This window comes from Aotus nancymaae, unplaced genomic scaffold, assembly GCF_030222135.1.
Source record: "Aotus nancymaae isolate 86718 unplaced genomic scaffold, 86718_ANA_hifiasm-v0.15.2.pri h1tg000016l, whole genome shotgun sequence".
In the NCBI taxonomy this organism is placed as follows: Eukaryota; Metazoa; Chordata; class Mammalia; order Primates; family Aotidae; genus Aotus; species Aotus nancymaae.
This window is the reverse complement of record NW_026988428.1, coordinates 64,629,433-64,879,377: the sequence shown is the minus strand read 5'-3', so window position 1 is coordinate 64,879,377 and position 249,945 is coordinate 64,629,433. Positions and strand designations below refer to the sequence as shown.

At 40.0% G+C, this 249,945-nt stretch overlaps 7 protein-coding genes and 11 pseudogenes across 9 annotated transcripts; 13 read left to right on the top strand and 5 right to left on the bottom strand.

Moving 5' to 3' along the window:
* The first annotated feature begins 7,303 nt into the window (after positions 1-7,303).
* Positions 7,304-53,883, top strand: LOC105732592 (ovostatin homolog 2-like). Its single transcript, XM_064376804.1, has 35 exons — positions 7,304-7,368; positions 7,690-7,873; positions 8,405-8,586; positions 9,489-9,604; positions 9,855-9,907; positions 10,354-10,374; positions 12,499-12,667; positions 13,478-13,562; positions 17,150-17,267; positions 20,438-20,549; positions 21,340-21,449; positions 21,789-21,947; positions 22,644-22,885; positions 25,714-25,909; positions 26,266-26,412; positions 32,831-33,001; positions 33,799-33,947; positions 35,343-35,435; positions 36,187-36,415; positions 36,661-36,790; positions 38,428-38,546; positions 39,238-39,289; positions 40,075-40,158; positions 41,180-41,353; positions 42,108-42,189; positions 42,800-42,956; positions 44,991-45,065; positions 46,493-46,658; positions 47,407-47,618; positions 48,922-49,131; positions 49,729-49,853; positions 51,239-51,329; positions 51,701-51,769; positions 53,050-53,152; positions 53,831-53,883. The coding sequence occupies exons 1-35, from the start codon at positions 7,304-7,306 to the stop codon at positions 53,881-53,883; spliced, it is 4,503 nt and encodes a 1,500-aa protein (XP_064232874.1).
* A 23,813-nt stretch (positions 53,884-77,696) lies between these two features.
* Positions 77,697-78,514, top strand: LOC135275332 (U4/U6 small nuclear ribonucleoprotein Prp31-like; annotated as a pseudogene).
* A 19,270-nt stretch (positions 78,515-97,784) lies between these two features.
* LOC105732619 (brain-specific angiogenesis inhibitor 1-associated protein 2-like protein 1) lies at positions 97,785-99,524 on the top strand (annotated as a pseudogene).
* A 240-nt stretch (positions 99,525-99,764) lies between these two features.
* Positions 99,765-100,611, top strand: LOC105732620 (inositol monophosphatase 1-like; annotated as a pseudogene).
* Positions 100,612-104,853: 4,242 nt separating this feature from the next.
* Positions 104,854-144,008, bottom strand: CD163 (CD163 molecule). Of its 2 annotated transcripts, none has more exons than XM_012474804.3 (17): positions 143,829-144,008; positions 142,655-142,741; positions 141,290-141,613; positions 134,047-134,367; positions 131,951-132,271; positions 130,219-130,539; positions 121,412-121,726; positions 120,998-121,312; positions 120,539-120,631; positions 120,129-120,443; positions 118,728-119,048; positions 117,646-117,954; positions 117,244-117,282; positions 116,918-117,037; positions 115,104-115,199; positions 113,796-113,932; positions 104,854-105,074 (listed from the first exon to the last, which is right to left on the bottom strand). In XM_012474804.3, the coding sequence occupies exons 1-16, from the start codon at positions 143,872-143,874 to the stop codon at positions 113,805-113,807; spliced, it is 3,471 nt and encodes a 1,156-aa protein (XP_012330227.1). In that variant the 5' UTR covers positions 143,875-144,008; the 3' UTR covers positions 104,854-105,074; positions 113,796-113,804. The 2 variants fall into 2 exon arrangements, with proteins under 2 accessions (XP_012330227.1, XP_012330226.1); XM_012474803.3 differs by having other exon boundaries at positions 113,796-113,849.
* On the top strand, positions 122,038-125,090 carry LOC105732614 (ras-related protein Rab-23-like). The gene has a single exon (XM_064376758.1). It carries the CDS (start codon positions 122,391-122,393, stop codon positions 123,099-123,101), a length of 711 nt encoding a protein of 236 aa, XP_064232828.1. The 5' UTR covers positions 122,038-122,390; the 3' UTR covers positions 123,102-125,090.
* Positions 136,735-138,873, bottom strand: LOC105732613 (upstream-binding protein 1-like). The gene is given in 3 exon segments (XM_064376757.1): positions 136,735-138,604; positions 138,606-138,630; positions 138,632-138,873. Coding segments are annotated over 3 exon segments (1,215 nt in total). The 3' UTR covers positions 136,735-137,656.
* Positions 144,009-152,558: 8,550 nt separating the features above from the next.
* On the top strand, positions 152,559-155,441 carry LOC105732604 (dipeptidyl peptidase 9-like). Its single transcript, XM_064376756.1, is given in 2 exon segments — positions 152,559-154,114; positions 154,149-155,441. Coding segments are annotated over 2 exon segments (2,646 nt in total). The 5' UTR covers positions 152,559-152,761.
* A 2,561-nt stretch (positions 155,442-158,002) lies between these two features.
* On the top strand, positions 158,003-159,226 carry LOC105732608 (steroid hormone receptor ERR2-like). 2 transcript variants are annotated; one of them, XM_064376755.1, is made up of 2 exons: positions 158,003-158,396; positions 158,514-159,226. In XM_064376755.1, exons 1-2 carry the CDS (start codon positions 158,003-158,005, stop codon positions 159,224-159,226), a joined length of 1,107 nt encoding a protein of 368 aa, XP_064232825.1. The 2 variants fall into 2 exon arrangements, with proteins under 2 accessions (XP_064232825.1, XP_064232824.1); XM_064376754.1 differs by having other exon boundaries at positions 158,003-159,226.
* Positions 159,227-179,305: 20,079 nt separating this feature from the next.
* Positions 179,306-181,061, top strand: LOC105732605 (pescadillo homolog; annotated as a pseudogene).
* Positions 181,062-182,349: 1,288 nt separating this feature from the next.
* Positions 182,350-200,303, top strand: LOC105732593 (WW domain-binding protein 11-like; annotated as a pseudogene).
* Positions 200,304-209,757: 9,454 nt separating this feature from the next.
* LOC105732594 (interferon-related developmental regulator 1-like) lies at positions 209,758-210,500 on the top strand (annotated as a pseudogene).
* Positions 210,501-210,504: 4 nt separating this feature from the next.
* LOC105732595 (cyclin-J-like) lies at positions 210,505-211,627 on the bottom strand (annotated as a pseudogene).
* Positions 211,628-214,999: 3,372 nt separating this feature from the next.
* LOC105732611 (actin-related protein 2/3 complex subunit 5-like protein) lies at positions 215,000-215,475 on the top strand (annotated as a pseudogene).
* Positions 215,476-221,188: 5,713 nt separating this feature from the next.
* LOC135275292 (ubiquitin-conjugating enzyme E2 Z-like) lies at positions 221,189-222,281 on the top strand (annotated as a pseudogene).
* A 10,864-nt stretch (positions 222,282-233,145) lies between these two features.
* Positions 233,146-234,421, bottom strand: LOC105732618 (patr class I histocompatibility antigen, A-126 alpha chain-like; annotated as a pseudogene).
* A 572-nt stretch (positions 234,422-234,993) lies between these two features.
* Positions 234,994-236,433, top strand: LOC105709155 (phosphate-regulating neutral endopeptidase PHEX-like). Its single transcript, XM_064376802.1, is given in 1 exon segment — positions 234,994-236,433. A coding segment is annotated over 1 exon segment (1,263 nt). The 5' UTR covers positions 234,994-235,170.
* A 9,348-nt stretch (positions 236,434-245,781) lies between these two features.
* On the bottom strand, positions 245,782-247,000 carry LOC105732609 (prolyl hydroxylase EGLN2-like; annotated as a pseudogene).
* Between the last annotated feature and the right edge of the window lie 2,945 nt (positions 247,001-249,945).

Genomic DNA, 249,945 nt, shown 5'->3' with positions numbered 1-249,945 from the left:
TCATGAGAGCAGCAGGGGAGAACTGCACCCCTATGATACGATAACCTCCCACCAGGACCCTCTTCCAAACACTGGGGATTATAATTCAACCTGAGATTTGGGCAGTGACACAAATTCAAACCGTATCACTCATATAGGCTATTTTTATGTGTTTTCTGGGTTTTTTTTTTTTTAAGATGCTAACACAGTTCTCTCTTGTGTTGTAGATTTAAACTGAAGCCCAAAACATTTAAGCAATTGACTCAAGGTCACTGAGCTAGTCACTGGTGGATTATGGATGTGAAACAAAGTCTTCATTTTTCAAGTCCAGAGTTCTCGTATTTATATTATCAGTGATTCTTAAGCATTTATTAACAATGAAACTATTTTCCCCTGAATCCAATCTTATGTAACCTCAATATATATCTGATAAAGGCAGCATTTCTTTAACATAAAAAAATAATTAAAGATGTTTGAACTACTATGTTGGTGGTTACATTTAATAAGACTTTTTTTGACATTTGTCTGTTTATTTACATGTCTGTCAGTCTGTTTGCTTGGGTAGTGTGATATTATTCAGGATTAGAAGACTCTTAGGCAAATGAAAAGATAAAAACTGGTCCTAAATGACCTTGGATAAAATTATAACTTTGACACTGTTGAACTTTACAGAGTTGAAAAGATATGACTCTGCAAAACAAGTCATATTATACACATTCACCTGGCTCTTCACTGTCCACTTGCCTCTTTCCCATTCTTTTTTGATCCCTCATCCACAGGTGGGTGTTGTAACTAGAAATTTCTTGGCAACTCTGACAATCAATCTTTGATGCTAGAGATAAACATGTGATGTCAACAAGAGCCATTTAACTTGTCAAGCAGCTTATTCCTTTATGAGGAAAAGGTGATTTTTCTTTCAATGGATTGCAACATCAAGAATGGAACCGTTTTATTTATATTCCAGCATAATTAACTACTTACATGTTACTGGTCTTGGGCAATATTTTTATATGTAGTGTTGGTGAAAACACTTCATAAAGGTGAACCAGAAGTTCAAGATGTTCTCAAGAACTGAAATAAATTCTATATGTTTGACCTTTAAAATATACTATGATTAATTGTGCGGCTGCGAAAATCAACGAAATGGTTTTCTGTTGTTTAAAAATTTGTAAAGCATATAATGTCAAAGCAACTTTTCAAGGCATTGTTTTACATTCAACACAGCAGCACCTGGGAAATTAACCAACGGTGCCCCATGCCTGTAGATATCATTCAGCTCAAGTAGCAGAGTCATCAGATCTTCACCAGTCTTTCCTGTAATTGGCTACCTTTCTTTCCATTGTAAATAGTTTCCCTGTATCATTTTATCCATGTCCTTAATATTAAATATTATCTATAGAGCACAGTCATTTCCAAATCTATAGCTACATCTCTTTTTTCCAGAGTGTGAGATTTATTTCAACTCTCAATTTGATATCACCTCTTTGTTGTACTGCAGTACTTCATACTTAATATATACCAAACTTTAATCATCATTTCATTTGTTTTGTCTTTTCCGTCTTAACTTTAGCACCATTTGCCATCAGTTTCAACCACCCTCTTCCTCTTGTTCAACCCCATACCATCAACCCCAAAAACAACCTGAAGTTCTAAGAATTGGAATGAAAATATGTCTTTTGAAGAGATATTGCCATTTTAAAGGCCTTACTTCTGTAAGCCAGGATAATCTTTGAGCAAATTTTTGTTTTTAAGTCAGAATCTCACTCTATTTCCCAGGCTGGAGTATAGTGGCGTGATCATGGCTTACTGCAGCCTTGACCTCCCAGGCTAAAGGGATTCTCCTGCTATAGTCTCCTGAGTAGCTGGGAGTACAGGTGCTGTACCACCATGCTTAGCTAATTTTTTTGTGTAAATTTAGTAGAGACAAGGTCTTGCTGTGTTTCCCAAGCTGGTCTTGAACTCCTGGACTTAAACAATCCTCCCACTGAAACCTCCCAAGAGAAAGGAGACACTTAGTTGGCCTCATCCTATCTTCATTGGGTCTTGTTTGGAAAGCTGAGTCTCCTATAAGAATAATGGTTTTTCCTTTTTAAAATTTGTAAGTTATCATTTTGGCTAAATGATGGTAACAAGATTCTATTTTGTAATATACAGTATTTTAAACCTTTGATACTTAAGAAAGCTTTCAAAATCAAGCTCAAACTTAAAATAAAGAAAAAATATTAATTCCCCTAAAGTCCAAAAGACACATTTGGCTTATTTAATGTGTTAAAATCATCCAGAAAGCATTGTTAAATATAAAATGGTGTTTAACTTTCTTCAGGTTATATTTGTATAAATTTGTTATTAGCATGTGTTGTAAAATTGTATAAAATTCCTATAATTCTGATATGCCTCAGTATATGTATTCAATAATAATTATAATTGTTGGTGTGAATTATTGTGTGCCAAAAAGGTAACAAATTTCCTTGTCACATAGTCCCACATTTCTTGGAGACTTTGTTCATTCCTTTTTACCCTTTTTTCTCTAATCTTGCCTTCTTGTTTTATTTCATTGAGTTGATCTTCAACCTCTGATATCCTTTCTCCTGCTTGATCAATTCGGCTGTTGAAACTTGTGTATGCTTCGCGAAGTTCTCATGTGTTTTTCAGCTCCATCTCGCTTCTAACTTTTAAGATGTCCTTGTTCATTCCTGGGTGAAGGCTGAACTAACTTTGGGAAGGAATCCAGTTCATGGTTTGACTCTGAAACAAAATAACATCCCTTTCCCAAAAAGACCCTCTTCTTCCTGGGAACTAGTCTGCCTTTGTAGGACTAACAAATTAGCTACAAGATTAGAAGTTACAGTTTAGGGTCATGCAGCCTCTGGCTCCAAGAGTCTGAACCTCCCGAAATGGCTCCTGGGGATAACATCATTGTTGTAAAACCTAAGATCAGTGCTTGAGATATTTTGCAGACTCTGCACTCAGTGGATTAGTTAACACCACACAGACTGATAATCTGGCTGAACCCGTTCTGCCATCCCACCCAAGAACAGAAGACAGAAAGAAAACCTCAGTTCAACCCCCTTTGATTCCAACTTCCACCACCTATAATTCCATCCCCAACCTGACCAGTCAGCACCCTCCACTTCCCAAACCCCTACCCACCAAGCTATGTTTGAAAACTTGATTTCCAAATGCTCTGGGAGACTGACTTGAGTAATAATAAAACTCCAGTCTTCTGCACAGCCGGCTTTGCATGAATTATTCTTTCTCCATTGCAATCCCCATCCTGATAAATCAACTGTCTAGGCAGCAGGTAGTGTGAACCCATTGGGCAGTTACACCACCTCAGCTTCCCAAAGTGCTGGGATTAGAGGTGTGAGCCACTATACCTGGCAGCAAATTCTATTTTTTAATGTTTTTACTTTATTTACTTATTTATTTATTCATTCATTCATTCATTCATTTTTTTTGAGACAGTGTCTCGCTCTGTTGCCCAGGCTGGAATGCAGTGACATTATCATGGCTTACTGCAGCCTTGACACCCTGAGCTTAAGTGATCCTCCCACCTCAGCCTTTTGAGTAGCTGAGACTATAGGCGAATGCACCATACCTGGCTAAGTTTTGTATTGTTTTTTGTAGTATTGTATTTTTGCTATGTTGCCCATGCTGATCTCAGCCTCCTGAGCTCAAGCAATCTGCCCACCTCAGCCTCCCAAAGTGCTGGGATTACAGGCATGAGCCACCATGTCCATATGCAAATTCTTATGTGGTTTTCCTACCATTATTCTACTCTCACTTTTTTCTGTTCTCTATGGAGTGGAAGAATAATAATATCCACTGTTCTTCATTTAACATTCAAACTCCTAAGCACAAGTGATTTTCAACAGGTATTCCCATGACATTTTATAGTTGTCTCCTCTGTAACACTTGTCATGATTATAATGAGATAATTAAGTGTGCAATTAATCTCTGTCTTTCTTGATAGAATAACTCCTACAATTACCTTCACCTTTTCATCCCCACCATCTACCATAATGCTGGCAGATAGTAGGCATTAAATAAAAACGAACTAAATAAATGAGTAAATAGAGGTGTTACTACAGAAGTGAATGCCAATAACCTAAATAGTATTGAATCTGTCAAGTGAAGATGATGTAATATCTGTTTTTCATACCTCTTTGCTCAGCAGAAACCTACTTTATAAAGACATAGTACATTAATTCATGTCCTTTTATATTGTTATATATGAAGATGTCCTTTGATCTTGTTTAACCCATGTTTGTTAAAAGAAATTTTTTCCAACCACTTACAGCTGAGGACTCTTGGAAATAAATGACTTTTTCTGATAACGTAGTTTTGCTGTCTAAAAAGTGAGGGTAAATAAATTCTAAATTGTGTTTTTTGAGGACTAAATGAGACACTGTAAATGCCGGCACATGGCACACCGACTGCTACATATTAAATACCCAGCAAATGCTCCACTTCTATATTTCCTTCCTTCCTTCATTCTCACTCTCCCTTTATTCCTCCTGTCCTGCTCCTCCCCTTTCCTCTCTTTCTTTCTTCTTTTTTTTTTCCTTCCTCCTTGCTTTTTGTTCTTCCTTTCTTCCCTTCTCTAATAAGAGGTCAATCTTTTTAGAGAAGCATCTTATTTATCTCGTTATCCCTAGAATCTAGCATTATTGCCATATAAGAAGCTATGTTCTTATTGAAGCTATATAAGAAGCACTCAATAGATACTCTAGGAATCATATTGAACTTTCTGAGGTAAGGATCCATTTAACCTGAAGACCATGTTAATCAAATAAAATTATTTATGAGTATTCTAGATTAGAATAGAGCTATCATGAAAACATGCTAGTTCCCAAGATAATCATTTTGAGTGTACATTTTTAAAAATTATTTGCTGTATTTTTATTAGCAGTAAACTGCCTTTATTAAATTTAAGATCAATAAAGGCATTTATTTAGCATAAAAATTTTACATTTGGAAAAATAAAAATAGTTTAGAGACATTTTATTACTTTAGATTTATCGGCCTTGGGAATGAAGAATTGGTTGCTTTGATTTATGAACAATTTGCCTTGTGGTTCTGTTTGTCGTGAATGCTGGTGAGTGAAAGCTGGTAAGTTTTAGTTGTTTTGGAAGCTAGTGACTCAATTTACTTAAGCAAGGAGAGACACTGTTGGTGGGAGTGTAAATTAGTTCAACCATTGTGGAAGACAGTGTGGCGATTCCTCAAGGACCTAGAAATAGAAATTCCATTTGACCCAGCAATCCCATTACTGGGTATATATCCAAAGGATTATAAATCGTTCTACTACAAAGACACATGCAAACGAATGTTCATTGCAGCACACTTTACAATAGTAAAGACCTGGAACCAACCCAAATGCCCATCGATGATAGACTGAACAGGGAAAATGTGGCACATATACACCATGGAATATTATGCAGCCATCAAAAACGATGAGTTCATGTCCCTTGTGGGGACATGGATGAACCTGGAAACCATCATTCTCAGCAAACTGACACAAGAACAGAAAATCAAACACCACATGTTCTCACTCATAAGTGGGTGTTGAACAATGAGAACACATGAACACAGGGAGGGGAGCACTATACACTGGGGTCTGTTGGGGGGAAATAGGAGAGTGACAGCGGGGGGTGGGGAGTTGGGGAGAGATAGCATGGGGAGAAATGCCAGATATAGGTGAAGGGGAGGAAGGCAGCAAATCACACTGCCACATGTGTACCTATGCAACAATCTTGCATGTTTTTCACATGTACCCCAAAACCTAAAATGCAATAAAAATAAATAAATAAATAAAAATATAATATAAAATAAAATAATAATAATACTCTAATGTGCTATCAGAGGGATGGATTTGTCCAAAATAAAGACTAACCATTTGATATTCCAATGGAAAGAAATTAAACATTAAAATTGGCAGGGCAGACCAACAATTAAACATTAACTTCTGTAACAGAGATTTTCAGAGAGTTAGGCTCCTATGCAGGTTAGACAAAAGACACACAAAAACAAAATCCTAAGTGGGGAAGGGTGAGAGAGCAATGTCTCAACTCTACTGAGAGAACAAGATGGTCAGAATTTTTATGACTACAGTTCTGTGCTAGAACATGTAATAGGGTCAACAAGGAACTCACCTTCCCTAGACCTCATGGTTGCCCGTATTGTAGTGCCATTACAGCTGCTCAGTTATTAGGTTATAATTGGTTTTGTTGTTCTTTCCATTGTGTTTGCTGTTTCAGGCCTATTTCCAAAAGATTAAATCCAGTTTCTCTCTTTCCTTACCCAATGTAATCTTCAAGCCATACGCATTAACTCCATCAACACTTAAAGTGAAAGGAATGTTTTTTAAAAAAAAAAAGAAAGAAAAAAGGGAAAGACAATACAAACGGGAGAATTAACACACAAGGGATGTTATCAAGAGTTTCCCAGTCTCCTTCATATGGTTCATGTGCTTCGTAAAACATGTTTTGCAATCAAAATAATGGTAAAAAATGTATTTTCTTTTGCCAAGGAATGATATGTGTGTCTATGTGTATGCATGTGTGTGTGTGTGTATATATCAGCTTTTCTTTCATTTTTCTCATTATATTGAGGGTAGAAAATGACATTGAACATTGTAAAGAAAATCTCACTAAGAAAATCACATTAAATGTTAAACACAGATCAACATATTTAATGTTGAATTTTATATTATGAAATTATAAAAGAGTAACTTAACAGTTTCAGTTATCTATAAAATAAGCTTATGTTAAATATCTGTTTGTATTAATATTTTGGTAAAATCAGTAATGTCACTTCTCTCATAAGCCTGGAAAGTTTCTGTTTTGGGAATTGCTATGTTAACAGCTCTTTGGAGACGTATTTTTCTTCCAAGTGCTAATTCCTAGGTAGCAATGCTTTTGATACCTGTGAGTGCGATGCTAAAATAAACTAATGAACTTCTAAGTGTCACACAACTATTTTCTTTGTTCTTCTCTTTCTTCCTGTACAACCTGTGCTGCTGATTCTAAAACAGAGCAGGGTCCAGTGAACTTAAGCAGGAAGTTGCATATAAAGTGACACTTTTCATAGAAGTAACAGGAGAGGTGATCTAAATGAGATTGATGAATCCCATGGTACTTGCTCCAAAATGTAACTGATCTTCTATTGTGTATGACTATAAAAGCGACAATATACAGAGAGAGGCAGAGCAGAAGGAAGTAAGGAAAGTAGAGAGTTGAGGTAGCTGATTTCTAATGAGAATGAGAAAGAGACAGTGAGAAATTTTCTCTTGAAGTCTTTGTTATTCAAGCATCTGGATAAAATGGTGGCTACTATTCTCCTGAGCACCATTTTGCTTCATTTTACTGCTGCCGTGGCTTCAGAACCGTAAGGAAACATTACGTTATTTATAGTAAAGTACTAACAAAAAGACCTCATTAAATATGTTTCATGTTAAAATTTAATTCTGTTTTTATCATTTCAACTTCTGAGACTGAGTGCTGTTTTGTTTGCTCTATAAATTTCAAGCAAGTATAAAGAGAATTGGCATCTTCTCGTTAAGATACTTCTCTGTGCCTGTTTATTGTAATATCATCTATGAAAAATGTATATATTTCAGGAATATTTCAAGAAGGTAAAAATGCTTTCTGTGGATGTTCTCCATTTCTCCTACATGTGTTTACAACGTCAGTTACTTTCTTTGCATAGGCAATACATCCTATGGGTCTCTTCTGTGATTCAGAGTGATTCTACAGGAAAAGCTTGTCTCCACCTCTTAAAACTTAATGAATCTGTATCCTTGAGTGTCCTCTTAGAATATGATGGATCCAATACCACTATTTTTGACCAGTTTGTGGAAGAAGATAACTTCTATGCTTGTGCAGATTTCAAGGTCAGACACTGAATATAACATTTCAGGACTTCAGATCAAAAGATGAAACTATTTTAAAAAAATTATTTTTACAGAGGTAATGAATCTTGGTTTGGGATGAATTGTAAAAAGTAGGGAAGAAAATTGGAGAATAGCTGGAAGGCAAGAAATAAAGAAAATTTACACATGCAACAAAACGTGAAATATTGCCATTCTTCTATTATAAAAAGAGATAATGAGGTAATAGTAAAAAAATTTTTAGATAGTATAATTGTTCCACAGTTTGAGGAAAGAGAAAGTGTGTAAAGGAGAGAAGGGCTGGGACTCAGGGCAACAAAAACCATAAATAAAAGGCAAGAAGATATAAAAAACAAGCTTCTTATAAAGTGTCTTCATGCAAAATAAAGGAATTATAACAGGGGATCGCTGCCTCCCATTAGGAAAACATAGGTTTACAAGTCTCTCTTATTCTGAGAAACCAAATTAGGGCATTGTTCACCATCTTAACATTCAAAAATAATTTTCGCATTCTCTGCTCTTCCACATAAAAAGGTCTCTCAGAAGTCATCTGAACAGTTGGCTTTTATTACCTTGCTGGCTAAGGGAGATACTCATCAAATCTCTGAGAGAAGATCTGTAGCAGTCATTTCAGAGGAGAAGGCAACCTTTATACAGACAGATAAATCCATCTATAAACCAGGAGAAAATGGTAAGTCAACATTTGTGTTTCCTTAGTATTGTTGGCTTCAGAAATGCATTCTCCAAATTGACAGGAATTCAAACGTGAATTTTAGTCTTAAATTGATTCTTAACATCATGGTATTGTGAATTGCTAGAATTCTTATTTGTTGCCTGAGTCAGTTATGAAAGAGAACCTTCCAACACCAGTAACTGAATGCTCTGCTTCTAAAATTTTCAATACGACTTTCACTATTTACAAATTCTAGTGATAGGCCTATATAATGTAATGGTTACAAGTGTAGGATTTGGAGGACAATTATTTGATTTGAAACGTTGTTCCCTAACTTACCAATTGGGCAAGCTAATTAACTCTCTATTGTAGGCTCAATTATTTCACCCACAAAACAGAAATAAAAGTGTTTCACTTGTAGAAATATTGTGAGAGTAACATAAGATAGTCAATGGAAAATAAAGCATAACATTCAGTAAAGACCCCTAACTAATATTTATTAGTATCACTCTTATTCATACTAATAGAAGTAATCATAAATCTGATAACCTTGGTAAAGCCCTTCTATTTTCTTTTATATTGTTGTTGTAAGTAGAAGGTAGCGGAAAGAACACCAAACTGAGATTCAGACGGTTTCATTTTGGTCTTGGCTCTGTTAATAAGTGATTGGCTTTTGCCAAGTAAATTCTGTTCTTTAGGACTTAGTTTTCTCATTTATAAAACTAAAGAGTTGGAAGAAAGCATCTATACATTTAATTCTGATTATTATTATGTATTATATCATTTATTGAAAACAAATAGAACTAAAATCAGAATTCTTATAGTTAGATTTTTGCTAAATTATATTCTCTCTTTTGGACTCACTAAAATGCTATGATGAAAATTATATAGACAAAAGTAGCCAAGATAGTTTTCTGGAATTCTGCTAAAATTAATGTTTGCTAGCATCATTGTATTTTCTCAGGAAAATTATGTTTCTCTCCTGCCATATGTATTTCACATTTGTCCTTCTATGATTAATTCCACCACCAATGCTGAAGATATCTCTATGGGCTATAAGGGTAAAAGTTCCCAGTAGCTACTAGCATCAGCCCTGGTCACAACAGAGCATCCTGACCAGAGGAATTATAAATGCCAGTAAGAGATCTTTCCCAGTGGAACCCCAATCTGAAAGGATCAAGTCAGAGGCAGGGAGAAGGGAGTGTAGTATTCCATGATTGTAAGGCAATTACCTTCTCTATCTACAAGCAATCATACCTACAGGGAAAATAACAACAAAATCTCGTCTCTCTCTGTCTCTCTCTCTTTTAGTGCAGTTTCGCATTGTGACCTTGGATACCAAGTTCAAGCCTATTGAAGATGTGGTGAGTTCAATAATATCTAGTTGTACAATAAAATTTACACAAGTTAGACAAATCCATTGCTACACAAAGCTTCTTCAGGAAGTTTTCCATATGTATGGAAATGAGGTTCCAACATAGGGTACTTTATGGATATAGCTTCAATGCTAACTTCACATTTAAATGTAAAACTTTCATTTATAGTGAGTCGATTTATACTTTTTTAGATCTTTTCATTACATAAGGAAAACATAGGTTGTATGGAACCTGCTTTCTACTTCCCAGAAGACATTTTGGATTTCTTTCACATTTGTAATTTTCTTGGAATCTTCAGCTGTGGAAACATTGTCCTCTGGGGAAGTAAAGGCTAGGTTTCGATACTTAAGACATATTTAGATCTTTGTAATGCAATATTTGGCAAAAAAGAATGTGCTAGTACAGTATTAATCTGTATTTTTTTCCTCTTTCAGTATTCTTTAATCACGGTTCAGGTAAGATATCTGCTTTTTACATTCATTCTTTTAAAATGTTTAGATATAGATGATGTGTTTTGGTTTCTATGATTCATAATTACAAATTAAGATGACTGAAATAAGGGGAAGGGAAGCCTTTATGTGCATACACAACGTAAGGCATCAGATGAAGTTCTACATCAACTACTGCTGCTTTTAGTGTAAGCCATGTGGCCAATGCAATATCCTGGTTTTTATGGAGAATAAAACATTGGGCTCTTTCTAAGCAATGTCCATGCCTGCAATTGCTTAATTTTGGCTGCTGGCCCTTCTCAATCTTAATTTAGCCACTTCTTGTTTTAACGAAATAGAAAATGCAAACATCTAAAAATTTTGAAATAGTCTAGAAGGTAATATTACTATAAAATTGACTCTGTTTTCAGAAAATAATTGACGGAGGCTCCTCCTACCTGTCTAGTCTCTAGAATAGTGGGATCTTTAAACATATTTGAAGTTGTATGCTTATCAGTAAATAAATTCTATCAACCAACTCCAACATATGTATTTTAATCTGTACATACAACATGCACCATCATTGCTAGCTATGTCCGAAGATGGGTACACTGAGATTCAGGCTCAGCACTAATGATTATGTATGTTAATATGTGCATCAAGTAGTCTTTGTATAATTTAGATGGCTTTGACTTTGTTATGGGGTGTATCTTACTCAAGTTCATCCTTATAGTAGGATAATTATCATTTCAGTCATTTTCATATTCCCTGCATTACGGTAATCCATAAATAGTATTTTCACCACATCCTGATTCAGCTAACATTATATTCCATTGAAAGAAACAGAAAGCTTAGCTAAAGTTGACTTAAACCAGTAAAGATTCATCGTTTTCACAAACCACTAAGTCTGAGTGTAGGCACTTGGGGTTAGAAAAGCCACAGCACAATACTACCAAGGATCCAGCCTTAATTTCCTTAACTCTCTGCCACCCTCAATATGTTGTTTTATTTTCACTGCCAGCTGAAACGGATTCTTTTAGAGAGAATTTCTAACCAGTGACTTCCCCTTACATTTAATTGACCAACACTTTGTCACTTGTATAACTCTAACTGAAAGGAAGTCTGAGATGTTGATTTAGCCTTAAGACTTTTAAAATATTTTATTTTTATTTTTGAGACTGGGTCTTGCTTTGTCATGTAGGCTGGAGTGCAACCATGTGAATGTGGCTCACTGCAGTCTCAACCTCCTGACCTCAAGCATTCCTCCTACCTCAGCCTCTTGTGTAGCTGGGACCAGAGCTACACAGGAACAAATAAAATAGCCACCATGCCTTACTAATTTTTTATTTTTATTTTTTTTAGAGACATGTTCTCACTTTGTTGCCCAGGTTGGTTATGAACTCCCGGGCTCAAGCAATCCTCCCACCTCAGCCTCCCAAACTGCTGGGACTATAGACATGAGCCCCTGTGCCTGGCCTTGAGATTTCTAGACTTCCTAGTAGAGAAAAGAAAAAAAAAAATTTATAGTGAGTAGTGAAGTATGTCTTTGTCTTTTTGTAGACATCTTTTAAATCTAGATTTTTTAAATCATGGCTGAATAACTATTAATATTAAATATTAAATGATTACTTATTAATAAGTTAATAGATGTATTGATATTGGCATCATTAATCCTTTCTTGTCATAGAAGTTCCATTTAGCAGCTCTTGCATGCAGAGTGTGCAATTCATGACCAACTTACATAGAGACTAAACAAAAACCCGTGACAATTTTTATAAGCATTTATTAACATTAAGTGTCTCTTTGTGCCCTGTTGGTGTGAGTCCATCACTTTAGACAGCACCACTCTGGAGCAAGCACAATAAGTTTTTAATTCTTTAACTATGAAACTCTGCTTTAGAAAAATCAAAAGCAAAAGAATTGCATATAATTTTTTTTAGCCATTTTGGTTTTAAGTGAGATATACTTTAAGATTGGAGTTGAATGCATTGAGGAAGTTATGTTATTTCTACAATTTGAGATAATTAGTACAATAAAATGGTTGCGTTTTCTTTACTTCCAATAACTGCAGAAACTATTCAAAATATAGCAGCAAAGGGTAATACTCTTATATAAACTCTGACTGTTTTTGTTTTTTTCATTATTTTCTAGGATCCTCAAAACAATCTGATTTTTCAATGGCAAAATGTGACTTCTTTCCGAAATATTACCCAACTCTCATTCCAATTGATTTCAGAACCAATGTTTGGAGATTACTGGATTGTTGTGAAAAGAAACTCAGGAAAGACAGTGACACACCAATTTGCTGTTAAGAGATACGGTAACTAGTTGCTATTTGTAGGTGTCCTATGTAGACGAAGAGTTCAAAGGATGGAACAAAACATTTATGTTAGATGTAGGCAGGAGTAGGTGAAGCTTGATCCAGTTTTCTTCATCTCCCTTCCTTGACCTCGTCGGCTTCCTCATCAGTACTTTTTTGCTCCTCACTCCTTCCCCAGTATCCTTATTCTAATTCCTGATTCTTTTTCCCCCTAGGAAATATACACTTTTCTAGAATCCCCACAGTCTTCTAGGAGATATCTAAGAGATTGCAACAGAAACAAAATATGAGCCCAGGCAAAGTGGCTCATGCCTGTAATCCCAGCACTTTGGGAGACCGAGGCAGGCAGATCGCCCGAGGTCAGGAATTCGAGACCAGCCCAGCCAACATGGTGAAATCCCATCTCTACTAAAAGTACAAAAATTAGCCGGGCGTGGTGGTGCATGCCTGTAATCCCAGGTACTCGAGAGGCTGAGGCGGGAGAATGGCTTGAACCCTGGAGGCAGAGGTTGCAGTGAGCTGAGATTGTGCCATTCACTTCCACCTGGGCAACAGAGTGAGACTCCGTCTCAAACAAACAACAACAGCAACAACAAATTGAAATTCTGAGGATAGGGAAAAGAAAAAAAAGAGGAAGGATTAATCATTAGTGAGTCACCACCATGTAGACTGGTGCCACACAATTTGGGGCAAATGATACATAGCTCGTAGAGATGGAAGGTACATGGAATCATAGTAAGCTATATGACTGCAGTAAAGTTTGCTTGCCTGTGATTGTGCAGGCTAAAGTATATTTTTCTTTGTTTCCAGTGCTGCCCAAGTTTGAAGTTAAGGTCAGTGCACCACACACAGTAACTATTTCAGATGATGAATTCCAAGTGGATGTATGTGCTAAGTAAGTATTTATTCAGGAGATTTACCTTCACAAGAAAACACAAAGCTCAGAGAGAATGAGAAGTGAGAATAATTATGAAACTTTAATTATTTATATGCTTATATTAATGTTATTAAAGAAGCAATGAATCTTCATTGTAGAATATTTGAAAAATATAGAGAAAAACACAAGACATTACCTATTACTAATCTGTCCAACTGCCGTTAACATTGTAATGCCATTAGCATTGTAAGTTTCCTCCAATTTTAATTAATATTTTCCATGACTTCAATCATACTTTTCTATTCATAATTAAGAAAACATGTCTTCATATTATGCCAATCTCATGAATTCCAATTTTCTGCTGCACAAACATATTTTTATGTGACTATACCAAATGTAATTATTTTATTATATGTCAGCTGTTTCATTTTGTTTCCCCAGTAATTAATAATTTTGCAGTATATGTCTTTGTGTATAAAATGTCATAAGTAGCTTTTGAATTAAAAATTGTTTACTTGAGAAAGATTTCCAGCAAAGGAATTACCAAGACAAAATAGGTAACATTCTTTTAGTCTTCTGATTGCCGTACTGCTCACCAAACATGATGAGCCAGCGTAGAATTCTAGCAGCTGGTATGAAAGTGCCTCATTGACGCTTCACTATCTTGGCATATTTTCATTAAAAAAAAGAATATGAGCTATTGATATGGCAAAGTGAAGATAAGGCATCTCATTAATTTAATCTGAATTATTTGAATTATCTTAATGTAAAAAAAATCTGCATAATTTCAGAAATTTGTATTTTGTATTTGAAAAATTATTCTTTTAGTGCCTTTTCTCAAATTTCTAATAATAATTTAAAAACAGTCGACCAGGTGCAGTGGCTCACGCCTGTAATCCCAGCACTTTGGGAGGCTGATGCAGGAGGATCACCCGAGGTCAGGAGTTTGAGACCAGTCTGGCCAATATGGTGAAACCCCGTCTCTTCTAAAAATGCAAAAAATTAGTGAGGCATGGTGGTGGGCACCTGTAATGCCAGCTACTTGAGAGGCTGAGTCAGAATTGCTTGAACCCAGGAGGCGGAGGTTGCAGTGAGCTGAGATTGCGCCACTGCACTCCAGACTGGGTGACTGAGTGAAACTCCATCTCGTGAAAAAAAAAAAAAAAAAAAACCCAGCAGCTAACACTTTGAATGACAACTAGTTTTGTTAAGCTCTGCATACATCATTACAACAGTGCTAGGAGATAGGACCTATTGTCATCTCTATTTTATAAAGAAAGATAATAAGACACAGAGAATCAAAATAACTTATCAACAGGAATGGAGCTTGTTGATGGCAGAACTGGGATTTAGACCTAGGTTGTTCAGCTTCAAAGCCACTCTCCTAATCAGTAACTCTCATAAAAACAGTTAACAATTTAAATATTTGCCTAACAATTTAAATATTTGTACTGCATAAAAACAGTTAACAATTTAAATATTTGCCATATTTGTTAAATACTTTATGACATGAAAATTACTTGCCTTTGAGTATTTTCAGCAGTCTATTAAAGATACATCGGTTAAGGGCAGTCTAATGAATATGCAAGCGTAGTTCTTAAAGATGCCTTTGATGCCCCAGAGAATCTTGGAAACCAGTTTTCAACATTTTTTTTTATTATTATCAGTAGCATGTAAAATCTTCTTTTGACTTTAGGAAATGATTATAAACTTTTTCTGAGTTTTAATGAAGAGTAGTTGAAAAATGCCAGAATTTAATAAACATACTAAATGAGAGACTGTAGATTATTGATATTAAAAATGATGAGGTGATAAATATAAGCTGGAAGAAATCCAGAGTCCTAAATGGGCCTCACTAGAAAAACCATACACAAAGCCAGAGCTTTCAACGGTATTAACATCTCATTTATGTATCTGCACAATAGTATGGGAAAAAAAAAAACTACAACGCATTGATTGGGAGAGCAAAAATGTTTCTCAGCTATGGCCTTTGAAAAAGACTTGCTAACCAAATGCTGACAGAGAACTGGTAGTTCCTTAGCACTATGCCAGGTGCTAAGGACGTAATCCAGGATCCTGATTTCTTGAAATTTCTTTAATATTGTATTCTGGGTAGATTTACATTAAGGAGTAACTCAGTATGAGCAATAATAATGTCCTGCGGGGAGGCCAGGCAGCTAGACTGAAGCTGTGCTTGCTACAAAGTTATTTCTGGGCAGACTGTGAGAGCATTGTGCCTAGAAAATTCACATCAATTGTATATTGTGTCTCAAATTATATGATACTGTGTCTGTTTCTTTAGTACTTTCTGGAATTTAATTTAGAATGGCTGGAGAAAACAAGAAAAATTAGATTATTTTAGCAAACAAACTCAGAGATGACTTAGGCTTTTAAAAGGGAAGAAAATTTACCTATAGGCAAAAAGATTGCAATACACTACATTAGCATTCATGGAAGGCTTTTCAAATCACAAACAAAGGGAGAATGTTTATTCTCCCCTATTTAAAAATGTAACCTACATGTCTTATGGGCATATGTTAGCTCATAGATAATACTACAATAAGAGTTTCATTTTATAAATAAAGGATATTAAGTAGAAATAAGAAGAAATGTTCAGGTATAGTATGTGTGGCCAGATCTAAGTCTCGCCTTTATATAATCATGAAACCTGACACATGATTTTAGTGATGTGAATTGACTCAGAATCTCAGAAGTGTTACCAATTTTTATAGAAAGAGAAAAAGATGAGTGGAAAGAAAACACAGGCTATGGATTGAGGCAGATTTGAGTTCGAATTTTAATTTCATCAATCACAATATGGAGGAATAAGTTACTTGACCTCATTTTACAAATCAGGGTCACTGGGAAAAATAAATGGTATATATCAGTGTCTGGCAATTAGAAAAAAGTCTTATAATCTGTGAAAATAATATTTAGTTTTATTATATGCTAGTTTTACATTAGTTATCTATTAGCAACAACAACAAAACTCCAATTGACTGGATTCGCCTTTGGTTGAACCTTTACAAATCTTGTGTCGTAGCGGTTGTATTTTAGGAGAAAACGAGCTGCTCAGCCCTACCCCATAAGGTATTATATTTTTGATCAGGGCATAATGAGTTCATGCCAAGCCCCATAGCCTTTATATGTATTGAGTGCTAAATAAAAACTAGTGTTGAAAATATTAATCTGGAAATATTTCAAGATCCTGAATAATGCAAGTTTTATATACACATATATTTTTCCAATGAAAAGGAAAGTGCTACAATGTTATGATGTTTCTATAAGATTATAAAATATTTTTTAAAAACTCAATGTAGTACTTAAATATTCAATGACATTTTAGATTATTTTAGATTCTGTCTTACCTTGAATTTGTTTTTTAAAAAGCAGCCAAATCCTCCTAAGAGATTAACCTGAATTCTGTTTAACCTGAATTCTGTAGGGAACCTGAATTCTCACCAATAGGTGAGAATTCCTCATTCAATTTGATTAGACTGGGTTACTCATAGTTTAGAGATTTTCTATATAATTTCTGAAGAAGATCATAAAATATTGCTATGATATTGCTTATCTGTAATCATAACTACACCCTCCCCCATTAGGTACACCTTTGGCCAACCTGTACAAGGGAAAACACAAATCCGAGTGTGCAGAGAGTATTATTCTTCAAGCAATTGTGAGAAAAATGACAATGAAATATGTGAGCAATTTGCTGCACAGGTACAGGCCATGATTTTTACTACAAAAAAAAGTTCTCACTCATTTTTCATTCTTATTCTTTCTTTGATTTCATTTATAAGAGGGGTTTAATAATACTATTTTCATTTTATTGATAAGGGAGGTGGCAGCTAAATAAAGTGAAGAAAGAAAAGAAAATACAGTGCTTAACGTAGTCTTTTATTCCACAGGCCATGTAAATTGTTATCCACCTATAGATTCACGGGATTTTTAGAATCTGAAAGGTATCCTTGGCTTTATTGTTTTATATACTGTCAGGGTAGCCTCCCTCATTGTCCTTTGGAGAATCATTAATCATCCTTTAAATGAATCTGTGATATTACTCTCCATGTCACCTGGATTTTTTTTTAATGGAAACAGCTTATTTGCAATCATCCACAATTCAGAGCACCCACTATATTACTTTAGACTTGCAGTTCATATCTGAAGTCATTGTTTGCTCTCTCCATCTGCAGCATCCTAACCTTCAGTGAGCAACTCTTCCTATCTCTTTGAGATTGTCTTTTGACTCCCTTAAGTGAAGCTGTGTACGCCACATAGTTCATATTTTACATCCAATTGTCCTAAAGTTACTCATCAAATTTAGTGAACATTTTCTAGATAAACATCGATGATTGACAAAGACAAGCAGAATCCTACCTTTATATAGGAAATGCAGGTAAAGAAAAGTGGAGTGGAATTCTTCCACGTCAGCAGTATATTCTTCCATTGGGTGGTTCTGATAGAGTTCAGTCAACCAATTTACACAATGATGGATGTACTCTCAGCTAATGGTTTATTTTTTTCCTTCATGTGAAAAAAAAAATCAATAAACAATCTGGTGAAGGCTAGGAGCAGTGGCTCACACCTCTAATGGGAGCATTTTGGAAGGCCAAGGCGGGAGAGTCATTACTATATTCAGTAATATATTTATATTTAGTAATAAGCACTATATTCAGTGCTTATTACTAATAGAAATAAAAAATGTAAAAGATTTTACTATTTTTTTCTTACATTATTTTGTGTTCCTAAATAATTTATTTTACATTTTTTATTTCTTTTCATAACAAGCACCTTCTGTGCTTATTTAATAAAATAATTTATTTTACATTTTTAGATCTCTTTTAGTAAAAGAAATAAAAATAATAAATGTAAAATAAATTATTTACATTTTTCTTAACTACAGCTGAACACCATTGATTTTGATGCAAAGCATTTTTTTCATTATTCTAATATCTGGATTCTTATTGGTTTACTTTATTGGTTTATTTTCTCTTTGATTCAAATATTCCTGAAAAAAAAGGTTTTTCTCTTATTTTCAAGATAATTAAGGTTCTTCTGGTCACTTTCTATTATTTCATTTTAATTCAACTGTGTTACAATTAGAGAAAGTAAAATTGCTTTCGTTGTTGATGTAATAGTTGGTAATTTAAAATTGAGAAGCACATACTCTGGAATCAGAGCAGCTACTTAGCTCTACCATCTTTTATCTGTGTGATGTTGGACAAGTTACATGACATACCTGTTTTAGTTTATTCATCTGTATAATAAGATAATAACAGTACCTAGCTCATATGATAGTTTTGAGTATCAAATAAACTTATATATCCTTATAACATTTTAAAGTTGAAATTAATAAACACTTTGTTGCAAAATATATCTATATTTCTCTAATTATTGATGCTACTGATGATAGATTATCTATAGGTTTTTTCTTATTTTACATAAGCAATTTACCTTAAAAAGTGTTTGTTTTGTTGTTACACATTTGCTGATCACTTCTGTTCCATCTGTTTTAGTGCCTTTCTAGATGATTATAATTTATTCCTCTTAAAATACTGTGAACCAAAAGTATCTGAGGCAGATTCAATCAATTCAGAAAGTGTATTTTTGCCAAGATTAAGGATGTACCCATGACACAGCCTCAAGACATCCTACTGACACGTGCCCAATGTGGTTGGGGTACAGTTTGCTTTTATACATTTCAGGGAGATGCGAGCCATCAACAAATATGTGTAAGATGTACATTGGTTGGGTCCAGAAAGGCAGGACAATCTAAAGTTTGGGGGCTTCCAGGTCATAGGTAGATAAGAGACAAACAGTGCATAAAGAATAAGTCTTTGAGGCCGGCCTGGTGATTCATGCCTGTAATCCCAGCACTTTGGGAGGCAGAGGCAGATGGATTACATGAGGTCAGGAGTTTGAGATCAGCCTGGCCAACATGGTGAAACCCCGTCTCTACTGAAACTACAAATATTAGCCGGACATGGTTGCAGGCGCCTGTAATTCCAGCTACTCAGAAGGCTGAGGCAGGAGAATCACTTGAACCTGGGAGGCGGAGGTTGCAGTGAGCCAAGATTGTGCTATTGCACCCTAGCCTGGGCAACACAGTAAGACTCTGTCTAAGGAAAAAAAAGGAGTAAGTCTTTGATCAGCCTTTCACTGAATAGACAATTTACACGTGAGAGGAGGATAGAGGAATAATCACTTATGCCTTAGTCTGGCTCAGTAAATCTGCATTTTTACATAAACTATAGGGCAGAGGAAGCAATCAGATAAATCAGATATGCATTTGTCTCAGGTAAGCAGAGGTATGACTTTGAGTTCTGTCCTTTGTCCCACACCTGTGAAGATAAGCTATGAATTTATATTACCAGGGTGAGTTTCCAAAGAACTTTTTTAAGGAAAATTTATTGAGGCCCACAAGGAATTTCCTTGTGGACAAATTGTGAGGGAGGTATGTAGTTTTTATCTCCATAGCTACCTTGTTTAGGAATAAAATGGGAGACAGATTTGCCCAGCATTTCCCAGCTTGCCCTTTCTCTTCAGTTCAGTGATTTTGGGGTCCTGAATTTACTTTCCTTTCAAAATACCATTCGGCTTCATTTCCATCCTTTAATCTCTTTCCATGTACAATGTTTCCAGGAGAACTTCCTTGACATCTGTAAAATACAGATTACCCCCTTACCTTATGTAAAATGCTGGTGTAAATATTTGCCTCCTCCTTCTCCTTTAGTTCTGTGGCCATTTCAACAAGTTTATGAGGTAGAGCCATGGCACAGAGCAGGGATGTTAATATATTCATGTGAAAACTGTATTTTTAAAAGACACTTTAAAAAAAAAAAACTCTTGGAACCCTAACTTTTAAATTATGCCTTCTCTTTATTTTTCAGTTGGAAAATGGTTGTGTTTCTCAAATTGTAAATACAAAAGTCTTCCAACTCTACCGTACTGGATTATTCATGACATTTCATGTCACTGCAATTGTTACAGAATTTGGGACAGGTAATGATTGCATTTTTTGGATGACCTGGGGATATCTGGCAATTCACTGGAAGAAGCTTGTTGAGTTAGCTCTATGTACAAAATTCAGATTAATTATTTCTAATTTAATGAAACTGGGAATAGTTCCAAGTGCAAAAATTATTACTAAAAAATTAAAAAATCACACATAGTGAGTGTTCAATAAGTATTTGTTAAAAGAATGAAAGAAGGGGCTGGGCACAGTGGCTCACGGCTGTAATCCCAGAACTTTGGGAGGCCGAGGCGGGTGGATCACCTGAGATCAAGAGTTCAAGATCAGCCTGGCCAACATGGTGAAACCCCATCTCTACAAAAATACAAAAAATTAGCTGGATATGATGGCAGGTGCCTGTAATCTCAGCTACTCGGGAGGCTGAGGCAGGAGAATTGCTTGAACCCGGGAGGCAGAAGTTGCAGTAAGCTGAGATCACGCCATTGCACTCCAGCCTGGGCAAGAGAGTGAGACTCAGTCTCAAAAATAAGAATGAAAGAAGGGGGAAAGAGATTAATTATTTAGTTTGGAATGGGAAATTAACTACTTATTAGTAGTTAATTTACTAATTAACTACTAATTGTTTCTTGTTTAACTACTAATTATTTCTTGTTGTTTAAAAAGGGATTGGGATTATGCCATTGTAAAGTGTTCTATATGAACACACCTGATCCATATCATGATGCCGTTCACACTGGGCAAGCTGGTCACATTTATGTTGCTGTAGATGGTGACTTAGCTAGATATGGTTCACTCTGCTGTGTTCATCATTCCTTACAGGTGTGCAGATCAGTGAGATGACCTCAGTTTTTATCACTCAATTGCTTGGAACTGTGAACTTTGAGAACATGGATACTTTCTATAGAAGAGGGATTTCTTACTTTGGAACTGTAGGTTTGACTAAAGAATATGTATTTTCATTTCATTTTCTTGGATCATAGATTGCCCTTTGAAAATTTCTGGTCACTTTTTTCCTACTTTTATAATACATTTTAAGTATTACTATGTCTGAGGTGCTAGAAATGTCCCAGACTGAAAGAAGCAATAGATAATATTATACTTGTTTCCATACTTTATATTACATATCTTATGTATTTAGCAGAACATCTTTCTGTCTGTTGGAATTTAAGAAAATGACGAGGGATCACATTTATGAGTAGAAAAATTTCTCTGTAAAAGTGTGAAAATTTTGTGTTTTACAACATTTTAATTATTCTTTTCTTGTACAGCTTAAATTTTTGGGTCCCGATAATGTACCTATGGTGAACAAGTTGTTGCAACTGGAGCTCAATGATGAATTTATAGGAAATTACACTACAGATGAGAATGGCGAAGCTCAATTTTCCATTGACACTTCAGACATATTTGATTCAGAGTTCAACCTAAAAGTAAGGCATCAAAGAATAGAGGAAGACCATTAGACATCCCACGGAGGATTTGGATGTCAGAAATATTAAACATTAAGAATATCTTAAGAGATAACTTGTATTCAGAATATATTTTAATAAAAATTTGAAATGTAGCTTACTTTATATAATTTGCTTGTTCACTAAATAATATATGAGAATACTTGTTCAAGAAGATGAGAAACTAAAAGTGTATTACAGTTGTTATACATTCTCTAACAACTAATATTTTCCTCCAGGAAACAAGAAGTAGCTCGTGAGGATGATTTGACTTTCTTACTCAGATCATTTCATGCATAGATAGGGGAGATCCTGTGTTTTCTCTTTATTTTCTGATGCTTAAACAGAATTTCACAGTTAAATAATTTTCAGTGCTCACATGTAACTGGAAGAAACAGAGCTCAAGCCCAATTCTGTGGCTTCAATGACAGAATAAAGAACACGACAATTCTCCGTCAGTCTAATGAAATATTTACACAATCTTTCATGGTTATGTTTTGTATACAAAGAGCAGAGTGCTATTATTATTTTGATTCCAATAAGTTAACATTAAAAAGTCAGCCACAAGTTGAGATTCCTCCCTGTTTTGAAGAGTTGAGAAACCTCCATTCTGCGGTAACAACTGTCTTCGGATGTCGTGATAGCTCTAAGACCCTTCACTTTCTTTTGTCTTCTCAGGCCACGTATGTTCGACCTGAGAGCTGCTATCTTCCCAGCTGGTTGACGCCTCAGTACTTGGATGCTCACTTCTTAGTCTCACGCTTTTACTCCCGAACCAACAGCTTCCTGAAGATTGTTCCTGAACCAAAGCAGCTTGAATGTAATCAACAGAAGGTTGTTACTGTGCATTACTCCCTAAACAGTGAAGCATATAAAGATGACACCAGCGTAAACTTCTTCTATTTGGTGAGTCTTGGTCAGTGGGTTCCTGGAATCCTGTTCAATTGTACATCTGCCTAGCCCAGCACAGCTTAGAAAGCATGCATCAGCCATTCCGTGGTGACCAGAGTGAGGGCAGCCTTCTCACTCTGCTGGTGAATACTGTTCAATCCATTAACAACAAACAAACACAAAATGATCTAAGGGAATTTAAGTTTCCCTAAGGTTGAAGAACTTGCTATTCAGAGTCTGCTTGTTTAAGCATTCAAATGTAACTCATAGCAAGTATTTATGACCCTCAGTAATAGTAAAATATTGGGCAGATGCCAGAAAGTAAGGTGGAAAGCTCATTTTGATAAGCAGTAAAAGGACTTCATTCTCCTGGTTCTGTCCACTTTGTCTCTCTACAGAGGAGCCACCGATGTTTTTGGCACCAGGGACTGACTGGTTTCATGGAAGACAATTTTTCCACAGATGGGGTGGGGATGGGGGGATGGCTTCACGATGGTTCAAGCATATTACATTTATTGTGCATTTTATTTCTATAATTATTACACACTCACCATCATGTAGAATCAGTGAGAACACTGTGCTTGTTTTCCTGCAGCTAGATGGTCTCATCTGGGGGTGATGGGAGACGGTGACAGATCATCAGGCATTAGATTCTTATAAGGAGTATGCAACCTAGATCCCTCACATGTACAGTTCACGATAGAGTTTGCACTCCTATGAGAATCTAATACCTCTGCTGATCTGACCGGAGATCAGGTGGTAATGCTTACTCACCACACCACTCACCTCCTGCTATGTGACCCAGTACCTAACAGCCCATGGGCAGGTACCTACTGGTACACAGCCTGGGAACCGGGGCCTTCTGCTCTAAGGCCTATTGAAGAGTGAAAAGACACTTACTTGGAAATTAAGACATTAACTTGACTCCCCCACCCTCTCCTAGTTAGCATGTAAATTAGTGCATCTTGGACAGATTGTTTCAACTCTTTAAGCCTTTGTTTCCTCGAGTATACATTGTAATTGGAGATTACAAATAAATTGTAATTGTCAAACTTACCTCTTAGGGTAAGTGTTCTGTGTAAGGCACTGTTATAAGGATTGTGTATGTGATAACTCATTTAATCAGCCTTAAAGATAGCTCCATTTTACAGATAACGGAACAGAGGCAAACAGGTAAAAACACCATGTCTTAAGTCACAAAGTTAATGAGCAGGCGAAGGCATATTTGAAACCAGTCTCGACAGTTTCGGAGCTTTATGTGCCACTTTGCACAGTGCGTTGCACATAGTTCACAAAGTTTCCAGTACGTAATAAAATCTCAATCAATTTTAGTCACTTTCTCTGCTCTTTTCCAACTTATGCAAAGTCGATTTTTAATATTTGCTTGTGGAAGCTACCCTATCTTATAGAACAGAATTACCACTAAGTAAAATTCCCTAATCACAGTATGAGAATATGATGATATTAGAAAATATATTGTTTTCTTTGTTCCGCACAGATGATGGCAAAAGGAGCTATCTTACTCAGTGGACAAAAGGAGATCAGAAACAAAGGTATATGTACTATACTTATTTTAAAATATGTACTCTACCTACACTTTTTCTTAAGGAAATATAGAAATTATACATATAGGAATTATATATAAAGAAAATATATTGATCTATATAGTCAAAAATATACATATATACATATATAAAATATATATATTACATATATAAACATATACATATATAACATACAAATATATATATTTGAAAGATCATCAGGCATTAGATTCTCATAAGGAGCACACAACCTAGATCCCTCACATGTGCAGTTCACAGAAGGGTTTGCACTCTTATGAGAATCTAATATTTGTATATTTGTATATTATGCATGCATATGTATGTGTATGTATATTATACATACATATATGTATAGTGAAAAGAAGTTAGAATGAGCACTTATTTAAATTTGCAGATGAAGAGAATAGTTAGCACAGCCTGAGGTGAGCTACTTAAATGTCTTGATGGAGAGTTCTGTTTCTTTCATTGTCAGGTCATTGAGTACATTAGAAAAGTGGTGTTCCTGCATGTTCTCACTCATAGATGGGTGTTGAACAATGAGAACACATGGACACAGGGAGGGGAGCACTATACACTGGGGTCTGTTGGGGGGAAATAGGGGAGGGACAGCAGGGGGTGGGGAGTTGGGGAGAGATAGCATGGGGAGAAATGCCAGATATAGGTGAAGAGGAGGAAGGCAGCAAATCACACTGCCACGTATGCACCTATGCAACAATCTTGCATGTTCTTCACATGTACCCCAAAACCTAAAATGCAATAAAAAAAAAAAAAGAAAATCTGGATGGCCACATTCTCTAAGACAGTGGTTCTCAAAATTTTAGTCTCAAGATCCCTTTATACTCTTAAAATTACTGAGGACCCTAAAGGGCTTTCATTTATGTGGGTCATATATATCAATATTTATCACACTAGAAATTAAAATTAAGGAAAAAAAAGGAAAAAGAGAATCTTTTGAAAAAGCGCTGTTTTGCCGATAACCTCCTTCCCATCCTCCCTCTCCTGTCTCCCCACAGCATCTTGTCACCCTTCTTCTTAATAGTTTTTGAAAAGTTAACAGAGTGAAAAAAACAAGGTTTAGGCACATATCATGAAGAAAGCTTATAAATATATATCTTGCAGCTTCAAAAAAAAGAAAAGTGGTGTTCAAAATCCCAGTGTATTGTTATTATCTAAATCATGCAGTCTTCTTTATTTTATAGGTACTTCCTATTATTTGATTTATTTGCCTTGAAAACAAAGCCCAATTTGCTCTTTCTGTCCATGAGCCATTCTCTTTCATCTAAGTGTACCAGTGATCCAGGAAACTTTCAGCATTTTATCTGTTCGTCTCCTATTTACACAGCCTGGAATGGAAACTTCTCATTCCCGGTCAGCATCAGTGCTGATCTGGCTCCTGTGGCTGTCCTGTTTGTCTACACCCTTCACCCCAGTGGGGAAATTGTGGCTGACAGTGTCAGATTCCAGATTGACAAGTGCTTTAAACACAAGGTGATGTTTCTGTTTCTGGTCTTATAAGTGGGAACAGTTTGTTCCCTGATGTCTTCTCGTCTGACTACTATCACCTTCACGTGAGAAACTCACACTCAGTGTTGGCATAATTGAATTATTAGGGGATGAAAGAATCACCAGATAGAATGCATGATCCTTGGCAGCAGTGAAAATCCTGAGATGGCAGCATGGTGGTGAAAGGGGTCTCCTGCAAGGAGAGCTGAGGGTGAGAGTGGGCTGGGGAAATACAGTACAGAAATCTATGAGGATTTATTCAGGAGCAATCAAATGTATTCAGATCATCTTTATGTAAAGTTGTCTCCACTCTCATCTCTTTTTTCTTCTCTTGACTTTAGGTTAGCATGAAGTTCTCTAAAGAGCAGGGCCTCCCTGGCTCCAATGCTAGTCTTTATCTTCAAGCAGCCCCTGACTCACTCTGTGCCCTCCGGGCAGTGGATAGAAGCATCGTTCTACTGGAATCAGAGCAGCTGTCAGCTGAAAGTGTAAGCTCTCTGACTCTATCTTGTTTCTCATGTTTCTCTGAACTCCCAGAAGTGTTACCCTTCAGTTGATGTTTTTGAGATAATGGATTATATACTTATTTCTCTTGGCTATCCTAAGAACGTGCTGATAACAGTACAGAATTTGATAGATAATTATAACAGTTTAGGAGTTTTAGAGCTGGGATTTTAAAAATCATAGGTGTAATCATAGATGTGGAAACCTGAAATAAAATGAAATCTCTATGTTCAAGGATATGCTTGGATTCAGTGTAAAGTTATTACCTATTAATGGATCTTGTATTTTTTTAAACATTTCCAGGCCTGAAATTCCAGAAGTTCACATCAAATTTATTTCGGTTAACAATTGTTGGATATTTTCCCTTTATTTCTAACACAATTACATATAAATAACTATTGAAATTTATAATCATATTTAAGTCTAATTCAATAATTTAAGTTTTCTGATTAAGATTATACTTATATGTTATAGATAATGTGCAAAGTACACAAAAACATAAAGAAGGAACTCTTTCAGATCATTCATAGTCCTAATGCTTAGATGTCTTTATAGTTTTGTTGTAATTTTTAAAATCTCTTTTCTGAAGGCATATGTATTTTACAAACTTGAGATCCCACCGAAAAATACAGTTTTGCATTTTGCTTTCAACACTCTATAGTAAGTTCAGTTTTAAATATAAAATTATAGAATTTAGTAGTAATATTGAATAACTGTGAATCATGATATAAACCATATATTTTTCTCAATTCAAAACATAAATACATTTAAGTTTTCTATTACAGGGAGCAAAAATACTTTAAGAAGCTTTCAGAATCTGAGGAGGCATCAACAAATAAAGGGCAAATTTATCTATAAATATGGAATATGGCCCTGTGCTGTGCTCACGCCTGTAATCCCAGCACTTTGGGAGGCCAAGGCAGGCAGATTGTTTGAGTTCAAGAGGTTGAGACAACCAGCCTGCACAACATGATGAGACTCTGTCTCTATCAAAAATATAAAAAGTGAGCTGGGCACAGTGGTTTATTTGTGTGATCTCAGCAACTTGGGAGAATGAGGTGGAAGAATCCCTTGAACCCTGGCAGGGGCAGAAGTTGCAGTGAGCCAAGATCATGCCACTGCACTCCATCCTGGGTAACAGAGTAAGGCCCTGTCTCAAAAAAAAAAAAAAAAAAAAAAAGGAATATATCTACATGTGTGTATACACATATATGTTTAAACACACACACACATTTTTTGTTCTCTGAGCGTTTTATGGATTCTGAATAAATAGCTTCTGCTCATTCTTCCTACAGTTAGAGGTGGCAAGATCTTAGGAAAACTGCCTCAAGGAAAGACCATCACGGGACCTCAAAAAGAAAATTCTAGAGGCATTTTCAGGGGTCTCAGAATATATCAGAACCAAAAGAGGTCGCCCTTGTTTATAATTGCTAACTATATTAATAGTATAAATCAAGTAAAGTTCTATAAATAAGTGAATTCCAATTTATATTCTATAAGTTTATGTTATTTTTTATATTATCTTATGTAAGCTTAGTTTTTAGTTTCAAATAATTTTTAAAAGTGCAAGAATTAAACAGAGAACTCCCATGTACCCTTGACCTGATTCACCAGTTTTTTAACATTTTGCCATACTTGTTTTCTCTCTCACTCTCTCCACTTCTACACACACACACACACACACACACACACACACACACTGTTTATGGCATTTCAATTTTTTTCTGAATCATTTGAGGCTAGGTTACATACATCAGTCTAGTGTGAAGAGAAAGTAAGAACTCAGGACTCTAATTCACAATTCTAAACCGAAAACAATAATGAAGCTGAAAACTGAGTCATGCCACAAGTCGCTTTTTATTTTGTTTCTAAGCAGTAGCTACTTTTTTTTCTTCTTAGATTAGTTCGTGGTTTGCCTGTTTTGCTGAGTTTTCCAAAAACATAATTTTAATTTATTAATGTAATGTAATACGAGGTTTTTTGGTACTCCACCACATTAATTTCTATTTTTCTCTTTATTATTTCCTTCCTGCTGCTTTATTTTATTGTTATTTTTAGCTTTTACAGTTAGAAATTGACTTCATTGTCATTAATTTATTTTATTGGGTTCGATGTTTATAAGCCTATAAGTTTTTCTATGATTTCTACTTTTGTAGTATCTCATAGATCCTGATACACAGCAATTGCACCATTTTTATTTTTCAGAAATTCTGTAATTTCTGTTTGTATTAACCTTTTCACTGAAAATTTGCTTACTGGAGTATGTTATAATTTCCATATAAAAAGGAATTTATTTTAGAGTTTTCTTTTAAATTTCAAGTCCTTCATGGTCGGCAATATTTCTACTGATACATTTTTGTGCCCAAATATACAGTGAGTTTTTGAGAATATATCACATATATTGAGAAGACATAGTTTGTTTTCTTTTTTTAACTGTACTTTAAGTACTGGGGTACATGTGCAGATTATGCAGGATTGCTGCATAGGTACATACATGGCAAGGTGGTTTGCTGCCTCCATCCTCCCATCACCTATATCTGGCATTTCTCCCCATGTTATCCCTCCCCAACCTCCCCACGCCCTCCTGTCCCTCCCTTAGGCCCCCACAACAGACCCCAGTGTGTGATGCTCCCCTCCCTGTGCTCATGTCTTCTCATTGTTCAGCACCCGCCTATGAGCAAGAACATGCGGTATTTGGTTTTCTGTTCTTGCGTCAGTTTGAGGAGAATGATGGTTTCCGGATTTATCCATGTCCCTACAAAGAACATGAACTCATCCTTTTTTATGGCTGCATAGTATTCCATGGTGTATATATGCCACATTTTCTTTGTCCAGTCTATCATTGATGGGCATTTGGGTTGGTTCCAGGTCTTTGCTATTGCAAATTGTTTTCTATCCACAAGATTACATTATTTTGATCCTTCGTATTCTTACTAAGTTTTTAAAATTTACTTAACCTTCTTCTGCTGAATAGTGTCTTAAAATACTCTACTAATAGTGCTCTGCTTCTTCTAGCATATCCTGTAGTTTCTGCATAGTCGTAACTGTTGTGCCTTTATTATGAATTGCAGCTTTTAGCAGCGAGTATTCTTTTCTATCTTGTTTGATGTCTTCTGGCCTTACTTTTACTATTTCCAGTATCAGGAGGATTGCAGCCTTTGCATTCTTATTATTTTCCTTTATTTGCCCTTTGGATTTCACCTTGTGAAACATGTACTTCACTTGGCTTTTGTACCAAGTACAGCATTGGGTTTTGTCTTAAATATACATATCTTTGTCTTTTAAAGGTGAATACAGTCTATTCACTTCATTGATTTGATGTATATGTTAGGCCTCAGCTCTGTCATACTGTTTTTCTTATAATTCTATATTCTATATTTAGATAATTCTATATTTAAGGTTGCTTTATTTCTTTAGCTTTTTGTTTGTTTGTTTGTTGTTATCTTGCTTAAAGCTTCTTTGAGTATTTAGGCTGGGTTGAATTTTTATTTTCGTGGTTATTTTTGTATTTACATATTTTATAATATCCTAATCTCGTTTTTTCTTGCTTAACCTTAATATCTAATCAGTTATTTTTAAACAGTAATCTTTGAGTCTTACCCGCTACCTGTACAACAGTCAGTAATCTCTAGTTTCCTCTTTTCTCTCCTTCTTTGCTCATTTTATTGTTGTATCTTTTATTTTTTTGTCAGAAAATATAATGCTTACATTCTGTCTTGTTCCTCCTATTCACCAACTTTTACTAGTTTCCTGATTCATCTTTTGGTTACATCAAGCTCATTCTCCATGAGACTGAGGTGGGAAGACTGCTTGACCCTGGGACACCTGGGCTGCCGTCAACCATTATGTCACCACTGTGCTTCAGCCTGGGCAAGGGAGTGAGACCCTGTCTCAAAAAAGAATAAATAAAATTTTAAAAAAATAAAACCCATTCTCTACTAGAATCCTCAGAATATCACATAAGTATAGAATTCTCTAAAATTTTCATATTCAAAGTAAATGAAGGACAGACATTTGTATATCAAATCTTTGGTTTATACATTTAAATTTTTTTGAAAATGCTACCCTGTTATTAACTTCCTTTGAATATGGTTTTTAATAGCTCTGACATTCGTCTAATTCATTTTCCATTGTGAGTTACTTTATCTTTATGTCTGAAGGCCTTGAATGTTTTTTCCCCTTTATCCTTTAATCTAATAGTTTTCCTAAGAATGTATTATTCTGTAGAAGTTTTGCCAGGTACACAGCGGACTCATGCAATATGTAAACTCAGATCTTCTTTTATTTTCAAATATTTCTCCTGAAGTATAATTGTAAATATTAGTCTTTCAATTTTTCTTTTTCTAAAAAATACTCTGTACAATTGTTGGATATTCTTTGCCTGCTTTCCAATTGAGTCACTTTGTCTGTGACCTGTTTTAATGCGTTCTCAGTTTTATTCTTTTGTTTTTCCTCTATGCTGCTTTTTTTTTTTTTTTTTTTGAGACAGAGTCTTGCTCTGTCACCTAGGCTGGAGTGGTACATTTTCGGCTCACTGCAACCTCTGCCTCCTGGGTTCAAGCGATTCTCCTGCCTCTGTCTCCTGAGTAGCTGGGATTACAAGCACGTGCCACCATGCCCGGCCAATTTTTGTATTTTTAATAGAGACAGGGTTTCACCATTTTGGTCAGGCCGGTCTTGAACTCTTGACCTGAGGTGATGCGCTGCCTTGGCCTCCCAAAGTACTGGGATTACAGGTGTGAGCCACCGCACCCAGCCTCTATGCTGCTTTTAAAGTTTTCTCTGAACTATTTTCTCTTGATATCCTCATACTTTTGGGCTTATTTATGGTATAATTTTGTCTAGTTTTTCTGAATTCAATAAACTCCCACTTTGTTTCTTCTTGGTTTTTGTCCATTTCTATCTTTTCTTAATTGAATTTCTGACTCATGATGCCTTTTAAATACCCCAAATACATGCTTGAGAATATTTCATTTATGCTAAATTATTTTGATACAGCTTTTCTTTGTTTACTTATTTATTTATTTCATTGGTGACTTTAGTGGAGAAATTTCATTAGCTGGAATATGTTGGTTTGCATTTGCTATTGTCTCTTACAGTAGCTTTGTATGGAGTTGATTTTTTCTAGTTCTTGATATTTTGTGGGCAGTGTTCATAGGTGAAGAGTCCCCTTTCTGTTTTTGTTTGTTTTTTAGCAAAATGGTTTATCTTTAAAATGTTGATGATGGAAATGAGGGTGGAGGGAGTTATTTTATCCTATGGCATCTTTTCCTTCTTTAAATGCCCTGTCTTCAAGGATCCGCATACACCTCTTCTTGTGATCTCATTGTTTCCCATTAGCCATGTTTTTTGGAAGCTTCCACTTCCAGGCCCATTCATGCCAAGCCTTTCCCTGTATGCTATACTGGGAACTGTGGAGTCTGAGGACTTTGATTTGTATTTTTATACAATGCTAGACTGTCTTTTCTTTTCTTTTTTTTTCTTTTTCTTTTTTTTTTTTTTTTGAGACAGAATCTTGCTCTGTAGCCAGGCTAGAGTGCTGTGGCGCGATCTTGGCTCAGGGCAACTTCTGCCTCCCGGGTTCAAGCAACTCTCCTGTCTCAGCCTCCTGAGTAGCTGAAATGACAGGTGCCCACCACCATTCCCGGCTAATTTTTGTATTTTCAGTAGAGACAGGGTTTCACTATGTTGGCCAGGATGGTCTCGATTTCTTGACCTCGTGATCCACCCGCCTCGGACTTCCAAAATGCTGGGATTACAGGTGTGAACCACTATGCCCAGCACTAGACTTTCTTTTACCTGGAGTTGACTTGGTATGTGTTTTTTCTAGTATCTCCATGACATTCTGCTTTCTTCTTTTTTCTGCAGTCTCTTAAGCCCTCCCTCTGCAACAGCAATAGAAGCTATGTTGGAATTTGGTGTTTCTCTACTAAAAAATAATTTGAAGATCATGGTATTCTCTGTATTGTAGTAATGTTAAAGATGTTACTCACGAGAATCATTACTTGTTCTCTTTGTTGATTTTATGTTTTCTTTGGAAGATTATGTAAGAAGATTTCAAATCAGACAGCTAACTTTATTCTCCATACCTAGGAGTTCTAGCATTATAATTTAATGTATTGTCTGTACAACAGGCCTTGGATTAATCAATAATCAGGCATCGCTTTCTTACATTCTCTCTTAAATCCTGCACCTAAGCTGAGAAATTCTGTGAACATGACATCAGTTGCCTAAAACAAAACTGGTTTGCTTTTTCAAAAGGAAGAGCTAATGTAAAAATACTGGATTAAATATGACGGCTCTTAAAGAAAAGAACAAGAATAAGTGATACAGTACAAAATTTATCAATTTCATAATTTTAAAAGAAGTGCTTAAAATTATTGGGAAACTTTTTTCTTATAGGTGTATAACATGGTTCCAAATATAGAGCTGTTTGGTTATTTCTACCATGGCCTCAATCTTGATGATGACAGAGCAGATCCTTGCATTCCTCAGAAGGATATGTTCTACAATGGTTTATATTATACACCTGTAAGCAACTATGGGGATGGAGACATCTATAATATTGTCAGGGTAAGATCACTAAGAATTTTGGAAAATATTGTATCTCAATTTTTAGTATTCATAATACATATCGATGTTTTGTTAATTATGTAGTTTTCTTCCTCTACTCTGAGATTCGTGTCTGTAATCTGCCAATAAAGTACACAGAAATTGGCTTATAAAAAGGAGATATTAATTTTGTTGATTTTTAAATTTTCTCCTGAAAACAAATCATGTAGCTCTAATTATGAAACCTCATTTTAAAAAGTAAGACAGTCTCCAATTAATACAATAAATCTTATGCAAAGATAGTGAAATCAAGAGGCTAAGACACTGTGGACTCCATATATCCCTAGGGCATCAATGAGATATGCTGAGCCTTCCATGAAAGAATCTCTATTGATGTCACAAGTGTGTAAGAAAAGGGGCATTGAATCAGACAGACTTTATCAAGTTCCAGCTCTTCAATTTATGTGCTGTGGTGTGTGTGTGTGTGTGTATGTGTGTGTTTGATGTTAATTAGGGTAATGATAGTGCTGATCTCATTAGTATTTTTCACTTAGGATGAAATGGAGAATAATGGAAAACACTTAGAAAATGTTAGCACATAATAAGTGCTAGATGAATCATAGTGATTATCATTTTTTCTCTAAATTTGGGGATTTCCATAAGTCAAAGGTCACTTGACTTGTAAATTCTTAGCCCTTTGTTAACACAGAAAATATGGATACTTATGATCTATTTATCTTTACAATATAAATAATAGGCCTTTTATAGTTTTTGCATGAAAAGAATGAACAATTTTTTTGTCGTTTGTTTCTTTGAAGAACATGGGTCTGAAAGTCTTTACCAATCTCCATTACCGAAAACCAGAAGTATGTGTGATGGAAAGAAGGCTTCCACTCCCTGAGCCCCTTTATCTAGGAGCAGGAAGTTATGGTCCGATGTATAGTGCTCCATCTAGAATTGCATGTAGGTAATCTTAAATTTTATGTTGGAGGATGACCAAAGCAATTTGTGGAATTTAGTGTATTTGAGATAAAATTGTACAATTTTGGAATTTTATATGTGAATTATGTCATGTTTTTGGCTACAATTAGACATCCTATAGTTGGATAAAGCAGAATAAGACAGACTAGAAATGCTTTTGGCTATAACAAGCAATTCGCTTCAGATATGAGATACAGTTTATTTTTATTGGTAAAATGCAATGTCAGAAATACAGTTATGCTTCACTTAGTGATGGAGAATTTGTTCTGAGAAATGCATTGTCAGGTGATATTGTTGTGGGAACATCATAGAGTGTACTTACACGAACTTAGATGCTGTAGCCTACAACACACCTAGGCTATAAGGTAAAGCCTATTTTTCCTAGGCTATAAACCTCCACAGCATGTGACTATACTGAATACTACAGGCAGTTATAACATAACGGTAATGATTTCTGTATCTAAACATTGCTAAACATGGAAAAGACACAGAGCAAATGTAGTATAAAATTTTTTTTTTAATTGTGCTTTTATATGGGGTTCTTCCCATGAAGGGAGCTTGCAAGACTAAAAGTTGCTCTAAGTGAGTCAGGGTACAAATATATTTTCTTTGTTTACATTCTTATTCTATAAGCTTTTTTCTATTTTTAACTTTTATACCTTTTTGTTAAAAATGAAGATGCAAACACACACATTAGTCTAGGCCTATACGAGGTCAGGATCATCAATATCACTGTCTTCTACCTCCACATCTTATGCCACTGAAGGATCTTTAGGGTCAATAACACACATGGAGCTGTCATCTCTTACGATAGCAATGCCTTCTTCTGGAACACCTTTTGAAGGACCTGTCTGAAGCTATTTTGCAGTTAATTTTTCCGATAAGTAAAAAGAGTACACTCTAAACAGTAAACAGTATAGTAGAGTACAAACACCAGTAACATAGTCATTTATTATCATTATCAAGTATTATGTACTGCACAGAATTGTGTCTGCTATATTTTTATAGGACTGGCAGTGCAGTAGGTTTGTTTACACCAGCATCACCAGAAATGCAAGAGCAATGCATTGCACTGCAACGTTATGATGACTTGATGTCAATAGGCGGTAGGAATTTTTCAGCTCCATTATAACCTTATGGGATCACTGTGGTCTAAGTGGTCCATCATTGACCACAGTGTCATTATGTGATGCCTGACTGTGTATAGGAACAGGCAACGTGTGGTGATGCAGGAGAATAGTCATTGTAAGTGACTAAGATATAGGAAAGTGAGATGTTTTTATGAGGACCTTATACCCTGATAATATATAGACCATAATTTACAGAGTCCAAAGCCTGAATAAGGAACTTCTTCCTTTTTTTTTTTAGCTAGTAAAATCAGAGAGGAAAATACTGACTATGTAGAACAGGCTATAATTCAAACAGTAAGAACCAACTTCCCAGAGACATGGATGTGGGACCTCGTCAGTGTCGAGTGAGTTTTAACCATTTTCTCACCTATGTGTATTTCTGTTTTCTTTTTCTTTCTTCACTTTTATTCCTGGATATATAAAATAGTGTTGTATTTGTAAAATATATATCATCGATTCGCATGTACTGATCACACATTTTATTTTTCTCTAGCAATGTTTTCCTTTCACCAAGAGTTTCTCTTCTATTCATTTTATGCAGACAGATTTAAGCTGCCCCACTTAAAAAAAAATAACATGGTGTTTAAAGAAATATGACCTTTCTAGGCCAGGCGTGGTGGCTCATGCCTGTAATCCCAGCACTTTGGGAGGCTGAGGTGGGCGGATCACCTGAGGTCAGGAAATCAAGACCAGCCTGGCCAACATGGTGAAACCCCGTCTCTACTAAAAATACAAAAATTATCCCGGCATGGTGGTCCATGCCTGTAATCCCAGCTACTCGGGAGCCCAGGACAAAAGAATCACTCAAACCTGGGAGGTGGAGGTGGCAGTGAGCTGAGATCACACCACTGCACTCCAGCCTGGGCAACAGAGAGAGACTCCGTCTCAAAAAATAAATAAATAAATAAAAGAAATATGACCTTTCTACACTCAAACTTTACAAAAATTCAGCTCTCATTATTTTTATCTAATATCCCATCCAAACAATATAACTCACTTTTGAGCTTCAGTCAACGCTTTTGTGCTTGTTCCGTATTTAATTTACGTTCTTGATTCAGACAAAGAATGTGTTTTACTGATAACCTCTTCTTCTAGTTCCTCAGGCTCTGCCACTCTTTCATTCCGCATTCCTGATACGATAACCCAATGGGAGGCAAACGGCTTTTGTGTGAATGGCGACGTTGGATTTGGTATTTCCTCTACAACCACTCTAGAAGTCTTTCAACCTTTCTTTGTTGAAATTGCCTCACCCTTTTCAGTTGTTCAAAATGAACAATTTGATTTGATTGTCAATGTCTTCAACTACCTGAATACATGTGTAGAGGTGAGTTGTTTTCTTTGATCAGGAGGCAAAAATCTAACAAAGTTAAAATGTTTCTTAATATTTCCATAATCTCTTTATGCTCAAATGCAAAATGCTGCTATAAAGGTATAAGACTTAGGTCCATATTCTTCAAACAAAGGCAATTGCTTTCATTCACAGCAACAGTTTAAACAGTGTATTGAGCATGGCATTTCGTAATGATGTGTGTTCCAGTGCCATCCTCATTGCTATTATTGTTTTCTTAGATTTCTGTTCAAGTGGAGGAGTCTCAGAATTATGAAGCAAATATTAACACCCTGAAAATCAATGGCAGTGAGATTATCCAAGCTGGAGGGAGGAAAACAAATGTCTGGACTATTATACCTAAGAAATTAGGTAAGCAGCTACCTGTCTACACCAGTGTCTCATGGAAAACCAGCCCATATTAACTGTCTCCCTTTGTTTTCCTTAAATTGTCTATACAAACATGATTTTCTCCCTCACATTTTTAAAATTCTTATTGTAAATTGTCCATTAAAAATTCTAATCTATAGTAATCCAATTTCTGGTGTTAATGCTGTGTACAGCAAAACCACCATTCATTTTTCAAGAGTGTAATGTAATTAAAATGTAATGTAAATGCTAACTTGCATGACCTATTAGGGCCTAAATGTTTGGGATATGCTGTATCCCAAATGAAGGCCATGTTGTCATTGATGCCACCTTCATTCTTTGACTTCTCGCTGGCTCTTTCCCCTACCATCATGAACCCAGACCACTTTCACAAAAATTGCTGCTCCATCACAATGATCTATTAGGGGATTGTAAGGTTTGTAAATTTACTAAATGTGCCATGGGGATACCACAATCTCTAAATGATTGAATTGAGATCAGAAACTGAGAATATTGTCTTAGTGCATATGCTATCCACAAGATAGAAAAATAAACTTGTCTCCTATTGAAAACACATAGAATGGAAAAAGTTTAAAACTATAGTAAACAAGGAATGCTAGATGTGATATGCATGATACTTTTAATCACTACTTTAAAAAAATTCAAATTTTCTTTAATGTCATATTCATGGTATTATTTTAACAGCAAATACTATATTTATGAGATTATTTTAGTTTAGTTGTGATGTTGTTCTCAGGTTATTTTTCTATTAGATTTGAAGTTTCTCAATATTTCTACTGTACAACATCTTCAAAATCCTACCTTGGCAACTGAGATAGAATACTGTACAAACTTGTATAGTTTTATGTCATTAAGTCGAAGACACAGTTTTAAGAGGGAAATAGCAAGCTTTCTGACACAGAGAAACAAAAACAAAAACTCCAAAAAATAAAAAACAAGAACAATATATTGGTTATGTATGTTGGTATATAGGCATGTTAATAATAATAACCTTAAAGAATGCCTGTTTTCAATCCTCTAATTTTTACAAGCAAGGAAACTGGAAATCAGTTCTAATTATAAAATGTGAAATCTGGAAGTTTAAAAACAATGGCTTTCCTGCTAGGACATTATTTCAATCCAGCACCTGTCTACCATATCATATTTTACTATTTTTGTTTGTTTGATCTTGGGAAAAGTTAGCAGCCCTAGTTAGCTGACATTATTTACCTATATTGTTATAAGTAACCTTTATAAACAATCAGTATCAAGGAATTGACTCAGATGACTTTGTAGAATGTTACTTTTCCTAACACTTCCTATGTTTCAATTAAGTAAATTTATAATATAATGTGGTATCTTCCATTTCACCTGTTCCGTGATTTTCATGATTCCTTACATTAAGTAAGGAATGATAAATTTACTTAATGTAAGGAATCATGAAAATCATGGAGCAGGTGAAATAGAAGATACCACATTATATCTAGGAAGGAGAAGAAACAAGTTATTTTAGTCTAAGCATTAACTTGATGATAGAATTTGGTTCATCCAATTCAAGACATGGTTCACAGGCTCTAGTCATTTCTCACTACCGAAGGGACCGATGATCAATTTAATTAATATTTGGAAATGTTTTCCAGGTAAAGTGAATATTACTGTAGTTGCTGAGTCCAAACAAAGCAGTGCTTGCCCAAATGAAGGAACTGAGCAGCAAAAGCTAAACTGGAAAGATACTGTGGTCAAAAGCTTCTTGGTAGAGGTATGGATGTGCAAACCATCAAGTTTTTCCTGAAAAGAAACAGATGACATCTAAGAGGTTCTGTATTAAAAGACATTCTCCATTAAGAGACTTAATTAGTTGACAGCATTTAGTTTTGACACAAGACATGCCATTTAAAATGAATTAAAATAGCATAAAGTTCATCCTTTCTTTAGTTAATACCTCACCCAGGGTAGTAAGACTTAACACTTGAAACAGGCTTGACAATTTTTGCTTGTTTCTGAGTCAGCATGTTTCCTGTACACCTATTTCTCTTCCTTCTCCTTTTCCAATTCTCAAATTCAAGAGACAAATCTACTTGTCATACACGCCCGTGCAGTTCCCGTCATCCTCAACAAGAATCAGCACTTATCAGAGGAGCACTCTGGATTTGCCTCTTGGTAGCTCCCTGCTCCACAAAGCACGTTTAGTGCTTTGATCAGAGGAGCTGAGAGTGTCCCACAGTGACATCAAGGTTATGCCTGTCCCAGCTACAGAACACAGAGGTTAAAATGGGTGCTGGTGATGTCCTGTAACTTACAGATATGAGCAGAAGGGGACCATGAGTAGATCTCTCAGGGATAAACTTGCACCAGCCATCCTTAAGTGAGCTGGTGCTTAATCACTTTCCTTTCATGGACAGAGGACCTAGACTCATTCTTCTGTACTTGTTTGTGTTACTCTTTGACAGCCTGAAGGTATTGAAAAAGAAAGGACCCAGAGTTTCCTTATCTGTACAGAAGGTAAGAGGCTCTTTTAGGAAGTCAAATTAGTCCTAAATAAAATTCACCAAAAGGATGAGTTTATGTGCTCTCCTTCCACATGAATCCATGAGCCCTGTGATTTCACTTCAAATATCTCATGGAGGATTCTTGTATTTCACGCTTTGTCTTCACTGGTATAATTTTAGCCAGGAAAAAGCATATTCAGGAGGTGTTTTTAGTTCACTTTGGTTGTTGGTCTGCCCCGACCTATTTTTTTTCATCATGTGTATTCTTGGCTCCTCTTATGATATGGTTGGTCACACAATATTGGACAATGGAACATTCAGATTGGGCTCCAATCGCACAATATAATCTTTGCTTTTGTACTCTTAGGATGAAATAACCTATAGATACATCACTGCCCCTGCCCCTCATCTCTGGTTTTATGGCCATGAGGGATATCATTTTACCTGGTTGATGGTGATCTGATTTTACTCCCTCATCAGAGTCTTCAAGCATTACCTTTTACGTGTGTTGTTTTATGTGTTAGAATCAGTGTAGTTTTTAGATTTTTCTCATACATAAGTAGTTCAGGCACTAAACCAGTAAAGAATGGGGGCCACAATCTAACACACAGATTTCTATGCTGTTTTCTCAATGTACTGTTATCCTAAACTAGGTCAAATCCCCAATTTCATCTCCTCTAATAAACAACCTGCAAAATAAAAGTAAGTCATGGAATCTTATTTCCAATACGTCTGTCCCTCAAATCTGCGGATATAAAGAAGCCATCACATTTTTTAAAATCAATATTTTCATTCCAGGTACCAAAGCCTCCAGGCAGGGAGTTTTGGACTTGCCAAACAATGTAGTAGAAGGGTCAGCCAGAGGCTTTTTCACTGTTGTGGGTATGTTGATTAAATTTTGTGTTTCACAATGATTTAAAAATCTTGGTTGAGGTGGTCTCAAAAAAAATCCTTAAAATAACAGAAGAGAGAGGTTTTCCTAAACTCTCAGTTGAAGGGAATTATTGTTCGGATCCTCTGTGTTTGTTTCCTGATAGGGTCTGAAGGGATTACAGTACCATTTCCAGACCTACATTCCCAGGAAACCCTAGCTCGGGTAGATGGTAACTAGTGTTTAGAAAGGAAGAGGTCCTTTATAATCATTAACCTGATATGAAATTCACCTCTCGGAGAATCAGAATAAACTTTGACTGTTAATAATGTTGGGAGTTTTCTCAGTGAAAGAATTTTGTTTTGTTGTTAAAAAAGGCAAACTTCTTTGTCTGTTATTAACGTGAACATCTCTTAGAAGGGTTAGATTACACTTTATAATTCATAGGATTGATTTCTTAAAAAAATACAAACTAGGCTGGATGCAGTGGTTCACGCCTGTAATGCCAGCACTTTGGGAGGCCAGTGGATCACAAGGATAGGAGTTCAAGACCAGCCTGACTAACATGGTGAAACCCTGTCTCTACTAAAAATACAAAAATTACCCGGGTGTGGTGGTGAGTGCCTGTAATCCCAGCTACTTGGGAGGCTGAGACAGGAGAATGGCTTGAACCTGGGAGGCAGAGGTTGCAGTGAGCCAAGATTGTGCCACTACACTCCAGCCTGGGTGACAGAGTGAAACCCTGTCTCAAAAAAGAAAAAAAAAAAACTAGCAAATAAGCAAACAAACACATTCCCCTAACTTCCTCCTGTTTCTGGTAATGACATTTTCAGAAATATTTTTCATAGCATTTTAACTTCACTTTTCATATCTGTCTCCTCTTTCAAATTACTTCATAAAAATTTCTTTGTTTCCACCTTTTAGACTCAAATTTTAAATGTTACCTATTCCACTATGCCTCTTTTATCTATAGTCATTAATGCTGAGTTGGCAACTATAAGCAATACGACTTTCCGCTTTTCCTGTTTTTAGGGGATGTTCTAGGACTTGTCATGCAGGATCTGGTGACACTGCAAATGCCCTATGGAAGTGGAGAGCAAAATGCTGTCCTACTAGCATCTGATACTTATGTTCTTGACTATCTGAAATCTACTGGGCAACTGACAGAGGAAGTTCAATCTAAGGCTTTCTTTCTCTTATCTAATGGTAAGAAGATTTAAGTCATTTCTGCCCATAAACCAATTGTTACTTATACCAAGATGTCAAAAGCTGTTTTAATGCAATAGTCTGGTGAAGGGAAAGTCAACCTGAATGGAGGAACTCTCAGTCCTAGCTCTGTTTTCCTTTTGACTTCAAAATCTGTGTTGTCAGCTAGCTTCATAATTTACAGCTGCAAAGTTTTCAAGCTATGCACTTAATTTTTTTTATAATGCCTGGTATTTTGCAAGCTACCTTGTTTGTTCTTGTTCTTGTTGTGGTTGTTAAGAGTTGTTGTCAATGGTTCATCTATCAATGTCTGTATTTGTTTGCTCAGCTGTGGTCGGTTGCAATGAAGTGATTGGCTTTGTATATGGAAAGAGGGCCAATGTTGTAAAATGTGATGTTAAAAAAAAAAAGCCCAGGAGCATAAAATAATATCCTTTGGCTTTTCTTTTCAGAAAGATAACACTGAAATATAATGACCTTAGGGGAAATATACTAAATAATTAGTAGGTACCAATGATGAGACAATTACTGAGCCAGACATATCCATGTGTATTATCTTGTCATCAAAATCCTATAAAGTAAGAGTTAATTTTCCTCCCTTATGAATACAGAACCTGAGTTTCAGAAATTCAAATGGAAATGATTATCCTAGTGATTTGTGTCTAACACCAAAACCTAGGACTTGCACTGCACTGTACTTTCTCTTCTCACTTGCTTAGGTTAAAAAATAATTTCTTACAATGTTGTATTTTAGGTTATCAAACGCAGTTGTCTTTCAAAAACTCTGATGGTTCATATAGTATGTTTTGGCAGCAGAATCAGAAAGGAAGCATATGGTGAGATATAAAAATTTTATTTTATATAATAGAGGAATTATCTGAGGAGGGCTTGCAAAGAAGTGAGGGAGGATTGTGTCCAGTGGGGATTTAGAAGAAAAGTGGGTTTCAAAGTCAATTTATAGAGAAGAAATAGATAAAACTAAAAGACTTGTGATTCTAATTCTAATGCAACAATATACCTTCAGTCTCACGATTTGCTCAGCAGTCTAATTGTTTCATGACAACCCCTATGTGTGCACAGCTGATGAACTCCACCAAAGAGGGCACATCTTACTCTGTGCTTCTCAGAGTCCCACATAGATTCAGGAAAGTGAAATTAGAAGAACTTACATCAGTTCTCTCTCCATGTATGGCTAAACTAATGGGCTATACAGCAAGACCTTTGGGTGCAAACATGCTGAAAATTACCTACTCTAGTTTCTACTTATTGCTAGTCATAATATTTTCCTGACACAAAGGAAAGAACGACTATTAATAAAGCCTGGTTTACTGTAGATGAGTGGAATGCACACCTTACCCAAAGAGAACAGTGGTGACGAACCTATGGAATTGCTGGCATCACCACTTCCTTTTTATCTAACTTTTGCTTTGGTGATTTGCGTTGCAGGCTCAGTGCTCTTATTTTTAAGACATTGGAGAGAATGAAAAAATATGTATTAATTGATGAAAATGTTCAAAAACAGACCTTAATCTGGCTTTCAAGCCAACAGAGAAGGAGTGGCTGCTTTAAGAATGATGGCCAGCTTTTTAACCCTGCCTGGGAGGTAAGAGAAGAGCAGTTCCAGGCTTTCCTTGCTCCTGGGTGTTGCCTGCCTTGTCCTACCTCTGGCCTTCCTGATCTGGAATATGAATATTCTTCCTGTGAATAGGAAGCCTTCTGAGCCACTGTGGTCCTGAGCCTGTGGTGGGTTGGTCAGCAGCACCATTCCTGCTGCGTGCATGTTTAACCACAGCCTGGATGTGACTCCTTCTGAGTCTCTTGACTGCCTTACTCAATCTCTAGTCCTTCCCGAGTCAGTGCTCTTCAGAAACTAAACTAGAAATAGAAGGGTGGGGGAGAGAAAGGGAACCTAGCAAAGAAACTTTCATAAATGTGGAGACAGGCAATGTATAAAGGGAGGGGGCTGTGAGTATATGAGGAAGGAAAGTTCATTCCTGTCCATGGATGGCAAGAAAGTTCTGGGGAAAATATCTAATAATTCACATTGTTTCGAAGCGAGTTTTTCTAAGACCCTCTCAAGGAAAAATTCAAGGGCCAAGCTTGCCCCAGAGCCAAAGTACAAGAGTGGTGAAGTACATCCTTGGCAGAATCCAACCCTTTTTCTGCCCATATTTAGGTAAATCCCTCCCTTCCAACTCCCTTTCTTTGCAGATAGCTGTCCACCTCCAGCCCATCTTCTATCTTCCCCCTCCCCAAGCCCCCTTTTTCTCCTCTGGAGGCTCAAAATCTCCTATCACGGCATTTTAACATGCTCTGATGGCCCCTGAAATATCCTGAGCTTTTCTTCAGCATCCTTTCTCGTAATCACCACTCCTGTTCTTGAAACACAGAATGCATATCTAATCCACATCAAAATATGAATGAAAGCAAACACCCTATGATAATTAATTTGCATGCAAATTGTATTCAAATTGCTTTGGGGCGTCTTTAATTTATTCCAAGCTTATTCCTTGCAGCAGGAGGACCCTGATGGAGAAGAGCTCTTGCTCCTTCGTAGAAAAATCAAAAACTTTCCCACGTTCTCTTCTAAAACACCTTCTCCACATCTTTCTTCTTATTGGGTTCATTGCTGGTGAATCATTGCTGATTACTGCTTCAGTTTATCTGATCTTATCCATTATTTTCTCTATAATTAAATATGTGGCGGGGGTGGGGGGGGTCGGATGTCTGTGTGTGTTTTGAGTTGAGAGAAATAAAAATACAAAGGAAAAATAAAAGCTTACACTGCAGAGGAATGGTGATACCGCTTGCTGTAATTTAGATGTAATGTGGGTCACCATATCTCATGTTAGTGCTTACCATGTGCTGTTATGTGCACCTTAAACACTTGGTTTCTCAGAAATATTTCTTTTCTGAAGAACAGAGGGGTTGTCTTTTGCTTAAATAGATAAAATAGGAAGCTTGTACAAGATCAGTCGATCTCAAATGCCATTCTGAATGCTATTGGCATCAGAATCACTAGAGCACGCATTAAAATGTATTTCGCTGTCTTATTCCTGAGTTTTTTGAATCAGAATCTCTGTGTGGATGCTGTTGATTTAAGTACCCCAGAGGACTTTCATGCACAGTTTGTAAACCACATGATTTATAAATACATTTCTCATTTTACATTGCAAGAATCTGAGACTTGACTCTGGTACCTCCTAGGGTGCTTTTCTAGGGATTTCCGGGAATCTTCACAGCAACTTTCTGCCTCACCTCATTAGAAGCTCTTTGTTGGCTTTTTTCAGATTTATACCAAATGGAGACAGTAGAGTTCTGTGAATTCCTTAGAATGCATGCTTGACATCAGACCACATACATACGATTATATATGTTATTTACTGTATTTGAAATTAATTGTCATAGTAATAACAACTTAATAATTATTATTTAACTATTGCGTAGAGTCTGAATGAATTTTTGCTCAGATAATATGATTATTAACCATCTAATTTAAAAACTACACGTTCAGGTGTTTTTATGAATAATGGTACTTGTTCCAATATTTTCTTTTTATACCTAGTTTTACTTCAAAAGAATACTAGTTATTTTGTGCTCTGTTGTCCCGAATGACTCATTGTTCCTTTGTTTTCAGGTTGGAGATGAAGAGGACATTTTACTCACTGCATATGTTGTTGGGATGTTCTTTGAAGCTGGGCTCAATTTCACTGTACGGATTCCCATCATCTTCTGATTTCAGTCAACTGATTGCACATTAAATAGACTGTAGAGTCAGAGTCACTTGAGATTCTAAGACTGGATGAAACCCCAAGAGAACACATTTATTTCATTACCACCCTTTAAATTCATGTTTTTCAAACTGTTTTTATTCGTAGACAGCTTTGATGAACCGGATTGGGTTTCTCCCTAGGGAGAATACACATATGCACACATAAATGAGTTATTCACACAGTTTCAGGCATACAAAACTCTCCTGAAGTTCAGCCATGAATTTCAGATTGAGAACCCCTGCACTAAGTAAAGCCATAGCCTAGTATCTGTTTCTCTCTGAAGAAACAGTAAATATTTTCAACTCAAGCGTGGCTCACCCTAGCCGCCTCCCAATCCATAGATTAGATTTCCAAAATCTATTCCTGAACTAAGATGCTAGGAATTGGCATTAGTGTACCTTGAAAATTATCTTCAGAAATGTAAGCCTCTATTTTAGTCATTAGAAAAAATAATCTTAGGCCTACAATAAATTTGAATGCTTTGCCACATAGAAGATATTCATAACTAAAATGTTACTGATCAGCTATAAAAACTGCCATTTTCTTACTAAATTTTATTGGGCTGGACATGGTGGTTCACACCTGTAATCCAAACCCTTTGGGAAGCCAAGGTGGGTGGATCACCTGAGGTCAGGTGTTCAAGACCAGCCTGGTCAACATGGTGAAACACTGTCTTTACTTAAAATACAAAAATTGGCCAGGTGTGGTTGCTCACACCTGTAATCCCAGCACTTTGGGAGGCCGAGATGGGCGGATCTTCAGGTCAGGAGTTTGAGACCAGCCTGGTCAACATGGTGAAACTCTGTCTCTACTAAAGATACAAAAAATTAGCCAAGCATGGTGGTGCGTGCCTGTAATCCCAGCTACTCAGGAGGTTGAGGCAGGAGAATCACTCGAACCCAGGAAGCGGAGGTTGCAGTGAACTGAGATCACAACATTGCACTCCAGCCTGGGTGACAGGGCAAGACTCTGTCTCAAAAAAAAAAAATTAGCTGGGCTTGGTGATGCATGCCTTAGTCTCAGCTACTTCAGAGACTGAAGCAAGAGAATCGCTTGAACCCCAGAGGTGGAGATTGCAGTGAGCTGAGATCATGCCACTGCACTCCAACCTGGGTAACAGAGCAGGACCCTGTCTCAAGAAAAAAAGAAAAAAATTATTGCTTGTGTACTAATAATGGCATTAGAAATTTATTTTAATATTTTTGAGGAATAAAACATATATAAAAATGGATTTGTATGTAAAATATACTTCGAGTATATATTATTCACGTTATAAACAATAATTCGTTTAAATGTTCAACAAGCTCATAGAATGTTCGGCTATCAATATATGATACAATTTATGATTCTTCTTCCTGACCAACAGTTTCCTCCTCTACGAAGTGCACTCTTTTGCCTTGAAGCGGCGTTGTACAGTGGTGTCACTAATGGCTACACTCGTGCAATTCTAGCTTATGCTTTTGCCTTAGCTGGAAAAGAGGAACAAGCGGAATCCTTACTCCAGACCCTGGATCTATCTGCCACAAAAATAAGTAAGCATTCTCATTCATTGTGGCTAATGAAGGCGATCTTGGAGCGCAGTGAGGAAGCATTCTACGCAGTCACGTAGGCGCTCCCTCTTCACTAGTATGTTTCTATTTCTCTTATGGAATTCATCAGTGACCTTCATGCCTTTCAAGAACACTCCATATTCTAGACTTTCTTCTTTTGCTTTGTGTTAGCTTCCTCTCAAATGAGCCTGGTGACCAAGCCATAGGCTATCATAACTACTTGGGAAGCTAATCACCCCTGCCAATTTTGAGCCTAGAAAGTTGCTGTTTAAGTCTGTACTAGTTTGCTATAGCTGTCATAAAATACCAAATACTGGATGAGTTAAGCAACAAAAGTCTATTTTCTCACACTTCTGGAGGCTAGAAGCACAAGTTCAAGGTGTTGTGTGGTTTCTTCACTTGCAGATGACCACATTCCCCTTCCGTCTTCACAAGATCTTTTGTGTGTGCACAGCCCGGCTGTCCCTTTTGTGTGTCCAATTTTTTTCCTCTCAAAAAGACACAAGTCAGATTGGATTGTGGCCCATAAGCTTCATTTTAACTTACCTCTTTAAAAAGTCTCATCTCCAAATACAGCTACATTTTGAGGTACTTGGAGTTAGGGCTTCAGCATATAAATTTTAAGGAACAATTCAGCCCAAACAGAGGCCAGGAATGGAATTTGCATCCTTCTTTATGTGTAATCCATGATTTTTATACAGACTATGTGAAAATTCTTCCTTTTTCTCAGATAATGTCATCTACTGGGAAAGAGAAAGGAAACCCAAGACAGAAGAATTTCCATCCTTTATTCCCCGGGCATCTTCTGCTCAGACTGAGAAGACTTGCTATGTGCTGTTGGCTGTTGTTTCCCAGAAAACTCCTGACCTCACCTATGCTAGTAAGATTGTGCAGTGGCTTGCCCAACAGATGAATTCCCATGGAGGCTTTTCTTCTACCCAGGTGATTGATGTAGGCCTGATATTAATAGTAATATGTTTAATGCAGAAGCTGTAACTCTATGACAAGTGAGATATTAATAGTAAAGTTATCATAACAAATCCTTTCTGAGAAGAAGAATCTTCGATATTATTAATCCTATTTTATTTCCTCGACAATTATTTATTGGGCAGTTATTGTGTATCAGGCACTCTACTAGGAAATCTCTAAATAGAAATGAATAAAATGAGGCCCCTTGTTCCAGGAATTTATGACCATTTGTATCTTCATTCACACAGCAAACATAGAATGTAAATCTAGAGGGCATTTTTTTGTCATAAGCACCACTCTTGGTGGTACGTTAGACACCTGATGATACTATGTTCAAATTATATATGGGCCAAAAAGAAAGCTTTCTCTCTAGTTCTGTGGGCTATAGACTTGGAAAAGCAAATGAAAGGAAGAAAAACAGGAGGAATGGGGGTATGAGAAACAATGACATATTTTTCCTTAATTGGAAACAAATTGAAAATGCACAAAAGCAGTTTTATTTCCATGAGAAAAACCATTTCTCTTTGTATTTAGTCTTAGTTTCTGAGTAAAATCATATGCTAATGAATTTCACAAAGATTGTTTCCTAATTCTGACTTCCCTTCTTTGAAGATAAGCAGAAAAACAGTTATCCGTAGCAGCCACAGGGCCACTGAATCATGTAATGCCTTAGCTTTTAGAGACGCTTTGACACTATTTTTTTTTTTTTTTTTTTTTTTTTGAGACGGAGTTTCGCTCTTGTTACCCAGGCTGGAGTGCAATGGCGCGATCTCGACTCACCGCAACCTCCGCCTCCTGGATTCAATCAATTCTCCTGCCTCAGCCTCCCAAGTAGCTGGGACTACAGGCACGCACCACCATGCCCAGCTAATTTTTTGTATTTTTAGTAGAGATGGGGTTTCACCATGTTGACCAGGATGGTCTCGATCTCTTGACCTCGTGATCCACCCGCCTTGGCCTCCCAAAGTGCTGGGATTATAGGCGTGAGCCACCGCGCCTGGCCGTTTTGACACCATTTTTAACCACAGAGACTATTTTTTATTAAAAATTTTTAGAAAATAAAAATATAATTGAGATTTGTTGAAGAAAATTAATTTAAATGTAAACAATTTGCAAAATCAAGTATATTTTCCTATTGTCCAGGATATTGCTTCTTGGTGTTTTGCAGACCTGTTTTAGGAATATTTCTAAGGGTTGGTATGAAGTCCATGGTCAAATGATAACGAATATTGTGTCATAACTGAGCTTGGGTCATTGCTTGTGCTGTTCTGTGCAGGACACTTCAGTTTGTCTTCTTGCCATAACCCGCTACATGGAGTTAACCTTCTCTAAAAATAAAAACACCGTCACCTTTAGAAGTGAAGGATCCAGTGATATTTTCGAGGTTAACAGTGATAACCGCCTATTGGTCCAAGGTTCAGAACTAACAAAAGCACCTGGACAATACACAGTAGATGTGGAAGGACAAGGTTGTACTTTTATCCAGGTAACAGAAATCTGTCTAAGAGGGTAATGAATGTTTGCCAGGAAAAAAGTCAGGCTGTCTATTCAGTTCTATGTGAAGTGTCATTTGACCATTTTGTATATTTACATGATTACTCTTTCTTTTATGTTTTCAAATCAATAGCAGAAAATGCAAGTTATCTTATGAAAAGGTACTCAGCTAAGAGAAGTTTCTTGAGGAGTATTGCTATTAGAATGTATTCTAGCTTCATTAAATTACATTCTTCTGAAAACTAAAGAATTTAATATGATTCCCCAATGATAAAGATGTAAACTGCACTAATGATAGAAATAAAGAAACAATGCGTTCTTTCTTATTTCAATGTTTTAATTTTAATTTTTGTGGGTGCATAGCAGGTATAGGTATTTATGGGGTACATGACATAGGCATGAAAAGTGTAAGAATCACACTGGGGTAAGTGGGGTGTGCATCACCTCAAACATTATCTTTTGTGTTACAAACGACCTAATTATACTCTTAGTTATTCTAAAATCTAAAATTACATTACTACTGACTGTAGTCAGCCTGTTTAATTCTTAACACAGGTTGGGTTTTCTTATCATTTACTATCCTTTCTAGACCACCCTTAGGTACAATGTTCTCCTACCTGAGAAGGCATCTGGATTTTCTCTTTCCTTGGAAATAGTAAAGAACTACTCGTCAGATAACTTCCAGACCATTTTTGACCTTACAGTGACACTCAAGTAAGTGTCATATTTTGATAGTAATTCCCATGTTAGCAAGATGGTAAAATTAAAAAAAAAAATTCACAGTAGTGAAATAACGAAATATAAATCATGGTAATACAATGAGTTTACATGTTGGTGGTGACAATTCTACAGCACACTCGCTTTTTAGCCCTCTGTCTGGACACCACAATTTAGTACATCTTCAGCTGAATCAGAGCTAAAATGAGGCAAGTATAGCACGCACTCTATGTGAGCATGATTTGAAAGCTTTCGCTGCACTGATATTCCAATGATGCTCTTTATTCTGTTGTATGGAAGTTCTCCTAGTTTTGAAAAACAGACAGTCTATATTTCTTTCTCATGACAAGCATGCATGGTCATAGAGTAGCAAGACTACGAGTGTTTATTTTTTAACTGTAAAGAGTAAAATTTTAGATTTTTACTTTTCAGAATAGAAAAACAAAATGATCCTCTTGAGTTCAAGCATGATTTATAGATGCTAAAGGCTTTTGGTCTTAGTTAATATGTGGAAAACATTGAGTAAAATTAGTTTGAGAGATATTTTCTAGACTTTCTAAATAAAAATCTCTTGAGCTCCAGGGGAACTCTTTTTTCTTTTCTTTTCTTTTTTTTATGCAGGGTCTCACTTTGTCACCCAGGCTGCAGTGCAGTGGCACAGGGGCACTATCTCAGCTCGCTGCAACTTCCACCTCCTGGGTTCAAGATTTCTTAATGGCTCAGCCTCTGAGTAGCTGGGATTACAGGCGTATGCCAGCACACCCGGCTAATTTTTCTATTTTTATTAGAGACAGGGTTTTTCACGCTAGCCAGGCTGGTCTTGAACTCTGAGCCTCAAGTGATCTACCTGCCTTGGTCTCCCGAAGTGCTGGGATTACAGGTGTGAGCCACCATGCTCTGATGAATTATAGAACTCTTAACTTAATGCCCCAGTAGTCTTATCCAGAAGCAAGAAATTGAGCTAGAAGATCTCTTGGGGACATATCTACTCTGTAATTCTGCTAAGCAAACATGTCTTCTAAGTGTTAGGCAAATCTAACACTAACCTAAGCATATGTAATATAGATTTAGAAGCTTTGTTTATCAGTTTGAACTTTGAGACTGTAGGTAAGCTTAAGAGCAGGGTTTGGGGAAGATTTCATGTCCAGGTAATTCATTGTTTGCTCCAACTTCTGTTGCTATTTATCATCTCATTCATCATCACTCTGCTCATGCCTGTTCACAGATGCTTGAAAATGACTTTCTTCAGGTATTTTCTCTTCAGCTTTTACCTGTCCTCCAGACATCTACCCAATTAGTATATATCCACCTGGCACTCTCATCAGGAGATAAGTCACTTTTTAAAATTGGTATCTAAACTAGTGTTTTCTTAAAATTTTCAGATATACTGGAATTCACAATAAATCCAATATGGTGGTTATAGATGTAAAAATGCTATCGGGATTTACCCCAGACATGTCATCCATTGAAGAGGTAATTAATAGAAGCCTAATCTTTCAGCACAAAGACAGTTACATGGAGTATAAAGATAAAATGAATACTTGTTTAGCAGTTGTTTAGCAAAACAAAACTGTAGAATTCTTCTTCAACATTCACCTTTATATTTTTCCACTAACACTGGTGAGCTGGTGTTCTTACTTTGCAGCAATTGGCAGTCAATATTTCCCATGGTTCATCACATATTTTTCTTTAGTTGCTACTTGTGCTTATGAAAACATCATGGCACGAAAAAATCTTCCATAAAACAGAATCTGGCATAGAAATCATGGACATTCAGTTCTAGAGTGATGCTCTCATTTGTTCTAATATCTATTCTCCATTTCTCCCTAATAATTTCTTCAAAGCTTGAACACCAGGGCCAAGTGATGAAGACGGAAGTCAAGAATGACCATGTTCTTTTCTACTTGGAAAATGTAAGTTTAGCAATAATTTTTCTTTTAAAGGGTGATTGGATGCTTCCATTTCTTATAGATATGTATGATGGGATTTGTAGACAGGAAAAATAAGGGACGTTAAGGATGACCAGTGTTCCACCACTAATCATCTTCTCCTTGCTAGTTCTAAGGTTATTTCATATATGCCCTGGCTAAATGACTAGATAGCTTTCCATTTTAGAAACATGATCTCCCCATTAAACACAGTCTTGTCACAGAGTAGATGTAAAACTATTTTATAATTTAACTTAAATGCTCACAAAGTTTGCCATAATTTTTTTTTATTACAAGTGTGTCTTGAAGGTTATGGTGTGACATTTTGATCTATGTAGTGAGCTGATTGTTATCATCTAGCGTGACTATATGTGAGTTATCGGAATAACACATCCATCTCTTCACACAGTTACCTCTTCTTTTCTCGTGGGGAAGCACGATCAACTCCCTTAGGGAATAGTGTATACACAGTACCTCGTTGTTAACTGTAGGCCACTGCTGTACCTGAGATTTGTAGAATGTATTTATTCTGCGCGGCTGAAGCTTCCTGCCCTTTGGCCAGCACCTCCCCCATTTTCCCATCCCTGATAACTGCCATTCTGCTCTCTGCCTCTATGAATTCCACCTTAGATTTAACTTACAAGTGAAATGTTTGTGTGTGTGTATGTGTGTGGTTTATTTCACTCCTCATAATGTCCTCCAACCTTGTCAATGCTGTTGAAAATGGCAGAAATTCCTTCTTTTTTTTTAAGGCTGAATAATTTGTATATATGTGCCTCAGTTTCATTATCCATTCATCTGTCTTCAACATTAGGTTGATTCCTTACGTTGCCTACTGTAAGTAATGAAAGAATGAGCATCGGACTGCAGCTCTTTCTTCAAGATATTAACCTCATTTTCTTTGGACGCATACCCAGAAATGGGATTGCTGGATCATAGGATAGTTCTATTTTTATTTTTCCAAGGAAACGCCAAACTGTGGCGTGCACTTTAGAGATGTCCTTTCTACGTGTATCATTACCACTCACGTGAATGCCTATGTTCCTCTAAGACTTTCAGCTACGTTCCTCCCACCTCAGTGTAAGCAAAGGAGCTTAAAATTGTATATGATTTAAGGTTAACAACTTACTGTTTTGCCACCACGTAAGTTAATTATACCCTAGATCTATTTAATTATGTAGATCATAAACTTCTGGGGATCATTTTCTCAGTGATTATCTTTCCTCAGAACTGCTACAGTGTAATTGCAATTGGTGTCATTACAGGTTTTTGGTACAGCAGACAGTTTCACGTTTTCTGTTGAGCAGACCAACCTTGTGTTCAACATCCAGCCAGCCCCAGTCATGGTCTACGATTATTATGAAAAAGGTAGGCAAGCAACAGCCATGCCCTAAGGCTGTTTAACGTGGTATTTCTATCTAACATTCCCTGAGCTACTAAACTTTCCAAAATCAACCCCTGTCTTCACAGAGTAAACAGTAGATGGCATTACTTTGTATACTGATGTCTTTATTCCATGATGTGTCTTCTGACTGAACCCATTTTCCAGTTATCAGAGTTTTTCAACACCAGAATCCTTTCAATATAATTTGAAAGGGCTCCATTTGAACTTGAAATACAAGCCACACTAAGCTTCCAGGTCGTTTTGTCGTTGTCATTGTCGTTCATGCTAAGACTGACCGTTCCAAGCTACCTCTATGCACTTTGACTTAAAAAGAGGAGTGGGGATTATCCTGAAATGTTATTTTAAAACTCTGATAAATTTCTAAAACAAGTTCTAAGATATTGCAGAGACCATACAACTGTTCCCTGAAGGTTGCTATTTATTTCTTGTTGAATATTACGTGAAGTGTGTCGAGTATTTGAATTCTGTCTTTGTTTACTAATGGAATGTGTTTCATCAAGTGTCTTAAATATTATTAGCATATTTCTGGATGTATAAAATGGGAAAGTGATTGCCTCTATTTCAAAATTATTGAAAAGATGAGGTGTAATGTGCTTATATTATCTATTGAATAAAAATACATGTTCCCTTTATTTTTTCAGAAGAATATGCCCTTGCTTTTTACAACATCAACAGTAGTTCAGTTTCCAACTGAGACAAAGCAATTGCTGGAAGAGGTAAAGAAATTTTACTACATCATAAATCATTGAAAACATGTCTGGTAAGAAAATGAAAACCTAAATAAGATAGAACAATGGTTGAAGAAAGAAAAGTGTCAGGTACTTCATTAGGCTTGTGTAGTTGTGTACTACATGAGTATTCTGGTAGTCGCTATGATTGTATTAATTTCTTTAAAATAGCTTTAAAGAATTCACAGCTATGGCCAGGTGCGGTGGCTCACGCCTGTAATCCCAGCACTTTGGGAGGCCACAGCGGGTGAATCACGAGGTCAAGAGATTGAGACCATCCTGGCCAAGATGGTGAAACCCCGTCTCTACTAAAAATACAAAAAAATTAGCTGGGAGTGGCGGTGCGCGCCTGTAGTCCCAGCTACTCAGGAGGCTGAGGCAGGAGAATTGCTTGAACCTGGGAGGCAGAGGTTGCAGTGAGCCAAGGTCGCGCCACTGCACTCCAGCCTGACGCCTGGTGATGGAATGAGACTCTGTCTAAAAAAAAAAAAAAGAATTCACAGCTATATATGTACCTTTTATAAATCTTTCATTTTTGTTTTATTTTATAAGTTGACAGGTCAGTAAATATTTACCCACATATATGTGTGTATATATATATGTCTATGTGCCTATATATGCATATTTTTATATCTAGATATCTATTTATATATACATACATACATGTATTTATTGTTTAAACAATGTTTTAAATCCCAGGTGGAAAACTATTTATTTTAACACACCGATTCTTCTGTATCAAACTTAGAAAAAAATCATGAACCACCTGACATCCTGAACAGTCTGCAATCTGCTGTCTTGTCACATTTTACTTCCCTATCACCCCATTAAATGTCATTTGCATCTGAGTCTGTCATTTTTTTTCTTCCAGGACTTTATTGATAGTTTTAGTCCTAGAAAACTCAGGGCTTTTTTTCAAAGCAACTTGAATAATTTGCCGTATTGCTGTCTACTCTAAACTCAAGTGTTTAGACATGATGGAACGCACAGTTAGAATTCTTCCATATCCAAAGAAAGAGAGAGAGAAAGAAGTTGGGGAAGAGAAATAAAGAGACTAAGTGAAAGTTGAAATGGACTCCATGTTAATTCAAGGAAACAAAAATAAACATACAAAACACATAGGCTCTAATGTATCTTCCAAGATCAAATCTGCCTCCTTAGGCCTAACCCAACGTTGCCCATCCTGTGGGAGCAAAGGCATTGCTTGTGCAGAGGGTGGGCCAGCATATCCTGTGCTCCCATCCTTACTCACTAGGTAAACACACCCCTCACACTCCAGATGTGGTCGGTCATCATCCCCGAGGGACACTGGTCAGGTACTCAGGGATGGTTGAGAAATGGTTGTGGCCTACATCAGACCACCCCACACAGTGGGCTGAAAGTGCAAAGACAGCATTGTGAAGGCAGGATGTGGGATAGGTCCTGGACATACACTGTATAGTCCATCTCAGATGAGGTGATGGAACAAGTTGGAGTGTCGCAGGCCACAGGCACTGCTCCTCACACCCCACCTGGGTGGGAGCCATCTCAGGCTAGCATCCTCTTGTCCTGCCCCAATCCTGGTTTTCTGGCTGGCTTTGCAGGCCAGAGGAAATCCTTCCACCTAGAAGACAGTCTCTCATAAGACAGTCCCAGAACATGGAATGTGACCTTGTTTGGAAATAGGGTCTTTGCAGATGTTACTAAGGCAAGAGGAGCTCCCAGTAGATTAGAGTGGGCCCTACCTAGTCTAATGACTGCTGTCCTTACTAAAAAGAGAACACACACACACACACGAGAATGTGTCCTGTGAAAACAGAGGCAGAGCTTAGAGTGACGCGTCTACAAGGCATGGGACGTGGATGGATGCCAGAAACCAGCAGAAGCCAGGAGAAAGTTGTGGAGTTGATCTGCCTCACAGCCTCCAGTAGGAACTCATCCTGCCAATACCATGACTTTGCACTTCTAGGCTTCACAACTGACAGAATAAATTCCTGTTGTTTAAAACCAGCCACGTGTGGCATGTTTTTATGAGAGCCCTAGGAACCCAAATCACCCACTTTCAAGGGTCTCATCCCACTGACTTCAAAGCAGGCCTGGATCTGTGTGTTGTCTCAGTTCTGGGTGCTCCCATGAACCTGCAGAGAGACTGCAGGGTCTTCCTGAACAGTTCCTGAGGAGGAAAGAGGGACTCAGAGGATTGCCCCGATAGCGCCCCTCTCTCCTCCTAAACTCTGCTGGGCTCCCCCACTCCCCCAGGAAGGCTTTCCTGCTAAATTCTTCCCTGCAAGTTGGCCCTGACATTAAGTGCCATCTCCCCCTGTTAACTTGAATGGACTACTCTATTCTTTGCACAAGAGCAGAAACATCTTCCTGTGATGCGCTTGTCCTAGTGGCTGGGATTTCTCTGACACACAGCTCCCCCCGTCTGCTGTGAAGTGGTCTCATTGACATCTGGGCAAGCAACTGGAAGAAGCTTCAGCCCCACTTCTAAAGGTTCACAGTGACTGGCAGCTGGGATTGAGACAGACCTGCCTTCTGCAGGTGGACTTTGGCGCTGGCCTCAGTTGTCCTTTTATAGACATTACCTTTGGATGGGGCACAATCAGCTACCTGCCGTATTTTTTATTCGTTGTATCCAGTTGTTTCTTGGAGTTTCTTGGTGAACAAAATGGAAGATATGCTTCTTCCTTAAGCATGACTGTGGCACAAGAGGCTTTTCGAAGCGCTGCTCAGGTGGCTCAGTCTGGAAGCTGGGGCAGGCTGCAAGAGGACATCTTTCAGAGCCCTCAGTATGTCATCCAAGAGGGACAGGATGGGCTCTGGGGTCTTGTTCTTCATCCCTTCCAGAGCTGAAACCAGAATGAAGCCAACTCAGATTCTGGACCCTAAGCACCGCCTCCTCAACCCCCTTCTTCCCACCCCATGCCAGGTCAGATTGCACAGCTCTGCTTAGAATCATGTTTCCGCTATAAAAGCAGTACTTGTTTCACTGTAGGAAATACTTAGAACATAAATTATTATTTAGGGAAAGGACGACAATTCACTTATTCCAGAGATAATATTGCTAATTTTTTTACAAAATAGGATTAACAATTTTTTCTTCTCATAAAATAGTCTTCTGTCAGCATAGTAACTGTCGAATGGTGACTCCTGTGTCGAATGTGACCTGGTCCTCTGTGCCTTTCCTCGGGACCTGCTTGTCCTTTCAGGTCAAGCCCTTTGATCCATCTTTCCCTCTGCCCCCAAGTTCCCAGAACAGGAAGCCCTGGGTCCCCTCTCCCCCCTTGTACTGACTACCACAGGCTGGAAGTCCATCTCCTGAGTGTCCTCTCTGGACTGGGTCTTTTCCAAGGTGCCAAGGAGCAGCTTCAGGACACCAATGGTGGTCTCTTACTGGGTGTCGAAAGCCTTCCACAGGCCCAGAGTGGTTCTGTGGGACCCAGGGACAGCTGTGTCATGGGCCTCACTGATGAGGCTGTTAGGACTAGATTGGTCTCAGGCCCACGAAGAGCCAGTTCTCAGGGACTAGAGGGAGTGAGGCCAAAAAATAATTGTCCAGAGGACATGGAGATGTGGTTTGATGGGCATCCAAGAGGAGGGACAGAGAAGAACCATCATTGCATGGTGACTTTTATGTAGGTCTTGGGGCCAGGCAGCAGGGGAGGGTTTCCTGGGCTGCAGAATGTGCTCCAGGCCATGGGAGAGGTACCCGTCCCAAGGCAGCGACTCGCTGAGCTGCATGGGGAGGATAATCTGGGTGTTGCTGAGTGCCAGCGAGCACATGGCCTGCAGGGTCTTCTCCTTTGTGCTGGGCTCCAGCGCTGAGTTGAGCCACTCCAGGATGCTCTGCACAACCTCCTGGATCTCCAGGGAAAAGCCACAGGAAGTCCCCCTAACCCTTTGCTCTCTGGCTTCCTCCTTTCCTTTTCTACCAGCTCCCCAATCTCAAAAGGCCTAGTTGCAGTCCTGCCTGTGACTTTCTTCTCTAGGCAGAGTTCTGGGTGGCAGAGGCCAAAGCAGCAGGGGCTACAGGAGAAACTGCAGAAGCTGGTGCCAAGGCACACTGGAACAAAATCCTGTCCACAGCCCCAAAGTCCCTGGCAGAGTTCCCGAGTTATTCAAGAGGTACAAGACCCTCCTGGAGACATTTCAGGGCTGCCACTCCCAGCTGGGATCAACTTTCCACCCACAAAACTACAGAGACAGCTGGCATTGCAGGAGGGGGACCAACGCTCTGATCTGGCCCTCCCATCACTAACACATGGCCTCTGAGAAGCCCACTCCAAGGCAGTGCTCCCAAAGATGCCTTCAGAGCATCCTTCCATTTCTGGTACCTATGCCAGGCAAGTGACCTAAATGAGTGAAAGTAATGGGTGTCTGGAGACTCAGAGAGTGGAGGAAGGTGTGAGAGAGTCCAGGTTGCTCTATGCGACCCCCATTTAAAATTTTTGTAGTGAAGTGGGACATGCAGATTTGTATGTAAATTCTTCCCATTTTAACATGATAACCTAAACAGAAAGTGCTTTCTAAGGTCACAGTCACTCCACCAGCTTGTTGGTTTGCAATCCACAGGCTAAGACCCCAGATGCCCCAGGGAAGCAGCATGAATGCCCCACAGGCTTCCCTGTGCCCTGCCTATGAGGCCCTCCACTGCCTACACCCCTGCGCATGGGTGTTGTAACTGAAAAACGGGTCCCCAGCACAGAAGGCAGGTGGGAGCTGAGAATTACACAAGTCAAACCTCAGTGAAAACATGGAGAAAATCGAGTCCGAGCCTCCATTTCTTAGGATGAGTGAATCATAACCAATAGAGGAGAGGGAACTGGCCAAAGCCCTGCATCTGGAGAGTGACAGAGCCAAGAGGGAGCAGGCAGAGCTCCTGCCTCAGCATCACACTACTTGCAGCACGTCTCGGTCCTGCTCTTCCATGACCGTGCTCATCAGCTGCATCCCAGCCCGAGACAGCTTAGCACTGCTGTTGGTCAGGTTCTCCATGACCTTCAGCACCAGGTGGGTGAGCTGGCTCTGACTGAGGCACTCTGCAAGTACCTGAAACAGGGGGCATCTGTCTGACCATGTCCAGGCCCCTCCTTGGCATGCCGTGGGCTGTTCTTCCTGATTAGGGGAGGAGGAAGTGCCCTCTCTAAAGAAAGGTGCACTTTGGCCCTGGGCCTGTGCTGTCTGCCCAACTCCTAGAGGATACTTTCACTGGGGTCAGAGACTTTGGGAATGAGAGAAGAAAACATGGGCCTCAGAAGCAATGCTTTCAACTAAATGAAAATGAAAACATAACATATCAAAATGTATGAGATACAGCTATAGTAGTGCTTAGAGGGAAATTTATAGCACTGTTTGTATTAGAAAACGAGAAAGGTCACACAGCAATAATCTAAGTTTTCACCTTAAAAACAACTAGAAACAGACGATACTACAGATATTAGGAGAAATCAGTGGAATTTAAAACAGAAAGACCTAGGGGAAATTATAAATAGAATGAATAGAGAAAAACAACAAAACTAAAAGGTGGTTATCTGATAATTGATAAACTTCTAACAAGATTGACAAAGAAAAAGCGAAAAAGTCAATATCAGGAATGAAAAAAAGTTTATGCAGACATTCAAAGCATAAAGATAAACTACAAACAACTCTACTCATATCAATTCAACAGGTGAAATGAACCAATGGTTCACAAACCACAAACTACCCACACTCACTCAATCTAAAACAGATGGCCCAAATAGTCCTTCAACTGTTTTAAAAATAAAACCTATAGTTGAAAACCCTCCAAAAAGACACTACATATCAACATGATTGCCATAGCAAATTTTACCAGATACTTAAACTAAAAAACAATATTCCATAGGAACATAGACATAAAAATACTCAACAAAGTACTGGTCAATTAAATCCAGCAATATATAAAGAGAATAATATGACATAACCAAGTGGGTTTTTCCTGGGAATTCAAGACTGCTTCAATATTTGAAGATCAATCAATGTAATCTGCCATAGTAATAATCCAATAAGAAAACCAACATGATCACATCAATTGATATAGAAAAAAACATTTTACAGAATTCAACATATTTTCCTATTACAGATTTTCTGCAAACTAGGAATAGAAGTAAGCTTCTTAACCTGGTGTATGGCACCTACAAAAAGCCTACAGCAAACATCATTTTATGTGATGAAAGACTGACTGCCTTCCTTATAAGATTGAGAAGCAGGCAAGGATGTCTACTCTCATCACTCCTATTCAACATGGTACTGGAATTCCTAGCCAATACAATAAGACATGAAAATGATACAAAATAAAAGTATAAAGATTAGAAAGAAAGAAATTGTCTCTATTCACAAACAAGATGATTTCTTTTTCTTTTTCTTCTCTATTTTTTTAAGAGACAGGGCCTTTCTCTGTCACCCAGGCTTAAGTGCAGTCATGGCTTATTGTATCCTCAAATTCCTGGGCAGAAACAATCCTCCTGCCTCAGCTTCCTAAGTAGCTAGGACTACAGGTGTATACCGTCAAGCCCAGGTAATTTTTTATTTTTTGGAGTGACAGGGTCTCACTATGTTGCTCAGGCTGGTCATGAACTCCTGGCTTCAAGTGATCCTCCCGCCTTGGTCTCCTAAATTGTTGCAATTACAGTCATGAGCCTCCTCACCTGGCCCAAGATGATTTCTACATAGAAAATTCCAAGGACTACATAAACACACACACACACACACACACTCATACACACACATACATTCTAGAAGTAATACAAGGTCAACATACAAAACTCAAGTTAATTGTATATACTAACAATAAATAACTGCAAATCAACATTTTAAAATATTTGCTTTTGTATTATCTCTGAAAAATGAAATGATTAAGTCTATATAGGATCTGTATGCTGAAAATATACAAAATGATGTAAACAAAATCACAGAAGACCTAAATCAATGAAGAAGTATATGGATTCATGGATTGAAATACTTAATATAGTAAAGATTTCAATTCTTCCCATACTGATCTATGCCTTCAATACAACTCCATCAAAATCCCAGCAAAGGATATGTCATAGATTAGATAATCTGATTTAAAAAGACATGCAACAATAAAAAAGTAGAAAAAGTAATGAAGTTGGAGAAGCTATGCTACACAATTTTAAAGTTCTGCTCCAACGCTAGAGTAGTCAAACAGTGTGATTCCATTGAAGGGACAGACACAGAGATCAACGGGATACATTGTGTCCAGGAGTAGATCTACACAGACATGGAAAAATGATTTCTAACAAAGCTGCAAAGGCAACTCAATAGAGGAAGGACAATCTTTCAACAAATGCTACTGAAACAACTGAACTTTCTTTTTTTTTTTTTTTTCTTTTTGAGACAGAGTTTCGCTCTTGTTACCCAGGCTGGAGTGCAATGGCGCGATCTCGGCTCACCGCAACCTCTGCCTCCTGGGTTCAGGCAATTCTCCTGCTTCAGCCTCCCAAGTAGCTGGGATTACAGGCATGCGCCACCATGCCCTGCTAATTTTTTGTATTTTTAGTAGAGACAGGGTTTCACCATGTTGACCAGGATGGTCTCGATCTCTTGACCTCATGATCCACCCGCCTCGGCCTCCCAAAGTGCTGGGATTACAGGCGTGAGCCACCGCGCCCGGCCACAACTGAACTTTCTTATGCCAAAAAGTGAACATCAACCTGAAGCCCCTACCTTATATAAATACAAATTCAAACAGAACACAGATTTAAATTAAAAAATGTAACACTATGAAACTTTCAGAAGAAAACATAGGAGAAATATTCAAGACTAAGTTGTTAGATATGACACCAAAATAACAATCTGTAGAAGGAAATACTGATAAAATGAACTTCCTCAATACTGAGGACTTTTTCTCTGTGAAGGAGCTTATTAAGAGGATGAAAAGACATGCTACGGGCTGAGTGAAAACATCCGCAAACCATGTAGCTGACAAAGGTCTTGAATGTAGAATCTATGAAGAGCTCTCAAAACTCAATGTATTTTTTTTTTAAAAAAACAATCCCATGAAAAAGTGGGCAAAAGATATGAAAAGACATTTTGTCAAAGAACATGAACAGCAAATATACACATGTGAATATGATCAGCATCAGTAACCATTAGAGAAATGCAAATTAAAATGATGAGATATCGGTACATCTGTTAGAATGGATAAGATCAGTGATGACACCAAATGCTGGCAAGAATGCTTAGAAACCAGACAACTCATACATCACTGGCGTCACTAGAACAAGGTATAGCCACTCTGGAAAAGAGCTTGGAGTTTCTTATAAAACCAAAGGTACACTTCCTATGTGACTCAGCAATTTCACTCTTCAGGATTTAACCTGAAGAATGAAAACAGGTTCACAAAAACCTGTACATGAATGTTCTTAAAAGCTTTATTCAAAATAGCCCCAAACTGGAAACCACCCAAATATTTTTCAACGGTGAAAGATCCATACCCATATAAGAGAATACTACCTGGGAATAAACAAGAAAACTATTGACACAGGCAATAACTTGGAAGTCTGTAAGAGCATGAACTTCAGTGAAAAAAGCCGTCTTTTGTTATTGTTGTTTTTATATTTTTCTTTCTCTTATGAAAAAAGCCAATCTTCTAAAAGGTTTTACACTGTAAGATTCCATATATAAAACATGCTCCAACTAACAAAACTGTAAAGATGGAGAACAGATTGGTGGTTGCCGGGAGACAGGGACAAGGTACAGGGATGTGACTAAAAAGAGGCAGCACAAGTGAGCTCCTCTCAGTGATGAAACAGTTCTTTGGCAAGGACAGTGATGCAAGTGGTTACAAGATATTGCACATGCAATCACCTTGCATAGAATGCACACACGCAAAAGAATACATGCAAACACTGTGAAAACTGCATAAGGTCTGTAGTCTAACACTAGTCAACCAGTGCCCGTGCCCTGGTTTGGATGGTGTCCTGCTGTTCTGTAGGATAGCACTGTTAGGGAAAGCCCAGTAAAGCATCCAAGGGACTTTCTCTACTACTTTTGCGACTCCCCGTGAATCTATAGTAATTTCAAAATAAAAACTTTAAAGAAAAGCAACCGAGTGATTTTTAGATAATAAACGTCAGGTTACTCCTCATCTTGGGTGGGAATAGAGACTAGGGAGCATCACGATGGTGGGTTCTGGAATGCTGGCAATGTCCTTTTTTTTTTTTTTCTAACCTAGATGATGATGACATAGATATTTCTTTGTGGCAAGTCACTGAGGTGTACATACTGTTTCACAAACTTTTCTCTGTGCTAAACTATCAAAAAAAATTTAAGTTAAAAGAACTTTAAGATAGATATAGCATTTTACACTAAAAAAACATGGAGTTATATTTTTGTTAATCAGTCCAAAACAGAAAAACATAGAGCTTGATTTAAACAACTCACTAGATAGGTTTCACAGTAGACTAGGCACAGCTGAAGAGTGAATGAGTGAACTGGAAGACAGAGTGACCCAATATACAGCGCAGATATATAGAAACATGAGTAAAGTAATTTAGAGTTTTACTCCACTACGTGCTTAAGGGGAATTTAAATAAATAAATAAATAAATAGGCCGGGTGCAGTGGCTCACGCCTGTAATCCTAGCACTTTGGGAGGCCGAGGCCGGTGGATTGCTTGAGATCGGGAGTTTGAGACCAGCCTGGGCAACACGACGAAACCCCCATCTCTACTAAAACACAGAAAATTAGCTGGGCATGGTGGTGTGAGCCATGGTGGAGACCGAGGCAGGAGAATTGCTAGAACCCAGGAGGTGAAGGTGTCAGTTAGCCTAGATCGCACCGCTGCACTCCAGCTTGGGTGACAGAACGAGACTCTATCTTTAAAAAAAAAAAAAAAAAAAAAAAAAACTAGAGTGGATGGGCAAGAAGTAATAGTTGAAGTGATAATGGCTGAGAATTTTTCAGAAATAGAAAAGATATCGGCCGGGCGCGGTGGCTCAAGCCTGTGATCCCAGCACTTTGGGAGGCCGAGGCGGGTGGATCACGAGGTCAAGAGATAGAGACCATCCTGGTCAACATGGTGAAACCCCGTCTCTACTAAAAATGCAAAAAATTAGCTGGGTATGGTGGCGCGTGCCTGTAATCCCAGCTACTCAGGAACCTGAGGCAGGAGAATTGACTGAACCCAGGAGGCGGAGGTTGCGGTGAGTCCAGATCGCGCCATTGCACTCCAGCCTGGGTAACAAGAGCGAAACTCCGTCTCAAAAAAAAAAAAAACCAAAACAAAGAAAAGATATCAATCAGATTGAAAAGGCACATCAAGCCTTTTACAGGATTAAAAATATATATTTGTTAGCAGCTAAATCAATATCTAGATACATTGGGATAAAGTAAAAAACTTTTTTAAAAATGAGGAAACACCAAAAGGTTAAAAGAAAAAGGGCCGGGCACGGTGGCTCACGCCTATAATTCCAGCACTTTAGGAGGCCGAGGCGAGTGGATCACGAGGTCAAGAGATCGAGACCATCCTGATCAACATGGTGAAACCCCGTCTCTACTAAAAATACAAAAAATTAGCTGGGTATGGTGGCACACGCCTGTTGTCCCAGCTACTTGGGAGGCTGAGGCAGGAGAATTGCCTGAACCCAGGAGGCGGAGGTTGCGGTGAGCCGAGATCACGCCATTGCACTCCAGCCTGGGTAACAAGAGCGAAACTCCGTCTCAAAAAGAAAAAAAGAAAGTTTTGCTGCAAAGTAAAGACTACCAGACCAACAGCAGACATCTCTTCAGCCACAGTAGAAGAGACAATGGAGTAATAGCTTCCACGTTTTGAAGGAAAATAACAATCAGCCTAAAAATTTATACCCAGCTACCCCAGTATTCATGAATAAAGTTACTTAAAATTATTTTATATAATGTGGTTATTTTATAAATGCTGTTATTTAAAATAATTGTATAAAACGATATTTGATGACTGGGAAATGTTCACACTACATTAAGTTAATAAAAGACAAATTAAGGAGATCAACAATAGCTACAAAAATACAGTTAGAAGGATTATGATCTGGTGTTCAGTAGGACAATAGAGTGATTGTAGTTAATAATAATTTATCATGTATTTCAAAATAACTGAAAGAGTGTAATTGGAATGTCTCTAATACAAAGAAATGATCAATGCTTCAGGTGGTGGACATCCCAGTTACTCTAATTTGATTATTACATATTGTGTGCTTGCATCAAAATATCACATGTACCCAATAAAACAGGTACAACTAATATATATCAATAATAGTTAACAACAAAAATAATTTAAGACAGGTTACAAAAAGTATGTATGCTACTGTTGTAGACATATCCAATGATACGGATAACAAAGTTGAGTATATCCAGATTATACACTTATGTATGTGTATATTACCTATATACACACATCTATACACATATGTGTACATTTATGCACATATGAATGCACAGGTAAAACTGAAAAAACATGCATCAAAATGGTAACATAGCTGTTCGTTTTTGAAGGGAAGGAAAGGGTTAAAAAAAGACGGAGAGTTGACAGCTGGACAGAAACAGGTGTGTTGCCAGAGCAACCCGCTGAGGTGGGGGACCAGGTTAAGGCCAGAGCCCACCACTGCTTACAGGCTGGAGTACTTACAGGTATGGGTGGGAAGGGTCTGGGTGCCATGGTTTTCTACCCAGGAGGATGTTGACATAGACGTTCCTTCAGTTGGGCCTTTGCTCAGCAGGGTGTGATAAGGAAGATCCTGTGCCTGTGGGCAGATGGTTGGGCAGGATGCTTCTCACGGCCGGACCCCCATGGGAATGTTTACTCTGACCAAGTTCTGTGAAACGGCAGGAAGCTTACAAAATGGAGCAGTTTGGGCTAACAGTATCCAGATGGTAGATTTAAAAATTATTTTTTCTTTTCTTCTAAGGGCTTTTCAGTATGTTCCGTGGAGTCTAAAATAAACATGCTACTTTATCACATTTAAAATGTTATTTTTTTAGTATGTTCTCTTCAAAATGCATTTAAACTGTTTGACAAATTAGAAAATTGTTTCTTAAAAGCAAGGACACTTATAAACAAATCCCAATTCAAGTGAATTTAACAAATATTCTTTCAGCACTTTCTATATGCTTCAATTATAAGAGTAGTTAAGATAAATCTAGTATAAATGCAGAGTAAAACCATGCCAAATACTTATAGGATAACGTGATATTATAGGCACATACAATGTTCTGAAATAATACAGAGGAGGGCATAATTAACTACGCATCAGCTAGGAGGAGGTTCAAAGAAGGGGACCTAGTGAGTAAGGCTTTTCAGTATGTAAGGGAACACAGGGAATGGCATGGGAGAAGAAAGAACTTCTCTAAAAAAGACAACAGGGCCGGGAGTGGTGTCTCCTGCCTGTAATCTCACCACTTTGGGAGGTTGAGCTGAGAAGATCACTTGAGCCCAAGAGTTCGAGACCAGCCTGGGCAACATAGTGAGACCCATGTCTCTATTTAAATAAGTTTAATATTTTAAAAAGACAACAGAGTAAACAAGAAGCATCGAGGCAGAGAAAACACGGTGTGCAAAAGGAAGTAGAGTCAAATGGGTGACATTATTTCTAACATCAAATGATGAAAGCAGCATGAGGTGATTACAATTGGCATCAGAAAGTGGATTTAGTGACTTCAATCTTTAGTGGAAGTTCCTAGTGTACGAAATGAACACATGAGGAAAGGCCTTAATTGTTGTGCTTTGGGAATAGGGAGCTGTCAAAGGGTTAAGTATGAGAGGATCTGTAATTCAGAGAAATCACTCTGTTGGTAACATGGAGGGTGAATTTGAGGGTAATGAGACTGGAGGCAGGAGCAAGGCTGTAATGAAATGGCCTCATTGTCCGGAGTATGACCTGAAGTTTGTGGTCTCATGGCCATGCAGAACAAGGATGAGGACTCACAAAGAGTGAGTTAAGAGTGGAAGTTTAGGGCCGGGCGCGGTGGCTCACACCTGTAATCCCAGCACTTTGGGAGGCCGAGGTGGGTGGATCATGAGGTCAAGAGATTGAGACCATCCTGGTCAACATGGTGAAACCCCATCTCTACTAAAAATACAAAAAATTAGCTGGGCATGGTGGCACGTGCCTGTGATCCCAGCTACTCAGGAGGCTGAGGCAGGAGAATTGCCTGAATCCAGGAGGCAGAGGTTGCGGTGAGCCGAGATTGCGCCATTGCACTCCAGCCTGGGTAACAAGAGCGAAACTCCATCTCAAAAAAAAAAAAAAGAGTGGAAGTTTAATAGGCAAAGAAAAAGAAAAACTCTCTGCTGCAGAGACGGGTCACAGAGAAATGGATTGCCAGTCCATGGCGAAATGCAGGGGGTTTTATATATAAGCTGGTGAGGATGCAGTGTCTGATTTACATAAGGGATATAAAGACTAGTCAGACCAAGTGTTCCATTTGCATAGGGCATGAAAAGCTGCTTAGACCAGGTGTGCCATTTGCATATGGTGTGAATTTCTGGTCGCCCCCTCCCTAATCTTTTATTATGCAGGCGGGTTCTCTGCCTGAGCTGCACCAAGTTGCCAATTTCTCTATTACTGCACACGTGGTGACAGAAAAGGGAAGATGGAGACTCCATGTTGGACATGCCTGGCCCCCAGATAGCCCTTTTCTATTGCCACAGCTTCCAGCATTCCCTCGTGCAAGCTTCCAGATTGTTTATCTATGTTTGCAGGTCAATTTTTCAGGCTGCTCTTTGTTAGAAAAAAATAATTTGTTTTTTGTTAGAGGGGAAGCTCTACCGAAGACTCTGTTGCCTTCACTGTCTGCCTAAATAATTTCTTTCTACCTCCTGTATCAGTAGCAATGGAGGTGAGAAGTTAAAATATGTAAAACTTGGCCACTGATTAGAAAAGGTAAAAGTAGGGATCAAGGAGAAGAAAAGTGTTGGATCACACCCAGGTTACAAGCTGGAATGAGGCAATTGGTGGAAGCAATCGATATTGAAAATAGAGACAGAGGAGCCCACTTGACTGGAGAGGGATAACGGGGCATTCTAGGACAGGATGGATTTGAGACTTATTGATGTATCCAACTGGAAAAGTCCTGGGAGCATGAGGATTCACCAGAGCTTAGTGAGGGCAGAAGATAGGGAATGTGGAGTTGTCAGCTTGCAGGTGATGGCTGAATCCATTCTCCCACTTGAGCAGAGAAACACCCAAGCAAAGTGCTGAGAATCCTGAGAACACCAACATTCTCCAGTGAGCTGAAAGAGAGAATTCAGAGGAGGCACAGAAGGAAAATTAAGTGGAAGAGAGTGCTGTAGAGAGCACCGTGATCCAGGGCTTGGTCTGGAGGCAACTGCTTGAATGACCATTTCCTATTCTGTAAATGAGAAAAAAATTATCTACCCATGCATGGGGAAAAAAATCCTCAACAAATTAGAAACAGGAAGGAACTTCAGCAACATGATACAAAGCATCAGGGAAAACCTTGCGGTCAACACATTTAATGGTGCAAGGCTGAATGCTTTCCCCCTAAGACTGGGAACAAAACAAGGATGGCCATGTTCAGCAGGTCTATTCAGCTTCGTACTAAGGTTCCAGCCAGGGCAATTAGGCCAGCGTAGAAAGGAAGAAATAAAACTGTGTTACACACAAATGACATGATCTTGTATATAGAAAATCCTAAGAAATCCACTGAAAAACCCCTACCGCTAGTTCAGCAAGTTCACAAAATCAGCACACAAAAATCAATTGTATCTCTATATACTAGCAATGAACAGTCCAAAAATGAAATTAAGAAAACTATTCCATTTACAATAGCATCCAAAAGAATAAAATACTTAGGAATAAATTTAACTAAAAGAAAACTTGTACACTAAGGGCTTCAAAACATTGTTGAAAGAAATTAAAGAAGACCTAAATAAATGAAAGATACTATTTGTTCATAGATCTGAAAACTAAATGTTATTAAGAAATCAGTATTCTCAAAATTGGTCTACAGGTTCAATCCAATTCCTACCAAAATCCCAGCTCCCTTTTGTGCAGAGATTGACAAGTGAATCCTAAAATTCACATAAAAATGCAAAGTACACGGAATAAACAAAATAATCCTGACAAAGAACAAGGTGGGAGGATTTATCTTCCTAATTTCAAAACTTACTACAAAGTAATCAAGAGAGTATGGTACCAGCATAGGACAGATGTATAAGTAAATTTAATATCATTGAAAGCTCAGGCCAGGTACTCTCACCTGTCACCCCAGCACTTTGGGAGACTGAGACAAGGGGATCCCTTGAGGCCAGGAGTTCAAGACCAGCCTAGGCAACATGTCGATAGCGGTTGTCTACATACAAAAACATTTTTTGTATCAACATACAAAAATCAATTTTAAAACGTTGTTTTCAATATGGATCACCATACCTGGCTAATTGAAAACAACCTCAAGTGGTAGGATCACTTAAGCCTAGGAATTTGAGCCTTCAGTGAGCTGTGGCTATTGGCTACCACACTCCAGCACAGGCAACAGAGAGAGAGATCATGTCTGTAAAGAAAAAAATAAGTAAATAAAAAGCGCGGGATGGTGGCTAACACCTGATATCCCAGCACTTTAGGGGGCCAATGAGAGAGAATCCCTTGGTGCCAGGAGTTGAGATCAGCCTGGGCAACATAACAAGACCCTGTCTCTACAAAGATAAAATAAAAAATTAGCCGGACATGGATGGCACACACCTATAGTCCCAGCTACTTGAGAGGCTGAGAGGAGAGGATGACTTGAGCTCAGGAGTTCAAAACCAGTCTGGGCAACATAGTGAGACCCTGCCTCAAAGAAATTAATTAGTAAATTTAAAAACTGAAAGCCCAGAAATAAATCCTTACATTTACAATCAATTGATTTGACAAAGGTATCAAGAAAAATCATTTAGAAAGAAATAGTCTTTCTTTTTCTTTCTTTCTTTTTTGTTTTTTAAGAGATGGATATCTCACCATGTAGCCCAGGCTGGTCTCGAACTCCTGGACTCAAGTAATCCTCCTGCCTCAACTTCCCAAATACTGGGATTACAGGTGTGGGCTGCTACACCCAGCCAGGAATAGTTGTTTCAACAAACAGTGGTGGAACAAGTGGATATCCATGTGCAAAAAAGTTAATTTGAGTCCCTAACTACCACTACACACAAAAATTAACTGAGAATGAGTCATAGACCTAAATATAGGAACTAAAACTGTAAAACTCTTAGAAGAAAACATAGAAGTAAACCTTTGTGATCTCATGTCAAGCAATGATGCCTTAGATATAACACCAAAACCACAAGTGAGAATGTGAAAAAAAATGGCAAATTGGACATCAGCCAGATTAAAAACTCTGGCACATCAAAAGACACAAGAAAGGGAGAGACAACCCACAGAATGGGAGAAAATATTTATAAATCATATATTAATAAATGACACATCCAGAACTCTTACAACTCAATATTAAGAGACCATCCAGGCCAGGCACGGTGGCTCAAGCCATAATGCCAGCACTTTGAAAGGCCAAGGTGGGCAGATCACTTGAGGACAGGAGTTCGAGACCAGCCTGGACAACATGGTGAAATCCCATCTCTACTAAAAATACAACAAATTAGCAAGGCATGGTGGTGCATGCCTGTAATCCCAGCTACTTGGGTGGCTGAGGCATGAGAATTGCTTGAACCAAGGAGGCGGAGGTTGTAGTGAGCTGAGATCGTGCCACTGCACTTCATCCTGGGTAACAGAGAGAAACTCTGCCTGTCTCCAGGAAAGAGAGAGAGAGAGAATCCCATTTAAAAATGTGCAAAGAACTTGAACATTCATTCATCCAAAGAAGATATATTAAAATCCAATAAGCACATTAAAAACTGCTCAATGTCACAAATCACTAGGAAAATGCAATTCAATTCACAATGGGAAGTCATTTCACACCCGCTAGAATGACCATAACCAATGAGAAAATAATATCAAGTGCTGGAGAGGATGTGGTGGGGGTTCCTTGGCTCATGGTCCTGCAGCACACAGACCTCTGCTCCTGTGGCCACAACTCCATCTCTGACTTTGGCTTTTCTGCTTCCCTTTTATGAGGACTCCAGTGACTACATCAGACCCATCCAGGTAACCCAGGAGAATCTCCCCATCTTAACATCCTTAGTTGAATGACATCTATAAAGTCCCTTTTGCCAGGTAAGAAACTCATAGTTTTTAGATTAGGTTGTAAGCATCTTTGGGAGGCCATTCAGCCTAGCACAGATATACATGTATCTTTAATTTTTGTTTATTTTTTAGTGACAGGGTCTCACCATGTTGCCCAGGCTGACCTCAGACCTCTGGGCTCAAGTGATCTTCCTGCTTTGGGCTTCCAAGTAGTTAAGACGACAGGCAGACGGCCAGGCACAGTGGCTCATGCCTGTAATCCCATCAGTTTGGGAGGCCAAGGCGGGCAGACCACCTGAGGTCAGAGTTCAAGACCAGCCTGACCAGCATGGAGAAACCCAGTCTCTATTAAAAATACAAAAATATTAGCCAGACGTGGTGGTGCATGCCTGTAATTCTAGTTACTCAGGAGGCTGATGCAGGAGAATTACTTGAACCTGGTAGGCGGAGGTTGTGGTGAGCGGAGATCGTGCCACTGCACTCCAGCCTGGGCAACAAGAAGGAAACTCCATCTCAAAAAAAAAAAAAAAAGACTACAGGCAGATACAACTGTGCTTGGCTTATGTCTAATACATCAATAAGAAAACAATTTGATTTTTTTAATGAATATTTGCCATAAGTGTTAAACACTTTAGTTGATTACGTGCAAATTACTTGCCTTTGAGTATTTTCAGGAGGCTATTAAAGACGTATTGGGTAAAGGGCTGTCTAACAAACAGGCAAGGGGAGTTCTTAAGGATGCCCCAGAGATTCTTGGAAAACAGTTTTTAGCCCCCTCTTTTTTTGGGTAGTCTTTAACATTTTCTTTGGACTCTAGCAAAACAATCCTAAAATTTTTCTGAGTTTCAGTGAAGAGCAGTTGAACTTATGCCAGAATTTGATATACGTAATAGATGAGAGATTGTAGATTATCTATGCTAAAAATGATGGGATAAACAGAGCAGCTTGGACAAATCCAGGATCTTAAACAGGTTTCACTAGAAAACCCTACACAAAGCCAGAACTTGCAATGCCATTGACATCTCATTTATTGATCTGTGCAACGTTCTGATTTAAAAAAACTGCAACACATTGATTAGGAGAGCAAAAATGCTTCTCAAGTATGGCCTTTGAAAAAAGCTTGCTAACCAAATGCTAACATGGAACCGGGGTTCCTTAGCACTATGTCAGGTTATAATCCATGATTCTGATTTCTTGAAACTTCTTTAATATATTCTGGGTAGATTTACATTACAAAGTAAATCAGTACCAAGGCCAGGCGCGGTGGCTTATGCCTGTAATCCCAGCACTTTGGGAGGATGAGGCGGGTGGATCATGAGGTCAAGAGATAGAGACCATCCTGGTCAACATGGTGAAACCCCATCTCTACTAAAAATACAAAAAAATTAGCTGGTCATGGTGGCGTGCGCCTGTAATCCCAGCTACTCGGGAGGCTGAGGCAGGAGAATTGCCTGAACCCAGGAGGCGGAGGTTGTGGTGAGTCGAGATCGCGCCATTGCACTCCAGCCTGGGTAACAAGAGTGAAACTCTGTCTCAAAAAAAAAAAAAAAAAAAAAAAAAAAAAAAGTAAATCAGTACCAGTAATAATAATATCCTGCTAGGCTATCAGGCAGCTAGACTGGAACTATGTTTGCTACAAAGTTATTTCTGGACAGACTGTGAGAGCACTGTGCCTAGAAGTTCACATGAATTGTGTAATACTGTGTCTCAAATTGTATGATACTGTGTCTGTGTATTGCTTCTTTAGTAGTTCCTGGGATTGAGCTTGGAATGGCTAGAGAAAACAAGAGCAAATTAGTTTAGTAAACAAACTAATTGGTAGTAAATAAACCAATTTAGTAAACAAACCAGTTCATAGATGAATTGGGCTTTTAAGAGAGAAGAACATTTACCTACAGGTGAATATATTTTAATAAACTTCCTTAGCATCCATGGAAAGCTTTCAAATAGCAAACAAGGTGAGAATATATAGAGATTCAAGCTACATGTCTCATGGGCATATATTACCCTGCCAATAACACTAGGATGCGAGTTTTATTGTATAAATAAAAAAACATTAAGAAGAAATAATAATAAATGTTCAGGCATGACGTTTGTGGCTGAATCTCAGTCTGCCTTCTATTCGATCATTAGACATGACAATAATTTTGGTGATATGAATTGAGACAGAATCTCAAACGTGTTATGAAACTTTTTATAGAAAAAGATGAGTGGTAAGGAAAAAGCACAGAGTGTGGAGTGAGTCAGATCTGAGTCTGAATTTTAGTTTCATCAATTACAGTGTGGAGAAGTGAGTTACTTGTCCTCAATTTACCAACCAGGGTCACTGGGAAAAATAAATGAGATAACACATGTAAATAGCTGAGATATATATACATATAGTGTGTATGTGTGTGTGTGTTTTCAACAATTAGGAAAAACGTATTATAATCTAAATACTTAATATTATTCATTTTATGATATACAACTTTTACATTTGTTATCTATTAACAACAACCAAAAAAAAAAACCCTTCAATTGACTGGATTTGCCTTTAGTTGAAACTTTAAAAACTTATGCTTTGGGAGAAGCACAAGCTTTTTGTGTTTTAGGGGAAAATGTGATTCTTATTCAAAGGTTTTGTGTTTTAGGAGAAAATGTGATTCTTATTCAACCCCATCCAATAAGGTTTTGTAATTTTGGCCAAAGCATGACCAGTTCACGTCGATCCTCATAGCCTTTATAAATATTGAATGGTAAATGAAAAACAGTGTTTCACATATTGATCTGGAAATGTTTCAAGTTCCTGAATCACCCAAGGTTTATATACATATACATTTTCTGAGGAACAAGGAGGTGCTGCATCCAATTGTTATAATATTTCTATCAAATTATAACATAATTTTTAAACTTAATTATTAAATCATATTCACTGAGATTTCAAATTATTTTAGATTGGGCATTACCCTGAATTTGACTTTTTTAAAAGCAGCCAAATCTTCCTGAAAGATCAAATGCCCAATTTAACCTAAATTGTGTGAGGAACCTAAACCCTCACCCATAGGTGAAATTGTCTAATTGAGTTCATTTAGACTGGGTTACTCACAGTTTGGAGATTTCATAGATCATTACTGAAGAAGACCATAAAATATTGCTATAATATTGCTTAGCTCTAATCATAAATACACCTTCACGCATTAGGTACAGCTGTGGTTAATGTGTGCAAGAGAAACCCAAATCTGGGTGGGCAGAGTATTTTTCTTCAAGCAATTGTGAGAAAGGCAACAGCAATATATGGGATCAATTTATTGCATAGGTACAGACCATGATCTTTACTAAAAAAAAAAAAAAGTTCTCACTTTACATCAATATTCTTTCTTTAATTTATAAAACAGGCTTAACAATACTGTTTTCATTTTATTGATAATGGGATTACAGGTAAATAAGAATGAAAAGAAAATAGAGTGCTTTACAATAGTTTTTTCATTCTATAGGCCATGTAAATTGTTATCCACCTATAGATTCATGGGATTTTCAGAATCTGGAAGATTGTCATTGGCTTTATTGGTTTATATGCTGTCTAGGTGGCCTCCCTGATTTTTCTTTGGAAAATCATTAATCATCCTTTAAATGAGTCTGTGATATTACTCTCCATGCCACCTGGAATTGTTTTTATGAAAACAGCTTATTTGAAATGATCTGCAATTCAGAGCACCCACTATATTCCTCTAAACTTGCAGTTCATATTTGACATCATCATTTGCTCTCTCCTTCTGCAGCATCTTAACCTTAAGTGACAACTCTTCCTATCTCTTTGAGAATTGCCTTTCGACTACCCAAAGTGAAGCTTGTGTACACCACATTGTTCGTATTTTAAGTCCAGTTGTCCTAAAGTTACTCGTTACATTTACTGAATATCCTCTAGGTAAATATTATACCAATAGTTGGCAAGGAGGAGCAGTAACCTGCCTTTATACAGGAAACACAGACAAAGAAAGATACAGTGGAATTCTTCCACATCAGCAGTACATTACACTATTGGGTGGTTCTGATAGAGTTCAGTCAACCATGTTACCCAAGGATGGGCATTCATTCAGCTAATGTCTCATTGTTTTCCCCTGTGTGGAAAATACAGCAATAAACAATTTTTTAAAACTACCTTTATATAGGAGATGTTTTATTCATTTGAAATAAATCTCTCAGAGGAAGCTTCCTGATTCAAATAAGATGTAGATAAATGCTCATAAATAATTTAAATTTTAAGTCTTGATGTCCTAAAAGTTTTTAAGCTTTCAAATTTCTGTCAGAAGTATATGAGAATACTATGTTTCCCAAATTACTTCCAGCAATATAGTTAAAAGCTTTAAAAATGTTTGCCATTTTGATAGACCCAAATTTAGCTTGTTTTAACTTAGGTTACCTGATTACTAGTTGGTTTGAGTAACTTTTCATATTTTTGTTGTCAGTTTGGAATTGAGAACTCTTAATTACCTGTATTTTACTGTTCATATAGAAGCAAAACTTTCTTTTATTATAAATGTAGCCTTTCCTTCTCCAAGAAATTTTTTTTTCAAGCCCACTATTTAGTCAACTCATTTACTATTTTGTGGCATTTTTGACATACCCACCTTTCTTACATTTCTGGGTCTCCAGCCTTAAAAAAATGTCTCACCTGCCCCTGTGTTGTACATGGGGCTATCTAAGTATGCTCTTAAGATTGTTTAAATTTTTCTAATAGAAATAAATTTTATTTCTGATGATATTCTGAAATAGGGAATTGTTCTTCCAGATGTGTGCTGAGTTGTGTTAGCAGCCCTCTCACAATTTTGCTCTCTCTCTCTTTATTGTAAATCATGCCCACAAAAATTTTATCTATTTTGTTGGTTCTTATTTCTGTTATATTCTTTCTTATATTACTTTGTGCACCTAAATCATTAATTTCATCTTTTATTAATTCATTTTTCTAATATATGTAGTTGCTTTTTTGTGTTTAAAAAGTATATTAGCTGTTTCATTTAGTAATAGGCACACTCAAGGTTTTACAATTTTTTTAGCTACAGCTGAACACCATTGATTTTGATGCAAAGCACTTTTTCCTTTAATACCCAGATTTCTATTGGTTTACTTTATATTTTCTGTTTGATTCAATGATTCCTGAAAAATGATTTTTCTCTTAATTTAGAAATAATAGTTTCTTTTGGTTACTTTTTATTATTTCATTTTAATTTGACGGTATTATAATTATAGAAAGTAAAAATGTTTTTGTTGTTGACATAATTAATAGTTGTCAGATCAGAGAAGCACATACTTTGGAAACAGAACACGTACTTAGCCCCACTATCTTTTAGCTGTGTGACTTTGAACAGATTATATGATGCACCTGTTTCAATCTATTCATCTATATAATAGGATAATAGTAGCTCATATGACAGTTTGGAGCATCAAATAAATTGATATGTTCTATTAACATTTTAAATTTGGAATAAACACTTTTTATTATAAAACATAATGAAATCTCTATTTCTCTACCGATGCTACTGATGATAGATTACCTACAGATTTCATATTTTAAATTAGCAATTTACCTTAAAAGTGCTTGTTTTGGTGTTGCACATTTGCTGAGTGCTTAGTGCCATTCAAGAAGATTATAATTTCCTCCTCTGAAAATGCCGTTCAGCTCCATTTCCATCCTTTAATCTCTTCCCATCTACAGTGTTTCCAGGAGAATTTCCTTGAAATCTGTAAAATGCAGATTATATCCTTCCTATATTTAAAATGCTTATGTAAATATTCCGCTCCTTCTCCTATTCCTTTAATTCTTGGCCATTTCTACAAGTTTATGAGGTACAGCCATGGGATGGGGGAGGTGTTATATTTATACAAAAACTGTGTATTTTAAAGACTTAAAACTCTTGGATCCCTCACTTTTTCACTATATCTTCTCTTTATTTTTCTGCTGAAAAATGGTTGTGTTTCTCAAATTGTAAATAGAAGTCTTCCAACTCTACCATTCTGGAATGCTCACATTTCATGTCAGTGTAATTGTTATGGAATTTGAGACAGGTAATTATTGTATTTTATGGACAACCTGGAGATATATAGCAACTTACTGGAAAGAAGCTTATTGAGCTAGCACTATGCACAAAATATAAATTAATTATTGATAATTTAATACAACTGGGAACATTGACAAGTGCAAAAATTATTACTGAGAAAGTTTCAAGATCTCACATAGTGCCTGTTCAATACTTGTTAAAAGAATTAATAAAAGGGAGAGAGTGAGATTATTATTGAATTTGATATGGCAAAGTCAAATTTAATTACTATTTCTTGTTACTTAAAAATGGGTTGGAATTATAACATTATAAAGTGCTATATGTAAATATACTTGATGAGTATTGTGATGGTGTTCACAGTGGGCAAGTTGGTCACATCTATACTGCTGTGGGTGGGAACTTAGCTAGATATGTTTAATCTACTGTGTTCATCATTTCTTACAGGTGTGCAGATCAGTGAGAAGACCCCTATTTTTATCACTCAATTGCTTGGAAGAGTGAACTTGGAGAACATGGATCTTCTCTATGGAAGATGGATATCTTATTTTGGAACTGTAGGTTTGACTAAAGAATATATGTTTCAGGGGAAGCTTATTTCTTAGAAACTGTGGTGCGCAGGGAGGAGAGGCCTTGGGATGTCTCTGGCAGATGAGCTCTTAGCCGATCTCGAAGAGGCAGCAGAAGAAGAGGAAGGAGGAAGCTATGGGGAGGAGGAAGAGGAGCCAGCGATCAGGATGTGCAGGAGGAGACACAGCTGGATCTTTCCGGGGATTTGGTCAAGACCATCGCCAAGCTATAGGACAGTAAGATGTTTGCTGAGATTATGATGAAGGTTGAGGAGTATATCAGCAAGCAAGCCAAAGCTTCAGAAGTGATGGGACCAGTGGAAGCAGCCCCTGAATACCGCGTCATTGTGGATGCCAACAACCTGACCGTGGAGATCAAAAACGAGCTAAACATCATCCATAAGTTCATTTGGGATAAGTATTTGAAGAGATTCCCTGAACTGGAGTCCTTGGTCCCCAATGCACTGGATTACATCCGCACGGTCAAGGAGCTGGGCAACAGCCTGGACAAGTGCAAGAACAATGAGAACCTGCAGCAGATCCTCACCAATGCCACCATCATGGTGGTCAGTGTCACTGCCTCCACCACCCAGGGGCAGCAGCTGTCAGAGGAAGAGATGGAGCAGCTGGGGGAGGCCTGTGACATGGTGCTGGAGCTGAATGCCTCCAAGCACCACATCTACCAGTACGTGGAGTCCCAAATGTCCTTCATAGTGCCCAGCCTGTCCATCATCATGGGGCGTCCACAGCTGCCAAGATCATGGGTGTGGCCAGCGGCCTGACCAACCTCTCCAAGATGCCCGCCTGCAACATCATGCTGCTTGGTGTTGTGGTCTGTGAGAATGGCACGTCTGCCGGGGTCTCTTGACCTGCAAGAGGGTCCCAATACCTGGAAGAGAGAGTGCGCAGAAGAAAAGAGAGACAGAAAGCTGGAGTCTGGAGGGCTGGCCAGGCAATTGCCCAATTTAGCAATGCCTAAACCAGCAACTTTATTGTGCACATAGTTAGTATATATCTTTGCCCTACCTCATTCACAGAAACATTCTTTTGCTCCACCTCATTTACATAAGCATTCTTTGTCCCATCTCATTTACCGGAACAGATGCCATTATCTTATGAAAGGGAAGAGAAAGCCATCGGGCTACAAGCTTAGGCAGCGGAAAACACACAATGGGTACAATCAAGTCATGCAGGTGGGTCTCATTATCAGGATGGGGAAACCTATAGTTAAAATGTTAATGATCTATGCAAGGCACCAAAGAGGCAATAGACCCATTAACTTTGCAAATAGCAGTCACAGGAACAAGCATGGGACCCATCAATAGAGGGTAAATAAAGTCACAAAACTAGCCCAGAGCAGGTACTTCAAGCCTAGTAAAACCACACAGCTTTCACCTAGCCCTTAGGTCAGTGGACCAGAGATAAACTTCTGCAAACTCAAGCTTCTTTCAATTCTTTCTTTCCCTCAGCTCGACTGCCTCCAGGGGGGAGAAATGTGTCTGGGCTCAAGCTCCATTATGGCGGAGACACTTAGGGGTCTCTTATGCTGGAGCGATCCCCACAATACCCAGCTGTACCCAACCCTTAACACCTCGTTCTCTCAAATACCAGGAGAGGCACAATGGTTTACAGGCCTGGATCTTAGGAATGCCTTTTTCTGGGTTCCATTACATCCTGACTCCCAGTTTCTGTTTACCTTTAAAGACCCTTTAGACCAGAGTTCTCAGCTCACCTGGACAGTGTTACCCCAGGGCTTTCCAGATAGCCCCCACCTGTTTAGCCAGGCTTTAGCCCAGGACCTTAGTAACTTTTGACATCCAGTACCCTATCTGGATGTGAAAAAGTATGAAGGTCCTGAGCAAGAGCCTGGCTAACATTGAAAAATATCCAGAGTTCTTCAATACCTGGATGACTTACTTTTAACCACAAACTCAGAAACTCAGTGTCAGCAGGCCACCCAGGACCTCCTAAACTTAGTCGCCTGTGGATAGAAGGTTTCCAAACCAAAAGCCCAACTTTGTAGGCAAGAGGTAAAATACCTAGGGCTTGTCTTGTCTAAGGGCACTTGGGCCCTTAATAAAGAATGTCTCCAACCCATACTGGCCTTCCCCCACCCAAAGACCTTAAAACAGTTGCAGAGATTCTTGGGAATAACTGGTTTTTGCCAGTTGTGGATTCCCAGGTATGGTGAAGTAGCAAAACCACTATACACTCTGATTAAGGAAACCCAAAAAGCTAACACCCATCTAATACAATGGGACCCTATAGCTGAGGCAGCCTTTCAGACCCTGAAGCAGGCACTACCACAGGCTCCAGCTCTAAGCCTTCCTACAGGGAACAACTCCCTATATGTTATGGAAAAGTCAGGAGTGGCACTGGGGGTTCTCACCCAGACTCAGGGGACCATGCCACATCTGGTGACATACCTAAGTAAGGAAATTGATGCAGTAGCAAAACGCTGGCCACACTGCTTGTGAGTCATAGCCACAGTGGCTATACTGGTCTCAGAAGCTGTTAAAATAGTGCAAGGGAAAGATCTAACTGTACAGACTTCACATGATGTAGCTGGAATTCTGGCCTCTAAATGAGGCCTATGGCTGTCTAACAATCACCTACTTAAATATCAGCCCTTAATGCTCAAAGGGCCTGTGCTTCAGCTGCGCACGTGTACAGTCCTCAACCCAGCTACTTTTTCCTCCTAAGAAAGGAGTAGACACAGAACATAATTGTCAGCAGGTTATAGCTCAGAACTATATGGCTCAAGGGGATCTCTTAGAAATTCCTCTAGCCAATCCTGACCTTAACCTATACACTGACAGAAGTTCCTTTATAGAAAATGGAGTTCAAAAAGCAGGACATGCAGTAGTCAGTGATCAAACAGTGCTTGAAGGTAACTCCCTTCCTCCTGGAACTAGTGCCCAGCTGGCAGAAATAGTAGCCCTCACTCAAGCTCTGAAATTAGGAAAAGGAAAGAGAATAAACATGTACACAGATTCCAAATGTGCTTCTGCATCCCCGTGCTGCCGTGTGAAAGGAAAGAGAGCTCCTAACCTCAGCAGGAACACCCATCAAATATCATAAAGAAATTTTAGACTTATCACAAGCTGTCCAAGAACCCAAAGAGGTAGCAGTCTTACACTGCCAGGGTCACCAGAAAGGAAATAAGGAGGAAGCAGAGGGCAACCACCAGGCTGACCTAGAGGCAAAAAAGGCAGCTAGACAAGAATTTAGAGAAGGACCTTTAATATGGGAAAACCCTCTCCAGGGAACTAGACCTCAACACTCATCAGAAGAGGCAGAGCAGGCAATCTCCCAGGGACGTGATCTTCTTCCTCCATGGTGGCTAGCTACTGAGGAGGGAAAGTACTCCTACCTGCTGCCAGTCAGTGGAAAGTACTTAAAACCCTGCATCAAACCTTCCATATGGGTATAGAGAATACACATCGAATAGCCAAATCTATATTTACTGAGAAAGGTCTCTTCAAGGCTGTTCAACAAATAGTCAAAGGATGTGAAATATGCCAGAAAAATAGTCCTTTGGCACATCACAAAGCTCCTCCCGGGGAACAGTGAGTCATTACCCAGGTGAAGACTGGCAAATGGACTTTACCCATAGGCCTAAGTCTCAGGGATTTCAATATCTGCTGGTATGTGTAGATACCTAGACAAACTGGGCTGAGGCTTTCCCCTGTAGACCAGAAGAAGGCCAAGAGATAATAAAGATCTTAATTAATGACATAATCCCTAGATTTGGACTCCCTCGCTATCTTCAAAGCAATAACAGCCCTGCCTTCAAAGCTGCAGTAACCCAAGGAATTTCCAGGGCGTTAGGAATACAGTATCATCTCCACTGTGCTTGGAGGCCTCAGTCCTCAGGGAAAGGGGAAAAGATGAATGAAATTCTTAAGAGACACCTAAAGAAACTGGCACAGGAAACCCACCTCCCGTGGCCTTCTCCGTTACTGATAGCACTCTTACGGTCTTGAAACTCTCCTCAGAAAATAGGACTCAGCCCCTATGAGATGCTTTAAGGATGGCCCTTTCTTATTAACAATCTTGTATTAGACAAGGAAACAGTAAATCTAATAAAAGATATAATCTTCTTGGCTAAGTACAAACAGGCTCTTAGCACCTTATCTGATGAACACCCTAGGGAAAAGGGAAAGGGTTGTTCTGCCTGGAGACCTGGTGCTTGTTAAGTCTCTCCCCTCAGACTCTCCTTCTCTAGGCCCATCTTGGGAAGGACCATTTTTGGTTATTCCATCTATCCCAACGGCAGTTGAAGTTGTGGGAATTGACTCATGGATTCATCACACTTGGCTAAAGCCTTGGACACCTGAAGAAAATCATAGGCCCTCCACTCCTCAGCCTGAAGTTCCAGGAGATGACCCTTTGTACACCTGTGAGCCATTTGAGGATGTACGTTTGCTCTTCTGACAAGATCCCCAGGAAAGTAACTGCTCATGAGTCTAATTTACATCCTGGCATTAACGAGACTATCACTCTTAACTTTGCTATCTCTCAAACTCCAATTGTTCCTTTCATAGTTGGAGAGGGGAATCCAGAATAATAGGAAAACTTGGTGCTGGCATTAGAAAAGTTACTACCTCTACTCAGTTTTAATATAAGCTATCTCAGGAGTTAATAACATGAAAAGGTTGCTAATTCCCTCTGCAGAGGCAGCTCACTCTGCAAAAACAGCTTAACTCTTTAGCTGCCATAGCTCTTCAAAGTAGAAGGGCCCTAAATCTGCTAACAACCAAGAGAGAAGAAATCTGTCTCCTTCTAGGAAGAAATGCTGCTACTTTATAAACCAATCAGGTATCTCTTTCTAGGAAGAAATGCTGCTACTTTATAAACCAATCAGGTATTGTCTTAAACAAAATTAAAGAACCCAGGGATCAATCAAACACAGGGCTATAAACCTTCAAGAAACAGTATTGTGGAGCTTGATTAACAACTGGCTGTCCTGGCTTAGTCCTCTCCTAGGTTTATAACCATTCTGTAGTAGTTGGCCTCTGGTCTTCTCATCTTTAACCTTCGTGTCACATTCTTTTTTTCTAGAATTAAAACCATAAAGCTACAAGTGATCCTGCAAATGGAACCCCAGATGTCCTTAGCTTATCAGCTCTATCATGGATCTCTGGATCAACTTGCACCCCTGAGAAGCTCCCCTCTAGTGGAAACCTCAATTGCAGGGCCCCTTCTATGCCCCAATTCAGCAGGAAGTAGTTAAAGAGTGGCCAATGACTGTGACCAAACAGCAGTTAAACTTTCCTGTTCAGAGGGGCACTGAGGGACTTCTCTTCCCGGATCCACAAAGGGCATGGTTTCAAAGGCAAGAATTTCCCAGTGCCATACCTCTATCCACCCCTAACCCCATCTGAGAGCCTAGAGTTCTTTGTCTGACTTTCTCATGTGGAAAGGTAGACAGCCCAGGTGAGCTTCCTTTGTTTAAAAAGACTGCCAAAAGCCTTGGGAGGAGGGGCTCTATTGCAAGCCAGGCAGCCAATCCCACATCAGAGTCAAATATCAATCACTCCAGAAGAGGTCTAGAAAAGCTCCTCTCACTGGACAAGGACTTGAATGGGGTGGGAGTAACTCCCAGGTTAAAATCCCCCCTACTCCCTTACCTATACAGACTCCATCTCTGAATCACCTCCCACAATAGCATAGGAGCTTGTGCTTTCTCTCCCTACTTCTCTCTGCCTAATAAATCACTTTCTGCAAAACTCTTTGGGTCCGATATTTACTTGAATGGAGCCCACCGCACCTCCAGGACCTTTCCCCCATTCCTGGGGCAGGGGAGGCCAAGAACCTGGGACAGTCCATTACAGAAGGAAAAAATGTTAAGGGCAATGAGAGAGAAAGGTCAGGTTACCCACGAAGGAAAGCCCATCAGACTAAGAGTGCATTTCTCAGCAGAAACCTACAAGCCAGAAGAGAATGGGGGCCAATATTCAACATTCTTTTTTTACCTTAAAAACATTTTTTATTATATTTTAAGTTCTGAGGTACATGTGAAGAACATAAAGGTTTGTTACATAGGTATATATGTGCCATGGTGGTTTGCTGCATCCATCACCCCATTATTTACATTAGGTATTTCTCCTAATGCTATCCCTTTCCTAGCCCCCCACTGCCCAGCTATCCCTCCACCCCTCAACAGGCTCCGGTATGATATGCTCCCCTCCCTCTGTCCATGTGTTCTCATTGTTCAACTCCCACTTACAAGTGAAAACATGAGGTGTTTGGTTTTCTGTTCTTGTGTTAGTTTGCTGAGAATGATGGTTTCCAGCTTCATCCATGTCCCTGCAAAGAAGATAAACTCATTCTTTTCTATGGCTGCATAGAATTGTTACTTCCAATTATGTGGTCAATTTTAGAATAAGTGGGATGTAGTGCTGATAATAATGTATATCTCTGGATTTGGGGTGGGGAGTTCTGTAAATGTCTGTTAGGTTCACTTGGTCCAGATCTGAGTTCAAGTCCTGGATATCTTTGTTAATTTTTTATCACATTGATCTGTCTAATATTGACAATGGGGTGTTAAATTCTCCCACTATTATTGTGTGGGACTCTACGTCTCTTTGTAGGTCTTTAAGAACTTGCTTTATATATCTGGTTGCTCCTGCATTGCATGCATATGTATTTAGGATAATTATCTCTTCTTATTGCATTGATTCCTTTACCATTATGTAATGCCCTTCTTTGTCTCTTTTGATTTTTGTTAATTTAAAGTCTTTTTCTTATCAGAGACTAGCATTGCAACCCCTGCTTTTTATCGCTTTCCATTTGCTTAGTAAGTCTTCCTCCATCCCTTTATTTTGAGCCATGTGTGTCTTTGCACTTGAGATGGGTCTCCTGAATACAGCACACCAATAGGTCTTTACTCTTTATCCAATTTGCCAGTCTGTATCTTTTAATTGGGGGATTTGGCCCATTTACATTTAATGTTAATATTGTTATGTGTGAATTTGATCCTGCCATTATGATGCTTGCTGGTTGTTTTGCCCATTTGTTGATGCGGTTTCTTCATAACACTGATGATCTTTACAATTTTGTATGTTTTTGCAGAGGCTGGTACTGGTTGTTCCTTTCCATGTTTAGTACTTCCTTCAGGAGCTCTTGCAAGGCAGGCCTGATGGTGATAAAATCTCTCAGCATTTGCTTGTTTGTAAAGGATTTCATTTCTCCTTACTCTTGAAGCTTAGTTTGGCTCAATATGAAATTCTAGGTTGAAAGTTCTTTTCTTTAAGGATGTTGAATATCTGCCCCCACTGTCTTCTGGCTTGTAGGGTTTCTGCCACGATATCCCCTATGAGTCTGATGGGCTTCCTTTGTGGGTAACCCTACCTTTCTCTCTGGCTGCTCTTAGAATTTTTTCCTTTATTTCAACCCTGGTGAATCTGTTGATTATGTGTTTATGTGATGGAGAGAATGAATGCAAGCTGGAAAACACTCTTCAGGGTATTATCCAGGAAAACTTCCCCAACCTAGCAAGGCAGGCCAACATTCAAGTCCAGAAAATACAGAGACCACCACAAAGATATTCCTCAAGAAGAGCAACCCTAAGGCACATAATCATGAGATTCACTAGGATTGAAATGAAGGAAAAAATGCTAAGGGCAGCAAGAGAGAAAGGTTAGGTTACCCACAAAAGGAAGTCCATGAGACTCACAGCAGATCTCTTGGCAGAAATGCTATAAGTCAGAAGAGAGCGGGGGTCAATATTCAACATCCTTAAAGAAAAGAACTTTCAACCTAAAATTTCATATCCAGCCAAACTAAGCTTCATAAGTGAAGGAGAAATAAAATCCTTTACAAACAAGTAATTGCTGAGAGATTTCGTCACCACCAGGCCTGCCTTACAAGGGCTCCTGAAAGAAGCACTAAACATGGAAAGGAATAACCAGTACCAGCCACTCCAAAAATGTACCAAATAGTAAAGAGCATTAACACAGTGAAGAAACTGCATCAACTAATGGGCAAAACAACCAGCTAGCATCAAAATGGCATGATCAAATTCACACATAACGATATTAACCTTAAAGGTAAATGGGATAAATGCCCCAATCAAAAGACACAGACTGGCAAATTGGATAAAAAGTCAAAACCTATCAGTGTGCAGTATCCAGGAAACCCATCTCACGTGCAAGAACACACATAGGCTCAGAATAAAGGAATGGAGGAAGATTTACTAAGCAAATGGAGAGCAAAAAAAAAGCAGGAGTAGCAATCCTAGTCTCTGATAAAATGGACTTTAAACCAACAAAAATCAAAAGAGACAAAGAAGGGCATTACATAATAGTAAAAGGATCAATGCAACAAAAAGATCTAACGACCCTAAATATATGCCCACCCAATACAGGAGCACCTAGATACATAAAGCAAGTTCTTAAAGACCTACAAAGAGACTTAGACTCCTGTACAATAAGAGTGAGAGACTTTAACACTCCACTGTCAATATTAGACAGAACAACGAGACAGAAATTAACAAGGATATCCAGGTTTTGAACTCAGATCTGAACCAAGCAAACCTAATAGAAATCTACAGAACTCTCCACCCCAAATCCATAGAATATCATTCTTCTCAGCACCACACCACACCTACTTTAAAATTGACCACATAATTGGAAGTAAATCACTCCTCAGCAAATGCAAAAGAATGGAAATCATAACAAACAGACTCTCAGACCACAGTGCAGTCAAATTAGAACTCAGGATTAAGAAACTCACTCAGAACGACACAACTTCATGGAAACTGAACAACTGGCTCTTGAATGTTGACTGTATAAACAACGAAATGAAGGCAGAAATAAAGATGTTCTTTGAAACCAACGAGAACAAACCAAAAGACACAATATACCAGAATCTCTGGGACACATTTAAAGCAGTGTCTAGAGGGAAATTTATACAAATGAATGCCCACATGAGAAGCAAGGAAAGATCTAAAATTGACACCCTATCATCAGAATTGAAAGAGCTAGAGGGGGAAGATTAAAAAAAACTCAAAAGCTAGCAGAAGACAAGAAATGACTAAGATCAGAGCAGAACTGAAGGAGATAGAGACACAAAAACCCCTTCAAAAAATCAGTAAATCCAGAAGCTGACAATAAGAGATTACTACAAACAACTCTGTGCATATAAACCAGTAAATCTGGAAGAAATTGATAAATTCCCGGACACTTGCACACTCCCAAGCCTAAACCAGGAAGAAGTTGAAACCCTGAATAGACCAATAACAAGGGCTGAAGTTGAGGCAGCAATTAATAGCCTACCTATAGAAAAAGCCCAGGTCCAGATGGAGTCACAGCTGAATTCTACCAGACATAAAGAGGAGATGGTACCATTCCTTCTGAAACTATTCCAAACATTCCAAAAAGGGAATCTTTCCTAAATCATTTTATGAGACCAACATCATCCCAATACGAAAACTCGGCAGAGACTCAACAAATAAAGAAAACTTCAGGCTAGTATCCTTGATGAACACAGATGTAAAAATCTTCAATAAAATACTGGCAAACTGATTGCAACAGCACATCAAAAAGCTTATCCATAACGATCAAGTAGGCTTCATACTGGGGATGCAAGGCTGGTTTAACATATGCAAGTCTATAAATGTAATCCATCACACAAACAGAACCAAAGACAAAAACCACATGATTTTCTCAATAGATGCAGAGGCAGCCTTGGACAAAATTCAACAGCCTTTATGCTAAAAACCCTCAATAAACTAGGTATCAGTGGAATGTATCTCAAAATAATAAAAGCTATTTATGACAAACCAACAGCCAATATCATACTGAATGGGCAAAAACTGGAAGCTTTCCCTTTGAAATCTGGCACTAGACAAGGATGCCCTCTCTCACCACTCCTATTCAATATAGTACTGGAAGTTCTAGCCAGAGCAATCAGGCAAGAAAAAGAAATAACAGGTATTCAATTAGGAAAGGAGGAAGTCGAATTGTCTCTATTTGCAGATGACATGATTGTATATCTAGAAGACCCCGTCGTCTCAGCCCAAAATCTCCTGAAACTAATAAGCGACTTCAGCAAAGCCTCAGGGTACAAAATCAATGTGCAAAAATCACAAGCATTCCTATACACCAATAAAAGACTTAAAGAGAGCCAAATCAAGAATGAACTGCCATTCACAATTGCTACAAAGGGAATAAAATACCTAGGAATACAACTAATAAAGGATGTAAAGGATGTTTTCAAGGAGAACTGCAAACCACTACTCAAGGAAATAAGAGAGGACACAAACAGATAGAAAAACATTCCATGCTCATAGTTAGGAAGAATCCATATTGTGAAAATGGCCATACTGCCCAAAGTAATTTATAGATTCAATGCTATCCCCATCAAGCTACCTATGACCCTCTTCACAGAACTGGAAAAAAACACCTTAAACTTCATATGGAACCAAAAGAGAGCCTGCATAGCCAAGACAATCCTAAGCAAAAAGAACAAAGCTGGAGGCATCACACTGCCTGACTTCAAACTATACTACAAGGCTACAGTAATCAAAACAACATGGTACTGGTACCGAAACAGAGATATAGAGCAATGAAACAGAACAGAGGCCTCAGAGGTAACACCACATATCTACATCCATCTGATCTTTGACAAACCTGACAAAAACAAGCAATGGGGAAAGGATTCCCTGTTTAATAAATGGTGTTGGGAAAACTGGCTAGCCATGTGCAGAAAGCAGAAACTGGACCTCTTCCTGACACCTTACACTAAAATTAACTCCAGATGGACTAAAGACTTAAATGTAAGACCTAACACCATAAAAACTCTAGAAGAAAGCCTAGGCAAAACCATTCATGACACAGGCATAGACAAGGACTTCATGACTGAAACACCAAAAGCATTTACAACAAAAGCCAAAATAGACAAATGGAATCTAATTAAACTCCAGATCTTCTGTACAGCAAAAGAAACAATCATTAGAGTGAACCGGCAACCAACAGAATGGGAAAAAATTTTTGCAATCTACCCATCTGACAAAGGGCTACTATCCAGAATCTACAAAAACTAAAACATATTTACAAGAAAAAAACAAACAAGCCCATTCAAAAGTGGGCAAAGGACATGAACAGACACTTTTTAAAAGAAGACATATATGAGGCCAACAAACATATAAAAAAAACACTGGTCACTAGAGAAATGCAAACCAAAACCACAATGAGATCTCATCTCATGCCAGTTAGAATGGCAATTATTAAAAAATCTGGAGACAACAGATGCTGGAGAGGATGTGGAGAAATAAGAACACTTTTACACTGTGGGTGAAGGTGTAAATTACTTCAACCATTGTGCAAGACAGTGTGGCGATGCCTCCAGGACCTGGAGATAGAAATTCCATTTGACCCAGCAATCCCATTACTGGGTATATATGCAAAGGATTATAAATCATTCTACTATAAAGACACATGCACACGTATGTTCATTGCAGCCCTGTGTACAACAGCAAAGACCTAGAACCAACCCAAATACCCATCAATGATAGATCAGACAAGGGAAATGTGGCACATATATACCATGGAATACTATGCAGCCATAAAAAGCAATGAGTTCATGTCCTTTGTAGGGACATGGATGAATCTGGAAGCCATCATTCTCAGCAAACTGACACAAGAACAGAAAATCAAACACCAAATGTTCTCACTCATAAGTAGGAGTTGAACCATGAGATTACATGGACACATGGAAGGGAACATCACACACCGGACCTGTCAGGGGGTGGCGGACTAGGGGAAGGAGAGCATTAGGAGAAATATCTAATGTAGATGATGGGTTGATGGGTACAGCAGACCACCGTGGCACCTGTATACCTATGTAACAAACCTGCACCTTCTGCACGTGTACTTCAGAGTATATTATATTAAAATATAATAATAATAAAAAAACAACTTTTCTTTCTAACTTTCTTTCTTTCTTCCAGCTAGAGGACCTTTAGGGAAAACTAGAACATATATGCAAACAAGATTGTAGGTGACAAAAATATTTACAGCTACTCTAGGGCCATCTATTTGTCAGATAACCATGAGATCACACTAGGCAGGAAGGGCAAGACCATTGAGGGTATGATTAGGTAGGAGGACATAGCATTTGCTTTCGGTTTGAGAGGACAATGGCAGGTTACAGAAAATAGACAGAGCTATAAGAACCCAGAAAGCCCTACATGCCAAGAAGGAGGGCTTATATTTACAGATTGAGTTGGTGAGGTCACAGAGTCAATAGCAGCACCAAGCAGAAGACGTGATACCGTTTCATCAGAGTAATCCCAACACCTGTATCTATTACTCACTCAATCCTAAATAAATGTATTTGTCCACAGTGATGAGGCAACTAATGTAAATGCATGAAGTGGGTTAAGATTGGAATGTGGTAATCCCCTTCTCTTTCTGCCATGAGTAAAAGAAACCTGAGGCCCTTACAAGATACTCACTCTTGGATTTTCCTGACATGAGAATTGTGAGCCAAACAAATGTTTTTCTTTATAAATTACTCAGTCTCAGGTGTGCCTTTATAGCAACACAAAACAGACTAAGACACCAACTTTAAAGAAATGAATATATGAACTGCCTAACAATAAATTCTAAATAATAGTTTTAAAGAAGCTAGGTGAACAAGATAATACAGAGGAACAATTCAATATAATTAGAAAAACAATTACTTACCAAAATAAAAAAACTTAACAGAAAGATTAAAATTCCAAAAAATAAAAATAAAAAATCTGGACCTAATATATGCAATGAAGAAAATAAAAATGCAATAGAGAGCATCTACCACTGAATTGATCAAGCAGAAGAAAGTATATGTGAACTCAAAGCCAGTCAGAGGAAAAAAAGAAATAAAAAGAAATGACAAAAACGTATAAAACTTATGAGATAGCATCAAATGAGTAAATATCCAAATTATATGATTACAAAAAGAAGAAGAAAGAGACAAAAGGCCAGAAAACATATTTTAAGAAAATAAATATCCAGGTATAGGGAAGACAAAGGTCTCCAATCAGATTTAATGCAAACAAGACTCCAACAAGACAAATTATTATAATTACACTGTCAAATGTCAAAGACAAAGAGAGAATCCTAAAAGCAGCAAGAGAAAGAAGCATATTAAATGCAAGGGAGATCCAGTAAGAAGAGCGGTGGACTTCTCAGAAAATGTACAGGCCTGGAGAGTGTGAGATGATATATTCAAAGTACCAAAGGGGGAAAAAAAAAGAATATCAACCAAGAATATTTTACCCAGAAAATCTGTTTTTTAAAAATGAAAAAGAGGTAGACTTTTCCAAAAAACCAAAAGCTAAGAGAGTTCATCACCACTATACCTGTCTTACAAAAAATACTAAAGGAAGTTCTTCAAGCTGAATAAAAATGATGCAAATTAGCAATATGAAGACCTACGAAAGTGTAAAACTTACTAATAAAAAATAAGAACATAGTCAAATTCAGAATACTCTAATACTGAAACAATGGTGAAATTTTTAGGTATCTTTTATATCTTTAGTATGTAACAGTTTATATCTTTAGCATAATAGTTGAAAAACAAACTTTTTTATATCTTTAATATGATTGTTGAAAGATAAATTAATAAAGTAATAATAGCTGCAATAATTTGTTAGGAGGTACACAATGTAAAAATCAAAAACATAAAACGTATTGAGCAGTGGAGTGAAAGTCTTGTTTTTTATGCAAAGTTGCATTGTTGTCAGCTTAAAGGCAGACTATTATAACTATTGGGCATTTTATATAAGCCTCTTGGTAATTACAAAGCAAATACCCATAATAGATACCCCAAAAATAAAAAGTAAGAAATCAGAACCGATGCAGTGGTACATAACTGTAGTTTCAGCTACTTGGGAGGCCAAGGCAGGAGGATCACTTGAGTCTAGGAGTTTGAGGCTATAGCATACTATGATCATGCCTGTGAACAGCTACTGTACTGCAGCCTGAGACCCCCATCTCTATTTTTAAAAAGAGTAAGAAATCAAAGCATACCACTAGAGACAATCAGCTAATGACAAAAGAAGACAGCAAGCAAGAAAGTAATGAAAGATCTACAAAACAACTAGCAAATAATTAACAAAATGTCAGTAATAAGACCTTATTAATAATTACTTTGAATGTAAATGGATTAAATTATCTAATCAAAAGACAGAGTGGCTGAATAGATTAGAAAATAGGACTCAGCTACACATTGACTACAAGTGACTCACTTTAACATTAGGGACACACATAGACTGAAAGTGAAATGCTGGGAAAAGTTAATTCATGCAAATGGAAACTAAAACAGAGCAGAGGTGGCTATACTTGTATTAGACAAATAAACTTTAAATTAAAAACTGTAAAAGGGCCGATGCAGTGGCTCATGCCTATAATCCCAGCACTTTGGGAGGCTGAGGCGGGCAGGTCACCTGAGGTCAGGAGTTTGAGACCAGCCTGGCCAACATGGCAAAACCCCGTCTCTATTAAAAATACAAAAATCAGCCGGTTGCTGTAGCAGGTACCTGTAATCCCAGCTACTCAGGGGGCTGAGGCAGGAGAATCGCTTGAATCCAGGAGGTGGAGGTTGCAGTTAGCAGAGATTGCGCCACTGCACTCCAGCCTGGGTGACAGAGCCAAACCCTGTCTCAAAAAAAGAAAAAAAAAACTGTAAAAGGAGAAAAAAAGAAGGTCATTATATAATGCTAAAGGGGTCAATTCATCAAGAGGATACAACAATTGTAAATCTATGTATTAAACATGTAAAGTAAATATTAATAGACCTGAAGGGAGAAATAGAACATAATGCAGTAAATAGCAGGGGACTTAAATACTCAACTTTCAGCAATTCAAACAAAAAAATAAGGAAACATCAGATTAAATACACTTAATAGACATATACAAAGCATTCTATCTAACAGCAGCAGAGTAAATATTTTTATCTAGCACACATAGAACATTCTCCAGCATTGATCATATGTTAGGTCACAAAACAAGTTTTAACAAATTTAGGAAGACTAAAATTACATTAAGTGTCTTTTCCAAACATAATACTATTAAATAGAAATCAGTAACAAAAACATTGAAAAAAATCACAAATATATGGAAATTAATCAAATGTTCCTGAACAACAAATGGATCAAAGAAAAAATTAAAAGGTAAATGAAAAAGTATTTTGAGACAAAGGAAAAATGGAAATAACATATCAAAGCTTATAAAGATGCAACAAATGTAGTTTTATGAGGGAAGTTTACAGCATTAAACATCTACATTAAAAAAAAATCTCCAATAAGCAACCTAATGTTATAACTCAAGGAACTAGAAAAAGAAGAACAAACTAACCCTAAAGCTAAGTACAAAAAGGAAATAATAAATATCAGAGCAGAAGTAAACCAGAGACTAGAAAAGCAAAACAAAAGATTGAAAAAACTAAGAGTATTTTTTTTTTTTTCTGATTTGCCTGACTTATTGGACAGGAATTCTACCTGACTTGCCTATTTCTAGGTTGACTTCTCCCATTTCTTCCTAGTTAGGTGGTATTTACAAGCCCCTTCTTCTTCTTTTTATTTTTTTAAGAAAGAAAGAGAAAGAAAAAGGAGGAGAGAGAACAGGATTCTTGCTCTATTGCCCAGGCTGGAATGCAATCTAAAAATAGGTATTAAAAACCTCTTTTATGCCAATAATTGTGCTTAACAAGAAAGAATAAGGGAAGAAAATAACAAACAGCCAACCAGTATTTCATTTAAGTCTGTGAAATGCTATGCAAATGCTGAAGAATGATTTACTTCCAATTTTCCAATTATGTGGTCACTTTCAAAATAGGTGTAACGTGATACTGAGAAAAATGTATGTTCTGTGGACCTGGGGTGGAGAATTCTTTAAAAATTCACAAAGTTTACTTTTCCATGTCTAAGTTCAAATCATAGATGTCCCTATTAATTTTCTATGTCATTGATCCATCGAATATTAACAATGTGATGTCAAAATCTCCTGCTATTATTGCGCGGGAGTCCAGATCTCTTTATAAGTCATTAAGAACTTGTCTTATGTATCTGGGTGCTCCTGTATTGGGTGCATATATATTTATAATCATTAACTCCTGTTGTTGCATTGATCCTTTTACCATTATGTGATGTCCTTCTTTGTTTCTTTTAGTCTTTGTTACTATTAAAGTCTATTTTGTGAGAGAGGAAAGTTACAACTATCTGGATACAGCGTACCGATGGGTTTTGACTTTTTATTCAATTTACCTGTCTGTGTCTTTGATTGGGGCATTTAATCCATTTAAATTTAGAATTAATATTAGGATTTGTGAGTTCAATATTCTCATTTAATGCTAGCTGGCTATTTTGCCCATTAGTTGATGTAGATTCTTCATTATAGAGATACTCTTTATGTTTTGGTAAGTTTTTGGGATGACTGATACTGGTTGTTCCTGTCTGTTTGTAGTGCTTCTTTCAGAAGCTCTTGTAAAGCAGGCCTGGTGGTGATGAAATCGCTGAGTGCTTGCTTGTTTGCAAAAAATTTTCTTTTTCCTTCACTTATAAAGCTTAGTTTGGCAGGATATGAGATTCTGAGTTGAAAATTCTTTTCTTTGAGGATATTGAATATTGAGCTTCACTCTCTTCTAGTTTGTAGGGTTTCTGGTGAGAGGTCTGCTGTGAGTCTGATAGGCTTCCCTTTATGGGTAACGTGACCTTTCTCTCTAGCTGCCCTTAGAATTTTCTCCTTTATTTCAACCCTAGTGAATCTAACGATTATGTGTCTTGGAGTTGCTCTACTTGAGAAATGCATTTGTGGTGTCCTCTGGATTAGCTGGAGTTGAGTAACCTTTCTTCGAGGTTCTTAGTTTCTTTACATTGGGCTAGAACATGTTCTTTTAGGTCACTAAAGTTCCTTATTATCCACTTTCTGAAGCCTAAATCTGTTAATGGAATGCACTCGTTCTCCATAGGCCTTGTTCTCTTGTTGATGAGGAACTGTGATCACCTGTAGAAGGAGAGGCATTCTGATCTTGGGTATTCTCAGCCTTTTTATGCTGGTTTCTTCCCTTCATTGTGAGTTCATCCACCTGTCCTCTTTGTAATTGCCTACTTTCAAATTAGGTCTCTGAGTGGACGTACAACTTGTTGATTCCCAGCACCAAAATCTGAGCAACCCACTGTACCAGCCAAAACAGCGGCATCAAGATTCGTGGTGCTTTTCTGCCCCGGGAATCTCCAGTCTGGCTTCCCTCTTGAGTCCCTTCTTCAATCAGGTAAATGTGCAACTCTGCCTTCCTGGAGCTTCAAACATTGATCAGTCCTGTTTACTCTGCACCAAGAACCGCTGCGCCAGGGCGCCGGCAAAACCGCGACGCCGGCCACAAGAGTCGCCCTGGCGAAGCGTGGGCCTCCTCCACTGAGAATCTTCCAGTCCGTGGGTAACAAAAATTCGTCTGAAAGTGTGGCGTCCTCTCATTCTGTGCATTTTCTCTGGGAGCTACAATCCTGAGCTGCTAGTGATCAGCCATCTTGGATCTCTCTCCAAGAGTTTGTTTTTTAAAAAATAAACAACATTGACAAACATTTACCTAGACTAAGAAAAGCAAGAACTCAAATTAAATTAGGTTTGAAAAAGGAGGCATTACAACTGATGTCCCATAAATACTAGGGACCATAAGGTACCACTATAACCAATTACATACCAAAAAATTGAACGACCTAGCAATGAACGCATTCCTAGAAATGTGCAACCAATAAAGGCTGAATCAAGAATAAATAGAAAAACTGAACAGACTAATAATGAGCACAAAAATTGAATCAATAATAAAATATCTTCTCTCAATGAAAATTCTGGAACCAAAGGGCTTCATGGTGAAATACTACCAAACATTGAAAGAAGAAGAAAACTAATACAGTTCTCTTCAAACTCTTCCAAAAAGTGGAAGTGGAGGGAAAATTTTCAAACTCATTTTGCAATGTCAGCATTACACTGATGCAAAGCCAAAAAAAAAAAACTACAGGAAAAGAAAATTACAGGCCAATATCCCTGATGAACATAGATGCAAATATCCTCAACAAAATGCTAGCACATTGAATACAACAACACATTAATCAGATTATTCACCATGATTAAGGGGGGTTTATCCCTGGAATGCAAGGATGGTTGAACATATTCAAGTTAACAAATATGATACATAATAATAACAGAATGAAAGGCAAAAATATATGATCATCTCAACATGTGCAGTGAAAACAATGGACAAAATCTAATGTATTTTCATGAGAACTATTAGTAAATTAGATATAGAAAAATGTTCTTCAACACAGTAGAGGTCACATATGAAAACCTACATATAACATCATGATGTTTTTAATGGTAAAGAGTTGAAAGTTTTTCCTCTAAGATCGGGAATGCAAGAATGCCCACTCTCGCCACTTAATTCAAGATAGTTGTGGAAATGTAGCCAGAGCAATGAGGCAAAAGAAATAAATAGCATCCAAATAGAAAAAGAAGTAAAACTGTTTCTGTTTGCTGATGACATTACCTAACATACAGAACATCCTAAAAGGGCCAGGCATAGTGGCTCACACCTGTAATCTCAGCACTTTGGGAGGCCAAGACGGGAGGATCACTTGAGGCCAGGAGTTCAAAACCAGCCTGGGAAACATGGTAGAACCCTGTTTCTACTAAAATTACAAAAATTAGCTGGGTGTGGTGGCACATGCCTATAATCACGGCTGTTTGAGAGGCTGAGGCAAGAGAATTGCTTGAGCCTGGGAGGCAGAGGTTGCAGTGAGCTGAGATTGCACCACTGCACTCCAGCCTAAGTGACAGAGCAAGACTCTGTCTCAAAAAAAACAAAACAAAACAAAAAAAGTCCGCTGAAAAACAATAACATTAATGAAAAATTATAGTCAACATAAATAAATGCAGAGTTATCAAGTGTCCATGGGTTGGAAGGATTAATATTGTTAAAGTATCCATATTACGCAGAGCAATCTTCAGACTCAATGCGATCCCATCAAAATTTCACAGAAATAGAAACAATTCTAAAATTTGAATGGAACCCAAAAGACCTCCAAAGCCAAAGCAATCATGAGCAAAAATATAAAAGCTAAAGGCATCATAGTACCTGACTTCAAAATTGATCACAAAGCTATAGTAATTAAAACAGAGTGGGTCTGGCATAAAAACAGACACATTGGTCAGAGGAACAGGATAGAGAGACAAGAAATAAATCCATTCATTAAGGACAATTCATTTTTTATAAAGATGCCAAGAACACACAATGGAGAAAGAATAGTCTCTGTATTAAATACTGTTGGGGAACCTGGATATCCACAAGAATAATGAAATGTGACCCTTATCTAACACTATACACAAAAATAAACTCAAAATGGATTAATGCCTTTAATGGTTGGAAGTGGAAATATGCCCAAACAGAACAAACAGGTGAGAGATTATGGTACCTGGTTTTAACACATGAATGTTCATTGCAGCACTGTTTACAATAGCAAAGACCTGGAACCAACCCAAATGCCCATCGATGATAGACCGGACAGGGAAAATGTGGCACATATACACCACGGAACACTATGCAGCCATAAAAAACGATGAGTTTGTGTCCTTTGTAGGAACATGGATGAACCTGGAAATCATCATTCTCAGCAAACTGACACTAGAACAGAAAATCAAACACTGCATGTTCTCACTCATAGGCGGATGTTGAACAATGAGAACACGTGGACACAGGGAGGGGAGCATCACACACTGGGGTCTGTTGGGGGGAACTAGGGGAGGGACAGTGGGGGGTGGGGAGTTGGGGAGGGATAGCATGGGGATAAATGCCAGATACAGGTGAGGGGGAGGAAGGCAGCACATCACACTGCCACGTGTGCACCTATGCAACAATCTTGCATGTTCTTCACATGTACCCCCAAACCTAAAATGCAATAAAAAAATAAAAAAATTTTAAAAAGGCGTCCGGCCGCTTCTCTCTCCTCGTCTCAGACGGCCAGGCCGCAAGTTTTGACATTTCGACAGCAGCGTGTCCGAAAGTCCAGAGCCCCTCCCGCTGCCCGGAGTCCGGCGGCCACGAGGCCCTGCCGCGCCCTCCAGCCCTCGCTCCTCCGCCCGGCTGCCGCAGCCATGTCCCAGGGGCCCGAGGAGGTGAACCGGCTCACGGAGAGCACCTACCTACCGGTGCACTTAGGTTGGGGAGGGGTCTGTGGTGCGTCGGTGGGGCCCACGTCCCCCTCCCAACTTCTTGGAATCAGCGACCCGCGCTGGCCTGGCTGCCGGACTTAAGCCCTCCAGGACCAAAGACACATGCTCCAGTTTCCACTGAGAAAAGAAAGCGCCCAAGAATGTGGGGGAGAAACTCCCCTGTAATTAGGATCGCCAGAATGTTATGGAACAGTTCAATCCTGGGCTTCGAAATTTGATAAACCTAGGGAAAAATTATGAGAAAGCCGTAAATGCTATGATTCTGGCAGGAAAAGCCTACTATGACGGAGTGGCCAAGATTCGTGAGATTGCCACCGGGTCCCCCGTGTCGACTGAACTGGGCCATGTCCTCATAGAGATTTCAAGCACCCACAAGAAACTCAACGAGGGTCTTGATGAAAAATTTTAAAAATTCCACAAAGAGATAATTCATGAGCTGGAGAGGAAGATAGAACTTGACGTGAAATATATGAATGCAACTCTAAAAAGATACCAAACAGAACACAAGAATAAATCAGAGTCTTTGGAGAAATCCCAAGCTGAGTTGAAGAAGATCAGAAGGAAAAGCCAAGGAGGAAGAAACGCACTCAAATATGAACACAAAGAAATCGAGTAGGTGGAGACCGTTACTTCTCGTCAGAGTGAAATCCAGAAATTTATTGCAGATAGTTGCAAAGAAGCTCTGCTTGAAGAGAAGAGGCGCTTCTGCTTTCTGGTTGAGAAGCACTGCAGTTTTGCAAACCACATACATTATTATCACTTACAGTCTGCAGAACTACTGAATTCCAAGCTGCCTCGGTGGCAGGAGACCTGCGTTGACGCCATCAAAGTGCCAGAGAAAATCATGAATGTGATCGAAGAAATGAAGACCCCAGCCTGTACCCCCGTGTCCAGGACACCTCAGCCTTCGCTCATGATCGAGAGAAGCAATGTGGTTAGGAAAGATTACAACACCTTTCTAAATGCTCACCAAAGATGTCCCCCGCTCCTTCAGGCCGAGCGTATACCAGTCCTTTGATCGATATGTTTAATAACCCAGCAACGGCCGCACCAAAATCAGAAAGGATAAATATTGCAACAGATACTTCCGAAGATCCCAGTTTACAACGATCAGTTTCGGTTGCAACTGGACTGAACATGATGAAAAAGCAGAAAGTGAAGACCATCCTCCCGCACACTGCTGGTGCCAGCAAGACCTTACTCAGCTTTGCACAGGGAGACGTCACCACGCTGCTCATCCCCGAGGAGGAGGATGGCTGGCTGTACGGAGAACATGACACGTCCAACGCGAGGGCCTGGTTCCCGTCATCATACGCGAAGTTGCTAGGAGAAAATGAGACGGAAGCAGTGACTGTGCCCACGCCAAGCCCCGCGCCCGTGAGAAGCATCGGCACCATGAACTTGTCTGAGAGCAGCAGTGTTGTCATCCCCGCACCCGACTACCTGGAATGCTTGTCCATGGGGGCAGCTGCCGACAAGAGGGCAGACGCGGCCAGAACTACATTCACCTTCAGGTCTCCGGCGTCCAAGCCAGAGACCGTGGCTCCCAACGATGCCAACGGGACTGCGAAGCCACCTTTTCTCAGCGGAGAAAACCCCTTTGCCACTATGAAGCTCCGCCCGACCGTGACGAATGATCGCTCAGCACCCATCATTCGATGAGAAGACAGCCAAGGACTCTCCTGGGCCTCTCCTCTACTCCCTTTCGGAATGATGGGCGCGTCCTGTCTGCCTCGTGCTGTCGGGAAGCTTCAGCAGAGGAGCCTGACTCCAATGTCGCCTGCCTAAGCAAATCATGCTTCTGTATCACATAGTTGGGTTGACACGTTCCTGCCTTTAAGATAAATGAGTAGAGCGTGATAACCACAGGCACAGAGCTAGCAGGACGCCCTCTGACTCAAGGTATTTCTTAAATATTTCAGAAGATGGCCGATCCTTGGCAGGAATGCATGGATTATGCAGTAACTCTAGCAAGACGAGCTGGAGAGGTAGTTTGTGATGCTCAAAAAAATGAAATGAATGTTATGCTGTAAAGTTCTCCAGTTGATTTGGTAACTGCTACAGACCGAAAAGTTGAAAACATGCTTATCTCTTCCATAAAAGAAAAGTATCCATCTCACAGTTTCATTGGTGAGGAGTCTGTGGCAGCCGGTGAAAAAAGTGTCTTAACTGACAACCCCACATGGATCATTGACCCTATTGATGGAACAACTAACTTTATACATAGATTTCCTTTTGTAGCTGCTTCAATTGGCTTTGCTGTAAATAAAAAGATAGAATTTGGAATTGTATACAGTTGTGTGGAAGATAAGATGTACACTGCCAGAAAAGGAAAAGGTGCCTTTCGTAATGGCCAAAAACTACAGGTTTCACAACAAGAAGCTATTACCAAATCACTCTTGGTGACTGAGTTGGGCTCTTCCAGAACACCAGAGACTGTAAGAATTGTTCTTTCTAATTTGGAAAAGCTTTTTCGCATTCCTGTTCATGGGATCCGGAGTGTTGGAACAGCAGCTGTTAATATGTGCCTTGTGGCAACTGGAGGAGCAGATGCATATTATGAAATGGGAATTCACTGCTGGGATGTTGCAGGAGCTGGTATTATTGTTACTGAAGCTGGTGGTGTGCTGATGGATGTTACAGGTGGACCATTTGATCTGACGTCACGAAAAGTAATTGCTGCAAATAATAGAATATTAACAGAAAGAATATGCAGGTAGTACCTTTGCAATGAGACGATGAAGATTAATTACAGCCGCCTCATAGTCAAGGCAGATGCTTTTCCCCAGATTTGATGACTCACCGATGGATATGTGTTTCAAGAGTATGATAATGCTTGGTTTAAATTCTCTTTGTCCAGGTTAAAAATTTGGAACTTGTTCCATATTTTACTATGACTAGGTTTGTAAGAATTGACATAATGTTTGTTTCATTGATTTAAAAAAATGTGTATGTTAGAATGTACTTTAGGGAACATACCCAGGAAGTACAGTTGATAAGTATAACATCAGCTGAAATAGTCAATTTGGTGTTTCTAAATATCTATGGTCCCCTGAAATTTTGACTTACTATATAGGTGCAGAGACACCCACTTAGAAAGTTACCTGTTTGGAAAAAAATTTCTCTTTAGTTTTCAAAACCGTATATAATTAAATTTGTGAGGATATGCTGAATACTTCCTAGGCCAACATTTTTCTCTTTGCAGAGAACTTTTTTTGTTTTATTCTTCAGGGTTCATATAACACCTGGCCCATTACATACATATCTAGGCAACTAAAACATTGTACGAATGAATATTTTTAAGGTAGTAATTCCTAGTTATAATAGATACATAAAGTAATGAGTTCAGCATTCTGTATTTTTGCTCCAGGCTTGAAGTAAAAGTTATCTAGTTAAATTTTTTATATTTTACATTACCATGCCATTTCACATTACCATACAGCCAGATAGCATTGCTTATTGTGGGCATTTATGCAGTGAATACATTTTCCAAAACAGTTAAGTTGTCTATTTGGATTTGCTTTAAAGTCCTGCGTAAAAGAGAAGAAACTATTTCTATAATAAAAAGCACTCTCATCAGATATCTGACATAATTAGATACAATATAACGTTTTACTAAATCCAGTATTCATGTTTTCAAGGTGTTTACACTGATTTGACTGTGCTGGCAAATATACTGTATTGTTAATATTGAACTATTTATTTTTCTCTTAGTCTCTTTATTTAATTCACTTCATTGCTGCTGGATTCTCTTCGGCCTTTAAAAATATTTCTTAGTGGTCGTTGCCCTGCAGAACTCAAAAAGAAAATTGTACTAGTTCGTAGACATTTTAAAAGTGTTAATTTATTGTTCAGCCTTATCCCTTGGCATGTGAACAGAGTACTAGACTTATTGTAGGTTCAAATGAGCTTTGTGCTGTAAAATGAAAAGTGCTTCTATAAAGTTTTCAAGGTAGGGGGTGATTTTATTGTTGTGTATATCTAATAAATATGTGTGATACCAAGGTTTGAATGCTATTATTTTGTACTGTTGATCACAGCACTTAAAACGTCTGATACTGTATTATTCTAGGACACGTTTTTGGCAATTATTTTAATTAAAATGATCATGAATAACACTTTTAAAAAAAGATAAATGAGTAATAGTCTAATGACCAACTCAATCATTTAAAATATTTTCTTCTTATTCTGTTCAAGAAGCAGTGAACATGGTTTCAATCTTTACTGTATTTTTAAATAAATTTTTTCCCTTAATAAAGCCAGAATAAGGGATTAAAAAATTAAAAAAAAAAAAAAATCAAGGAAAGAGACACTGAAGAAAGTAGGAAGGACAGTCTTGCATTGTTTACACTGCCCACCCCCAGCCTCAGGCAACACAGCATGGAGAGAGAATCTGTGTATTTAGGGGAAGGAGCGTGAAGTTAGTGTGAGACTTCGCACTGGAGCTCAGTGCCATCCTGTCACAGTGGAACTCAACATCAGAGAGCATTCTGCCAGTGCCCATTTAGACCAGCACTGGGCCAGAGGGGACTCCTTCATCCCAAAGGAAGGAAACTGAGTTCCAGCCAGCTTCACCACAGCCTGACTACAATGGCCTGGGGCCTTTAATAAATTCAGGCGGCAGTTAGCCCACAGTGACTGCAGTCTTTGGGCAAACCTTGGTGCTGCACTGGTCTTGGAGGCAGTGGGCTTGGAATATGACCCAATGTGACACCAGCTGCGGTGGCCATGGGAGTGCCTACATCGCCTCTCAACTCAACTCCAGACAGAGGAGTATGTGGAGAAACCCCTTCCACTTGGGGAAAGAAGACGGAGGAATATGGAGTACTTTGGCAACTCAGGTACCTGTTGAGCCACAGTAAAATAAAGCACCAGGCAGATTCTTGAGGACCTCACTTCCAAGCCTTTCCTACTGAATAGCATTTCTAGGCCCACCCATGCCAAAAGGGAATCCACTGTTCTGATGGGACAGACCCGGCCATAGCAGAATTCCCCACCTGCTGACTAAAGTAGCCTTGGGTCTTAAGTAAACATCGGTGGTAACCAGGTAGTAGTGTCTGCAGACCAACTGCAGACACTACTCGGTGAGCCCAAGTACTGTGTTGGTCTAGGAGGTCGTTGGCCTCAGGTGTGACTCAGTGTGATGCCAGCTGTGGTGGCCATGAGAGTGCCTGAATGACACCTCCCACATCTCCAGGCAGCCCAGCATAGAAAGAGACTCCTGCTTGGGAGAAACCAAAGAAGAGAGCAAGAGACTCCACCTCAGAACCCAGGGAACTCTCTTTTATCTTCCCCAAGTCCACCAAGGCTGTGTATCTGAGTCTGCAAAAATCATAGTGTTCTGGCTGGACGTGATGACTTACTCCTGTAATCCTAGCACTTTGGGAGGCCGAGGCAGGCAGATCACCTGAGGTCAGGAGTTCAAGACCAGCCTGACCAACATGGTGAAATCCTGTCTCCACTAAAAATACAAAAATTAGCCCGGCATGGTGGCATACACCTATAATCCCAGCTACTCGAGAGGCTGAGGCAGGAGAATTGCTTGAACCCAGGAGGCGGAGGTTGCAGTGAGCTGAGATCACGTCATTGCACTCCAGCCTGGGCAATAGAGTGAGGCTGTTTCAAATTATAGCATTCTGGGGCTTATGGTGCCCCCTAGTGCTGAGAGGCTGCCATGACCACAGGTTTAGGTAACAACACTCAATCCCCTTTGAATTCTCTTTTTTTGTTGTTGTTTAGCTTTTAAGTTTAGAGTTACGCATGCAGGTTTGTTACACTGATAAACCTGTGTCCTGGGGGATTGTTGTACAGCTTATTTCATCACCCGGTTATTAAGCCTAGTACCCATTAGTTATTTTTCCTGATCCTCTCCTTCCTCCCACCTTTCACCTTCCAAAAAACCCAGTGTCTTTTGTTCCCCTCTATGTGTCCACGTGTTCTCATCATTTAGCTCCCACTTATAAGTGAGAACATATGGCATTTGGTTTTCTGTTCCTGCCTTAGTTTGCTAAGGATAATGGCCTCCAGCTCCGTCCCTGTTCCTACAAAGGACATAGTCTCACTGCATAGAATTCCTTGGTGTATATATATCACATTTTCTTTATCTAGTCTTCCATTGATGGGCATTTAGGTTGATTCCATGTCTTTGCTATTGGGAATAGTGTGCAATGAACACACACGTGCATGTGTCTTTATAACAGAATGACTTATATTCCTTATACAGTAATGGCATTGCTGCGTCCAATGGTATTTCTGTCTTTAAGGTCTTTGAGGAATCGCCACATTGTCTTCCACAATGGTTGAACTAATTTACACTCCCACCAACAGCATTCTTTTCTCTCCACAATCCTGCCAGTATCTGTTACTTTTTTGACTTTTTAATAATCGTTTTGACTGGTGTGACATAGTATCTCATTGTGGTTTTAATTTGTGCTTCTCTAACAATTAGTGATACCGAGTTTTTTCATATGCATGTTGGCAGCATGCATGTCTTCTGTTGAAAAGTGTTTGTTCTTGTCCTTTGACCATTCTTTAATGGGGTTGTTTTCTTCTGGTAAATTTAAGTTTCTTACAGAGGCTGGATATTACACCTTTGTTAGATGCATAGTTTGCAAACATTTTCTCACATTCTGTAGGTTGTCTGTTTACTGTCTTGATAGTTTATTTTGCTGAGAAGAAGCTCTTTAGTGACATCCAATTTGTCAATTTTTGTTTGTATTGCAATTGTTTTTGGCTTCTTCATCATAAAATCTTTGCCCTGCCCATGTCCCAAATTGTATTACCTAGGTTATCTTCCAGGGTTTTTTTTTAAGTTTTAGGTTTTACATTATTCAAACCAAATAAGAAAAAATATATAGTACTCTATATGCAGATTGAAACACTGTCAAATAAAAGACATTATAGTATACTATAATAAGTATATGTCTAGAAAAAATTAGGATTCTATTAAAAATTAATAAAATCAAGAAAAAACAGTTAACACATACTCAAATCAGTAATATTCTTAATTATTTATTTAATTCCCTTGAAAGTCTCATATACACCGTTAAGTAGTCACATTCACAAACTTAACTTTCATAAATTCAGCAGCAGTCTTAGGAACACTAGGAGAAGAAGAACCCATAGAAATGCAACTGTAATAGTCAGTGAGGGAGGTGAATTTCTGCTCCATTCAATAGTCCAGGTCTTCATCAAGGTATCTTCAAGGCTGAACTAAAACCATAAATAGAAAAATGTCATTTTCCTCTTCATATGAATATAAGAATTCATTACATTATAACACAGAGACAGACTCACTTATGTTAAAAATTATACTACTTTCCTGATAAGAAACCTTAAATGCTATTTTTTTAACTTCCGTGTGCATAAGAATTACTTTTATTCCATGGAAATACAGAGGAATTAACAAATGTCATTTTTAGGAGATGGCAAGATGGCTGAATAGAAACAGCTCCAGTCTGCAGCTCCCAGTGAGATCAAAGCAAAAGGTGGGTGATTTCTGCATTTCCAACTGAGTGGTGCCTGGAACCCCAGGCAGACAGAACCATTCACTCCCCTGTAAAGGGGGCTAAAGCCAGGGAGCCAAGTGGTCTTACTCAGCGGGTCCCACTCCCACTGAGCACAGCAAGCTATGAGCCACTGGCTTGAAACTCTGCTAGCATAGTTGTCTAAAGTCAACCTCGGACGATCAAGCTTGGTCGGGGAGGGATGTCTGCCATTACTGAGACTTGAGTAGGTGGTTTTTGCCTGACAGTGCTAAGGAGGCCAGGAAGCTCAGTCTGGGCAGACCTCACCACAGCACGGCAAAGCGGCTGTGGCCAGACTGCTTCTCTAGATTCCTATTCACTGGGCAGGGCATCTCTGAAAGAAAGGCATCAGCCCCAGTCAGAAGGTTATAGATAAAATTCCCATCTCCCTGGGACAGAGAACCTGAGGGAAGGGGTAGCTATGGGCGCAACTTCAGCAAACTTAAATGTTCCCATCTGCTGGCTCTGAGGAGAGCAGGGGGTCCTGACAGAGAATTGTCCCAGCACAGCACTGGAGCTCTGCTAGGGAAAGACTGCCTCCTCAAGTGGATCCCTGACCCCCATGGCTCCAGACTGGGAGAGACCTCCCAACAGGGATTAACAGACACCTCATATAGTAGAGCTCTGACTGGCATCAGGCCAGTACCCCTTTGGGATGAAGCTTCCACAGGAAGGAACAGGCTGAAATCTTTGCTGTTCTGCAGCCTCCGCTGGTGACACCTAGGCAAATAGAGTCTGGAGTGGACCACCAGCAAACTGCAGCAGACCTGCTGCAGAGAGGCTTGACTGTTAGAAGGAAAACTAACAAAAAAGCAATAACATCAACATCAACAAAAAGAAATGCCAGACAAAAACCCCGACCAAAGGTCATCACCTCAAACATCAAAGGTAGATAAATCCATGAAGACAGAAAAAAACCGTGCATAAGTGCTAACAATTCCAAAAACCAGAATGGCTCTTCTTCCAAATGATCACAACTCCTCTCCAGCAAGGGCATGAAACTGTGCAGAAAATGAGTTTGATGAATTGACAGAAGTAGACTTCAGAACATGGGTAATAACAAACTCCTCCAAGCTAAAGGAGCACTTTCTAACCCAATGCAAGGAAGCTAAGAACTTTGAAAAAGGTTACAGGAACTGCTAACTAGAATAACCAGTTTACAGAAGAAACTAAATGACCTGATGGAGCTGAAAAACACAGCATGAGAACTTTCTGAATCATACACAAGTATCAATAGCCGAATCAATCAAGTGGAAGAAAGAATATTAGAGATTGAAGAACAACTTACTGAAAAAAGGCATGAAGACAAGATCAGAGAAAAAAGAATGAAAACGAACAAACAAAGTCTCCAAGAAATGTGGGACTATGTGAAAAGACTAAACCTATGATTGATTGGTGTACCTAAAAGTGACACGGAGAATAGAACGAATTTGGAAAACACACTTCAGGATATTATCCAGAAGACTTTCTCCAAACTAGCAAGACAGGCCAACATTCAAATACAGAGAACACCACAAAGATACTCCTCAAGAAGAGCAACCCCAAGGCACATAATAGTCAGATTCACCAAGGTTGAAATGAAGGAAAAAATGTTAAGGGCAGCCAGAGAGAAAGGTCAGGTTACCTACAAAGGGAAGCCCATCAGACTAACAGCAAATCTTTCTGCAGACACCATACAAGCCAGATGAGAGTGGGGGCCAATATTCAACATTCTCAAAGAAAAAATTTTCAATCCAAAGTTTCATATCCAGCCAGACTAAGCTTCATAAGCAAAGGAGAAATACGATCCTGTACAGACAAGCAAATGCTGAGGGATTTTGTCGCCACCAGGCCTGCCTTACAAGAGCTCCTGAAGGAAGCACTGGATATGGAAAGGAAAAACCAGGACCAGTCACTGCAAGAACAAACCAAAATATAAAGGCCAATGACACTATGAAGAAACTGCATCAACTAATGTGCAAAATAACCAGCTAGCATCTTGATGACAGGATCAGATTCACACATAACAATATTAACTTTAAATGTAAATGGGCTAAATGCCCCCAATTAAAAGATACAGACTGGCAAATTGGATAAAGAGTCAAGACTCATCAGTGTGCTGTATTCAGGAGACCCATATCACGTGCAAAAACACCCATAAGCTCAAAATAAACGGATGGAGACTTAACAAGCAAATGGAAAGCAAAAAAAAAAAAAAAAAAGCAGAGGTTGCAATCCTAGTCTCTAATAAAACAGACTTTAAATCAACAAAGATGAAAAAAAGACAAAGAAGGGCATTACATAATGGTAAAGGGATCAACACAACAAGAAGAAATAACTATCCTCAATATATATGCACCCAATACAAGAGCGCCCAGTTCATAAAACAAGATCTTAGAGACCTACAAAAAGACTTAGACTACCACACAATAATAGTGGGAAACTTCAATACCCCCTTGTCAATATCAGATGGATCAATGAGGCAGAAAATTAACAAGGATATTCAGGACTTGAACTCAGCTCTGGACCAAATGGACCTAATAGACATCTACAAAACTCTCCACCCCAAATCAACAGAATATACATTCTTCTCAGCACCACATAGCACTTTTTCTAAAATCGACCTCATAATCGGAAGTAAAACACTCCTCAGCAAATGCGAAAGAATGGAAAGCACAACAAAGTCTCTCAGACCACAGTGCCATCAAATTAGAAACTCACTCAACAACAACAACAAACACACACACACACACACACAAAGAAAAAAAAGAAACTCACTCAAAACCACACAACTGCATGGAACCTGAACAACCTGCTCCTGAATGACTACTGGGTAAATAACAAAATTAAGGCAGAAATAATGAAGTTCTTTGAAACCAATAAGAACAAAGACACAACATACCAGAATCTCTGGGACACAGCTAAAGCAGTGTTAAGAGGGAAATTTATAGAACTAAATGCACACATCAGAAAGCAGGAAATATCTAAAATCAACATCCTAATATCACAATTAAAAGAACTAGAGAAGCAAGAGCAAACAAATTCAAAAGCTGGCAGAAGACAAGAAATAACTAAGATCAGCAGAACTGAATTAGATAGAGACAGGAAAAAAACCTTCAAAAAATCAATCAATCCAGGACCTGGTTTTTTGAAAAGACAAAATAGACTGCTAGCCAGACTAATAAAGAATAGAAGAGAGAATAATGAAATAGATACAATAAAAATTGATAAAGGGGATATCACCACTGATCCCACAGAATTACAAACTACCATCAGAGAATACTATAAACACATCTACACAAATAAGCTAGAAAATCTAGAAGAAGTAGATAAATTCCTCAACACATACACCCTCCCAAGACTAAACCAGGAAGAAGTCGAATCTCTGAATAGAACAATAACAAGTTATGAAATTGAGGAAGTAATTAATAGCCTACCATCCAAAACAAACAAAAAAAAGCCCAGGACCAGATGAATTCACAGCCAAATTTTGCCAGAGGTACAAAGAAAAGCTAATACCATTCCTTCTGAAACTATTTCCAAATTAGAAAGGGAGGCACTTCTCCCTGACTCATGTTATGAGGCCAGCATCATCCTGATACCAAAACCTGGAAGAGACACACACAAAAAAAGGAAATTTCAGGCCAATATCTCTAATGAACATTGATGGGAAAATCCTTAATAAAATACTTGCAAACTGAATCCAGCAGCACATCAAAAATGATCAAGCACATCTACCATGATCAAGTTGGTTTCATCCCTGGGATGCAAGGCTGGTTCAAAATACAAAAATCAATAAATGTAATCCATCATATAAACAGAACCACAGACCAAAATGACATGTTTATCTTAATAGATACAGAAAAGGCCTTCGATAAAATTCAACACCTTTTCATGCTAAAAACTCTCAATAAACTAGGTATTGATGGAACATATCTCAAAATAATAAAAGCTATTTATGACAAACCCATGGCCAATATCATATTGAATGGGCAAAAGTTGGAAGCAACAAACATATGAAAACTGGCACAAGACAAGGATGCCCTCTCTCACCACTCCTATTCAACAGAGTATATTGGAAGTTTTGGCCGGGGCAATCAGGCAAGAGAAGGAAATAAAGGGTATTCAGAAAGAAAAAGGGGAACTCAAATTATCTGTTTATGGAAACCATGCTTGTATATTTAGAAAACCCCATTGTCTCAGCCCAAAATCTCCTTAAGCTGATAAGCAACTTCAGCAAAGTCTCAGGATACAAAATCAATGTGCAGAAATCACAAGCATTCCTATACACCAATAACAGACTTAAAGAGAGCCAAATCATGAGTGAACTCCCATTCACAATTGCTACAAAGAGAATAATATACCTAGGAATACAACTTACAAGGGATATAAAGGACCTCTTCAAGGAGAACTACAAACCAGTGCTCAAGGAAATAAATGAGGACACAAACAAATGAAAAAACATTCCATACTTATAGTTAAAAAGAGTCAATATTGTTAAAATGGCCATTTTGCCCAAAATTATTTATCGATTCAATGCTATCCCCATCAAGCTACCATTGACTTTCTTCACAGAATTAGAAAAAACTACTTTAAATTTCATATGAAACCAAAAAAGAGACTGTATAGCCAAGATGATCCTAAGCAAAAAGTACAAAGCTGGAGGCATCATGCTACCTGACTTCAAACTATACTACAAGGCTACAGTAACCAAAACAGCATGGTATTGGTACCCAAACAGATATAGACCAATGGAACAGACAGGGGCCTCATAAATAACACCACACATCTACAACTATCTGGTCTTCAATAAACCTGACAAAAACAAACAATGGGGAAAAGATTCCCTATTTAATAAATGATGCTGGGAAGATTGGCTAGCCATATACAGAAAACAAACTGGACCCCTTCCTGACACCTTATACAAAAACTAACTCAAGATGCATTAAAAATTCAAACATAACACCTAAAACTACAAAAATGCCAGAAGAAAATCTAGACAATACCATTCAGTACATAGGCATGGGCAAAGACTTCAAGACTAAAACACTGAAAGCAATTGCAACAAAAGCAACATTTGACAAATGGGACCTAATTAACCTAAAGAGCTTCTACACAGCAAAAGAAACTATCATCAGAGTGAACAGGCAACCTACAGAATGCGAGAAAAATTTTGCAATCTACGCATCTAACAAGTCTAGCATCCAGAATCTACAAGGAACTTAAACAAATTTATAAGAAAAAAAAATCCCATCAAAAAGTGGGAATATGAACAGACACGTCTCAAAAAAAGGCATTTATGTTGCCAACAAACATATGAAAAAAAGTTCATCATAACTGATCATTAGAGAAATGCACGTCAAACCACAATGAGATACCATCTCATGCTAGTTAGAATGGCGATCATTAAAAAGTCAGGAAACCGCAGTTGCTGAATAGGATATGGAGAAATAGGAATGCTTTTACAGTGTTGGTGGCAGTGTAAATTAGTTCAGCCATTGAGAAGACATAGCAATTCCTCAAGGACCTAGAACCAGAAATACCATTTGGCCCAGCAATCCCATTACTGGGTATATACCCAAAGAATTATAAATAATTCTATGATAAAGACACATGCACACATATGTTTATTGCAGCACTATTTACAATAGCAAAGACATGGAACCAACTTAAATGCCCATCAAAAATAGACTGGATAAAGAAAATGTGGCACATATACACCATAGAATACTATGCAGCCATAAAAAAGGATGAGTTCGTGTCCTTTGAAGGGACATGGATGAAGCTGGAAACCATCATTCTCAGCAAACTAACACTAGAACAGAAAACCAAACACTGCATATTCTCACTCATAAGTGGGAGTTGAACAAAGAGAACACATGGACACAGGGAAGGGGATATCACACACCAGGCCCTGTGAGGGGGTGGGTGGTAAAGGCGGGGAAAGCATTAGGACAAATACCTAATGCATGTGGGGCTAAAAACCCAGATGACGTATTGATAGGTGCAGCAAACCACATGAAACAAACCTGCATGTTCTGCACATGTATCCCATAACTTAAAGTAAAATTTTTTAAAAAAAGAAACATTATTTTCAAAATCACCCTCGTGATTCTGAAGCAGTTATTAAGCAGTGATTACTCTTTAAGGAAAAAGTAGTTTGATTATTATTTATCACATCAGAAAACATTCATATGCTTCGGATTATAAATCAAAGCATTCATAGTTCTCACTTTACAACACTGCTAGAATATTTAGCTTCTTTATGCACATATGCGTAATTTTATAGATGTAAACATTATAGTTAATTATAGCCAACGTATAAATAGAATCATGTTGTCATATTTCATAGGTGATTTTTCCTTTTTTGATTGGATAAATCATAATTTTTCCAGCCACTACTCCATCAATCAACAATCACTATGTTTCTAGTTTTTTGCCACTATCAACAACATTGCAAAAAGGAATCTTTGTGTATTTGTCATTACATACTAGTGACTTTATTGGTATTGGAAGAAATTCTCAGGGATAGAATTGTTGGGTCAAAGGATCTGTGAAGATTTGGAAATAATTTTTCCTGTATGAGGCGGTTTTTTGGTTATGCAGTTGCCTGGAAGCCGCTTGATAAGGCTGTCTGCAGAGGCACTGCTGGGCTGCCTCTGGCTCAGCCCGGCTGCTGGGTAGTCTTCCTCTGGGTTTTGTTTACACTGGTGAGGTTAGATCCGCCTTCCCAATGGCGGGCGTCATACCTCCCACCAAGCTCCATCTTCCTGGCTGGAGTTCAAACTGATGTGCTGGCTGCAAAACTCTGGCAAGAGGGCTTCCGTTTGCTGGACTTTGTGGGGGTGGGACCTGCCAAGACATGTCTCCTATTTCCCTGCTTTCAACTCTCCCTTTCTTGCCAGATTGCTTTCTCCAAAGGTTACCATATCTCACACTTCCCAGAGCAGGGTTTGAAATGGACTTTTTCTCTGTATTCCCACCAGTAATCAATATTAATGGTATTTTATATTTTTGTTAGTCTGATTTGTATAAAGTGATACCTCATTGTTAATTATAATTTCAGTCCTCCAGACACACAAAAATATCTGTCATTTGAAATTCATTTTGTGCAAATTGTCTTTTCATAGCTTTGCCCAATTATCCATTGGATGTTACACATACACATACATACACACAATTTACATTCACGTATATTAACCCTTTTGTGCTCTGTACAATTTATAAGAACTCCATGTATACGTGTGTGTGTATGGAATATGTAAAATTAGCTCTGCATTTTATAGATGTTCACAATTTACATTTTGTGTACTTTGAGTTCCGACTCTTATCCTTTGTCTCATCTATATTTCTTATATGCCATAAATAATATTTCTATAAGAAATACTTTTTCTGCATTTTATTTCTAGATGTAGTTGTCCCCAAATTGTCATTTTAAAAACAGAAAATGTATCCAGTAACTCATTTCACAATCTTTTTCTTTTGATGTATAGCTTAACTATACATCTTGTTCACATTTTAAATTTTTTCTCTTTTATGTTTTTCTCATGAAAGCAAGTTGTAAAATGCAAATCTAATCATCTTGTCTCATCTGAAACTTTTAAAGCTCTTCACCACCTCCTCAACAGACCCCAAAATGAAATATGAACATAAAATATAGCAGGCAAGACCATTCATTATAGGGCTCTATGCAGCCTTTTCAGCTTAGCTTCTCACCACCTATTTCTCTCCACATGACCTCTTCACATTACCACCTATAGACTACAATATCTTTTATTAAACAATCATGTCTTTGCCGATAGTATCTTTTATCTCTGTCTCTTGAGTGCTCAAGGTACTACTTGTTACCATAAATATGTTCAATATATGTTCTTGAATAAAAAACTTCTTATCGTTCCCTAAAGGCATGGTTCTTTTTTCTGCCTCTAGTTTGCACATACTGTGCCCTTTCTTTGGAATTGTCTATTTTTCAGTCATTTTTAAAGTTTATCTTAAACATCACATCATCTTACAGCAACCCCAAATTTTCTTAGGCAAACTTTCTGTATTCTTATAGTGTCTTGAATAATCATTGCCATAGCATGTATTATACAATGCAGATGAATAGTATGTCTTATCTTTTTCCTTAAATGATACCTGCAATGTCTTCAAAAGACTTATTTATATTTGTTTACTCAGTTTCTCCTTAGCTCTATGGATGTGTTATTATTGCTTACTATATATGTGTGTATAATTAAGAGATGAATGAGTCATTTTATAATAAGCTTTTACATATTCTCAATATAGATATATACATATACAAACATATACACATAAGCATATAAAATATATATACATACATTCTTTCTTTCTAAAGCCAGAGGAGCTTTCAGTCCTCAAAAGAAATGTAGCTGTTTTGAACAATGACTAATAAATTCTCATCACTCACCTCACTGGGTTACAAATTCCCATTTTCCTTTTCAGTGTGCCTCAGAATGGCCTTCTTTTTCATTCCAGAAATAGGAAGAAATTTAGACACAGAAATTAGTTCAGCAGCATTGAAATCAGCTGACTCATTGGAATTTTCTGAAAGGAAGAAAATAATCACTGGGAAATAAACCAGACCTCTCCTCAAGTAACTGTGAGCCTCTTTGAGCAACTAAAAACACTAGCCACAAGTATGTGTGATTTAGAGGGCAGAAAAAGTCTCTCCTATTCCTTAAATATGTTTACTGACAAAGTAACAGTACATGTTTCTTATACCTTAAATATGATCCCTGACACAGCAGCAGATGCATAATTCTTTGGATTGAAGAAGTGCGGAAGCCCCCTCTCAGAAGGTCAGGGACCCTTCATGGAGTAAAGACAATGGGTTTTTGGATATTTCTTCCAACTCAGTAAATTTATGCTGCCCAGAGGCAGAATTAGTGCATCCATGCTAAATTGAAGTTCAAGGACAAAGCAGCACGATATGATGAAAAATAAGGCTAGTCCTGTGGATTTTGATGGTTTCTCATGCAATAAAGATAAGGAAAGTTTAAGCTTTTAGACTTTTAGGGAAAATATAATAAATATCAAGCTATAGAAAAAAAGTAACAGGAAATGGGAATGCAAGAAACTGCGAAAAACATACCTAGGTCAGAGGATACAAAGTAGCAGATACGTAGGATGAACAGTCTAGAGGTCTAATGTACAACATGAGGATTATAGGTACTAAAATCGTACTGTATATAGGATTCGTGGCAAGTGAGGAGGTTTTAGCTGCTCTTGCCACAAGAAAAACACACAAAAAAGTAACTATGTCAGATGATGGATGTGTTCATTTGCTTTGCTTTAGTAAGCTTTTTACTGTCTATATACATCCCGTAAAATCTTGTTGGATACCTTAAATATACACAACAAAATTTATTTAAAGAAAAAAGTTAAACTGTCACTTATGACAGTCTTTTGTAAGATTAATATAGATTAATATCCATTTTAATAAAAGGAGGACCAAGTCAGAATATTCTGCTGCATGGTTTTTTGCATACCTCTGTCAGGAATAATCACAGACCTCTTAAGCTAAAGGCCTCCCTATGATTGCAATTTTGATGTTCACTAAGAATAATTTTCAGTCATTCTTGTCCCTTATATGCATCTAAGCTTCCTACTACATTTTTAGATTTTTTAAACGGTTTATCAAAGTAAAATGTCTAGGCCTCAATTGAGGCCACTGGTCTGAACCCCAGGGCAATAGACCCTCCAAGAACCTACAGACCTGAGGAATTTATTAGGTCCAGATCATCTGCATTCAGGCAAGAATTCATCTCCCGGTATTGAATTTGGTGGACAACATTCTCTCCTCTTGAGGAAACTGACAACAGAGATCGTAGGTTAGAGATCAGCCATCATAATAAAAATTTTCTTTCTTATGTGTGCTTTTTCCCAGCACTGCAAACATACCTCGTCTTTATCCATGCTATTGTTTCTACCCCATTCTATCACCACGCTCTTCCCTTGCAATGCCACACACTCAGATGAAATAGGCACAAGCCTAAATCTTCCCCACTGCCATTGTAGTAATATAACAACCCACTTTTTTTCCCCAAGTAAGCCAGCAGTCTCCCATAACTCACTGGAGCTTTTCTTAAGTCTCTCTAACAGTCTTTTCTCTCCCCTCCATTCTCACTATAGTTTTAGTACTTTTCATTTTTCACCTCAACTGTTAGAAAATGCCATCCCTGCCAGTCATGTGGTTTTCCTCGAATCCTTCATACATCCTGTTGCCAAAAGATCTTCCTAAAAGACCTCTGACCATTTCACCCCCCTACATAATACTCTTTAATGACTATGAATCTTACTGTGAAACAGAAGAACTTCATAATTTGTGCCTTTTCTCTTCTTCAGACTTAGCAGCCTCTCTTCTTACACTCAACTTTTACTCTCCCCACCCAACAGAAAAAAAAAAAAAAACAAGAAATGCTTCATTCTCTAGGCTTCTCTACACTTGTACATCTTCTTTTTTTTATTATTATTGCATTTTAGGTTTTGGGGTACATGTGAAGAACATGCAAGATTGTTGCATAGGTGCACACGTGGCAGTGTGATTTGCTGCCTTCCTCCCCTTCACCTATATCTGGCATTCCTCCCCATGCTATCCCTCCCCAACCTTCCTACCCACTGCTGTCCCTCCCCTAGTTCCCCTCAACAGACCGCAGTGTGTGATGCTCCCCTCCCTGTGTCCATGTGTTCTCATTGTTCAACACCCGCCTATAAGTGAGAACATGCGGTGTTTGATTTTGTGTTCTTGTGTCAGTTTGCTGAGAATGATGGTTTCCAGGTTCATCCATTTCTCACCCAATTCTCTGAGCCTCTATGTTCAAAATTTGTCTCCCCAGCCTCTTCGAAGCCTCCAGTAATTCCCCTCCCCTTTCAGTTAATTACTACCTTCTCTGTGACACTTTTGTTCCTCGTTCCTATTAATGTATAAGCATAATGGCTACATTGTAGTGTATTTGTTTACATATGTATCTCTTCCACTAGACTTGAAGTTCCACCAAGATTTATTGCCCATGTCTGTATCTTCAGAGCCTAATACACTGCTCAACAGAACAGCAAAATTTCTAATAAGGCGATTGATTATAGTAAGAGAAAATAAATGTTGACGCAAAATGTCATCCTAAACAATATATAAAATACTCATTCTGAACTTTCAATTCTATAATGCTCTAATTAAGCATGTAGATAGAGCACAAGAATCATCAATGCAACCTAACGCCCCATTTCTCCTCAGAAATCGTATTCCCTCTATTTAAAAAAAGAAAAAAAAATCCATAGAAATAGGGCTCCCTGTGTTGCCGAGGCTGGTCTTGAACTCCTGGACTCAAGTGATCCTCCTGCCTTGGCCTCCCAAAGAGCTGGGATTACAGGTGTGAGCCACCATGCCCAGCCCTTCCCTCTATTTTGAGAAACTGCTCAAACCTCTTTTAGATTCCATCTTTCTGGCCATTAGACTTGAGTCTAATATTTTTTTCTTCCCAAGAACTTCCTTATCCTGTAGACACATTAGATAAACCCTAATTTGACTCAAACCTGCAAGCCGCTGTCTTTGTCTTCGCTTTCGAGTCAAGAAGAATAATGCGACGAAAATGACCAACAGAACAACCCCAAGGATCCCGACTGCAATAAGGGATGACTGACGGGATGAGTGACCTAAGTAAATATCAAGAGATAGGATTATGTCTTATTGAAAATACCAAGGTCCCTAGTCACTGACTCTCTCTTAGGTCAAATACAGGATCCCTGAGGTAAGTATCAAATCCGCAGAACCTCTTCTGACCTAAAATTTCTAAACAACAACAACAAAAATTCTATGTATGCAGATAATTGGTCCCATGATCATAAACTCCATAATATACCTGTTGTGGCCTTTTGTGGGTTTTTGTGCTCTGAAATATCTGTAGGAGAGAAGAGAAAGAGGCTTAATTCTTTGAGTGATATATAGAACAAACATTTTTATTTCCTTGTCTGAACTCTTAGTCCCTCTTAACCAAGTAAATAACTCTTTCCCACCTAAAACTAGAGTCCTCTAGTCTTTTTTTCTCTGCACAATGGATATAGGTCATATGCTTCTCCTTGGTGAAGGCCAGTATATAACAATTGTTTTCATCATTCTTTCAGTAGAGACATTATGCTTTTCTAATGAGAATCCCCACCAGATCCCTGTGTTGATAAGTCTGGTTTTTACACAACATACATCACAGCCCAACCCCTCTTTGCTACCAGAGATTACAAGCTCAATCCAGGCTTCTGGCACTTACTTGTACAATTCACTGCAGCATCTTCCTTGTGCCCACATTCACTGTGGCCCCAGCGTCTGGCAGGACAATCCCACAAGGAAGACTCATTCCCTTTGCACTTGACTTCATTGAGCCATATGGGTCCAGTCCCCTGACCAAACTCTGCTTCTTTGAATGCTTTCAAAGCTGGACCACAGCCAAGTTGTTGACACACCACGTGAGCATCATCCAAGTCCCAGGAGTCATCACACACCGTCCCCCAGGAGCCTCCATGCCAGATCTCCACACGCCCGGAACAGGAAGTAGTTCCTTCTTGAAGTCTTATCTTGTCTGAAAAATCAGAGACATGTAGTCTATTTCTAAGATTTCTAAAAGTTTCCAAGAGTTCACAGGGGAAAAGAGAGATTTGAAACTTAAAAAAAAAAAAAAAAAAACTATTTAAAGTGTTACTGAATGTGCATTTTTAAATTTCTATTTTTACAAAATTTATCTTTTATGAGAGGACTTGTCATTTCAGCAAACTAGGTGTATTTCATCCTGCATGTATGATACATGGTGTGACTCAGTAAATGTTAAATGATTAAAGTTAATATTATAAATATGTGATGTCAGTTTCTTTCAAGTAGACAAGATCTTTGGAAATTGCCAGGTTGATAGAAATCTCACATTTCAAGAAGATGTAGAGTGTAGAAATACTTCAGGACTGATCTTTCTGACTGCTTTTCTCCTTATATTAGTGTAACAAGATAATATTTGAAAAATGGGAAAGTTAAAGTAGACCATTCAACAGTCAAATATTAAATCACATCTTCTCTCCTCCTCAGAGAAAGAAATTGAAAAAAATCTTTCCAGCAGACCATGGGAAGTATGATATCCTTTGGAATAATAATCACTGGTCCTGAATATCTACAGGTCAAATTAAATAAAATCAACTACACCATCCAAGTAGAATAGATATTACCCACAGGTTACCCATCCTTGCTTAATTAGATCTAACACCTTAAGCCAGTATGAGAATAGAAAAATAAAATCCATTGTGCCTTATCAGAAGATGAGAGCGGGGCTGCAGAATGGAATTTTCATATGGGTCGATGGATACTCACTGTCACATGTGATCCAGGTCTCCTCCGAGGGGTTGGCCAGTCTCTGCTCCCATGGAGATGACAGGCACTGCCACAGCGTGTCAGGTCCTTTTGGGCACTGAACATTGTCCACCCACATGGGAATGGACGTTGCCTTGTCTAAAGATGCAGCGTTGATTTTCCCTCTGTCTGCACAGCCCAGCTGCCTGCACACCACACTCACAGTGGTTTCAGACATGCCACTCCTGCCAACACTGCCCCAGGCTCCATTGTAAAAAACTTCCAAACGCCCTGCACAGGCCTCTCTGCTGGCTTCACTGGTCAGTCTCAGAGACATGAACTCTGCAGTGAAACACAGAATTAGTAGTTTTGCATCTTTCCTGAAGATTTAGAGATTCCTTCCTTTTACCTTGATGTAAGAATGGCTTTAAAAATAGGTACAATATGTCAGTTACTAATAATTCTTTAGTAACTTCTGGATAATTTCACACAGATGTTATTAAAATAGAGTATTTATTCTACAAATATATTATAGTTTTTTAGTCTTAGGTTTTGTACTCAGGGACCTCTTTAGATTCCCCTCAATGATTCTAAGAGGCTTTCCAGATCTCAAAGGCTCAGCACCTTTTTCAATTACATAGTTTGGATTTTTTTCTCCCAAAAATACTCTGGTGGTGGTTCTTCTTTTGCAACTGTCTTTGATAGTTAAAATTGTTAGACACTTCGGCACTAAAATCAATGTTTTGTGTACGTGTCTTAAAAAGACGTAGTTCGTTTGTCTTCTACCAAAACATGTCATTAAAAGAGGAATAAATCACTTCTGGCATACAGAGTTCTTCACTTCCTTAAGTTACTGAATCATAGTACTGTTTCTCCCAATATATTATGAAATAGTACATTTTTAAATTTCAGAATGTTTTCTAAGACTCATGTATACAAAACAAGGGCAGTAATCTCAGGCTAATTTTTGTTTCTGTGACAAGTAAATCTCATTTATCTGCCATGAAAAGTTGCTTGGGCATGGTAATTATCTTTTTTTACTGTAGAATGATGCACCATATGTATTTCTTCTTGTCCCGTTAAATCTGCTTCTTTATTAATACTGTAATTATCAAGTGGGGCCATTGAATCGCTATCTAATATCCAGCTCCAAACATATCTATTAAAAACCTTCATTATTAACTCTGCTGTCATCTTCATTATCTACAAGACCATTTCTGGTCTTTTCCCTCTGCAATATCACACCACGTTGCACATGAAGTAGCACTGGTACATCAAACTCAAGCTTCTGGTATCCTGACTCCTGCGCTCATTCCTTTTGGACCTGCTTTTCAGGAAAATCTTTAAGATTAATATCCCTCACTACTCTTCTTCAGTCCTTTCTCTATGTAATTGTGACTAGAGGTTATATGCAGAATTTACCTGAGCAGATAACTCCTGCATCCTCCTTGTGCCTGCAATTTTGCTGCCCCCAGCCATGTGAATGGCACTGCCAAATGCGGGATTCTTTTCCATTGCATTTCATCTCATCCAGCCAGATGGGCCCTGTTCCTTCCCCAAAATAAGCAGAACCAGTGGCATTAACGGCCTCTCCACAGCCCAGCTGTCTGCACACGACATGGGCGTCACTCAGGTCCCAGCTGTCATCACAGATCGTGCCCCAGGAGCCCTCATGATAGATCTCTACTCTCCCGGCACAGCGACCTCCTCCATTTACCAGGCGAAGTTGACCACTCTCTGCAAAGAGAAATGAAAATATTAATAACAAGCATTCCAAAGGATTTAGGAATGCATGTTAATAATATTTTCATAGATTGGTCACGGAGTCTCACCTATGCAGGGCACAGCGCTTTCTTCTGGAGGGGTAGGCCTGGTCGGGCCCAAAGATGATGAATTGCATGGGGACAGTGTTTGGGACTGGTTTCCTGCAAACACCAAAGTACTCAGTCATACAAGATACAAAAGGTTGGGGGGTCAGATGGAATGTTATATGTATGAGTGAGGACAAGCATAGCTTAGAGAGGGGAAGGTGGACGGTCAACAAGTTTGGAATAAATCACGTGCTTTAAGATGGGCTTCGCACATAGTAAGCACTGGACAACTATGACTCTATCAAAATTAGGTTTGCTGACTCTCTGAAAAGACAAATGAAGTTAATATTTCTGAAGCATGAATTAGTATTCATTCTACTCATGACCCTTCAAAATGGATCATTACCTTTCACTTTTGTTCTTTATCCCTATGTACACCTGCTCTTAAGACCCATCACTGGCTGCCCTTCATTCTCTTACCTGAGCAGATCACAGAGGCCACTTGCCCTGAAGGACATAGTGAAGCACCCAGAGCAGTTACGGGACAATCTCCTATGTGCCGCTCAGTCCCAGTGCAGTAAAACATATGCCTCCAGACCTGACCATTTCCTTTTCCAAAAGGTGCTCCTTTTGGGGTAGAAAGGGCGACTCCACATTTAAGCTGCTGGCAAAGAACGTGGGCATCTTCTATGTCCCAGTGAGAGTTGCAGAGAGATCCCCAGGCCCCAAGGGTTTTGAGCTCCACTCTGCCCTCACATGGGGTCTTGCCATTCACCAAGCGAATTTCCGTGTATCCTGCAAGGAGACACGGCTTTAGAAAAAGTCAGCTATGACTCCCTAACCCTATCCCTTTCACAGTACGGGAACTGATTAAAGATGTTATCTGGGTCTTACTTGAGCAGACTACTCCAACATCCCTGCTGTGGCTACAAGTTCCGTCAGGGCGGGATGCTACGGGGCAGAGTGAAAGATGGGACTCATGTCCCTCACACTGGAATTCTTCAGCCCAGATCTGTCCATTTCCCTCTCCAAAGTGAGCTCCCCCCAGGATAGAGACAACTGTGCCACACTGTAATTCCCTGCATAGCACACTGGCAGCTTCCAGAGAGAAATCAGAATCACAGACGGAGCCCCACGAGTCGCCATGCTTCACTTCAACACGTCCGGAACAGGGGATGTCCCCTCCAACCAGTCTGGGTTCCCTGTGGGCTGAAAAATAAATATCATTTCAATGAGAGACAACATGATTCCCAGATTTCCATTCACGATGAGGTGAGGAAGGTGGTGAGGAGTGGGAAATGGAGACCGGAGTGTGTTCAGTGATTTCCTACACTTGTTTGTCTTGGTTTTTCTGCCTGGAGTTGGGTATGGATAATTCTAGACCTCCCTATTCCTAGCCGAACTCGTCCACCTGAGAGGATTCTGAGAATTCACCTCGTGCAGTCAACCATCCTCAGAGCCAGTGATAACTCTGTTCTTCAAACATGTTGCTTAATGTATTCGTAATAGAAGTCCGGCGCATGCCCCGCAGCGCGGCGAGGCCACAGATGAGGGGAGTCGAGACTCCCGCGCCCCACCGCCCCCGGCGGAGCTGCTGCTGAGCCGCTCAATCTGAGCCCTGCCTACGAATAAAGTTGGTTAAAAAATCATAATCATTCTTAAGAGAGCGAAAGACGGTGCGAGCCAGTCGCGCGGCACCGCCGGGAGAGCTGGCGCGTCGCGGGGAGGCAGCGGCGGCAGCGGTTGCGCCGCAACCAGGAGGAGGAGCCGGTGGCGCCGGGCGGAGGGTCCGCGGCCGGCGGGGGACGGTTTGTGCGGGAAGATCTGATCACCTGGAATTAGAGTCGGTACAGAAACCAGTTCATCTCCAAAAATGTTGGAGGAAGATATGGAAGTCGCCATAAAGATGGTGGTTGTAGGGACTGGAGTTGGAAAATCAAGTATGATTCAGCGATATTGCAAATGCATTTTTACAAAAGACCACAAGAAAACCATTGGAGTAGATTTTTTGGAGCGACAAATTCAAGTTAATGATGAAGATGTCAGACTAATGTTATGGGACACTGCAGGTCAAGAGGAATTTGACGCAATTACAAAGGCCTACTATCGAGGAGCCCAGGCTTGTGTGCTCGTGTTTTCTACCACAGATAGGGAATCTTTTGAAGCAGTTTCCAGTCGGAGAGAGAAAGTAGTGGCTGAAGTTGGAGATGTACCAACTGTACTCGTGCAAAACAAGATTGATCTCTTGGATGATTCTTGTATAAAGAATGAGGAGGCTGAGGCACTGGCAAAAAGGTTAAAGTTAAGATTCTGCAGAACATCAGTGAAAGAAGATCTAAATGTGAACGAAGTTTTTAAGTATTTGGCTGAAAAATACCGTCAGAAACTCAAACAACAAATAGCTGAGGATCCAGAACTAACACATTCAAGTAGTAACAAAATTGGTGTCTTTAATGCATCTGGTGGAAGTCACTCGGGTCATAATTCAAGTACCCTCAATGGTGGAGACGTCATCAATCTTAGACCCAACAAACAAAGGACCAAGAAAAACAGAAATCCTTTTAATAGCTGTGGTATACCCTAAAATGTTTTGGGAGGAAAAAAATTGAATTTACATTGTGCAATTCAGTAAGAAAGCCATCCAGCTGTCATGGTATGTTACAAGGTTTTCAGCAGACTTTGCACCTAATGGCTCTCTGAAAGTGACAGACTTAAATATTGCTCTTTAGTGCTTTTGAGAATGTAGAGTGAGACCTCTGGTGGAAAAATTACTGCCCTGTGGACTCCTTTAATTTTTTTTTACATTAGATGAAGCTTCTCCTGTTTTTAAAGGAATGCTCTAAGAAATTTCAAAATAGGCTTTGCTAAATTTTAAATGCTGGAAAACATAAATGAAATGCCTAAATATATTGTTTAGATTTTAATACTGTGGATCAGGAAAGATAGCAAGGATTCTTTTCCTCAAACTGTCATCTGGCTTTTCTGCAAAATAGTATTGAATCTGAATACTTTCACAAAAGTAATACTGAAAGACAAACCCTAAATCTTGCCAGACTGCATTAGTATTTTGGCATTAGTACTTGTGCAATGTCTGTGTCATGTAGACTGTGAGGTGTGCATGCAGATGTCTGGTACTGGAGTCAGCTGAAGGCAAGTGCAGTATTTAAGAAAATATATATTCTAATTAATTTGCTTTTAAAACCATTTACATATTATGTATATGTTTTTATTTTCAAAACTCTAGACATAGATTTTGCAAAATGAGCTTGGGTTTAAAAAGTGCTTTGTGCCAAAAAATATCATACCTAATTTTTATAGTGCTTTACTATCAAAATTTATATTGTTTATTATACCTTTTAAAAGCAGTAAGTAGTTTTCCTCTGTGACAGCATAGATAAAAGAGGAGTCTAGGAATTTTAATGCTAGAGCATCTCCTTGGTGAGCCCTTATTGCAAAATCTGTGGTATAATCACCCATAAGCATAGTGAGCTCCTGCTGTCATTAGATCAGCCAAAGCCCCTTAAGAAGGTACACAGCACATCTGCAATCATTCGGGAGGTCCTGTGAAGTGTGGTGGTGCATCTAACACCTTTTGCTGCTCACTAACCCAGCTTTGCACTTACAGGATTATACTAACCATTTTTAAAATGCACAGAAGTATTATTATTAGTCTTAACCCAAATTACAGATTTTACAATGCCCTGCAACTCGAAACCATTCTGTTTATGGTATTTTAAGATGATCACTTCCAAATTTCTCTAACCTTCAGTTTCTAGAGTACTATCTGAAGAGCTGTCAGTCCCACATACGAAATCATTTCTTTTACAAAATCATTTCATATGTAATCATGTGTCAAGGCATAAATTTTGTCAGTTGGGACAGTAGCTTTCCAGCTAAGATAATTGCATGCACTGTGTTAAAATGGATTATCATTCATCAATGGCTTTATTTTTAACCTATAAATAACCGCTTTCAATATACCTGGTTTTTACAGCATTTCAAAATATGTAAAAATAACTTTTCTGTTATTAGAAAATGTGTCATGAAGTCATTTTTCATTATTTGTACTAAAAAATGTTTTATGTATTCCTTTTGTGTTTTGTTTTTTAAGTCTTCCATCTGCACCCCCTCATCCTCCTAATGTTGAGAAAATCAAATTTCCTGGGTGTGTTCTTGTTAAGTGATCAAAAGTAAATGTTCTCTTTGCCATTTTACATCGAAAAATAATAAAAATATTAAAAAGAAAAAAAATTATTCATAATAACATTGGAGACCACAAACAATATATATATACTATCTCTATCTCAGTCTTGCACTCATTACTGCATGTGCTGCAGTCTGGGGTTTGCTCAACCTTTTTGCATTGTTCTATGTAAAGTTTTTCAATATGCTGCTAGTTTTCCAAATGAACATCAGACTTCTTCCTTTTGACACCTGTTACACTTGGTATACGTGACCCTTCTTTCTCTCATTTTCTCCTCTTCCCTTTCTGACGGTGCTTTATCAAAACATTTCATGTATTCCTTGAGTCAAGGTTCACTCCATAACCTTCTCATCTGCTCAATGGACATGTCTCGACTGCCAATAAATACATTTTCATCTATACTTTTTTCTTTAATTTTAGATTCACAAACACATCTGCTTAGACATGTGAAACTTAAAGTATTCGAAGTTGAATGAATTATTGTATGACAAGTCCACTTTATTATTTACTTAATTAGTGATATCTAGACCAAATTAGGATCACCTAAATTGAACCACTTTATCTCACCACAAACAATGGTAATAATGATAGTAGTGAACATTAAGTGAGCATCTATTATATTATATATATGGCATTCCAATGAGCATTTAACAAACATTATTTCATTTAATCCTTAAAATTGCCTTAGGAGATAATTGTTAATATAATTCTGATTTTATAGACAAGGAATCTGAAACATAGAGAGGTGGGGTGTAGTGATTTGCTAAGGTCACACAGCAAATTACTACAGAATTAGTAAGGGGACAGAAGACAGAATTTGAAGTCAGACTGTATTCCAGAGCCTACAGTGTTGACCCTCACAATACATTACACACATAGAAAACCACCATATCTCTCGGTCCTCCAGTGTATTTCTTCTTCCCCATATTTATTTCTATTTATTGGCATAAAGTGATTTGTCATCATCTGTCAGGCAGACCTCTACAATAGCTTCATAAATTGTTTCCTTTCTCCAAGAAATTTATGCCATGATTATAAATATATATTAATAAATTTCAAATATTTTCATGTGATGTTTTATCTTTTGATGACTTAATGTTTCCTTACAATTTATGCAATAATCTCTTACATAATTTCATATAATTATGTATACATTAATTAATCCAAAAGTATCAATGTAATGACTTATAATGTAAGTCGTCTGACTCCTTTAGGCATTTGAGGATGAGTGGGTTAAAAAGGCTGCCACAGAGTTCAGACTGTTGGTGAAGACAGATAATACTAAAAACAATAATTATAATCATATTAGCTCACATGTTTTTATAGCTCACTGTGTAATTCCTGTGAGGTGGGCCCTATTACTATTCCCTTTTTTCTTCTGAGCAAACTGCAGCATAAAGAGCTTTCATAGATTCCCGAATTTCATCCAGCAACTAGAAGGTAAAATAAGGAGAGATGATAAACACTAATTCCTTAGTACACTTACTGATCTTATCTGAGGGGCTGTCTTGCCACCTAGCCCCAGCCAGAGTTCAGTCTTGGTGGAGCTGAGGGCAGCAGGATGGGGAAGGGAAGGGAGCCAAATGATGGACAGCTTGTCATTTTTTTTTCTTTGAATAAATGTCACTCTTTGAGGCAAAAGAAGGAACCATGAAAAAAAAAAACAGCATCTATTACTTTATCAACCAAATCTGATGCTCCAGCCTAAATATGCTTGGCCATGCCATAATTTTCATGCATCTGTGCCTCTGTAGAAACTTTTCTCTCTACTTAAAATGTATTTCCCTACCTTATGTACCTAGGAAAAGGCTACTTCTTTTCTGTTCAACTTCTTACTAATAGCCTTCTCCTCCACGAACACAGTTTACTGCAGATATACATATTTTAATAGTGATGAATCCAAAAATAGAAATATGTATTAGGTATAAAACTAACAAATAAAGGAGTGATCCACTCTGTTTTAGGCTATGTAGGAGAGAGTACCATAAATCTAAATTGGGTTTTGGAAAAAGATGAGGAGTTTGCCAAATACACAGTGTGTGAAATAGCCTTTAAGGAATGTGGTCATGGAAGAGCATGGTGTCACCGAAGAATTATAAGTAACTTACTGTAGCTGAAATTTAAAATATAAAGAAAAGACACACCAGAAATAATAAATGGAATTATATTATGAAGGTGCTCTTTGTCAAGTCAAGAAACAACCATCAAGATAAGTGAGTTTCTTTGAAAATACTCAGAGGCAATATAAATTACTTAAGAGATACAAACTATTTCTTTTAACTCCGTTTTTAAAGAAATAAAGAAAATGCAGTTGAAAACTAGACCTTCTAAAGGTCTTAAGTTGTTTACAGATATCTGGTATCGAATATCAACAAGCTTTGTAATCTCTTGATGTTACTATCACCACGATATAGACACACCATCAGCCCTTGCCATTCTGCATACTCTGATGTCCTTTCTTCTCTCATAAACCTATCACCTTGTACTAAAATGTCTTAGAAAATGTTTTGGATGTGACATATTCTGTACTACAGCAATATATAATACCTTAACATGTCAAAATTTCACCAATTATCCATTAAATCTGCACAAAACAAATCCCTATCCAAATTCAAGATGAAAAACATGTCGCTTTCTGAACATAGCTCAGAGTTTAAAGCAGGTAACTCTTCTACAACACAATTAATGACCCTTGAGTTGGATGGTTCTTCATTTCTTCTTTTTGAATCTTTATTCAAGCATGAAATTTCTCTTAAGATATCATTAACTAGTATTCATATGATCCCAATCCCTTTTGGATGCCCTAAATCTTTAAGTAAAGGCAGTTGCCTAGATCGAGCCAAATTCTGATTTCTTGTAAAATCTCACTCTTTTGTTTGGATCCATCTTGAACAAAATACAGTAAAAGAAAACCAGTGAAAAACAAACAAAGAAAAAAACAAATGCTTCCTTTTCCATTGTGAAAACTCATTAAGCATTTAAAAGCAAGTCCCTTCTATAAACATTCTCTTGTTTTCTTTGTGCTAATATATTTGAGTCAGGGCAGAGGAGAAAGTCTCCCACTCAGAAAGTGACTTGGAGACTCCATCCTCAGCCTTTAGTTTGTGAATCTGCTAGTAACATATTAATCTGTCCTACAGGTTGCTTTCCTTATATCATTACTCTTTAGACATAGTTAGAATATTGGAAATTTACCTCTTTAATGGATTTTTTTTCCTGCTAATCTCTGACTGTGTTTTTATATAAAAGCCATTAAGTAAATGTTTGCACCTGGATTTAGCGACATTGATCAACAACTTCAGTTTTCCTCTGGCATAAGCAAACAAATCTGTTTTTCCCTTCCTCTCAAATCCACAGTTTCAAATGGCCTTAAGGCAGTGGTCAATAATTAAAGAGAAGGGCTAGTCACAGCATAGATCAAAGTATATTCGTATGCTCTTGGACTATAGTTACTTTCAGATGGCACTGGATTATAAAGCAAGTAGACTAGAAGCTTAGTAACTTTGGAAAGAATTTTTCTGTTGAATTTGAGGGTAGCTGACATCAGCCCTTGAATAATCAATCTTTAAAGTAATCCAAAGGTCCATAAAACGATATGAGCAGAAAGTGGGTTGTGAAAGTTGTGTTGTCGTTAGATAGAAATACTCTCCAAACCAAACTAGGATGTAACTATGAAGAATAATGCGCCAGGAGGAACTGCCCTGAGATCAACAATGGGCCATGAAGGACAATGCACAGAAGACAGCTTCTCAGATGGCAGCACCTTGTCTACTAGATTGGCTTTCCAAGGAACTCACTGAGCTGCAGGGTGGCTCGTTCTTCCTGTCCAGTAGGATTTGGTAACTACTGCAGCAAATCTATTCTGGATGTTTCTTGATGACCACAGAGCCACCAAAACAGCCTTAAACTGCTGATATTTGACTAATTTTAAATGAGAAAAAGTAAACACTGTCTTTCTTCAGCCACTATTACTTGTTTCTCTTTAGACACAGCAGAACTTAATGCTAATCAACGTGAAATACAATTAATAAGAAAATATACAAACCTTTGTAAATTAGAAGGAAAACCTGTAACCTAAAATATTTATATTAGTAAATCAGAAGAAATAAAACTTAAGATTCAACTCAAGAAGTTAGGAGCCAAAAAGAAATCAAACTTTAAGAAATCTGAAGAGAATTATTAGAAAGCAAAGTAAATTTTAATGAATTAGAAAGCAAAGGTAACATTAAGTTTTTAAAATTCAAATGATTTTAAAAAAATTAGCCAAAAGAATGGTAAATTTTGTCAGGTTAAAGAAATTAAAAGAGCAAATGAATACACATGGCAAATAAGTGATAAGAAGAGAAATGTTATAGATACAGAAGTAATTTCAGAAAGCTCTTCAAATACTACTGTGAAATTATGACCAAGAAATTTTACTAAATGAATACTTAAGGTACAAAACAATTTCTAAAACATGACACCATTTGTACAATAAAAGCAAATGATAGCTATATATAGATTTGCTTGTATTTTCTTGTATTTACATTAAATATCTCAAATAATATATAAATATTCCAAACACACAAATTGTCTGTGAGGAAAAGGCTTGGATTGTAGTGGGGAAAGAGTATATACTTTTTTATTCTGAAGTTTAAACCATATGATTATATTGCCTAGTCAAGGATATTTTTTAAAAAGCAATATGGCAATTTAAATTTATATCTTAAATGATTGCCTTTTTTTCAATCGGAGAATAATTTCCACTTAACTAAAGGTAAGCACAGTTTGTAACGTCAGGGAAATGCCCCTTGCTGCATGCATAGGTTGCTGCATGTATGGTTGGAGCCATACTGTTGGTTAGAGGAAGTACAGCACATGCCAGTTTTCATGCTATGAGGTCTCTACATGTTTAATGGTTTTCTCATATACTGGGTCTTCTAAAGCCTTTTTGTTGCATGAGTAAAAGTTACATTTACTTTAGAGTTATTTTAAAAAGCATCACTTTGTAACAAAGTTAGCATTTGTATAAATACGATTAGCATAAAATACTAAAGATTATCCACAAACCTAACCAGTTCACAAATCATTTTTGAGCTTTTTAAAGAGGTTGCAGTGACATAGTCACAGATTTTCAAAAAGAAGAAAATTCTGTCACAGTACAATAGAGGGAGCTAAAGGTTATGTCAGTTTATCCAACAGCTATTTTTTAAATCTTTTGGTGACATCCTGTGAAAAAAGTATTGAATTCTATTTTTTAAATTTTAATCCTCCTTAATCTCTTATACCTCTATTGATTTAAAAATTACTCAAAAACCAAAGTAAGCAAAACCCAAACACTTCTATCCAAAGTGCAACATGGATTGTAAACTTATCTGACTCTCACAGTGGAATTTGTGTAGCTATTTTCTGGTTTCTTGAGAGTGATCTAGTCATAAGGACCAATGTTTCTTTGAATTTCAAAGGTATTACTGGAAATTTACACCCTTCTTCTTAACAAGTTGATTGAAAGTCATACCTGAGCAGGTAACTTTGGCTTCTTCATAGTGATCACAGTTAAGTCCACCCCACTGCCAGTTCTCGCGGTCCCAAATTGAAGTTTCATTTCCATTATAGCTACTTAGAAACAGCCATGTGCTTGTTGCCTGGATTTTGGAGTACACTTGATAGGATGTTTTGAGGGCAGATCCACATCCCAGCTGCCTGCAAATCACATTAGCTTCTTTCAGTCCCCAGCCTCTGTCACACACCTTCCCTAATAGTCTCTGAATCTCCACCTCAACTGTCCCAGCACAGCGGCTGCCTCCACCTCTAAGTCTTAGCTCCAGATCTGATCCATCTGCAAAAGAAACATGAACTTAAATCATTGATACGTATGGAGGTTAGATTTCAATTTTTTTTGTCTTTCGTTTTCTCTGATACTGATACATTGGAAATTATGGCTTACTGATTTTCTGACTTTTTAAGAAACAATAATATAGACCATAAATTTTTGTTAGAAATGGGACTATAGTTTCAAGAGTTGATAAAAATTGTCAATGGCAGAAAAATATGAGCAATTTAGCTTTAATAGAGATTCCTCAAAAAGTGGGTGAAGGATATGAACAGACACTTCTAAGAAGACATTTATTTATGTGGCCAAGAAACATATGAAAAAAAGCTCATCATCACTTGTCATTAGAGAAATGCAAATCAAAACCACAATGAGATACCATCTCATGCCGGTTAGAATGTTGATCATTAAAAAGTCTGGAAACAACAGATGTTGGCAAGGATGTGGAGAAATAGGAACACTTTTACACTGTTGGTGGGAGTGTAAATTAGTTCAACTATTGTGGAGTGGAAGACAGTGTGGTGATTCCTCAAGGATCTAGAACCAGAAATACCATTTGACCCAGCAATGCCATTACTGGATATATACTCAAAGGATTATAAATCATTCTACTGTAAAGACACATGCACAGGTATGTTTACTGAAGCAATATTTACAATAGCAAAGACTTGGAACCAACCCAAATGCCCATCAATAATAAACTGGATAAAGAAAATGTGGCACATATACACCATTGAATACTATGCAGCCACAAAAGAGGATGAATTCACCTCTTTTGCAGGGACATGGATGAAGCTGGAAATCATCATCCTCGCAAACTAACACAAGAACAGAAAACCAAATACCACATGTGCTCACTCATAAGTGGGAGTTGAACAGTGAGAACACATGGACAGAGGGAGGGGAACATCACATACCAGGGTCTGTTGCGGGGGTAGGGGGAAAGGGGAGGGAGAGCATTAGGACAAATACCTAATGCATGTGAGGCTTAAAACCTAGATGACAGGTTGATAGGTGCAGGAGACCTCCATGGCATGTGTATACCTATGTAACAAACCTGCACATTCAGCAAATTGTGTCCCAGAACCTAAAGTAAAAAAATAAGTAAATAAAAAAATTTTTAAAAAGAGAGTCCTATGAAATTTTGTCTCTCTGAGCTCCAGGTAGATTCTGAGTTTGAAGCATGCTCCATAACAGCAGTCTGAATAATTATTACAGAGAATAACGTCACACAACCCTCCAAACTAGCTGAATAAACAACATGTCAAAGATGACAAGTATAAAAAAAAACTCCAGCAAAGAGTTTCCTAGTTGTTTCTACTTCTTACATCTATTCTTACTCCTGAGGAGTGTAGGGCTTTCTCTTTCTACTTTTCTTTTTGTTTAGTTTTTTGGTTTCAGTTTGGTTTTAACTTACCAGAACATGTCACACCAGCATCTTCAATGTGATTGCAATAATGCTTTCCCCATTCATGGTGTTTACATTCCCAGATAGCAGATTCATGTCCCTGGCAAGAAACACTGTCAAGCCAGATGTGTCCAGATCCCTCACTGGCATTAACGCGACCAACAGCGGTGATGGCGGTTGGACATCCCAGTTGCTTGCATGCCACAGCAGCATCATTACTATCCCAGCCATCGTCACATATTGTCCCCCATTCTCCTTGGAATCTCACTTCTAATCTTCCAGAACATTTATTGACTCCACCTACCAGTCTCAAGCTCAGATCTGCTCCATCTGTAACAGAGACACACAACAGGTCTGGGATAAGGAAGCAAGAACAAGAGACTATAAATAACTGTACCTGAGATGAGTTAAAGAAAAAGGGAGAGATATAAGTAGAGACAGAGAAAAAGGTGAGGTACTATACTACCACTGGAAATCATTCAAGATGGGAGAAGGAGTGGATCAGGCAGGAAGATGGGACTTTCCAGTATAGGCAGCATATACTACAGGAAGTGCTCCTAACAGGAGACCTAAGGGCTGAATCTCATCTAGAGACCTGCTTATTTGACCACCACAGAGTTCTTGTTAGAACTGTTTACTTTTTTTTTGTTTTTAAGACGGGGTTTCACCATGTTGGTCAGGCTGGTCTTGAACTCCCGACCTCAGGTGATCCGCCCGCCTTGGCCTCCAAAGTGCTTGGATTACAATCATGAGCCACCACGCCCAGCCAGAACTGTTTACTTTTCCTGGTTAAAATATATTTGCATGTGTTCAGGTAGCACCCACATCCTTCAGTTTGCCTCCACACTTAGCACTCCCTTTTGCCTCTGACTGTGCTTTCCACTGATACTACCTAGTCTGTGTTGTATACCTGAACCTTTGGTGACCACTTCTTAGTTTAAAAGCAGAGCAAAGAGAAGAGAAAGAAGACTTCATTACTAAAATTATCGCCTTCCCCAAATCAATATTCTTCAAAGAACAGATATTAATTCTGAAGAATACTCTGTAATAAAATTCCTCTGGCACCTTTAGTTTTCATTCCCACAATATTATTTATTGTGATTCCTCAGCATGTGCTGACTGGGAGCCTAGAGAAATTTTGATGGGTAAAAAAGAATGGAAGGTACAGTCTGCTTTTTTTTTACTCCAATTCTTCACATTCTCCAGCTAATAAAATCTATCTCTTTAGGAGTTCCATTCATTACGGTTCAGGCTATAGCTGATTACATTGTTCGACAAGAAAAAACCTGTTCAAGACATGGAGAAAGAGATAGAACCCAGATGACGTTGTTCAAAACCTGAATCCAACCATGCATGAAGCCAACTATACCCTCTGGATTCCCCAGTTTTGGAAGCCAGTATTCTCTTCTTTTTAAATGAATTTGAGTGAACGTTCCTTTATTTGCAGAGAGAGACCTGGTGAAGATAGGGATTTTTTACTCTTATTTTCCTAAGTGTTCTCTGGGGTTCAGGACACACTCAATCTCCTTTCATACTAAGAATTCAATTGAAAAACGAAGAGTGGTATCCCTGCACACAAAAACCCATTGTCCCTGCCCCCAGTCTGAGTATACAATGTGAAAGTCTCTAGACAGACATATGCATGTCTAGTGTAAGTAAAGTTTTAGTGGGAAACCAATATCGATTTTTAAAAAGTGATTTGATTCTGTGAACTTGAAAAATGATTTGGGAAGAAGTGGGTTAATGCAGCAAAAAAGGAGTCTTTTGTGCGTTAGATGATAACTGGAGTGGTTTGCTCTTAAAACTCCTTCATAAAGCAAAATTTCCTAGTAAAGCCCTTCCGTCCTTCCTTTTTCCTCTTTCTTTTCTGTCTCTCCCTTTATTTATGGGCTTTTCCTAAACACGTTCTTCTTTTCTTATGATCTGGATCTCAGTTTCACTATACACCCTTCTTCCCTAACCTATTTCTCCTAATTTCAGTCAAGGTAAAAAGTCCACAGGTATCAGAACTGGAACTTGAAGTTAAGAGTTCAGGCTCTTGGGATTTATTACCCCTTACTTTTGTCCTCTCCTGGAGAACAGAATGAGCCAAGATCAGTCCTTACTTGAACAAATCACTCCAGCATCCTCAGCATGATCACAGTTATGCTTTCCCCATCCTTGATGTTTGCAGTTCCAGAGAGCTGACTCATTTCCATTGCATACAAGATCATCAAACCAGATTGGTCCAGAGCCTTCTCCAAAATGAGCTGAACCAGAGAAACTGATCGCACTTCCACATTCAAGTTGTTTACAAACCACAGATGCATGATCCATGTTGAAGTTATCATCACACACTGTTCCCCACTGTCCTTGGAATTTGATCTCTATTCTTCCAGAACACATATTGCCTCCATTCATCAGCCTCATCTCCAAATTGGATCCATCTGGAGCAGAGAAAAGACCAGAGTTCAGAAATTATATTCATTTAGAAGTTATTTTAGAAAATAAGTTTCCTGTGGAAACTTGGGATTTGATGTTGTCCTTAAAATGGTGCCTGATTATAGATGTTGCCCAGCTCCACACAGTGGAGAATTTTAATATGATACAATCTAGGAAGCAATTAGGATTTTTATCTATAACTACTTACAAAGGAAAATGTTTTACAAATTAAAGTTTTTAAACTTTCTCTTTTGTTTTGTTTTGTTTCCTTCCATTACTAGGACAGATGTCAATACTCTTTTTAAATAGAAATAGATAAATTTGACTTAAGTTATTTATTTAAAAAAAGAAAATTGGCCCATACAAAAAGGAAGTAAAAATGACAAACTGGTCATCAGTTGATCATTTATTTTAGCTTTTCTTTTTTTCTTTTTTGAGACGGAGTTTCGCTCTTGTTACCCAGGCCGGAGTGCAATGGCGCGATCTCGGCTCACCGCAACCTCCGCCTCCTGGGTTCAGGCAATTCTCCTGCCTCAGCCTCCTGAGTAGCTGGGCTTACAGGCATGTGCCACCATGCCCAGGTAATTTTTTGTATTTTTAGTAGAGACGGGGTTTCACCATGTTGACCAGGATGGTCTCGATCTCTTGACCTCGTGATCCACCCTCCTCGGCCTGGGATTACAGGCGTGATCCACCGCGCCCGGCTTTAGCTTTTCTTTATTATAAATAGTTCAAAACATGATGATTGACTAAAGTTGAATTTGAAATCAGAAAGTAAGAAAAAGCAAAGACAGAAATACCTCAACAAGCATAATAGTTTGCAGAAATACTTTGTGGTATACCAAATTCTTAAAAGTTGAGGGAAAAATTGATCAAAATATTCATTTTTTACCAATTTCCCTTTTGAACCAAAGCCTTTTTTCCCTCCCCAAAGCATCTGGTACCATTTTTTTTCTTTTTTTTTTTTTTTGCTGGTGCCATAATTTATTTAGCCTGTTTCACTGAGACAAACTCATGTTCAATGCCATTCAGTATAATTTCAAGTTTGATAAACATCAAAGTATTTTTACCCCACTTCTAAAACCTGATGAAGAATTCAAAATAAGCACACAGCATTAAATGACATTTATTGTTCCATAAATCTTGAGATACAAAAAGGAATGCTAAATAGACAAGCAAAGCTTTTGAAACAAGAGATAAACTCACTTCTTTCCCCAGTGACTGGTATAGAAAACATGTGGTGACACAAAAGCAAAGGGAAAAAGTTAGAAAGGAAAGCTCTCTGCCTATAGGGTCTATTAGAGTTACAGATATTTTCAAACTGAAGATGAAAACAGACCGTGCTTCTCTGTAGCAAATAATTAACCCCCTTTATGAATAAAACATAAAATGTCAAAGCTTTTACCCACTGAAGTAGTTTGTCTTCTAGGAGAGATTTCAAACTCAAAATTACTCATTTCCTATTTTTGCCTGAACAAAGATGAGGATCAAATAGTACATTCAAATCAAGACATCTGGGTATATGGACAGAGAGATGCTACAATTAAAATGGAATTGAAGTTTTAAAAAAAATTCAGTCCCCTACACCACAGGCCTCAAACATGCTTGCTGATAGATTTTGGGAAGGTTCTGGATGAAAGACGGAGCTATAGGAGGAAAGAGAGAAAACAGTGGATTTCCTTTGAAAAGTATGCTAGCAGACAAGCATTTGGTTTTATTAAAGAGGCACTCATTTTATAAAGAAAGAAGCTATAACGTGGTGTATAAAAAGCCCCTAAAGAATCACCAGCATGTCTATCCATGATTGTACTAAAGCTCAATATTTGAGGAGAGGTTTAAGGAATTTGGATGGTACATTTTAGTGTTTGACAGCTAACATCTAGTGTTTCCATGAAAAAAATTTCATCTTGTTCATAATGAAGATCCCTTAACACCTAGTCAGAAGCTATCAACGACAATACTTTCTCCCCCTACTTGGGTCACCTATTTCCAATGTCTGGGGTAGGGCTTTAAAGGGATGGTGGGGGTGGGGGGTTAGGGTGAGGTGAGGGGCAGTAGTCAGAGATGGAGAGAGGGAAGAAAACGAGAGAAAAGCCACATGAGTTTAAAAGGCAAAGAATCTCCAAAAATGAAAAGCAGAAACTAAAATGCTAAAAATGGAAGCAGAAGCAAAATAGTTTTTCAATAAGTCTGTGACAAAGCCAAAACACAAAAGTCTTTGTACCTATTAAGATTTACACTGATCCTCTCATCAAGGTACCCCTGATAATGCAGTTTGCTTCAAGCCCATCTTCCTGGCTTGGATCTTCTCCGATCTGGCATGATCGCATCAAACGTACACCCTTAGACATGATTTCTTCCAAGAAGGTGCCAAGCCTCTTACCTGACCACCAATGGCTGCATCAACACAACACATCTCTCCGCATACAGATTCACTGCTGGCTCCACAACAGCACTGTCCCGCCCATCTCCTCTCCAGGTCAGCATAAGGTTCAGGCAATAAAAGCCAAACTGGCCCAGAAAGGTAAATGCTCACATTATTTTTTACATTCATTTCCAAACTGCATACAGTGTAAAAAGACAGCAAAGGCTGCTTCTAGGAACTGTATTTACTGGCCTCTGCCAGAGAAGCAGGCAGCTATGCCTGCACCGTGGCCTCCAGAGCTGGATGCATGCTGTGCCGATGTGCTCACTCTCTTGAGGATGCTTGGCTATGGCAGTGACAGTGAGAAGATTCACCTCTCATACAGCTCATTAGAAAGATCATCTTGTGTTTTCAGTATGAAACATTTCACATGGTAAAATCCAATCCCAAGACTTCTTGGATTCAGTCTTCACACACTTGTAAGTGTGACTATTTGGTACTGAATATAGTTCAGTTTATATAAGACATCACTTCAAAATTATGTAGATGCCATCACTATTTTCAGCTTTTACGGTGGAGAATAAAAAACAACTCTCATCTTGAAAGTTCTGAACCATCTGATCACTAACAAGAATGTGAATACCAGTTGGACCCTGTCTGTACACCTGATTAATTTGGTGGAAAGGAATATTAAACACCAGCACAAGTTTTCGAGCTACTTCTGAGGCCATCATTTCTTCCAAGTAAATCGCATGATAAACATAGGGTGCCCCACTGCCATTCTCGCTTGCACTGCCTGCAGCTTGCTGCTGCCCTTGCAGCACTGTGCTGCTTGGCTGCTCCCGGCAGACATAGATGGTTAAACGGGGCCTAACCGACCTTCACTTCAGTGAATTATAGCGCCGAATTCCATCGGCTGCACCACAAATTTAAACTAAATCCTCCTTTATCAGTTTTAATAAGTCGGCACCTGAAAAATTAGAAAACAGTCTTGTGTAGGAAGAGAATCTGTTTTCGAGCAGCCATTGCTGTGTTTCCTGGATTGTAACTGAAGGTTGAATGTGTTCACCAGAGGCCTGTGTAGCTCCATCTCCCTGATGATTTGGGGAAGAAGAATTGCTGTCCGGGACACTGCAAGTGCTCTGCTGTAGGGAGGTGAAAGTGGGTGCTGGGGAAGGGCTGTTATTCACATAGGCTGTGGGGGCATCAGGCCACGGAGAACAACTGCCTCGCTTTGCCAGAGAATCACAGTAGTCTGCTGGCAAAGTCCGCTTGCTGGACTTTTTCTGCTCATGTTCAACTGCATCTTCAATTATAGGCTCAAGCCTCATCTCTGTGAGGATAGTGGTATCATAGGACAGCTGATACTTTCCTTTTTCATGAGCTGCTCTCTTTTCCATCTTCTCTCGGTCAGTTTTTTGTTTCCTATCTGCACCTTTAGGCTTAAAAACTTTCATTTGGCAGCTAGCTGAGTGTAGATGATCTGTGTATTCCCCATTTTCATTCTGCTTAAAGGTGTCAACCTGGATCCTAAAGGGCACTCCCTTTTCACCTCTGTGCTTCCGTGGAGTAAATTCCGTGCCGATGCAGCGCACCTGAATGAAGGCAGAGGTGCGTTTTGCTGGGTCCCACAGAAATTCAACCGCATTTAACTGGCTTGGATTTGTCCTTGTGTCAATTATTCCCACAGACATTGGAATATCTAAATCAAGAAGTCTGTCTCCTGGGCGATTCCACTTCCATCCTTCAAGTTGCTGATGCTCTGTGTATTGTAGCCGTCTGTCATGGAATACAACCCTTATGATGCTCTTTACTAATTTTCCACTGATCTCAGGTATATCACCCATTTTCCGATTATCCAGCATCCGAATTTCGTTTAGACTGACCTTGGTTCAAGTAAATGTTTCTCATGCAGTTTTACCGCTGGCGACGTTGCAGCACATATCACATACTGAAAGGGCGGATGCTCTGTTTCCCCATCCAATGGAAGGCTGGAATCTTCCTGCTTGAAAATGGCCAACGCCAAGACGTCACTCAAGCTGTCGGCACCGGCGCCCAACTCCTGCCCGATGCCCGAGAGGCTGGCGTCGAAGTCGTGCACCAGCCCGGACTCGATCACCTCGTCCATCCTGAGCACCCAGGCCATCTTCCGGCCTCCGCGTCCGGGGCGAAGGGGCCGGAACTCCGCTGGCGCGTCCTGAGGGAGGGCGCGGGTGAAGCCTCCCGGGGGCGGGGAGGGGGCGGCGAGCGGTCACCAGCGGTGGCCGGGACCGGAGCGGCGGGGGTCCCACTGGCAGGGCGCGGCGAGCCCAGCAAGCAACAGCAGCGGGGGCGGCCACCGGCAGCGCCTCCCTCCCGCGGACACCGGCCCCGCGCCACACGCCGCCGCTCGCCCCGCCCGGGACCCCCCGGTCGCATCCTCCTCCGAGACTGCGCGGAGACCGGACCTCGGGGCGCTTCGAGGACCACACGGGAGCAAGCCCTCCGCCCGCCCGCCCGTCACCCGCTCCCCGGCCTTGACTCCCCGCCCCTGGCCCGCCCAGGCTCTGGCGCCACGCGGTACGGCCAACCCCGCCGACGCCGCTCCGCTGGCCCGGACGCTAGCTTCGACTGGTGCCATTTTTTTAAATCAACAAGTAGCTTTTTCATGAAGAAATTTCTCACTATACACAATCCCTTAGATTCTCTATGAGGCCTAAAATACCCGAGAAAAGAAAATTGTGGTTAACATTTTGAGACACCAGGAAAAAAAAAAAAAACTCTTTGTGGTTGAAGAAAATGTTTAGAAGCTCTTCTTGAAAAAAGGAGTTTAATTTTAAGAGCTCTGAACTCCAGGCAAAGACCACTACTTAACAAGAATTTTTATTATGAGCAAATAATAGCAATTAATTAGAATAAGAATTCAGTCAACATATGGATATGCTGTTCTTACTGCATCACACACACTATCTTATTTAGTCCTCACAACAATTTTAGGCATTATATGCTATTATCACTATCCCCACTTCAAGGATAAGTAAACTGAGGTTAAATAATTAGCACAGGGTCAAATACCTAGAAAATAATAGAGACAGGATATAGGACAAAAGGCAGTCTAGCTAGCACCAGAGTCTCTTCATTCTTAGGCTGTATCTCCTCAGTGCATGTAATAATAACACAATCTCCCAAGAGGTAGAGGCTCTGAGGATTGAGCATTAATTAGGGAGGAGAATCTCAGAAATGAAGACTCTGTAACCACATGAAATTAGTGGGTCTTTGAATGGCTGTTGGTTCTTTTCTATTATTGTGCTCCAGTTAAAGCTTTAGGTGTGTAAATTCAAAAAGCAAATTGATTAACTCCACTGGTAATTATAAAACAACAGAAAACGAGCTAAAAGTACTACACTGATGTTTTAGCTAAACAGCCAATTCTCTAGACTGTAATAATTACGGTAAGAGCCTGGTAAAATTTATGATAATTTTAAACTTTGTTGTAAATGTTACTTTTGTTATTCCCCATTTCACACCTCCCATAGTAATCCAAAATAAAAGGAAAGGAAGAGGAGAAGGAAGAGGAAGAGAAGAGAACTGAGTCACCAAGAGAACTGAGCCGTGAGGATCTTCAGCACTTGTTACATACCAAACAGTGTACCAGTAGTTTTACATGTATTATATCATTAAGTCCTCAGAAACTGAAATTTAGAGAGATTTGACAACTTGCACAAAATCATATGATACATGCTTTAGCTATGTGAGAATTTATTTCAGCATTTTTCTAGATACTACTGTGGGTTTCTATTATCACATCATGATGTCTGGATAGAGATAAGTCCTTTCTAGACAGTCTACAAGAGAGACTGGGAGGTGAGAGGGTTGCATAAAAATTAATGAAACAAGCAAGGAGAAATGGGGAGCCCAAGAATCTGAATTGGGTCAGAAACATGCCCTTAGGATTTGTCAGCAGAAAGGTCTGACACATGACTTTCTCAGTTATTGTGGGGTCAGTTGCAATAAAACATATGAAAATGTTTTGTAAATTAAAACCACAATGTAAATGGAATGAATAGCATTGTACACTGGATCGAGCAATTATACTTTCAAAGAATCCTTCCTACAACAAGAAATGATGCATTAATGCTAGAAATAGTTGTTTTTTGATTCACTAAATTGATTCTCAGTTAATGGACAAAAGGGTAATAATTTGTGGGTCAACACATCAAAACAAGTCACTTGGAAGGAAAACAAGGAAATAACTTAGATGTCGTGATATTTTTATGATTCAGAAGTAGGAGGTTACAGTAAGCTTACTGAATATAAAATATAAGCCACCACTTCTTGGCCTTTTGTCTAAGATTGTGGATAAAATTGAAGCCAGTCACTTCCTCATTAATCACAGTGCTCAGAATTTTTTTAATTTAAAAAAATGAGCTTGTGTTTTATGGTTTTCTAGCAATGGATTGAGTAATTTTATACGTGAACTAGATTGTTTACAGGAAAGTGGCTTTTTCTAGGTTTTAACCCATCTACATATTTCTTTCCCACCAAGGATTTTGTGTGGAGGCTTTGACTAATGCAAGTCTTACCTGAGCAGGTCACTCCAGCATCTTGTTGGTGAGTACAGTTACTATGCTTTCCCCATCCATCATGTTTGCAATCCCAAAGTGCTGACTCATTCCCACGACAAGAAACATGATCCATCCAAATGCGTCCAGAACCTGCACTGGAATTAGCCCATCCAGTGGCTTTGATGATAGTTGGACATCCCAGCTGCTTACAGATCACAGAGACTGCTTCCATGCTCCAGCCATTATTACACACCGTTCCCCACTCATCTTGGACTTTCACTTCCACTCTCCCACTACACTTGTTTTCACCATCAGTTAGCCTCAGCTCCTTGTCTGTTCCTCCTGCGACAGTGGATTAAGACAGTAATTGGCCAAGGTTGCAAAGAGTAGGTAGAAAATTACATTACTTATTTAATCCTTCAAAGTCAGATTTGAAAACCATCCTAGTCCTATCCATGGTAAAATAGAAAAATGACATTTCACAGGCATTCAAATATAAATGTCAGTAGCATTGGCTTCAAATTAAGCAGTGCTATATAGCCAGTAAAGGTAAGTCATACAACTATGTTTAATATATTTATTTTATGGCTGGATAGTCTTAATAATGGCAATTTATATAATTTCCATGAAGCATTTTTGAGTTAAATAAGCTGCTACAAAATGTTATAGGGATGAGCTTTACAAGTTTCTCCAGAATCCTAAGATCAATAGAAAGAAGGCTGATAGAGAGTTTATGAAGATGAAAAGACTAGTTGTAAGAAATTTAACCCTTATTTCATACATATATGCAAAATAGCATAAATCTTAAAAACACTAGTTGAAATCTGACTGAAATTTATCTACTTAAATAAAAATTAAGATGGAGATATTTTCCTGTTATTTTCTGCCATAAAATAAACCTCTTTGTGCTCTGCTTCCACCCACAGATGATAGATGATCTCAGTTGCCTCCTTGGCATATTTTAGCTTTATTTAGGAACCTGGTGGTCCCACCAACCTGGCATCTCTCAAAACATTTTTAGATAAATTTTGGCATTTGCATTTACTAATATGTTCCCCAAACTCACTTTTGTTTTAATAATTCTGAAGTTTCTCCTCCTTTGTATTCTTTCCTATTTTTCAGCTCAACAGTATTTCCAATCTTTAAGTAAAATTCATTTTTCTCCTGTGAGTTTATTTTCTATGGGAAGGAATCATGCTAATATCTTGGTGTTGCATGGTTATATTTTTATTGTGTGCTTTTAATAATAATTAATCCTTTGAATGCATGGAACATGCCACCTAGTTTTTAGATGCTACTCGGCCTTCAGAAAAATTGTTTGCTTTTTAACCATTCATTGTCAGAATGGGCTAAGGCTGTAAGTAAATTTGACAAAGTACTCACCATGAGAACTGGTGAAAAAACAGGCACTGAGAAGTAAAACCACAGCAATAGTGAAGGGACTCAAGTTGACAAAATGTCTTCTGAAGTCTGTGAAACAGGAGAGAAGGCAAAAGTAGCATCTTCCCAAAAAGAGACTTTGGAGAAGATAGATGGGTTTCAGAGGTTAATTAACAAAGAAGGTCAAACCAAGACAGAAAACCCTTCCTTCTAAATTGCAAGGCAAGCAGGAAACATTCGTACCCAGGATCATATAGTTTCTGCGAATAGCTTTGAAAACGTTCATGTTTATAGGCAACCTAGAGGTAAGGGATGAGAAGAAGGTTGGTGGTGGAAATAAGAATTGCAAAGGCAACCCTTAAAACCTGGAAAATGGAAACAATATCAATGAAACTTAGTAGTGGACAATTCTCCCAGCAGGCACAGGGAAGCTATCCTGAGACTTGTATATTCCCTAACCACCTCTATATTCAATGGCAGATGCCCCCATCTTCAAGTCTACCTGAGCCACACTGACAGAGGATAAGTTCCATAAGTAAATGCATTATATCTATCATGTTCACCATCATTTCATCAGTACCTGGCTTGATGCTTGCCAAATAGTAGCTAGCTGAACAATACCTTGATGGAATAAAATATGATGTTCATATCTGAAAAACCCAAATTTTAAATCTTGTCATCTCTACCTACATCATTATCACATAATACACTCTTTAACGCTGTTATTACTCCCATATCTTCTTGTTACTTTAACCCAACACTAATTTGAAACTAAAAATGCTAAATGATTTTAACATGTCCATATAAGTCTTAAAGTAGATAACTCACTTATCAGAGTAGATAACCTTCTTTATGTAATTAACTCTCTATCAATATTCATTCCTGAAAATTCCATATCTTCTAACAACTATTTTTTTCATACTCAACACATTTCAGCTAACCTTAGTTTGTGACTTAATTTTACCTCAGCAGTTTTACAAAATTAATGCCAACTCTGATTCCTATATCATGTCTTCAATTTTGAATCTCTGGCAGATCAAAGGTGCTGCCATATAAGCCTGTGTCCTTTTTTCACTCCTTTCTCTCCTGATGCCACTTTTAAATCACATCCATTAACTGTCATAATAATTATATACCCCGTTAAAGAGGAAATGTAGAATAAATGAGAAGCTTTTACCAGCAGATCCAGAGTCTTCAAGTAGCATCATTCCGAGTTTGTTCATTCCAAAGTTTTATAACTTCAGTGATTCCCTAAATCTTCTTGTATTATTCCATAGAAATGTTCTTCTAAAGGAAAGGACTAAGAATTCTAAAAATCACTTCACTCTCATGAAAATGAAAAGCCCATGTATAGAGGTGGAGTCAACCCAAAAAGGGAAGTCATTGAAAGAGCTGAGGTTCCATTTCATACTCATGTTCTTTTCACTATGTGACATGAAACAACCAAAGGAAATTGGGAAACACTTCACACAGATTTCGAAAAATTAGGGGAAATACTAATATGCTGCTGTTGCTGAATTAAATATTTTACATTTTTGAACTTCGTTTTGGACAAATATATAAGACACACAAAAAAGTAGTAATTGTTATGTAGAAAAATTATGTTAAAAACTAAAGCAAAACAAGCAAAGCATAATTAAATAATTAATGTTTTATTGTATCCACTTTTAATATGATTTCCATAATCAAATGTGTCTAATGAGTAATTTTGTGTAAGTTGTTGAGACACAGAATTTGTCATTTCTTTTCTAATGGGATGAAATGTACCAAGAGCATTAGCCAAGACTATTACTGATTTTACAAATGGTGAAACAAAAATTAACAAAACGTGGTTTCAGCTCTATTTAACTCAGATTCAAGTAAGAGAAACACATATGATGTCAATAATAAACATAGAGTTAAAGCACAGGGTTAAAAATAATGGAAAAATTAGTCCTACGTACTGAGAGAAAAGAATGAACAGAAAATTATTTTCTCTAAAGAGAGGCTTAAATTGTATCTTAAAAGATGAGAATAATATTGCCAAAGGGACAAATGATAAAGTTTAAGGCACAAGAAATAGCACATACAAATGAATATTTGTATATAAAACATATAAGCTAAAAAGAACTACTAATAGTTCATCGTGGAATACCTACTGTCAGGTGTTAGTGATGGGCCTGAAATGGGGAATTAAAGGTGCATCTCCAGCCTTCCACAGAGACAGTCACTAGAACCCAGGCAACAAAGGCACCCTGACTTTGTTCCACTTCTTGGGCCTGCCAAATCTTTCCCTGCCTCCTGGTATGTCATACATATTGTTCCTTCTGTGTTTACTGCCTCCCTACCAGTACCTTTCTCTAAGCTAACTCTTATTCACATATACTTTCTCAGTAAACATCACTTCACTAGGAGAAATAACTCTAACCCTGAATGACCCCAGAAAGTATGCACTCATGATGGCCTGTACTTATAAGGATTGTCAATTATACTTTTCGTATTTATTGTTTATCTTACTTGCTAGTCTTAGGCTATCAGGAGAGGAACTACCTTTTTTTCAAAAAGACATCTACCTGTCCCTGTCAGATGGGAGGTACTCAATATAACCTGTTTTGTTGCTGTTGTTGATAATGTTGTTATTATTGCCGAGGTAAACAAGGGCTACATAAAGAGGAGTTTTATATACCATTTTAAAGAACTATAATTTTACACTTTAGGCAAGTAATGGCATTAAATAGTTTGAAACATGAGTATTAAAGTGCTTTGTCTTTTACATATCTCATCTTGGTGGTGATGTTGAGGATGACTTATGGCCAGGCTAACAATGGAAATCAGAGCAAGAGTAAATGCAGAGAAAGTAGAATACCATAGCAAAAATCTAGTAGCATAAGAGCCCAATTGAAAAGTTACAGTAAAAGAATGGAAGAAATAGATTGGTGAAAAATTAAAAAGCTAGGTGAACAAGACAATGTTGCTTCTATTCAAAATGAAGAAATGGGAAGTGTGTTTACCTTTCCACTTGAAACAACTAAAAACCAAACCAAACATGTGTAGCAATGGTTTTCAAGACACTGAAAACCAGGCAGCAAGAATAGTTGTTGCCTGGATCTCAAGGATAGTGATCCATGAGAGATGAGAAGCTAAGCTGAGTTTACTGCCTTGAGATAGTTTCCAGGGTACTGTGGAATAGGAAACCCAGAGAATGATCAGAGGATTCCCAGAGTTGGGGAGAAGAAGCTGAGAATCCTGGAGACTAAGGTGGCTAGAATTCACAGGAAATAGTCTCATAGAGGAGATAGTTGCAGGAAGAGAGAGAGAGAGAAGAGAGGGAGAGTAGGGAGAAGGCGAGGAGACAGACCTGCATATCTGTAGAGTCCCCTTTGAGTATTTAGCTGAGTGTTGGTAAGTGCATGCATGTGAGGAAATTACCTGAGCCTGGGGAAAGAATGATAAAGGATTAGAGTTATACAAAGGGCCAGGAAAAGTGACTGTTAACATAGAAAACTCACAATTCATGGGGTGTTGGGCAGAGTTCACAGATGAGTCTTAGCACAGAGGTGGGAAATTAGTCCTAGCTACTTGTTGACTGGATCCCACCTAACAAATTTTAAAGGCAAGACCCAAAGAATCAAATTGTTTCTAAGAATATAACAGCATTCTAGACTAAATCTTAAGAATATCTAAAGGAAGAAAAATAATTTAAAACTCAGCAAGGTTTATTTTACAATGTCTGGAATTAAACAAAATATTACTTAGTGCTGTGGTCTGAATGTGTGTGTCTCCTCAAAATTCATTTGTTGAAATCCTAACCCCCAAGGTATTAGCAGGCAGGGATTTTGGGAGATAATTAGGTCATGAGGGCTCTGCCTTTATGAATGGGATTATTGCCCTCATGAAAGAGATCCCTGAGAGACAGTCTGATCCCTTTGTCATGGGAAGTACTGCTAAAAAATCTATAACCCTGGAAGTAATCTATAACCCTGGAAGTAATCTAAGTACCCTGGAAGTGAACTCTCACCAGACACTGAATCTGCCAGCAGACTTCCCAGCCTCCAAAACAGAGAAATAAATTGCTGTTCATAAGCCTCTGCAGCAGCTCCGTCTTTAAGGTTTACAACAATTATGGTACAGACCAAAGCCTCCAAGAAGGGCCAGGCTTGGGGGAAGCTGAAGAAATAAAATAGTTGAGTGGACCTGGAAGTTAGCAGATAATTTACTCAGAAATCTGTGACTTTTTTTTTTTATTGCATTTTAGATTTTGGGGTACATGTGAAAAACATGCAAGATTGTTGCATAGGTGCATACTTGCCAGTGTGATTTGCTGCCTTCCTCCCCTTCACCTATATGTGGCATTTCTCCCCATGCTATCTCTCCCCAACTCCCCACCCCCCTCACGGGGAATAAGAAAAAGGAGGCATAAATAAAGGGAGTGGTATCAGATTTTGAAATTTGTTTTGAATTTTGGAATAGATTTGAGGCTTTTGAGTAATCTCACTGTGACCCTTTTCTGAATAAAGTCACTAATTTCGTCAAAGTCAGATAGGTTTTTAATTGTGAACTAAGTTTCTGTATTGCTGTGTTGAAAATCTCTAGATATAAATTATAAGTGTATGATATTATTATGTGAATTCTGGAACAAACACGTGCCTTTTTCTTACGCAGTTTTCTACCATCCAACGTGACAGAATCTCTGTTCTCTTCTTAATTTGTCCAATATATAGCCTCTTTGGAATACTGAGCAAACTCAAGTTCAACTTTTTCTTTTTCTTAGGTTCAACCAATCACTGAATAACATTTTTTTCTTTTTTTTTTTTGAATATACAGTAAACTCGAGACTTTACCCCCCAAAAAAAAAGCTGTTAGAACTAATAAATGAATTCAGTAAATTCGCAGAATATAAAACATATTTTTAAAGCTGCGTTTATTTTTTATTTTATTTTATGATTATTATTATTATTAATTATTATTATTGAGACAAAGTCTCACTCTGTTGCCCAAGTTGGAGTGCAGTGGCATGATTTCAGCTTATTGCAACCTCTACCTTCCGGGTTCAAGCTATTCTCATCTCAGTCTCCGAGTACCTGGGATTACAGGTATGTGCCGCTACACCCTGCTAACTTTTGTATTTTTAGTAGAGACAGGGTTTCACCATGTTGGCCAGGCTGGTCTCAAACTCCTGACCTCAAGTGATCCACCCTGCCTCAGCCTCCGAAAGTGCCAGGATTATAGACCTGAGCCGCTGCACCCAGCCTAATCACTGAATACATTTAATTGTCCAGCCATCTGTTGCAGTTCAGGGAGAATGGCCACCTAGACTTAATTATCCTTTGTGCTACAGCATTAGAACTATGGTTTCAATTTCTCCGGCTATCATTTTTTAGTCATTTTTAAAAGTTCTTCATCTGTCATATCTGGTTTTTTTTCCCATCAAAACCCCACAGCACAGTGTCTTTTGACTCCTCTATACTCTTTACTTTAATTAACTCAGTTTTGTTCTTTATCTCAGATTATTTCCCCCTTAGTATTCTGGCATGCTGAATACAAATTTAAGCTATGCATTTGGAAACTCATACAGCATATGTGTATTGCCTAATTCATTCATTGTGGGCTGCTTACTGACTAATGGTTAGCTTTGATTTCATCATGTTCTGGTTTTTTTTGCCTGGTTCTAGTAATTGGATTTCTGTTTTGTTTGTGCCTTGTGACAAAGTTTGTGTCAAGTACCAATTCCAGGAATTTGTTTCATATGATCTACTTATGTTTCCCTTGTTGCCTTGACTATCTCTACAGATCAAGGGGTGATTCATGACTGTGAGTCTTGCTTTCCAAAAAATATTTATGGAAATACAACACAGGGTAATAAGGAAGATTGCAAACAGGGTAATGATATAATCAAATTTCTGTTTTCAACAATGACTGTGATATGGTATAAAAGAGAGCTTGCAAAAGGGCAAAACCAGATGTAATAATGCCTTATAGAAGGGTCATATAGTGTTTAGTGACAATGACTAAATGATAGAAATGATAGGATACAAGGTGGGCTCACCAGTGTTTAATTATTACTAGAATAAATGACTGCCTAACTAGCCAAATAAAGTATATACATGTACCAATAATAATAATATTCCGTGTCCCAAAAATTATCATTGATTCAGTTATGTCCACTTGAAATCCAAAAGTAGAAAAAACAGAAAGTAGATATGTATGTCAATCTAAATAACAGAGGCTTTCTATAAGAAAATGACATTTCTTCAGGAATAAGGCATTGCAATGAGAATACACATGCCATTGTTAACTATGTACATGTTCAGGGAAGAAAGACAAAGGTTTTATATATTTTTTTTAAGTTCTGGGGTATGTATGCAGAATGTGCAGCTTTGTTACCTAGGTATACATGTACCATGGTGGTTTGCTTCACCCATCAACCCGTCATCTACATTAGGTTTTTCTCCTAATGCTATCCCCACCACCCCCAGCCCAAGGCAAAGGCTTTTAAAGAAAAAATGAGGAGAAATTTTGATATTTTGATATAATTCTGATTATTCTGATATAATTATTCTTGGCTACAAATCAGTAACAGGGGTGATACCAATTCAAGGTTGGACGGGAAATTGCTGGACACACGTTCTTGCAGAAGTATTTTTTTGTGTGTATGGCCATGATGGCCTTGTGTTTTTTGCAGTTTTTTGTGATAATATTTGTTAGCAGGCATTTATGCATGAGAACTCTCTCTTCACAGCTTTCCCCAGCTCTGTCTGTCAGGGTTTGTTTTGGTTTTTGCAAAAAGAAAAAAAAAAAACTAGTGACTCCATTTTGATTCTGAGAATTTTCTAATTTTCCCCTTTTGATCAAGATCTTTCTCCAAAAGCATCATTGATCAATCATCCTGTAGTCAGATTTTCTTTTTTTCTTTTTGAGGCAGAGTTTCACTCGTTGCCCAGGCTGGAGCATAATGGCGCAATCTCGGCTCACTGCAACCTCCACCTCCTGGGTTCAAGCAATTCTCCTGCCTCAGCCTCCCAAGTAGCTGGAATTACAAGCATGCACCACCATACACGGCTAATTTTTTACTTTTAGTAAAGATGGGGTTTCACCATGTTGATCAGGCTGGTCTCAAACTCCCAACCTCAGGTGATCCTGCCTCAGCCTCCAAAAGCACTGGAATTACAGGCATGAGCCACAGCACCCAGCTTGTAGTTAGGTTTTGATGTCCCTCAGTGCTGGGATGAACCTGTTCTAGGTTGCTGATCTAATCTCACATTGGAGGGAGTAAATGGAGGCTAACAGTATCAAAATCCTTTTAGTAACATTTGAGCAACAAGGGAGTTTTGAAGGAAATGACTCTCAGGCTGTCTACTTGGATGAAGTCCATTATGAAGGTAATTTTCTCTGGTGATAGGATTTAATCTCTTGCTTTTCTTTTTTTTTTTTTGTGTTGCTTGTGTGTTTTCTTGTTTGAAGTTACCATGAGACTTGCAAATACTCTCTTATAACCCATTATTTTAACCTGATAATAACTTACCACTGTTTGCATAAACAAACAAAACAGAAAAAACATTCTATGCCTTAACTTCATCCTTCTACTTTTTAACACTTTGTTTCTATTGATATATTTTTGTCTTAACTATGTCTTGAAAAGTTGTCGTAGTTATCATTTTTTATTGGTTCATTGCTTAGTCTTTCTACTTAGGATAAAAATAGTGTACAAAATACACTTGCAGTGTTATAATATTGTCACTATTACCAGTGAGTTTTATACCTTCATGTAATTACTTATTTCTCATTAATGTCTTTTTATTTCTGATTGAAGTACTGTCTTTAGCATTTCTTATAGCACAGGTCTACTGTTGATAAAGCATCTCAAGTTTTATTTGTTTCAGAAAGTCTTTATTCCTTCTTCGTGTCTGAAGAATATTTTCACCAGATATACTAAGCTAGGGTAAAAGTTGTTGTTTCCCTTGACACTTTAAATATGTAATTCCACTCTCTTTTGCATGTAAAATTTCCACTGAAAAGTCTGCTGCCAGATGTATTGGAGCTCCCTTGTTTGTTATTTGCTTCTTTCCTCTTGCTGCTTTTACCATCCTTTTTTCTTAAACTTTGGAAGTTTGATTATTAAATGACTGAGGTAGACTTCTTTGGGTTAAAGTTGCTTGATGTATAACCTTCTTGTTGATATTAATATCTTTTCTCTAGGTTCTTAAGAAAAGTTCTCTGTTCTTATCATTTTGAAAAATAAGTTCTCTATCATTATCCCTTTGAATAAACTTTCTATTTCTATATTTTTCTTTCCTTCCTCTTTAAGGCCAATAATTCTTAGAATTACCCTTTTAGTCTATTTTCTAGATCCTGTAGGCATGCTTCGCTGTTGTTGTTTTTCTCCGACTGTGTATTTTCAAATAGCCTGTCTCCAGGCTCACTAATTCTTTCTTCTGCTTGATCAATTATGCTATTAAAAGATTATATTGTGTTCTTCAGTATGACAACTGCAATTATTCGCTCCAGAATTTCTGCTTGATTCTTTTTAATTATTTCAATCTCTTTGTTAAATTTATCTGACAGAAATATGAATTTCTTCTTGGCGTTATCTTAAATTTCTTGAGTTTTCTCAACACAGCTATTTTGAATACTGTGTCTGAAAGGTCATATATCTCTGTTTCTCCAGGATTGGTTCCTGGTGTTTTATTTAGTTTTACTTGGTGAGGGGATGTTTTACTGGATGGTGTTGATGCTCATAGATGTTCTTTGATTTGCAGGCATGGAGGAGTTAGGTATTTACTGTAGTCTTCACCGTCTTGGCTTGTTTGTACCCATCCTTCTTGGGAAGGCTTTCCAGATATTCCACAGGGCTTGAGTGTTGTGATCTAAGCTGTATTTGCTTTAGGGGGCACCTTAAGCCCAGTAATACTGTGCTTCTTGCAAACTTGTAGATGTGTCACACTGACGGTCTTGGACAAGATCTGTGAGAATTATCTGGATTACTAGGCAGAGACTCTTGTTCTGTCCTTTGCTTTCTGCCTCTCACAATGTTTTAAATAAAAGTTATAAAAGTAATATTTTCATCAATTATTCAATCTCATGTAATTAAAATTTTGTTTGCTTGACCTTGATTAGCAGTTTCCTGAGCCCATTAGTTTCTTCATCAGAATTTTGGAAATTTTTAGTCTATTAATCTTAAAATTTTTATAAATGTGAGTTTAAGTATACTTGTTATAGTCTTTCTTTAAGAAAAGCAATTTTAGACTATAGCCAATTATAAATAATTTTATAGAAAAATAAAAATAATAACTATGGATGACAAAGACAGAATAGCTGTGGTTAAAATATGATGAAAGTCACAGTTGAAAAGAAAATTTAATTTTCTTGTCATTTCTTTACAACATTTTAAGGTGACAACCAGAATCATGACTGCCAGCTCATAACAGGTCTATCAGACTTTTATAAATTTCACTTAATCTTTAGAATACTTAGACCAATAAAATATCCATAAAAATATAACTTAAAAGAAGATTTAACCTGACAACCAAAATTATGACTAACATATTAAATTTTTATGAACTTATATGATTTTTGAAATATTCATCTCAATAATTTATCCATAAATATAACTAAAAGAAGATCTAGTATTACTTATTATTTGATTATGCTTTTTATATCATTTACCAGATAACCCTAATCATTTAATATCTTCAGGATGAGAGATGTGTTCTTTGAGGCTCTCTAGGGGCTCAGCTAGAAAAAAATTTCAAAGTTAATTTTAGTTCAAGAAGACTTAATTTAGAATTCTGGTCCTTCGGAATCCTGTCAAAGATATCAAAAGGTTCAAAACACTTGATCAAAACAGAATTATAGGTCACTGTAAAATAGTAGTCATTTATTAAACCATAGTGACAATAAAAAGACTTCAACAGCATTAAAGAAGGTTACGGTCGTCCCACGCGCCCGCCACTTCCGGGGCCGCAGTCCCGGGCATGGAGCCGCGAGCGTGAGGCGCCGCTGGCCCCGGGACGCCCTGCTCAGCCCGGCCGCCGCCCCGCGCCCCGGTCTGTGTCCCACGCCTGCAGCTGGAATGGAGGCTCTCTGGACCCTTTAAAAGGCACCTCTGCCCTCCTGAGGTCAGCTGAGCGGTTAATGCGGAAGGTTAAGAAGCTATGCCTGGACAAGGAGAACACCGGAAGTTGGAGAAGTTTCTCGCTGAATTCTGAGGGGGCTGAGAGGATGGCCACCACCGGGAGCGCAGCGGCCGACCGGGGCGACGCAGCCGCCACGGATGACCCGGCCGCCCGCTTCCACGTGCAGAAGCACTCGTGGGACGGGCTCCGGAGCATCATCCACGGCAGCCGCAAGTACTCGGGCCTCATCGTCAACAAGGCGCCCCACAACTTCCAGTTCGTGCAGAAGACGGATGAGTCTGGACCTCACTCCCACCGCCTCTACTACCTGGGGATGCCGTATGGCAACCGAGAGAACTCCCTCCCGTACTCCGAGATTCCCAAGAAGATCCGGAAAGAGGCTCTGCTGTTTCTCTCCTGGAAGCAGATGCTGGATCACTTCCGGGCCACGCCCCACCACAGGGTCTACTCCCGGGAGGAGGAGCTGCTGAGGGAGCGGAAGCGGCTGGGGGTCTTCGGCATCACCTCCTACAACTGCCACAGCGAGAGCGGCCTCCTCCTCTTCCAGGCCAGCAACAGCCTCTTCCACTGCCGCGACAGCGGCAAGAATGGCTTCATGGTGTCCCCTATGAAGCCGCTGGAAATAAAGACCCAGTGCTCAGGGCCCCGGATGAACCCCAAAATCTGCCCCACCGACCCTGCCTTCTTCTCCTTCATCAACAACAGCGACCTGTGGGTGGCCAACATCGAGATGGGCGAGGAGCGGCGGCTGACCTTCTGCCACCAAGGTTTATCCAATATCCTGGATGACCCCAAGTCTGCGGGCGTGGCCACCTTCGTCATACAGGAAGAGTTCGACCGATTCACTGGGTACTGGTGGTGCCCCACAGCCTCCTGGGAAGGTCCAGAGGGCCTCAAGACACTGCGAATCCTGTACGAGGAAGTCGATGAGTCTGAGGTGGAGGTCATTCACGTCCCCTCTCCTGCACTAGAAGAAAGGAAAACGGACTCCTATGGGTACCCCAGGACAGGCAGCAAGAATTCCAAGATCGCCTTGAAACTGGCGGAGTTCCAGGTCAACACGCAAGGCAAGATCGTCTCGACCCAGGAGAAGGAGCTGGTGCAGCCTTTCGGCTCGCTGTTCCCGAAGGTGGAGTACATCGCCAGGGCCGGGTGGACCCGGGACGGCAAATATGCCTGGGCCATGTTCCTGGACCAGCCCCAGCAGTGGCTCCAGCTCGTCCTCCTCCCCCCAGCACTGTTCATCCCGAGCACGGAGAATGAGGAGCAGCGGCTAGCCTCCGCCAGAGCTGTCCCCAGGAACGTCCAGCCGTACGTGGTGTATGAGGAGGTCACGAATGTCTGGATCAATGTTCATGACATCTTCTATCCCTTCCCCCAATCAGAGGGAGAGGACGAGCTCTGCTTCCTCCGCGCCAATGAGTGCAAGACCGGCTTCTGCCATTTGTACAAACTCACCGCCCGTTTTAAAATCCCAGGGCTACGACTGGAGTGAGCCCTTCAGCCCCGGGGAAGATGAATTTAAGTGCCCCATTAAGGAAGAGATTGCTCTGACCAGTGGTGAATGGGAGGTTTTGGCGAGGCACGGTTCCAAGATCTGGGTCAACGAGGAGACCAAGCTGGTGTACTTCCAGGGCACCAAGGACACGCCACTGGAGCACCACCTTTACGTGGTCAGCTACGAGGCAGCTGGGGAGATCGTGAGCCTCACCACACCCGGCTTTTCCCACAGCTGCTCCATGAGCCAGAACTTCGACATGTTTGTCAGCCACTACAGCAGTGTGAGCACGCCGCCCTGCGTGCACGTCTACAAGCTGAGCGGCCCTGACGACGACCCCCTGCACAAGCAGCCCCGCTTCTGGGCCAGCATGATGGAGGCAGCCAGCTGCCCCCCGGATTACATGCCTCCAGAGATCTTCCACTTCCAGACGCGCTCGGATGTGCAGCTCTACGGCATGATCTACAAGCCCCATGCCCTGCAGCCGAGGAAGAAGCACCCCACCATCCTCTTTGTGTATGGAGGCCCCCAGGTGCAGCTGGTGAGTAACTCCTTCAAAGGCATCAAGTACTTGCGGCTCAACACGCTGGCCTCCCTGGGCTACGCCGTGGTCGTCATTGATGGCAGGGGCTCCTGTCAGCGAGGGCTTCAGTTCGAAGGGGCCCTGAAAAACCAAATGGGCCAGGTGGGGATCGAGGACCAGGTGGAGGGCCTGCAGTTCGTGGCCGAGAAGTATGGCTTCATCGACCTGAGCCGAGTTGCCATCCATGACTGGTCCTACGGGGGCTTCCTCTCGCTCGTGGGGCTAATCCACAAGCCCCAGGTGTTTAAGGTGGCCATCACGGGCGCCCCAGTCACCGTCTGGATGGCCTACGACACAAGGTACACCAAACGCTACATGGATGTCCCCGAAAACAACCAGCATGGCTATGAGGCAGGTTCCATGGCCCTGCACGTGTAGAAGCTGCCCAATGAGCCCAACCGCCTGTTCATTCTCCATGGCTTCCTGGACGAAAACATGCACTTTTTCCACGCAAACTTCCTCGTCTCCCAACTGATCCGAGCAGGGAAACCTTACCAGCTCCAGATCTACCCCAACGAGAGGCACAGTATTCGCTGCCCTGAGTCAGGCGAGCACTATAAAGTCATGCTGCTGCACTTTCTACAGGAATACCTCTGAGCCTGCCTGCCGGGAGCCACATCACAGCACAAGTGGCCGCAGCCTCCACCGGGGACCAGGCGGGAGGGACTGAGTGGCCCGCGGGCCCCAATGAGGTGCTTCGTCCTGCCCCATGCTGGCCAGCCCCAAGGAGCCGCTGCCTTCACCGCCCCAACACCTTTTATCCTTTTTTAAATGCTCCTGGGTTTTGTGCCGCTGCTTCTTGGTTGCTGAGACAGAGAGATGGTGGCCTCGGGTCAGCCCCTCCTCTCCCTGCCTTCTGGGAGGAGGGGATCACATGCTGATGGTCACTAGAGAGGCCAGAAGAGACACAGGAGCGGGCTGCCCTTCGCCCAGGGTTCCCTGTGGCCTCTCAGTCCCCTGGCCCAGCTAGCCACGGTCCCCAGCACCCAAGCATGCAATTGCCTGTCCCCCGCCGCCAGCCTCCCCTCTTCATGTTTGTGTTTTGTTTGGGGGGATGTTTTTCATAATTAAAAGACAGGCCGGGCGTGGTGGCTCATGGCTATAATCCCAACACTTTGGGAGGCTGAGACAGGTGGATCACCTGAGGTCAGGAGTTTGAGACCAGCCTGACCAACATGGAGAAACCCCATCTCTACTAAAAATACAAAAAATAAGTCAGGCGTGGTGGCGCACACCTGTAATCCCAGCTACTCGTGAGGCTGAGGCAGAAGAATCGCTTGAACCCAGGAGGCCGAGGTTGTGGTGAACTGAGATTGTGCCACTGCACTCCAGACTGGGCAACAAGAGCGAAACTCAGTCTTGGAAAAGAAAAAAAAAAGACAGAAAGCAAGAGGTGCCTAAATCTAGACTCTGGGTCCACACCAGGCAGCGGGTTTGCAGCCTGGCACCTGGTGAGCTCCGTTTGTTCCCAAGCCCGAGCAGAGGGTCGGGCGGACTCCACAGGAGCGGCCAGAGCCGTGGAGCGGGAGGGCACCACCTGCGGACCGCCCTCCCAGCCCCAGACTTTCAGGCAGGCACTGAAATGCACCAGGCTTCCGCACTCTGCTGGTCAGTGGCGGCTGTCCCCTCCCCAGCCCAGCTGTCCGGCCACAGGTGTCTGCCTGGCCCATACACACCAGCGGTTCCGGGGTTGGGAGCTGAACCATCCCCACCTCAGGGTTATATTTCCTCCCTCTCCTTCCCTCCCTGCCAAGAGCTCTGCCAGGGGCGGGCAAAAAAACAAAAAGGAAAAATAAAGGAAAAAAAAAAAGGAATTTACATGGATTTTAAAAACCTCAAACCTCTCAAAGTTCTGTTTTCCTAATTTAAAAAACTGATAAAGATGACACTGGAAAATTATCTTGATAAAATGTAAATTCTTTTTTATTAGGCTGGTTACAAAAAAAGTTTAAAAAAATTTAAATTTAAATTTAAAAAAAAACTAAACTAAAACAAAAACTTCTTCACTGTGATTGCTTCTCTTTAAAGGAAGCCCATTTAGATATCCTTGAGGTTGAGCCTGATGAAAAAGGCACTTGATTTTAATCAGATGTGGGAACAGTGATGTCCAAATCTGTGAGTGTACCACATAGTATAGAGGAATAGAAACAAGAAAACTATTATCTTGAGCAGGGGAATACATGGCTTTTCAGAACAGCATGGGAAGTATCCTGGATAGATGGAATAATTTAAACACATTTTAAAAATCCAATAGTACTGAATCAAATTGGGGAAAACTTTGAGATTTTGGCTTTCTTATACAATTCAGCCAGTTCTAGCTAAAATGTAAATATTAAAAATGTAACCCTAAAATCTAATATAGTCAGCCAGAAATCTCTTAGGAAATTTTACTCAGATGGTCTGAGGTAAATGAGTGCTCATGCAAAGATAAACATTTTGGCATCAGGCCATAACAGCAGAGTTAGAACTGGAGAAAAATAGTTACAAGAGCTGACAAAAATGTTGAAGAGGAGACTTATTGGGTCTTCAATGGCAGTTGAAAATTGAAGATATCAAAGAGATCACCTATCAGGATCTTTCTTTTCAAAAAAAAAAAAAAAAAAAAAACAGAAAAGGAATCACAGAACAGTCATTTAAATTGAAAAAAAGCATAAAAATAGGCTTCTAAAAATCAAACTGCTATGGAATCTGCTTTACCCTAGATTTTGGCCCATTAACTTATCTATTGCGACAACTAATGTTTAACCGTGTGAACAGGCCCCAGTTTGCCAGAAACATAATTTGGATTCAAGTGCCTTTTTTGGTTTTGTTTTTTTTTGAGAAAGGATCTCACTATGTTGCTCAGGCTGGACTCAAACTACTGGGCACAAGGGAGACTCTCACTTCAGTTTCCTCAGAAGCTGGGATTACGTGCATGAGCCACAATACTCAGTTTTTTAAATCTAACTAACTGCCTTTGTAATCCAGTGTGTTTCACTGCCTCATGGCTAAAATTCTAAAATAAAAGCTATAATATATTTGTGTGTATCTATGTGTGTTTAGGTGTGTTTATCCATGTGTACATGTATGTCACATATTATGTTTACATGGTAAAATATAATATAGTGAGCCAGAAATCTCTTAAGAAATTTTACGGTGTCCACAGGCTACTGAACAGGATGTCCTCGGATGACAGGTACCTGGGCTCCAGCTGCGGCTCCTTCATCAAGACTGAGCCATCCAGCCCGTCCTCCAGCATCGACGCCCTCAGCCACCATAGCCCCAGTGGCTCATCCGACACCAGTGGCAGCTTTGGCCTGGCCCTGGGCACCCACGCCAACGGTCTGGACTCGCCACCCATGTTTGCAGGCACCGGGCTGGGAGGCACCCTGTGCCGCAAGAGCTATGAGGACTGTGCCAGCGGCATCATGGAGGACTCGGCCATCGAGTGCGAGTACATGCTCAACACCATCCCCAAGCGCCTGTGCCTCGTGTGCGGGGACATTGCCTCTGGCTACCAGTACGGCGTGGCCTCCTGCAAGGCTTGCAAGGCCTTCTTCAAGAGGACCATCCAAGGGAACATCGAGTACAGCTGCCCAGCCACCAATGAGTGTGAGATCACCAAACGGAGGTGCAAGTCCCGCCAGGCCTGCTGCTTCATGAAATGCCTCAAAGTGGGGATGCTGAAGGAAGGTGTGCACCTTGATCGAGCACGTGGAGGCCGCCAGAAATACAAGCGATGGCTGGACTCAGAGAGCAGCCCGTATCTGAGCTTACAAATTTCTCCACCTGCTAGAAAGCCATTGACCAAGATTGTCTTATACCTACTGGTGGCTGAGTCGGACAAGCTCTATGCCGTGCCTCCCCCTGGCATGGCTGAGGAGGACATCAAGGCCCTGACCACTCTCTGTGACCTGGCAGACCGGGAGCTTGTGGTCATCATTGGCTGGACCAAACACATCCCAGGCTTCTCGAACCTCTCCCTGGGGGACCAGATGAGCCTGCTGCAGAGTGCCTGGATGGAGATCCTCATCCTGGGCATCGTGTACTGCTCGCTGCCCTATGATGACAAACTGGTGTACGCTGAGGATTACATCATGGATGAGGAGCACTCCTGCCTCACAGGGCTACTGGAGCTCTACAGGGCCATCCTGCAGCTGGTGCTCAGGTACAAAAAGCTCAAGGTGGAGAAGGAGGAGTTTGTGACGCTCAAGGCCCTGGCCCTCGCCAACTCCAATTCCATGTACATCGAGGATCTGGAGGCTGTCCAGAAGCTGCAGGACCTGCTGCACGAGGTGCTGCAGGACTATGAGCTGAGCCAGCGTGACGAGGAGCCCCGGAGGACGGGCAAGCTGCTGCCGACGCTGCCCCTGCTGCGGCAAACGGCTGCCAAGGCCATGTAGCACTTCTACAGCGTCAAACTGCAGGGCAATGTGCCCAGGCACAAACTCTTCCTGGAGATGCTGGAGGCCAAGGTCTGATGGCCCTGCACACGGACCATGCCCACCTACAGACAGACAAACAGACAGGCCGAGGTGGAGCCCTCCACAGCCACCAGGCTCCACCTTCAACCCCTGTATCATGGCTCTGAGCTGTCCCAGAGGCAGAGGTTTCTCGCTCCTGGCTGTGTGCAGACTCCCGGGTGCAGTGGGGTGGGGGACAGGGATACGGGGGCAGGGGCGTAGGGCTCATCTGTAACTGGCTTTTTCTTTGGTATGTCTTTCCTTCTCCATGGGCAGTGCGGAGGCCTGGGCCAGGGCTGACTCGCTTCGAGAGTGGAGACCACTGGAGCAAGTGTCCCTTCCCTCCACCACACCACTAAGAGGCAGCATGTGCATTTCCTAACTCCCTTGCCCCCTCCCCCATCCACGGCCTGGGTGGGCAGTGCTCAGACTGGGTACCACCTGGAGGTTTTCCTTCCACAGAGGGCAGGTACGCAAGAGACAACAGCATCTTTCTTCCAGAGGCCCTGCCTGCTGAGATCCTCTGGGGCCCCTCGAGAGCCCCATACCTCCCACAGTCCCCATTCAGCTTTCAGCCAGGGCGGACCCACAGGAGAGCAGTGGCTAGAGCTCACGTGTTTCCTAGGCACCCCACCCCCTTGGGGCCTGCTCCCAGCCTGTCACCCCCCATGCCAGTGCCCACCTGTCCTCCTCCTCTTCTCCTCCCCCAATGGTTCCCCGCTACTTCCTGACCCTACCTCAGAGCTCACTCACCCAGTGGGTTCAGCCAGCCATGGTGACTCCAGGGCCTGTAGACAGAAACGTGCTGACACAGAGAAGAGCGGGGGCCACACCATCCTCCCCAGAACCCTTTCCCACTTCCTGCTGTCCCCCTGTTCCTGAAGGGCAGGTCTAGGCCAGGTGGGCCCATGAAAAGCTCAGGAGCCTGACTCCATCCAAGAGCACCCTAGGGGGAAGATCAGGGCAGGATGGGCAGAGGCCCAGACCAATCTTCACCAAGCACGGAAAGGCCCAGCAGCTGAGAGAAGTAGGCAGAGGGGCCCCAAAGGGAGGGAGCTCAGCGGGGTGGCCAGCCTCATCCTTCCTGGCTTCCCTTCTCTGCACTCCACATCATGCCACAGGGCTGGCATGCCAGTGCCACAGGAGGGGTGACCTCCCACCACCCTTGCACAACCAGAGGTTTGGTGTAGCTCCCCTGGGCACTGCAGGCACACCTGGCGGGACCCCTGCAGTCCCCCTGACTGCTGTGCTGGGTGACCAACCATCCCAGTTTGCCCAGATGTTCCTTTGTCCCAGAAAACACTAAGCCCCAGGCACATGGGGACAATGGGTCACCCCGTTTCTGTGGATGGCCATGAAGGTTTTCACTGACCTACGGGGCAGCCCTGAACACCCATCTATGTTCACAGGTTGGTAAGGGCAGCTTAGAGGATCTCCCAAGGACAAAAGAGTATCAAGCCATGATGGAAAATGCCCCTTCTAATCAGCTGCCTGCAAGCAAACCCGCAGGGATCCCCCATCTACGCCCTTCTAGTCCAACCCGCCTCATTGAGAGAGGCAGGCAGATCTCACCCAGCACTGGGACACCAGGAGGCCAGGTGCCTTTCTGCAACTTTTCCATTGAAACCCTGGTCCCACCTCCCTGGCTCTACCCTAGGAACCTCGTGCTGATGACGTGCTGAGGTCATCCAGACAGGAGGGAGGGCTGGCTGAAATCCACAAACTGCAGAGCAGCTCTCTGATGGAGTCCCATATAGAAAATGTTAAGGATTCCAAGAGCCCTCCCAGACCAGGGACATGTCCACCCCACTACCCTTGCCTGTGGGGAATCGGGTCTGAGTCACTTGAGGAGTGGGCATTGAGCCATCACCCAGGATGCTGCATCCATTGCCCTCCATGCAGCCCCTCTTCCCTGATCTGTGTGGAGGCGCACATTAGGGGCAAAGGCCCCTCCTCAGTGTCAAGGAACACCAGCTGCAAGCCAAGTCTAGCACAGTGTTTAGAGGCTGCGCCCTGAGGGCCTGCTCTGGGGAAACCTTGAATCGAGACCTTGGGGTGTGCTCCGTGGGGCTCCCTTAGTCTCACTGTGCTGTGTCCTTGCAGCAGGGCCATGGTGGCACCCTGCTCTGTCACTTCCTGCTCAAGTTGAAGAATCCAGGTGGCAGGGGATCATGCCCAGCTGGCATCTGCTGCCCGTCTTTCCTAGGGAAAGCATCTCTGGCTCAGCGTGCAACATCTGGCTTGGAGCAAGTGGGTGTTCTGTGCTCCGGACAGCTGTGCCTCACTGGATCTGGTGTTGCTGCCCCTCTAGCACAGTGGGGCGGAAGTCCTGATGGTTGGTGTCCATGAGGTGGAAGCTTCTTTTACACTAAAAACTCACATCACAACAGGAAATGTGTCCATAACAATGGAACTCCACCCAGTGGGAAAGTTCCTGGTACTGAAGGGATCCATTGGATGCTCAGAAAAGAAGTTTAGGAGCCAACTTCTTAGCTGGAAGCCTGGTCAGATGAAGACCCTCTCTAGGGAAAGGAGAGGACTGACTTAGTGGGAGGTGGTGAAGTGAGGAGAGTTTAGGGGACCCTCCCCCCAGTGGAACAGAACTCAACTTTACCCTAAACCTGCCATTTCTGGAAAATCTGTAAAGAGGAAACAGCCTGTCTCAGTTTTACTCTCACGATACAGGTCATTTGAAATGAACCAAGAAATAAAACATAAAAATCCAACCATGGAAGAAAAAAAAAAAAAAAGAAATTTTACTCAGATTGTCTTAGGTTAATGAGTGCTCATACAAAAACAAACATTTTAGCATCGGGTCATAATAGCAGAGTTAAAACTGGTGAAACATAGTTATAAGAGCTGACAAAAAAAAGTTGAAGGGGAGACTTATCACCCCAGCTAATCAAAACAAACAAACAAACACCTTTTCAAGGGGGAAAAAAGGAAAAAAGCAAAAGGCAGTGATGCATTCCTACCAATCATGTGCAAGGAGGTATTTTTTGTTCACTGGTCTGGTTGGGTTGACTAGTCAGCAGGGAAAGCACTTTAGAAGTTATGTTTGTTTGTGTTGCTTTGCCTGTTGATCCCTGTGTGGCAGACAAATACAGTTTACATGATTGCTGTGAGCTCAAGATTTTTATCTGTTTAATATGAGAGCCTAACTTTCTGTAAACATTTTTCTAGTTTTTTAATAATATTAATTATTCAACTAACTGTTCCATCACCCTAAGCATATAGACAAGCCTAACTAAGCATTTACATTTCCAAAAGGTGTTTAGGTTGTTGGTTATAAGGAAGCTGTTGTAATTTGTAAGGTCATTGAGTTAAAAGCCCTTTAAGACTTTTTTAAAAAGTCTTGGCTGGAGTGCCATAAGCCATCCATTTTATCTCAACATCAACAGAAGAGTTATTAGATTCAAAATAGGAAAAAAAGTAGAGAGTTTGCTCCATAGTTGTAGGTTTTTTCTTTTTTTTTTTTTAGAGAGTTCAAATAATGAACATTTGACCTCAGAATTTTTCTTGCTGCTCTCTTATCTCTGGGATCTGTAAGTAATACACTGCTTCTGTTATTTCTTGTGTTTTGTTGTGTTGGCTCCTCTGTTTTTCACCTGAACTAAACACTCCTCCCAGGCAGGGCTCTCACAGAGAGTGGCTATCTCGGTAGGAATACATTGGACACAGGTCAGAGAAGAGTGCAAGAACATCTGCTAGCACACACAAGTATCCTGTGAGAGGAACACCTGGTGAAGGGGCAGGCACTTTTATCCTGGAAGGTATTGAGCTGCCTTCCAGGATAAAAAGGTGTCCCTGAGGGCCGGGTGCGGTGGCTCATGCCTGTAATCCCAGAACTTTGGGAGGCCGAGGTGGGTGGATCACGAGGTCAAGAGATCGAGACCATCCTGGCCAACATGGTGAAACCCCGTCTCTATTAAAAATACAAAAAATTAGCTGGGCATGGTGGCGTGTGCCTGTAATCCCAGCTACTCGGGAGGTTGAGGCAGGAGAATTGCCTGAACCCAGGAGGCGGAGGTTGCGGTGAGCTGAGATCGCACCATTGCACTTCAGCCTGGGTAACAAGAGCAAAATACTGTCTCAAAAAAAAAAAAAAAAAGTGAGCCTGAAAGACACACTGTAAACACCCACTGCAACCTCCTCTGGAACAAAAATTCAAGGAAAATCACAAAAGCAGGTCTTCAATGGCAGATGAAAATCAAGGATGTCAAAGAGATCACCTACCAGGATCTTTCTTTTCAAAAGAAACAGAAAAGGAAGGACCAGATCTATGTAAGAAAATGCTGGAGGAGGTCAGATCCTATAGCCAAAAAAAGAAAGATTTAAAACAGAGACAATTGCCCATGTGTCAAATCATATTAACACATCAGATAAAGATTAAGAATCTTTTGGCTGGCAAGATGGCTGAATTGGAACAGCTCCAGTCTGCAGCTCCCAGTGAGATTGACGCAGAAGGTGGGTGATTTCTGCATTTCCAACTGAATTACCCAGTTCATCTTATTAAGACTGGTTGGACAGTGGGTGCATCCCACAAAGGGTAAGCTGGAGCAGGGTGGGGCATCACCTCACCCAGGAAGCACTAGGGGTCGGGGGATTTTATTCCTTTAGCCAAGGGAAGCCATGAGAGACTGTATCTGGAAGAACGATGCATTCCAGCCCAGATACTGCATTTTTCCCACAGTCTTCACAACCAGCAGACCAGGAGATTCCCTCTGGTACCTACCCCACCAGGGCCCTGGGTTTCAAGCACAGATCTGGGCAGCCGTTTGGGCAGACACCAAGCTAGTGGCAGGAGTTTTTTTCATACCCCAGTGGCACCTGGAACGCCAATGAGACAGAACCATTTACTCTTCGGGAAAGAAGGCTGAAGCCAGGGAGCCAAGTGGTCTGGCTCAGCGGATCCCAACCCCACAAAGCCCAGCAAGCTAAGATCATTGGCTTGAAATTCTCACTACCAGCACAGTAGTCTGAAGTCGACCTGGGATGCTCGAGCTAGGTAAGAGAAGGGGCATCCACCATTGCTGAGGCTTGAACAGGCAGTTTTACCCTCACAGTGTGAACAAAGCTGCCGAACAGTTTAAACTGGGCAGAGCCCACCACAGCCCAGCAAGGCCACTGTCACCACACTGCTTCTCTAGATTCCTCCTATCTGGGCAGGGCATCTCTGAAAAAAAGGCAGCAGCCGCAGTCAGGGACTTATAAATAAAATCCCTATCTCCCTGAGACAGAGCACCTTGGGGAAGGGGTGGCTGTGGGTACAGCTTCAGCAGACTTAAACTTCCCTGCCTGACAGCTCTGAAGGGAGCAGTGGATCACTCAGCACAGTGTTAGAGCTCTGATAAGAAACAGACTGCCTCAAGTGGGTCCCTGACACCCATGTATCCTTATTGATAGACACCTTCCAATAAGGGCCGACAGACACCACCACATACAGAACAGCTCTGGGTGGCATCTGGCAGGTGCCCCTCTGAGACAAAGCATCCCAAGGAATGAACAGGCAGCAATCTTTGCTGTTCTGCAGCCTCCACTGGTGACACCCAGGCAAACAGGGTCTGGAGTGGACCTCCAGCAAACTCCAGCAGACCTGCAGCAGAGAAGCCAGACTGTTAGAAAGAAAACTAACAAAGAGAAAGCAATAGCATCAACATCAGCCAAAAGGATGTCCACTCAGAAACCCCATCCCCAGGTCACCAAAATCAAAGACCAAAGGTAGATGAATCCATGAAGATGGGGAGAAACCAGAGCAAAAAGACTAAAAATTCCAAAACCGGAACTCCTCTTCTCCTCCAAAGGATCACAACCCTTGCCAGCAAGGGAACAAAACTGTATGGAGAATAAACATGAATAATTGACAGAAGTAGGCTTCAGAGGGTAGATAATTACAAACTCCTCCAAGCTAAAGCAGCATGCTCTAATTCAATGCAAGGAAGCTAAAAACCTTGAAAAAAGGTTAGATGAATTGCTGACTAGAATAATAACTTCAGAAAAGAACATAAATGGCATGATGGAGCTGAAAAACACAGCACAAGAACTTCATGAAGCATACACAAGTATCAATAGCCAAAGCAATCAAGCAGAAGAAAGGATATCAGAGATTAAAGATGAACACAGTGCTCACACCTGTAATCCCAGCACTTTGGGCAGCCGAGGCAGGTGGATCACGAGGTCAAGAGATGGAGATCATCCTGGCCAACATGGTAAAACCCTGTCTCTTCTAAAATGCAAAAATTAGCTGGGCATGGGCACCACATGCCTATAGTCCCAGCTACTCAGGAGGCTGAGGCAGGAGAATTGCTTGAACCCAGGAGGCAGAGGTTGCAGTGAGCCAAGATCATGCCACTGCACTCCAGCCTGGTACCTGGTGACAGAGCAAGACTGTTTGAAAAAGAAAAAAAAGATGAACACAATGAAATAAAGCAAGAAAATAAGATAAGAGAACAAAGAATGAAAAGGAATAAACAAACCCTCCAATAAATATGGGACTGTGTGAAAAGAACAAATCTATGATTCATTGTTGTACCTGAAAGTGACAGGAAGAATGGAACCAAGTTGGCAAACACTCTTCAGAATATTATCCAGGAGAACTTCCCCAACCTAGCAAGGCAGGCCAACATTCAAATTCAGGAAATACAGAGAACACCACAAAGATACCTCTTGAGAACAGCAACCCCAACACCCATAATTATCAGACTCACCAAGGTTGAAATGAAGGAAAAAATGTTAGGCACAGCCAGAGAGAAAGATTGAGTTACCCACAAAGGGAAGCCCATCAGACTAACAGTGGATCTCTTGGCAGAAACCCTACAAGCCAAAAGAGAGTGGGGGACAATATTTAATATTCTTAAAGAATTTTCAACCCAGAATTTCATATTCAGCCAAGCTAAGCTTCATAAGCGAAGGAGAAATAAAATTCTTTCCAGACAAGCAAATGCTGAGAAACTTTCTCACCACAAGGCCTACCTTACAAGAGCTCCTGAAGGAAGCACTAAACATGAAAAGGAACAACCTGTACCACTACTGAAAAAACATACCAAATTATAAATACCATCGATGCTGTGAAGAAACTGTATCAACTACAGGCAAAATAACCAGCTAGCATCATAATGACAGAATTAAATTCACATGTAACAATATTAATCTTAATTGTAAATGGACTAAATGCCCCAATTAAAAGACACAGACTGGCAAATTGGATAAAGAGTCAAGACCCATCGGTGTACTGTATTCAGGAGACCTATCTTACATGCAAAGACACATAGACTCAAAATAAAAAGATGAAGGAAGATTTACCAAACAAATGGAAAGCAAAAAAAGAAACAAAAATGGGTTGCAATCCTAGTCTCCAATAAAATAGACTTTAAACAAACAAAGATCAAAAGAAAGAAGAGCATTACATAATGGTAAAGGGATCAATGCAACAAGAAGAGCCATTTTAAATATATATGGATCCAATACAGAAGCACCCAGATTCATAAAACAAGTTCTTAGAGATCTACAAAGAAACCTAGACTCCCACACAATAATAGTGGGAGACTTTAACACCCCAATGTCAATATAGATCAACAAGAAAGAAAATTAACAGGGATATCTAGGACGTAAACTCAGCTCTGGACCAGGAGGACCTAATAGATATCTACAGAACTTTCCACCCCAAATCAACAGAATATACATTCTTTTCAGCACGATATCACACTTATTCTAAAATTGACCACATAATTGGCAGTAAAACTCTCCTCTGCAAATACAAAAGAACAGAAATCATAACAAACAGTATCTCAGACTGAGGGAATGTAATTAACTTCTCTTCCTGGGTCCACAAATGGTGTGGTTTCAAAGGCAAGAACTTCCTAGTGACATCCCCAACCTGCCTTCTTTCACGTCTCCATCCAGGAGCTTGGAGGTCTTTGTTTAACTTGCACATGCATGGGTAGATAGACTGCCCAGGTGAGCTTCCTTTGTTTAGAAAAGCCTGTGAAAAGCTATGGGAGGACTGTGGGGCAAACAACAAATCAGATATCAAAATCAAAGATCAATCACTCCAGCGGAAGTTTAGAGAAACTCCTTTCATAAGATAAAAAACTTAAATGAGGCAGGAATAACTCCCAGGTTAAAAATCCCCTTCTCTCTCATCTGTTTGGACTCCATCTCTGGATGCCCTCTCATGACAGCATGGGAGTTGACTCTCTCTCTCCCTCTCTCTTTCTCTCTCTCTCTCTCTCTCCGTCTCTCTCTCTTTCTATATATACATATATATATATGTACACATATTCCTTTTTCTCTCTCTCTGCCTAAATAAATCACTTTCTGCAAAACTCTTTAAGATTTGATATTTACTTGAATGAGCTCACTGCACCTGGTGGGGTCTTCTCCCCCATTCTTGGGTGAGTGAGGGACCAAGGGTCTGGAAGTACACATCCTACTGGGAAGCAACCTGAGCCCATCATCCGCATTTCGGTCACAAGACTACAGAGCAATCAAATTAGAACTCATGATTAAGAAACTCACTCAAAACCACACAACCAGAAACTGAACAACCTGCTCCTGAATGATTACTAGGTAAATAACAAAAAGAAGGAAGAAGTAAAGAAGTTCTTTGAAACCAATAAGAACAAAGGCACAACATACCAGAATCTCTGGGACACATTTAAAGCAGTGTGTAGAGGAAAATTTATAGCACTAAATACCCGCAAAAGAAAACAAAAAGATTTTAAATTGACACCCTAAAATCACAATTAAAAGAACTACAGAAGCAAGAGCAAACAAATTCAAAAGCTGGCACAAGACAAGAAAGAACCAAGATTAGAGCAGAACTGAAGGACATAGAGACACAAAAAACACTTCAAATAAATCAATGAATCCAAAAGCTGGTTTTTTGAAAACATCAACAAAATACATAGACTTCTAGCCAGACTAATAAAGAATAAAAGAGAGAAGAACTAAATAAATGCAATAAAAAATAATAAAGGGGATATCACCACCAATCCCACAGAAATACAAACTATCATCAGAGAATACTATAAACACCTCTATGGAAATAAACTAGAAAATCTAGAAGAAATGATAAATTCCTGGACACATACATCTTCCCAAGACTGAACTAGAAAACAGACAAACCCCTGAATAGACCAATAACAAGTTCTAAAGTTGAGGCAACAATTAATAGCTTACCAACCAAAAGAAACCCAGGACCAGATGGATTCACAGCTGAATGCTACCACAGCTACAAAGAGGAGCTCGTACCATTCCTCCTGAAACTATTCCAAGCAATGGAAAAGAGGGAATCCTCCCTAACTCATTTTAGGAGGCCAGCATCATCCTGATACCAAAACCTGGCAGAGACATAACAAAAAAAGAAAATTTCATGCCAATATCACTGATGAATGTTGATGCAAAAATCCTCAATAAAATACTGGCAAACCGAATTCAGCAGCACATCAAAAAGCTCATTCACCATGATAAACTTGGCTGCACATCTGGGATGTAAGTCTGGTTCAACATACACAAATCAATAAATGTAATCCATCACATAAACAACCAATGACAAAAACCACATGATTATCTCAATAGATGCAGAAAAGGTCTTCGATAAAATTCAACAGCCCTTCATGCTAAAAACTCTCAATAAACTAGGTATTGATGGAACATATCTCAAAATAATAAGAGCCATTTATGAAAGACCCAAAGCCAATAACATAATGAATGGACAAAAACTGGAAGCATTCCTTTTGAAAACTGGCACAAGACAAAGATGCGCTCTCTTACCACTCTTATTCAACATAGTATTGGAAGTTCTAGCCAGGGTTATCAGGCAAGAGGAAGAAATAAAGCCTATTCAATTAGGAAAAGAGAAAGTCAAATTGTCTCTGTTTGCAGATGACATTATCATGTATTTAGAAAACCCCATCATCTCAGCCCAAAATCTCCTTAAGCTAATAAGCAAGCAATTTCAGCAGAGTCTCAGGATGAAACATCAATGTGCAAAAACCACAAGCATTCCTATACACCAGTAACAGACAGAGAGCCAAATCATGAGTAAACTCCCATTCACAATTGCTACAAAGATAATAAAATACCTAGGAATACAACTTACAAGGGATGTGAAGGACCTCTTCAAGGAGAACTACAAACCAGTGCTCAAGGAAATAAGAGAGAACACAAACAAATGGAAAAACATTTCATGCTCATGGATAGGAATAATCAATATGGTGAAAATGGCCATACTGCCCAAAGTAATTTACAGATTCAATGCTATCCCCATCAAGCTACCATTGACTTTCTTCATGGAAAAAAACTACTTTAAGTTTTATATGGAACCAAAAAAGAGCCCACATAGCCAAGAAATCCTAAACAAAAAGAACAAAGCAGGAGGCATCACACTACCTGACTTCAACTATACTACAAGGCTGTAGTAACCAAAACAGCATGGTACTGGTACCAAAACAGAGATATAGATCAATGGAACAGAACAGAGACCTTAGAAATACTACCACACATCTATAACCATCAGATCTTTGACAAACCTGACAAAAACAGCAAAATGGGAAAAAGATCCCCTCTTTAATAATAGGTGTTGAGAAAACTGGTTAGCCATATGCAGAAAGCTGAAACTGGATCACTTTCTTACACCCTATACAAAAATTAACTCAAGAGAGACTAATGACTTAAATGTAAAACCTAAAACCATAAAAACCCCAGAAGAAAACCTACACAATACTATTTAGGACATAGGCATGGGCAAAGACTTCATGATTAAAATACCAAAAGCAATGGCAACAAAGCCGAAATAGACAAATGGGATCTAATTAAACTAAAGAGTTTCTGCACAGCAAAAGAAACTGTCATCATAGTCAACAGGCAACCTACAGAATGAGATAAAATTTTTGCAATTTATCTGTCTGACAAGGGATAATATCCAGAATCTACAAAGAACTTAAACAAATTGCAACAAAAAAACAACTCCATCAAAAAGTGGGCAAAGGATATGAATAGACACTTCTCAAAAGAAGACATTTATGCAGCCAACAAACATATGAAAAAAAGGCTCATCATCACTGGTCATTAGAGAAATGCAAATCAAAACCACATTGAGATACCATCTCAATGGTATCTCTCTAACACCAGTTAGAATGATGATCATTAAAAAGTCAGGAAACAACAGATGCTGGAGAGGATGTGGAGAAATAGGAATGCTTTTACACTATTGGTGAGAGTGTTAATTAATTCAACCATGTGGAAGACAGTGTGGCGATTCCTCAAGAATCTAGAACTAGAAATATCATTTGACCCAGCAATCTCATTATTGGGTATATACCCAAAGGATTATAAATCATTCTACTATAAAGACACATGCACACATATGTATGCTTATTACAGCACTGTTCACAATAGCAAAGACTTGGAATCAACCCAAATGCCCATCAATGATAAACTGGATAAAGAAAATGTGGCACATATATACCATTGAATACTATGCAGCCACAAAAAAGGATGAATTCATGTCCTTTGCAGGGACATGAATGAAGCTAGAAACCATCATTCTCAGCAAACTAACACAAGAACAGAAAACCAAACACTGCTTGTTCTCACTCATTAGTGGGAGTTTAACAACGAGAACACATGGACACAGGGAGGGGAACATCACACACTGAGGTCTGTCGGGGGTTGGGGATTTGGGGAGGGCTAGCATTAGGAGAAATACCTAATGTAGATGATGGGTTGATGGGTGCAGCAAACCACCATGGCACGTGTATACCTATGTAACAAACCTGAACTTTCTGCACGTGTACCCCAGAACTTAAAGTATAATTTAAAAAATTAAAATTTAATAATGTTTTTAAAAATCATAATTAATGATGGCTAATCTCACATGAATAGTTTAGGGGAAAATGAGATCGATTTTTTTCCTCCACTCTTGATTTCTCCAGTTCCATAATCCTCAAATCAAGTTCCATTAATAATCAAAATAACATCAGTAGCTTTTTTTTTTTTTTTGAGATGGGGTCTCACTCTGTCACTTGGGCTGGAGTGCAGTGGCACGATCTCAGCACTGTAATCTTCACCTCCCAGTTTCAGCTATTCTTCTGCCTCAGCCTCAAGAGTAGCTGGGATTAGGGAAGACCGCCACCACGCACAGCCAATTTTTTTAATTTTTAGTAGAGACAGGGTTTTTACCATGTTGGCCAGGTGGGTCTTGAACTCCTGGCCCTAAATAATTTGCCTGTGTCAGCCTCCCAAGGTGCTAGGATTGCAGGCGTGAGCCACCTCACCTGGCCAATCAGTAGCTCTTTTAAAAATAGGGAGGCTGGGCATGATGGCTCATGCCTGTGGTCCCAGCATTTTGGTAGGCCAAGGCAGGGGGATTGCTTGAGCCCAGGAGTTTCAGATTAGCCTGGGCAACATGGTGAGACCTGTCTCTGCAAAATATATATAAAATTAGCTGGGCATGATGGTGCAAGTCTGTGGTCCTGGCTACTCGGGAGGCTGAGGTGAAAGGATCCCTTGAGCCTGTAAGGTGGAGACTGCAGTGAGCTGTGACTGTGCCACTGCACTGCAGCCTGGGAAACAGAGTGAGATGCTGTCTCAAAAATAAATAGATAGATAGATAGATAGATAGATAGATAGATAGATAGATAGATAGATTCTGAATTCTACTCCCAACTTGCTGACTCAGAGTATCAAGGGCAGGAGTATCAAAAATTCACATTTTGTAAAGCTCTCCAGATTTTAAAAATGTTAAAAAATTTATTCCATTAATTTTAAATATACAAAAGAGTTACAAGAAGTTCCTTTCTATATAGAAAGTTCCTGGCCAGAGGCAGTGGCTCATGATTGTAATTCCAGCTCTTTGGTAGGCAGAACTGGGTGGATCACTTGAGCTCAGGAGTTTACGATCAGCCTGACAACATGATGAAACCCTGTCTGTACAATTTAATTTAAAGAAGTATTTACCCTTCATCCCACTTCTCTTAAAGTTAACATGTTATATGTAACAATGTGGGGATCGCTCCAGCGTCGAGACCACTCAGTGTCCCCGCCATAATGGAGCTTGAGCCCGGACACGTTTCCCACCCGCTGGAGGCAGTTGAGACCAGTGAAAGAGAGTTTTAATAGAAGTTTGAGTTTGCAGAAGCCTATTTCTGGTCCAGTGACCTAAAGGCTGGGTGAAGGCTGTGTGGTTTTACTAGGCGTTGTTTCTTGAAGTACCTGCTCTGGGCTAGTTTTATGACTTTGTTTACCCTCTATTGATGGGTCCCGTGCTTGTTACTGTGACTGCTATTTGCAAAGTTAATGGGTCTATCGCCTCTCTGATGACTTGCATAGATCATTAACATTTTGACTATAGGTTTCCTCATCCTGATAATGAGACCCACCTGCATGACTTGATTGTACCCATTGTGTGTTTTCCGCTGCCTAAGCTTGTAGCCGGATGGCTCTCTCTTCCCTTTATTAAGATAATGGCATCTGTTCTGATAATTGAGATGAGACTAAGCATGCTTATGTAAATGAGGTGGGGCAAAGAATGTGCCTGTAAATGAGGTAGAAAAAGATAAATATACTAACTCTGTGTACAATAAAGTTGCTGGTTTTAGGCATTGCTAATTGGGAATTGCCTGGCCAGCCCTCCAGACTCCAGCCTGTTCTGTCTTTTCTTTTCTTCCGTGCACTCTCTCTTCCAGATATTGGGACCCTCTTGCAGGTCAAGAGACCCCGGCAGACGTGCCGTTCTCACCGGCCCCCGACATCACAATGGTATAATTACCGAAACTAAGAAACTAACATTTATACAATACAATAAACTATAGACTTCAAAAAAAAAAAAGTCTTTTGGATTTGTAGAGTGCAACTCAATAATGAACTTGGTAAGAAGAGTTTCAGTGAAGCTATTTTTATTTTCTGTGAAATATGAATAAGTTATGTAGTACAGATTGTGGTAGAGTGAGCTGAATGATAGAACTGAGGGCCCAGGTGAGGACAGGGAGAGTGATTTAAAATGTTTTCTACCTGTTCAGCTGTGTTGTTTTATCCAGCAGTGATCACAGTCAGAGGAAAACAGAATGAGAAACAGGATCCCAGTGAAATTTAGCTATAGTTCCTCTCTGGGTCACCCAGTCACAACTTCCCCATTATTGTGTACCAGTTCATCATTCTTAATAATTCAAAAAAAAAAAAAAATACTGCAACCCTGCTAAGGAAGGGCTACTTCCTATTCTTTCCATTCCACTTTTATAGTCTAAAAAGATTTCTAGTCCTTGTGAAATGTTCTAACAGGAATGCTATAGATGACAAGTTCTTCTGGTACTCTTAACCATTCACTGCAGTTTCCAAAAGCAGAGACAGTAAAAGCTTGTCTAAAATGAAAGTCAAGTGTCAGGGTTTTCAGAAAGAGGAATAATATGCTTCTTAAAGGAATGTTTACTTTGTGTCAGGGTTTTCAGAAAGAGGAATAATATGTTTCTTAAAGGAATGTTTACTTTGTGTCAACTCAGAAATTAAAGACAAGAAAGATAATTTTAACATAACCTACCATCAGAAGAGCAAACAGAGAAAAACAGCAATGCAGATGAACAAGTTCCTACATTGTGTGCTGATTTCAGCACACCTGTATATAGTTCCAGAGGGACAGTGAAAAACAAGAAGTAATGTATTGATTTACCCAATGCTCTTTGCTGAAAAGTAAATAGAATCTCAATGAACCTGAGTTTGAATTCTGGCCCTGCTATGTTGAACTGATAAAGTGGAAGAAGAAGAAGTGTGGACCTTGATGTTCTGCCACAGTATTTGAGAGAGCATTCAAATTATTTGCATCTCAAGAAAACATCTTTTAAATCTCCAACTATATTTGAGGTTTATACTCTATTAACTGCCCAAAACTCTAAATCTTAGTCCTCAGAATGTAGGAAACCTTATAATTTAGAATATATGTTGTTACTTTTATCTTTAATTTATAAAAAATGGTCTGATTTTTTTATTTGCTTTTTTCCTTATTTCATCTCTTTTCAAAAGTTGACAAATCAAACATGACTTCTTTCTAGTCATGTTTTACCAAAGCATCTCCTACAACTTACTTTATTCCTTTTTCCTTTTATTCTATTTTTTTGAGATGGAGTCTTGCTCTGTCACCCAGGCTGGAGTGCAGTGGTGTGATCTTGGCTCACTGCAACTTTCGCCTCCCAGGTTCAAGCAATTCTCCTGCCTCAGCCTCCCAAGTAGCTGGAGCTACAGGCATGAGTCACCACACCTGGCTAATTTTTGTATTTTTAGTAGAGACAGGGTTTCACCATGTTGGCCAGGCTGTCTCAAACTCCTGACCTCAAGTGGTCCATCCACCTTGGCCTCCCAAAGTGCTGGGATTACAGGTGTGACCCACTGCCCCTGGCCAACTTCCTTTATTTCTATATAAAAATACATTTTCAAGGGTTGCAGGCAAGATGGTCGAACAGGAAGAGCTCTGGTCTGCAGTTACCAGTGAGATCAATGCAGGTGGGTGATTTCTGCATATCCAACTGAAGTGCTCAGCTCATCACACTGGGAGTGGTTAGACAGTGAGTGCAGCCCACAGATGGTGAGCTGAAGCAGGGTGGGTTGCCTCACCTGGGAAGTGCAAGGGGTTGGAGAACTCCCTCCCATAGCCAAGGGAAGCCATGAGGGACTTGGCCATGAGGAACAATGCATCCTGGCCCAGATACTATGCTTTTCCCATCATCCTGGCCACCCACAGACCAGGAGATTCCCTAGGGCACCTACGCTACCAGGGCCCTGGGTTTCAAGCACAAAACTGAATGGCCGTTTGGGCAGACATCAAGCTAGCTGCAAGAGATTTTTTTCATACCCCAGTGGTGCCTGGAATGCCAGCAAGACAGAAACATTCACTCCCCTGGAAAGGGGGCGGCAGCCAGGGAACCAAGTGGTCTAGCTCAATAGACCCCCCACCCCTACTCACAGAGCCCAGCAAGCTAAGATCCATTGGCTTGAAACTCTTGCTGCCAATACAGCAGACTGAAGTTGACCTGAGATGCTCAAGCTGGTGGGGGAAGGGGCGTCCTTCATTACTGAGGCTTGAGTAGACAGTTTTCTCCTCACAGTGTAAACAAAGCCACAGGAAAGTTTGGACTGGGTGGAACACACCGCAGCTTGGCAAAGCTGCTGGAGCCAGACTGCCTCTCTAGATTTCTCCTCTCTGGGCAGAGCATCTCTGAAAGAAAGGCAGCAGCACCAGTAAGGGCTTATAGATAAAACTCCCATCTCCCTAGGACAGAGCACCTGGGAGAAGAGGCAGCTGTGAATGCAACTTCAGCAGACTTAAACGTTTCTGCTTGCAGGTTCTGAAAAGAGCAGAGGATCTCCGAGCATAGCACTCAAGTTCTACGAAAAGACAGACAAGTGAATCCCTCAAGTGAATCCCTTACACCCATACTTTCTGACTGAGAGACACCTCCCAGCAGGAATCAACAGGCACCTTACATAGGAGAGCTCTGGCTGGCATCTGGTGGGTGCCCTTCTGGGATGAAGCTTCCAGAGGAAGAAACAGGCAGCAATCTTTGCTGTTCTGCAGCCTCCACTGGTGATACCCAGACAAACAGGGTCTGGAGTGGACCTCCAGCCAACTCTAGCCAACCTGCAGCAGAGGGGCCTGACTGTTAGAAGGAAAACTAACAAACAGAAAGGAATAGCATCAACATAAACAAAAAAGACATCCACACAGAAATCCCATCCAAAAGTCACCAACATTAAAAACCAAAGGTGGATAAATCCATGAAGATTAGAAAAAAACCAGTGCAAAAAGGCTGAAAATTCCAAAACCCAGAACTCCTCTTCTCCTCCAAAGGATTACAACTCCTTGCCAGCAAGGAAACAAAACCAGAGGAAGAATGAATTTGATAGGTTGACAAAAGCAGGCTTCAGAAGGTAGATAATTACAAATTCCTCTGAGCTAAAGGAGCATGTTCTAACCCAATGCAAGAAACTAACAACCTTGAAAAAAGGTTAGAGGAATTGCAAACTAGAATAACCAATTTTGAGATGAACATAAATAACCTGATGGAGCTGAAAAACACAGCATGAGAACTTCATGAAGCATACACAAGTATCAATACTTGAATCAGTTAAGCAGAAGAATGATATCAGAGATTAAAGATCAACTTAATGAAATAAAGTATGAAGACAAGATTAGAGAAAAAAGAATGAAAAGGAACAAACAAAGCCACCAAGAAATATGGGACTATGTGTAAAGACCAAACCTACGTTTGATTGGTGTGCCTGAAAGTGATGGGGAGAATGGAACCAAATTGGAAAACACTCTTCAGGATGTTATCCAGGAGAGAACTTCGCCAACCTAGCAAGGCAGGCCAACATTCAAATTCAGAGATACTCTACCAGAAGAGCAACCCCAGGACACATAACCGTCAGATTCACCCAAGGTTGAAATGAAGGGAAAATGTCCTTCATTTCAGAGAGAAAGGTCGGGTTACCCACAAAGGGAAGCCCATCAGACTAACAGCAGATATCTCTGCAGAAACCCTACAGGCCAGAAGAGAGTGGAGACCAAAATTCAACATTCTTTTTTTTTTGAGACGGAGTTTCACCCTGTCACCCAGGCTGGAGTGCAATGGCACGCTCTCTGCTCACTGAAACCTCTGCCTCCTGACTTCAGGTGATTCTCCTGCCTCAGCCTCCGAAGTCGTTGGGACTACAGGCTCGTGCCACCATACCTGGCTATTTTTTTTGTGTTTTTACTAGAGATGGGGTTTCACCATGTTGGCCAGGATGATCTCGATCTGCTGACCTCGTGATCCACCCGCCTCGGCCTCCCAAAGTGCTGGGATTACAGGCGTGAGCCTCCATGCCTGGCCTCAACATTCTTAAACAAAAGAATTTTCAATCCAAAATTTCATATTCAGCCAAACTAAGCTTCATAAGTGAAGGAGCAATAAAATTCTTTACAGACAATCAAATGCTGAGGGATTTTGTCACCACCAGGCCTGCCTTACAAGAGCTACTGAAGGAAGAACTAAATATAGAAAGGAAAAAGTGGTATCAGCCACTGCAAAAACATACAAAATTGTAAAGACAATTGATGCTATGAAGAAACTGCATTGACTAACAGGCAAAATAATCAGCTAGCATCATAATGACAGAAGCAAATTCACACATAACAATATTAACCTTAAATGTAAATGGGCTAAATGTCCCAATTAAAAGACACAGAGTAGCAAATTGTATAAAGAGCAAAAGAAACTATCGTTATAGAGAAAAGGCAACCTATAGAGTGGGAGAAATTTTTTGCAATCTATCCATCTGACAAAGGGCTAGTATCCAGAATCTACAAAGAATTTAAAGAAATTTACAAGAAAAAAACAAACAACCCCATCAAAAAGTGGGCAAAATATATGAACAGACACTTCTCAAAAGAATACATTTATGCAGCCAACAAACACATGAAAAAAACTTATCATCACTGGTCATTAGAGAAATGCAAATCAAAACCACATTGAGATAACCATCCCTCACCAGTTAGAATGGTGATCATTAAAAAGTCAGGAAACAACAGATGCTAAATAAGATGTGGAGAAATAGGAATGCTTTTAGACTGTTGGTGGCAGTGCATATTAGTTAAACCATTGTGGAAGACAGTGTGGTGATTCCTCAAGGATCTAGAACCAGAAATACCATTTGAGCCAGCAATCCCATTAGTGGGTATACACCCAAAGGATTATAAATCATTCTACTATAAAGACACATGCATGTGTATGTTTATTGCAGCACTATTCACAATTACAAAGACTTAGAACCAACTCAAATGCTCATCAATGATAGACTGGATAAACAAAATGTGTCACATATACACCATGGAATACTATGCAGTCATAAAAAAGGGATGAGTTCATGTCCTTTGCAGGGATGTGGATGAAGCTGGAAACCATCATTCTCAGTAAACTAACACAGGAACAGAAAACCAAACACCACATGTTCTCATTCATAAGTAAGAGTTGAACAATGAGAACACATGGACATAAGGAGAAGAACATCACACACCAGGGCCTGTTGGAGGGGTGGGGTAAGTGGGAAAGGATAGCATTAGGAGAAATACCTAATGTAGATGACAGGTTGATGGAAGCAGCAAACCACCATGGCACGTGTATACCTATATAACAAACCTGCACATTCTGTACATGTATTTCAGAACTTAAAGTATATATTTTTTAAATACTATAAATAATAATTCAGTTTAGTAAAATTGCAGGTAAAAGATAAACACACAAAATTTTATTATATAGTCTAATTCTAGCAAGAAAAATTAAAATTTAAATAGAAAAAATATATTTTCAACAGTTTAGACAGTTACTTTTAAGTATTGAAAACTTCACCTTTGGATGAGAAGATATTTCCAATATTTAACCATCTGAATGAAATTATTTTTAAAATATGCATCAGATTTTACCTTTTCATACACAAGAGTAAAGTATATATGCCCAGAAAGTAACTCTGCCAAGGGAAAATGGTATCAGAATTATAAAATATTATTGGGGAAAATCTAGTGAGCTATTTCTGAGATAACAGAAATATTATATCACAGAATAATAATATATGAGCTCATTAACATATATTAATAATCTAACAGAGTTTTTGTTTTTTTTTTTCCAAATAAGTTGTCATGTGAAACTCACAGGGAGGGCAAAGGAAAGCACCATTTTAAAAAGTCAAAAAATTAGAAATGAAATATAGAGGAAGATAGGATCCTGTCATGCAAGTCCCTAAGAGAAACGCAAGGGATGTAAAATACCAACAGACATCTAGAGCCTGAAACCAGAATAAAGCTATGAAAAACAAAATTTAAATTTATAAAATAATTCAAAGGAAAAAACTACCAATTATTCCATATGCCATAAAACATTAAGCCTGGAACATAATACTAAGCACTGAATGAAAGCTTGTTTGTGGAATAAATGAATGAAAGAATCTACTTTAGGTCTGTCCGCGCAGCCCTAGTCTGCTACTCAACGTGGAGCGATGGGAGGCCTTGAGAAGAAGTATGAACGAGGCCCAGGCACCAACTACATCACCCGGGACAAAACCCGTAAGAAGCTCCAGCTGAGCCTGGCTGACTTTAGGTGGCTGTGCAGTCTGAAGGGCGTTTATCCCCATGAACCCAAACACAAGAAGAAGGTTAACAAGGGTTCTACAGAGGCCCAAACTTTTTACCTTATCAAAAACATCAGGTTTCTCCTCCTTGAACCCATCGTCAACAAGTTCCGGGAACACAACGTGTTTGTCCGGAAGCTTCGGAAGGCCTATGAGAAGAGCGAGTGGAACACCACAGAGCGTCTGAAGGACGATAAGCCCAACCACAAACTTGACCACATCATCAAGGAACGGTACCCCACATTCACTGATGCCCTGCGGGACCTGGACGACGTCCTCTCCACGTGCTTCCTCTTTTCCACCTTCCCACGGACTGGCAAGGGTCATGTGCAGACCATTCAGCTGTGCCGCCGGCTCACCGTGGAGTTCATGCATCCATCATTGCCTCCCGTGCCCTGCGCAAGGTCTCCCTGTCCATCAAAGGCATTTACTACCAGGCCGAGGTGCTGGGGCAGCCCATCGTGCGGATCACTCCCTATGCCTTCTCCCGTGACCACCCGACAGACGTGGACTACAGTCATGGCCACCTTCACCGAGTTCTACACCACCCTGCTGGGCTTCGTCCACTTCCGCCTCTACCAGTCACTCAACCTCCACTACCCCCAAAGCTCGAGGGACAGGCCCAAGCAGAGGTGAAGGCCAGTGAGGGCACCTACGCGCTGGACTCCAAGAGCTCTGTGGAGAAACTGGCGGCCCTCAGTGCCAGCCTGGCCCACGTGGTGGTGCCTGCCGTAGAAGAGGAGGCCGAGGTGGATGAGTTTCCCACCGATGGGGAGATGTCAGCGCAAGAGGAAGACCACAGGAAGGAGCTGGAGGCGCAGGAGAAGCACGAGAAGCTTTCTGAGGGCCTGAAGTTCTTCCTGAACCGAGAGGTGCCCCGAGAGGCCCTGGCCTTTGTCATCAGGAGTTTTTGGGGGAAGTGTCCTGGGACAAGTCTTTGTGCATCGGGGCCACCTATGACGTCACAGACTCCCGCATCACTCACCAGATTGTCGACCGGCCTGGGCTGCAGGCCTCCGTCATAGGCAGGTGCTACGTGCAGCCCCAGTGGGTGTTCGACTCAGTGAACGCTAGGCTCCTCCTCCCCATGGCAGAGTACTTCCCTGGGGTGCAGCTGCCCTTACACCTTTCACCCTTTGTGACTGAGAAGGAAGGAGATTATGTCCCACCTGAGAAGCTGAAGCTGCTAGCTCTGCAGTGGGGACAGGACCCAGGAAACCTGAATGAGTCGGAAGAAGAGGAGGAAGAGGACGATGACAACGAAGGTGATGGTGATGGAGGGGGAGAAAATGAGGAGGAGGAGGAAGATGCAGAGGCTGGTTCAGAAAAGGAGGAGGAGGCCTGGCTGGCAGCCCTGGAGGAGCAGAGGATGGAGGGGAAGCCCAGGGTGATGGCAGGCACCTTGAAGCTGGAGGATAAGCAGCGGCTGGCCCAGGAGAAAGAGAGCGAGGCCAAGCGCTTGGCCATCATGATGATGAAGAAGCCGGAGAAGTACATGTACCAGAAGATCATGTTTGGCAAGAGGCGAAAAATCCGAGAGGCCAAGAAGCTGGCGGAGAAGCGGAAAGCCCACGATGAGGCGGTGAAGTCTGAGAAGAAGGCCAAGAAGGCAAGGCCAGAGTGAGCGCTCGCGGCCCCTCAAGGCTGAGGCCAGCTCCTAGCAGCTGAACATGGCAGAGGCAGGCCAGAGGACCTAAGTGTGATGGACCAGAGTCATTTCTTTTCTCCTTTCTCCAGCCAGCCCTGATCCCTCAATGCTCTCTGGCTGGGCCAATGGGCAGTCCTGGCCCTCCCTTGAATGGAGCTGCCCTGTTGGTGCCTAAGCAGAGAAGAGGAGAATCTGTGCCCAGCCTGATTCTGTGCTCCCAGGAGCCAGTGACATGAGGTGCAGGGGCCCACCCAGCCCCTTACCTGCTGCCCCTATTCACCCTGGCTTTCTACAGCCCCCTCCCGCACAGTTTGACCCATGATTCTCAGGGTGCTGTGATGGGGTGAGGGTGGGGGGAGCATTTGTTATTAAATGACTGGACTTTTGTGCCAATTGTAAAAAAAAAAAAAGGAATCTACTTTAGTTTTAGAATATTTTGTTCAAATGGTATTTTATACACCTCCCCTCATTTGACTCTTGCTCTAAAATAATGTCTGGGTGTACCAGGGAGACAATTTTTATTTAAAGCATTATTCCATTCATTCTTTAACTTAGTTAATGCAGCTTAGTTAAGGCATGCTAGGAACTGTGATAAGTGCAAGGAATAAAATAAGTATGATCCCTGCCCTCAGAGAATTTACTATCTTGTTTGAAGACTAGACCATTACAAAGGATGTTATGAGATTTACACAAAGAATGATATTATGAGTATATGTAAAAAAGAACCTATTAACTCTGTTCTTGGTACTCTAATTGAAGATTGAAAACAAATTCCAGTTCAATAATGTCAGATAATCCTATTTTAAATACTTATATAAGTAAATAAGTGATACAGAAAAAAAAAAAAACATATAAGTATTTAAGCAGAGAATAGTATTATATTATAAATTACCCTCAGAGACCACCCCCACCCCCTGCCAAATGGTGGTTCACTGCATTTTCAAAAGTGTCTTCTAAGCCATGTTTTTTGTTTGTTTGTTTTTGACTTTAGCAACTGAATCATTTCACGGTCCAAGTGGCACACAATAAAAGTTCAAATTTCAATGACTTTAAATCCAAGATTTTAAAGTTAAAAGAACAAAAAAGCAGGATATAAAAGTAGACTATTTAAAAATAGGTCCAGTAAATAGTGACGGAATTAGAATGACTGAAGTCTGATCAGATTACAGAGACTGCTTAGGACAAAAGAATGTTTCCTTTAGTGTTAAAAATAGAAACAGGATATGAGGCAGGAGTGGAGCCCAGTTGTAGTTATCAGGCAAAAATGTCGGACAAGATGGCAAACCTCTTAGTTCATCAAAATGCTGATGCTGTTCTTGTACAAGAATTCAGGATTGCAAACGTGAGTTTGTGTTTTCAATGATGGCCAACATGAAAGAATATTCAGGAGAGAAAACAGGCATTGCAGAAGTCTTTTTACTTCTTCAAAATCATAAAGTCTGGAAAGTATGTATCAAACTTGTAAGAAATTAGACCTTTAAAAATTAACAAGTCATTTTAAAAATCAGGTATTGGGGTGGGCACAGTGGCTGATGCCTGTAATCCCAGCACTTTGGGAGGTCAAGGCAGGCAGATCACGTGAGGTCAGGAGTTTAAGACCAGCCTGGCCAACACAGTGAGACCTGCCTCTACTAAAAATACGAAAATTAGCCGGGCGTGGTGGTGCATGCCTGTAAATCTCAGCTATTCAGAAGGCTGAGGCAGGAGAATCACTTGAACCCGGAAGGCGGAGGTTGCAGTGAGCCAAGATCACACCACTACATTCCAGCCTCTGCGACAGAGCGAGACTCAGAGAAAAAAAATATGTATCAGGTATTAAACATGAGAAAGGAAAATACAGCTTCAGGAGCAAAGAAGAAGCACAAATACCAAATTCTAACATATAAAAGAACAAAATAAAGGAAACTAAGGCCTTTGCAGAAGTCAAGCCAATCCTGTCTAACAATCGCAGAGGACCCATTGTTTACCCAGGGGATGTTCTGTGCATTTTCAAGCACATGGCCTCCTTTCATCTTGCCAGCCACTCTGTAAAATCATTAATAATTTCTACATCTTGCAGATAAGAATGCCGAGGTTTAAATAAGTTCAATGCTTTTCTCAACACTGTGTTATGTAGAACAACAAGGACTGAAACAGTGACACTTTGACTCCATGCCTATTTTCCTTTCCATTTAAACATATTCTATGTTAGGGTTAGAAAACGCTTTTATATAAAGATCCCAGCAAACTTTAAGGCAAAGGAAAGTAAACTGCACAATGAATTTTCATCATGAAGAACACAATCTCAGAGACCAGAAATTTTCATTTAGGCTGAAGAAGCTGGAAAAAAGAAAAAAATGTAAACTCTAAGAAAAACTTAAATCCATAATAAAAGTGCCAGTACAAATGGTCAAAGATAACTTGGTGGGCTTCAGAAATATTTTTATCTTTTTTTTATTGTCAATGTTCCAAGTATAAGAATATTACCACTTATTTATAATATAGAATCTTTTCCCTTTTTCGCTATAGAAAAGAAAGGAGTAATAAGTCAGATAACAACCAAACTTGTTCTTTCTACTGAATTCCAAAAGTAGTATGTGAGATTTAGATTCATCCTTAAGTTCCTTTAAATCTTGTCAGCACAGTATGAGTGTTTTCATAAATGGATTTTTTAAGGAAGAGTGTAACATGCTTCCCTTTTTTAAAAGCAGCTGCTTGCAAAACCCAGAAACAGCACATTCAGTTACTTGCTGAAAACCTCAGCCTTTTACATCCACGATAAAAATTGAGTACAAAATGTACAAAGCATAGATTTTCCCCATGTGCTTATTATTAAATCCTTAAGTCAAAAATATTTAAGAAGTCATTAGTAGGCATAGATGCTAAGGAAACAAGTGAACAAGATAAATATGCAGAGTTATTTATAGTAGTGAAAATTTTGAAATAAATGTGTATTCAGTAAGAAATTTTTCAAGAAAATTTAGGACATCAATTCAGTAGACTATATGCAGCTATTAAAGATGCTAATGTCACTATGTGCTGACATAGAAAATCAGTATTATTTTATAAGTTGGAATGGAAGGTTACAGAACATTAAAATATACAATCACATTTTACAAATATCTACATGTTTATATTTTTGCACATATCTATGGATATATTAAAAGGTCTGAAATTTTAAAAATTGAATTATACTTTACCTATTCCTGACTGACCTGTACTATATATTTTATTTTATATTAAAAGTACAGAAATAACTTTTTTTTTTTTTTTTTTTTTTGAGACGGAGTTTCGCTCATTACCCAGGCTGGAGTGCAATGGCGCCATCTCGGCTCACCGCAACCTCCGCCTCCTGGGTTCAGGCAATTCTCCTGCCTCAGCCTCCTGAGTAGCTGGGTTTACAGGCACGCGCCACCATGCCTAGGTAATTTTTTGTATTAGTAGAGACGGGGTTTCACCATGTTGACCAGGATGGTCTCGATCTCTTGACCTCGTGATCCGCCCGCCTCGGCCTCCCAAAGTGCTGGGATTACAGGCCTGAGCCACCGCGCCTGGCCCAAGAAATAACTTTTTAAAATAGCATATGGCTCCCTATGTATGATTTATCAGGGGAATACGGTTACATTTGAAACACAGAAAGATAACTCAGAAGGAGAATAAAAACAAAATGAAAAACAAAGTGTGTATCCCAAGTGGATACGAAATCTCCTGATATCTAAAGTAAATCTTCAGTTTAGCTGGGCGCAGTGGCTCACCATAATCCCAGCATTTTGGGAGGCCAAGGCAGGAGGATTGCTGAGGCCAGAAGTTTGAGATCAGCCTGGTCAATACAGTGAGATCCCATCTCTACAAAAAATAATAATTTTTTTTAAAAGCCAGGTGTGGTGCTGTGCTCCTGTAGTCCTAGCTATTTAGGCAGCTGAGATGGGAGGATTGCTTGAACCCAGAAGTTCAAGGCTGCAGCGAATCATAATTGTGCCACTGCACTCCAACTTGAGTGACAGAGCAAGACCCTGTCTCCAAAAAAAAAAAAAAAACCCACAAACAACAACAATAAAAATCTTCAGTTTAATAGTAAATTATCTATAATTTGAGTCCTTATCCTGTGGTCCTGCAGAGAATTCAGTCCTTATGCCTAAAATCTCCAAAGCTCTCCTGTGGATGTTTACATGATTTGATCACTTCTCAAAGTACCTCTTCTCCCTTCTCTAGGATCACTTCTGTTCTCTTACACATTTTTCTTCCTAATATTGTTGCTCATAACCCTTCATAAAGATTTAAAGAATTCATTAGGAAAACAAGACAAAACAGAAAACTTAAAAGTGAGTATCAGATAATTCGTGCTTTGTGACCATTAACACTGCCCTGTCACAGAGGTTCTTTGGTGGAGAACCAACAACTCCCTTTTTAGCCCCAATCTTCTCATGTTTCTGGAACTTGCTTCTACTCAAAGCAGAGGCCTCTCTTTGTTATGACTTCTTTACCAGGGCTCCTACAAGTAAAAAAAAAACAATAATCTGTCATTATTTAACATACAGTAACCTTGACACCAGCAAAAATAATCATTTTGCTTTATTTTGCAGAGCTGTTCTTCCTAGTTTTGGCTGTTTTTACCTGGCATAACCAAGGGTAATTGAGGAGTTCTCCCAAATAAATGAGTCCCTAAATAATGACCTGCAATTCTGTAACTAGAATCAGCTTATAAATCAGTAATTTTTGCTGTGTGTGGTACAGGAGTAGTTCAAGAAAGAAATGATAAAGGCCTGAATTAATTCAAGGGCACATTAGAGAAGATAGTTAATAGATATTAGAATAAAGAAGTAAATAAACTTGGTTAATGGATGCAGGCACTAATGGAGTGGTGTGGATGACTTCCAGATTTTCTGCCAAGCAACTAGGTTAGAGGAGAAGATTTGAGGAATCTCCAATGTGGTTACAAATATTGGTACACAAGTTTTGGGCACACAAGTGTTTTAGAGTTCAATATGAATTTAAGATTATTCTGAAAAAGTCAATTCCCAGGTGTCTGGCATTATAGAGAGACACTTAAAAAAGTAAGTGAAAATATTTAGAGAATGGGTTAAAAAAAAAAGAGAAGACTCATTCGTACATTCATGACTTACAAATAAATTCAATGAACAAATACACAGAAAAGTGCCCAACAGTAATGTCCAAGAGTCAGTTGATAAAAAGAAAAAATGTGGCAGGTAAATTAAAAAGACATTTGTTAGGCCGGGCACAGTGGCTCATGCCTGTAATCCTAGCAGTTTGGGAGGCCGAGGTGGGTGGATCACCTGAGGTCAGGAGTTCAAGACCCGCCTGGCCATCATGGTGAAACCCCATCTTTTAAAAAAAAAAAAACAAATTTTTTTTTTTTTAAAAAAGACATTTGTTATTGAAGATAAGTGAGTTATTATTCTTTGACAGTTTTTATGAACAATATAAATGACATATGTCATTTTGACCACCAAGTTAAGAATGTGACTTAGATGCTAAGAGAAAAATTGTTAGAGAGCCAGTATAAGCAACGACTTAAGAAATATGCCAAGATGGATAGCTATGTAAGTCTCAATGGGGTATTTCTGGGGACTGATTCTAATTCAGATTAGAACTCAACTTTAATCCTTTCTCCACTCCATAAAGAAAATTAAAAAGGCAACCTGAAACAGGCAGTAAAATCTCTCAGAACAACTTTCTTAATCTAAGTATAATTAAACATTACAAGATAGAAATGGGGAAAATCCATGTATTACCAATATAGATTCTAGGTTTTCACCATCACATACATGAAAGACATATTGATGGCAACACCACCAGTTTTCAGTGTTCACAGCAAAATTCTTGGGGTCATCCTCAATCCTTCCCTTACTTCCACATTCCATATCCAATTCTTCAAGAAAGCCTATTTGCACCACTTCCAAAATACATCTACATCCATTACCATCATCCTCAGCAGGGTCATCATCATCCCCTGCCTGGAATCCTGCTCCAGCCTCCTAACTACCTTTGCCTCTCCCAAGTATCCATTCTCATCAAGATAACTAGGGTAAACTTTTTAAATTTTAGGTCGGATCATGTTACTGGTTAATTCAAAATCCTTCAAAGGGTCCCTATCTCATTCAAAATAAAAGCTAAGCTACTGAAAATGGCCAATCCAAAGGGAAGTAACCAGCTCACCCCGCTACTACCACCATCCTACTTACCTCTCTGAATCTTCTTTACTATTTCCCTACTCATTAATTTCCACCCACACTGGCCATCTTGCTGTTCTCAAGCACCCCAATTCTAGTCCTGCTTTAGGGCCTTTGCACTGGCTGTTCCCTTTTTCATGAATATTGGTCCCCCAAATATCCATCTAGCTAATGTCCCACCCCCTTCAAATCTTAACTCAGCTTCTCTGTGAGTCTTTTCCATAATTATTTTTTTTTAATTTTCCCCATTTTTATAACTCTATTACTGTATTCACTTTTCTCTTTGTGGAATTTTCATTTTCTAACATACTGTAATTTATTTATTTATTTGGTCTATTTTTGCCTGAGGATACATCTCTTCCCTTCTCCACATCCCACATCTGAAAATAGGCTCCATGATGGGTAGGGATTTTGTTCTCTGACATGTTCCAAGCACTTAGAAAAATGCTTCATACGTATTTTTGAGTAAATGAGAGTCACTTACTTTTTCTAAATCAGTTAGTGCCATGTATTACAGTCACTGTAGTTCATAAACACGTTTCCCGTCACATTGAACAACCAATGCTGTTCATTGGTGCTAACATTTGGTGGGAGGTGATGAAGAGACCCACACATCATGGCACTTTACTCTTCTTTTTGGAACATTAGTACAATTTAATATTTTAAATACTATAATTAATAATATCTCATTGCACCTCCCTGCAAATGTGTTTATCTAGAGAAGCCAACACAAGTTGAGATATTCTAGATCATGGACCCTTCTAGGAATTGTCTTGTGCATAGTTAAATAAATAAAATTTCACTGATTGATCAAATATGAATTAAATTAATAATAGTTTTATAAAGATTGAGTATTTCAGGAAAATGAGTCACTAAAAAGTAATTAGATTAAATGTATATAAGAAAATTTGAAAATATTATCAAAAGATCCTAAAAAGCTAGACAGCTCCTACACAGAGATTGCTTGAAAAATGTCTTTTAAGCTCTGACTCTACTTTAAAGAATCTGAAATTAGTTATCTTAGATAATGCTTTATATTTAAGATTATTCAAGAGTAAGGGAACAGAACTACAGTCTGTCAAACCAATCAAAAAGGAATCATTTTGCCTTTTATAAAAGGATTGGAAAAAGAATGTACATTTATATGATTTCTATTTTGTCTCAATAATGACATTTACATAACATCTGAAATGATTCTCTCACAGCCATTTTCTTCTCTCAACCCAAAAGTTGAAACATGATGTCCACTTTATCCAAATAGTTTATTAAAATAGGCAAGTACATTCTTGTTTCCTTGTGTTTTTCTAAAAATAAGGACATTTTTTTATAACCATAGTACAAATACCAAAATCAGAGAAATTTATAAAATCAAGAGACTAGCACGGATGCTGTTATATATTTAATCTACAGATATTAATCAGATTTTGCTAATTTTTTCAGTGATGTCCTATGTAGCAAAAGAAAAAATTTTAGAACATCTGTTTCTTTGATCATTTGGCTAAGTGGTTATCTATCAGTTTTCTTCATTGTGTCAATTTACTATTTTTCCTTTTGTACATAAGTAATTTGCGGAAATATACTTTAAGAACATGTAAATAACTTTTTCTCCCACCACAACTACCAAGCCCAATCTACTTAAGTTAGGGAGGTTTTTCCAAAAAATTACATTTTTTATTTAATAATTATTTACATAGATTTTTATTATGATGATGATTGTGTTATTTTGATTATGCACTAGTCAACATTGTAATTGTACTAAATCCAGAAGATTCAGGTTAGGCATTTTTAAATGCTTCACAGTCACTGTATCAGGGACAAAAGATGTTTATTTCACTACTGGTGAGGTTGAATTTGATCCTTTAAGGTTTTGGTGTATTATAGGAAAGAATAAATATACTGGAAGATAGAGCTCACTATGGGAGAAGAGAGTTACAAATATGGAATGAGAGAAGTTAGAATGAATCCTGTGAAACTGGATTGGATTTGGGAAATACCAAATATGAATTCATGGTTTTTGATTGATAGAGGCATATAGATTGTGTGAATGTTTGTGTGTGTGTTGAGTAACTCTGATTCCTTAGAAAACCAGCAATGACATCCCAAAATCAAGAATCTCACTTAGTATTTATATCTTTGTTTCTAAATGCCATTCTTCACAAAATGAATCAGAGTTCCTTTGAAAAATGGCTAATTCCAAGACTAGGAGAGTACAAGCTAACTTTGTTACTTTGTTACTTCATTTAAAATTTTTACTTTAATTTTTAATCTAGATGACAAATTTTTTTCTAGGTTTAATTATGATTACAATTATTAGTACATACTCAAAACAACATAATTATGTAGAAATGTTGGTAAATAGTTCCTAAATATAAAAAGTACAGTTTTGGAGATTTCAAGATGGTGGTGGCTGAGGGGTTAACAGAGGGGCTGAGTGAAAGACCTTTACAAAGTAAAAGAAGCTGGAATACTGTGGATTATGGCAGATGGGAGGCAGGACTAGACTGCAGCTCCAGACAGAGCAGTATGTGGGGATTCTCACTGGGAATTTTAGCTCCAGATAAACTGCAAGAACAAACCAGCAATCCCAAGAGGACCCACAGATCCTCTGAAAGAAACAGACTGCTCCTGCAGGACCTAGGAAACCACCCACAAAACTGAGTCCCTCAACTGTGGAAGTGGGAATGGGAGACCCTCCTCTCCCGAACACACACCCCCACTGGAGAAACTAAAGGTCTGTTTGGAAAAGAAGTTTCTAACTTTACCTGGAGCTGAATCAATTTGGAGAGCCAAATGAAATACAGGGGTAGAGGAAGCAGCAAAAAGCCCCTGGGCACTCACTGGGTGCCCAAGCAGGCCATTCCTGCCTGGCACCACAGGGATCCAACAGGAGAGGAGGGATTAAAACTACACAGGTAGAAGGAACTCTCTAGTAAAACTTCGTAACAATTTGAATGCGGTGAGAAGCCTCCTGGCCAGTATCTGGGGGAGAGTGCAAATCCAGTGTGCAGAGTTTGCAGGTTGGGGAGAACCAAGCCCTTTTCTTTTGCAGCTGGGTGGCGAATAGCCTGGGGCAGGTTTTCAAGCCCCTATTGTACTCTGCCTGGAAACAGACTGGGGGCTGTTGGCGGGGGCACTGTGAGAGTGAGACCGGCCCTTCCGTTTAAGTGGGAGCTGAGTGAGGCTGTGACTCTGTGCTTTCCCCCACTTCTCTGACAATCTACTTATTCAATGGCATTGAATAAGTAGAAGAAAGAAATTCAGAGCTATAAGATAATAGTCTTGAATTAACCCAATCCAACAAAGATGAAAAAAGAATAAGAAAATATGAACAGTCTCCAAGAAGTCTGGGATTATGTTAAATAACCAAACCTAAGAATTGTTCCTGAGGAAGAAGATAATTCTAAAAGCTTGGAAAACATATTTGGGGGAATAATCAAGAAAAACTTCCCTGGCCTTGCTAAAGACCTAGACATCCTAATACAAGAAACACAAAGAACACCCAGGAAATTCATCACAAAAAGACTTTTGCCTAAGCACAAAGAAGTGATTGGGGCCCTATCTTCAGCCTACTCAAAAAAAAAAAAAAAAAAAAACAATTATCAGCCAAGAATTTTGTAACCAGTGAAACTAAGCATCATATATGAAGGAAAAATGCAGTCTTTTTCAGACAAACAAATGCTGAGAGAATTCACCATTACCAAGCCACCACTACAAGAGCTGCTAAAAGGAGCTCTAAATCTTGAAACAAATCCTGGAAACACATCAAAACAGAATCTCTTTAAAGCATAAATCACACAGGACCTACAAAACAAAAATACAAGTTAAAAAGCAAAAACAAAAAATAAAAAAAAACAAAGTACGCAGGCAACAAAGGGCATGATGAATGCAACACTAATCACATTTCAATACTAACATTGAATGTAAATGGCCCAAATATTCCACTTAAAAGATACAGAACTATAGAATGGATAAGAACTCACCAACCAACTATCTGCTGCCTTCAAGAGACTTACCTAACACATAAGGACTCATATAAACTTAAAGTAAAGGGGTGAAAAAAGGCATTTTATGCAAATGGACACAAAAAGTAAGCAGGGGTAGCTATTCTTACACCAGGCAAAACAGACTTTAAAGCAACAGCAGTTAAAAGAGACAAAGAGGGACATTATGTAATGGTAAAAGACCTTGTCCAACAGGAAAATATCACAATCCTAAACATATGAAGCTCCCAAATTTATAAAACACCTGACACTGAAACTCCCAAATTTATAAAACAATTAGTAATAGACCTAAGAAATTAGATAGACAGCAACACAATAATAGTGGGGGACTTCAGTACTCCACTGACAGCATTAGACAGGTCAACAAGACAGAAAGCCAACAAAGAAACAATGAATTTAAACTAGACCTTGGAACAAATGGACTTAACAGATATAGGTGGAACATTTCATCCAACAACTGCAGAATACAAGTTCTATTCAACAGCATGTGGAACTTTCTCCAAGATAGACCATATAACAGGCCATAAAACAAGTCTCAATAAATTTATGAAAATTGAAATTATATCAAGCACTCTCTCAGACCACAGTAGAATAAAACTGGAAATCAACTTCAAAAGGAACCTTCAAAATCACACAAATACATGGAAATTATATAACCTGCTCCTGAATGAACATTGGGTCAAAAATGAAATCAAGATGGAAATTTAAAATATTCTTCAAATTCAACAATAATGATACAACCTATCAAAACCTCTGGGATACAGCAAAGGCGGTGCTAAGAAGAAAGTTCATAGCCCTACCTACGTCAAAAATACTGAAAGAGCGCAAACTGACACTCTAAGGTCACACCTCAAGAACAAACCAAACCCAAACCCAGCAGAAGAAAGGAAATGAGGAAGATTAGAGCAGAACTAAATAAAATTGAAACAAAAAAATACAAAAGATAAATGAAAGAAAAAAGTGGTTCTTTGAAAAGATCAATAAAATTGATAGACCATTGGCAAGATTAACCAAGAAAAGCAGAAAAAAAAATCCAAATAACCTCACTAAGAAACAAAACAGGAGATAGGAGATATTAAAACTGACACCACTGAAATACAAAATATCATTCAAGGCTACTATAAACACCTTTATGCACATAAACTAGAAAACCTGTACGGTATGGATAAATTCCTGGAAAAATGCAATGCTCCTAGCTTAAATCAAGAAGAAATAAGTACCTTAAACAGACCAATAACAAGCACAAGATTGAAATCATAATTTAAAAATTAGCAAAAATAAGCCCAGGACCAGAGAGATTCACAGCAGAATTCTACCAGACATTCAAAGAAGAATTGGTACCAATCCTTTTGACACTGTTCTATAAGATAAAGAAAGAAGGAACCCTCCCAAATTCATTATATAAAGCCAGCATCACCCTAATACAAAAATCAGGAAAGGACATAACCAAAAAAGAAAACTACAGACTGACATCCTTGATGAACATAGATGCTTAAATTCTTAACAAAATACTAGCTAACCAAATCCAACAACATATCAAAATGATAATTCACCATGATCAAGTGGGTTTTATACCAGGGATACAGGGATGGTTTAATATACACAAGTCAATAAATGTGATACATTCACTTGGTGTGGTGGCTTATGCCTGCAATCCCAGCACTTTGGGAGGTCGAAGTGGGTGGATCACTCGAGGCCAGAAGTTTGAGATCAGCCTGGCCAACATGGTGAAACATGGCCAACTTGGTGAAACCTCATCTCTACTAAAAATCCAAAAATTAATCAGTCATGGTGACACATGCCTGTAATACCAGCTACTCGGGAGGCTGATGCACGAGAATCACTTGAACCTTGGAGGCATAGTTTGCAGTGAGTTCAGCAGGGGCAACACAGCGAGACTCTGTCTAAATAAATAAATAGTGATATATCACATAAACAGAATTAAAAACAAAAACCACATGATCATTTCAATAGATGCAGAAAAAGCATTTGACAAAATTCAGCATTACTTTGTAATTAAAACTATCAGCAAAATTTGCATACGAGACATACCTTAATATAATAAAAGCCATCTATGACAAACCCACAGCCAACATAATACTGAATGGAGAAAAGTTTAAAATATTCTCTCTGAGAACTGGAACAAGACAAGGATGCTCACTCTCACCACTCCTCTTCAACATAGTACTGGAAATCCTAGTCAGAGCAATCACACAAGAGAAAGAAGTAAAGGACATCCAAATCAGTAATGAGGAAGTCAAACTGTCACTGTTTGCTGATGATATGATCGTTAACCTTGAAAACCCTAAGGATTCCTCCAGAAAACTCCTAGAACTGATAAAATAATTCAGCAAAGTTTCTGGATACAAGATTAATATACACAAGTCAGTAGCTCTTCTATACACCAACAGTGACCAAGTGAAGAATCAAATCAAGAACTCAACCCCTTTACAATAGCTGGAAAAAAAAATTACATATATCCTTAACCAAGGAGGAGAAAGGCCTCTACAAGGAAAACTGCAAAACACTGCTAAAAGAAATCATAGACAACACAAACAAATGGAAACACATCCCATGCTCATAGATGGGTAGAATCAATATTGTGAAAATGAGCTTACTGCCAAAAATCTACAAATTCAATGTGATCCCCATAAAAATACCACCATCATTCTTCACAGAATTAGAAAAAACAATTCCAGTATTCATATGGACCCAAAAAAGAGTCTGCATAGTCAAAGCAAGACTAAGCAAAAAGAACAAATTTGGATGCATCATACTACCTGACTTCAAACTATACTATAAGGGCATAGTCACCAAAACAGTGTGGTGTTGATACAAAATTAGGCATGTAGACCAATGTAACAGAATAGGAAACCCAGAAATAAACCCAAATACTTACAGCCAACTGATCTTTGACAAAGCAAACGAAAACATAAAGTGTAGAAAGGACACCCTTTTCAACAAATGGTGCTGGGATAATTGGCTAGCCACAAGTAGGATGATAAAACTGGATCCTCACCACTAGCCAGATTAATAAAAAAGAAAAGGGAGAATAACAAAAAAAACAAAACAAAACAAAACAAAAAACAAAAAAAAAAAAACTGGATCTTCATCTCTCACCTTATACAAAAATCAACTAAGAGATGGATTAAGGACTTAAACCTAAGGCTGGAAACTATGACCGAGTGCAGTGGCTCATGCCTGTAATCCCAGCACTTTGGGAGGCCAAGGCAGGTGGTTCACCTGAGGTCAGGGGTTCGAGATCAGCCTGGCTGTCATGGTAAATTCCTGTCTTTACTAAAAAAAAAAACAAAAAACAAAAATTAGCTGGGTATGGTGGTGGGTGCTCATAATCCCAGCTGCTAGGTAGGCTGAGGCAGGAGAATCACTTGAACCTGGGAAGCAGAGGTTGCAGTGAGCCAACATCAGGTCATTGTACCCCAGCCTGGGCAACAAGAGCAAACTCTACCTCAAATTAAAAAATAAGGCCCTGAAACTATAAAAATTCTAGAAGATAACATTGGGAAAACCCTTCTAGACATTGGTTTAAGCAAGGATTTCATGACCAAGAACCCAAAAGCAAATGCAATAAAAACAAAGATAAATAGCTGGGACCTAATTAAACTAAAGAGCTTTTGCATAGCAAAAGGAACAGTCAGCAGAGTAAATAGATGACCCCCAGAGTGGGAAAAAATCTTCACAATCTACAACATCTGAGAAAGGACTAATGTCCAGAATCTACAACAAACTCAAACAGATCAGTAAGAAAAAAAAATCCCATAAAAAAGTGGGCTAAGGACATGAATAGACAATTCTCAAAAGAAGATATACAAACGACCAACAAACATGAAAAAATCCTCAACATCCCTAACAATCAGGGAAATGCAAATCAAAACCACAATGCGGAGGAGAGAGATCCAAGATGGCTGATGATTAGCAGCTCGGGCACGTACCTCCCAGTGAAAGCGCAAAGAACGAGAGGACGCCACACTTTCAGACGAATATTAGTTGCTCACGGACCACGAGATTCCCAGTGGAGGAGCTCCACGGGTCGCCAGGGCGACTCTTGTGGCCGGCGTGGCGGTTTTGCTGGTGCCTTAGCACGCCAGTTCTTGGTGCAGAGTCCGGATATTCCCGGGCAGAAAAGCACCATCAATCTTAACACCGCTCTTTTGGCCGGCTCAGTGGATTGCTCAGATTTCGGCGCAGGGAATCAACAAGTTGGACATCAGAGACCCAGTTAGAAAGTCGGTAATTATAAAGACAACAGACGGACAAATATGTAATGAAGGGAAGAAACCAGCGTAAAAAGGTAGAGAATACTCAAAATCAGAATGCCTCTCCCTCTACAGGGGATTGCAATTCCTCATCAGTAACGGAACAAGGCTTAATAGATTACACCGGTATTCCAATAACAGAAGCAGGTTTCCAAACGTGGGTGATAAGAAACTTCTGTGAATTAAAAGAACTTATTCTAACCCAATGCAAAGAAACTAAGAACCTTGAAAAAAGGTTTAACGAAATGTTAATGAGAATGGACAATTTAGAGAAGAATATAAGTGAATTGATGGAGCTGAAAAACACAACACGAGAACTTCGCGAAGCATGCACAAGTTTAAACAGTCGAATTGATCAAGCAGAAGGAAGGATATCAGAAGTCGAGGACCAGCTCAGTGAAATGAAACGAGAAGACAAGAATGCAGAAAAAAGGATGAAAAGGAATGAGCAAAGTCTCCAGGAAATATGGGACTATGTGAAAAGACCTAATTTACGTTTGATAGGTGTACCTGAATGTGATGAAGAGAATGAATCCAAGTTGGAAAATACTCTTCAGGATATCATTCAGGAAAATTTTCCCAACCTGGCAAGGCAGGGTAATATTCAACTCCAGGTAATACAGAGAACACCACAAAGATATTCTTCAAGAAGACCAACCCCAAGGCACATAATCGCCAGATTTATTAGGGTTGAAATGAAGGAGAAAATACTAAGGGCAGCTAGAGAGAAAGTTCAGGTTACCCATAAAGGGAAACCTATCAGACTTACAGCAGATCTCTCAGCAGAAACCCTACAAGCCAGAAAAGAGTGGGGACCAATATTTAACATCCTTAAAGAAAAGAACTTGCAACCCAGAATTTCCTATCCAGCCAAATTAAGCTTTATGTGCGAAGGAAAAATTAAATCTTTTGCGAACAAACAAGTACTTAGAGAGTTCACCACCACCAGGCCTGCTTTACAAGAGCTTCTGAAAGAAGCACTATACATATAAAGGAACAACCAATATCAGCCTTTCCAAAAATATATCAAAAAGCAAAGAACTTTAACACAATAAAAAATTCACATCAACTAATGGGCAAAACAGCCAGCTAGCATCAAATGCTGGTATTAAACTTACATATATTTTAATTGGATAAAAAGCCAAAACCCATCGGTATGCTGCATCCGGGCCCATCTTACATGAAACAATACACAAAGACTCAGAGAGAAGGAGGAAGATTTACCAATTGAACAGAGAGTAAAAATAAACTAATAAACAAAAAGCAGCAGATGCAATTCTCACCTCTGATAAAGTAGACTTTAAAGCAACAAAGATCAAAAGAGGCGAGGAATGACATTACATAATGGCAAAAGGATCAATGCAACAAGAAGAGCTAACGATTCTATAGATCAACGAGATAGAAAATTAACAAGGATATTCAGAACTTGAACTCAGACCCGGAACAAGTAAACTTAATAAATATTTATAGTACTCTCCACTTCCAATACACAAAACATACATTACCACCTCACACCTATTCCAAAGGTGACTATATAATTGGAAGTAAATCACTCCTCAGTAATCGCATAGCATTTCATAGGTTTAAATTAAATATTGGTTGGCTGTTTGTTTGTTATCTTCTTCCCTTACTCCTTCCTGATTACATCATTAAGTATAATTATCAGTATAAAAGAGGTTTTCAATACCCATTACTAAATTGCATTCTAGCCTGGGCAAGAAAGCAATACTCCCATTCTCTCTCCCTCTTTCTTTTCCTTCTCCCTCCTCCCCATTCTCTCTCTCTCTTTCTCTTCCTTTTTTCTCCTTCCTATTCTCTCTCTCTCTTTCTCTAAAAAAAAAAAAAAAAAAAAAAAACCACAATGCGATATTACCTCACTCCTCAAGAATGGCCATAATCAAAAAAACAGTAGATGTCGGCATGGATGTGGTGAACAGGGAACACTTCTACACTGCTGGTGGGAATGTGAACTAGTACAGCTGCTATGGAAAACAGTGTGGAGATTGCTTAAAGAACTAAAAGTAGAACTACCATTTGATCCAGCAATCCCGCTACTGGATATCTACCCAGAGGAAAAGAAGTCATTATTCAAAAAAGATACTTCCACACACATGTTTATAACAGCATAATTCACAATTGCAAAATCATGGAACTAACCCAAATGTCTGTCAATTGATGAGAAGATGAATAAACTGTGATATATATATATACATTTATATATACACATATATGGCTATATATACACACACACACATATATATACAATACAAAGAAATATACATATAATGGAATATTATGCAGCCATAAAAAGGAATGAGTTAACAGCATTTGCAATGACCTGGACTATCACTCTAAGTGAAGTAACTCCAGAATAGAAACCAAACATCATATGTTCTCACTGATATGTGGGAGCTAAGCTATGAGGACGCAAAGGCATAAGAATGATACAATGGACTTTGAGGACTTGGGGGAGAAAGGGATAAAACACTACAAATATGGTGCAGTGTGTACTGTTTGGGTGATGGGTGCACCAAAATCTCACAAATCACCACTAAAGAACTTACGTAACCAAATACCACCTGTACCTCAGTAACTTACAGAAAAAAACAAAACAATAACTTTCAAGTGGGTGAAAATAAGTTAAAAGTAAATAAATAAATAAAATAAACAAAGTAAAAGAAGTCAGCAATTACCCACTCCCCAGTTCTCCCAGTCCTGGCACCACAGCAGAAGTGTTTTGTTTTTGCTTTTTAATAAACAGGTAAACTATACAAATTGTCAACATGGGACAGAGATCTACATCATCCACCGAGTGGAAAATTTATTCTTGTTTTGTTTTGTTTTGTTTTGTTTTTGTTTTGTAGAGATGGGGTCTCACTATGTTGCTCAGGCTGATCTCAAACTCCTGACCTCAAGTGATCCCGCCTGAGCCTCCCAAAGTACTGAGATTGCAGGTATGAATCACTGCACCCAGCTAAGAGTGAAAAATTTATGAACCCCACAGACCAAGCCTGAAAGAAAGCTAGGAAAAAAGAATTAAAAAACAAAAAACAGTGCATGATGGTAGGTGTTGCAGTTTTTAAAATGAGGGATCCCAAACAGATTATCTGGAACATGGAGAAATTAGATGTAAGAAGTTTAAGGCAGTGCAACAGCCACAATTAAATGAGAAAGTAAAAAGCTGCATGAAACCTTTGAACATATTCTTTGACTCTATGAAAAAGAGAATCTAGATATTTGCAAAGAATCAAGAAAGCTAGAAGTAGACAATGAACAGAAGAGGGCTCAACTTAGCCAATATTTTGATGCTGTCAAGAATGCTTAGCATGTGGAAGTGGAGCATATTCCTTTGCCCAATATGTCACATGCTACTTCCATTTTGATCCAGGACATTCCATTTCCTGGTGCCCAGCCATCCCTCATCATTAAGAAAACCTCAGTCTATGGGCCTCCAACTCAGGCAGTTTCTATACTTTGTCTTCTTGGACACGGTGTTCCACGTTTACATCCCGGTCTTCCTTCTGGTCCACCTCCTCCTCAGGTCTTGCAGATGTATGGCTGTGCAGTGGGCTTTGCCCTAGATCTTCCTCCTTGTAGGCAAGATGAAGACATGTTATATAGTCCTGAACTTGCCCAGCAGGGTCACCAATGATGTTTCCAACACCAGTGAAAATGATGGCTCTCCTGAGGACATGGATCAAGATAAGCATGACGACAGTACTGATGACAGTGACATTGACAGATCAGATGGAGAATGTGAGGGGGGTGAATTTGTGCAACGTGATGATGGTGAGAGAGATCACAGTGAAGAAAAGAAGACAGGTCTGAGTGTACAATTTACAGATATGCCTGGAAAATCAAGGAAGAAAAAAAGAATATGAAGGAGCTGACTCCTCTTCAAGCCATGCTGCTTGGTATGGTAGGTCAGGAAACCCTGAGGAGGAGTAGAAAGTAGAGGAATTTTCAGGGGATGATGATGAAGATAATTCCAATGACTCTGAAGCAGAAAATCATCACAAAAACAGCATAAAGAGGAGTCTCATTTCTATGGCACATCTACTGCTTCTTCACAGAAGCAGGCTCCTCCCAACCCCCAGTCTGTTCCTCCTTCTCAGATACAAGCGTTTCCCATGCCAGGACCACCTCCTCTTTGACTTCCACCTGCTCCACCATTACAGCCTCCTGGGCCACCTATGGGCCTTCCTCCTGGACCACTTCCAGGAGCTCCTCCATTCCTGAGATTACCTGGAATGCTAGGGCTCATTACTCTGAGGGTCATTACTCTGACTTTTACATCCAGGACCACCACCAGGCAGACCCCTTGCTCTTCCCTAGGTCCACCTCCAGGTCTGCCTTGTTGTCACCCTTCTTGAAGACCCCCACCAAGATAACCTCCCCCTGTGCTTCCAGGTATTTCTCCATCTTATCCTGGCATGATGCACCCATCTTTGGTGCCTCCACCAGGACCTGTTCACCCCCAACCTGGGGCTTTTCTCACCAGCTCCCTTGCTGAACTCTGGGGTTTTAAGTGCTCCACCTAACTTGATTCAGCAACCCAAGGCAGATGATACAAGTGCAGACACCACTGAGAAGAAAGCCACAGTAGCTACCAGTGCCAAGCCACACACCACTAATCCTAAGGCAGAGATTACTTGATTGGTGCCCACTACTCTGACAGTAAATTGGGAAAATAAAGGGGTTACTGCTGATCCCCAAAGAAAGTCAGAGGAGGACAACGGGGCTCACAGCTCAGCACTTGAGCTAATATAAAGGACTGTTAGCAGTCTCTAGAGGAAAATATACAGCAATAAGTGCCCACATGAGAAGAAAGGAGAGATCTAAAATTGACACCCTATCATCAAAATTGAAAGAGCTAGAGGAGCAAGATCAAAAAAACTCAAAACCTAGCAGAAGACAAGAAATAACTAAGATCAGAGCAGAACTGGAGATAGAGACAAGAAAAACCCTTCAAAAAAATCAATAAATCCAGGAGCTGGTTTTTTGAAAAGATCAACAAAATAGACCACTAGCCAGATTAATAAAAAAGAAAAGAGAGAATAACCAAATAGATGCAATAAAAAATGGTAAAGGGGATATCACCACAGATGCCACAAAAATTCAAACCATCATCAGAGATTATTACAAACAACTCTATGCATATAAACTAGAAAACCTGGAAGAAATTGATAAATTCCTGGACAGTTGCCTCCTCCCAAGCCTAAACCAGGAAGAAGTCGAAACCCTGAATAGACCAATAACAAGGTCTGAAGTCGAGGCAGCAATTAAGAGCCTACCACCCAAAAAAAGCCCAGGTCCAGATGGGTTCACAGCCGAATTCTACCAGACATACAAAGTGGAACTGGTACCATTCCTTCTGAAACTATTCCAAATAATCCAAAAAGAGGGAATCCTTCCCAAATCATTTTATGAGACCAACATCATCCTGATACCAAAACCTGGCAGAGACTCAACAAGAAAAGAAAACTACAGGCCAATATCCATGATGAACATAGATGCAAAAATCTTCAATAAAATACTGGCAAGCCGATTGCAACAGCACATCAAAAAGCTTATCCACCATGATCAAGTAGGATTCATCCTGGGGATGCAAGGCTGGTTCAACATATGCAAGTCTGCAAATGTAATCACTACATAAACAGAACCAAAGACAAAAACCACATGATTATCTCAACTGATGCAGAGAAGGCCTTCGACAAAATTCAGCAGCCCTTTATGTTAAAAACCCTCAATAAACTAGGTATTGACGGAATGTATCTCAAAATAATAAAAGCTATTTATGACAAATCGACAGCCAATATCATACTGAATGGGCAAAAACTGGAAGCATTCCCTTTGAAATCTGGCACTAGACAAGGATGCCCTCTCTCACCACTCCTATTCAATATAGTACTGGAAATTCTAGCCAGAGCAATCAAGCAAGAAAAAGAAATAAAGCATATTCAATTAGGAGAAGAGGAAGTCAAATTGTCTCTATTTACAGATGACATGATTGTATATCTAGAAGACCCCATCGTCTCAGCCCAAAATCTCCTGAAACTGATAAGCAACTTCAGCAAAGTCTCAGGATACAAAATCAATGTGCAAAAATCACAAGCATTCCTATACACCAATAACAGACTTAAAGAGAGCCTAATCAAGAACGAACTGCCATTCACAATTGCTACAAAGAGAATAAAATACCTGGGAATACAACTAACAAGGAACGTAAAGGGCCTCTTCAAGGAGAACTACAAACCACTGCTCAACGAAATAAGAGAGGACACAAACAGATGGAGAAACATTCCATGTTCATGGTTAGGAAGAATCAATATCGTGAAAATGGCCATACTGCCCAAAGTAATTTACAGATTCAATGCTATCCCCATCAAGCTACCAATGACCTTCTTCACAGAACTGGAAAAAACCACCTTAAACTTTATATGGAACCAAAAGAGAGCCCGCATAGCCAAGACAATCCTAAGCAAAAAGAACAAGGCAGAAGGCATCACACTACTGGACATCAAACTATACCACAAGGCTACAGTAATCAAAACAGCATGGTACTGGTACCAAAACAGAGATATAGACCAATGGAACAGAACCGAGGCCTCGAAGGCAACACAACAGATCTACAACCATCCGATCTTTGACAAACCTGACAAAAACAAGCAATGGGGAAAGGATTCCCTGTTTATATAAGTGGTGTTGGGAAAACTGGCTAGCCATATGCAGAAAGCAGAAACTGGACCCCTTCCTGACACCTTACACTAAAATTAACTCCAGATGGATTAAAGACTTAAACATAAGACCTAACACCATAAAAACCCTAGAAGAAAACCTAGACAAAACCATTCAGGGCATAGGCGTAGGCAAGGACTTCATGGCCAAAACACCAAAAGCATTGGCAACAAAAGCCAAAATAGACAAATGGGACCTAATCAAACTCCACAGCTTCTGCACAGCAAAAGAAACAGTCACTAGAGTGAAACGGCAACCAACAGAATGGGAAAAAATTTTTGCACCTTACCCATCTGACAAAGGGCTGATATCCAGAATTTACAACAAACTAAAACAGATTTACAAGAAAAAAAACAAGCCCATTCAAAAGTAGGCGAAGGATATGAACAGATATTTTACAAAAGAAGACATACATGAGGCCAACAAGCATATGAAAAAATGCTCATCATCATTGATCATTAGAGAAATGCAAATCAAAACTACATTGAGATACCATCTCACGCCAGTTAGAACAGTGATCATTAAAAAATCTGGAGACAACAGATGCTGGAGAGGATGTGGAGAAATAGAAACACTTTTACACTGTTGGTGGGAGTGTAAATTAGTTCAACCATTGTGGAAGACAGTGTGGCCATTCCTCAAGAATCTAGAAATAGAAATTCCATTTGACCCAGCAATTCCATTACTGGGTATATATCCAAAGGATTATAAATCATTCTACTATAAGGACACATGCACACGAATGTTCATTGCAGCACGGTTTACAATAGCAAAGACCTGGAACCAACCCAAATGCCCATCAATGATAGACTGGACAGGGAAAATGTGGCACATATACACCACGGAATATTATGCAGCCATCAAAAACGATGAGTTCACATCCTTTGTAGGGACATGGATGAACCTGGAAGCCATCATTCTCAGCAAACTGACACAAGAACACAAAATAAAACACTGCATGTTCTCACTCATAGATGGGTGTTGAACAATAAGAACACATGGACACAGGGAGGGGAGCACTATACACTAGGGTCTGTTGGGGGAAAATGGGGGAGGGATGGTGGGGGGTGGGGAGATGGGGAGAGATAGCATGGGGAGAAATGCCAGATATAGGTGAAGAGGAGGAAGGCAGCAAATCACACTGCCACATATGCACCTATGCAACAATCTTGCATGTTCTTCACATGTACCCCAAAGCCTAAAATGCATTAAAAAAAAAAAAAAGGAAGAAAGAAAACTTAACTTTTGTTGGAATCAATTTAAAGAGAATATATGCATCAATGATAGACTGGAAAAGACAATGTGGTACATATACACCATGTCATAATACTGTGCAGCCATAAAAAGGGATGAGATCATGTCATTTGCAGGGACATGGATGAAGCTGGAAGCCATCATTCTCAGCAAACTAACACAGGAACAGAAAACCAAACACTGCATGTTCTCACTCATAAGTGAGAATTGAACATTGAGAACACATGGACACAGGAAGGGGAACATCACACACCCAGGCCTGTTGGGGGGTGGGAGGTGGGGGGAAGGAACTTAGAGAATGGGTCAATAGGTGCAGAAAACCCCCATAGCACACACACAGCTGCACATTCTACACATGTATTGGGGAACTTAAGGTAAAATAATTGTTTTAAAAGGTGTGGGGGAGATATATGAGCTAATAATGGTAGTATATTAACTTGAGCTACTCAGGACCACAGTCCACACCATCGCTGCCACCTAGAAGACTGTGGATGGCCCCTCCAGGAAACTGTGGCATGACAGCCACGGGACTTCCCAGAACACCATTCCTGTATCTACTGGTGCTGCGAAGAAAATGGGCAATGGGCCCAGCATGGTGGCTCATGCCAGTAATCCAAGCACTTTGGAGGCCAAGGCAAGTGGATCACCTGAGGTCGGGAGTTCAAGACCAGCCTGACCAACATGGTGAAACCCTGTCTTAAAAAAAGTTTTTTTCGGTGGCTCACGCCTGTAATCCCAGCACTTTGGGAGGCCGAGGCGGGTGGATCACGAGGTCAAGAGATCAAGACCATCCTGGTCAACATGGTGAAACCCCGTCTCTACTAAAAATACAAGAAAAATTAGCTGGGCATGGTGGTGTGTGCCTGTAACCCCAGCTACTCAGGAGGCTGAGGCAGGAGAATTGCCTGAACCCAGGAGGCAGAGGTTGCAGTGAGCCGAGATCACACCATTGCACTCCAGCCTGGGTAACAAGAGTGAAACTCCGTCTGAAAAAAAAAAAATTTTTTTTTGAAAAAAAGAAAAAAGAAAATGGGCAATGAGAGGGCAAGATCATTCCTAAGCTCAATGGGAAACTCCCTGGCACAGTCTTCTGTGTTGCCAGCACCACTCTGTTAGTTGTGAACCTGACCTCCTGTCCAGAGAAACCTACCAGACAGATAGTGAGGCAGGCATCCAAGGACCCCCTCAAGGGCATCCTGGGCTACAAGGAGCACCAGGTTGTCTCTTCAGACTTTAACAGCAATACCCACTCTTCCGCCTTTGATGCTAGGGCTGGCATTGTGCTCAATGACCACTCTGTCAAGCTTATTTCCTGGTATGACAGTGAATTTGTCTACAGTAATGAGGTAATGGACCTCATGGTACACACGGCCTCTAAAGAGTAAAAGCCCTCAATCACACAACCCTGGGGAGCAGAAGAGGTAGAGAGGTACCGTCAGCTGCTGAGGAGTCCATGCTGCACTCTGTCCCCCCCAACACAGAATCTTCTCTCCTCACTGTAAGGTTTGTTCTAGCTGAGTTAAAATGAAGAAACTGAGGCCAGCACAAGAAGATCCAATGTGAAGGGTTTATTCAGGCTCCCGGGTGAGGTTCTGCGGCCTGACAGGAGGGGCCAGAGAAGTCGCGTGGACTCCTCTCAGACGTGGGGTTTTATAGGGAGTGGAGGCGTTTGATTGGTTGTGCCCAAGGTGAGTGGGGCCCGGATGGGACAAAGTGGTAGGCAGGGAGTGGGGCCTGGATAGGACAAAATGGTAGGCAGGGAGTGGGGCCCAGATGGGACAAAATGGTAGGCAGGGAGGTCCTGGCAGGGCTTTTTTTCTAGGCGAGGGAGGGGGTGTGTCTGAGCCCCCAGCGAGGGGAGGGGTGTGTCCTAGCTCCCGGCGAGGCAACCAGCCTTACACTCACAATTTCCAGACCCTCTGAAGAAGGAGGGATCTGGGGAGCCCCACCTTGTCTTTTACCATCAATAAAGTCCCCTGTACTCAGCCAAAAAAATTATATTTTTCATAGAAATAGAAAAAACAATTCTAAAATCTGTGTGAAACCACAAAATACTTCAAGTAATCAAAACAATGTTGAGGAAAACAAAGTTGAAGGGATCATACTTCCTAATCTGAAATTATATCACAAAACAGGCATGATGAAGCAGTATGAAAACAGACATAAAACAGACATACAGGCCGGGCATAATGGCTCACGCCTGTAATCCCAGCACTTTGGGAGGCCAAGGTGGGTGGATCACCTGAGGTCAGGAGTTCAAAATCAGCCTGACCAACATGGTGAAACCCCATCTCTATCTACTAAAATTACAAAAATTTTCCAGGTATGGTGGCAGGTGCCTGTAATCCCAGCTACTTAGGAGGCTGAGGCAGGAGAATTGCTTGAACCTGGGAGGTGGAGGTTGCAGTGAGCTAAGGCTGTGCCACTGCACTTCAGCCTGAGCAACGGAGTGAGATCTTGTCCAAAAAAAAGAAAAATAGACATAGACCAATGGAACAGAATAGAGAGCCCACAAAAAAAAAATCTAAGCATATACAGTCAATTAATTTTTGACAAATCCACGAAAAAGACACAATGAGGAAAGGATAGTCTCTTCAATATAGGGTGTTTGGAAAACCAGATATCCACATGCAAAAAAAAAGAAACTGTAAAATCCTTGTCTTACACTGCACACAAAAATCAACTCTTTCACTAAAAAGAACAGGCAATAAGAACAAAGAAACAGGTGGAACTCTATCAAACTAAAAAGCTCCACACAGCAAAGAAAACAATCAAAATGAAAGGACACCCAAGGGATTGGGAGAAAATATCTATGAAGCATGTATCAGAAAAAGGGTTAAGATCCAAAGTATATAAGGAACTCAAACAACTTCATAGCAAAAAAAACAAATAATCCTATTAAAATATAGGCAAATAGGCTGGGCGTGGTGGCTCACGCCTGTAATGCCAGCATCTTGGGAGGCCAAGGCAGGTGGATTTTCTGATGTCAGGAGTCCGAGATCAGTCTGGCCAACAAGGTGAAACCACGTCTCTACTAAAAATACAAAAAAAAATAGCCAGACGTGGTGACAGGCATCTGTAATCCCAGCTACTCAGGAGGCTGAGGCAGGGGAATTGTTTGGACCAGGGAGATGGAGGTTACAGTGAGCTGAGATCACACCACCACACTACAGCCAGGGCGAAAGAACAAAACTCTATCTCAATCAATCAATCAGTCAATGAAAAATAATCTGACTAGGTATTTCTCCAAAGAAGTAGTAAAAAGGGCCAACACGTGTAGTAAACATTGCTGAACATCACAAAACATCAGGGAGATGAAAATAAAAATCAGAATGAGCTATCACTTCACATCTGTTAGGGTGGCTACTTTCAAAAATACAAGAGATAAGGCAATGTTGCTGAGGATGCAGAGAAAAGGGAACCCTTATACACTGTTGGTGGAAATGTTGATTGGTACAGCCATATTTATGGAAAAAAATATGGACATTTCTAATGAAATTAAAAAACAAGGTCACCAAGGCCAGGCGCGGTGGCTCACGCCTGTAATCCCAGCACTTTGGGAGGCCGAGGTGGGTAGATCACAAGGTCAAGAGATCAAGACCATCCTGGTCAACATGGTGAAACCCCGTCTCTACTAAAAATACAAAAATTAGCTGGGCATAGTGGCGTGTGCCTATAATCCCAGCTACTCAGGAGGCTGAGGCGGGAGAATTGCCTGAACCCAGGAGGCAGAGGTTGCGGTGAGCCGAGATTGCACCATTGCATTCCAGCCTGGGTAACAAGAGCGAAACTCCGTCTCAAAAAAAAAAACAAAAACAAAAAAAAGCAGAGTCACCATGTAACCCAGCAATCCCTCTTCTGGGCATATACTCAAAGGAAATGCAATTACCACCTTGTAAAGACACTGTGCTCTTGTGTTCATCACAGCATTATTCACAATAGCCAAGAGGTAGAAACAGCCTGTCTGTTGATGGAAAAATGGATTTAAAAAATTGCAGGACACACACCCACACACACAGACAGGAGAATATTCTTCAGCTTTAAGAAAGAAGATCCTGTCACTTGCAAAAATATAGGTGAACCTAAAGGACATCATGCTAGGTGAAATAAGCCAGACAGAGGAAAAATATACCATGTGAACGCACTTACATGTGGAAGATATTTTTTTAATTACAAACTCAAATACATAGAAACAGAGAGTAGAAAGATGGTTACCAGGGGCACAGGTAATGATGGGGAAAATGAGATGAAGTCAAAGGACACAATGCTTCAGTTATGCAGGGTAGATAAACATAGATCTAGTGTGCAGCATGTAGACTATAGTTAATAATATGGTATTGAATACTGGAAGTTTGCTAAGAGATAGATTTTAGGTACTTTAGCCACAAAAAATGAAATATGAGATGATGGATGTATTAATTTGCTTGACTATAGTAATTTCACTTGTATATGTATATCAATACTTCATGTTGTATACTTTAAATATGTACAATTTAGGCCCGGGCGCGATGGCTCACACCTGTAATCCCAACACTTTGCGAGGCTGAGGCAGGTGGATCACGAGGTGAAGAGATCCAGACCATCCTGGCCAACATGGTGAAACCCTGTCTCTACTAAAAACGCAAAAAATTAGCAGGGCATGGTGGCACACGCCTGGGGTCCCAGCTACTCGGGAGGCTGAGGCGGAAGAATCGCTTGAACCCAGGAGGTTCCACTGCACTCCGGCCTGGCGACAGAGCAAGAGTCTGTCTCATAAAAAAAAATAATAATAATATAGGCCTTAGCTCCCGCGCTAGAGAGAAACATGTATCGTTTCCGATCACAGCTCTTCACAGGGATTTCCGCTGCTGCCACCGCCCACTCTGACCCCCGCCGCTTCTCGCCTCTATTGTTAGTCGAAGACTCGCCTCTCAGCCGCCCGCTGCACAGACGCACGAGTAAAAAGGGCAGCTCCAAAAAAAAGAAAAATAAAAAAAAATAAGGCCGGGCGCGGTGGCTTACGTCTGTAATCCAAGCACTTTGGAGGCCAAGGCGGGCGGATCACCTGAGGTCGGGAGTTCAAGACCAACCTGACCAACGTGGTGAAACCCCGTCCTAAAAAAAAGAAAAGAAAAGAAAAAAAAAAAAAGTGCAGCTCTATCAGCTGATCCTCGCTAAGCTCCGACTCTAGGTAGCGCTGGGCGTCCCACGATGCCGAAGAAGAAGAAGCGGAACACTCCCACCGCGGTGGCAGTGCTGCAACAGCAGCGACAGCAGGTGGCCAGCATCGAAATGTTCAACCTTTCAGTGATGAAGATGCATCAATTGAAACAATGAGCCATTGCAGTGGTTATAGCGATCCTTCCAGTTTTGCTGAAGATGGACCAGAAGTCCTTGATGAGGAAGGAACTCAAGAAGACCTAGAATATAAGTTGAAGGGATTAATTGACCTAACCCTGGATAAGAGTGCGAAGACAAGGCAAGCAGCTCTTGAAGGTTTTAAAAATGCGCGAAATCGTTCTACTGTAAGGACATATGCACACGAATGTTCATTGCAGCACAGTTTACAATAGCAAAGACCTGGAACCAACCCAATGCCCATGGATGATACACTGGACAGGAAAAATGTGGCACATATACACCATGGAATATTATGCAACCATCAAAAACGAGTTCGTGTCCTTTGTAGGGACATGGATGAACCTGGAAACCATCATTCTCAGCAAACTGACACAAGAACAGAAAATCAAACACCGCATGTTCTCACTTATAGGCAGGTGTTGAACAATGAGAACACAGGGACACAGGGAGGGGAGCATCACACACTGGGGTCTGTCAGGGGGAACTAGGGGAGGGACAGCGGGGGGTGGGAGTAGGGGAGAGAGCATGGGGAGAAATGCCAGATATAGGTGAAGGGGAGGAAGGCAGCAAACCACATTGCCATGTATGCACCTATGCAACAATCTTGCATGTTCTTCACATGTACCCCAAAACCTAAAATGCAATAAAAAAAAGATTTTTAAAAAGTAATATGCCATTCAGGGATAGAAAAGATATGTTAAAACAAAGGCCTTCCCACACTGCCGGTGAAGGTGCAATGTGGTAGAACATTTTTGTAACGCAGTTTGGTAACATGTAACAGGAACTTAGAAAACATTTTTATTATTTAAATGAATGATTCTACTTTTTGGAATTTACCCTTGAGATAATTAAAATTGAATTGAGAATGTAAAAAAATGTGCTGGCTTCAAAAATGCTGTATGAATTTATTCTGGAAAGAAGAATGACTTTAACTGACAGTATTGAACACTGCCTGAAAAAAGGTAAGAGCGATGAGCGACGTGCAGCCGCAGCATTAGCATCTGTTCTCTGTATTCAGCTGGGCCCCGGAATTGAAAGTGGAGAGATTTTGAAAACTCTTGGACCAATCCTAGAAAAAGTCATTGGCAATGGGGCAACTAGTATCCAGGTTAGGCAAACTTGTGCAACTTGCTTTGGTGTTTGCAGTTTTATTGCCACAGATGACATTACTGAACCGTACTCAACTCTGGAATGTTTGGAAAATATCTTCACTAAGACCTATCTCAAAGAGAAAGACACTACTGTTATTTGCAGCACCCCTAATACAGTGCTTCATATCAGCTCGCTTCTTGCATGGACACTACTGCTGACCATATGCCCAATCAATGAAGTGAAGAAAAAGCTTGAGATGCATTTCCATAAGCTTCCAAGCCTCCTCTCTTGTGATGATGTAAACATGAGAATAGCTGCTGGTGAATCTTTAGCACTTCTGTTTGAATTGCCAGAGGAATAAAGAGTGACTCTTTTTATGAAGATATGGAATCTTTGACGCAAATGCTTAGGGCCTTGGCAACAGATGGAAATAAGCACCGGGCCAAAGTGGACAAGGGAAAGCAGCGGTCAGTTTTCAGAGATGTCCTGAGGGCAGTGGAGGAACGGGATTTTCCAACAGAAACTGTTAAATTTGGTCCTGAACGCATGGAGTAATACAAGGGTAATGTCCACTTACCTGATAACTCCGGTTATAAGAAACACTCAGACAGGGCTTAACTTCTACTGGTATTGCCAGTGACATTCCAGCACCAGTCTGCATGTGCCCAAGGCCCTGAACACTAGTTTGGAAGCCAGCAGGACATGTCTGTAGTGTGTAAGATGAGGTGTGTGTGGTCAATACAATCAGCTGACACTTTGGTTGTTCTGATGTAGGATGGAGGTACTGCAGTGAGGTCTGATGTGTCTGATGGAGATACTGAGGTTGCTGAAAGTGAACTGGCCGTGAGGGCTGGGAGGCTGTCTGGAACATACTTAGTTGTGCTGACTGAGGTCCTGCTTGTCCTCTCTGTTTCTTTGTTTCTTTCACATCATTATCGTGAGCGATCTATAGCCATTCAATACACTGCATTAAGAAATCCCAAGAGTAAGCAGTAAGACGATGTAGTCTCGTAGGCCACGTTGGAGAAAGACCCTCGAAGAAGCCACACATGCAGCAGCTACTAAAGAAGGTGCATAATTTAGAAAGGCATAATCTTGCAAAGATACTTCCAGGAAGTAATCTGCATATTTGGCCATGTAGAGTTTAGTCTTTTCCAAGCAAATCATTGGCCAGCCGTCATGAAGATCTGTTTCATGTACTGCTTCAGAGAGATAATACTCAATGAAATGGGCAGCTGTTGGAAGGCAGAGGTTCCACTGAAAGGTTTTTAATAATAATAGTTCCATGTGTAGCAAATTTTGTTTTGTTAATACTAGACTCATATTAGTCATACAACCCAGGCTGTTGAGCTGCTCCAGCTTAGGCACACTATCTTCTTTTTCTTCAAATTTACTTGCTAGAAGCAGGCAGGAAAGTGCAACTAAATGCAGCTGTTGAATAGAGATGTCATAGAGGTCCATAAACATGTCCAGTAAATAGCAAGATGGCTGGCAGAAGGGCAGAGTGTGAAGCGATTGCTCACAATGGCAATCAAGTCAGCAAAATACCGTCTGAGACTTAATTGAGGGGACTGGCCTTTGTAGGAGGGTAACTTCAGCTCCTTGTAGCAAAGCGCTTGGTGAATGTCAGCGGCCAGTTGTCCTCACCACCACTGCCCCTCCAGCTCCATGGGGCCCAGCAGCGTGCCCAGCCCGACGCGACAACTTGAGTCCGGAACCACGGCCCTCACAGCCCCATGGTATAATTCCTTTTGTCACTAGCATCAACAAAAGGAATTATACCATGAGACCTTACAGCCGTACTTAAAAGCGACTCAGTTGAGCTCTTGGGAGTTCATGATGAGTTAGCATATGCAAGAAAGGTTGCTAACCTTAACCTCTGAGAGCAGTAACACTGATTTTATCTGCTGTATGAGACTGTGCATTTTACTTTGAAATAAAGTTTTTTTCACATAAAAAATAAAATATATATATATACAATTTAAAAATTAGGACTGTCCAGATATATTCAGTGTTCGAAATTACATTTTCTGTCCAACAAGTTATCAGAAAACTACTAGAATAAAATAATACATCTAAGAGCAAATGTCTTAGTTGTGTAAGGGCAACATAATTAGTTTCCTCCCTTTTCTCTGAATAGTATTTCTATTATTTTTCCTGGTAATTGGAGGTAAAATTAACTGGGAATTTGGAGGAGATTGTGAAAATTTTGGATAGTACACCAAAGGGTCAAGATCCACTGCTCAGACCCGCACTTCAGCTCAAATAATGTTAGTTGCTATCATAAGGACAATTAAATTACCTAAAATTTTGTTTTGTGGACTCTAGCTAATTATGTGTTCTGTTATTGGGTGGGTAAAATCATGTCTGACACAACAACCATCTTCTATTTTGTGATTATGTTGATAATTGTCTCACTAATCTCTCATCCTTTTCCTGCTTTCTATTTCTACCTCAAGAATACAAAGTCGCCAGGCGTGGTGGCTCATGCCTGTAATCCCAGCACTTTGGGAGGGTGAGGCAGGTGGATCACAAGGTCAAGAGATCAAGAACATCCTGGCCAACATAGCGAAACCCCGTCTCCACTAAAATACAAAAATTAGCTGGGCATGGTGGTGCACGCCTGTAGTCCCAACTACTCAGGAGGCTGAGGCAGGAGAATTGCTTGAACCCAGGAGGCGGAGGTTGCAGTGAGCCGAGATCACACCACTGCACTCCAGCCTGGCGCCTGGTGACAGAGTAAGACTCTGTCTCAAAAAAAAAAAAAGAATACAAAGTCTGTACCTATATTTACCTGAGGAAACTGGGAAGCCACCATTCTATTTTCTCTGGTTTTGAAGCAAAGCAATGTGATATCCTTTTGAGAGCTATGATACCAAAATGACTGATAGGTGGTAGAAAATGAATTGAAATGTGCTCATATGTTGTATGAATAATGAGAATGAGTTATAATTTTCAAAATATTCCATAAATTGAATGCTTAAAACCAGACACTGAGCACTGAATGGCAGTTTACTTAAATCCAGCTGGGCTGAAGTAGTATCCTCCAGAAAGTGGAACTGCATGGGAAGCAGTGCCCATCAAACTGTCCTCCTGCTGTAGATATGAGGAAGAAAACATGAGCAAAACCTCATGTACATACTTTACCTACAGAAGGAACAAAATAAAACCAGCATTATATTTACTAAGGGGTAATAGGTAAGACAAGGACTGTCAACGTGAAGAATGGGCAACACCTGAAGAAAGGAAGGAGGCAGAAAAATCTTTAGATGTTTTGTCATCCTCAATAGGTTTGTAAATGTTGTAACCTTTATGAGACATGAACAAACACACATGGGAAGAGAGCAGAATAATATAATAGTAAGAGTTGGAATGGGAGCTTGGCGAAGTTGAAAAGTCTTGTGGAACATTAAAAATGTAATAGTATAATTAAAATCCATATTAGAGCAAGTAAAGATCATTGACAGTACAGAAAAATAAATTTATAAAAGGAAGATAAAATTGAGAAACTCTGCTAGACTATTGAGGAGTAAGACAAAAATAATCTAGAGGGGGCAGATATGAATAATACAACCTAGGGAATAGAGCTGTCTCCTAAGTATGAATCACAGTAAATGGGATAAAACAAATAATCAAGAATTTGATTGGAATGACAAAAGTTTTCTAAATGGATAAAGATAAATTAAACGTGTAAAAATTTAAAGGGATCATTGTATTTTGGGAAATAAATAATGAAAAGAGACTCACTCATATTATTTGGCAACATGTTAAGTACACGAGAAAAAATCTGAAGAAAAAAATCATAAATTTTAAAAAGAGATAAACTATAATGTAAAGGAACAACAGGTGGCAATGAATACAAAGTAATGGATTATTGTAAGAAAATGTTTATGACCCAATAGTTCTCAACCAACCCATCTGTCACGTGTGAAGATGGTAGGACGTTTTAGATTTATAATGTTTTAGAAAATGTGCAATTGCACACAGTGTCCAAAATTACTTCAGAAAGACAAAACATAAGTGACTAAGAAAAATAGGGGAAAGCAGAACAGGGAGGAAAGCAAAGGAGGAGAGAAGAAAATGTGTGTCAGCAGGACATACCAGGCAAGTCCTTTTGGAATCAGCAAAACGCATGAGAGGAAATGCTGAGTTTATTATTTAGGAGAATCTGAGGTTGCATTTTTTACCTCTTGTCGTGCTCTTCTTCCTTCCCCAGTCCTCCTTCCCTGGCTACTGTCTCTAGGGCTAGCAAGTGAAGGAGAAAGTAAGCATGAAGAGGAAGTAAATTTAGAAGGAATGAGGAAATGTATTGAATGTGAGGCCTATGACCTTTTCCTAAACAGTACAAGGAAGAACAAGAAATTCTGAAATAATAGCAATGAAAATGAGGATTTTAGTGTGTCCAGGAAAGTTCATATGATTCAGAAGACTGTGACTCTCTCTGGGTTAAAGGACCATTAACTTTTCTGTGTCAGTTTTTCCCCTTGTGACCATGATGTGTAATATTTGTTTGACCTTACTTGAATGTTAGTGATCCTTATACAGACGTGGAGGATAAAAAGGGGATGGTAGCTACAGTTGTATGAGAGACAGATTAAAACTTGAAAGCAAGCTCTGAATACCTTATAGTGCTCTTCTAGATAAGTAATTAAAAATAATTAAAGATTCCAATATGAATAAGGAAGTCCAACAAGATTCTAGATTTTATTTTATTTTTTTAATAAAGATGGTGTTTCACCATTATAGCCAGGCTGGTCTTGAACTCCTGACCTCAGGTGACCCACCTTGGCCTCCCAAAGTGCTAGAATCACAGGCGTGAGCCACCGCATCTGGCCAAGATTCTAGATTTAAAATGTGGTAACTATATACAATGTAGTACTATATAGCTATAAAATGGAATGAGAGCCTGTCATTTGCAATAACATGGATGAAACTGGAGATAATTATGTCAAGTGCGCCCCCGAGCCGGAGCCGGCGCTAGCGGAGCGGAGCCGAGATCTGGCCGCCTGGGGAGCCGGCTGAGCCGGCGCCGAGCTCCCCCTATGGCCCGGAACACGCTGTCCTTGCGCTTCTGCCGGGTGGACATCGACGAATTTGACGAGAACAAATTTGTGGACGAGCAGGAGGAGGCGGCGGCGGCGGCGGCGGCGGCGGCGGCGGCGGCGGAGCCAGGCCCGGACCCGAGCGAGGTAGATGGGCTTCTGTGGCAAGGGGACATGCTTCGGGCATTCCAAGCAGCCTTGCGGAACTCTCCTGTCAACACCAAGAATGAAGCCGTGAAGGAAAGAGCCAGGGTGTGGTGCTGAAAGTGCTCACAAACTTCAAGAGCAGCAAGATTGAGCAGGCTGTGCAGTCACTGGACAGAAGCGGCATTGACTTAATGAAGTACATTTATAAAGGCTTTGAGAAGCCCACAGAAAATAGTAGCGCAGTGCTGCTCCGGTGGCATGAAAAGGCCTTAGCAGTAGGAGGACTAGGCTCCATTATAAGAGTTCTTACAGCAAGAAAGACTGTTTAAAAAAATTAAAAGACACGTTACCTTGAGAAGAATTCTGGATGCCCAGGCTGGTGAAGAAGGGATTGACAATGGACCATCTTCCTAGGAACTCCCAACTAAACTATTTCAGGACATGTATCTGCTGAAATTTATTTTATTTTCAAGGTGGAGGGGAAAATCGTCTGTTTCCTAAATCCTGTGCAGGATCTCATAGTCTATGCCTTTGTCTTCGAGTACTGCAGAACTGACATTTTGTCTACGAGTGGTGGCTGACGTTGGTCAGGCGCACCTGTGTGCACTGAGGGAAGGATGGTTTGGGCAGGTGCAGATCCAAAGGCTGTGGTAAATGGGAGAGCTTGTGTTTTTGAAGTAGGAAAACCCAAGAGTTTGTACAGACATCCTGTCTTCCAGAGAAGGAGGACGCTCTTGGGCTCGTTGTAAAGTGCCTGCTGCATCAATAAAGCTCTTGGCTTATTAGTTAAAAAAAAAAAAAAAAAAAAAAAAAAATTATGTCAAATGAAATAAGTCAGGCACAGAAAGACAAACATCACACTTTCTCACTTATTTGTGGGATCTAAAAATGAAAACGATCAAACTGATGGACATACAGAGTAGAAGGATGGTTATCAGAGGCTGAGAAGAGTAGTGGGGGACTAGGGTGGGGGTGGGAATGGTCAGTGGGTAAAAAAAAAATACTTAGAATATGACAAACTATTTGATAGCAAAACAGGTGACTACAGTCAATAATAACAATGGTACATTTTAAAATTACTAAAACCATGTAACTGATTTGTTTGTAACACAAAAGATAAATGCTTGAGGGGGTGGCTACCACATTTTCCATGGTGTGCTTATTTCGCATTGCATGCCTGTGTCAAAACACTCATGTAACCCATAAATATATATACCTACTATGTACCCACACAAATTAAAAATTAAAAAAATTTTAATATTCTAGATTATGTTCCAACAATTACTCCTTCAATGGTTTACTGTTATTTAAAATATGAAAAGTTTTCCCAGTTGCCTTTGATTACCATAATTAGACATGCTTTGTCTTTCTATTAGATAAGCTTTCTTATCTATTCTATTAGATCAGCGTTCTTATCTATTCTATTAGATAAGCTTTCTTACGATTATCTGGTTTTATTATGCACCATCATACCTTGGATAATTTTTTTCTAGCTTTGTATGCTTCTTTTTTACTTTATTATTTGGTTGACCCAAGTGTACCTTTCAGTTAAGTTTTTAATTATTCAGCTTTTACACAACCATACTTATGCTTTATATAAAGTCATCATGTTCTCTTACTCATATATCAAATAGATTTTAACATATAAATCCATTGAAAGTATTTCATGATTATACATCCTAGTAAGTATCATAGTCAAAGCTCCTAGCTTCAGATATGTACTATTTTTGGTACATTTATTTAAATATTTTTCAGCAATTTTCTTGTATTGAGTCAAAACAAATTGATGATACTGTTCAGGTGTATAGGTCTCGTAAAATTATAGTTAAGACAAAACACACACTAATTGTGCTGAAAATGATAAATCTGTAACTTCAACTGGATATTCATTGCTATTAAACCACTTGCATCTGTGTTTAAATGTGAAGGAAAATAATTAATATAAAAGTATTGCTTCACTCACTTCTCTCTTTCTTCTTTAGGACCTCTCCCTGACTAGGAGCACTGGCAACCTTCTTGCAACCATGAAGCCCTGGGAAAGACACAAGTAAAGTGCCATGACATCACTTAGTCACTACATAATTCTTGACTTGCTCACTTCTAAAGTTCCTTCTGTTATATGCAAAAGTGAAGTCTCCTCATTACTTTAAAAAAAAAGAGAGAGAAAGGCTGGGCGTGGTGGCTCACGTCTGTAATCCAAGTACTTTGGAGGCCAAGGTGGGAAAATCACCTGAGGTCAGGAGTTCAAGACCAGCCTGACCAACATGGTGAAACTCTGTCTTTAAAAATAATAATAAATAAAAATAAAAATGAAAAAAAAGAGAGAAAGAGAGAGAGACCGTAACTATAGAGGATCCACAAAGGTATAGACTACATTGCTTTTATTTCTTCATTATTATATCCTCAGTATCCAGCAATAGCAGGTAGCAAAAAATATAGAATGAATCATATAAAATGTTTAATATGTTATAAAAATTATATCAAACAGGTAAGATTGAATTATGAATTTATGCATTCTTTCATGACCTATAACATGTAAATTGCATATCAGAATTTCACATTTATTTTTCAAAAATACATTGTGTGAGACTTCCACTTTCTAGTCTAATATGTAAAAAGCTGAGAAGTCACTTCTCTGGTCCTCAGAACAAGAAAAAAGCTGACAATCAACAGATCTTCTTAGAGCCATCAGAGAATTGAGGTCACGGGAAAAATTGCTGCCCTAAAACTAGAGGAGGCTGGAGGGTAAATACTGAGAATCACAACTTATCAGGAGCAGAAAAGTCCGGAGCAAAGACAGCAACCGGAGCCAATATTGGTAGAAACATCTTAAACTGTAATTGATAAAATTCTGAAAGCTCAGTGTAGACTCACTTGAGAATTAAGACCTCTGAGGAAGTCAGTCTTGATGGTAGGGATGGGAGGCAAGTGGGAGGTGGTGGGGGGTGGGGGAATGCTTTCTTGAGTTTTAGGTTCTCATGCTAAGGACCAGAGAAAAACCCTGTCACACATCCAGCAGCAGGAGGAGAACAGTAACCATTTTGAAATAGGCATTGAGCTCTCTGTTCTTAAGATATGCTCTTCAAGGGAAACTATTTTACCACAGCCTAATCTATTGGAGTTTTACCAAAGCCTAACCGACCTGGGGAAAGGTAACAAAACTCCAGCCCCACCTAGCCCTTGATATGCGGGAAGGGAAATACCAACTCAGACTCATTAAAAGAGTTAGACAATCTATAAATTATTTTCCTCCCCTGACACCTTACCATCACATCAATAGGGCTCTGTATAAACATTGTGAATTACTGCTTAAAAAGGCTACAGGGCTCACACCCTATTTAGGAAGTCTCTAAGAAAATCTAAAGAAAATAAGGAGTCAATAATATGGCAATAAAGGAAAAAATCTTAGCTTCTGACACCACATTACAACTCATAGTAAACACAAGCTAACTCCTAGCAAGATAAATGTGAACCTTCACATTTAAGGCCTATTTACTTCAGTTCCTTTTAATTGGTGCATTATGTCCAGTTTTCAACAGCAACAAAAAAATTATAAGGCAGGCTGAAAGGGAAAATGCACTCTAAGAGACAAAGCAGGCATCAAACCAGACTCAGCTATGGCACAAATTTTGGAATTATTTAACTAAGAATTTAAAATAGGCCAGGCGCGGTGGCTCACGCCTGTAATCCCAGCACTTTGGGAGGCTGAGGCGGGTGGATCACGAGGTCAAGAGATCAAGACCATCCTGGTCAACATGGTGAAACCCCATCTCTACTAAAAATACAAAAAATTAGCTGGGCATGGTGGTGCGTGCCTGTAATCCCAGCTACTCAGGAGGCTGAGGCAGGAGAATTGCCTGAACCCAGGAGGCAGAGTTTGCGATGAGCCGAGATCGTGCCATTGCACTCCAGCCTGGGTAACGAGCGAAACTCTGTCTCAAAAAAAAAAAAAAAAAAGAATTTAAAATAATGATAAATAATATGCTGAGGGCTACAATGAAAAAGTAAATAATATGCAAGAAAAGATGGGTAATGTAGGAATAGAGATGGAGACTTGGAGAAAAAATTAAAAAGAACAATTAAAAATCAAAAACACTGTAACAAATGAAGAATGCTTTGATGAACTCATCAGTAGACTAGACATGGCCAAGGAAAGAATAACTGAGCTTGAAGATATGTCAGTAGAAACTTTGAAAACAGAAATGCAAAGAGATAAAATAATAAAAAGGATAAAAGAGAAATCAATTATAAATTCAATGCAATCCCAAATGTCATTCTAGGAAGTTATTTTGTGTATATTTACTGATTGTAAAGTTTATATGAAAAGGCAAAAATCTGGCCAGGCACGGTGGCTCACGCCTATAATCCCAGCACTTTGGGAGGCCGAGGCGGGTGGATCACGACGTCAAGAGATGGAAACCATCCTGGTCAACATGGTGAAACCCCGTCTCTACTAAAAATACAAAAAAAATTAGCTGGGCATGGTGGCGCGTGCCTGTAGTCCCAGCTACTCAGGAGGCTGAGGCAGGAGAATTGCCTGAACCCAGGAGGCGGAGGTTGCGGTGAGCCGAGATCGCGCCATTGCACTCCAGCCTGGGTAACAAGAGCGAAATTCCGTCTCAAAAAAAAAAAAAAAAAAAAAAAAAAAAAGGCAAAAATCCAGAGTAGCCAACACAATAACAAGAAGGACAAAGTTGGAGGACAGACATTATTGAGCTTCCAGACCATTACAAAGCTATGGTAAATAATACTATATGATATTAATTATGAGTGAATTTTTGAGTATGTGATATATAGAGAGCATCTCCTCCGTGCTCATCTCTATCCAGTCCCTGATGACTGAGAACCCCTATCACAATGAACCCGGCTTTGAACAGGAGAGACAACCAGGAGACAGCAAAAACTGTAATGAATGTATATGCACAAAAATAATAACCCCAAAATGGTGGAAAGACTGAAGCTCTATAGGAGTAAATTGTCTATTTCACTAAAATTAAGTTAGAATAAATCAGAAGTAGATTTTGATAAATTAATAAACACATTGTAAGTCATAGAACAATTATTTTTAAAATAACTCAAATTATTTTCAAAATATTAAGGGAATTACACTAGAAGATATCCAGTAATACAAAAAAGCAGCAAAGGAGGAGAACAGAAACAAAAAAGGTAGGATATATATGTAAAACAAAATGCAAAAAGGCAGATGGAAATCTAACCACATTAATAATAACATTAAATGGGAACAGATTAAGCAATGTAATCAAAATGTAGAGATTGTCAGTTAAAAATTTTAAAAGCAAGACCCAAGAATATGGTGTCTACAGGAGACCTACTTTAAATTCAAAGATACAAAGAGATTGAAAGTAAAATGATAGAAAAGGATATTCCAGGAAAACATCAACCTCAACCGTAAAAGAGCTCACGTCTACACTGAGAGAAAATGGATTTTCAAACACAAAACAATTTTTACACATAAAAATGTGTATCTCACAGTGACATGAGTCAACTGATATAAGAAAAATAACAATTCAAGCATGTATACATCTAATAACATTTCAAAATATAGCAAAAATTGACAAATGAAAAGATTCAATAATTTTATTATACTGTATGCAATAATGAATAAAATAAGTAGAAAAGTAAAGAAAAATTGAAGACTTAGTCAAGCAAATCAACTAGTCTTAAGAAACATCTTTGTAACAAGCCATTCAACGACAGCAAAATGCACATTCTGCTCAATGAAAACTTGTATGTAATTGTTCATAGCAGCGTTATTCAGAAAATCAAACAAGCGAAGGCCGGGCGTGGTGGCTCACGCCTGTAATCTCAGCACTTTGGGAGGCCGAGGCGGGCGGATCACCTGAGGTCAGGAGTTCAAGAAAATCAAACAAGTGAAAACAACCTATATGTTCAATAACTAGTAAATGAATGAATAAAATGATGTATACATAATATTCGGCTAACTAAATGAAATATGAACAATTGCTACAACACTTAAACTCATTGAAAGTGCTACACTAGAGTCCCGGAAGCGAAGCAGCGATGGCGGAGAGTCCGACTGAGGAGGCGGGACGGCGGGCCCGGGGGCGAGCGGCGTTGCTGGTGTTGGCGGTAGCGGCAGCGGCGGCGGGTTCGGGCCGCCTTTCCTGCCGGATGTATGGGCGGCGGCGGCGGCAGCAGGCGGGGCTGGGGGCCCGGGGAGCTGCCTGGCTCCGCTGCCCGGGATCCCGCCCTCGGCCGCTGCCCACGGGGCCTCGCTGCTTAGCCACTGGGACCCCACGCTCAGCTCCGACTGGGACGGCGAGTGCACCGCGCCGCAGTGTCTACTCTGGATCAAGCGGGATATCATGTCCATTTAGAAGGAGCCTCCTCCAGGAGTGTTCGTTGTACCTGATACTGTTGACATGACTAAGATTCATGCATTGATCGCAGGTCCATTTGACACTCCTTATGAAGGGGGTTTCTTCCTATTCATGTTTCGGTGTCCGCCCGACTATCCCATCCACCCACCTCGGGTCAAATTGATGACAACGGGCAATAACACAGTGAGGTTTAACCCCAACTTCTACCGCAATGGGAAAGTCTGCTTGAGTATTCTAGGTACATGGACTGGACCTGCCTGGAGCCCGGCCCAGAGCATCTCCTCTGTGCTCATCTCTATCCAGTCCCTGATGACTGAGAACCCCTATCACAATGAACCCGGCTTTGAACAGGAGAGACAACCAGAAGACAGCAAAAACTGTAATGAATGTATCCGGTACGAGACCATCAGAGTTGCAGTCTGGGACATGATGGAAGGAAAGTGTCCCTGTCCGGAACCCCTACGAGGAGTGATGGAAAAGTCTTCTGGAGTATTATGACTTCTATGAGGTGGCCTGCAAAGATCGCCTGCACCTTCAAGGCCAAACTGTGCAGGACCCTTTTGGAGAGAAGCGGGGCCACTTTGACTACTAGTTCCTCTTGATGCGCCTGGGACTGATTCGTCAGAAAGTGCTAGAAAGGCTCCATAATGAGAATGCAGAAATGGACTCTGATAGCAGCTCATCTGGGACAGAGACAGACCTTCACGGGAGCCTGAGGGTTTAGACCCTGCTCCCCTCTTCCCTTTCCCCCACTCGAGAGTTCCAGCAGAATCCCTTCCCCCAATCCCAGGGATGGAGAGGCACTGTGTATCTCCCTCCAAACTCGAAGTCATCCTGCAAGATGGCAAGAACCAAGCAAGCTCGGATCCCAGGGTGTGGGAGCGGGGGCCTGTTCCCGGTCTGACCTCCTTGGCACTGGAGCATCTGGGACTATGTTCATCCTTTCATCCCATATCGGGGCCAAGGTACCTTTACAGGAGCACCTAGTGGAAGAGCCTCTGGCAAAAACGAAACAACCAACACACCTCTTCACAGGACCAGCTCCTTAGGGATAGGTGGAAGACGGAAATTGCAGTTCCAAGAGGGAGTGTGCCCAAATGATTTATGGGGATACCTGGAAAGGAACTTGGGGTGGGGGACTGTCTGTGACACTAAAGCAGTATGGGTGGTTGTCTGTTTGTCTGTCTTCAGTCTTGAAGCAGGGCTTCCCAATGCCCTTTTCCTCCTTGCCTCCCTTCCCCCATTATTTCCCACAGGCCAGCATAATTTTGTTTTTCCTAATTTATTGTCACTGTTCTAGACAGACCAAAGAGAAGGTGGAGTCTAGGGTGCTGATCAGTAAGCTTTACCTAGCACCAGAGCACCTTTCTCCCCTGCCCCCTTTCCTCACCCTTTCTAGATGTAAGACAAAAGGTAAATGTGACTGGGACTGAACCAAGGTCTTGGTAAAGCCTGCACAGGCACCGTAAGAAGCTGAAAATACTGTTTGTTCCCACAATCACTGATTTGAAAAGTTCCCGGCACAGGCAGCTGCTGTGTTTATGCGATTAGAGCCACTACATAGAATAGTCTCTTACAGATTTTCATAAATACTAGTCACAATGAGGGTATTTCTCTCGGGGATGGAGTACAGGGAGAGACTGATGCTAGTCCTTATTGTATTTTGTTGGGCTGTCCTTGTGTATTTTCACCTCAGCCTGTAGTTGTCCTCACTTCAACCCCAGGGATTTGTGGGGAGCAAGGGTAGCCAATGCAGAGGGGATTGGGGCTGGACTCTGGAGGCTCCTCCCCTTCTTTCTCCTCCTTCACCACCCCCACCCCGTTCCCCCAGCTGCTCTTGTCACTGGCTCTGATGGGTGTTTGCCTGGCTGTGTTGCTTCTCTATCTGTATTTAGCTGCAGTGATCCTTTAGCTGGTTGGCTCAGAAAATATGTGCTTTAGGTGCCCTGTAATCCTGGGCATCAAGGGAATCATCCTTCCCCTTTTTGATATGTTCTCCCCATACTTCCAGATTTATTGTTATGGATCCCAGTGGGGTATTGGCAATTCTTATGATGCAGGGCCTCAGTCAAGGTCCAGCCATGCATAAGGGAGAGGATCATATGTACCTGCCCTGCCCGCTGCTATGAAGTCTCTGCCTTATGGATTATGGGACTCCTTTTGGAGGATCTGGGTTGGGCAGAAAGGAGAATGTCCTACTTGGGAGGGCAGGAAGCAAAGGAACTGGACAGGGAGTGGTGGGCTTGAGGAACGGAAGTTTACCTTGGATACCCTTGAAGAGGCTGGGTCTCTTCACATGAAGATTCAAAAGGGACCCTGCTTCCAATTTCCCTCTTCCATTCCTCGAGTGACTCCAGGGCTTAGAAGAATGCCCTGGGTCTGTGGGTCCAGTGTTGTCTGTCATCCATTTAAGTGTTCCCACTTTCAAGTGACAATCCTCTCCTTGGGCCTGCCATAGGGCAGAGCATGTCTGGCATAGCAGCCTGATTTTTATGCCCTAATCTTAAGTCGAGGAAATATATGCACAGGAGTCAAAGAGATGTCTTTATATCTGACTGTACATAAATGAAGTTTTTTTTTCTTTTTGGTGCAATAAAATTTGTTTTGGCAAAAAAAAAAAAAAAAAGTACTACACTAAGTGAAAAAAGCATAAGTCACAAAATATCACACATGCTATGATTGCATTTATATGAATGCAGAGAGTTGGCAAGTCTGGAAAATAAAAGTAAACTGGAGTTTTCATAAGGCTAGGAGAGAGGAGGCAATTCAAAATGATGGTAAAAAGGAATGCTATTTTTTTGGAGGATGAAGAAAATTTCTAAAATTATTTTGAAGCTATGGTTGAATGACTGTGAATATACTAAAAATATTGAATTGTACACTTTAAATGAGTAAATAAATTTAACACACCACTTGCCAGCTGACCTTCTGCCTCCGCTGTTGCTTTTAAAGTTTTGTTACCCACCACCTCCAAAAAGCTTCTCTAATTCTCACTTTGAATAATTGTTTGTGTCCTGTCTAGTAAACCGCATTGAATTTCATATATCAAATTTTTAAGTTACTATACCTGAATGCTATGAGCTGTAGGGGCATAAGGAAAGAGTAAATTTTCACATTTATTTCAAATACCTTTTCAATGTAAATATGATACATTTTAATTATATTTGTAAAAATATGACAGATCAAAAAGACAAAAGAGGATCAGACATAAAATAAATGATTGGTGTCATCCACCAATAAAGAATAAGTAACACTGGGTCATGGTGCATGTTTTTCATAATGTGCTATTGGATTCAATTTGCTAACAAAGAGAAAGCAATAGCATCAACATCAACAAAAGGACATTCACTCAGAGACCTCATCTGAAGGTCACCAACATCAAAGACCAAAGGTAGAGCCAGGTGCGGTGGGTCACACCTGTAATCCCAGCACTTTGGGAAGCCGAGGCGGGTGGATGACAAGGTCAAGAGATCGAGACCATCCTGGTCAACATGGTGAAACCCCATCTCTACTAAAAATACAAAAAATTAGCTGGGCATGGTGGTGCGTGCCTGTAGTCCCAGCTACTCAGGAGGCTGAGGCAGGAGAATTGCCTGAACCCAGGAGGCGGAGGTTGCGGTGAGCCAAGATCGTGCCACTGCACTCCAGCCTGGGTAACAAGAGCGAAACTCCGCCTCGAAAAAAAAAGACCAAAGGTAGATAAATCTACAAAGATGAGGAAAAAAAAACAGCAAAAACAAGGCTGAAAATTCCAAAAACCAGAATGCCTCTTCTCCTTCAAAGAATTACAACTCCTCACCAGCAAGGGAACAAAACTGGATGGAGAATGAGTTTGACAAATTGACAGAAGTAGGCTTCAGAAGCTGGGTAATAATAAACTCCTCTGAGCTAAGGGAGCATGTTCTAACCCAATGCAAGGAAGCTAAGAACCTTGAAAAAAGGTTAGAGGAATTGCTAACTAGAAAAACAAATTTAGAAAAGAACATAAATGACCTGATGGAGCTAAAAAAACACAGCACGTGAACTTCATGAAGCATATACAAGTATGGATAGCCAAATTGATCAAGCAGAAGAAAGGATATCAGAGATTGAAGATCAGCTTAATGAAATAAAGCATGAAGATGTGAGTAGAGAAAAAAGAATGAAAAGGAACAAACAAAGCCTCCAAGATAATGGCACTATGTAAAAAGACAAAGTCTAGGTTTGATTGTTGTACCTGAAAGTCATGGGGAGAATGGAACCAAGCCGGAAAACACTCTTCAGGATATCATTCAGGAGAACTTTACCAACCTAGAAAGACAGGCCAACATTCAAATTCAGGAAATATAGAGAACACCACAGAAATACTCCTCAAGAAAAGCAACCCAAAATCACATAATTGTCAGGTTCACCAAGGTCAAAATGAAGGAAATAATGTTAAGGCCAGCCAGAGAGCAAGGTCAGGTTACCTACAAAGGAAAACCCATCAGACTAACGGCAGATCTCTCTGCAGAAACCCTACAAGCCAGAAGAGAGTGGGGGCTAATATTCAACATTCTTTTTATTTTTTTTATTATACTTTAGGTCTGGGGTACGTGTGCAGATCATGCAAGATTGTTGCATAGGTGCATACATGGCAATGTGGTTTGCTGCCTCCATCCCCCGTCACCTATATCTGGCATTTCTCCCCATGTTATCCCTCCCCAACTTCCCCACCTCACATTGTTTCTCCCCTAGCCCCCTCAACACACCCCAGTGTGTGATGCTTCCTTACCTGTGCCCATGTGTTCTCATTATTCAACACCCACCTATGAGTGAGAACGTGTGGTGTTTGATTTTCTGTTCTTGTGTCAGTTTGCTGAGAATGATGGTTTCCAGATTCATCCATGTCCCTACAAAGGACATGAACTCATTGTTTTTGATGGCTGCATAGTATTCCATGGTGTATATTTGCCACATTTTCCTTGTCCAGTCTATCATTGATGGGCATTTGGGTTGGTGCTAGGTCTTTGCTATTGTAAACAGTGCCACAATGAACATACATATATATATATATCCAGTAATGGGATTTCTGAGTCAAATGGAATTTCTATTTCTAGGTCCTTGAGGAATTGCCATACTGTCTTCCACCATGGAAGAATTTTATTTTTCCTTTTCTGACGAAGCTTAGTTTGGCTGGGTAATCTCCTTAAACTGATACAACTTCAACAGAGTCTCAGGGTACAAAATCAATGTGCAAAAATCACAAGCATTCCTATCCACCAATAATAAACAGAGAGCCAAATCATGATTGAAATCCTATTCACAATTGCTACAAAGACAATAAAATACCTAGGAATACAACTTACAAGGGAGATGAAGGACCTCTTCAAGGAGAACTACAAACCACTGCTCAAGGAAATCAGAGAGGACCCAAACAAACAGGAAGACATTCCATGCTCATGGATAGGAATAATCAATATCATGAAAATGGCCATATGGCCCAAAGTTATGCAGAGATTCCATCCTATCCACATCAAGCTATTATTGACTTTCTTCACAGAATTAGGAAAAAAACTACTTCAAATTTCATATGGAACCAAAAAAGAGCCTGTATAGCCAAGACAATCTTAAGATTGAGCTGGAGGCATCACACTACCTGACTTCAAACTATACTACAAGGCTACAGTAACCAAAACAGCATGGTACTGGTACCAAAACAGATATATAGACCAAAGAAACAGATCAAATGCCTGAGAAATAACACCACACATCTACTACCATCTGATCTTTGACAAACCTGACAAAAACAAGCAATGGGGAAAGGATATTCTATTTAATAAATGGTGTTGGGAAAACTGGCTAGCCATATGTAGAAAACTGAAACTTGACAATTTTATTACACCTTATAAAAAAATTAACTCAAGATAGATTAAAGACTTAAATGTAAAACCCAAAACCATAAAAACCCTAGAAGAAAACCTAGGCAATACCATTCAGGACATAGGCATGGGCAAAGACTTCATGGCTAAAACACCCAAAGCAATGGCAACAAAAGCCAAAATTGACAAATGCAATCAAATTAAACTAAAGAGCTTCTGAGCAGCAAAAGAAACTATCATCAGAGAGAACAGGCAACCTACAGAATGTGAGAAAAATTTTGCAATCTCTTCATCTGACAAAGAACTAATATCCAGAATCTACAAAGAACTTAAACAAATTTACAAGAAAAAAATCAAGCAACCCCATCAAAAAGTGGGCAAAGGGTATGAACAGACACTTCTCAAAAGAAGACACTTATGCAGCCAACAAACATATGAAAAAAAGCTCATCATCACTGGTCATTAGAGAAATGCAAATCAAAACCACAATGAGATACCATCTCATGCCAGTCAGAATGGCAATCATTAAAAACTCCAGAAACAACAGATGCTATAGAGGATGAGGAGAAATAGGAATGCATTTCCACTGTCGGTGGGAGTGTAAATTAGTTCAGCCACTGTGGAAGACAGTGTGGTGATTCCTCAAGGATCTAGAACAAGAAATATGATTTGACACAGCAATCCCATTACTGGGCATACACCCAAAGGATTATAAATCATTCTACTATAAAGACACATGCACACATATGTTTATTACAGCACTGTTCACAATAGCAAAGACTTGTAACCAATCCAAATGCCCATCAATAATAGACTGAATAAAGAAAATGTAGCACATATATGGCGTGAGATACTATGCAGCCATAAAAAAGATGAGTTCATGTCTTTTGCAGGGACATGGAAGAAGCTAGAAACCATCATTCTCAGCAAACTAACACAGGAACAGAAAACCAAACACCACATGTTCTCACTCATAAGTGAGAATTGAACAATGAGAACACATGGACACAGGGAGGGAAACATCGCACACCAGGGCCTGTTACGGGGTGGGCGGCTAGGGGAAAGATAGAATTAGGAGAAATACCTAATATAGATGACGAGTTGATGGGTGCAGCAAACCACCATGGCATGTATATACCTATGTAACAAACCTGCACATTTTGCACATGTATCCCAGAACTTAAAGTATAATAATTTTTTTAAATGTTTTTAAAAACCCCATCAGATCTTGTGAGACTTATTCACTACCATGAAAACAGTAGGGGGAAGCCACCCTCATGATTCAATTATCTCCCATTGGGTCCCCCCACAACACACAGGAATTATGGGAACTACAATTCAGGATGAGATTTGGGTGGGGACATAGCAAAACCATATTATCCACAGCATATGTATACCAGATCATTTAATTTCTATATATTTGTATAGTTTTGAGGGTTTCTGCTGGAATTGGTTTCTAGGTTATTTTCCCACCATGATCTGAGAAGATACTTGATACGACTTTAATTTTTTAAAATGTATTGAGACTTGTTTTATGGCCTATCATATGGTCTGTCTTGGAGAATATTCCATACGCTGATGAGAAGAATGTATATTCTGTAGTTATTGAGTAGAATGTTCTGTAAATACCTGTTGGACCCATTTGTTTAGGCCCATTTGTTCTAGAGTGCAGCTTAAATCTAGTGTTTCTTTGTAGACTTTCTGCCTTGCTGATCTGTCTAGTGTTGTCAATAAAGTATTGAATTCCTTCATTATTATTTTGTTTTCTATCTCTTTTCTTAGTTCTAATAGTAATTGCTTTATGAATCTTAAAGCTCTAGAGTTTTGTGCATATATATTTATGATTAAAACTAGAAAAATAGTTTTAAGTAACTTAGAATAATGGAAATATTTCAGTATCTGAATGGATCCTACCTCCCCTTCAATTTTGCTTTCAAGGCGTTTCTCTTTTTGAAGTTGAGCAGCAGCTAAAATCCTTACATATCCTTGGTAGGGCTTCAGGCTCTGTAGAATCCTTACAGAGATAGCTGATGCAAGCTTGTCATTTTTCTGTGTTAACGAGAGTTTATTTTCTGAAGGCTCTGAAGCAAGAAAGAAGTATAGTGAATTGTAAAGTAACTGTGACCCCAGGGCTAGAGGGAGGACCCTGCTCCCCGTGAGCATAGCTTGTTCCTTGGGCCATCTGAAGAGGAATGTTGTAGACTGGATTTTTCAAAAGCGGATGCTAAAACAAAGTGGGGGTGGCAAAACATTTATTAGGAATTAATACCTTTGAAAGGAAAGTTGGGGAATGATGAGAGAAGAAAATTTGACACAAGAATTTGAAGTGTGATCCAAGCACAACAGAGACCAAGCTAAGTTCTTGGACCAAACCGAGGGTCAAGCTGCTGTTTCTCACGGCCAATAACAAGATGCCAATGTACTGGGGAGGAAGAGAGTTTTTATCGCTGTAACCGGTTATGGGGAAAAGGCCTGGAAATTATTTTCAGACCAACTCAAAATTACAAAGTTTTCCAGAACTCATATACCTTTTAAGCTATATGTCTACGTGTAAGTGTGCATTCATCTAAAGACATAAGTGATTAACTTATTTTAATCTATAACTAAGGCCTGAGTCCTGAAGACATTCCTCTGGAGCCTCAGTAAATTTGCTTACTCTAAATGAGTCTAGATGCTGGGGTGATTACCCTTATCTTGTCTCCTGCTAAATTACGGAAGTTTGGGGAGTTCCTTCAGATTTCCAATAAACTTGTTTAATCATGCTTTTAAGGTTCAGGAAAGGCCTAGGCAAAACCGTTGGTGGGCTTTTGTTACATTCCAGCCTTTGTATAAGGGCACTGGCGCCAGGTGCAGTGGCTCATGCTTGTAATCCCAGCACTTTGGGAGGCAGAGGCGGGCGGATCACGAGGTCAGGTGATCGATACCATCCTGGCCAACATGGTGAAACCCCGTCTCTACTAAAAATACAAAAATTAACCAGGCGTGGTGGCATGCGCCTGTGGTCCCAGCTACTCGGGAGGCTGAGGCAGAAGAATTGTTTGAACCCAAGAGGCGGAGGTTGCAGTGAGCCGAGATTGCGCCACTGCATTCCAGCCTAGCAACAGAACAAGACTCCATCTCAAATAAAAATAAAAATAAAAAATAATAAGGGCACTGGCTTTTAATATTTAACTTAACCACTCAGTCAGTACTGAAACAGTTGTTATGGAGGCCTGCATTAGTGAGACCTGGCCTGCCACAAAGCCATCTTGGTAGGGAGGGCTGGAGGTGCTGACTGGCTATTTTTTTTTTTTTTTTTTTAAGATAGAATTTCACTTGTTACCCAGGCTGGAGTGCAATGGCGCGATCTCGGCTCACAGCAACCTCCACCTCCCAGGTTCAAGTAATTCTCCTGCCTCAGCATCCCAAACAGCTGGAATTACAGGCACATGCCATCAGGCCTGGCTGATTTTTTTGTATTTTTGTAGAAACAGGGTTTTACCATGTTGGCCAGGCTGGTCTTGAACTCCTGACCTCAGGTGATCCATCCATCTCAGCCTCCCATAGTGCTGGGATTACAGGTGTGAGCCACTGCTCCCAGCCATAAGTTGTTCTGATGATGCATTTCTGGTTTATAGAAAGGAAAAAAAATCACAGGCGCCACAGAGATTACAATTAGTATGTTGGGTTGGAAAAATAAAACTGCACCATCAGAAGTATAATTCAAGGCAATAACTGTTTCATTTTCTGCACTCAGAGCAGTGTTTGCTACTTAAAATATCTGTGAACCAATGAAAATTTCCCCAGTACAAAAGATGGCATACCGTGTGCAATTTCTGCACCTTGCTTTCTTCACTTCTCCCTGTGCCCTAGAGTTCACACTTGGAGAACTTCCACATTCTCTGGTGTATCTGCATAATAATCCATTGTGTTGCTCTGCCTCACCAGACCTGAATTTGAGGAATATTCAGATGGTACTCCAGGCTGACTATAGTAAATAATGGTGCAAATAACCATGTGCATATGCCATTTCATATTTTTGCAAGCATATCTTTGAGATAGGATCCAAGAAGTGAGATTGGTGGGTCAAAGGGTAAACACGTGATTTTGTAGATTTTACCAAATTCCCCTCCATAGAAGTTATATCATTTTATTCTTTCTTGGCCATCATATGACAGAAAAGCGATATTGGAGCCTATGAATGAACCTCAGGATGTAAATGTTTCTGAAATTTTATGCAAATATCAGGTATATTTGTCCAGGGATGGGTCTAGATGCATTGGCATTCTGTCCCCCATAATTGCTATGTTCTTTCCTATATCAGGGCCTTTCCTCATACCTGGAAGGCTCTTCTCTTCTTTGCCTTGTTAATTTTCTGTTATTTCAGTAAATTTAAAGTGAACTCAAATGGTTTTTTTTATTTTATTTATTTTATTTATTTTATTTATTTTTTTTTTTTTTTGAGACGGAGTTTCGCTCTCGTTACCCAGGCTGGAGTGCAATGGCGCGATCTCGGCTCACCGCAACCTCCGCCTCCTGGGTTCAGGCAATTCTCCTGCCTCAGCCTCCTGGGTAGCTGGGATTACAGGCACGCACCACCATGCCCAGCTAATTTTTTGTATTAGTAGAGACGGGGTTTCACCATGTTGACCAGGATGGTCTCGATCTCTTGACCTCGTGATCCACCCGCCTCGGCCTCCCAAAGTGCTGGGATTACAGGCTTGAGCCACCGCGCCCGGCTGTGAACTCAAATGTTATTCCGCAGAAAAGCTTTCATTGACTTCCCTGACTTGTTCAGATCTCCTTTTTTGGGTTAATTTTGAGACAGAGTCTCACTCTGTAGCCCAGGCTGGAGTGCGGTGGCACCATCTTGGCTCACCACAACCTCCACCTCCCAGGTCCCGATTCAAACAATTCTCCTGCCTCAGCCTCACGAGTAACTGGGATTACAGGCACGTGCCACCATGCCCAGCTAATTTTTGTAGTTTTAGTGGAGATGGGTTTTCACCATGTTGGCCAGGATGGTCTCAAACCCCTAACCTCGTGATCAGCCCTCCTCAGCCTCCCAAGGTGCTGAGATTACAGGTACGAGCCACAGCGCCCAGCCCATTTTTTGGGTTAATTTTAAACTCGGGATACATGTGCATGTTTGTTCGATGGGTATACAGCTAATGGTAAGGATGGGGCTTCTAGTGTACTCATCATCCAAATATTGAACATTATAATCAATAGGCAATTTTTCAACCTCTACCTCCCTACCTGGGAGTCTCCAGTGCCCTTATTTCTGCCTTTATGCCCATGTGTACCCATTGTCGAGCTCCCACTTGTAAGAAAGAACATGTGATGTGTGATTTTCTGTTTCTGAGTTTGTTCACTTAGGATAATGGCCTCCAGTTCCACCCATGTTGCCGCAAGAGACATGAGTTCATTCTTCTCTATAGCTGCATCGTATTCCATGGTGTATGTAGACCACAATATCTTTATCCAATCAGCCACTGATGGACACTTAGGTTGGTTTTATGACTTTGCTATTGTGAATACTGCTGCAATAAACATATGTGTGCTGGTGTCTTTTTTTTTTTTTTTTTTTTTTTGAAGGTTCTCAGGTCTTCCATTTATTTTTTCTCTCAAATTTCAGGAATTTTCTCTTTTAATTAACCCATAAATGTCTCATAGAAATATTTTGAAAAAGTAAATTATATACAGATTCTAATGTTAATAGGAAAATAAGAAGTTATAGCTCAGTGAACCATAAAGTTGAGACAGAGATGGAGACATCACAGTCCCACGTCTCTAGAACAGGAAAGGTGACCAGGGAAGGAATGCAGGTCAGCGTGGGGAAGGGGATCATGACGGACACGGGGCTGGGCTGGTCTCCCCACCTTCTCACACTATGCCTATAGGGACACAGACACATTCAGATGCCTTTGCAGTAAGAGAAGTCAAGGTTCTTGAAGTCACAAATGGAAGGTGTGGATAAATCTTGCCTCTCAGTACCACACAAGGCAGCTGTCTCACACGTTACCAGCCGTGAGAGATACATCAGAGCCCTGGGCACTGCCACTGCTTGCAGCCTGAGAGTAGCTTACTCCCTTTTTATCTGAGCTCTTATTCCTCCACATCAGAGCAGCGACCACAGCTCCAGTGACTACAGCTCCAAGGACAACCAGGCCAGCAACGATGCCCACGATGAGGACGGTGGGCTGGGAAGACGGCTCCCATCTCGGGGTGAGGGTCTCTGGCAGCCCCTCATGCTGCACATGGCACGTGTATCTCTGCTCCTCTCCAGAAGGCACCACCACAGCAGCCCACTTCTGGAAGTTTCTGTCCCCTGCCGGCCTGGTCTCCACGAGCTCCATGTCCTGGGTCTGGTCCTCCCCATCCCCCTGCCAGGTCAGTGTGATCTCTGCAGGGTAGAAGCCGAGGGCCCAGCACCTCAGGGTGGCCTCATGGTCAGAGATGGGGCGGTGGGTCACTTGTGTCTTGGGGGGCTCCGCGCGCTGCAGCGTCTCCTTCCCGTTGTCCAGGTATCTGCAGAGCCACTCCACGCACCTGCCCTCCAGGTGGGCTCTCTGTTGCTCCGCCTCATTGGCCGCTCCCCGCTTGCGCTGGGCGATGTGAGGCGCTGCGTCTGCGGCGGTTCAGGATCGCAAGTCCTCGTTCAGGGCGATGTAATCCTTGCCATCGTAGGCGAACTGGTTATACCCGCGGAGGAGGCGCCCGTCTGGCCCCGGGTCGCAGCCACACATCCCCTGGTAGGTGTGAGACCCCGCCGCGCTCTGGTTCTGCAGACTCACTCGCTGAGTCTGTGCGGAGACCTTGGCGTTCCGTGCGTTCCAGTCCCGATACTCCGGCCCCTCCTGCTCCACCCACGGCGCCCGCGGCTCCAGCCTCGCAATCGCGGCGTCGCTGTCGAGCCTCATGATCTGCGTGTCGTCCACGTAGCCGACTTCGATGAAGCGGGGCTCCCCGCGGCCAGGCCGGGACACGCCGGTCTGGAAATACCTCATGCAGTGGGAGCCCGCTCGGGTCTGGGTCAGGGCCAGGGCCCCTGAGAGCAGCAGGAGGAGGGTTCGGGGCGTCATGACCCCATCCTCGGCGCCTGGGGAGAATCTCGCCGGTGTCCTTTTTTTCTTTTTTTTTAAGATGGAGTTTCACTATTTTGGTCAGGCTGGTCTTGAACTCCTGACCTCAGGTGATCCGCCCGCCTTGGCCTCCAAAGTGCTTGGATTACAGGCGTGAGCCACCACGCCCGGCCGTGTCTTTTTTATATGATGATTTCCTTTCCTTTGGGTAGATATCCAGTGGTGGGGTTGCTGCATTGAATGGTAGTTCTGTTTAGTTCTTTGAGATTTCTCCATACTAAGAACTAATTTACATTCCCACCAATGGTGTCTAAGTATACCCTGTTCACATCCATGCCAGCATCTGTTGTTTTTTCACTTTTTAATAATGGCCATTCTGGTCAAAGCAACCCACAGTCTTACCAAAGTTATTTAGCTAGCAACTAGAGTTTGGTTCCGTGACATTGAACCAAGTGGGTTTTTGAATACTGCATCAACACTGAGAAGGATGAACTGATATCAAATGTCTTGCGTATGTTTCCAAGGGTGGTTTACTCTATGGTGGTCTGCTACGAGTCAGCCATTTATTTTGGTCTGTTTTTTCAGTGAGTCAAGGATTCTTAAGTCTCCAAGCTAAACAGGAGTACTGCCTGAAGCCAGAATGCATCGAAGCTGCTGCTGCCATCTTAAGTAAAGTAAATCTGTCTGTGGATCCTTGTGATAATTTCTTCCGGTTCGCTTGTGATGGCTGGATAAGCAATAATCCAATTCCCAAAGATATGCCAAGCTATGGGGTTTATCCTTGGCTGAGACATAATGTTGACCTCAAGTTGAAGGCACTTTTGGAGAAATCAATCAGTAGAAGGCGGGACATCGAAGCCATATAGAAAGCCAAAATCCTTTATTCATCCCGCATGAATGAGAAGGCCATTGAAAAAGCAGATGCCAAGCCACTGCTACACATCCTGCGGCATTCACCTTTCCGCTGGCCCGTGCTTGAATCTAATATTGGTCCTGAAGGGGTTTGGTCAGAGAGAAAGTTCAGCCTTCTACAGACACTTGCAACATTTCGTGGTCAATACAGCAATTCCATGTTCATCCATTTGTATGTGTCCCCTGATGACAAGGCATCCAATGAACATATCTTGAAGCTGGACCAAGCGACACTCTCCCTAGCCATGAGGGAAGACTACCTTGATAACAGTACAGAAGCCAAGTCTTATCGGGATGCCCTTTATAAGTTCATGGTGGATACTGCTGTGCTTTTAGGAGCTAACAGTTCCAGAGCAGAGCGTGACATGAAGTCAGTGCTTAGATTGGAAATTAAGATAGCTGAGATAATGATTCCACATGAAAACCGAACTAGTGAGGCCATGTACAACAAAATGAACATTTCTGAACTGAGTGCTATGATTCCCCAGTTCGACTGGCCGGCCTACATCAAGAAGGTCATTGACACGAGACTCTACCCCTATCTGAAAGACATCGGCCCCTCAGAGAACGTGGTGGTTTGCATCCCTCAGTATTTTAAAGATTTGTTTAGGATATTAGGGTCTGAGAGAAAGAAGACCATTACCAATTATTTGTTGTGGAGAATGGTTTATTCCAGAATTCCAAACCTTAGCAGGCGCTTTCAGTATAAATGGCTGAAATTCTCAAGGGTAATCCAGGGGACCACAACTTTGCTGCCTCAATGGGACAAATGTGTTAACGTTATTGAAAGCACCCTCCCTTATGTTGTTGGAAAGATGCTTGTAGATGTGCACTTGCAGAAAGATAAGAAGGAGATGATGGAGGAATTGGTTGAGGGCATTCGCTGGGCCTTTATTGACATGCTAGAGAAAGAAAATGAGTGGATGGATGCAGGGACGAAAAGGAAAGCCAGAGAAAAGACGAGAGCTGTTTTGGCAAAAGTTGGCTATCCAGAGTTTATAATGAATGATACTTGTGTTAATGAAGACCTCAAAGCAGAAGCTAATTGGCAAAGGAGTTTGGGAAACAGTTTTCAGATTTCCAGTCTCCAGCATTATGGAACAAAGTGAAAGGGTCAGCGTGCAGCTGAAAGACTGTAGGAGAATAACCAGCACAATTCAGGACTTACTTATTCTTGTGAAAGCCAATGGAAAATTGCAGTAAGGACTAAAGTCAGAATCATGGCTGGCCTCTGTTTACTTAGGAGAATTGGAAATGAGAAATTTTTCAGAGGCTAAATTTCTGCTGAGTAATACACACATACATACATATAAATGTGCATATAGGGATATGTAGATATGTGAACCTATGTAAGATTCTCTGGGGTGGGTCTGGTTTGCTTTGGCCAGTGAAACACTCATGTGTGTGTGTCTGTGTGCATGCGTGTGTGTGTGTGTACATGGCCGAGAGTGTCACTATGCAAGAGTAAGGTGATATTCAGATGGAATGCTGGAATGCTGCAGAAAAAGGTTGTTAAAATACTAAAATAATTATTTCTTTTTTTTTTTTTGAGACATAGAGTCTTGCTCTGTCACCCAGGCTGGAGTAGCGCAATCTCGGCTCACTGCAACTTCGGTCTCCCAGGTTCAAGTGGTTCTCCTGCCTCAGCCTCCCGAGCGGCTGGGACTACAGGCTCATGCCACCACGCCCAGCTAATTTTTTTGTATTTTTAGTAGAGACGTGGTTTCACCATATTGGCCAGGCTGGTCTTGAACTGCTGGCCTCATGATCCACCTGCCTCAGCCTCCCAAAGTGCTGGGATTATAGGCATGAGCCAGAACGCCCAGCCTCTTTCTATTTGTTAAAAAACACAAAACATTGCACTCAACTCTCTCATGATGGACCCCTGGCCATCATGGCACTGGAGAGCTACTAAGAGTGAGCATTGGAGGTGGGGCACCCTGGTGCAACCCAACCTTCCTGCCAGGCTCTGTAATTCTCTCACACTGGCTTTCATCCAGACTGCTCCACTCGCCAGAGCAGACCAAGACCAGGCCCAGTGTGGAGATGGAACATCTGGTTCCAGTGCTAGTGCACTGGCTGTAACTCCCTCACACCCACCTTCACATAGCTGTCTGTGGGAATTGCATCTTCCGTGGTACACTGTATACGTGGATTAATAAACATTTTGAACATCACCCCTGTATATTAGGTTGGTGCAAAAGTAATTGTGGTTTTTGCCATTACTTTTTTTGTTTTGTTTTGGTGTTTTTTCATTTTTTATTTTATTTTATTTTTTATTTTTGCCATTACTTTTAATGCCAAGGACCACAGTTCCTTTTACTCCAACGTAAAAAGTATGCCTACATGTATATACACACATTACTTTTGGGCAAAGCCATCTAAACACACCAGTCTTGCATATTGCTTTGCTGTTTGAAGAGGGGAAGATGTAGCTACAAAATATGGATTCCATTAACTATTCAGAAAATCCTTTGGGTGCCTAGCATAAAATCTTTCTAATAGATATTTGGATATATCTCTGAGTATTTTTAAATGGATTTAAATTAAATGAAGGGTGTCCTAGAATTTACACTTCCTACTGGCACAGTAAGGAAAGTATCACAATTAGTGCTTCAGTATTTTTCATCTGCTTTTTTTTTTTTTTTTTTTTTGAGACGGAGTTTCGCTCTTGTTACCCAGGCTGGAGTGCAATGGCGCAATCTCGGCTCACCGCAACCTCCGCCTCCTGGGTTCAGGCAATTCTCCTGCCTCAGCCTCCTGAGTAGCTGGGATTACAGGCACGCGCCACCATGCCCAGCTAATTTTTTGTATTTTTAGTAGAGACGGGGTTTCATCTTGTTGACCAGGATGGTCTCGATCTCTTGACCTCGTGATCCACCCGCCTTGGCCTCCCAAAGTGCTGGGATTACAGGCGTGAGCCACCACACCCGGCCTCATCTGCTTATTTTTACATGTAGCCTGAGGCCTATACTACGGATCATTTGCATTCCTATGTAGTGTCTTATAAACGTGTACTCGCCCTACAGAGAAGCTGAACACATTTCCCTGTTCTGCCCTTATTATAGGTTCCCCATCTTTGGAGGGTGCTGGTGGTAAGAACTTTCTTCTTCCATTTAGTCTGTGGATCTGGAATAGGATGTTCAAGAAGAGAAACGTAGGTCCTCCTGAATTTTATGATTGGGACAGCTGTAGCTAGGAAATGACACACGAGTCCCAATTAATTCCCCAAAGGTCACACCATTGAAAGTCAGGAGATGGAATTGGTTGAAAGTCATCATCAACTTGACCTAGACTTTTTCCAGTAATTGAAAGGACAAGAGGCTTTTTAGCCAAGTATTGTCCCTTGCTGAATTTAATTTTTTCATTTTGGAGATTACAAGAGGCTTGAAAATAATCATGTGAATTCCTTCTTGTTTCAGCTTCTACAACAAACAGAACTTTCCCAATAGTTGCTGGGCTTCAATTCTTTTTCTTATTCAAGGGCCTTTTGAAATATTTAAAATTATCAAAATATTATTACGATTAGCAAGTCTTCTAAAAGTAAAAACTGATATCATTGATACTGCTTTTGAAGGTTAATATTTTTTCTTTTTCTTTTTTGCACACCATTCCTCATCATACATTTTAGAATGTTAGCTATGTACTGAGCACTATGCTTTGCATTGTTAATTGCACAATATTCGATTCAATCTTTGCAACAATCTGGTGAAACCCATATTCTACCTTATTCTTGAGAAACTGAGTCTCTTTCTTTTTTTTTTTTTGCAAAGTTGGTCGCTTTTTTTTTTGGGAGAAAGAAAGAAAGGAAAAAAAAGAATGAAGAAAAGGAAGAAAAAGGAAGAGAAAGAGAGAGAGAGAATGGAAGTATTGCTTTCTTGCCCAGGCTACACTGCAGTTTAGTAATGGGTATTGAAAACCTCTTTTATACCAATAATTATACTTAATGATGTAGACAGGAAGGAATAAGGGAAGAAAATAACAAACAAGCAGCCAACCAATATTTCATTTAAGTCTGTGAAATGCTATGCAATTACTGAGGAGTGATTTACTTCCAATTATGTAGTCACTTTTGGAATAGGTGTGAGGTGGTAATGTATGTTTTGTGTATTTGAAGTGGAGAGTTCTATAAATGTTTATTAAGTTTACTTGTTCTGGGTCTGAGTTCAAGTCCTGGATGTCCTTGTTAATTTTCTGTCTCGTTGATCTATAGAATTGTTAGCTCTTCTTGTTACATTGATCCTTTTGCCATTATGTAATGTCCTTCTTTGCCTCTTTTGCTCTTTGTTGCTTTAAAGTCTACTTTATCAGAGGCGAGAATTGCATCTCCTGCTTTTTGTTTGTTTATTTTTACTCTCTGTTTGGTTGGTAAATCTTCCTCCTTCTCTTTGTTTTGAGTCTTTGTGTATCATTGCATGTGAGATGGGTCTGGATGCAGCATACCAATGAGTTTTGGCTTTTTATCCAATTAGAATATATATAAGTTTAATACTGCCATTTGATGCTAGCTGGCTGTTTTGCCCATTAGTTGGTGTAAATTTTTCATTGTGTTAATGCTCTTTGCTTTTTGATATATTTTTGGAAAGGCTGATATTGATTGTTCCTTTATATGTATAGTGCTTCTTTCAGAAGCTCTTGTAAAGCAGGCCTGGTGGTGGTGAACTCTCTAAGTACTTGTTTGTTCACAAAAGATTTAATTTTTCCTTCGCTTATAAAGCTTAGTTTGGCTGGATATGAAATTCTGGGTTGAAAGCTCTTTTCTTTAAGGATGTTAAATATTGGTCCCCACTCTTTTCCGGCTTGTAGGGTTTCTGCTGAGAGATCTGCTGTAAGTCTGATAGGTTTCCCTTTATGGGTAACCTGACCTTTCTCTCTGGCTGCCCTTAGTATTTTCTCCTTCATTTCAACCCTAATAAATCTGGCGATTATGTGCCTTGGGGTTGGTCTTCTTGAAGAATATCTTTGTGGTGTTCTCTGTATTACCTGGAGTTGAATATTACCCTGCCTTGCTAGGTTGGGAAAGTTTTCCTGAATGATATCCTGAAGAGTATTTTCCAACTTGGATTCATTCTCTTCGTCACATTCAGGTACACCTATCAAACGTAAATTAGGTCTTTTCACATAGTCCCATATTTCCTGGAGACTTTGCTCATTCCTTTTTATCCTTTTTTCTCCAATCTTGTCTTCTCATTTCATTTCACTGAGCTTGTCCTCGACTTCTGATATCCTTTCTTCTGCTTGATCAATTTGACTGTTTAAACTTGTGCATACTTCGTGAAGTTCTCGTGTTGTGTTTTTCAGCTCCATCAATTCGCTTATATTCCTCTCTAAATTGTCCATTCTCGTTAACATTTCTTCAAACCTTTTTTCAAGGTTCTTAGTTTCTTTGCATTGGGTTGAAACAAGTTCTTTTAATTCACGGAAGTTTCTTATCACCCACCTTTTGAAACCTGCTTCTGTTATTGGAACACACTCATTTTCCATTAAGCCTTGTTCCGTTACTGATGAGGAATTGCGATCCCCTGTAGAGGGAGAGGCATTCTGATTTTGAGTATTCTCTGCCTTTTTAGGCTGGTTTCTTCCCTCATTATATATTTATCCCTTTGTCATCTTTGTTATTACTGACTTTCTAACTAGGTCTCTGAGCGGACGTCCAACTTGTTGATTCCCAGCGCCGAAATCTGAGCAATCCACTGCGCCAGCCAAAACAGCGGTGTTAAGATTGATGGCGCTTTTCTGCCCAGGAATCTCCGGACTCTGCACCGAGAACTGCTGCGCTAAGGCGCCAGCAAAACCGCCGCTCCGGCCACAAGAGTCGCTCTGGTGACCCATGGGGCTCCTCCACTGGGAATCTCTTGGTCCGTGAGCAACAAATATTCGTCTGAAAGTGTGGCATCCTCTCGTTCTCTGCGCTTTCACTGGGAGCTATGAGCCCAAGCTGCTAGTGATCAGCCATCTTGGATCTCTCGCCCAGTTAATATTTTTGAAGGAAATTCCTGTGAGAAAATTTCCCAGAAAGTGTTCTGAGCCCAAGAACATACTTGAATTTTCTATCAGTTACAATCATATTCTGAAGGTTTTGGCAGAAAATGTGGGAAACAGAGAAAATGCACTCATAATATTGCTACGTAATACATATTTCTGTTACAGTTTGTTAATTTGTTTTTCTCTCTTTCTATACAGCTGTAATTGATGTTCATATATAATTTCAGGTACCAATCTTTACAGTTAAAAAATAATAATAACAATAATGGCCATTCTGACTAGTGTTTTAATTTGCATTTCTCTGATGATTAGTGATGTTGAGCATTTTTCTCATGTGTTTTTCAGCTGCTATTGATTCTTTTGAAGAATATTTGTTCATGTCTTTTGCCCAGTTTTTAATGGGGTTGTTTTTTTTTTATTTATTGAATTCCTTGTTGATTCTGAGTATTAATCTTTTATCGGAAGAATAATTCGCAAATATTTTCTCTCATTCTGAATGTTATTTCTTTTACTATGCAGAAGCATTTTAGTTTAATTCAGTCTCATTTGCCTACTTTTGTTTTTATCGTTGTATTTGTTTTTGGAGTCTTTTTCATAAATTTCATAATTTTCATAAATTATTTACCTAGGCTGATGTCCTGAAGACATTTTCCTAGGTTTTCTTCTAGGCTTTTTATGGTTTTAGGTCTTTGATTTAGGTCTTTAATCCATCTTGAGTTAATGTTTAATATACTGAGAGATAGGAATCCAGTTTCAGTCTTCTGCACATGGCAATCCAATTTTCCCAGCACCATTTATTAAACAGGGTGTCCTTTCCCTATTATTTATTTATTTATTTATTTGAGACAGAGTCTTGGTCTGTCACCCAGTCTGGAGTGCAGTGGCGCTATCTCAGCTCACTGCAACCTCCAGCTCCAGGGTTCAAGTGACTCTCCTGCCTCAGCCTATGGAGTAGCTGGAATTGCAGGCGCACACCACCACATTCGGCTAATTTTTGTATTTTAAGTACAGACAGAGTTTCACCATGTTGGTCAGGCTGGTCTCCAACTCCTGATTTCATGATCTGTTCAGATCAGCCTCCCAAAGTGCTGGGATTACAAGTGTGAGTCACTGCACCCAGCCCCCATTATTTATTTTTATCAACTTTGTCAAAGATCAGTTGGTTGTAGCTATCTAGCTTTATTTCTAGGTTCTCTTATTCTGTTTCACTGATCTAATTGTCTATATTTGTACCAGTACCATGCTGCTTTAGTTACTATAGACTTGTGATATAATTTTAAGTCAGGTAATGTAATGCCTCTGAATTTGTTCTTTTTCCTTAGGACTGCTTTGGCTGTTCAGATTTTTCTTTGTTCCATGTGAATCTTAGAATTGTTTTTAAACCCCTATTTCTCAGACTCTATAGATTACTCTGGGTAATATGGTCATTTTAACTATATTGATTCTTCCAATTCATGATTATAGATTTTTTTTTATTTGTTTATGTCATCTACAATTTCTTTCACCAGTGTTTTGTAGTTCTCCTTGTAGAGATGTTTCACCTCCTTGGATACATGTATTTCTAGGTATTTGACTTTTTCCTGGCTATTGTAAATGAGATTGAGCTTGATTTGGTTCTCAGATTGAACATTATTGATATATAGAAATGCTACTGATTTTTATATGCTGATTTTGTATCCTGAAGCTTTGTTGAAGTCATTTTCAGGTCTATGAGTCTTTTGGAGGAGGCTTTATGGTTTTCTTTAATCAGTAAACAGAGATAATTCGGTTTCCTTTTTTCCAGTTTGGATCCCTTTTATTTATTTCTCCTGCCTCATTGCTCTGGTTGGGAGTCCAGCACTATGTTGAGTAGGAGTGGTGAGAGTGGACATCCTTTTCTTGTTGCAGTTCTTAGAGGAAATGTTTACAACTTTCCATCATTCAGTATGATGTTGTCTGTGGGTTTGCCATATATGGCTCTTATTATTTTGATGTATGTTCCTTTGACGCCTCATTGGTTGAGGGTTTTCTTGTTTTTTGTTTTTTTGAGACAGTCTTGCTGTCTCCAGGCGCCAGGCTGGAGTGCAGTGGCACAATCTCGGCTCACTGCAATCTCCACCTCCTGGGTTCAAGCAATTCTCCTGCCTCAGCCTCCCGAGTAGCTAGGACTACAGGCGTGCACCACCACGCCCAGCTAATTTTTTGTATTTTTAGTAGAGATGGGGTTTCACCATGCTGACCAGGATGGTCTTGATCTCTTGACCTCGTGATCCACCCGCCTCGGCCTCCCAAAGTGCTGGGATTACAGGTGTGAGCCACCGCACCTGGCGGTTGAGGGGTTTTATTACAAAAAGATGTTGAATTTTATCAAGCGCTTTTTCAGCATCAGTTGAAATGATTGTTTTTTTGTCCTGCATTTGTTGATACGATGTCTCACATTAATTGACTAGCATATGTTGAGCCATGTTTGCATCCCTGGAATGAAGCCCACTGACTGTGACGATTTATCTTTTGATGTGCTGATAGATTCCGTTTGCTAATATTTGTTGAGGACTTTGGTATCTGTGTTCATCTTTTTTGTTGTTGTATCCTTGCCTGATTTTGGTATCAGGGATTCGTAGTGGATTTGCAGCATGTCTCCTCCCCAGTTTTTTGTAAGAGTTTCAGTAAGATTTGTACCAGCTCGTCTCTGTATGTTTGATAAAATTCAGCTGTAAATCAGTGTGATCTTGGCTTTTTTTTTTTTTTTTTTTAAGATTTTTAGGTACTAATTTGATTTTATAATTTATTATTGGTATGTTCAGGATTTCTTTCTGGTTCAATCTTGGGAGGTTGTATGGTTCCAGGAATTTCTTCATTCCCTCTAGTTTTCTAGTTTATGCACATAGAGCTATTCTTTTTAGTGATCTCTGCTGATCTTTTTTTATTTCTGTGGTATCAGTTATAATGTCATTTTATCGTGTCTAATTGTACTTATTTGAATCTTCTCCTTGTTTTTGGTTAATCTAGCTAGTAGTCTTTCAATATTATTTGTTTTTTCAAATAACCAACTTTTTTTTTTTTTTTTTTTTTTGAGACCGAGTTTCTCTCTTGTTACCCAGGGTGGAGTGCTCGCCGCAACCTCCGCCTCCTGGGTTCAGGCAATTCTCCTGCCTCAGCCTCCCGAGTAGCTGGGATTACAGGCATGCGCCACCATGCCCAGCTAATTTTTTGTATTTTTAGTAGAGACGGGGTTTCACCATGTTGACCAGGATGGTCTCATCTCTTGACCTCGTGATCCACCCGCCTCGGCCTCCCAAAGTGCTGAGATTACAGGCGTGAGCCACCGCGCCTGGCGTAATAACCAACTTTTTATCTCATTGATCTTTCATATCATTTTTATGCTCAATCGCATTTAGTTCTGCTCTAATCTTTGTTATTTATTCTGCTATCTTTGGGTTTGTTCTTGTTTTTCTAGCTTCTTGTGTTTATTTGGGATCTTTCTGTCTTTTTTATGTTCACTTTAACCTTTCCTCTTAGCACAGCTTTTGCTATATCCCAGAGATTTTGGTTTGTTGTGTCTGCATTTTCTTTTGTTTCAAATAATTTGTTAATTGTGCCATTATTTCATTGTTTACTTACAGTTCTTCAGGAGAAAGTGGTTCAGTTCCATGTAACTGTGTAGTTTCAAGAGTTCCCACTCTCTTGGTATTGTTTCTAATTTTTTTCTGCTGTGGTCTGAGAAGATACTTGATATGATTTCATTTTTAAAAAATTTATTGAGACTTGGTTTATGGCCAAGCATATGGTCCATTTTAGAGACTGTTTCATGTGCAGATGAGAAGAATGTATATCCCACAGTAGTTGCATAGAATGTTCTCTAAATATGTATTAGGTCCATTTTATCTATAGTCTAGTTTAAGTTCAGAGTTTCTTTTTTTTTTTTTTTTTCCTGAGGTAAACTTTTATTTCTTGGCTGATAGGACTTCCACAACCATGCTCCTCCTGGCACCTTCTACTCTGCCCAAGCAATGGCAGCCCAGTCCCAAAGGTGCCTGCCATGGTCACAGGGGTTGGGGAGTCACTTCACATTCCAGGCTGGATGAGTGAGAGGGCTTGGGGGTACTCCCCACACACCATTGCCAGCAAGAGGCCATGACTCACCACAACCCCAAATCCTGCCTCCTGGTGGGAAGTGACAGTGCCTCCTCCCAGCTCTCCACACCTAATAGGGTCATGACCAGACAGGGTAGGACCCAGGCTCCCAGCCTCACTTGGTAATGGTGGCCTCCAAGGCTGCCCCCTGTCCCGGTCACAACCCCAGCCCCATCATGGGGCAACAGAGGTCTCTTCTGCTCCTTGGTCCTCAGCGACAGACAGAGCCTTCCACGCCAGGCAGGACAGAGGCAGAGTCAGGAGCAGCAGCAGTGGCAGGGAAGGAGTGACCAGCAGGAGCGCAGGGCTCTCCTGAAGTCAGGGCAACCTGTCTGCCATGCGGCTCTGGGACCCGGCCACTAGGTGGGCGTAGGCAGCTGTGATACAGGTACTTGGACACCTTCCTGTCCTGATGCTAGCTGATACTTGTCTTTGACTGCTGCTCGCTCCTTGGCATCAAAATACCAGACATTGATGGTGTACCTGGTGGTATACGCTGGCTTCACCTCGTGGGGGTTCCGCCAGTCAGACCAGAAAATAAGCAACCGATCAGAGAGTGGGTCGATGTTGGCTACCACCAGCCGGCCCTCAGGGAAGATCTGCAGCAGGCCTCCATGCACCTTAACGTCCCAGTTCTGATTCAGGTAATAGATACAGGTGATGCAGCATCCATCGCCGTGGGGATTGTCAATGTGCCTTACGCAGCTGAGCCCGTTGCCTGGGTAAGACGCCACCATGGCCTTGGTGCGCCCGTTGATGACATAGCTGCCCAGCTGCCCTGCGCAGTGGCAGATGACAGCGTCCACGTGGGCCATGAGGGCACCGATGCTTTGGCAGCCTGGCTCGTGGCCTTCCACCCAGGCAATCTGGTCCCCACGGATGCTGCGCAGCAGGATCGCCCGCTGGCTGACCAGCTGCCCATCTTGCAGGAGCCCACCCCGTTTGAGGGCCTCCACCTCGGCCAACACGCGGCCACCCAGTGCCGCCTGCAGGAAGCTGTCCTTGACGCAGATGGCGTAGTACCACATTCAGGGCACAATATAGTCCAGGGCTAGGCGCTCAGGGGCAGAGGGCAGCACCTCCTCCATCAGCCCAGCGCTGGCCTCACCACTGCCACTGCTGCAGCTGCAGCTCATACCACCCTCCCGCTGCTCTGCCTCCTGGTTCTCTTGCCTGGCCCAGGCCGCTTGCTGGGTGAAGGGGCATCCCCACCATCCTCGGCCCATTTCCATTTGGGGGCCTCAGGCTGGGCATCCTGGGCTGCCAGTGCTGGCACCCCTTGGTGACCAGCGCTGCAGCACCTCCACTCTGCAATGGCCACAGCTCACCACCATCCTGCCCACCAAAGCCCTCCCGAAGGGGGCTGGCAGTGGTAGAGGTGGCTGTGGCTCTGGGTATCCCACTCCCTGCCAAGGCCTCACTGGGCACTCCTGGACAGTGGTAGGAGGGGAGCAAGGGAGGGGGCAGGTAACTCTCCACCCCCATCCTGGCCCGGCCAGGCTCCAAGGGCTCTGACGAAGACCCCGGTAACTGAGGGAGAGCCTGACTTAGGGGCTGCGGCTGGCACGGGCTGTCCATGGCAGCAGTGTCTTCATTCCCTCAGGCATGGAGGGCACCACCCGGTCCCATGGTGCCACCCTCCTCCGCCTCCACTTGATGCAGCTGGGGGCCACTGGGCCTGGTGTGGGGCAGGGTGAGGCAGGGCAAACAGCGAGAGCTCTTCTCACGCCCCAGGGATCGATTGCAGGTCTCCAAGTCCTCTGCCATCCCTAAGGGCTTGGGAAGGGACCCTTCAGGGTGGTGAGCTTTTTCCTCCGGCCCCGGCACCGCCATTTTTGCCAGCTGCCCTGCGCCGCACAGCGCGCCATGCCACCCAGAGTTTCTTTGTTGATTTTCTGCCTACTGATGTCAGGGAGGTATTTAAGTCTCCCACTATTATTGTATTGCTATCAGTATCTTTTCTTAGATCTTGTGGTATTTGTTTTACGAATCTGGGTGCTCCAGTGTTGGGTGCATATATATTTAGGAAAATTAAATCTTGTTGTATTGAAGTCTTTGTCATTACATGCTCTTCTATTTTTTCTGTCTTTTTATTTTATTATTATTATTCTTTTTTTTTTTTTTTTTTTTTTTTTTTTTTTTTTTTTTTGAGACGGAGTTTCGCTCTTGTTACCCAGGCTGGAGTGCAATGGCGCGATCTCGGCTCACCGCAACCTCCGCCTCCTGGGTTCAGGCAATTCTCCTGCCTCAGCATCCTGAGTAGCTGGGATTACAGGCACGTGCCACCATGCCCAGCTAATTTTTTGTATTAGTAGAGACAGGGTTTCACCATGTTGACCGGGATGGTCTCGATCTCTTGACCTCGTGATCCACCCGCCTCGGCCTCCCAAAGTGCTGGGATTACAGGCTTGAGCCACCGCGCCCGGCGTTATTATTATTCTTTAGACGGAGTTTCACTCTTGTTACCCAGGTTGGAGTGCAATGGCGCAATCTCGGCTCACCGCAACCTCCGCCTCCTGGGTTCAGGCAATTCTCCTGCCTCAGCATCCTGAGTAGCTGGGATTACAGGCACGCGCCACCATGCCCAGCTAATTTTTTGTATTTTTAGTAGAGACGGGGTTTCACCATGTTGACCAGGATGGTCTCGATCTCTTGACCTCGTGATCCACCCGCCTCGGCCTCCCAAAGTGCTGGGATTACAGGCGTGAGCCACCGCGCCCGGCCCCCTTTTTATTGTCTTTTAAAAAAAAAACTATTGTTGGTTTAAAGTCTGTATTATCTGATATGGGAATGGCTACTCCTGCTTAGTTTTGTTTTCTGTTTTCATTATATATCTTTTTTCATGCATTTACCTTGAGTCTGGAGGATGTCTGTAGCCAGTAGGTGGTCTCTTATAAGCAGCAGACAGTTAGGCCTTGCTTTTCATCCAATGTGCTACTCTGTGTGTTTTAGGTGGAGCATTTAGGCCCATTTGCATTTAAGGTTAATATTGATAGGTGAGGTTTTACTCCCATTATATTGTCATTAGCTAGTTGTTTCGGAGTTTCTATTGCATAGTTTCTTTATGGCAATGGGAGCTTTGTACTTAAGGGTCCTTTTATGATAACTATCGTCCTTTCTTTGCTATGTTTAGAACTCCTTTAAGCATTTTTTTTATATATATAGGACTGGCCTAGAGGTGACAAATTCTCTTAGATTTGTTTGTCTGGGAAATAATTTATTTCTCCTTAATTTGTGAAGCTTAGTTCAACAGTATACAAAATTTTGGGCTGCATTTTTGTTGTTGTTATTATTTAGGGAAGCTAAAAATAGCCCCCCAGTCTCTGCTGGCTTGTAGGGATTCTCCTGAGAAGTTTGTTATTAGTCTGACGGGTTTTCCTTTATAGATGATTTGACCCCTTTTCTCTAGCTGCTTTTATGATTTTTATTTTTTTAGTGTTGACCTCAGATAGTTCGATACTTATATGCCCTGGTGACATTCATTTTGTATAGTCTTTTGCAGGTATTCTGACTTTCTTGTAGCTAGAAGTTTACTTCTCTAGTAAGATTTAATCATTTTTTCTGAACTATTCCCTTAAATATGCTTTCTAGGTTGCTTACCTTTTCTTCTTCTCTCCCAAGAATGCCTGTAAGTCATAGGTTTGGTTGCTTTACATAATCCCATATTTCTTGAAGGCTTTGTTCATTTTTTAAAAAGCTCCTTTCTTTATTTTTAACTGGGCTGATTTGAAAGAACAGCCTTCAATCTTTGAAATTCTTTCTTCTGCTTGATCTAATCTATTATTAAAGCTTTCAAATCTATTTTGAATTCTTTTTATTTTTCTTTGCAGTCTCACTCTGTCACCCAGGCTGGAGTGCAGTGGCATGATCTTGGCTCACTGTAACCTCTGCCTCCCGGGTTCAAGCGATTCTCCTGCCTCAGCCTTCCAAGTAGCTGGGACTACAGGCGCCCACCACCACGCCCAGCTAATTTTTGTATTTTTAGTAGAGATGGGGTTTCACCATAGTGGCCAGGCTGGTCTCGAACTCCTGAACTTGTGATCCACCCATCTCAGCATCCCAAAGTGCTGGGATTATAGGCGTGAGCCACCACACCCTGCTCCTCTATTTTGAAGTTCTTTAAGCAAATTTTTCATTTCCAGAACTTTTTTTTTTCAGAGAAATCAATCTCTTTCTTTAGCTCCTGGAGCACTTGCCTGGTTTCTTTGTGTTGTTTTTCAACCTCTCTTGGATCTCATTGAGCTTCCTTGCAATTTATGCTTTGTACTCTTTCTCTGTCATTTCTGAGTTTTCATCTTGGTTAAGGTCTATCGATCCTTAGGCGGTGTCACAACATTCAGGTTCTCTGTGGTGCCAGAATTCTTACTCTGGTTTCTTCCCATTTGGAAAAGCTGACACTCCTTTTTTTTTTTTTCTGAGATGGAGTCTCGCACTGTCACTCGCACTGTCACCCAGGCTGGAGTGCAGTGGCATGATCTCGGCTCACTGTAACCTCTGCCTCCCGGGTTCAAGAGATTCTCCTG

Coding starts and splice junctions, on each gene's coding strand:
- LOC105732614 (XM_064376758.1), top strand. CDS start 122,391: ATGTTGGAGGAAGATATGGAAGTCGCCATAAAGATGGTGGTTGTAGGG.
- LOC105732608 (XM_064376754.1), top strand. CDS start 158,003: ATGTCCTCGGATGACAGGTACCTGGGCTCCAGCTGCGGCTCCTTCATC.
- CD163 (XM_012474804.3), bottom strand. CDS start 143,874: ATGAACAAACTCGGAATGATGCTACTTGAAGACTCTGGATCTGCTG. Junction 120,444..120,538: donor AAGCGCTGTGCCCTGCATAG/GTGAGACTCCGT, acceptor TTCTCTTTGCAG/AGAGTGGTCAACTTCGCCTG. Junction 117,283..117,645: donor TGCTGCAGTGAATTGTACAA/GTAAGTGCCAGA, acceptor TCTCTCCTACAG/ATATTTCAGAGCACAAAAAC.
- LOC105732592 (XM_064376804.1), top strand. CDS start 7,304: ATGGTGGCTACTATTCTCCTGAGCACCATTTTGCTTCATTTTACTGCT. Junction 9,908..10,353: donor TCAAGCCTATTGAAGATGTG/GTGAGTTCAATA, acceptor TTCCTCTTTCAG/TATTCTTTAATCACGGTTCA. Junction 53,153..53,830: donor CTACGATTATTATGAAAAAG/GTAGGCAAGCAA, acceptor TTATTTTTTCAG/AAGAATATGCCCTTGCTTTT.